This window comes from Sminthopsis crassicaudata, chromosome 4 (assembly GCF_048593235.1).
Source record: "Sminthopsis crassicaudata isolate SCR6 chromosome 4, ASM4859323v1, whole genome shotgun sequence".
Classification (NCBI taxonomy): Eukaryota; Metazoa; Chordata; class Mammalia; order Dasyuromorphia; family Dasyuridae; genus Sminthopsis; species Sminthopsis crassicaudata.
In genome coordinates, this window is record NC_133620.1 from 154504712 (window position 1) to 154793069 (window position 288358).

Genomic DNA, 288358 nt, shown 5'->3' on the forward strand with positions numbered 1-288358 from the left:
ATCTTGTTTGCATTAGTATTATTTGTACAGAAACTTTTTAGTTTGATGTAATCAAAATCTTCTATTTTGTGATCAATAATGATCTCTAGTTCTCCTCTGGTCATAAATTCCTTCCTCCTCCACAAGTCTGAGAGGTAGATTATCCTCTGTTCCTCTAATCTATTTATTATCTCCCTCTTTATGCCTAAATCATGGACCCATTTTGATCTTATCTTGGTATATGGTGTTAAGTGTGGATCCATATCTAATTTCTGCCATACTAATTTCCAGTTTTCCCAACAGTTTTTTCCGAATAATGAATTTTTATCCCTAATGTTGGAATCTTTGGGTTTGTCAAAGATTAGATTGCTATAGATGTACCCTTTTTTGTCCTTTGTATCTAATCTGTTCCACTGATCTACCGGTCTATTTCTTAGCCAATACCAAATGGTTTTGGTGACTGCTGCTATATAATATAGCTTTAGATCAGGTACACTTAGACCACCTTCCTCTGAGTTTTTTTTCATTAGTTCCCTTGCAATTCTTGACCTTTTATTCTTCCATATGAATTTTGTTGTTATTTTTTCTAGGTCATTAAAATAGTTTCTTGGGAGTCTGATTGGTATAGCACTAAATAAATAGATTAGTTTGGGGAGTATTGTCATCTTTATTATATTCGCTCGGCCTATCCAAGAGCACTGAATGTCTTTCCAATTATTTAAATCTGATTTTATTTTTGTGGCAAGTGTTTTGTAATTTTTCTCATATAATTCCTGACTTTTCTTTGGTAGATGGATTCCCAAATATTTTATACTATCAACATTTGTTTGGAATGGAATTTCTCTTTGTATCTCTTGCTGTTGCATTTTGTTAGTGATATATAAAAATGCCGAGGATTTATGTGGATTTATTTTGTATCCTGCCACTTTGCTGAAATTTTGAATTATTTCTAGTAGCTTTTTAGCAGAGTCTTTGGGGTTCTCTAAGTATACCATCATGTCATCTGCAAAAAGTGATAGTTTAATTTCCTCATTTCCTACTCTAATTCCTTGAATCTCTTTCTCGGCTCTTATTGCCGAGGCTAGCATTTCTAGTATTATATTGAATAGTAATGGTGATAGTGGGCAACCTTGTTTCACTCCTGATCTTACTGGGAAAGGTTGCAGTTTATTTCTATTGCATATTATGCTTACTGACGGTCTTAAATATATACTCCTGATTATTCTAAGGAATAATCCATTTATTCCTATACTCTCAAGAGTTTTTAGTAGGAATGGATGTTGGATTTTGTCAAATGCTTTTTCTGCATCTATTGAGATGATCATATGGTTCTTATTAATTTGATTATTAATATGGTCAATTATATTAATAGTTTTCCTAATATTAAACCAGCCCTGCATTCCTGGAATAAATCCTACTTGATCATAGTGTATTATCTTGGAGATGATTTTCTGAAGTCTTTTTGCTAATATCTTATTTAAGATTTTAGCATCAATATTCATTAAGGAGATTGGTCTATAATTTTCTTTCTCAGTTTTCGATCTACCAGGTTTAGGTATCAGTACCATGTCTGTGTCATAAAAGGAGTTTGGTAGGACTCCTTCATCCCCTATTTTTTCAAATAATTTATATAACATTGGGGCTAATTGTTCTTTAAATGTTTGGTAGAATTCACATGTGAATCCATCTGGCCCTGGGGATTTTTTCCTGGGGAGTTGATTAATAGCTTGTTCTATTTCTTTTTCTGAAATGGGACTATTTAAGCAATTTATCTCCTCCTCTGTTAATCTAGGGAGCCTATATTTTTGGAGGAAGTCATCCATTTCACTTAAGTTATCAAATTTATTGGCATAAAGTTGGGCAAAGTAACTCCTTATTATTTCTCTAATTTCCTCTTCATTGGTGGAAAGATCCCCCTTTTCATTTGTAAGACTATCAATTTGATTTTCCTCTTTCTTTTTTTTGATCAAATTTACCAAAGGTTTATCTATTGTATTGGCTTTTTCATAAAACCAACTCTTGGTTTTATTTATTAATTCAATAGTTTTTTTACTTTCAATTTTATTGATTTCTCCTTTTAATTTTTGTATTTCGAGTTTAATTTTTGGTTGGGGGTTTATAATTTGGTCTTTTTCTAGCCTTTTAAGTTGTAAGCCCAATTCGTTAATCTTCTCTTTCTCAATTTTCTTCAAATAAGCCTCTAAAGATATAAAATTTCCCCTTATTACCGCTTTAGCTGCATCCCAAAGATTTTGATATGATGTCTCATCATTATCATTATCTTGGGTGAAATTGTTAATTGTTTCTATAATTTGCTCTTTCACCCAGTCATTCTTTAAGATGAGATTATTCAGTTTCCAATTACTTTTTGGTCTATTTACCCCTAACTTTTTACTGAATGTAGCTTTTATTGCATTGTGATCTGAGAAGAAGGCATTTATTATTTCTGCCTTCCTACATTTAATTTTGAGATCTTTATGTCCTAGTATATGGTCAATTTTTGTATAGGATCCATGAACTGCTGAGAAGAAAGTATATTCCTTCCTATTGCCATTCAGTTTTCTCCAAAGGTCTATCATACCTAGTTTTTCTAATGTTCTATTTACTTTTTTAATTTCTTTCTTGTTTGTTTTGTGGTTTGATTTGTCTAAATCTGAGAGTGCAAGGTTGAGATCTCCCACTATTATAGTTTTACTGTCTATTTCTTCTTGCAGTTCTCTTAACTTTTCCTTTAGAAAGTTAGATGCTATACCACTTGGTGCATATATGTTTAGTATTGATATGGCTTCATTATTTATGCTACCTTTCAGCAGGATATAGTTTCCTTCCTTATCTTTTTTAACGAGATCTACTTCTGCTTTTGCTTGATCTGAGATAAGGATAGCTACCCCTGCTTTTTTGGCTTTACCTGAAGCATAATAGGCTCTGTTCCAACCTTTTACCTTTACTCTGTATGTATCTCCCTGCTTTAAGTGTGTTTCCTGTAGGCAACATATTGTAGGGTTCTGCTTTTTGATCCAATCTACTATCCGTCTCCGTTTGATGGGATCGTTCATCCCATTTACATTTACAGTTAAAATTACTAATTCTGTATTTCCTGCCATCGTATTATCCCCAGATTATGCTTTTTTCCCTTGACCCCCCTGATCCCCCTCCCCGATATTTAATTTACAGACCCCCCTTGTGACGCGCAACCCTCCCTCTTTTTTTTTTTTTTTTTTTTTTTAGGATCCCTCCCCCCTCCCTCCAAGTCCCTTCACTTATTCCCCTTTTCCTTTTCCCTTTTCCTCTCCCCCCTTTTAATGAGGTGAGAGAAAATTCTCTGCAAAACAAATATGTTAATTATTTACTCTTTGAGCCTCTTCTGATGAGAGTAAGATTCACACAATGATTCTCCCCCTCACTAAGTTCCCTCGGATATGGTGTATTTTCTATGACTCTTCCTGGGATGTAGTTTCCCTCTTTTTATCACTCCTTCCCCTTTTTCTGAACCGACCTCCTTCCCTTTACTACACCCCCCTTTTTTTCTTTTATATCAGTAAAATCAAATTATCCTTGAGTATTTTTTATATACCCACAACAGAGTTACAGTTCTCAAGGGTTCTGTGTACCTTTTTCTGTTTCTCTTCAGTCTTGTGGATGTAGATCAAATTTTTTGTTTAAGTCTGTTTTTTTTCTTAGAAACATATAGAATTCCTCTGTTTCATTGAATGACCATCTTCTTCCGTGGAAAAAGATGCTAAACTTAGCTGGGTAGTTCATTCTTGGTTGCAGTCCTTGATCTTTTGCCTTACGGAATATCAGGTTCCAGGCCCTTCTATCTTTTAATGTGGAGGCAGCCAGATCTTGGGTGACCCTTATTGTGGCACCTTGGTATTTAAATTGTTTTTTTCTAGCTGCTTGCAGGATTTTCTCCTTTGTGTGGTAATTCTGCAGCTTAGCCACAATATTCCGTGGTGTTCTTTTTTTAGGGTCTATTTCAGAAGGAGTTCGATGAATTCTTTCCACATCTACTTTCCCTTCTGTTTCTATTATCTCTGGACAGTTCTCTTTGATAATTTCCTGTAAAATAGAATCTAGGCTCTTTTTTTGGTCATAGTTTTCTGGAAGTCCAATAATCCGCAGATTATCTCTCCTAGATCTATTTTCCAGGTCTATAGATTTTCCCAGTAAGTATTTGACGTTGTTCTCCAGCTTCTCATTTTTTTTGTTTTGTTTGACTGATTCTTGGGTTCTCTGTGAATCATTCATTTCTATTTGTTCCATCCTGACTTTTAAGGAGTTATTTTCTTCTTTCACAGTTTTTAGTTCTTTTTGTAAATGCCCAATTTCGTTTTTAAATGAATTATTTTGCTCTATTGAATTTTTTTCCATTTCCCTAATTTTTTTTTTTGAGAATTATTTTCTTTTTCCAATTCAGAAATTCTATTTTCTTGAGACTTTTTTATCTTTTCCAATTCAGAAATCCTACTTTCCTGTGTTTTTTTAACCTTTTCTAATTCACTAATTTTGTTTCCCTGCATCTCCTGTGAATTCTTTATTTTTTCCAACTCCAATTTCAGGACATTGTTATTCTCTATCATAACTTCCCTTTCCTTGCCCCATTTTTCTTCGATCTCCCTCAATTTCTTAAGAGCTTCTTCTAGGAGAGAGTTATGTGATGGGGGGCAGGAATCGTTCCCCTTTAGGTTGTTATCTTCTGAATCTTTGCTGTTAACTTCCTCGGGGTTGGGTACCCGCTCTTTCTCTGTATAGAAGGAATCTATAGTTTTTCTAGCTTTTTTGCTCATACTTAAAAAATGTTTTGGGGTCTGTCCCTGGGGTAGGAAATTATTTACTTCTTTACCAGCTTCCTCCCATACCGGATGGATGCAGCGGCCCCTGCGCCCGAGCTAAGATAGAGCTCTGGGAGAGAGTTCCCCACCCCCTCCCTGGAAGCGCCTCAGAGGTGATTAGCACTACTGTGCTTCCAGTGTGTAGAATAGTGAAGACAGCAAGAAGCCCAGCCTATGTGTCCGGGTGGGGAGTGGGTGTCTGCAGCAGGTGACGTGAGAAGCCCCTGCGCTCAAACTGGAAGTGTCTGCCAGAAACCGCGGTCCCTAGTTCAAAGGTTCCGCTTCTCTGGGACTTCCTGGAGCTGAGTTCCACTCCCTCCAGCTAAGCTAGGCCGTGTGTGTTGCCTTGGGCCGTATCCACCCACTTGTCAGTCTCTTAACTATTCTCAGGAGGTAGCTGATGCCACACCCCCTGGTGCCGAGTCTGCTGAGTCACCCCCAGGGTGGGGGGGGGGGGAGCGGGAAATCTAATCTGAGTTTTAAAATATTTTGGCTTTCTCTTCTGAACTGCTAAATAATTAGCAGAGAAGAGCTAACAGCCTGTGCCAGATTCCTTTACCTCAGTGGCTTCTCTGATCCCAGAGCCCCTCCCAGCGCAATGGGCGCAGTGTGCCCCTACCCCACCGTCTGTGCTGGTCTTTCTTATTCCTCCCCTGAGAACTGACCTTTCCTGTTGAAACTCCAGATTCTCTTCAGCTGGTAAGTCGTGCTTCCAGATCTTGTGGTATCTATCAGTCCTGAGCTAATTTTGAGACTTAATTTATCTAATTGGTTGTGAGGGAGTGAGGACGTTCACTGAGTAGTGTGTTTCTTCTCTGCCATCTTCAATAAATATAATTTTAAGCTCATATTCTCATGAAAAGTAAATTATTTTCCTGTCACTCATACTCCTCAACTTTGTTTCAAGCTAGTCATCTGTTTTTTCATTTGTTGATTCAATAGTAATTTCTACTGAGTCATTAAATCAGATAATCTCAGGAATGAATATAGGAATTGAATGCAGGAGTAGGAATGAATTTCAAAGAATATCTAACCAAATCTATAGTTAAATAGGAATCCCCTCTAAATGAACTCCAACAGGTAGTCATTTACCCTTTACTTGAAGACATGTAACCCACTACCTTTCAAAGCAGCCTATTGCACTTTTATATATCTGTAATTGTCTTCTTGTTCTAATTTCAAATATTATTTTATCTTTTTACAAGTTCTTTCTGTTGCTGTTGGTTCTGTCCATTTAGTGTGAAATAAAACTTATCTAATATGTCTTTCAAAAACTTAATAACATTTCATAACACCATCAAGTCTTTACTTCTCCATTCTTCTTCTTCTCCATATTCTCCAATAAATAATTCATTCATATGGTCTCAAATGATAGGATCTTTGCGTCTTTTTTTTTTCTAAAATGTGATATACAGAAAGAAATCTAAATCATATCTTATCAGGGAAGCAAACAATAGCATTACAATTTCCTTAATATGTGCACTATTATATATTAATGCAACTTAAGGTGTCAATACCATTTGGTGCTATATCACCTATTCAGTCATAATGAATATCATGTCTGTAAAATGCCAAGGAGCTGTTCAAACTAAGAGTTCTAGGAAAGAAAGAGATTTGGTATTTTATATTTATGAAGTTAATTTTTGAACCCCCCTTTACATTTATTAAAATTTTATTTTACCTTACCAAGTTAAATCTAATGTTCTTTTCTATTAAGATGCTTTGTAGTTATTCACTGACATTCAGCAGTTTATATAAACCTTTTATCTCTGGTTCATCTGCCAATTTAATAATAGATGCCCTGAATTCAGAAGACAGAGTTCAGGAACATCAAAGGAAGACGGGAAGAAGGAAGGAAGGAAGGAAGGAAGGAAGGAAGGAAGGAAGGAAGGAAGGAAGGAAGGAAGGAAGGAAGGAAGGAAGGAAGGAAGGAAGGAAGGAAGGAAGGAAAGAAAGAAGGAAGGAAGAAAAGGAAGGAAGGAAGGAAGGAAGGAAGGAAGGAAGGAAGGAAGGAAGGAAGAAGGAAGGAAGGAAGAAAGGAAGGAAGGAAACTAAGATGCTTTCATTAAGGTTAAAGGAAGAGAAAAGGAACAGGGGTGCAAAAATTGGTTTTACAGGGATTAGAAGATTATTACTGAGGATTGTTCTCTCATGCTATTTTTACTTTGTAAAATAAGGACAGATAGTCATAAAAAGGGCACGAGCAAAATTAATACTACTTCACTTGTAGTCAAAAATATTTAGTATTAATCATGAACTCAGAAAAAGCAAGAGAAAAAAGACTGTAGTAAGAGTTAAATTGGGAAACTAAAATTTTATTGAATGACACCATAGATTTCAGTGCTTAATGTGTATATACCAAATAGAAAGCTTTTAAGTACTTATTTAAATCTGATTTTATTTTTGTGGCAAGTGTTTTGTAATTTTTCTCATATAATTCCTGACTTTTCTTTGGTAGATGGATTCCCAAAAACTTTATACTCTCAACATTTGTTTGGAATGGAATTTCTCTTTGTATCTCTTGCTGTTGCATTTTGTTAGTGATATATAAAAATGCTGATGATTTATGTGGATTTATTTTGTATCCTGCCACTTTGCTAAAATTCTGAATTATTTCTAGTAGCTTTTTAGCAGAGTCTTTGGGGTTCTCTAAGTATACCATCATGTCATCTGCAAAAAGTGATAGTTTTATTTCCTCATTTCCTACTCTAATTCCTTGAATCTCTTTCTCGGCTCTTATTGCCAAGGCTAGCGTTTCGAGTACTATATTGAATAGTAATGGTGATACTGGGCAACCTTGTTTCACTCCTGATCTTACTGGGAAAGGTTGTAGTTTATTTCTATTGCATATTATGCTTACTGACGGTCTTAAATATATGCTCCTGGTTATTCCAGCAATAGTCCATTTATTCCTATACTCTCAAGAGTTTTTAGTAGGAATGGATGTTGGATTTTGTCAAATGCTTTTTCTGTATCTATTGAGATGATCATATGGTTCTTATTAATTTGATTATTAATATGGTCAATTATACTAATAGTTTTCCTAATATTAAACCAGCCCTGCATTCCTGGAATAAATCCTACTTGATCATAGTGTATTATCTTGGAGATGATTTTCTGAAGTCTTTTTGCTAATATCTTATTTAAGATTTTAGCATCAATATTCATTAAGGAGATTGGTCTATAATTTTCTTTCTCAGTTTTCGATCTACCTGGTTTAGGTATCAGTACCATGTCTGTGTCATAAAAGGAGTTTGGTAGGACTCCTTCATCCCCTATTTTTTCAAATAATTTATATAACATTGGGGCTAATTGTTCTTTAAATGTTTGGTAGAATTCACATGTGAATCCATCTGGCCCTGGGGATTTTTTTCCTGGGGAGTTGATTAATAGCTTGTTCTATTTCTTTTTCTGAAATGGGACTATTTAAGCAATTTATCTCCTCTTCTGTTAATCTAGGGAGCCTATATTTTTGGAGGAAGTCATCCATTTCACTTAAGTTATCAAATTTATTGGCATAAAGTTGGGCAAAGTAACTCCTTATTATTTCTCTAATTTCCTCTTCATTGGTGGAAAGATCCCCCTTTTCATTTGTAAGACTAACAATTTGATTTTCCTCTTTCTTTTTTTTGATCAAATTTACCAAAGGTTTATCTATTTTATTGGCTTTTTCATAAAACCAACTCTTGGTTTTATTTATTAATTCAATAGTTTTTTTTACTTTCAATATTATTGATTTTTCCTTTTAATTTTTGTATTTCAAGTTTAATTTTTGGTTGGGGGTTTATAATTTGGTCTTTTTATAGCGTTTTTAAGTTGTAAGCCCAATTCGTTAATCTTTTCTTTCTCTATTTTCTTCAAATAAGCCTCTAAAGATATAAAATTTCCCCTTATTACTGCTTTAGCTGCATCCCAAAGATTTTGGTATGATGTCTCATCATTGTCATTATCTTGGGTGAAATTGTTAATTGTTTCTATAATTTGCTCTTTCACCCAGTCATTCTTTAAGATGAGATTATTCAGTTTCCAATTACTTTTTGGTCTATTTACCCCTAACTTTTTACTGAATGTAGCTTTTATTGCATTGTGATCTGAGAAGAAGGCATTTATTATTTCTGCCTTCCTACATTTAATTTTGAGATCTTTATGTCCTAATATATGGTCTATTTTTGTATAGAATCCATGAACTGCTAAGAAGAAAGTATATTCCTTTCTATTGCCATTCAGTTTTCTACAAAGGTCTATCATACCTAGTTTTTCTAATGTTCTATTTATTTTTTAAATTTCTTTCTTATTTGTTTTGTGGTTTGATTTGTCTAAATCTGAGAGTGCAAGGTTGAGATCTCCCATTATTATAGTTTTACTGTCTATTTCTTCTTGCAATTCTCTTAACTTTTCCTTTAGAAAGTTAGATGCTATACCACTTGGTGCATATATGTTTAGTATTTATATGGCTTCATTATTTATGCTACCTTTCAGCTGGATATAGTTTCCTTCCTTATCTTTTTTAACTAGATCAACTTCTGCTTTTGCTTAATCTGAGATAAGGATAGCTACCCCTGCTTTTTTGGCTTTACCTGAAGCATAATAGGCTCTGTTCCAACCTTTTACCTTTACTCTGTATGTATCTCCCTGCTTTAAGTGTGTTTCCTGCAGACAACATATTGTAGGGTTCTGATTTTTGATCCAATCTGCTATCCGTCTCCGTTTGATGGGATTGTTCATCCCATTCACATTTACAGTTAAAAATACTAATTCTGTATTTCCTGCCATCATATTATCCCCAGATTATCCTTTTTCCCTTGACCCCCCTGATCCCCCTCCACGATATTTAATTTACAGACCCCCCTTGTGACGCGCAACCCTGCGCTCAAACTGGAAGTTTCTGCCAGAAACCATGGTCCCTAGTTCAAAGGTTCTGCTTCTCTGGGACTTCTGGATCTGAGTTCCACTCCCTCCACCTATGCTAGGCAGTGTGTGTTGCCTTGGGCCGTATCCACCCACTTGTCAATCTCTTAACTATTCTCAGGTGGGATCTGCTGAGTCACTCCCAGGGTTCTGGAAAATCTAATCTATCTGAATTTTTAAAGTATTTTAGCTTTCTCTTCTGAACTGCTATATTATAAACAGAGAAGAGCTAACAGCCTGTGCCAGATTCCTTTATCTAAGTGGCTTCTCTGATCCCAGAGCCCTTCCCAGCTTGATCGGCACAGTATGCTAGCACCCAGCCGTCTGTGCTGGCCTCTTTTCTTCTCCCCTGGGAACTTACCTTTTCTGTTGAAACTCCAGATTCTCTTCAGCTGGTAAGTCTTGCTTCCAGTCCTTGTGTTATCTATCAGTCCAGGGATATTTCTGAGGCTGATTTATCTAATTGGTTGTGAGGGAGTGAGGACGTTCACAGAGTCGTGTGTTTCTTCTCCGCCATCTTGGCTCCGCCCCGGTTCATTGTTTTCTAATGAGATATTTTACATTATCTTATATTTTTCATTTTTTTTTAAATTTTGTGAGTGATTTTTGATGTCTCATTGAGTCATTTGCTACCATTTTTTCAATTGTAATTTGTAGTGAGTTATTTTTTTCAATTAGCTTTTTTTACCTCCTTCTGCATTTGGCCTATTGAACTTTTAATTGGACTTTTGTTAATTGGACTTTTTTTTCCCCATTTCTGAAATTATGTTTTTCAAGAAGTAGGCTTTTTTTCCAATTTCTCAAAAATTATTCTTTGCGGACTGATTTTCTTTCCACGATTTCTATGTTTCATTTCCCAGAGCTCTCATTTCCTTTCTTCATTTTTCTTTTAACTCTCTTTTAAAATTATTTTTTAATTCTTCCAAGAGAGTCCTGTGAGATGGAGACCTATTTATATCATTATTTGATGCTTCATCTGAAGTTGTTTTGCTTTTAGTGTCCTCAGGCTTTCAGGTCTATTCTTTTTTTCCTCCATAAAAGCTATCTATGGTCAGAACCCTTTTTGCACTTTTGCTCATTCCTTAAAAGTTGAGATCTGGTCTTAGAGCAAAGTTTATTTATTTATTTATTTTTGTTTTGTTTTGTTTTGTTTTGTTTTGTGTTTTTCCCCCAACTTCCTCTGCAGGATACAGTATCTTCATGATGCCCTGGGGCTGATATTGCTGGCATCCCTCTTCTCTGAGTGCATGTGGCCAATCCCACATTATTCTGAGATTCAGGGGATCATATTTGTCTTCTGTAGATGCATTGGATGTCTTACAACTGATCCACTACTTCTGAATCAGGACAGAATAGCAAATGCTATCGTACCTTGGCTAAGAGCTTCCCACCAGATTCCCCCAACATGCAGAAGTCTCTCTTTCTTGTACTGCACAGAGCTGTGCTGAGCCCCTGCTGTCTTGCAAATCTCTCTCTCTTGCCACTAATTGATTGAAAGAAGACCTTTTCTGAAGCTCTTCCAAAATATTTTTTTTTGCTGGAAATTTGTTGCACTATAAATATTTGTTGGTTCAGAGACTTGATCTCATGTTGATTTAAGGAAAACCAGGTAGAGCTTAGACAAAAACCAGCTGACTTCCTATCATCTTAGCTCCACCCTCAATATGGGCAATTTTAAAACAATAAAAAAGAAAATAAAGAAAATATTAGCTAATTTGATTGAAACAAGTGAATAAAAGAAAAAAAAAACAATTAGGCATCAAAAATTAAAATGGATAATTAATATTAAAAACAAAGGAATCTAGTAAAAATTATTTTGTCTGTGTACCAATAAAGTGGCAATTAAATGAATATTTTTAAAAAATATAACATAACTACATTAAGAGAAAAGGAGATAATTAAATAATTAAATCACAAGAAAAATAAAATTAAGAAGGCACCAATGATTTCTTTTTTCTTTTTTATTTATTTTACAGAATTTAAAAAAAATAATAAAAAAGGAAGTCAGGAAAGTATAACAATAATAATAATAATAATAATAATAATAATAATAATAATAATAATAATAATAAAAGAACATTATCATGTGTCCAGCAGAATATCTTGGAAGATTCAAAATATATGACAATAAGTTTCCATTTCAATAAAACATATAATAGTAGAAAAAATATATTCACATGTATCCATCTTTTCTTTACTTCCTTGTAGGCTATACTTATGTTTTCTATTGTGTGTGTGTGTGTGTGTGTGTATATGTATATATATATATATATATATATACATATACATATATATTTATATAACATATAGAGATATATACATACACATACATGTATGCACACATATATACAGAGATAGGTATGGATGTAAATATTCACACCCATCCAACAACCTATCAACATATACATATATCTATATACATAGAGCTACATATATACATACATATAACTCAGATAAAAATATATGTGTATACACATATACACACATGCATTTGCTCATAAACATGCATCTAAAACAATGTATGGCTGATTCATAATGTAGATTTCCCTTTTGATTGAATCTTTAAGTATGATTTTGTCTGAGGTCAATGATTAGTAGACTTTCTTTTTTCCCTTAATAAATTCTAATCCCTGCTCTCTATTTTACTTTAATTCTGCTCCTTAAATTGATTTAATACTTAATCTTTCCCACCCATAGATGCCTCTCTTTTCTACCCTCACTTTGTGCTTCCTCCTACTTCTCCTCCTCCATTTAGAGATTTTGGAGGATGCTATATACACTTCTTAGTATACATGCAGTATTATCTATTTAACCCAATCACAAAGTGAATAAATTTTCATAACTCTGACTCCTCCTCACCACTATAATACCTCTATATTTCTTCTTCTTCATCTCAGATTATTTAGTTTCTAATTATTTTTGGTCTATTTTTCCCTGGCTCTTTCTTGTATATGATTCTTATTGCACCATGACCTAAAAAAGATGCATTTACTGTTTCTGCCTGTCTGCATTTTATTTTGAGGTCTTTATGCCCTAATATATGGTCAATTTTGGTATAGGTTCCATGAACCACCAAGAGAATAAAAGTATATTCCTTTAAGCCTCCATTCAATTTTCTCCAAAGATCTATCTTACGTAAGTTTTCTAAAAATTCTATTTACCTCATAATTTATTTCTTATTTATTTTGTGATTTGATTTATCTAGTTCTGAGAGACCAAGGTTGAGATCCCCCACTAGTATAATTTAACTATTTCTTTTTGCATCTCCCAACTTCTCCTCTAGGAATTTTGATAGTATACTTCTTATTGTATATATGTTTAGTATTGATATTTCTTCATTATCTATGGTACCCTTTAGTAAGATATGGTCTCCTTATTTATCTCTTTTAATTAGTTCATTTTTTGCTTTTATTTCATCTGAGATCCGGATTGCTACCCCTGCTTTTTTTACTTTACCTGAAGCATAACAGATTCTGCTCTAGCTTTTTTCATAACTCTGCATATATCACTGTGCTTTAAATGTGTTTCTTATAAACAAGATATTATAAAATTCTGGCTTTTAATCCAGTCTACTATCTGCTTCTCTTTTATGGAGGAGTTCATCTCATTCATATTCACAGGTAAAATAACTAATTCTGTATTTCCTGCCTCCTTATTTACCCTAACTTATGTTTTTCTTTCTTTCCCCCTTTCCTCCTCCCCAGTATTTTGTTTCTGATCACCACCTTCTTAAAACATCCCTACCTCTTTAGGGCCCCTCCCCCTTTATACACCATTCCCTACTACTTCTGTTTTCACTTGTGTTAGACTTTCCCTTTCATTTCCCTTTTCCCCTCCAACTTTCCTATAGGATAAGACAAGTTTCTCTGTGAAACCAAATATGTGTGATATTCTCTTAGAGCCAAATCTGATGAGAGTAAGATTCACACAATGCTCATCCCCTCACTTCTTTGCCTCAATTATAACAGGTCTTCTTTGCCTCTTTGTGAAATTAAATTTCCCCTTTTTTACCTCATCTTTCCTCTTTTTCCAATACAATCCCCTTTCTAGCTTTAGTTTCTTTTTTGATATTATCATAATACAATTGAATTATACATGTACTCTCTAAGTATACTCAACAGAAATATGTTCTCCATAGTTCTTTCCTTTTTACCTTTTTATACTTCTCTTGAGTTCTGTGTTTGGAGAATATTTTTTTTTTCAGTTCTGTTTTTTTCATCAGAAATAAATGAAATTCATCTATATCATTGAATGTCCATATTTTCCCCTAAAGTATAATGCTCATTTTATCTGGATAGCTTGCCTGTAATCAAAGTTCCTTTGAATTTCAGAATATCAGATTCCAGGTCCTTCAATCCTTTAAGGTAGAAGCTGTTAGATCCTAGGTAATCCTTATTGTGGCTTCTCATTATTTAAATTGTTCCTTTCTTGCTGTTTGCAATACCTTTTTTTGGTACAATAGTTCTGAAATTTAGCCAAGATATTCCTTAGAGATTTAATTTTTGGGTCTCTTTCAGGAGGTGATTGGTGAATTCTTTCAATGTATATTTTACCTTCTGATACTAAGATTTCAGTGCAGTTTTCCTTTATGTTTCCTGTAAGACAATGTCTATCATGTCTAGGTTCTTTTTTTTTTTTTCCATCATGGCTTTCAGGAAGTCCAATAATCCTTAGATTGTCTCTCCTAGATCTCTTTTCCAGGTTAGTTGTTTTTTTCTTGGAGGTATTTCATATTTTCTTCTATTTTTTCATTTTCTTCTTCTTTTTTTGTTTGATTCTTAAAGTATTGAATCATTCACTTCCATTTGTTCAGTTCTTTTAGTGTATTGTTTTCTTCATTTGCCTTTTTAGCTCCTTTTGTATTTAATCAATTAAATTGTTTTGTTCATTGCATTTTTTTTTATTTCACAATTTCTGTTTTTCAGTGATATTTTTTATATCTATTTTGTAAGGAGTTATATGCTTTTTCCATCTCATCAAATCTGTTTTATAAAGAGTTAAATGCTTTTTCCATTATTTTTTGCAAAGATCTCATTTCTTTTCTCCATTTTTCTTCTCTCTTTTAAGATCCTTTATGAAATCTTCCAACAGTGCTTTGTGACATGTGGACCTGCTCATACCTTCCTTGGAGTTTCATCTGGAGTTGATTTTTAGGAACCTCAGGATTTGAGGTCTGTTCTTCTCTCTCTCTCCATAAAATCTGCCTAAGCTGAGAGTACTTTTTTTTATTTTGTTCATTTTTTTAAAGGTTTCAGGTCTGCTCTTAAACACAAAGAGCAACAGCTGCTTTAATTTGCCCTGAAGCAGTTCTGCTGATTGACTTCTAGTGCTGGGTAAGCATAGCTAGGTCCCATATTCTTCCTTGTCTCAGCGATTTAAAATTTTCCTTTTATGGCAATTCTGCTAAATCACCCACTTGCTACAATAATACAGAATGCTGTCTCCTTTTTGTTGTTGTTTTCACTTTCAAATTGCATGTAATACAAGTTACTGTAAATCACAATTCTACTAAAAGTTACAATAACCTGCAGGTAAGTTTTAACCTTAATATAACTTTTGTCTTTTTTTTTTTTTTTTTTTTTTTTGTAAGGTGATCTTAAGAGAACAATTATGCCATTTTTAGCAATTGGATTGAAATATAAGAATAAACTCAAACTAACCATGGTGATACTTCCCCTCACAATTACATTTTTTAAGGCAAAAACAAATTAAAATAAATTTCTAGGATGAATCATGAAAATAGACACATGGGTAAGAATTGACTGAAATTCTTAATAATATTTGGAGACCAGATGAGAAAATTAAACTAAATTTAATTTACTAAATTTACTAAAGCATCTAGAAATCAAATAATTGGTTTTTAGTTAAAATGGGAGAGAAACAGATGTTTCTTAACTATTGTATCTTACACAATACATTTGTATTTTTGTATCTTACAATTAAACCTAAAACTGGTATTAAAATTTAATGTTTCCTTTTCCTTTATCTACTGTGAATTCTATTATTAGATCTATTCCCATTTCAAGCATGAATTTAATATATTTAAGTAGTTTATTATTTTTCTAATGTAAAAAGTAAACGAGATTTATCAATTTTATTTTAAATGATATCTTAATAACTTTTTATGGTATTCAATACAATTCTCTACAATAAGCCCTTAATAATGACAATATTTCATTCCTGTCTCATTCCAAAAAAGAAAGAAAGGAAAAAAAGAAATAATATAAAATAAGCAAATGACACCCAGTATTTCATTATTTTCATACCTTGTTTGTGCAGTGAAAGATAAACCTTTTTTTTCTATTTGGCTTGCCAAATTTTCTGAAAAATAGCAAAGAGATTGTTGGAGAGTATGGTAGGAAGGGAAAGATAACTCCAAAATACATATTTAATTTGCCCATGTGTGCTTTACATATCTTCCCAGTAAGGATTCTCTGTGAAGTTTGCAAATGCATGGACATGTGCATGATTTTCTGAATAAGATGTTAGAAGAATGTCAGGTTTTATGTTGGTCTGTTTGATATATAATATCACTCTCAAGGCAAAATATGAATACTTGCTATTGCTACTCTTATTTCCAGGGGCAAAGATTTCTTTGCTGTCCCTAAGGGAAAGAACTGTAAGGATCTGACACCTGTTAAATGTCTCTTAGGAAACCTCTATAGTTGAAACTATTGACCTTGTTCAGTCATTCAATTGCTTCTTTCAAAACAGAAGGAGAGCTAATATGAATTTCCAAAAGATTCAAATAAAGAATGATTGATAGCAACTCTCACCAACTAATAAATATATGTATATGGCAAACTTTTGATTTAATAGAAGAGGAAGAATAACAAAAGAAAAAAGGGGACTATATAAGATAAAGGAAATGCATTACATTATTCATTTTCATCTGCTAACATTGAATTTATTAATCTATTAAAGCCAACAAATTTAAGGTTTATAAGAGTATGGTCTGAAATTTTGCAGTGTTCATTTCAGAAATTATATTCTGCTTTAGTTATATAAAGCTTCAGTCTTTGGCCCAAGGGAGTTTCTTTCTTTAATTGTTTAGGGGCTGCACATCAAGATTGTTCCCCAAGTCATTATCTTCCAAATTTTTGCCTGACATATAGTCAGGTGTAGAAGGAAAAGAAAGTTTGGATCATTTTATATCTACCTTAAGTTTCAGCAAGACAATAGAGTACTTTGAAACATTAGGCCTAAGCAAAAAATGGGATTTTTTCCCAGTGTGGAAACTATGCTGCTACCAACAAGACGTGCTCCATTTTTGGCCAGAATCCAGTATTCTTTTTAGTAAGAACTCAACAAAATACTAATTTGGAGTCATGCCATTAATGTTGGTCTCATTTTGGGAATTAAACATTTGAATATCCCATATCTGAATATGTTCCCATTTGCTAAGATGGGAGAATATATTTGGCAACACAGGCAAGCTATGAAGATGAAGATCTTAGAAGGATTGCCATGGATGTTATATACTAGAGACATAGTAAGTAGCCAGAGGAAGGCTGCTATTTTATGTTTTTCCCTGGAAAGATAATTACTTCATTTTAATTTTAATTTTTGTTTCTAATCAGTACCTCAGAAAGTAGACAAAATATTAGAATAAATCATTAATAAAAGTATATTGAATTATTCTAAATGTGAATGTGATCTTTGAAGAACTTAAATTTTATATAACTGACCAAAAATCATGAGGAAGAGAGGAAAAGAGCAGGAGGAGGAGGAGAGAAGGAAAAAAGAAAAGGAGAGAGTAATAAAGGAAGAAGAGGACTTATCTACCTCCAGGGGTAGTGTATAAAATCTTTCTAGTTCAAACTATTTTGATGAATCAATTATAACATTAAGGCATATGTATTCAAGCACTTAGAGAAGTAAAAAAGTGTTAGAAATAAAAATCATTATTATGATGCCAGAGAAACTGAGGCAAGATAGAAATTAGAGAGTTATAATATTTTATTTGAAAGGGAGAGATTTACTGGGACCAAATGGATGAGACTATTGTCTTCAAGAATCCAGTGAACAATGTGAGTTCTCAAAGACATGTAACACATGGCTCAGACATAGGGGGTAGAGTGAGGCAGAGACGGGGTCAGGGTGCTGAGAGTGATATTGGGACCAACAATCCGGTTCTGACAGGGTGAGGGGAGGCATGGGGGATATCTGATAATTGGGATTACAGAATGGGGAGAGGTACCCAACATTCTGATGATGCCTAAAATAGAAGATCTTTCTCTTTATCTGGATCATAATGATTAGGAGGGTGGGATGGTTGAGTAGAACAATTATAAATTGAGGCAGAACAATTCAGGGTAACTGAGGCAGTACAATTTAGGGAAACTAAGTCAGGACAATTAAGGAAACTGAGTCAGGACAATAAAAGAGAACTGTGGCACAATATTATAATCACTGTTATGTTATTAGGGCATAATTACCATCATTTTAAATGAAACATCTTTGCATTTGTTCTTATTGGTCAACAATGGGTCCCAGATCAAGCTCCAAATGATTATTTCTTGGGACCTGATTGACTCAGAGTGAATTGACTCAGAAGCAATTTTTATGTTTGGCTACAAACCCTGAGGATCTTCCTTTCCAATATTTATTTATTTAATTAGATTTTAACTAGGTGAAAAAGATCATTTGCCTAAATTTCTACTTAGCCTTAATTACTAAATAAGTGTGACCACAATTAAATTGAGAACTATTAAAAATATTTGCTTCAAAAGGTCTCCCACTGCATCCAGGGCTATTCACAGTAGTCCTGATACATGTATCTATGTATCTTTATATACATATAAATATATAGAGCAACTGGAATTAGATGGCTCTGGAAGGGAAAGTGAGGCAGGTGGCCTTGCACAGCTGAATGGCTTTAAATGAGAGTGCTTACTTAAATCCAATTCACATGCATGTCATGGCATCATCTCCCTAATGCCATGGTCCATTGGGATTTGGAGATAGACAATGGAGGCTGATAAAGAGTTATATCTTCAGAATAACTATATAAACAGTATAGTCTGGGAATTGGTTATATCCCATAATAGCCAGATAATTTCTTTCTGATGTGGGAGAGGATAAGTCTGTATCATAATTATCTTTCATGGCCTATTGCTTATTAATGATCTCTGTATGATCTCTGTTGTTCCTTCTAAATTAATTGAACTGAATTACTTCCTCCTGCTCATAGATGACATTTAAACTTTCATCTTTACCTCTTTGCATAGGTTGTTCTTAATACATGGAAGGCATTGGAACTTCACCTCTCCTTTAAAAAATCCCTTACTTCCTTCCAAGGCAATTCAAATTTCATCTCCCACATAAAAAACATTATTTTGCCTTCAATAGTCAGTGGCCCATCTGCAAAAATACTCTCTACTCTCTCTCTCTCTCTCTCTCTCTCTCTCTCTCTCTCTCTCTCTCTCTCTCTCTCTCTCTCTCTCTTTGTTTCATTGAAATTCCTGATTGCATTATTGATTATAATAAAGTCATTTATAGCTGCTCATCTCAGAATATTGCTATTACTTTGTATACTTATACTTTATATATACTTTGTTCATGGAGGATGTTTCAGCTTGTTTTTTTTTTTTTTTTTTTTGTTCCTAAGAGCAACCTGTTCATCATTTGCCAAAGAACAATAACATTAAATCAGAGAAACTAGCTTTGATAGTTTTTTTTTTTAATTACTAGTGCTAATTTTGTGTTCCTTTATTTATTTCTCTCTCCTTTCACTCTGTTCCATCTAAAAAAAAATATTTTACTATTCACCACTTCCTCCCTCAATATGCTCTTTTTTATCACTCTCCTCCTTTCCCATATTCCATTTCTGCTGCCCAAAGGGGTATCAATTTGCTCATACCCTTTGATCTAGCAGTATCTCTACTGGGTCTGTATCCCAAAGAAATCATAAAAAGGGGAAAGGACCCATATGTACAAAAAAAAAAGTTTATAATATTGAGGGTTATTTTGAATGGAATTTCACTTTGTATCTCTTGCTGTTGGAGTTTGTTGGTAATGTATAAAAATTATCAGGATTTATGTAGTTTTATTTTGTATCCTGCAGCTTTGTTAAAGTTGTGGATTAAAGTTGTGGATTATTTCTAATAGCTTTTTAGTAGAATCTGTGGGGTTCTCTAAGTATATCATCACATCATCTGCAAAGAATGATAATTTGGTTTCTTCATTGCCTACTCTAATTCCTTTAGTCTCTTTCTCAACTCTTATTGTCACAGCTCGAGTTTCTCATACAATATTGAATAGTAATGGTGATAGTGGGCAAGCTTGTTTCATTCCTGATATTACTGGGAATGGTTCCAGTTTATGCCCATTAGATATGATGCTTACTGATGGTTTTAAATAGATGCTACTGATTATTTTAAGGAAAAGTCCATTTATTCCTACATTCTCAAGTGTTTTTAGTAAGAAAGGATGTTGGATTTTATCAAATGCTTTTTCTGTATCTATTGAGATGATCATATGTTTTTTGTTAATTTGGATATTAATATTAATAACACTGATAGTTTTCCTAATATTGAACCAGCCCTGCATTCCTGGTATAAATCCTACTTGATCATGGTGTATTATCCTGGGGATGATTTTCTGTAATCTTTTTTGCTAATATCTTGTTTAAGATTTTAGCATCAAAAAAAAAAAAAAAAGATTTTAGCATCAATATTCATTAGGGAAATTGGTCTATTATTTTCTTTCTCTGTTTTCAACCTGCCTAGTTTGGATGTCAGTACCATGTCTGTGCCATAAAAGGAATTTGGTAGGATTCCTTCATTCCATATTTTTTCAAATAGTTTATAGAACATTGTGGTTAATTGTTCTTTAAATGTTTGGTAGAATTCACATGTAAATCCATCTGGTCCTGGGGATTTTTCTTAGGGGGATGATTAATGATTTGTTCTATTTCTTTTTCTAAGATGGGACTGTTTAGCCAACTTACGTCTTCCTCTGTTAATTTGGGCAAGCTATATTTTTGAAGATATCCTTCCATTTTATTTAAGTTATCAAATTTATTGGCATAAAGTTGGGTAAAGTAACTCCTAATTACTGCTCTAATTTCCTCTTCATTGGTGGTGAGTTCTCTTTTTTCATTTTTAAGACTAACAATTTGATTTTCCTCTTTACTTTTTAAAATCAGATTTGCTAAAGGTGTATCTATTTTTTTTTTTAGTTTTTTCATAGAACTAACTCTTAGTTTTATTAATTAATTCAATATTTTTTTCATTTTCTATTTTATTAATCTCTCCTTTTATTTTTAGAATTTCATGTTTAGTGTTTGATTGAAGGTTTTTAATTTGTTCCTTTTCTAGCAGTTTTAGTTGTAAGCCCAATTTATTGACCTTTCCTTTCTCTATTTTATGCAAGTAGGCCTCTAGAGATATAAAATTTCCCCTTATTACTACTTTGGCTCCATCCCACACATTTTGGTAAGTTGTCTCACTATTGTCCACTTCTGGTCCGTGAAGTGCTATTCGCTGGTCAGTTGCTAATACCTGCAGCACCACAGTGGGCTTTGGCTTGGGGTAGTGACATTTTTGCTGCCCAGTCTCTAGCCCCAGGACAGTCACTAATCTGCACAGCAGGGTTCTTCACTGGGCACTTCCACAGCTCACCAGTGATAATCAGGTCTAAATCACTTCCAGTGGGGAATTCTTTCCCAGTGTACTCCCGTACCTGGCCACTCTTTGTACCTGGTTGGAACCTATCCCTGTTTAGCAGAAGAAGCTGGTAACCTTCTGGCCCTGAAGGGAGAACCTACAGGCTTTAAAAATGAGTAAAAAAAAGTCCCTTAAAAATAAATTTAATGAAATGGAAAACTCATAAAACATCTTACAAAATAGATTTGAAGAAATGGAAAAAGAACTGAACAAATGGAAGAAGAATTGAACAAATGGAAGTGAATGAATCAATACGATTTCCAGAATCAGTGAAACAAAAACAAAAATAAATGAAAAAAATAGAAAAAAAATGTAAAATACCTCATTGGAAAAACAACTGACTTGAAAATTAGATCTAGGAGAGACAATCTAAGAATTATTAGACTTTCTGAAAAGCATGATGATAAAAAGAGCCTAGACATGATCTTTCAGGAAAATATTAAGGAAAACTGCCCTGCTGTCCTAGAAGCAGAGGATAAAATAGTCATTGGAAAAAATCACCAATCACCTCCTGAAAGAGACCCCAAAATGAAAACTTCAAGTAAAATTGTAGCTAAATTTCAGAATACAAAATGGATAATTTTGATTATATTAAGTTAAAAACAATTTCCTACAAACAAAACCAATGCACACAGGATTGGAAGGGAAGCAATAAATTGGGGGGGAATTACATTGAAGGGGTTCTGATAAAGGCCACATTTCTAAAATATATCTAGGAACTGATTCAAATTTATAAGATGTCAAGCCATTCTCTAATTGATAAATAGTCAAATGACATGAAAAAAGAGGTTTTCTGATGAAGAAATTAAAACCAATTCTAGTCATATGAAAAGGTTTTTCTAAATCACTATTGATTAGAGAAATGCAAATTAAGACAACTAGGCTAGGATGATAGAAAAGCATAATGTTGAATGGTGGAGAGAATGTGGAAAAAAACTGGGACATTAATACATTTTTGGTGGAATTGTGAACTGATTCAACTAATCTATAGAGCAATTTGGACAATAACCAAAGGCCAATCTAACTGTGCATAACTTTTGATCTAGCAATGCTTTTACTGGCCTTGTATACCAAAGAGATCTTAAAGGAGGAAAAGGGATGCACATGGACAAAAATGTTTGTGGCACCCCTTTTTGTAGTGGCAAGAAATTGGAAACTGAATGGATCCTCATCAGTTGGGGAACGGCTGTGTAAGTTATATATATATATATATATATATATATATATATATATATATATATATATATATACATATATATATATATGTATATATATATATATATATATATATATATATATATATATATATATATATACATATATATATATATGTATATATATATATATATATATATATATATATATATATATATATATATATATATATATATATATATATATTAATGTATATAATTGTTCTATAAGAAAGGATCAGCAGGATGCCTGGAGATACTTACATGAACTGATGTTGAGTGAAATGAGCAGAATCAAGAGATCATTATTCATGACAACTGCAAGAATATATCATGAACAATTCTAATGGGTGTGGCTTTTTTCAACAAGGAGATGATTTAGGACAGCTCCAATAGCCTTGTGATGAAGAGAGCCATCTGCACTCAGAGAGTAAACTATGGAAACTGAATGTGGATCACAACGTCGTATTTTAACTCTTTTTTGTTCTTTGCTTGCATTTTATTTTCTTCGTCATCGTCATTTTTTTTTCCTTTTTGGTCTGATCTTTCTTGTGCAACTTTATATTGGTGGAAATATTTGAAGAATTGTCCATGTTTGCTTACTGTCTAGAGAAGGGGTTGGGGGTAAGAGAGGGAAAAAAAGAAATCTAATACAAGGTTTTGCAAGGGGGGATGTTAGAATTAGCTATGTATATGTTTTTAAAAGTAAAACTTGTTTTATTAAACAAATTTTAAAAATTAAAAAAAATGTTTCTGTAGGGAAGATTCTGAGAAGATGGAGGGTTAAGTAAGAAAATACCAATCTCTCTAGATTTTCCTGGCAAAACAAAACGAAACAAAACAAAACAAAAGAAATCTAATTTGCACTTCAGGGCAAACACAGACCAGTGAAAAACAGATAAGATTGGGACAGAATAATGATCCTGCTAGGACTACCGAAATCCCAAATGAAGACCTCAGAATAAGATTTAGTGCATTTGAAGTGTTTGAAGTATCTTTGTTTCAACCTGATCTTAGTGGGAATGATTAATGTGATTAATGTTGGGAATGCCAAATTTCTCTCCATTACAAATAATGCTTCCTGTTGGTTTTACTTAGATACTGCTTATTATTTTAAAGAAAACTCCTTTATATCTATACTTTCTAGTATTTGTCATAGGAATGGGTGTTGTGTTTTGTCAAAAGCTTTTTCTGCATCTATTGAAATTAACATTTTTTTTTCTTGATTTTGTTTATATGTTCAGTTATGGCTATAGTTTTCCTGATATTGAACTAGCCTTGTCTTCCTGATATAAATCCCACTTGGTCATAGTGTATTATCCTGTTTATAAGCTGTTTTCATTTCTTTGCCAAAATAGTACTTACAATTTTTGCATACATATTCAATAGGGGGATTGCTCTGTAATTTTCTATGTTTTTGGCTCTTCCTGGTTTAGTTATCAGTACCATATTTGGCACAATTTCTTCTTTGCCTATTTTCCAAAATAGTTTATGTACTATTGAAAGTAATTATTCTTTAAATGCTTGGTTAAATCCACTTGTGAATATATCTGGCTATGGCTATTTTTTTCTTAATGAGTTATTGATGGCTTGTTCAATTTCTTTTTCTAAAATCGTAATATTCAAATAAATTATTTCCTCTTTTGTTAATCTGGGCAATTTATGTTTTTATAAATATTCATCCATTCAGTTTAATTGGAAAGCTTGCTGTCATACAGTTGAGCAAAATAAGTCTTGTTTATTGCTTTAGTTTCTTTTTATTGCTAGCAAGTTTGCTTTTTTAAATTTTGATGCTTATAATTTTATTTTTTTTCCTTTTTCTAATCAAATTAGCAAAAGGCTTATCTATTTTTTCATAAAACTATTAGTTTTATGATTAGTTTGATAGTTTTCTCAATTTCAATTTTATTAATATCTTCTTAGAATTTCAGAATTTTAAATTTGATATTTAATTGGGGGTTAATTTGTCCTTTTTTAACTATTTTAGTTGCATGCCCAATTCATTGGTCTCCTCTTCCACAGTTTTATTTATGTAGCTATTTAAAGATATAAAATTTCCCCTAAGAATTCTTTTGGTTGCATCCCAGAGGTTTTGGTATGCTGTCTTATTATTGTCATTCTCTTGTATGAAATTATATGTTCTTTCTGTAAATTGTCTTTTGACCCTCTCATTCTTTCAAATTAGATTGTTTAATTTCCAATTGGTTTTAGTCTATCTCTTGCTCTTTATTGGATAAAATTTTTATTTCATCATGATCTGAAAATGAAGTATTTGCTATGTCTGATTTTTTGCATTAGATTGTGAGGTTTTATACCCTAATATATAATCTATTTTTGTGTAGGTGTTCTATATTTCCCTCTATACTATTTTCTCCTTGTATATGTTTTTGTTCTCTCTTTCTACACTGTCCCTCCTTAGTACTGTTTTGTTTTTAATCCACCCCTTGCACTACCTGACTTATTTTCTATACAATCTATTCCATTGATCCACCACTTTACTTCTTAGCCAGTAAAAAATGGTTTTGATGACTGCTGCTTTATAGTAGAGTTTTAGTTCAGGTCATACTAGGCCATCAGCTTTTGTATTTTTTTAAATAATTCATTAATGTTCTTAGTATGCTTGCCCTTTATTTCTTCTAGATGAATTTTTTGATTGTTTTTTCTAACTTTCTCTATTTTTTTTTGAAGCTTATTTGGTCCGACACTGTAAAAGTAGACCAACTTAGGTAGAGTTACCATTTTTATTATATTAGCTCAGCCTACCAGAAAGTAATATCCTTAAAACACAAATTTTGGCATGCTACTATAAGCATCAAACCATTTTCAAGGAAGAGCAATATGAATTATTTAAAATCTTCATCTTGCAAAAATGTTGCAAAAATATATGTAGATTTAAAAAGTAGACATTTTCTTCCTTAAATTTTCCACCTGAATTATAATGTTGAAAATGGAAGGATAAGGTCCCTGAATTAATGTTAAATATTCAAAACACACACACATATAATACATTTTCAAGTGAATTTTCTGTCCTTCCATTTTCTCACAAAATGAAATTGTGACAGTGTAGATTTATGTCTGATTTTTCCTCCTTATATTGACACAGTTTAACATTTTTCTGTTTTAAGGAGAATGCTTTACACTTCTGGAGGCAGAATGATTATATGTGCATTTCAAGCTGATAGTTATTCAAAATAGTAGTCATGGTGTTAAAATTTGGCAAATTTGTTTCCTAAAGTGCATTTTTAACAAGCAGGATCCTTTCCATAGCTATGAAATAATATCCAAAACCAACAGCTTTTATTAGCATTTCAATGCATCACAAAGATTGCATACAAATATTGGTTTGTGAAAACTATCTTTAAAGAATTAAGAATAATTCACTTTTCCTTAAGCTCCCTAAAATAACTGGCACCAATAAAGCAGATTTGTAATGGTTTATAGCAAACTTTCTTAAAGATGAAAAAAAAATCCAACAAATAAAAATAATGAACCCCCCTCATATATGAATACAAATAGAATAGAGATAATTTTTAAAAAATAATCATTTTATTTTCTTTCTTTTTTTCCCATAGTGAGTATAAAAATTTCATCAAGAAATAGTTTCTTAACCACAGTTAATTTTAAATAAACTGAATTTGTTACCCAGTTATTAAATGAAAGATATTTTACTATATACTATTGGAGAAAAATATACTTTTAAATAACTTGTGACCTCCAATAGCTTATATGATATATAGGGGATAAGCATGAACCAAGATAAATATATGTAAATAAAAGCATCAATACTCTATTTTTAGAGACTATAGATTGTTACTTTTCTCTTTAAAATAGATTATAATTTTGGAGAATTCTCATCTTTGAGAAATACAGACTGTCATTCTATAGAGTTATCTTTCTTTTTTTTTTCAATTTCTTTTTTTTTAATCTTAATAGTTTTTATTAAGTTTTACATTTTACTGTGTTCAAAGAATTAAATAAATTAGAAGAAATTGTGGGGGGAAGGGGTGGGACATGAGCAAAAAGCCTAAGTGTTGTAGGCTTGTACTGTCTTGTTGTACATAACTATTTGCATATTGCCTTCCCCATTAAAATGTAAGTACTTTGTAGTTAAAAATTATTATTATTTTTCTTTGTTTTCCCCTCGATTTTTTTTTATGGTAGGAACCTTTTAATAGAATATATTGTTGGATGAAACACTTGGTTTTCTCCATTATGTGACTATCTAGTTATTAACTGCATTTTCTAATTTTTCTAAAGAACATTTCTTGGATTTGTTCACCCCAATTATCCTTTGAAATAATTCTTATGTTCATCTCCATTTTATAGATAAAAATGGAGCCTGTGAGGAATTAAGCAACTCCCTTTAGCTTCTATTCCTCTTTTTTTTTTTAATTTTTTTATAATATTATCCCTTGTATTCATTTTTCCAAATTATCCCCTCCCTCCCTCCACTCCCTCCCCCCCAATGACAGGTAATCCCATACATTTTACATGTGTTACAATATAACCTAGATACAATATATGTGTGTAAATACCATCTTCTTGTTGCACATTAAGTATTAGCTTCCGAAGGTATAAGTAACCTGGGTAGATAGACAGTAGTGCTAACAATTTACATTCACTTCCCAGTGTTCCTTCTCTGGGTATAGTTATTTCTGTCCATGATTGATCAACTGGAAGTGAGTTGGATCTTCTTTATGTTGAAGATATCCACTTCCATCAGAATACCTCTTCATACAGCATTGAACTGTACAGCGATCTTCTGGTTCTGTTCATTTCACTCAGCATCAGTTGATGCAAGTCTTTCCAAGCCTCTCTGGTCATTTCTTACAGAGCAATAATATTCCATAACCTTCATATACCATAATTTCCCCAACCATTCTCCAATTAATGGGCATCCATTCAACTTCCAATTTCTAGCTATAACCAAAAGAGCTGCCACAAACATTTTGGCACATACAGGTCCCTTTCTGCTCTTTAGTATTTCTGTGGGATATAATCCCAATAACAGCAATGCTGGGTCAAAGGGTATGGACAGTTTGATAACTTTTTGGGCATAGTTCCAAATTGCTCTCCAGAATGGCTGGATTCTTTCACAACTCCACCAACAATGTATCAGTGTCCCAGTTTTTCCACATCCCCTCCAACATTCATCATTATTTGTTCCTGTCATCTTAGTTAATCTGACAGGTGTGAGTGATATCTTAGAGTTATCTTAATTTGCATTTCTCTGATCAGTAGTGATTTGGAACACTCTTTCAGATGAGTGGAAATAGTTTCAATTTCATCATCTGAGAATTGTCTGTTCATATCCTTTGACCATTTATCAATTAGAGAATGGTTTGATTTCTTATAAATTAGGGTCAGTTCTCTATATATTTTGGAAATGAGACCTTTGTCAGAACCTTTACTTTTAAAAATATTTTCCATTTGTTACATCTTGTTTGCATTAGTATTGTTTGTACAGAAACTTTTTAGTTTGATGTAATCAAAATCTTCTATTTTGTGATCAATAATGATCTCTAGTTCTCCTCTGGTCATGAATTCCTTCCTCCTCCACAAGTCTGAGAGGTAGATTATCCTCTGTTCCTCTAATCTATTTATTATCTCCCTCTTTATGCCTAAATCATGGACCCATTTTGATCTTATCTTGTTAAGTGTGGATCAATATCGAATTTCTGCCATACTAATTTCCAGTTTTCCCAACAGTTTTTTCCAAATAATGAATTTTTGTCCCTAATGTTGGTATCTTTGGGTTTGTCAAAGATTAGATTGCTATAGATGTACTCTTTTTTGTCCTTTGTATCTAATCTGTTCCACTAATCTACCAGTCTATTGCTTAGCCAGTACCAAATGGTTTTGGTGACTGCTGCTATATAATATAGCTTTAGATCGGGTACACTTAGACCACCTTCCTCTGAGTTTTTTTTCATTAGTTCCCTTGCAATTCTTGACCTTTTATTCTTCCATATGAATTTTGTTGTTATTTTTTCTAGGTCATTAAAATAGTTTCTTGGGAGTCTGATTGGTATAGCACTACATAAATAGATTAGTTTGGGGAGTACTGTCATCTTTATTATATTCGCTCGGCCTATCCAAGAGCACTGAATGTCTTTCCAATTATTTAAATCTGATTTTATTTTTGTGGCAAGTGTTTTGTAATTTTGCTCATATAATTCCTGACTTTTCTTTGGTAGATGGATTCCCAAAAACTTTATACTCTCAACATTTGTTTGGAATGGAATTTCTCTTTGTATCTCTTGCTGTTGCATTTTGTTGGTGATATATAAAAATTCTGAGGATTTATGTGGATTTATTTTGTATCCTGCCACTTTGCTAAAATTCTGAATTATTTTTAATATCTTTTTAGCAGAGTCTTTGGGGTTCTCTAAGTATACCATCATGTCATCTGCAAAGAGTGATAGTTTGATTTCCTCATTTCTTACTCTAATTCCCTGAATCTCTTTCTTGGCTCTTATTGCCAAGGCTAACATTTCTAGTACTATATTCAATAGGAATGGTGATAGTGGGCAACCTTGTTTCACTCCTGATCTTACTGGGAAAGGTTGCAGTTTATTTCTATTGCATATTATGCTTACTGACAGTCTTAAATATATGCTCCTGATTATTCTAAGGAATAGTCCATTTATTCATATACTCTCAAGAGTTTTTAGTAGGAATGGATGTTGGATTTTGTCAAATGCTTTTTCTGCATCTATTGAGATGTTCATATGGTTTATATTAATTTGATTATTAATATAGTCAATTATACTAATAGTTTTCCTAATATTAAACCAGCCCTGCATTCCTGGTATGAATCCTACTTGATCATAGTGTATTATCCTGGGGATGATTTTCTGAAGTCTTTTTGCTAATACATTATTTAAGATTTTAGCATCAATATTCATTAAGGAACTTGGTCTATAATTTTCTTTCTCAGTTTTCAATGGACCTGGTTTAGGTATAGGTACCATGTCTGTGTAAGAAAAGGAGTTTGCTAGGACTCCTTCATCCCCTATTTTTTCAAATAGTTTATATAGCATTGGGGCTAATTGTTCTTTAAATGTTTGGTAGAATTCACATGTAAATCCATCTGGCCCTGGGGATTTTTTCCTGGGGAGTTGATTAATAGCTTGTTCTATTTCTTTTTCTGAAATGGGAATATTTAAGCCATTTATCTCCTCCTCTGTTAATCTAGGAAGCCTATATTTTTGGAGGAAGTCATCCATTTCACTTAAGTTATCAAATTTATTGGCATAAAGTTGGGCAAAGTAACTCCTTATTATTTCTCTAATTTCCTCTTCATTGGTGGAAGGATACCCCTTTTCATTTGTAAGACTAACAATTTGTTTTTACTCTTTCTTTTTTATGATCAGATTTACCAAAGGTTTATCTATTGTATTGGCTTTTTCATAAAACCAACTCTTGGTTTTATTTATTAATTCAATAGATTTTTTACTTTCAATATTATTGATTTTTCCTTTTAATTTTTGTATTTCAAGTTTAATTTTTGGTTGGGGATTTTTAATTTGGTCTTTTTTTAGCCTTTTAAGTTGCAAGCCCAATTTGTTAATCTTCTCTTTCTCTATTTTCTTCAAATAAGCCTCTAAAGATATAAAATTTCCCCTTATTATTGCTTTAGCTGCATCCCACAGATTTTGGTATGATGTCTCATCATTGTCATTATCTTGGGTGAAATTATTAATTGTTTCTATAATTTGCTGTTTCACCCAGTCATTCTTTAAGATGAGAATATTTAGTTTCCAATTACTTTTTGGTCTATTTACCCCTAACTTTTAATGAATGTAGCTTTTATTGCATTGTGATCTGAGAAGAAGGCATTTATTATTTCTGCCTTCCTACATTTAATTTTGAGATCTTTATGTCCTAATATATGGTCTATTTTTGTATAGAATCCATGAACTGCTGAGAAGAAAGTATATTCCTTTCTATTGCCATTCACTTTTCTCCAAAGGTCTATCATACCTAGTTTTTCTAATGTTCTATTTACTTTTTAAATTTCTTTCTTATTTGTTTTGTGGTTTGATTTGTCTAAATCTGAGTGTGCAAGGTTGAGATCTCCCACTATTATAGTTTTACTGTCTCTTTCTTCTTGCAATTCTCTTAACTTTTCCTTTAGAAAGTTAGATGCTATACCACTTGGTGCATATATGTTTAGTATTGATATGGCTTCATTATTTATGCTACCTTTCAGCAGGATATAGTTTCCTTCCTTATCTCTTTTAACTAGATCAACTTCTGCTTTTGCTTGATCTGAGATAAGGTTAGCTACCCCTGCTTTTTTGGCTTTACCTGAAGCATAATAGATTCTGCTCCAACCTTTTACCTTTACTCTATATGTATCTCCGTGCTTTAAGTGTGTTTCCTATAAACAACATATTGTAGGGTTCTGATTTTTGATCCAGTCTGCTATCCGTCTCCATTTGATGGGAACATTCATCCCATTCCCATTTACAGTTAAAAATACTAATTCTGTATTTCCTGCCATCATATTATTCCCATATTATACTTTTTCCCTTGACCCCCCTGAACCCCTTCCCCAATATTTAATTTATAGACCCCCCTTGTGATGCACAGCCCTCCCTTTTTTTAGTATCCCTCCCCCCTCCCTCCACATCCCTTCCCTTATTCTCATTTTCCTTTTCCCTTTTCCTCTCCCCCCTTTTAATGAGGTGATAGAGAATTCTCTGAAAAACAAATATGTCAGTTATTTACTCTTTGAGCCTCTTCTGATGAGAGTAAGATTTACACAATGTTTCTCCCCCTCTCTAAATTCCCTCAGATATGGTGTATTTTCTATGCCTCTTCCTGGGATGTAGTTTCCCTCTTTTTATCACCCCTTCTCCTTTTTCTGATACTACGCCCTTCCCTTTACTACACTGCCCCTTTTTTTCTTTTATATCAGTAAAATCAAATTATCCATGCATACTTTCTATATACCCACAACGGAGATACAGTTCTCAAGGGTTCTGTTTACCTTTTTCTGTTTCTCTTCAGTCTTGTGGATGTAGATCAAAATTTTTGTTTGTCTGGTTTTTTTCTTAGAAACATATAGAATTCCTCTATTTCATTGAATGACCATCTTCTTCCATGGAAAAGATGCTAAATTTAGCTGGGTAGTTTATTCTTGGTTGCAATCCTTGACCTTTTGCCTTTTGGAATATCAGGTTCCAGGCCCTGCGATCTTTTAATGTGGAGGCAGCCAGATATTGTGTGACCCTTATTGTGGCACCTTGGTATTTAAATTGTTTTTTTCTAGCTGCTTGCAGGATTTTCTCCTTTGTGTGGTAATTCTGCAGCTTAGCCACAATATTCCATGGTGTTCTTTTTTTAGGGTCTATTTCAGAAGGAGTTCGATGAATTCTTTCAACATCTACTTCCCCCTCTGTTTCTATTATCTCTGGACAGTTCTCTTTGATAATTTCCTGTAAAATAGAATCTAGGCTCTTTTTTTGGTCATAGTTTTCAGGAAGTCCAATGATCTGCAGATTATCTCTCCTAGATCTATTTTCCAGGTCTATAGATTTTCCCAGTAAGTATTTGATGTTGTTCTCCAACTTCTCATTTTTTTTTTTTTTTTTTTTTTTTTTTTGTTTTGTTTGACTGATTCTTGGGTTCTCAATTAATCATTCATTTCTATTTGTTCCATCCTGAATTTTAAGGAGTTATTTTCTTCATCCACAGTTTTTAGTTCTTTTTGTAAATGCCCAATTTCATTTTTAAATGAATTATTTTGCTCTATTGAATTTTTTTCCATTTCCCTAATTTTTTTTTTTTTTTTTTGAGAACTATTTTCTTTTTCCAATTCGGAAATCCTATTTTCTTGAGACTTTTTTATCTTCTCCATTTCAGAAATCCTACTTTCTTGTGATTTTTTTTACCTTTTCTAATTCACAAATTTTGTTTCCCTGCATCTCCTGTGAATTCTTTTTTTTTTTTCCAACTCCAATTTCAGAACGTTGTTATTCTTTATCATAGCTTCTGTTTCCTTTCCCCATTTTTCTTCAAACTATCTTAATTTTTTAATAGTCTCTTCTAGGAGAGAGTTATGTGATGGGGGGCAGGAATTGTTCCCCTTTAGGCTGTTATCTGCTGACTCTCTGCTGTTAACTTCCTCGGGGTTGGATACCCGCTCTTTCCCTGTGTAGAAGGAATCTATAGTTTTTCTTTGCTTTTTACTCATATTTAAAAAATCTTTTGGGTTCTGTCCCTGGGGTAAGAAATTATTTATTTATTTCTTTACCAGCTTCCTCCCAGACCTGGATGGATGCAGCGGCTCCTGCGCCTGAGCTAAGAGAGAGCTCTGGGAGAGAGTTCCCCACCCCCTCCCTGGAAGCGCCTCAGAGGTGATTAGCAGGACTTCCCTTTGAGGGCACTGTGTCCTAGCGGCTTCTCTGAGGTCTAAGACTGAACAGTAAAGGCGACACAAAGCCCAGGCTATGCTTCCTGGTGAGGTGTGGTTGTCAGCAGCAGGTGTCGTGAAAAGCCCCTGTGCTTAAACTGGAAGTGTCTGCCAGAAACGATGGTCCCTATTTCAAAGGTTCCACTTCTCTCGGACTTCCTGGGGCTGAGTTCCACAGCCTCCAGCCGAAGCAAGGCACTATGAGTTACCTTGGGCCGTGTCTGCCCACTTTTCAATTTCAGAACTATTCCCAAATGAAAGCCCGGACAGCCTAAGTCGGCCACACCCACAGTGCTGAGATCTGCTAAGTCACCCTCAGGGTCTAGTAAGGTCCAGTCTCTGGCTTTAAAATTTTAAATTGGCTTGATTTCTCTTCTGAACTGCTGTTTTAGAAGCAGATAAGAGCTAACAGCCTGTGCCAGATTCCTCTATCTCAGTGGCTTCTCTGATCCCAGAGCCCTCCCCAGCACGATCGGTGCAGTGTGCCAGTACCCAACCATCTGCGCTGGTCTCTCTTCTTCCTCCCCTGGGAACTGACCTTTCCTATTGAAACTCCATATTCTCTTCAGCTGGTAAGTCGTGCTTCCAGTCCTTGTGGTTTCTATCAGTCCAGCGCTATTTTTGAGGCTGAAATTATCTGATTGGTATTGAGGAAAGAAAGGAACTTACAGAATCGCGTGTATCTTCTCTGCCATCATGCCTCCGCCCCCCTTTTTCCAATTTCTTAATTAATTTTATAATTATAACATTTTTTTACAGTACATATGCATAGGTATATATTTTTTTACAACAGTATCCCTTGTACTCCCTTCTGTTCCGAATTTTTCCCCTCCTTCCCCTCCCCTAGATGTCAGGCATTACCATAAATATTAAATATCTTATAGTATATACTAGGTACAATATATATGTGCAGAACCGAATTTTGTTGTTGTTATTGTTGCAAAGGAAGAATTTTATTTGGAATGTAAAAATAATCTGGGAAGAAAAAGAAACAAACAAAAATAATAATAATGCTCACAGTTTACACTCATTTCCCAGTGTTCCTTTTCTGGATGTAGCTAATTCTGTCCATCATTGATCAATTAGAATTGGATTAGCTCTTCTCTATGTTGAAGATATCCACTTCCATCAGACTACATCCTCATACAGTATCATTGTTGAAGTGTATAATGATCTCTTAGTTCTGCTCATTTCACTCAGCATCAGTTGATGTAAGTCTCTTCAAGCCTCTCTGTATTCCTCCTGTTGGTCATTTCTACAGAATAATAATATTCCATAACATTCATATACCATAATTTACCCAACCATTCTCCAATTGATGGGCTTCCATTCATTTTCCAGTTTCTAGCCACTACAAAAAGGGCTGCCACAAACATTTTGGCACACACAGGTCACTTTCCCTTTTTTAGTATTTCCTTGGGATATAAGCCCAGTAGTAGCACTGCTGGGTCAAAGGGTATGTACATTTTGATAACTTTTTGGGCATAATTCCAGATTGCTCTCCAGAATGATTGGATTCTTTCACAACTCCACCAACAATGCATCAGTGTCCCTGTTTTCCCATAGCCCCATCCAACATTCATCGTTTTTTGTTCCTGTCATCTTAGCCAATCTGACAGGTGTGTAGTGGTATCTCAGAGTTGTCTTAATTTGCATTTACCTGATCAATAGTGATTTGGAACACTCTTTCATATGAGTGAAAATAGTTTTAATTTCATCATCTGAAAATTGTCTGTTCATATCCTTTGACCATTTATCAATTGAAGAATGGCTTGATTTCTCATAAATTAACGTCAATTCTTTATATATTTTGGAGATGAGGCCTTTATCAGAACCTTTAACTGTAAAAATGTTTTCCCAATTTGTTTCTTCCCTTCTAATCTTGTTTGCATTAGTTTTGTTTGTGCAGAAACTTTTTAATTTGGTGTAATCAAAATTTTCTATTTTGTGATCAATAATGGTCTCTAGTTTCTCCTTTGGCCACAAATTCCTTCCTCCTTCACAAGTCTGAGAGGTAAACTATCCTATGTTCCTCTAATTTATTTATGATCTCGTTCTTTATGCCTAAATCTTGGACCCATTTTGATCTTATCTTAGTATGTGGTGTTAAATGTGGGTCCATGCCTAGTTTCTGCTATACTAATTTCCAGTTTTCACAGTAGTTTTTGTCAAATAATGAATTTTTACCCCAAAAGTTGGGATCTTTGGGTTTGTCAAACACTAGATTGCCAGTTTATTCTCTATCTTGCCCTGTGAACCTAACCTATTCTACTGATCATAGAGTTATCTTTCTTACTCAGAGGGAAACTGACTAAAGTATGTAAGAAATCAAAAATTAAACCAAACTAAGAGAACTTCTTTTCTGAGAGATTGGATTTAATGCTTATCTTCCAAAGAAATTATATAAGCATAACACCACATGTGTACTTGTGTACACATATAAATATGTGTTTTATATATATATATATATATATATATATATATATATATATATATATATATATACACTTATATATCCATACATATGTGTGTAATACATCCAATGTCCAAACCCAGAGACATGAGTGATATACATTATACATTTTACTCATAATTCAATTATTTTTAGCTTCTACTATTGTCAATAGTTTTTTTTTTTCTATTTCTTAAATAAATTAATTTTTTTTTTCTAATGAACTTTTGATCCTTTATTTTTTATTAATTCCCTGACTGTAATGTCTGGACTAGCACTCTGGAGGATCTCAGTATAAGCCCGAGTCCTTGATCTTAAAAGAAGAGGGAAGATACAGTACTCATGTGTATGGTCCATTTATTCCAAATTCTCTTAGCCTTATATATCCTAATACCCTTACATTACTATAGAATGCTGTGTATGGGGAGAGGGGCACATAAGCACATTGCTATTATTATGTAGATGCCTCCTTGCAAGAACTATATCTGCTTCAAGTAGAACATAGGTTGTCACACCCTCTGACTTCTCAGGAACACTGAGATGCCCCCAAGGGGTGATGAAAGCAGAACCAGATATTGCCAGCAGGTTCCTTCTGGGCTTAAGGGTCTTATACCTCACCCAGAGTTTCCCCACTATCTGTGGCCCTTTACATATGACATCCTAGGCTTAAACATAAAAGGTACATTTGTATGACTTATTAACTTAAACAAACAATAAAACAAAAATAGAAATAATAATTTTCAGTGTATGAGTTATGGGGCATATCACAGCAATAGTCACCTGTAATTATCATTTTATTGTCAACTTCTCTTTAATTCTGAAAACAGTATCCTGCCATTTCACTTTTTCAAAATGGCAATTAAAGTTTCTCAAAAATCTTCTCCACATATTAATTTCAGTCTCTTGAGAAAATTATTTTTTGCCTTTTCTCCATAGATTTGAGGGCAACCAGCTTGTTGAGAGAGAAAATACACAGGACACATTTTTTAGTTTAATGTGAATTGTTGCAATATCCCCCCTATTATTTTCTTAAGTCTAGCCAATCCACAGAACAATAAATCAAGCACCAATTTATGCAATTTTCTATTTTCTGAGGTATAAGAGCTTACACTGAACATTTAAAACCAATTCTCTGAAGCAAAAATTACCAAGCTATAGCACATCCCTGACAACTTTACTACATCTAGTCTCTTTCCAACTTTGACATTCCACATGTTAAACTCCCTGCTGCCTCACAAAATCCTGAAAGGTGAAAGCTAAAATATGCATCCCAGAGATTCCATGTCTCCCTAAATATATAGTAACTGTATCATAGTTTGCATGGGAGAGCCTACTGAAAATAATATATTTGGTAATCAAAGGAGGAATATATAAAGGACACATTAGTTCTATCATAAAAGGGAAACCAGAGAAATGGAAAAAAACAAAACAAAACAAAACAAAAAAACCAGTAGCTTCTAATAGATTTGTGAACTTACCCAAAGATGTTGGTTTTCAGGTCTTACTCTTACAAAAAGACACATTTTTGATACTCTATGTGTGTATGTCTACACATGGCATGTTAAAGCAAAAACTACAAAGCATTTATTTCTAATTGAAGAACAGGTTATTTTTGTTTCTGTTCTGGAGAAAGTATAAAGTGTTCCAACAGAAGAATATATTTTCCTCCATGCTCCTGAATGCTAAATATAATGGTGTGATCATGATGCTGAATATATGTGTCTTAATAAAATAGTGCATATACTGAGTTAATGACAGAAATAGAATTTTGGAAATTCTTTACTGACAAAAATGAATTAAAGTAATATATTTAATAAAGATAAATGAAAAATAAATGACATGTAAAAAAGAAAGAACCAATTTGACAGTGAGTCAACTACATTTACCAAGAGCTTTTAGTTTTCTACAATATCAACATGAAGGAATAGTGCAATTTATTTGCCGGAGGATGTCATCACCTGGCAATTACATTGGAGCTGATTATATTGGAGCTGCTCACACTGGACACTGCCCTTCTCTTGGGTTAAAAAAGACTGTATTCTCCCCATTTGTTATCTGATTGCCTTTCTGCTGATTGATCATGTAATCCCTTTCTGCCATCTGATTGCTTTTTTGCCGATTGATCACATCAGTGTATTGAGCTTTTAAAGATATAACCTTGGCTGCCATCATACCCCAGTTATCTTTTGTATGATATCTTGGAGCTGGGCCCTACTTCTCATTTCCCGGGGTCAATCTACATTCTATGCTCCAATGGAAGACCTTGTGGCATTTTGGACATAGGATTTGGGGTCTTCTCTCACCCTGTCCTCTCTATTTCTTCACCTACATTGGGCTCTCAGATGTCCTATTTTTCCATGCTTAAAGCATCAAAGACTGTCTCTAGAATTCTTTTGCCAAGAGGGACCCTGTTTTCCCATGTTCATCATAGTCTGGATATAATAAGCATTTGTGCCCACTGTGGCACAGAGTCTTATGATCTCCTTTAAAGGAGCATCTTTGTGTAATCCCCATATAATTATTCTGCAAACTTCATTAGCATTTTCCTTAGCTAGTTGTCTGATCATTATTTCTCCAATGGTTCTTGTGACAGCTGTTTGTAAATGTCCCACAAAATTTGCAAAGGGTTCATTGGGACTTTGTTCTATTTTTGTGAAAGCTTCCCCTAAATCTTTCCCTGGGAGGGTGCCCCAAGCTTTTATTGCAGCAGTAGCAATTTGCTCCTATGCTCCTATAGAATAATTAATATGTGCTGAATTCTCTCCATACTGACCTTCACTTGCTAGTTGGTCAAAGGGAATTCGTACATTGACTCCAATTTGCTTATTGCATTGGGCTTGAATCCTACATAATTCATGATACTCCAAAAGCCACAACAAGCTTTGTCCAGGTTCTAAACATGTACTCACTATGGATTTCCAATCACTAGGGGTTAAGATTTCATAAGCCAAATTGTCTAATAACATCTTAACATAAGACGATGTAGCCCATAAAGAGTGCAACCCTTTTTTCAAATCCTTAATTTTTTTTTTCCAGATCAAAAGGAGTACATCTTCTCCTTTGTTGACCTGAAGAGTCAAGCTCTTAAATCACAGGGTATGCATGTATTAAATCAGACGTATCCTGTCCTTCATTTTTTGCCTTAACCAGTGCCTTTTGCAATCTTGTCACAGACTGCTTCATAGGTGGTGCTGATTGTGTTACTGCCTCTCTCACTCCTTCTCCCTCCACCCAAGAAGGCTTAATTGAGGAAAGTAGGTCAGAGGATGGCTTCTGCTATGAAGTACTACACTCAGAATTGTACTTAACTCCATTCTTATCTGATTCTTCATCCTTTTCACCTAGTTTATTTGTATCCTTCCCTCTCTTGCTCTTTCTTCTTTTTCCTTATTTTATAACATATAATTTCCAAAACCAGTTGTATTAAATTATATGTATAAAGTGTATCTTTGGAAATTGAGTCAGGTCCATTATCATTGTGCAATTTACATAGTTGCTCTCCTACTAATTTCCACTCCTCTAGATCCAATTCTTTTACCATAGAGAACCAAGGAGATGCATATTGTACAGTTTCTAAAAATTCAGTGATCTGCTCCCAAATTATAATCAAACCTTGGCTTTTCATAAGTCTGACAATGCTCTCTACACATTTTCCTTGAATTGAAAAAGAAAGCCATTTTCTAAACATCTGTCTCATTTTAGCTGAAGTACTACTTTAATCCTTTAACAAAGTTTCCTTGTCTATTTTTGTACTCACCCTAATTTTTGGGTCCAGGAGACTTTTCCACTGAAATCAGGATCACATCTGTCCCATGTTTGGATGCCAAAATGGAATATTCTTCTCTAAAATGTAATATTCTCTTGTTGGGGTTTTCTTGGGGTTCTCTGGAGCAGCCTTCCTTTCACTTCAGTAATCACCACAAGTGCAGCCAGGGATTAAGTCCAAATCCTTTATTGTCTCTTTCCAAGTCTTGTCTCCTTTCCTGTGGTCTAATTAGTTTCTTATTGTCTAGATCCTTTATTATCTCCTTCCTGGGACTGGGCAGATTTCTGGAAAGCCTTTCAGTCTGGCCTTGGTTCCAAGAGCTTGAGCTTCCACCTGCCTTTTCTGGCTTCTGAATCTCCCCAACTGAATCCTGGCTGAGGCTCCTAGAGCTTCTAGTGCATTTGTCTTTCTGGCCTTAGAACTTCTTGTTTATATTCCCCACATTGAATATACACCAATCATTTTTTTTTAATTACAACTTTTTATTGACAGAACATATGCCTGGGTAATTTTTACAACATTATCCCTTGTACTCCCTTCTGTTCCGAATTTTTCCCCTACTTCCCTCCACCCCCTCCCCTGGATGGCAGACATTCCCATACATATTAAATATCTTATAGTATATCCTAGGTACAATATATATGTGCAGAACCGAATTTTGTTTTTGTTGTTGTTGCAAAGGAAGAATGGGATTCAAAAGGTAAAAATAACCTGGGGAGAAAAACAAAAAATGCTAACAGTTTACACTCATTTCCCAGTGTTCCTTTTCTGGGTGTAGCTAATTCTGTCCATCATTGATCAATTGAAATTGGATTAGCTCTTCTCTATGTTGAAGATATCCACTTCCATCAGAATACATCTTCATAGAGTATTGTTGTTGAAGTGTATAGTGATCTTCTGGTTCTGCTCATTTCACTCAGCATCAGTTGATGTAAGTCTCTCCAAGCCTCTCTGTATTCATCCTGTTGGTTATTTTTTACAGAACAATATTCCATGACATTCATATGCCACAATATACCCAGCCATTCTCCAATTGATGGGCATCCATTCATTTTCCAGTTTCTAGCCACTACAGAAAGGGCTGCCACAAACATTTTGGCACATACAGGTTCCTTTCCCTTCTTTAATATTTCCTTGGGATATAAGCCCAATAGCAGCACTGCTGGATCAAAAGGTATGCACAGTTTGATAACTTTTGGGGAATAATTCCAGATTTCTCTCCAGAATGGTTGGATTGGTTCATAACTCCACCAGCAATGCATCAATGTCCCAGTTTTCCCACATCCCCTCCAACATTCATTATTATTTTTTCCTGTCATCTTAGCCAATCTGACAGATGTGTGGTGGTATCTCAGAGTTGTCTTAATTTGCATTTCTCCTATCTATAGTGCTTTGGAACACTCTTTCATATGAGTGGAAATAGTTTTGATTTCATCACCTGAAAATTGTCTGTTCATATCCTTTGACCATTTATCAATTGGAGAATGGATTGACTTTTTTATAAATTAGAGTCAATTCTCTGTATATTTTGGAGATGAGGCCTTTATCAGAAACTTTAACTGTAAAAATGTTTTCCCAATTTGTTACTTTTCTTCTAATTTTGTTTGCATTAGTTTTATTTATATACCAATCAATATATCACTAGGAAACCATTATTTGTTGTAGGATAAATCAATGCTAAACTAGATTTAACCATTGTCTCCTCAATTTCACTGACTCAACACTTTGTTTCAAGTTCTGGTCCATAACAGCTTTTCCTCTCCATTTCTCAAAATTTAAGAAATCATTTCTTTGTCCCTCCCTCCCTTTTATTTTTTTCTTTCTTTTTCTTTCTAACTTCCTCCCTCCCTTTCTTGAGTTACTAGAAGCTCTTTAAAATATTTTTTATCTCATAAATCCCCTACTAATATATTTCACTCTATATCTATCAAATAATATTAACTAATCATTTTACTTATTATTTAGAACATAATTATTATTTATGAAAATAGTTGTTTCAATATATACCTCCAAATATACATGACATATTCTCTCAATAATATATTTTTTCAAAGGCAAAGTATATTCAAATTAAGTATACATGTGAAAAGCATGACTAATCATAGCTTTTGAAGATTGTTTTGATGTAATTCTCAAGATATCTATTAGATGCACAGATTTCTACTAGATGTCTTTGTAGAGCACTCAAATTATTTTTCATGGTTGTGTCTGGATTATCCTTCATTCACAAACCAATTATTGTTTGTAGGTACTATTGCTTTCAAAGACTGCTTGAAGAAAAATGAAAAATTCATACATTATCTGAAGGAGATTATAAGATTATATTCTGGTCAATATGTGGTAGGCGGGAGAATATCCTTCCTACCCCCTCCAAAGTGATTTCTTTCTTAGTGTCTTGACTGGGACCACTTCCACAAATAGTGCTGAAATATTAGAATCATTAGAAGCCAACTTCACTATTATTTTCAGAGGACCCACAAGATATTTGTCTCTTCAGCAATATTAACACATTTTATTTAGTGATTTTCATGGACTTTTTGAAGCTACTCTAATGCCAGTTGAGTGATTTACTAATAGTATTCTTAGAGGGTCATAATATTAAGAAAGCAGAATAAAAATAACTAACCTTTCTTGGTATTTTGCAAAGTGCTTTCTTCAGAATAGCCCTCACTACTTCCATTTTAAATATAAGGAAACTAAAACTCTGATAGGTTAGGAGAGAACCTCTCTATTCCTCATTCAAGACTACATCTAAGACATATGTGTTAGATGAAATTTCAGGTACATGATTCAGTATTATAGGCAGCTAGGTGGTATAATGTTCAAAGTCTTGGACTTGGGATCAGGAAAACCTGAGTTGAAATACATACCTCAGATACTTGCTAATTTTGTGATTCTGGGCAAATCATATAACTATTGACTATCTCAGTTTTCTTCTCTGTAAAATTAGTATAGTAATAGGATCTGCTTCCTAGGTAAGTAATAAATACAATAACTGAATGAAAGTAAAATAAACAATTAAGGTAAATACAAATAAATAAAATAATGGTAATAAATCCCTCAGCACAATGTCTAGCACATGATCGGCACTTAATAAATGCTTGGTAAAAAACAACTGGTTGAATGGCAGCACCTAGTGTGTAGCCATTAAATTTTAATGTCAACTTGGAAGCTCCTAATTGTACCTCTTTTGGAGTATCCTGAGAATATATCCTTGGCCTAATACTATTTAACAATAAGCAAATTCATAAATGGTTGAATGGCCACAGCTAAAGGATAGTTATTGATGTCAACTTGGAAGGAAGTCAATAACGAAATGTGGCAGAGATCTGTCCATAATGCTATGATACCTATGATTAGAAATGGTGATAGTGATAAAAAACAAAACAATTTTTTAAAATTGTAGTTGGAACAAGTAGTTGACATGCATTCATTAACCATGTGTTAGGTGCTCTAATGGCATAGAGACAGATACAAACTTGGTAAGACTAGTCAACACATTAACTTAAATTTTAAAAAATCTTGACTGGCTAGAATATGGTCCTGTGTGTAACATCAAATTTAATTAGCTTAAACGTAGAGCCAGTCTGTCTGAGCTGACTTCAGCACACCCTATGATAACCCTATTTTCCTGTCCATGACTAGAATATTTTATTCAGTCCTGAAAACTACTCTTTAGAAAAAAAAAGGGGGGTTTAATAATTTGAAAATGTTTGGAGAGAATCTCTCAGGACAGAGTTCATGCAATATGAGGATCAGTTGAAGCAACTGACAAGCATGGGAAAGAAAAAAAAAAACTTGGAAAGCAGACTGAGCTAAAAATATCCATAGTGGTAATCAAGACTTCAAAGGGTTTTGGTAAAAGATACACAAGATGTTAGATTGTTCCCCATCCTCACTTCCTACTCCATTAAACATTTTTCTCTGAAAGTGACCAATATTGAGATATGTTGCAGAGATACATGAATGTACAAGGCCAGATAGTTTCTGGAGTCTCTTCTACCTTGAAAAGTCTTAAATCTCTCACATTCTTGCTAACCTAATAAATGCTGAGTCAGGAGAAAAATTTAGGGTTTTTTGTGGAACAGTTGGGTACTATAGATGCAATATGGCCAAGATATATATATTTTTTGTAAACAAAAGACCATTTTCAAGTTCAATTTCAGAAAACAAGAGGGTGATGGGTAATTTTTAAATGAGATGATTAGAAAAATGTTAAGAGTCATTGTATGACATCCAACCATTCTGGAGAGCAATTTGGAACTATGCTCAAAGAGTTATCAAACTGTGCATACCCTTCGATCCAGCAGTGTTACTACTGGGCCTATATCCCAAAGAGATTTTAAAGAAGTGAAAGGGACCTGTATGTGCAAGAATGTTTGTAGAAGCCCTCTTTGTAGTGGCAAGAAACTGGAAACTATGTGAATAGCCATCAATTGGAGAATGGCTGAATAAATTGTGGCATATGCATATTATGGAATATTATTGTTCTGTAAGAAATGACCAACAGGATGATTTCAGAAAGGCCTGGAGAGACTTACATGAACCAATGTTGAGTGAAATGAGCAGGACCAGGAGATCATTATAAACTTCCAACAGCAATATTATATTATGATCAATTCTGATGGATGCGGCCCTCTCCAACAATGAGATGAACTAAATCAGTTCCAATACAGCAGTAATGAACTGAACCAGCTACACCCAATGAAAGAACTCTGAAAGATGACTATAAACTATTACATAGAATTCCCAATCCCTTTATTTTTGTCTGCCTACATTTTTGATTTCCTTCACAGGCTAATTGTACACTGTTTCAAAGTCCGATTCTTTTTTATAGGAAAATAGTTGTTTGGACATGTATACATATATTGTATTTAACTTATACTTTAACTTATTTAACATGTATTAGTCAACCTGCCATCTGGGGGAAGGGGTGCGCGGAAGGAGGGGAAATGGTGAAACAAAAGGTTTTGCAATTGTCAATGCTGGAAAATTACCTATGCATAAAAATTTTGTAAAAATTAAATTAATTAATTAATTTTAAAAAGAGTCATTGTATGAAATGTAATAGGAAGATAAGGAGAGACAAATAGATTTCTAAATAGCATTGAGGACCTGGTTTAGATTAAATGTTTTATAATTTATTTATCAACTTCTCTTACATCATATATAGAAGGAAAGAAGGCAACAATGCAAAAATATTTTCAGATTTCAAGTGAATTTGATTGTTAATCATCCAGATTATCTTCCTAGCCTAAGGAGTATATGATGTAGTCCAGTGAGGGGCCAATTTTGTGCCTGTGGCCAGATTAATCAGACTTATATTTTCGTATTATGTGTTTTTTTTTTTTTTTGTTTTTTTTTGCACATAGCCATTAACACCATCCAAAAAGATGCTGTTTGTATGAAGATCTTTCAGCAATTTCAACTTGAAGAACATAAAGCTAATTCTTCCCCTTCCTTTTTTAAAAACATATTTTCCTTATTACATGTAAAACTTATTTTTAAAACAATTAACTTTAGTTCTAAATTCTTTCCCTCCTTCAACATTTTCCTCATTGAGAAGGCAAGAAATTAGATTTAGGCTATGAATATGTAGTCAAGCAAAATGTATTTCCATGTTTGTAATATTGTAAAAAAAAAAACATAAACCAAAATTTTAAAAATAAGAAAAATAAAGTAAAACTATTAAAGTTACTTATTTATACTCAGCTCTTTTTTCATTAAAAATACTTCAAAATTGTCTTGGATTATTGTATTGCTGATAATAGATAAATCATTTACAGTTAATCATCTTATGATATGGCCATTACTGTACAAAATTATTCCTGCCTTTATTCATTTCACTTTATATCAGTTTATATAAGTCTTTCCCATTTTTCTTAGAGCAGGTAGCTCCTATTTTTTATTAAAAATTTGTATTCCCTCACAATCATAAACCACAATTTGTGGTTTCATTCCCTAATTGAGGAGTATTCCCTCAATTTTCAATTTTTTTTTTCCACCAGAAAAGAGCTGCTTTAAATTTTTATTTTACATATAGGTCCCACATATACCTAATTCTAAGGGGCATCATTATATCTTTTCACAGGTTCACATCTTTATGGAGTATACATAATATTAATGGAAATAACACTAAGTTATAGAAAAATAGATTTAGAGATAATCCCCAATTTTAAAAAGCCACAAAGTTGCTATGGGTTTAATAATGAAAGAATGAGAAAATGAGTGTACTTCATTTTTGTTATGATACTTGTCTTGGCTCAGAATACTTGTCAGTGAAGGACTGAAAGCTTATTTATTTTTTTTAATGTTGTGCAACATAAAAGATAATGACAATCTCCTGGAAGCCCTTTACCCAAATAAAGACATCATTTTGGAATGAAATCGAGAACCTTGTTTTCCTTCAAATTAGGTTATTAGGTAGGTGAAGAGGTAGCATTAAAAATAGTTACAAGACATCCATTATTTCTAATCTAGGAAATTTTAGATAAAGCAGCTATGTAAAAGATCCCTTTATTAACTGTTCTTTTTAGCTTTACTTACACATAGGGATAGAGATGGGGATAGAGATTGGGAGAGGGAGAGAATGGGACCTACAATTTCAATTATATAAGGAAATTCTGGTTTGGTAAAAATCTCTGTAGTTTATAGACAGTTTCTCAGAGAAATGAGAGATTAAATAACTTTTCCAGGGTTACACTCCAAGAAATATCAGGAGCTGGAATATATAGTTAATGAATGATAATATTCATGCCATTATCTTTCAAAAAAAGATGAAAATGTAATTTTTTATTAATACTTTAATACTACCATTTGAATTTACCAATATAAATTTGTTACATATTTTTCAAATTTCAAGGCAATATAATTTCACTGATTCTGCATTCCATCCATTAATATGCCTCCTCCAATGCATTTTGCCAATTTATCCCATTTTACTCTGCTTTAGTGCATGAGTTTCAAGAGTTATTGTGGAAGAAAGCAAAACAAAACGAAAGGATATAATCACCTCATTGTTGTGATAAGCCTGACTAAATTTAGCTAACATGATCTTTGTACTGAAGCCTCCAATTGTATTTTGAAGCTTATATTCTAAGCCTTTCTGGGATAGAAAATGTTATAGTTTATTTTTTTGACTACTGTAGTCTTTGAGAACCAAGTATCATAGTCATACCATGAGAGGTCATTTGAAGTAATAGAGAAGTATGACAAATAAAACATCTATTAAAAGCTATGGGTATTTGAATGAAAGATACTTCATTCAAAGTATATTATACTAATATATTAAAAGCTATGGGTATTTGAATGAAAGATACTTCATTCAAAGTATATTATACTAATATATTAAAAGCTATGGGTATTTGAATGAAAGATACTTCATTCAAAGTATATTATACTAATAATGAAATGAAAATGTCTATTGAATGCAAAGTCAAGTATAACGTCAAGTTGTACTTTAGGGAATATAAGTCCTTTACATGATTCTGCTTTTGCTGGTTTTACTTGAAGCAATATTTGGCAGATTTGGCTTTCCTACCCTTCCCATGGCATTTCAACTTCCTAATAGTTTATCTGTGCAACCTCAAGGCATTTAATCTATTTTGGCCTCTGTTTGCTCATCTTGGCAGTGAAATAGTTGGACTATTTGTTCTTGATGTTCTTGTAAGTTTTAAACATTCAATGAATTCACTTTTGCCATTTCATTGTTTAGGTAACACATAATTCACTCACAGTTTACCAGAAAGCTTTAGTTTGGAAGATTGCAAATATGCAGAGCCTTTTTGAAATAAACTTGAAAATGAAGATGAATAATGTGTGCAACATTAAAGTATATCTATATGAACCAATTTGTTTCTTCTCAGATAATTTATTTATTATTCTTTAAAACCATTCAAAAAGTTTTCTCAGTACATTTATTCTATTGACCTTAATATAGTACATCACTGAAAACAGAGAAGAATCTTAAACTGAGGTCTTTATTTTTACTTTGTAAACCTTAAAATGCTGATTTATAGTGACATATTAATATAATTTTAAATATAATAATAATATATCTACATTGAAAATATATTAATAAGACCATAATCAATTTTCATATAAGTCTGAGTTGTATGAAAGATATGACCTATTATTGGACCAATGGGATATGTACAAAAAATAGAATCTTGCATTAAAGTGATTGAATATAAAATTCAACCAAAACCACCTCAGATTTTAAATTATATAAATTATTCACAGTGGATTATTCTGTCTTTTAAAGCTTTAATACAGCAGTAGCCCTCATTGATACAGTAGGTGGGATCAGCATTTATGGATGGGGAAAACAAAATGGAGGGGAAAGGAGCAATAATTTAAAACAGAAAGTGTAAGTTTTAGAATAGTAAAAACGATTGCTATTAAGATTTTACAGAGTTGTAAAATTTTGTTAGTGGACAAGACCAATCTATCTTAGTACATTGAGTGTTATGTTGACATCCTAAAAGATTATATATTTTTGTCATTTCATTCTCAAATGAATCTGATAGATTTGGTTTCTAACCCAGAGGACACTAAAGGAATTAATAATAGTTTTGGACACAGTGCTAAATGAAAATGCATGAGTGATTGAAATTCTCTTTAAAAACAAATTTAAACTGAATGGGAAAAATAAGATGTCTAGATAAACATCAACTAAAACATACTTGGAAGAAGTCAAAGGAGGAACACAAAGGCAATATCTCCCTTGTTTACTTTGCAATGTGATGATGAACACATTTTTTATAATCTGAGTATCTCTAGACTCATTCACAACTGAATAAAAATTTTTCTAGAGATAATATAAAATCACAATTTTAACAATTGATTTTTAAAGTAGTATCTAAGGGATTCACAAATGTATACACACAAAATGCCATTAGGGTTGTGGACAAAATAATGCACAATAAAATTTTAGCTCTGGAAAAGTATTAATGAAATTTTACAGATATCTGTGTATTCCATTTAGCTGGACACAAATCCCTTTCAGCACTAAAACATATATAGTTCAAACATATTATAAATAATTTTTAGCTCCTTCTAAAATACTTTCTATTTTCCCTTACTTATTAAACATTTTCTTTTTGAATTGGTCACCATCATAAATGTCAATTACTGTACACAGTATGATATAATGAGTTGTATGGACTGTTTATATCCCATTTTGTGTCAACTGTCATAAATAATTTTTGCTGTTGAGTGTAACATATCTGTTTTGATATAATTTTGGGAACAGGTGACAAAGTTAGTCAGATGTCCTTATTCAACAACATAAATATGTTATAAATGACAACATGAAATCCTTTTCTATAAATACAATAAGTTGACTTTAATATATGGATTCTGTGATGTTTTTTGGCTTCCTTGATCCCTGGTTACATGGAGTTTCTTTTTCAGGGACTTCCAGGTATGGGCTTTGTTCCTCTTTCTTCCTTCAAATGTAGTTATTTTGCTAGGCATAATTATAAGGATTTAATTTCAATTACATATATAATGTATCTATTTTTAGGCCTTGTTGTCTCCTACCTAAATGAATCTTTAGAAATTAGTGATGGCACCAGAATATTCTTCCAGCAAATCAATGCTCTTTCTCTTTATAACAACATCTCCACCCTGACTTTTCCTCTGTTCAAAAACAAAAACAAAATTCTGGAATTTAATTTCATCCTGGATGAATGTACAAAACATTTTAAAATGAAGTTAAAAAAAAGTAGACTTAAGATTTTTATACATAGACAATCTTTAAGGCACATTATATTTGAGAATTGTTTTTAAGAGACAGAGTAATAACAATTGAATGGAAGGTAAGGTACTTTAATGGGAATAATGTGAGTTAAGCCTAGAAGGGTAAATTGAAGCCAAATGGTGGAATGTATTGAATTATTTTTTAAGATAAAAAAATGGAGTAAATTTTTATATTCTCTTTAATTTGGTTCATTATATCAATGTACAGATGTTGAATAGTATAGAAAGCATCCTCTCAGCTTATTATTTTACTCAATTATTATAAAGAATATATTTGAGATATACAGACATACACATATACACACATATATACATATATATGCCATTCTTAGAAAGATCTGACAGAAGAAAAAAGGTAATATATAAATTGGTATTATTTTGTATATTCTTGATTGATTTCTTTTCATCAATGATATCTCCCTTCATCTTTTTGATTTATTTGCATTCTTCCCCTGCATTTGAGAAATGTTAAATTGGTGCACAATTGCTTTTTTATAATGGTATTGTATCTGTCAAGGATTTCTTCTATATGTATTCAGGCTAGTCTAAACCCATTCATTTTTTGAGATCACTTGATTATTTTTTGACCATAGTTCCAAATTGCTCTCCAGAAGAGTTGGATAGTTTACACTTCCAACAACAATGTATTAGTGCCCCAGTATTCCCACATCCCCTCCAACATTCGTCATTATATTTTCCTGTCATCTTAGCCAGTCTGAAAGATGTGTAGTTGTATCTCAGAGTTGTCAAAACTTGCATTACTCTGATCAATAGGGATGTAGAGCACAGTTCCATATGAATAGAAATGCTTTCAATTTCTTCCCCCCCCCCCCCAAGGCTGGTGTTAAGTGACTTGCCCAGGGTCACACAGCTAGGAACTGTTAAGTGTCTGAGATCAGATTTGAACTTGGGTCCTCCTGAATTCAAGACTGGTGATCTATCCACTGCGCCACCTAGCTGCCCCCTGCTTTCAATTTCTTGATCTAAAAATTATCTATTCATATCCTTTGACCATTTATCAATAGGAGAATGGCTTGAATTCTTTTTGAATTCAAAGTTGAGGCAATTATCTATATATTTTAGAAATGAGGCCTTTATGAGAACCTTTGAATATAAAAATGTTTTCCCACGTTATTGCTTATTTCCATTCTAATCTTGTGAGTATTAGTTTTGTTTGTACAAAAACTTTTTAACTTAATATAATCAAAATTATTTGTTTTGTGATCAATAATCATCTCTAGTTCTTCTTTGGTAAAAAAAAAATCTTTCTCCTTCACAGATCTGAGAGGTAAATTATCCTATGTTCTTCTAATTTCTTTATAATATCATTCTTTATGTCTTGATTATGAATCATTTTGACCTTATCATTTTGACCTATGGTTTTAAGTGTGGGTCAATGTCCCTAGTTTCTGCCATATTAGTTTTCAATTTTCTTAGCAGTTTTTGTCAAATAGTGAGTTCTTATCCCAAAAGCTGGGGTCTTTGGGATTGTCAGCCACTAGATTACAGTGTCTATTATGTCCTGTAAACCTAATCTATTCCACCGATTGAATACTCTATTTCTTAGCCTGTACCAAATGGTTTTCATGACTATGGCTTTATAATATAGTTTTAGATCTTGTACAGTTAGGCTACTACCATTGCTTTTTTTTTTTTTTTTTTTTTTTCACCAATTTCCTTGAAATTCTTGACCCTTTGTTCTTCCAGATGAATTTTGTGTTATTTTTTTTTTCTAGGTCAATAAAATGGTTTCTTGAGCTTGGTATAGCACTAAATAAATAGATTTGTTTAGGCAGTATTGTCATCTTTATTATATTCACTCGACCTATTCACGAACATTTGATATTTTTCCAATTGCTTAGATCTGACTTTATTTGTGTGGAAAGTATTTTGTAGTTTTGCTCATATAATAGTTAGTGACTTTTTCTTGGCAGATAGATTCTCAAATATTTTATTCTATCAACATTTATTTAAAGGGAATTCTCTTTGTATCTTTTGCTATTGGGTTTTGTTAGTGATATATTAAAATGCTGGTGATTTATGTGGATTTATTTTGTATCCTGAAACTTTGCTGAAATTGTGGATTATTTCTAAAAGTTTTTTACTTTATTCTCTAGGGTTCTCTAAGTATACCATCATATCATCTGCAAAGAATGATAATTTGGTTTCCTCATTACCTAACATTTCAAATACAATATTGAATAGTAATGGTGATAGTGGGCAACCTTGGTTCACTCCTGATCTCACTGGGAATGATTCCAGTTTATCCCTATGTAATGTGATGGTTTTAAATAGATGCTATTGACTATTTTAAGGAAAAGTCCATTTATTCCTACAATATCTAGTGTTTTTAATAGGATGTTGGATTTTATCAATGCTTTCTCAGCATTAATTGAGATAATCTTTTTTTTTTGTTAGTTTCCTTATTGATATAGTCAATTATGCTGATAATTTTCCTGATATTGAAACAACCTTACATTCATCACATAAATCCTACTTTGTCATGGTGTATTATCCTGGGGATGACTTTCTGTAATCTCTTTGGTAAAATTTTATTAAAGACTTTTGCATGAATATTTATTAGAGAAATTGGTCTATAATTTTCTTTCTCCGTTCTCATCCAACCTGGTTTAGGTATCAGTACAATGTCTGTGTCATAAAAGGAATTTGGTAGGAGCCCTTCATTCCCTATTTTTTCATTTTTTTTCTTTCCATTTTAGTAATCTTTCCTTTTATTTTTAGAATTTCAAGCTTGGTATTGTATTGGATGATTTTCATTTCTTCTTTTTCTAGCTTTTTTTAATTGCATGCCCAATTGATTGATCTTTTCTTTCTCCATTTTATGCAAGTAACTATCTAGAGACATAAAATTTCCCCTAATTACCACTTTGCCTGCATCCCACAATTTTCGTATGTTGTCTCATTATTGTTATTCTTTTGGATGAAATTATTAATTGAGTCTATGTTTTACTGTTTCACCCATTCATTTTTTAGGATAAAATTATTTTGTTTCCAATGAATTTTTGGTCAATTTTCACCTGGCTTTTTATTGAATGTAATTTTTGTTGCATTGTGACCTGAAAAATGCATTTACTATTTCTGCCTTTCTGCATTTGATTTTGAGGTATTCATCTCCTAATATATGTTCAATTTTTGTATAGGTTTTATGAACTGCTGAGAAGAAAGTGTAGTCCTTTCTCTCTCCATTCAACTTTTTTCCAAAGATCCATTGTACCTAATTTTTCTAGTATTCTATTTATCTCCTTAAATTCTTATTTATTTTGTAGTTTGATTTACATAGTTCTGAGAGAGCAAGGTTCAGATCTCCCACTATCATAGTTTTGCTGTCTATTTCTTCTTGTAACTTTCTTAACTTCTCATTCATGAATTTGAATGCAATAATGCTTTTTGCATAGCATATATATTTTAGTATTGATATCACTTAATTATCTATGGTACCCTTTAGCAATATATATTTTCCTTCTCTCTCTTTTAATTATGCTTCCTTATCTCTTTTAATTAGATCAGTATTTGCTTTTGCTTGATCTGAAATCATGGTGGCTAACCCTGCTTTTTTTCACTTCATCTGAAGCATAATAGTATCTGCTCCAACCTTTTATCATTCCTCTGTATATGTCACTGTGCTTTAAATGTGTCTTTTTGTAAATAGCATATTTATGATTCTGGCTTTTAATCCAGTCTGCTATCTTCTTCCATTTTATGGGAAAGTTCATTCAATTCACATTTACAATTAAAACTAAAAATTCTGTATTTCCTGCCATTGTATTTATCCCAAATTATACTTGTCTTTCCTTTTCACTTTTTCTTCCTCCTCAGTATTTTACTTATGAGCACTACTTGCATCAAGTAGCCCTCACCCTTTAGAGCCTTTCCCCCATTCTTATACTTTTCTCCTAGTATTTATGTGTTTTCCTTCTGTTAGCCTACCCCTTCCTATTTCCCCTTTCCACTAACAATTCCCTATAAGGTGAGAGAAAATTTTTGCTGAAACCAGCTATGTCTAATATTCTCTCTTTGAGTCAATTCTGATGAAATTAAGATTCACACAATGTTCATCCCCCTCCCTTCTTTTTCTCAGTTATGATAGGTTTCTTAGCCTATTTGTGAGATATAATCTCCTTCATTTTATCTTCACTTTTTTTAGTAAAATTTACTTTCTACCTCTATTTTTTATATTACTATAAAATCATATTGTACATGCAATCTCTATATATACCCATAATAGAGATACAGTTCTCAAGAGTTATTTTCTTTTTACCTTTTTATGCCTCTTTTGAGTTCTATATTTGGAGATCAAGTTTTTTGCTCAGCTCTGGTCTTTTCATCTGAAATAAATGAAAATTCACCTATTTTGTTGAATGTCCATAATCTTCCTTGAAAGAAAATATTCAGTTTAACATGATAGTTTATTCTTGGTTGCATTCCAATTTCCTTTGCCTTTCATAACATACGGTTCCAGGCCCTTCAATTCTTTAGGGTAGAAGCTGCTAGGTACCGGGTAATCCTTATTGTAGCTCCTCAATATTTTAATTGTTTCTTTCCCGTTGCTTGCAATATTTTTTACATTGGTATGATAGTTCTGAAATTTAGCTATAATATTCCTTGAAATTTTAATTTTGACATCATTTTCAGGAGGTGTTTGGTGAATTCTTTCATTTGCTTTTTCCATTTTACTAAGTCTATTTTGTAAGAAATTTTCTTCAGATAATTTCTGTGTTTTCCAAACTGTGTTGGAAAGTTTTATTTTTCTTTCTTCATTTTTCTTCCAGCTCACTTTTAAGATCCTTTTAAATTTCTTCTAGGAGAGCCTTGTCTGGGGACCAATTTATATTCCCTTTGGGGGCTTCATCTAGGAACAATCTGCCTTTAGTCTCCTCAGGGTTTGACATCTGTTCTTCTCTTTCACCATAAAAACTCCCTGTTTTCAGAGTCCTTTTTGTTTTTTTACTAATTTTTTTTTTTTTTTTTTTTTTTTTTTTTTTTTTTTTTTTTTTTTTATGTTAAGGTCTGCTTTTAGGGCAGGGGAAGTTTTTCAAGCTTCCTCTATGAATGGCAGCTTCCTGTATGAGCAGCTGTGGCTGTTCTGGGTGCTGATTTACTCCTAGTGCTGGGTGGGTGTGGCCAGGTCTTTTGAGATTCTGGTGTTTCAGAGTTCACTATTCACCTTTTGTGTTTGTGTTGGATGTTTTATAACTTCTCTTTTGATCTACTGGCTTGCAACCAGGGCAGAGTGGCCAACACTGCTGTGGATTCCTTCCCATATATTCTCTTGTGTGTGGAGCCCACACTGCCTGGAAAGGTGCACTGCCTGCATTGGTGTCTGTGTTCAGCTTGCATGCTCTTGGCCTGCCTATGCATGATTGAAACAGACCTTTTCTGAAGATCTTCAAAACAATCTTCTGCTGGTAATTTGTTACACTCCCAATATTTGTGGATTCTGCCAGTCCAAAGCTAATTCAGAGGCTGAATTTGGTCATTAGTCTGAGGATCATAGAAGGAGGTCAGAAAGCAAAGTGTGTCCTCCTCACCATCTTGGCTCCACCCTGGCTGTTAATTCCCCCCAGCTTTTTACTTCCCTTTTAATCTTGTTTGTATTGGTTTTGTCTGTGCAAAGATGTTTTAATTTTATGTAGTCAAAGTTGTTCATTTTTTTATTTTATAATGTTCTCTACCTTTTCTTTGGTCATAAATTCCTCCCTTCTCCAAAGATCTGAGATGTAAATTATTCCTTGCTCTCCTAAATTGCATATGGTATCACCCTTTATGCTTAAATTATGTATCCATTATGAGAGGTAGGTCTAGAATTGTTTCTGTTTTTGGTGGTGGTGATATTTATTTGTTTTCTTCTTGTTGTTTTTCATAGAAGATTTTGAAACCACTCTCAATTTTGCCTCAAGGACATTAAAGACTGAGGCTATAGAAATAATTTCCTGAATACCTGAGGATAAAACATAAGTATGTTTTCTCTTAGGACTCTTTGATCCTCCTTTAATGGACTTCAATGATATACTTAGCAAATGGAATTAATTTTGAGTGCCCTTAATGAATATCCTTGTTGCATATCCTTTCCATATTATAGATAAGCAAATCTTTGTTGTTGTTGTTGTTGCTCTTCTTAAAAACACATTTTGCATTTGCATTTAATAAATTTTTGAAATTACTCAATGATTCGGAAATTGGTAAAAATTAGATAGCTCTTTTGGGAAACTTTATAGCACATAGAAGACAATTATCATCCAAGAACATCTTATTCAACTTATATAATAAGAGTTTGATTTTATAAATATAGAGGAAAAGATCCATGTACTTCCTTTCTTAGAATATTGAAGTTGACCTCTTTAATAATCACTTTTTATCAATAAAATGGATATATTAATATTTTGAGCTACCAACTTCATAAGGTTATTTTGAAGGAAGACACTTATAGAATGAAAAGTGCTGTTGAAAAATTCTTCTTTAGGTATTCTAATCGGCTCCCAGATAATAATCCCTATGATATTCTTATTACATAATACATTCCAAGAAGGTTTTCCCTCATTCTGAAGTTCTTTTATCTCCATCTTTGGAGTGTTTAAAACCTTTAACAAGTGTGTTTTAAGTTTTACGGAATAATTTTATTGCTTCCTTTTTCAGTCTCTTTCAGAATTCTGTAATGTGAGTATTTTCATTCCCATTTTAAAGATGAGAAAGCTAAGCCTGAAAGTGATAAAATATATAAATACTAGAGATTGTACTATGACCTCAGTCTCTTCTTCCTCCACTTCCTATGCTTTCCCCTACTGTATAACATTATCTTTCCTCTATGCAAAGAAGCAAGAGATAGAATACAGCAAACAGGGAATATAATGGAGATGACACAAATTGGAGTAAATTGGAGTAATGACCGTGTTTTTAACCCAATATTCACTACTTATGAGCTGTATAGTTGTTTTTTTGTTTTTTTTTTAACTCTTGAATACTTTTTTTTTTTTTTTTTCCCCCTGAGTTAAGAGACTTGCCCAGGATCACACAGCTAGGAAGTGTTAAGTGTCTGAGACCAGATTTGAACTCTGATCCTCCTGAATTCAAGGCTGGTGCTCTATCCACTTGCTACCTAGCTGCCCCAACTCTTGAATACTTATAAGTGTTTTATTTTGTTCCAATGTCAAACATAAACTATCAGAAACCTGACCTGAGACAGACCCATTCCAAACCAGTTAGGTTTCATTCAGACGTGAATATTTAGTTACATAATGTATTAAGCATGCTTTCCAGGTCACCATATGACCAAGATTACAGGGATCTATATGACTGGCTTATTCAAATGCCTCTTTTTTAAAATTAAGTTTTCTAACTCTTTTAATTTGGTCAAAACTGGGATAAAGGAGGCATGATTTCATTCCTTAGTCCCTTCCTTAAAAAAATCAAACAATAAAAAAAAATAAAAAAAAAAAAAAGATTTTTTTTTCTGACTAGATAAGTGTCTGGAGATACTTAACCTCCATAGGTCAAGAAAAAAAATATTCAAGGATAGGAATTATGTATCCTATTTGTAAGAATCTTGGTTTCAAACTAGTTGGCATTTTAAAGGGGCCACTTAAAATGAAGCTGACTGAAAGGGGAAGATCTCTAAGAACCAATCCCTGTATTTTTTCAATTATTTAGATGGAAATAGTATTGATTAGTTACTTTTAAGTATCCATTTTTTTCATTTCAGGTCTTGAAAACATGTGTCATCTCAGTGAGTATAACACAGACTTTCAAAAGATTGTTCTTTGGAAAGTATGACAAAAGTCTTTCAGAAGTAAATTTCTTTTATTGAAAGAGTCAGTCAGTAGAAAATTGTTTTAAAATGCTTTGGCTTAAAAAAATAAAAAAAAGCTTTGATTTTCCAAAAACTGTTCTTTTAAAATCATGCTGAACTTTAGAATTATTTGTCCTTTAGGAAAGTGAGACAGTTTTAAAAAGAGTCAGCTAAATGTCTATTTTACAGTCTCAAAAGGAAAATAACCGCCTAAAATAACCAAGGCCGTCACAGTTGCCCATTGAAAAGGGAAATGAGTTGTCTAGGTCTGACACATCTTCATTGCCAGCATTTCTATGACACATTCAACCTCCACAGTCCAAAGACAGAAGTGATGCATTTTGTCTTTTTATCTAACTAAAAATATGTCCCTCCCATAGATAATGTGTTACTGATTGCACACATTCTGCATTATGTAGGTTTAGGTTAAAATACTTAGTATTTTTAGGAAAGAACAAATTGTAAAACAGCAACGAGTTTTTAAAGTTTTCTGATGTATTTAAATAGCTTTTTAAATAGACACTTTTTGTAGGAATTTTGGAATATAATAATATGGGATATTTAGTATTATAGAACTATAATACTAGAGTTGGAAGGAACTATGAAAGTTATCTAATCTAACACATTCATTTAAAAAAAAAGTGATGTAATTGAGAACCAGAGAAGTTAAGTGACTCGGTCAAGATCACACAACTAATTTAGCATTATATTAATTGGAAAGAACACACTTTTTTTTCTAGATTTTGAAATAAAATACTCCAATTACTTTTATGTTAGATGTTTTTACAAAAAAGAAATGGGATATTAGAAAAGATGAGAGCATCCTTATCACAAAGTGCTATTAGACTTTTATCACTAATATGATTTTTTTCTAATTGCTTGCCCCCATCCCTTTTTTAGGCATTGAGATATTTAGTTTCTCTATGTAAATATATAGTAATTAAAGAAATTTCAGTCATATTTATGACCACACAGCTCCTATCTTGTGGCCTGTAACCCAGTTCTTATGTCATCTTGACCTGTGGACACCACTATCTGAATTCTTATCATCACTATCTCTTATCTCTGGACCAAACTCCAGCTTGAAAAACCCATGCATTTTTCTTTCTTACTTTCTCTGTTACTTTGAAAGACCACATATTATCCTTTGGATTTTCTAAGACCTCACTATAGGGAAATATAAGGAGTTTGTAATAACTAATAAAGAAAATATTTAATCTGATAGAGGTCTTATCAATTATTCTTAGAATAATGCAAATATGCAGGAATTGTCATTTCTTAATTTCTCCCCTCTCAGATTTAGCCTCTTTTCCTGGATATGATTTCTAAATTTTTTTGTATGTCTGAGGGTTTGTAGTCAGTTTCTTCTTTGGGTTCTTCTTTTCTAGAACCTTTTCATTGCTTTGCAAAAGAAAACAATATTAAGAAACCTCTTCCCCCATGTCTCTCTTGTACTACATCCATTTTAGGAGTATCCCCAAGTACACAATAGGTATACACATAAATATTCTACAATAGGTAAAAATTGAATTCATCCATGTGCAGGTAGAATACATTTTCATCTCAAAGTGACTTTTGCAGTTGAGATCCCTTATTAAAACAAACAGCAACAACAACAAAACATGTCAAGTAAATGGGTTCACTTTTTCATACAGCACTATGTTTGCAATGAACCATGTTTAATTTAGTGAGTTACAAAATAAGTTGGAGCCTGGGAAAAACACGGAACTGATTGGACTGCATAACTCATAATTATGTTACCATAATTATCTAAACAGGTAAGGGATATTACTAGGCTTGTTTATTTAAGAAAGATGAGTTATAAACTTCTGTCAGAATTATTAGCCTGGTTAAAAATGTTATGGGACTACCTGGCTTTTAACATAGAGGGAGTGAGATCCATACAATCTTCTGGGATTTGGAAAGTGAAAAGTCTTATTATCTGGATCTATTTTAAATATTTAACTTATGTAGAAAATGGTCCCCATATTTTCATATGGCAATATGTTTGTGTCTTCTGGTTTTGTTATGAAGTATGTCTATCCTTGGTATTTTTCCTGATGGAAGGAGGTCACTTTTTTTCTTCGTCTGTGATATCCCAACTATTCACATATATTCCAGGTTACATTTTCAAAATATTATTCTCAGCTTTTGCTCAATTACTGAGAGCATTTTTGAAAGCTTCAGATGTTGCAATTTTGTTTATTTTTGAAAGTGGTTGTGTGTAAAACCTATAGAAAGAAAAAAGTCCAGATACTGAAGCACTGGAATTGTGAATTACCTTTGAAAAATACCAATTCTGTACATATGCCTCAATACTATTATTTTTACATTTTGAAACTTGACATTTGATATTTTGGTACTTGTTGGATGGTGTATTCAAGATTTATGGTAAGAATAATTTTAACTATTGTTTTTGTTATAAAAGTTAAGTAAATGCCATTTGCTAATGATAGGGAAACAGCTTGCTATGATGAACTAGATGTTAGAAAGAACTGAGATTGAATTCCATCTCAGATATTACTAACATCGAAAAAGTCATTTAACAGTTGTAGTCCTTAATTTCCTAGCTATAAAATGAAATTTTTCACTTGATAGTTTTTAGATTTTTTATAGTCCTAGTTATATGATCTTGATTATAGTGACTAATTTTTAATGGAAAACACTCCAGTGAGAAGTTAAGATTTATACCATTAGGAAGCTGTATTTATACGTTTGTGCCTAGAATTGTAGATAACGCACACATATATGAGAACAAGTTGGGGGGATACCCTAGAGGGTGTTTTAAAGAAGGGAAAATAAAAGAAGGGAAATAACAAGAAAGAAAAGTAAAAAAGGAATAAGGAGGAGGAAAAAGGTCTACATTTCTCTTATGAAGATAATTCCTCTCATGAGTATTCTGGAATTCCCTTTTCTTCCTATTCAAACAGTTAGCCAACTATGTAAACTCAGAGGAAAATTAGTTGTGACCCCTGCCGACCCAGTTGACAAGGAAAATGGTAAAAGCAAATATTTTGGCAGTTAACCTGTGGTTTTAGATTTAAATTTAGGAATGCTTTGCTGAAAATATCAGAAATTCAGATTATTTGGCAGACTATTTATTCTGAATTTCACCACTTATAAAGTAAGATCAGTACAGTAAGTGAGGCAACTTCCTACAGTCATTGTGGGAGAAACCTTTTTGCCATGCCTTCTCAATAAAACTTTTTGCCTGGACAGATAATTAAGGGTGAATTTAATGTAGATATTTTGGTAATTATGCATACCAGGGGTAAACCTAAACAGACCATTCTTTCAAACCAGTGCTCTGTCATAGCACATAGTTTTGTAATGACTTAATAGTATATTACATAGAAAAGTAGCTTATAAAGTTTTTCTCAAAAGCATTTCACAAATATTTATTAGGATCAATAATATTAGATTAACATAATAAATACCTGGGATGTACCTAGTATTGTAATATGTGTTGAAGTGGCAAAATAAACAGAGTTAGGTTGCAAGTCAAGAAGACTTCAATCTCAGACATTTGCTTTCTGTGTGACCCTGGGAAAGTCACTTAACTTGTCTGCATCAATTTCCTCATCTGTAAAATTAGGATCATAACAACTTCTTAAGTTTGTTGTGAAGAATTGGTGACTTAAGTACTTAGCATAGAGCTTGGCAAATAAGGGGTGATTAATAAACTTCCTTCCTTTCTGAGGATAAGACAAAAACAAGGATTTTTCATTCTCATGGGTGAGACAACATATAAATGAATGTATTTATAGAGAATGTATGAAAAAATAAACTTTACTAATATCACCCAACATAAAATCACCTGCTACTCTTTGCCACTTTATCACATATATTTAGGAATGGAATTCTATTGATTTTTACTTTGAAATGTTTCACCTATTCCTTCTCCATGAGGTAATGCAAGTTTAATCTTTCATATATTTATATCTATTTAATTCAGGATTCCATGACTCCACTTTCATTCTACTTCAAGCCACTTGAGTAATCCAATTAATTTTTATTAAACACAAATGTTACTCAGCCACTATTTTTCTCATAATATTTCTTTGACTAAACTTTTTTTAGATGGCATTTATCTAAACTAAATTTCTGAGCTTTTATGTGTCATAGCCTGATAAAGCCTATGATCACTTTTCACAATTATGTTTTAAATACATAAATATTATATATATAGGATTAAGACATATTAATTAAATAAGCAATCATTAAGTGTCTGCTATATACTGGATAGAGTATTAAATACTAGAGATAATCTTCCCTCCCCCCCCCAAAAAAAAAAGCAAACGTCATTTTTCTCAAGAACTCATAATCTGTCAGTGAATAGTAGGGGGGGGGAAACAGGCTATTGTGTACAAACTCATGAAGTATAAATTAGAAATTACATCAGACTAAGTTCTGGTTAATTACATTATTAACTAGCATTTGTTTAAATGGAAAGAACTTCTTGTAGAAATTTGAAACTTAAGGGCAGCTAGGAAATCAAGGAGGTAGAGATGAGTAGAGAGAAAATGTCAGGTATTGGTAGACAGTCAATGGAAATACACAGAAGTGGAAAATGGATTGCTTTGTTCAAGAAACATAAAAGATGAGTATCACTGTATCATAGATTATATGAAAGAAAATAAGATTTATGAAACTGGACAACACAGGAAAGGACAGGTTACTAAACTTTTAAAAAGCCAAATAGAATCATAAAAACTAAAACTAATGACAATGAAATGTACTTATCTAATTTTTAAACAGATAAAGATCTCATATCCTAAATTATATGGCTTTCAAGGCCCTGCTTAAACAGGTTATTCTTTACCTATTCAGTATCCTGCTACTTTTCTCATTCTCCTTCTGTTCTAGTTGTATCATTGTTTCATTATCACCTAAATATTAATTTGATTCTTCTCTGTAAGTTTATCATTTTATTATTTATTATATTATTTGAACTCAAATGGTCCTCCAGCCTCAGGTTCCCCAGTAGCAGAAATTCAAGTTACATATCACATATCCAGTAATATAGAGACATCAAAGATCAAATATAATAAAATGATTAATTACATTAAATAAAGAATGAGACAATATGGATATGATTAATGTAGAAATTTGTTTTAATTGGCTATTTTTATGATGAGACTTGTTTTCTTCCTCCTTTATTAGGAAGTAAGAGTAGAAGATAAAAAGTCCTTGTAAATAAGTATATCAACAAAAATATACCTTTCATAAAACTCTAAATTTTCAAGGCTTGTTTTGCAAATAAAAGTTTCTGAAGGGTTGCTGAAGGTCTGTTTTGTTTTGTTTTGTTTCCCATTCTGGCAGGCTCAAGTCAGTTCTAACCTCCTCTAGGCTGGATTTATTTGAATGTATTAGTCTGAATTGAGTCATCCAGTCCAGATTTCTCTTTTATATAAGCCACTACAAAACATATTCATTCTCTACAACTTTAGTATTTTGTACTGTTTGCTTTGTGTTCATGTCTAATTTCTCCAAGTAAACTATAATTTAGCGCAGGCACCTTTCATGCTTTTTTTTTTTTTTTTTTTCACATGTTTTATAGAAACAAATTTAGGCACAGTAACCAAACTTTGACAAACATATTTGCAATTTTTAGGCCTCTGGGAATAAGATATAATTGACAGATAGAATTTAGTCAGTGGATCAGTATTGATGAGTTGCTGTGTAGCCCTTGCCTAGCAGGAGGGAGAGCTATCTAGTGTGCAATAATTCCTTGGATAAAGAGTGTAGTTGATGTCACAGGCATGTTCTGTGAACATGTAGCCAAGGCTACATTCTTATGTAGATGTGGGCATGCAAGTGTGTGGTGAACCTGAAACCAGTACAATATGAGTAAAAATTAAGTTCCTTTTCAGAGCTCCTAGCCTGATCAATTTAACAGCTTAGAAAAAATAATTCTGAACTTAAATCATATTTCTTAGTAAGAAAAAAAAAAGATAACTTCCTATACTCATGTACACATGGGATTTACTTCAGAGAAAAAAACAAAAAAACCAAAAAAACCCTTTCCTAGACCAATTTAATATAATCTTAAAAAACAAAACAAACAAACAAACAAAAAGATGCACAATCAAACCAAATGTATATTAGGAGTATAATATTCACTGTGCATTATTTTGTCATTTTGACTCCCAGTTTTAATGGCTTATTCACTTAGTCTTTGCTAAAGGAAGTTATTTTTCTTTTTTAAAATGAATAACAATAAATTTTATTTAGTACCTATTATGTATTGTGTTTTATAAATATTATGTTATTTGATCCTCACAACAATCCTGGAAAATACATGCTATTATTACCCTTAGCTCATAGGTGAGGAAATTGAGGTACAGAGAAGTTAAGTGGTTCCTTAGAAACCCACTTAACTTCTTACATCTGGATAAATTCAAAGGTAAATTTTGAATTGAAGACAAGACACTCCTTTCAGTTAAGCCCTCTTGTAACTGTACTGGAATTTTATTTTTTAAGCTTTTTATTTTCAAGACATATGTATATAGTTTTCAACATTTACCCTTGCAAAAGCTTTTGTTCCAATTTTTTCTCCCTCCCTTCCTCTTAATCCTCCCTTACACAGCAAGTAATTCAATGTATGTTAAATATGTGCAATTCTTCTATACACATTTCCACAATTATCATGTGCACAAAAGGAAAACAACTGAGAAAGAAAACAAAATACAAACTACTAACAGTAAAAAAAAAAAATGGGAATACTATGTTGTGATCCACACTCACTGTCCACAGTCCTCTTTCTGGGGGCAGATGGCTCTCTTCATCACAAGACCATCAAAACTAGTATGAATCACCTCAGTGCTGAAAATAATCATGTCTATCAAAATTGATCACCATATAATTTTGCTGTTGTTTACAATGTTCTCTTGGTTCTACTCACTTCACTTAAAATCAGGTCATGTAAATCTCTCCAGGCCTTTCTGAAATCATACTGCTAATTGTTTCTTATACAATAATAACAATACTTTATAACATTTATATACCATCAATTTTTCAGCCATTCTCCAACTGGTGGACATCCTCTCAATTTCCAGTTCCTAGCCACTACAAAAAAAATGTTATGAATACTTTGGCACATGTGGATCCTTTTCCCTTTTTATGTTCTCTGGAATACAGGTCTAGTAGAGACACAGCTGCATCAAAAAGTATGTACACTTTGATAGCTCTTTGGGCAGAGTTCCATATATTCCTCTCCAGAATAGTTGGATCAATTCACAACTCCGCCAACAATACATTAGTGTCCCAGTTTTCCCCCATTCCCTCCAAAATTCATCATTATCTTTTCCTGTCATTTTAGTCAATATGAGAGATGTGTAGTGGTACCTCAGAGTTGTCTTAATTAGCATTTTTCTGATCAATATTGATTTCAAGTACCTTTTCATATGACTAGAAATGATTTTAATTTCTACATCAGAAAATTGTTAATTTCCTTTGACTACTTATCAATTAGAGAATGGCTTGAATTCTTATAAATTTGAGTTAATTCTCTATGTCTTTTAGAAATGAGACCTTTATCAGAACCCTTGGATGTAAAAATGTTCATTGCTTCCCTTCTGATCTTGTCTGTATTGGTGTGTTTATACAAAAAAATTATCTATTTTACATCCCATAATGTACTCTAGTGATTCTTTGGTCACAATTTCTCTCTTCTCTAAAGATCTTAGAGGTAGAATAACCTTTGTTGTTCTAATTTGCTTACATTATAACTCTTTATGTCCAAATCATGAATCCATTTCAATATTATCTTGGTAGAGAGTGTTAAGTGTGGATTAATGCCTACTGTATGCCATACTAATTTCCAATTTTCCCAGTGACTTTTGTCAAATAGTGAGTTCTTGTCCCAGAATCTGGGATTTTTGTTTATAAAACACTAGACTATTATAGTCATTGACTATTGTTTCCTGTGAACCTAACCTATTCCACTGGTCAATTATATTTCTTAGCCAGCACAAAATGATTCTTTTGACCACTGCTTTGCTATAATAGTTTTAGTTCTGGTACATCTAGGCCACCTTTATTAAATTTAAATTTAAAGAAAGTTTTTTTAAAGGACATAATGAAGTTCTGTTAATATGATCATAATATCACAAATTTAGAACTAGAAAGAATCAGGTCATCTGACATAGGCACATAATTTCATACATAAAAGAAAAAAATCCAGTGATTTCTTTAAGGTCACAATAAATGAAAAGTGTGAGAGATCATTATAATAAAAATTCTGATTTATGTACAATTTGATAGAATATGTGTATATGCGTTTGTATGTGTGTGTGTGTGTGTTTGTGTTTTACCTTAAGCAAATTAAGTGAATAAAAGAAATTAAGAGCTTGTCAAATGCTTTGTATAGATGCATTTGCAGAGGTAACTAGCTCAGGTAAATGATACTGAGAACATACATTCAAATATTTTTAATAAAGAATGTAATATTAGAAGTGATTAAGGTCCTCTAATATGGGAGATGAGTAGTTTGTTTATTCATTGTTTTCAAACTATGCTCACTTAAAATTACCTAGAATCCATGGATGGATAGAAGTTGCTTCTCTACAAGTGTTTGTTCAGAAAGTGTTTGAATGTTTAGATGAATAGCTTACTTTGGCTTATAAACGTTTATGAATCAGTGATTGTGCCCTCTTAATACTCATAGCCATTCTTACTCATTCTTCCTTGATTCATAGTCCAAATGCGCCATAGTTACTTCATTATTCACTGTGTTCAACACCTTGATTGATAGCTCTATCTTGCTATAGCTTGATAACTTCTTTAACTCCCGGACTGCATTTGCTCACTTACCACTTTACCTTATAATTGGGAGCAAGTATTTTAGACACTTTTTGGCAACTTCTTAGAAACCTTACTTTTTAAATAATGTCCAATGCATACTGAAATAAAAGCAATGTGATAAATACTATATGGGGTGTAATTTACATGAGAGAAAGGGTGACTTACTGAATAGTGCACTGGGTTTAGGATCAGGAAGATCTGGAGTTATGAACTTCACTATATTTAGTTTGCTCAGTTTCATCTGTAAAAGGAAGATGATATTCTAGCTTCAGATGTTCTATCTTCTTCCTCTAAAATCTTTTATTTTATAAATGATTATACTAAATCTACAGAAAGAAAGAATGAAAAAAGAGGAAAAGAGAAGAATAAAGAGTGGAAGGGAAGAAGGAAAGAAGGAAAAAAGGAAGAGTAAGCAATTGAATAAATGAATGATAAGAAGAATCAATAAAACATGAATAACCTGTTCTGTACCATGTTCTTATCTAATAAGGTCAGTTGAACTTGGAACATTTTGAATGACTATCTACTAATATTAAACTAATTTTTATTTTTTCATTATCTTTTTTAGAGTTTAGATAGAATGTCTTAAGTTCCTAGTATCCAATTATTTTGAATTTAAGGCTTTTTAGGCTACTATACAGGTATATAAAACACATGCTCTGATTTAAAAAAAAAAAAGCAATTTAAGCAATTTTGATGCAAGGCTATTATCACTAATAATTTGATCATTTATTTAAAAAAAACTACTACAACAGCTTTCAGGTAAGTACTTTTGTAATAATTAGAAAGATTTTAAAGAATTACTTCAAATCTCATCTGATAAAAATATTTTGAAACTTTTTATTTATTTCAGTTAAATGGAATATAATACAATTTTATACAAACTATATTATCTTTATTTATTATTATTTTCTTCCCACAGGCCTACATTTTAGGGTCACTCACATCCTTGCCATTCTTCATTCTACTCCTAGTTTTTCTTCTCACTGTGTGGATTTTGCCACCATGATTCAACTGACTTCTCACCATGGAACTTTCCTCCTTCATGCTGCTTCCTTATTTTTGTGATTTGTTCTTTCCAGGGATGTCCCTTGTCCATGTGGATATCATCTGTCCCCTTCCTATTCCCATTTTCTATTTTTAAGTCCTTTTTATGGGTTGTCTTTATTTTCTCCCATTAGAATATAAGCTACTTTAGAGCAGCAGGCACTATCTTCCTTTTTGCTTAAATTTATATTCCATTCTTATCACAGTCCATGACTCATATTAAGTAAATATTTGTTGCTTCCCTTCTTGCTTAATTAGGCATAAAACATTGTGAAAAGAGACAGGATGATAAATATAATATGTTCTTGACTATAGAAAGTTAGGACACTTAGTTTCTTAGGTAACCTAAGATATGTACACAGCTATAAGGATGTGATTAAAAACCTAAGTGGAGCATAGGGAAGATACTTAGAAATATTTAAAAAGGCAGAGATTATTTCAGACTAAATACTAAGTGCTAATCAAAAAGAGTACACATATAGCTAACTACCTGCTATTTTTCAGAGGGGAAGAGCACTACTTCTTGCTCTCCCCAAATGTAGTCATTTCAGTTTTAGAACTATGCATCTGTGAAGCAGAATTTATCATAAGAGAGACTAATGTCTTTCTTTTTTTTAATTTTCTAGCTATTTCCATACCCTAGAAGCCCAGTTAAAACTTAGGCTTAGTTCATGCCTATCTTTTTCTTTTTTTTCCATCAAAATTTTATGATTTATTTTCTAAATAAGTATGAATTACTTTTCTTTTTTTATTGTAGCTTTTTATTTAAAATATATATGCATGGGTAATTTTTCAGCACTGACAATTGCAAAACCTTTTGTTCCAACTTTTCCCCTTTCCCCCCACCACTTCCCCCAGATGGCAGGTTGACCACTACATGCTAAGCATGTTAAAGTATAAGTTAAATACAATATATGTATACATATCCAAAGAGTTATCTTGCTGTACAAAAAGAATTGGACTTTGAATAGTGTACAATTAGCCTGTGAAGGAAATAAAAAATGTAGATGGACAAAAATGCAGGGATTGGCTACCTACCACGATGTAGTGGTTCACAGTCGTCTCTCAGAGTTCTTTCACTGGTCTGGTTCAATTCATTACTGCTCTATTTGGAACTATGCTCAAAAAGTTATCAAACTGTGCTTACAACTGTGCTTTGGTTCATCATTGTAGAAGAGGGCCATGTCCATCAGAATTGATCATCATATAGTATTGTTGTTGAAGTATATAATGATCTTCTGGTCTTGCTCATTTTACTCAGCATCTGTTTATGTAAGTTCAGGCTTTCCTGAAATCATTCTGCTGGTCAATTCTTAGAGAACAATAATATATTGTAATATTCATATACCACAATTAATTTAGCCATTCTCCAATTGATGGGCATCCACTCAGTTTCCAGTTTCTGGCCACTACAAAGAGGGCTGCCACAAACATTCTTGTACATACAGCTCCCTTTCCTGTCTTTAAAATCTCTTTGGGACATAAGCCCAGTAGTAACACTGCTGGATCAAAAAGTAAGCACAGTTTGATAACTTTTTGAGCATAGTTCCAAATTGCTCTCCAGAATGACTGTATGTATTCACAATTCCTCTAAAAAGTATCAGTGTCCCAGTTTTCCCACATCCCCACCAACATTTCACATTATCATTCCCTGTCATTCTAGCCAATCTGACAGGTGTGTAGTGGTATCTCAGAGTTATCTTCATTTGCATTTCTTTGATTAATAATGAATTGGAGCATCTTTCATATCGTTAGAAACAGTTTCAATTTCTTCATCTAAGAATTGTCTGTTCATATCCTTTGACCATTTATCAATTGGAGAATGGTTTGATTTCTTATAAATTAGAGTCAAATTTTTTTATATATTTTGGAAATGAGGCCTTTATCAGGACCTTTGGCTGTAAAAATGTTTTCCCAGTTTATTGCTTCCCTTCTAATCTTATCTGTTTTGTTCGTACAAAAACTTTTTGATTTCATATAATTAAAATTTTCTATTTTGTAATCAATAATGATCTCTAGTTCTCTTTTGGTCATAAATTCCTTCCTCTTCCAGAGGTCTGAGAGGTAAACTATCCTTGCTTTAATTTATTTATAATCTTATTCTTTATGCCTAGGTCATGAACCCATTTTGACCTTATCTTGGTGTATAGTGTTCAGTGTGGGTCAATGCCTAGTTTCTGCAATACCAATTTCCAATTTTCCCAGCAATTTTTGTCAAACAGTGAGTTCTTATCCCCAAAGGTGGGGTCTTTGCCTTTGTCAAACACTAGATTATTAAAGTTATTGACTGTTTTGTCCTTCAAACCTAACCATTTCCACTGATCAACTACTCTATTTCTTAGCCAATTCCAAATGGTTTTGGTAACCACTACTTTATAATATAATTTAAAATCTGGTACAGCTAGGCCACCTTCATTTAATTTTTTTTTTGCATTAATTCCCTTGAAATTCTTGACGTTTTGTTTTTCCATATGAACTTTGTAGTTATTTTTTCTAGGTTATTAAAATATTTTTAGCAGTCTGATTGGTATAGCACTAAATAAATAGATTAGTTTAGGTAGTATTTTCCACTTTATTATATTTGCTCACCCTATCCAAGAGCATTTAATATTTTTTTTTCCAATTGGTTAGATCTAACTTTATTTGTGTGGAAAATGTTTTGTAGTTTTGCTCATATAGTATCTGATTTTCCATTGGCAGAGAGATTCCTAAATATTTTATACTATCAGTAGATACTTTAAGTGGAATTTCTCTTTGTAACTCTGTTGGATTTTGTTAGTGATATGTAAGAATGCTGATGACTTATTCGGTTTATTTTGTATCTTGCAACTTTACTAAATGTGTGGATTACTTCTAATAGTTTTTTACTAGAATCTCTGGAGTTCTCTAAGTATCCCATCATATCATCAGCAGAGTGATAATTTGGTTTCCTCATTACCTACTCTAATTCCTTTAATCTCTTTCTCAACTCTTATTGCCAAAGCTAGCATTTCTATTACAATATTGAATAGTAATGGTGATAGTGGGCAACCTTGTCTCACTCCTTATCTTATTGGGAATGGTTCCAGTTTATCCCCATTATATATGATAATTATTGATGGTTTTAAATAGATGTTACTGATTATTTTAAGGAAAGGACCATTCATTCCTATACTCTCAAGTATTTTTTAATAGGAATGGATGTTGGCTTTTATCAAATGCTTTTTCTGCATCTATGAGATGATCATCTGGTTTTTGTTAAATTGGCTATTAATATGGTTAATTATACTAATAGTTTTCCTAATATTGAACCAGCCCTGCATTCCTGATATAAATCCTACTTGATCGTGGTATATTATCCTGGGGATGATTTTCCATAGTTTTTTTGCTAATGTCTTATTTAAGATTTTAGCATCAATATTCATTAGGGAGATTGGTCTATAAATTTTCTTTCTCTATTTTCAACCTACTTGGTTTAGGTATCAGTACCATGTCTGTGTCATAAAAGATATTTGATAGGACTTCTTCATTCCCTATTTTTTCAAATAGTTTTTATAGCATTGGGGCTAGTTGTTCTTTAAATGTTTGATAGAATTCACATGTAAATCCATCTAGTACTGGGGATTTTTCCTTTGCAAAGTTGATTTATAGTTTGTCTATTTCTTTTTTTTTCTGAAATAGGACTATTTAAGCAATTTTCTTCCTCCTTTGTTAATCTGGAAAACCTATATTTTTGGAAGTAGTCATCCATTTCACTTAGGTTATCAAATTTATTGGCATAAAGTTGGCCAACATAACTCCTTATTATTGCTCTAATTTCCTCTTCAATTGGTGGAAGGTTCTCCCTTTTCATTTTTTAAACTAACAATTTGATTTTCCTCTTTCCTTTTTCTAATCAGATTTACCAAAGTTTTATATATTTTATTGGCTTTTTCATAAAACCAACTTTTAATTTTATTTATTAATTCAATAGTTTTTTTTTTTTACTTTCAATATTATTAAATATTCCTTTTAATTTTAGAATTTCAAGTTTAGTATTTGATGGGGTTTTTAATTTGGTCTTTTCCTAGATTTTAAAGTTGCAAACCCAATGTATTGATCTTCTCTTTCTCTATTTTATTCAAGTAAGCCTCTAAAGATATAAAATTTCCCCTTATTACTGCTTTGGTTGCATCCCACAAATTTGGGAATGATATCTCATAGTTATCATTATCTTGAGAGAAATTATTAATTGTGTGTATAATTTGCTGTTTCACCCAATCATTCTTTAAGATGAGATTATTTAGTTTCCAATTATTTTTTGGTCTATTTACCCCTAACTTTTTGTTGAATGTAGTTTTTATTGCATCATGATCTGAAAAGAAAGCATTTCCTATTTCTTCCTTCCTGCATTTAATTTTTAAATCTTTATGTCCTTAAAATATATGGTCAATTTTTGTATAGGTTCCATGAACTGCTGAGAAGAAAGTGTACTCCTTTCTGTCACCATTCAGTTTTCTCCAAAGATCTATCATACCTAATTTTTCCAATAGTCTATTTATTTCTTCAATTTCTTTCTTATTTATTTTGTGGTTTGATTTATTTAATTCTGAAAGTGGAAGGTTGAGATCTCCCACTATTAAAGTTTTGCTGCCTATTTCTTCTTGCAACTTTCTTAACTTCTCCATATATATTTAGTATTGATATGGCTTCATCGTCTATGCTACCCTTTATCAAGATATAGTTTCCTTCCTTATCTCTTTTAATTAGATCATTTTCTTTTTTCTTTTGCTTAATCTGAGATAAGGATGACATCCCCTGCTTTTTTTTTTTTTTTTTTTACTTCACCTTTAGTATAACAGATTCTGCTCCAGCATTTTACTTTTATTCTGTATTTATCTCCCTGCTTTAAATGTGTTTCCTGTAAACAACATATTGTAGGATTTTGACTATTGATCCAGTCTGCTATCCACCTCCATTTTATGGGAGAGTTCATCCCATTCACATTTACAGTTAAAATTACTTCTGGTTTTGGATGGGTTTAGCCAGATCTTGTTAAGTTCTGGCATTTTAAGAGTATCCTCTACCTTTGGTTTTAATTTCTTTGCTAGTCTACTGCTTTGTAATCAAGGCAAAGCATTCAGTCTTTGGCTGACTATAACTTTTGTAGTCACACAGGCCACCCCTGCCCCTGGGCTGCTCTGGAAGCTAGTCTCTCCTATCTCCCTGCTCGAGCTGATCTGCTCTGGCCCCTCAGGATAAACCTTTTCTGGAGATCTTCCAAATTATCTTCAGCTGGTAAGTTGTTGTACTTCTAATCTTTATGAGTTTTATCAGTCAAGTGCTATTTTTGAGGTTGAATTTAATAATTCATCATGAGGGTTTGAGAGGAGCTTAGAAAGTCACGTGTGCCTTCTCTGCAATCTTGGTTCTGACCCATGCCTATATTTTAAAAAAAAAATATTGAGGGTGTGGTATGAGTAGAAATTTAATTTTTATTAATGAAAATTTAAAATACAGTGTATTTCAGTTATAGGATAACTATTATTTGCATCATACAATAGAAATACTTAATACAATAGGCACAAAGGCATATTAGGGAGAAGTTAAGCAAAAACTTATAAAAACCAAATAACTATTGTAATGCTCTGCTGGGATGTTCATAATTAAGACATCAATATATGAATAATTTCATAGAACTATTTTAGTTTCATCTCTGCTTCCAAAATTATTTTCATGTTCCTGTTTTCTGACAAGTTTGGCCAAAATCTTGGATTTACTAGTTCATGTACTGGTGATTAAGTTCTCCATGAATTTCTGGAATCTGATACCATTCTGTATCTGATACAGAATTCAGAAATTCTCAGCTTTTCAATGTCTCCAACTTGCAACAAAGATTAGAAAATAACCATTTCAGAATAAATGTCTCAATGCCCATTCTTAATAACGAAATCTAAAGCAATAACTTTCATTCATATTCAAATAATCATTCAGTTGGTATAGAATTTATGTAATCCTATAAAGAAGAAGGAGAAAGAGGAAAAGAAATGGAAGAGACAGAATAGAAGGGAGGGCATTAACACTGGGGGAAAAGGTAAGAGAAAAGGGGAAGATCTGATAGAAGATAAGATAATGAGTGAAGCGGGTTTAAAAAAAAAACAAACACTACCAAAAGAAGGAGGAGGGGTGATAGAAGATAAGGTAGTGGGTGGGGTGGCTTAAAAAAAAAGAGTGAGGACAGGATGGAAAGAGAGAACAAGAGTTCAGGGAAATAGGAGAGAAAATACAATGGAGGGAAATACAGAGCTGGGATGAATCCTTTCAAAAATCAGAAGTAAACAAAGTGGCTTAAAAAACAGATTCCCATAATATGTTGTTTACAAGAAACACATTTAACATAAACAGTAAAGATAAAAGACTGGAACAGAATTTATTATTTTTCAGCTAGAGCAAAAAACAACAAAAAAATCAGAGGTAACAATTCTGATCTCAGATAAAACAAAATTAAAAATAGATCTTATCAAAAGAGATAAGGAGGGAAAGTAGTTCTTGAAAAAGTACCTTGATTAATTAAGTAGTAAGGATACTAAATACATATGTACCAAGTGGGAGAGCAGGCAAATTCCTAGAGAAGATTTTAAGCCAGTTACAGGAAGAAATAGACAATAAAACTATTTTAGTGGAGCATCTCAACCTTCCCTTCTCAGAATCAGATAGAATTAACCACAAACTAAACAAGAAAGAAACTAGGGAAGTTAATATGATTCTAGATAACCTAGACGTGATAGATTTCTGGGAAAAAAAATTGAATAAGCACTTACATAAAAATTAACCATGCATTAGGGAATAAATACCTCACAATCAAATGTAGAAAGGCAAAAATAGGAAATGCTTCCTTTTTGGACCCAAAAATTATATTCAAAAAAGGGCAAAGAAAAGATAGATTAAAAATCAATTGGAAATTAAATAATTTAATTCTAAAGAATGAGTGGATCAAACAACAAATCACAGAAACAATCCATACTTTGATTCAAGAGAATTACAATAATGACACAAAATACCAAAACATATGGGATGTAGCCAAAGCAGTTCTTAGAGGGAAATTTTATATTTCTAAATACCTACATGAGGCAATAACTGAACTTAACTAAAATGAATATTTACAAAAATATAAATTGCCCATCTTAACAAAAGAGAAAATAAATTACTTAAATAGTCCTATTTTTAAAAATTATAGCCTTTTATTTTCAAAATGTATGCACTAATAATTTTGGAAATTCACCTCCACAAAACTCTGTTTTCTAATTTTCCCCTCCCTTTCCCCCAACTCTCCCTGAGTCAGCAAGTGATCCAATATATTTTAACTATGTGCAATTTCTCTCTATATATATTTCCACAAATATTATGCACAAGAAAAGTCAGATCAAAAGAGAAAAAAAAATTAGAAAGAAAACAAAATGCAAGCAAACAATAACAAAACGAGTGATAGTACTATGTTGTGGTTCACATTCAGTTGCCATTGTCCTTTTTATGAGTGCAGATGGCTCTTTTAATCACAAAATCACTGGAACTGTTCTGAATCATCTCATTGTTGATGAGAGACATGTCCTTCAGAATTGATAATCATACAATCTTGCTGTTGCTGTGTATAATGCTCTCCTGGTTCTGCTCATGTCACTTAGCATCAGATCTCTCCAGGCCTCTCTGCAGTCATCCTGCTGATCATTTCTTGTAGAAAGATTACATTCCATAACATTTACATATCATAACTTGTTCATCCATTTTCCAATTGATGGGTTTCCAATTAGTTTCCAGTTTCTTGCCACTAGAAAAAGGGCTGCCACAAACATTTTTACACATGTGGTTCTCTTTCCATCTTTTATGATCTCTTTAGGATACAAGCCCAGTAAAAACCATGTTGCTTCCCTTCTAATTTTGCCTGCATTGGCTTTGTTTGTACAAAAACTTTTTAACTCAATACAATCAAAATTATCAATTTTTCATTCAATAATGTATTCAAGTTCTTCTTTAGCCACAGATTCCTTCCTTTTTCAGATATCTGAGAGGTAAACTGTCATTTGTTGTTCTAATTTCCTTATAAAATGTCTCTTTATATCTAAATAATGAGCCCATTTCTATCTTATGTATAGGGTTTCAGGTGTAGGTCAACAGATAATTTCTATACTAATTTCTGATTTTCTTTTTTTTTATTAAAGCTTTTTATTTTAAAAAAAATATGCATAGATAATTTGACAATATTGATCCTTGCATAGTATTGTGTTCCAAATTTTCTCTTCATTTCCCCACCCTCTGCCCTGAATGACAAACAATTCAATATATGTTATCCATGTTAAAATATATGTTAAATCCAATGTATATAAACATATTATACAATTATCTTGTGGCACAAGAAAAATCAAATTGAAAAGGAAAGAAAATGAATAAGAAAACAAAATGCTTTATTATCTATGGTACCCTTTAGCAAGATATAGTTTCCTTTCTTATCTCTTAATTAGATTGATCTTTGGTGTTCCTTGACCTGAGATCAGGATCACTACCACTGCTTTTTTTTTTTTTTTTTTTTTTTTTTTTTTTTTACTTCACCTAAAGTATAATAAATTCTGCTCCAACCCTTTACCTTTATTTTGTATGTATCCCTCTGTTGTCAATGTTTTTCTTGTAAACAACATATTGTAGGATTCTGGTTTTTAATCCTGTCTGCTATGGGACAATTCACCTGATTCACATTCATATTTAAAATGACTAATTCTGGATTTTCTGTCATTTCATTTACTCTAAGTTTTGCTTTTCTCTTTCCTTTCCCCTTCTCTCCTCCCCAGTATTTTGCTTCTGATCAAACACCTCTCTCAAACAGCCCTCCACCTTTAGAGGCCCACCTCCTTTCTTATACCTTTCCCCTACTACTTCTGTTTTTCTTTCTATTAAGCCTTCTCCTTTCTGTTCCCCTCTTCCTTCCCACTTTCCTATAAGATGAGACAAGTTTCTCTGTGAAACCAAATATTTCTGATATTCTCTTTGAGCCAAATCTGATAAGATTAAGATTCACACAATGTTTATCCCCCTCCCTTCTTTTCCTCAATTATAATAGGTCTCCTTTGCCTCTTCCTGAGATGTAATTTTACATCTTTCTTCCTCTTTTTACAGTGCAATCCCCTTTCCACCTCTAGTTTCTTTTTCATTTTAACATAATAAAATCAAATTATGCTCTCACTCTCTAAGTCTAAGTAACAGACATATACTTCTCAACAGTTCTTTCCTTTTTACTTTTTTATACTTCTGTTGAGTTATGTGTTTGGAGATCAAAATTTTTGTTCAGCTCTAATCTTTTCATCAGAAATAAATGAAATTTTCCTGTATTGTTGAAAGTCCATCTTCTCCCTTGAAAGCAAATGCACATTTTAACTGGATAGCTTATTCTTGGCTGTAATTCAAATTCCTTTGCCTTTTGGAATATCAGATTACATCTAATACTTAACATGCAACAAGAAAATTGAATTTACATACATATATTGTATCTAGGTTATACTGTAACACATGTAAAATGTATGGGATTGCCTGTCATCTAGGGGAGGGAGAAGAGGGAGGGAGGGGAAAATTTGGAAAAATGAATACAAGGGATAATGTTATAAAAATTATTCATGCATATATACTGTCAAAAATTTATAATTATGAAATAAAAAAATAAATTAAAAATAAATAGATAGATAGATAAATAAATAAATGATTTGGGGGGAAAAAAAGAAAAGGAATATCAGATTCCAGGCCCTTTGATCTTTTAAGGTGGAAGCTTCTACATCCTGGGTAATCTTGATTGTGGCTCCTCAGTATTTAAATTGTTTCTTTCTGTCTGCTTGTAATAGTTTTTTCCTTGGTCCAATAGTTCTGAAATTTTGCACGATATTCCTTAGAGTTTTCTTTTTTTTTTTTTTTTTTTTTTTTTCAGGAGGTAACTGGTGAATTCTTTCAATGGGTATTTAACCTTTTGATTCTAGGACAGCAGGAAAGTTTTCCTATATGATTTCCTTTAAGATAAAGTCTAGCTTTTTTATTTGTTGGTTTGTTTGTTTTGTTTTGTTTTGTTTTTCATCATGGTTTTCATGAAGTCCAATAATCCTTCAATTGTCTCTTCTAGATCTATTTTCCAAGTCAGTTGCTTTTCACATAGAAAGTATTTCATATTTTCTTGTATTTTCAAAATTTTAAGTTTTATTTGACTGATTCTTGAAATCTTTTTGAGTCATTCACTTGCATTTGTTGAATTCTAATTTTCAACATATTATTTTCTTAGTTATTTATTAGCTCCTTTTTTTTTTTTTTTAATTTGGCCAATTGAATTGTTTTATCCATTGCATTTTTTCGATTTCACAAATTCTGCTTTTAAATGAGTTACTTTCTTTTTCATATCTAGTTTCTAAGGAGTTATATGCTTTTTCCATTTCATCAAATTTATTTTTTTTAAAGTTTTCTTTAGATAATTTCTGTTTTTCCTTTTCCATACCCTCTTGCAATAGTCTCATTTCCTTTCCCCATTTTTCTTCTTTTAAAGATGCTTTTTTTTTTTTTTTTCCCCTGAGGCTGGGATTAAGGGATTTGCTCAGGGTCACACAGCTAGGAAGTGTTAAGTGTCTGAGACCAGATTTGAACTTTGGTCCTCCTGAATTCAAGGCTGGTGCTCTGTCCACTGTGCCACCTAGCTGCCCCATAAAGATGCTTTTTGAAATCTTCCAAGAAAACCTTGTGAAATGGAGACCAGCTCATATATGTTTTTAGAACTTCATCTGGAGTTGATTGGCCTTTAGGAACTTAAGGCTTTGACATCTCTGTCTTCATTTAAAAAAAAATGTCATTGGTCAGAATTCTTTTGCTTTTTTGCTCATTTTTAAAGGATTGAGATCTGCTCTTAAGGCAAAGGAGTGATAATTGCTTTAATTTGCCCTTGAGTCGGTATGGCCAGGTGCTGAGTTTTTTCAGGATTCAGCAGCTTACAAATTTGATTTTTGTATTGGCTTTTGGGACTTTTATAGCAAATCTGCTAACCACTTGCTTGCAAAGCGGACAGAGTAGCCTAAGAGCCTCACAGAAGATTCCTTGGTGAATGGAAGCTGCTACCATCTAACTCACCACCCCAGCTCCTTGCCCCAGGGTCTCTGTGCTGTGGTCTGGGCTTATCAGACTGTCCCCCTGCCTGTTTGAAACAGACCTGTTCTGAAGTCCTTCTAAGGTATTCTTCTGGGAATATGTTGTATTCTACATCTTTGTGGGTTCTGTCACTCCAAACCCAGTTAAGAGGACTTACTGTTGGTTTGAGAAAAGGTAAGAGGAGGTCACAGAAAGTCATGTCTGCTCTCTACCATCTGGGTTCTGATCTCCTAATTTTCTATTTTCCCAGAAGTTTTTGTCAAATAATGTTATTTTTTTAATTATGGAAAGATCTTTATAAACTGATGAAAAGAATCAAGTAAGCAGAGCCAAGAAAACATCATATACAATGATTACAATATAAATAAAAATACAACAAATCTCATAAAAAGTGTATAATTATTATTACTAAAATTCCTCAAGTAAGCAATGAAAAACTGAATCCCTTCCCACTTTTTCTTTTTTATTAAAGGGTTTTTTTATGTTTCAAAACATATGTGTGGACAATTCTTCAACATTAGCCCTTGCAAAACCTTGTGTTCCAATTTTACCTTCTTTTAACCCATGTTTTCTGCTAGATGGCAAGTAGTCCAATATATGTTAAACATGCTAGAAATATATGTTACATCTAATATATGTATACATACTTATAAAATTATTGTGCCATAAAAGAAAAATCAAATCAAACCAGGAGAGGGAGAAAGAGATAGAGAGATAGAGAGAGATAGAGAGAGGGGGGGGGGAGAAGGGGGGAGAAAGAGATAAGCAAAAACAACAAAAAGAGTGAAAATACTATGGTGTGAATTACAGTCCCCATAGTCCTCTCTCTGGGTGTAGATGGCTCTCTTTAACAGCAAAAAATACTGGAGAGCCATGTCCATCAGAATTGATCATCATATAGCCTTGTTACTATGTAAAATAAACTCTTGGTTCTGCTCATTTCACTAAGCATCAATTCATGTAAGTCTCTACAGTCCTCTCTGAAATCATCTTGGTGGTGGTTTCTTACAGAACAATAGTATTCCATAGCATTCATTCACTATAATTTATTCAGCCATTCTCTAATTGATGGGCATCCATCCAGTTTCCAGTTTCTTGCCACTACAAAAAGGGCTGCCACAAACAATTTTACACATGTGGGTCCCTTTCTCTCCTTGAAGATCTCTTTGGTATATAAGTTCAATATAAACACTGCTGGATCAAAGGCTATAACATGTTGATAAATTTGTGAGCATAGTTCCAAATTGCTCTCCAAATTAAAAACCACGATATTCTTTGGAGTTTTCATTTTGAGGTCTTTTTTCAGGAAGTAATCAGTCAATTATTTCAATGATTATTTTTCCTTCTGGTTCTAGGACAGCAAGTTTTTTCCTTGATGATTTTCTGAAAAATGATGTCTAGGCTCTTTTTTTTTTTTCATCATGGTTTTCAGGAAATTCAACAATCTTTAGATTGTCTCTCTTAGATCTATTTTCCAAATCAATTGTTTTCTCAAGTAGGTAGTTTATATTTTTGGGTTTTTTTTTTCATTTTATTTTTGTTCTTGTTTGATTTATTCTTCATGTCTCATTGAGTCATTCATTTCCAGTTGTTCAGTTCTAATTTTTAGTGAATTGTTTTCTTCAATTTAATTTTTAGCTCTTTTTTGTATTTGGCCAATTGCATTTTTAAATGAGTTATTTTGTTCTATGAATTTTGTTTCCATTTTACACATTCTGTTTTTCAATGAGTTGTTTTCTTTTTTCCATTTTGTCAAATATATTGTGTAAGGAGTTATATACTTTTTTCCATTCTGTCAAGTCTACTTTGTAAGGTGTTATTTGCTTTTTCCATTTCACTAAATCTATTTTAGTTCAGATAATTTCTATGTCTCTTTTCTCCAAATCCTCTTACAAAATTCCCATTTTCCCTAACTTTTCTTCTAACTCTCTTTTAAAATCTTTTTTGAATTCTTCCATGAGAGATTTGTGAGATGGGGACCAATTTGTATAACCTTTGAGGGTTTCCTCTGGAGATGATCTGCTTTTAATATCCTTAGGGTTTGAAATATGTTCTTTTTCTCCATTACAACTGTCTATGGTCAAAGTTTTTTTTTTTTTCTTCTTTGCTCTTTTTTTAAATATTAAGGTCTGTTTTTAGGGCAAAGGGAAGATGGTCCAAGCTTCCTCTACAGGTAACAGTGATTGCTACCGTTTGGTGCTGACTATCTTCTAGTTCTTGTTGGGCATGGACAGGTCTGGCATTATTATTGGGTTCAAGGGCTCACTATTTTCCTTTTTCAGTTGTGTTGGATGTCTTTCAGCTAATCTGCTGATTCACTGGCTTGTAACCAGAACAGAGTAACCAACATTGTTGTCAATTCTTCCAGGTTATATTCCCTGATGCTAAGGGCAGACACTTCCATTGGTCTTTGCACTATGAATGTGTTTGAACCCTCCCTCCATGCCCAATTGAAACAGACTTCTTCTGAAGTTTTCTTCCAAAATATTTTCTGCAGGAAATTTGTTACACTCCAAATATTTGTGGGTTCTGTTACTCCAAAACCAGTTCAGAGGCCTGATTTGGTGTTAATCTGAGGGACAAAAGGAAGAGCTCAGATATAAATGTTTCCTCTCTGCCATCTTGACTCTGCCCCAATAGTCCCATTTTAGAAAAATAAATTGAAAAAGCCATTAATGAATTTCCTTAAAAAATCTCCAGGACCAGATGGATTCACATGTCAATTCTACCAAACATTTAAAGAACAATTAATTCTAATTCTATGTAAACAATTTGGAAAAAGATGTAAAGAAGCTTTGCCAAATTCTTTATAAGACACACATATGTCACTGGTGCTTCAACCAGGAAGGGGAAAAACAGAGAAAAAAATTACAGAGCAATATCTATATTGAATATTGATGCAACAAGTTTTAAGTAATGTATTGGTAAAGAGATTACAGCAATTTATCACTATGATCACTATAGATCACTATGATCAAGTGGGATTTACATCAGGAAGACAAGTCTAGTTCAATATCAGGAAAAATTTTTACCATAATTGACCGTATCAATAACAAAACAAACCAAAATTACATGATAATCTCAATAAATTCAGGAAAAGCTTTAGACAAAATACAGTGCCCATTCCTATTAAAAATACCAGAGAACATAGGGATAAAGGGAACTTTCATTAAAATAATAAGCAGTATATCTTTAAAACCAACAGCAAGCATTATTTGTTATAGAGAGATACTGGACATGTTCCCAATAAGGTTAGGAGAGAAATAAGGAGACCCATTATCATCATTATTATTTAACATTGCACTAGAACTGATGGCTTTAGCAATAAGAAAAGAAATAAAAATAAAATTAGAATAGGCAATAAGGAAATAAAAATATCACTCTTTGCAAGTGATGAGATGATATACTTAGAGAATTCTAGAAAATCATTCAAAAGCATACTGGAAACAATTTACAGCTTTAGCAAAGTTGAAGGGTATATAATAAACTCATTCAACTCTTCATCATTTCTAATGATAAAGTGCACTAGTAAGATTTAGAAAGAGAAATTCAATTTAAAATGACTGCAGACAAAATAAAATATTTAGAGGTCTACTAGCCAAGACAAACACAAGAAATATATGAACACAATTACAAAACAATTTTGACACAACTTAAATCAGATCTAAACAATTGAAAAAATATTAAATTTTCATGTCTAGGTCGAGCTAATGAAATAAAAATGTCAATTCTACCTAAATAGATCTATTCATTCAGTGCCATACCAATCAAACTGCCAATATATTATTTTATAGAAATAGAAAAAGTAGAAACAGAATTTATCTGGAAGAAAAGAGGGTCAAGAATATCAAAGGAATTAATAAAAAAATAAAAGTATGCTGAATTGGCAGTACCAAATTTAAAATAATATTATAAAGCAGCAGTCATTAAAACCCTTTGGTACCTAAGAAATAGTGTGGTGGATCAGTGGAATAGATTAGATTCCCATGACACAATAATCTAGGTCTATAGCAATCAAGTATTTGATAAATGTCCAACTACCAGCTTCTGGAATAAGAGCTCAATATTTGACAAAAATTACTGGGAAACTGGAATATAATACGTCAGAAAATTGGCATATACGTACATTTCACACCCCATACCAAAATAGGGTCAAAATGAACACATGACTTGGGCATAATGATACCATAAATGAATTAGGAGATCAAGTGATAATTTATAACCTACCAGATCTGTGGAGAAGTGAGAAACTTATGACCAAAGAACTAGAGAACTTAATAAAAAGCAAAATGAATAACATTGATTACATTAAATTAAAAAAGGTTTTGCCTAAACAAAAGCAATAGAAACAAGACTAAAAGGAAAGTACAAAGCTGGGGAAAAAGTTTATATCCAGCTTTTCTTATAAAAGTCTCATTTCTAAAATATATGAAGGACTGTGTCAAATATATAAGAGTACAAGTCATTCTCCAAAAGGATAGTTTTCAGTTTGTCAAAGGATAATTTTCAGATGCCCAAATTAAAGCCATCTTATATTCATGTAAAAAATACTCTAGATTACTATTGATTAGAGAAATGCAAATTAAATCAATTTGAGGCACCACCTCACACTTCTCATATTGACTAAGATGACAGGAAAATATAATAATTTTGGAAAGGATATAGGTAAGCCAGGACACAAAACTGTTGTTGGAGTTTTGAAATGATCCATCCATTTTGGAGTGAAATCTGGAACTATGTCCAAAGGTCTAGAAAAGTGTGCATATCCTTTGACCCAGTAATGCCATTACTGGGTTTGTTTACCAAGGAAACATATTCAAAAATATTTGTAGCAGATCTTTTTGTGTTAGAAAAAAAAAAAGACTTCATGATACAAAAGGATACAAAAGAGATAGCTCAAGTTTTTTTTTTTTTTTTTTTTGTTTTGTTTTGTTTTGTTTTTAATTTAATAAATACTGAGTGGTAAGCACTTCATTGCTGAAGCACATCCTTACTTTAAAGGGACAGATAGGTGGTTTCACTCATGAAGTCTGCTCTATACTGTACTATACTAATACAAATATACAAATAGATTAGAATCTGGAATGGGAAGCTGCTATTTGTCCTCATTATATGAATGGATATCTGGTTGGTCAGTTAGTTCTCAAATTTTCATTCTTGCTTCAATATTTATCTGAGACAGGTTTGAATATATAATCTAAATGTGCATACTGTGTAAAATATCAACACTGAGCAACAAGGTACTTGGTAATGTACTTCATACATCCATGTGACTGACTTATTTTATACAGCAAATATTCTTTTTAAAATTATATATTAAAATATATAATTAATATATGTAGACATATTTTTAAATATTTTTCTGTTTCTGTTCATATATTCATATATATCCCTACACATGTATTTATCTATGCTAGTGTTAATACGAGACATATTATAAGTTAGTCTATTTAGCCTAAATTTATGCCTTGGTTCTAATATGTACTACCTGTTTTACCACAAGCAAATAACTTTAACAGGTCATAACAATCCTATGCAATATTCCTAAATGTTAATATAGAGAGAGACCTATTGATCTATATTGGTGAAGGAAGTTTTCATACAAGTATAAAATCACTGCCCTACCTTTTCTTTTTAAATAAATGCAGTCATTAATTGGAGAACTTGACCTAGAAAACATGACCAGTCCTATATGAAATAGATTAACCCTTGATTTGTCACATAAACTTTCTTATAATCTTTCCTATTAATAAATAAAATGCTAATAACTCTTCCAACAACCTAAGTACATAAATGTGTCCTAATTTAAAAAAATAATAAAGCTAGAAACAATCTTGTTTGATTTTCTGCTTTTTAAATTCAAACATTATTTAATAAAGAAGTACTCTCAAAGAACATTTACAAATAATATTTTACTAACAAAAAGGGCCTTCCATTTTTCTCTGATTATCATGGAAAAATATCTAGTTCCAGTTTAAAATGAAATTTCCAAATTTAATAAATAATTGAAAGAGCTTACTCTTAGTATAAAAACAATGTATGCAAATCAGATTTAATTTGCTCTGTTTTGCTTCTCCTGTTTCATGATAGCTCTAAGTTTAACCATGACTTTCAATATCTGAGGTTGGATTTTGTGCATGCATTCAAAAACCACAAATTCTAAGACATGGTGTTGTTAAGGAAATAACCTAGACTCCCTATTGGGCTCTGTCCTGTAGAGTGAAGAGTAGGTGCGAACTTCTTTTTTTTTTTTTTTTTTTTGGTGGGTGGGGTGGGGAGGAAAGATACTCTTACTGCAATGATCCCCAAATGTCAGAAATATAAAATATATTTTTTCTTTTATTAGATGAACCAATGATCTCATTTCATAATAAAATAACAATTTGATGTAGATACTCCAGGTGGATTTCTTTTGATTTGTTTTTCTGAACTTTACTGAACATTATTGGAGTTATATCTCTATGAAAAGCTGAAAAAATTATCCTCAGCATGCATCTTCAGTGTCATGCAGTGTCTCTGATTAAGCCATTGCCAGAAATACCATATTGATTTTTTTTTAATTCTTTAAATCAGGATGTGTGTGTGTGTGTGTGTTTGTGTGTGTGTGTGTGTGTGTGTGTGTTAACTAAACTCAGTAATAGTCAAGAGAGAGAAATGCAGACAGAGAAGTTGAACACTTTCTTGAGAACTGGTTTTCATGAGCTTTTAAACAAATACAAATGTTTTGAAGGTGCCCTCCTTAACACTTATCAACACATATGCTACTTCATTTTGTTTAAATAAATAAAAAGTTGACAATAGGCTAGAGGGGGAAAAAAGTCAAACTATAGATTACATGTCCATCTTGAATATCTACTTTAGAAGTTCTGCCTTTTCCAACCCCAATACTACTCAGGTCTGTGTGTGTGTGTGTGTGTGTGTGTGTGTGTGTGTGTGTGTGTGTGTGTGTGTGTTTGCATTGAATCACCTGCTCAATAAAGTTATTTTAACTTGTCTACTATTGTTATTAATATTTTTGTGTTACTATTACCTGAGACCTATTAATTTTGCTTCAATAAAGATATAAGAAAATTGCATGGATTTTATCTAAGGACATTTTCCTAAGGCCAAGATTTTCTTCCTAAAAACAGTTTTACAGAGGTTAATGGTAATTTTCCATACGTCATACAAATCATGTGTTTTAAAGGTGCGTTAAAATTATTTTTTTTTCAATGCACAAAAATATGTTTTCTTTTCCTTCTCTCTTTTTTTTGGGGGGAGAGGTAAAGAAGAGGAAAACACAATTATAACAAATTACATAGTTAATCAAATCAAATTCCCACATTAGTCATGTAAAAAAAGTTTATGTTATTTTGCACTCCGAATCCCTCATCTTGTAGTTTTAAATTGCCTGTTTCTGACTCAAAATTCAGCAACCTATTCATTCTGTCAGTGCAATGAGGATACTAAAACACTGAATTTAGGTTAACAGATAATTTTATGAAAGTCACATAGACTCAGAAAGTTTTTTCTTCTGGCTATTAGTCAGTTGTCAATGCTATTTTCTTTAAGCAGAGGAAAAGATGAGCCATGAAACAAAAGGAAGAAGAGAGGAGAATAAAACAACAACAACCACATTCAATAAAATTTACTGTTAATCAAAACATTTAAAACAAATGATAAGAGAAAACCAATCAGGAAGAGCTTTCATTTATTTATTTGTTTGTTTGTTTATTTATTTATTTATTTTATAAAGGGAGAGCCAGAAATTAACACATAAGTGGGAAAATGACATTTTTAATTTCTGAAATTTTAATTTATTTTAAATTTAATTAATTAAAAAAATTATGTGTGTCCTTCAATACCTTATCTTTTGTGTGGCAAGAAGGAGCAAAGGCTATTGCTGCTTTTGCACATTATTCTTTATTGCACAAATTCTAAAATGATCGATTTATACTCTCTTTCCAGCTGAATGTATTTATATGTCATCATTGGAACTCCTTCAGTTACACAATGAAAAATAATCTATTTCCTTTTAAAGATTTTGTAATGAATTTTCTAAAAATAAAAGTGCACACATTTTTTGAAGAGTGGGAAATTTGCATTAGATCTATAATTTGAAATATATTTTTCCCCTCCACAGTTTCTCAAGTTTTGTTACTTTTTAACTGATTTGCATGAAGCATGAAAGTTACCCAGCTGTTCGAATGAATATATTATTTTGTGCTTTCAACGAAAGTGGAAGTGGTATTTTCTTCCTTTATATAGTTCCACTATTTTATTTCAATTTCATGTGACCAATTCTAAGTTAATGTCAAGTGAGCTTAGAAAAAAGAATGCAGAAAAGTCCAATGCAATGATAGAAAACATAAACATACTGATTTTTTGATACAAATAAGACAACATTATTTGTTGGAATAAGTTGTAGACCTAGAGCCAGATGAAATGATTCCAAATATTTTATTCCAATACTTACAATCTGAACAAAAGAAAAGCACTGAACATCTCTGATTCTCTGTTTTCTCATCTGTGATTTGGAAAGGGTGATGTACTCCCTATTTTATAATGTTTTTGAGAAGAAAATAATTTTTAAACTTTAAAATGCTTTATAAATTCAAAATTATGATAAGCTCCATTGGAAATAGAGGCCAAAGGGTAAGGATAATGGAAGAACATATGTACATTTCTCAATAACTATACTTATATATGTATGTATATCTCTAAATATCTACAATGCCCTCTTTATACTCTCTATTGTATCAAAGTCTTACAAAATTGAATATTGACTCCAATGATTTTTTTCACATTTTATCCTTGCCTTCTACTTCCATAAACTTGGTTAGTATCTTTACATAAACTCACTATATCATATTTATCCAACATTATAGTGTACTTCCTTACTTTCTACTGATATAATGAGAACACTGATGCTTTAGCTATATGAAATTATCTTTTATGATGATGTATTTCTTTGATATCATGGAAAAAATATTTTCATTATAATGAATTGCATCACATACCCATATGTGTTTATAAAAGCTTATAAACTGTTGGTTCTCATTTAAGCCTTCCTTTATTAAGTAGAGATTGTACAATAGTAATTATGATAGATCATTGTAAAATGACTGAATTAGACTTTTTTCTTTCTTAAATAGATTTTATTGGTATATTTTATTTGTAGATTTATGCTATTTCTATTATATCTATGTACTTTCTTCTTTCTTATCTCAGAGAGTGATTTATCTTTTAACATAAATAATAAAAATAAGGAGGAAAACATTCAGTAATACCAAAGAACACATAATCCAAATATAAATCTGCTTGTGGTATTACATATTTATGGAGTGCAACTTTTGCAGAGAAGTAGGACAATGTATCTTCTCATATCCATTCCTTCTTTGGGGCAAAATTTGGTATGTATAATTTTGAAATATTCAGTTTTAGTTGTTTTATACTAGTTTTTGTATCTATATCATTGGAGTTATTTTGATTTTATGACTCTTATTACATCACTTGAAATAAGTACATATAAATAATTCCATGTTTCTCTATATTCATCATGATTTCCCACCATTTCTTACAGGACAGTGATGTATTGTTAAATTCATATACCACAATATTTTAAGCAACTCTTCAATCTAAAACATGTTAAAAACATCTTTTTTTTTGCAATTCTTTGCTACCACAAAAAGTGCTTTTTACAAATATTTTGATATTTATGGAGTTTTGATTATGTGTTTTATTATGATCTTTTCTTGAACTAATCAGATCAATGACTATAGGTATTTTATTCACTTTATTTGTGCAATTCTAAAATGTTTTCCAAAATTATTGTTTCAATACCACCTGTGTATTAGTGTATTTGCCTTTGTACAACCCTTTCAATATTTACTGTTTAAGCCTTTTGTCATCATTGTCAATCTGCCTGATAGTAAGTGAAATGTCATTAGTATTGAAAGGTTTGGAATAGATAGGGCCATAATTTTAGGATATCATTTTTTCCTTATTGTAATATAATGAACTTTATCACCTCTTCTAAGGTATGTTTCTCAGTCTTAAGCTCCAGTAACCCAAACTTATTGAGTTGATAATTATGATATTCTTTTTTTTTCTTTTTTTATTATATCTTTTTATTTACAAGATATATGCATGAGTAATTTTTCCAGCATTGACAATTGCAAAACCTTTTGTTCCAACTTTTCCCCTCCTTCCCTCCACCCCTTTTCCCAGATGGTAGATTGAAGAATACATGTTAAATATGTTAAAGTATAAATGAAATATAATATATGTATACATGTCCAAACAGTTATTTTGCTGTACAAAAAGAATCAGACTTTGAAATATTGTACAATTAGCCTGTGAAGGAAATAAAAAATTCAGGCGTACAAAAATAGAGGGATTGGGAATTCTATGTAGTGGTTCATAGTCATCTTCCAGAGTTCTTTCACTGACTGTAGCTGGTTCAATTCATTACTGCTCTATTGGTGGCCACTCCATCAGAATTGATCATCATTATATACTTGTTGAAGTATATAATGATCTCTGGTCCTGCTCATTTTACTTAGCATCAGTTCATGTAAGTCTCTCCAGACCTTTCTGAAATCATCCTGCTGGTCATTTCTTACAGAAAAATAATATTCCATAAAATTCATATACCACAATTTATTCAGCCATTCTCTGACGGGCATCCACTCAGTTTCCAGTTTCTGGCCACTACAAAGAGAGCTGCCACAAACATTCTTGAACATACAGGTCCCTTTCTCTTCTTTAAAATCTTTTTGGGATACAAGCCCAATAATAACACTGCTGGATCAAAGGGTATGCACAGTTTGATAACTTTTTGAGCATAGTTCCAAATTGCTCTCCAGAATGGCTGGATGTATTCACAATTACACCAACAATGTATCAGTGTCCCTGTTTTCCCACATCCCCTCCAACATTCTGCAGATAATGATGATATTCTAACAAACATATTTATGCCAGATTCACATGAAACTAATTTTCAAAATAAAAATCTACTATATTTTCTAAAATATCCATCCTTTTACTGACTATTTAATAAATAAATGTTTTGTTTATTGGGAAGGAAGCAAAACTAACATAATAAAAGAGAATCAATCACAAGGAAGCATCTTTCAACTTGATTAAACAAAATTTTCCTAATGAATTCTATAAATGTATAAAGGATTTTACTTTTGCAAGGTAGCAATTACACTAATATTGGATGTTTTCAAGGGAAGGCTGAAAAATTTATTGTCAAGTGTGTTTTAAAGGGGATTACCTATCTAGCTTTGATTAGACAAGATATATATTGAGTTAACTTCCAACTCTGTGATTTTATTATTCTAGGACTCAGATGAATATTAAACTCCAGATTTAGGAGTGAGGATACCCATGCCAACCACACTATGCCAAACAGACATTAGCAGTATTTGTCTCTTATGAGAGCTACAAAAGGCCACTATCCTTAGTCCCTGCATACTGATTTGCAAATACCCTAAATTCCTCACCCTTGGCAGCCTCAGGCATTAGTTTATTACTTTTAAATCATTATTTAAATGTAATTTCTAAGTATCCTTTGAAATTCTAATTAACCATGAGGCCAGGATTTTTAACCATGCAACCTGCCAAAGGGAATTATGTCTTAATCCAATATGGTTTCTGCCAGAGTTCATGGTACAAAGCAAAATTTTAAAAGCAAAATATCTTTTGGAGGCAAGGCAAATTAAGATATTATAAAAACTGCTATGGATTCACTTAGAGTGAGATCTTCCCAGTTGGGAGGATCAACAAAGGAAGCTAAACAACTTGCAAAGCAGAAGTTTAGTAGCTTAAGAGATTTCTCTCTTTCTCTTTCTCTTCTCTCCTTTTTCTCTTTCCCTTTCTTTAAATATGATGCACACACACACACATATATATATTTATATGTATATGTATAAGACTTCATTGATATAGTTAGAATTATATTATATATTATATGTGTTAGATGTAGATACAGATGATATAGATATAAATGTAGATATTTTACAGTTTTTGGTATACTATATTATCCTCAGAACATTTATTTACATTTTCTTCAAGAGTAAGAATCAGAAAAATTAAGGAGACCAATTGTTTCTGGTTGTCCTAAACTCTGGAAACAATAGACACAAATCAAAGAATAGTTGTGTTTCTTACAGTTATTTTATATAAGCAAAGTATGAAAAGATCATGTTAACCTTTTCCCAATTCAACCAAAAACAAGGTATAGCATATTGTAGTGGACACATGCAACCTAAAATTTTTGAATTGAATTCTTGCTCCAAAATGTCATTGATAAAAGGGACCCTATGTTTCATCTAACCATAGAATTTAGGGATGATAAAAATATCCAAGCTTATTGAATCCAGCCAACTCATTTACCACATGTGTAATCTGAAATTCAGACAGGATAAATGCTTTATCCAAGGTCTCCTAAAATAGTGAAGGCAGAGCCAAGATTTGAATGGAAGTTTTTTGACTCAAGGTCTTGCATACTCCCCACCCCAAAAATATCAAATTGTTCTCATATTTTCTTCACAAGCAAGCAGGCAGACATGTATCCTTTTTAAATCTCAGTTTATTCAGAGAAATCATACTCTTTATATTAACTACATCACCCAGGTGTTACAAGGAATGAAAAATGTAAATCAATGCCATAAAATCAAGTCATTATTATTATTATGAATAACATCATAAACACTTCAATAAACATTTGCTAAGGGCCCGTTAAATTTTAGGTGACTGGAATATAAAGAGAAAATTACACACAATCACAGAATCATAGATCAGCTCTAGAAGGGATCTGAGATAATTTTCTCAAAAGGAATTGAAGTTGGATTCAGACAAACATGGACCAGGTCCTGGATCTGCTCTTCAATGTCCATGTCACTTAACCTTTTTAGGACTCCTTTCCACATATGTAAAGTGAGATGATCAGAATAGATAGAATAAAATGTCCCTTTCTCATCTTAATTTGTGGTACCCCTCATTTCACAAACAAACACAGTAAAGACTATAGTTTTTTTTGCCATTTGTACTCAAAAAGGTTGAACAATATCATGATGTTGGTATCAAGGTATAGTGTGTTTAACCTGTAATTCAGTCTGATGCAAATTTGGAAGTTCCTACCACAAGTAGGGCACAAATAAGCTATTTGTACATTTGCAACACAGTCATCTCTAGATTTAATTTTTATCACAGCTAATTTCTGGTAATGCAATTCTGCTTTGCCGATAGAACACAGTGCCTTCTTTGAAACAGGCATACCATGCTGGGTAGCGCTGCACTAGTTTCTCTCATGTCTCATAATTGACACTGTACTTTTTAAAAGAAATCTTGATAATGTTTTTGTACCACTTCTTCTGATCTCCATGTGAGCATTTTACTTTTGCTAATTAAATATCTGTAAAATAGTATTTTAGGTAAATATACATTTGGCATTCAGTCAACATAATCAGCCCATCAGAGTTGCATTTTATGTAGTTTGGCAGTTTGGTATGTTTTAATGTTTGGCTGTTCAGCTTGAGACAGGAGATAAAAAATGAAAGGAATGTGATCATAAATCATTATGTGGTAACTGAGCAATAGAACCAAGAGTTGAACTCAAGCTCTTTGATTAGAAAACAATTTTTTTCTTGATGTTTTATATATATATAATTTGAGGAGGACAACATTGATTTAACCTGAAAATCAGAAATAGTTTCCTAGAGGGAATATTATTTGAATTCTGTCTTGAAGAACTGACTGATATGAGACAGTTATGGAACAAGTCATAGGCAAAAATGCAATGGTAGACAAACCAGTAAAGGAATGGAACAATGCAATTTAACAGGAATGTAAAACATGTAAAATAAAGTGGTATAAATAAGGCTAGAAATGTAACTGATAGGATTTGAATGACAGAAAATGAAGTTAAACTTTATGTAATATGAAAGAAAGTCATGGTATGTTTATTTTTTTAATTAAAGGTTTTAATTTTCAAAATATATGCATAGTTTTGAACACTCACCCTTGCAAAATCTTGGGCTCCAAATGTTATTCTCCCTCTCTTCCCCCATCCCTTCTCCAAACTAGCAAGTAATCTATGTTAAATGTGTAATTTTTCTATATAAATTATCAAAATTATCATTCTATACAAGAAAAATCAGATCAAAAATGAAAAAAAATGACAAAGAATACAAAATTCAAGCAAACTACAATAAAAAAATAAAAATAATATGTTGTGATCTACTCTCTGTCTCTCTGGGTGAAGATAGCTTTCTTTATCACAAGACCTTTGGAACTGGTCTGAACCATGTCAGTCAAAATTGATCATAATATAATTTTTAAAAATTTTTGTTTATTTTTATTTTTATTTATTTATTTTACAAAGTATTTATGCATAGGTAATTTTTCAACATTGACAATTGCAAAATCTTTTGTTCCAACTTTTCCTTTCCTTGCCCCCATCCCTTCCCCAAGATGTCAAGTTGACCAATACTTGTTAAATATGTTTAAGTATAAGTTAAATACAATATATGTATACATGTCCAAACTCTTTATTTTGCTGTACAAAAAGAATTAGATTTTGAAACAGTGTACAATTAGCCTTTGGAGGAAATAAAAAATGCAGATGGACAAAAATAGAGGGATTGGGAATTCTATGTAGTTGTTCATAGTCAACGCCCAGAGTTCTTTTGCTGGGTGTAGCTGGTTCAGTTCATTACTGCTCTATTGGAACTGATTTGGTTCATCTCATTGTTGAAAATGGCCACGTCCATCAGAATTGATCATCATCTAGTATTGTTGTTAAAGTATATAATGGTCTTTTGGTCCTGCTCATTTCACGCAGTATCAGTTCATGTAAGTTTCTCCAGCCCTTTCTGAAATCATCCTGTTGGTCATTTCTTATAGAACAATAATATTCCATAATATATTCATATACCACAGTTTATTCAGCCATTCTCCAATTGATGGGCATCCACTCAGTTTCCAGTTTCTGGCCACTACAAAAAGGGCTGCCACAAACATTTTTGAACATACAGGTCCCTTTCCCTTCTTTGAAATCTCTTTGAGATATAAGCCCAGTAATAATACTGCTGGATCAAATTGTATTCACAGTTTGATACTTTTTGAGCATATTTCCAAATTGCTCTCCAGAATGGCTGGATGTATTCATAATTCCACCAACAATGTATCAGTATCCCAATTTTCCCATATCCCCTCCAACATTCTGCATTATCTTTCTGTGTCATTCTAGCCAATCTGACAGGTATGGAATGGTATTTCAGAATTGTCTTATTTTGCATTTCTCTGATTAATAAGTACTTGGAGACTTAATGTCTTTGAGAATTGTCTGTTCATATCCTTTGACCATTAATCAGTTGAAGAATGGCTTGGTTTCTCATAAATTAGAGTCAATTCTCTTTATATATTGAAAATGAAACCTTTATCAGAACCTTTGATTGTAAAAAAACATTTTCCCAGTTTATTACTTCCCTTCTAATCTTGTCTGCATGAGTTTTCTTTGTACAAAAACTTTTCAATTTGATATAATCAATTTTTTTTTATTTTGGATCATCATATAATCTTGCTGTTGCTGTGTATAATATTTTCCTAGTTCTATTTACTTCACACAGCATCAGTTCTGTAACACTCTCCAAGCTTTTCTGAAATCATTCTATATTATTCCATGACATTAATATAGCATACATAAGTTATTGCTCATTCTCCAACTGATTGTCTCCACTCAGTTTCCAGTTCCTTGCCACTACAAAAAGGGAAACTACAAAGATTTTTGCACATGTGGATCTTTTTTTACCTTTTTTGTGATCTCTCTAGGATACAGGCTCAGTAAAGACACTGCTGGACAAAAGAACATGTACAGTTTGATAGACATTTGGGCATAGTTCCATATTGTTCTCCAGAATGGTTGGATCAGTTCACTACTTCACCAACAATATATTGATGTCTCAGTTTTCCTACATCCCCTCCAACATTTGTTATTGTTCTTTCCTGTTATCTTAACCAAAATAAAGATGTGTACTGGTACATCAGAGTTGTCTTAATTTCCACTTCTTTGATCAGTAGTGACTTAGAGCACCTTTTCACATGATTAAAATGGTTTTAATTTCTAAATCAGAAAATTGTCAGTTCATCTCCTTTGCTATTTGCTAATATTTTATTTAAGATTTTTGCATCAATACCCATTAGTGAGATTGTTCTATATTTTTTCCTCTGTTCTGACCCTAATTGTTTTAGGTATCATCATCATATCTCTGTCATAAAAGGATTTTGCTAAGACTCATTATTTTTCTTCTTTTTCAAAGACTTTACATAGTATTGGAATTAATGGTTCTTTAAATGTTTGGTAAAATTTACATGTAAAGTCATCTGGCCTTGGAGATTTTTTCTTACAACATTGTTCAAAAGCTTGTTCAATTTCTTTTTCTAAAATTGGACTATTTAAATTATTTATTTCCTCCTCTGTTAATCTGGGCAATCTATATTTTTATAAGTATTCATCAATTTCACTTACATTAGCAGATTTCTTGGTATACTGTTTGGCAAAATAGCTCCTAATTATTACTTTAATTTCTTCTTTGCTGGTGGAAAGTCCTTCCTATTTATTGTTGATACTATCAATTACATTTTCTTCTTTCCTTTATCTAATCAAATTAACTAAAAGTCTATTTTGTTATCTTTTTCATAAAACCAGTTCTTAGTTTTGATTATTATTTCAATAGCTTTCTTATTTTCAATTTTATTAATCTCCCTTATTATTTTCAGAATTTTAAATTTGGTATTTAACTGGGGGTTGTAATTTGTTCTTTTTACAGATTTTTTGGTTGCATGCCCAGTTCATTAATCATTTTTTTTCTCTATTTTATGCAAGTAATTATCTAAAGATATAAAACTTCCTCTAAGAATATTTTTGGCTGCATCCTATAAATTTTAATATGTTGTCTCATTACTGCCATACTGTCGGATGAAATTACAAGTTATATATATGATTTGTTGTTTTACCAATTCATTTTTAATGAGTAGATTATTCAGTTTGCAATTAATATTTGGTCTATTTTCCCTGGACCTGTATTACAGATAATGTTTATTATGTCATGATTTGAAAAAGAGGCATTTATAATTTCTGACTTTCTTCATTTGATTTTGAAGGTTTTATGCCTTAATATATGGTCAATTTTGGTGTTAATTCCAAATACCACTCAAGAAACTATTTATTCCTTTATGTCTCCATTGAATTTGCTCCAAAGATCTTTCATACCTAACTTTTAAAAATTTATATTTACCTCCTTAGCTTCTTTCATATTAATTTTGTGGTTTGATTTATCTACTTCTGAAAGAGCAATGTTGAGATTCTCCCACTAGTAGAGATTTACTGTTCTATTTCTTCTTGAAGCTCTCAACTTCTCCAGGAACTTGGATTCTATACAACTAAGTGCATATATATTTAGTATTGATATTACTTCATTACCTGTGGTGACTTTTAGCCAGATGTAGTTTCCTTCCTTCTTGTTTTAATTAGATTGGATTGTGCTTTTGCTTAATTTGAGATCAGAATGGCTACTACTGCTTTTTTTTTTTTTACTTCATCTGAAGCATAATAAATTCTGCTCCAGCATTTTATATTTACTCTGTATTTTTCTCTCTGCTTTAAAAATATTTTTATTAGAGGGAAAATATGTCCCACAGAGTCAAAGAAAAGCTATCATATCTGAGGGAATTTAGAGAGGGAGAAGGAACATTGTGTGAATCTTACTGTCATCAGAGTTGGCTCAAAGAGAAAGTAATTGACATATTTCTATTATAGAGAAATGTCTCTCACCACATTAAAAAGTGGGACAGGAAAAGGGAAAAGGAAAAGAATAATAAAGGAAGGGTACAAGAAAGGGGGGGATTCAAAAGGGGGAGGGAGGGATCTTAAAGAGGGAGAGCTACGTGACATAAGTGGTGCCCATAAGTTTAATACTGGCAAAAGGGGTAAGGAGGGGCAAGAAAAAAGAAAAGCATAATCTGGGGATAATAAGATGGCAGGAAATACAGAATTAGTCATTTTAACCATAAATGTGAATGGGATGAACTCTACCATGAAGCTGAGGCTGATAGCAGACTAGATAAAAGATAGAACCTTATAATATGTTGTTTGCAGGGGACACATTTAAGGCAGGGAGATACATACAGAGTAAAGGTAAACGGCTGGAGCAGAATCTGTTATGCTTCAAGTGAAGTCAAAAAAGCAGGGGTAGCCATCCTTATATCAGATCAAGCAAAAGAAAAAACTGATCTAATTAAAAGAGAAAAGGAAGGAAACTATATCTTGCTAAAGGGTAGCATAGACAATGAAGCAATATCAATCCTAAACATATATGCATCAAGTGGTATAGCATCTAACTTCCTAAAGGAGAAGTTAAGAGAGTTGCAAGAAGAAATAGTCAGCAAAACTATAATAGTGGGAGATCTCAACCTCGTACTCTCAGAATTAGATAAATCAAACGACAAAACAAATAAGAAAGAAATTAAAGAGCTAAATAGAATATTAGAAAAATTAGGTATGATAGATCTTTGAAGAAAACTGAATAGCGACAGAAAGGGGTATACTTTTTCTCAGCAGTTCATGGAATCTATACAAAAATTGACTATATATTAGGATATAAAGAACTCAAAATTAAATACAGGAAGGCAGAAATAGTAAATGCTTTCTTTTCAGATCACGATGCAATAAGTAATACATTCAATAAAAAGTTAGAGATTAAATAGACCAAAAAGTAATTGGAAACTAAATAATCTCATCTTAAAGAATGATTGGGTGAAACAGCAAATTATAGACACAATTAAAAATTTCACTCAATATAATGATAACTATGAGAAATATGAAATAGATGACTACCTCCAAAAATATAGGATTCCCTGATTAACAGAGGAAGAAGTTAATTGCTTAAATAGTCCCTTTTCAGAAAAAGGAATAGAACAAGCTATTTGTCAGTTCCCTAAGAAAAAATATCCAGGAACAGATGGATTTACATGTGAATTCAACCAAACATTTAAAGAATAATTAGCCCCAATGCTATATACGCTATTTGAAAAAATAGGGAATGAAGGAATCCGACCAATTTCTTTTTATGACACAGACATGTACTGATACCTAAACCAGATAGGTTGAAAACAGAGAAAGAAAATTATAGACCAATTTCCCTAATGAATATTGATGCTAAAATCTTTAAATAAGACATTAGCAAAAAGACTGCAGAAAATCATCCCCAGGATAATACACCATGATCAAGTAGGATTTATACCAGGAATGCAGGGCTGGTTCAAAATTAGGAAAACTTTTAGTATAATTGACCATATTAATAGTCAAATTAACAAAAAAAATGATCATCTCAATAGATGCAGAAAAAGCATTTGATAAAATTCAACATCCATTCCTATTAAAAACACTTGAGACTATAGGAATAAATAGACTTTTCCTTAATATAATCAACAGCAACTATTTAAAACCATCAATAAGCATCATATGTACTGAGGATATATTGGAACCATTCCCAATAAGATCAGGAGTGAAACAAGGTTGCCCACTATCACCATTACTATTCAATATTGTATTAGAAATTCTATCTTTGGCAATAAGAGTTAAGAAAGAGATTAAAGGAATTAGAGTAGGTAATGAGAAAACCAAATTATCAATCTGTGCTGATGATATGATGGTATACTTAGAAAACCCAAGAGATTCTAGTAAAAAGCTATTAGAAATAATCTACACCTTTAGCAAAGTTGCAGGATACAAAATAAACCCACATAAGTCATCAGCATTCTTATATATAGCTAACAAAATACAACAGTTAGAGTTACAAAGAGAAATTCCACTTAAAGTACCTACTGATAGTATAAAATATTTAGGAATCTCTCTGCCAAGGGAAAATCAGAAACTATACAAGCAAAATTACAAAACACTTTCCACACAAATTGTCTGTTCTAACCAATTGAAAAAATCGTAAATGCTCTTGGATAGAGTGAGAAAATATAATAAAAATGGCAATTCTACCTAAACTCATCTATTAATGTTGTGCTATACCAATCAGACTCTCCAAAAACTATATTAATGACCTAGAAAAAATAACAACAAAGTACATATAGAAAAACAAAGGTCAAGAATTTCAAGGGAATTAATGAAAAAAAATCAAATGAAGGTCGCCTAGCTGTATCAGATCTAAAATAATATTATAAAGCAGCAGTCACCAAAACCATTTGGTATTAGCTAAGAAATAGACTGGTTGATCAATGGAATAGTTTAGGTTCAAAGGACAAAACAGTCAATAACTTTAATAATCTAGTATTTAATAAACCCAGAGACCCCAACTTTTAGGATAAGAGCTCACTGTTTGACAAAAATTGCTCAGAAAATTGGAAATTAGTATGGCAGAAACTTGGCATTGACCCACACTTAACACCGTACACCAAGATAAGGTCAAAATGAGTTCATGACCTAGGCATAAAGAATGAGATTATAAATAAATTAGAAGAACACAGAATAGTTTACCTCTCAGACCTGTGGAAGAGGAAGGAATTTATGACCAAAGAAAAACTAGAAATCATTATTGATCACAAAATAGAAAATTTTGATTGTATCAAATTGAAAAGTTTTTGTATAAACAAAACTAATCCAGATAAGATTAGAAGGGAAACAAACTGGGAAAACATTTTTACAGTCAAAGGTTCTGATAAAGGCCTCATTTCCAAAATATATAGAGAATTGATCCTAATTTATAAGAAATCAAGCCATTCTCCAATTGATAAATGGTCAAAGGATATGAAGAGACAATTCTCAGATGAAGAAATTGAAACTATTTTTAGACATATGAAAAGATGTTCCAATTCATTATTAATCAGAGAAATGCAAATTAAGACAATTCTGAGATACCACTATACACCTGTCAGATTGGCTAGAATGACAGGGAAAGATAATGCAAAGTGTTGAAGGGGATGTGGGAAAACTGGGACACTGATACATTTGTGGTGGAATTGTGAATACATCCAGCTATTCTGGAGAGCAATTTGGAATTATGCTCAAAACGTTATCTAACTTTGCATACCCTTTGATCCAGCTGTGTTACTACTGGGATTATGTCCCAAAGAGATTTTAAAGAAGGGAAAGGGACCTGAATGTGCAAGAATGTTTGTGGCAGCCCTCTTTGTAGTGGCCAGAAAGTGGAAACTGAGTGGATGCCCACCAATTGGACAATGGCTGAATAAATTGTGGCATATGAATTTTATGGAATATTATTGTTTTGTAAGAAATGACCAGCAGGATGATTTCAGAAAGGCCTGGAGAGACTTACATGAACTGATGTTGAGTGAAATGAGTAGGACCAGGAGATCATTGTATACTTCAACAACAATACTATATGGTGATCAATTCTGATGGATGAGGCACTCTTCCACCAAATCAATTCCAATAGAGCAGTAAAGAACTGAACCAGTCACACCCAGGGAAAGAACTCTGAGAGATGACTATGAACCACTACATAGAATTCCCAATCTTTTTATTTTTGTTTGCTTGCATTTTTGGTTTCCTTCACAGGCCAATTATATACTATTTTAAAGTCCTATTCTTTATACAGCAAAATACCTATATGGACATGTATAAATATATTGTATTTAACTTATTTAACATATTTAACGTGTATTGGTCAACCTGCCATTTGGGAGTAGGGGTGAGGGGAAGAAGCAGAAAAGTTGGAATAAAAGGTTTTGCAATTGTCAATGCTGAAAAATTCCCATCTATACATAAAATTACTAACTATAATTCCTACCATCTTAATTTCTCTAAATTATATTTTCCTCTTTTCCTCCTCACCAATGTTTTACTTGACAACCACCTGCCTCAATCTGCCTTTTACACTTCTTTCCCATTCCTTATTCCTTTCCCCTTCCACTTCTGTTCTTCCTTCTATTGCTTCCCCCTTTTCTTTCCACTTTATCCTCCTACGTCCATATAGGAAGGAAGCAATTTTCTATATTAAACTAAACATAGCTGATATTAGTTCCCTAAGCCAAATACTAAGAGATTAATGTTCATTAATGCTTGCCCCTTTCTCTTCTTTTCCTCAAGTGTAATAGATCTTTTTTTTTTCTCTTTATATGGCATAATTTAACTCATTCCGACCCCCCTTTCTCCTTCTTCCAATATTATTCCTTTCCCACACTTAACTTCTTTTTTCTATTATCACAATGAAGTCATATTGTACCTATACCCTCTAAGTGTACCTCTAAAAAATCTACAATTCTCAAAGGTTAAACATGTCATCTTCCCATATAATCAGTACACATTTTAACCTTTAAAAAGTTTTTTTTTTCTTTTTCCCTTTTTTGCATCTCTTTGAGTACTGCATTTGGAGTAGAAATTTTCTGTTCAACTCTGCATTTTTTCATAAAAAATAAATGAAAATTCCCTATTTCTTTGATTTGCCATTTCACCATGAAAGATGATGGTTAATTTGGCTGGAGAGTTAATTCTTGGATGCAGCCCAAATTTTTTTGCCCTCAGGAATACCATATCCCAGGCCTTTTGATTCTTTAAATTGGAAGCTGCTAGGTCTTGGGTCATCCTAATTGTGGCTACTTGATATTTGGATTATTTCTTTCTGACTGCTTGCAGTATTTTCTCCTTCATCTGATAATTCTGGAACTTAGCTACACTATTCTTTGGAGTTTTCATTGTTGTCTCTTTTTCAAGAGGTGATGGGTAAATTCTTTCAATGGCTATTTTACTTTCTGGTTCTAGGACATCAACATATTTTTTCTTTGATCATTTCTTGAAATATATTATGTAGGCTCTTTTTTCATTGTGTTTTTCAGGTAATCCAATAATTCTTAGATTTTCTATCTTATATCTGTTTTCCAAGTTAGTTGTTTCTCCAGTGAGGTAGTTTACATATTCTTCTATTTTTTTTTTTTCATTTTTGTTGGTTTTCTTTGCCTGACTCTTGATATCCCCTTTAGTCATTTCCTTCCATTTGTTCAGTTATAATTGTAGTGAATTATTTTCTTTGGTTAACTTTTTTTATCTTTTTTTATTGCTATTGCTCTGATTTTTCCCTCCCGTTATGATTTATAAAGCAATGTGTATTAAAAATAAATAAATTTATTAGAGAAAAACTATCTATGGTCTGAGCACTTTTTTGCTTTTTTGCTCATTTTTAAAGGTTTTAAAAGTCTTAGGTCAAAGGTGATATTATCCCAAGCTTCCTCTACATGCAACAGAGTTTCAAGCTGCTCTGGGAGTGGTGCTGCTGGCTTCCTTCTCATGCTGAGAGGGTATGGCCAGTCATGAGTTATGCTGAACTTCAGGGGCACACTGTTTGAGTATGTAGTTGTAATTGATGTCTCATAGCTAGTCTGCTGATCTGCTGACTTCTGAATCAGGACAAAGTAGCTAATGCTGCTTCATTTTGGCTAAGAGCTTCTTGGTAGATTTCCTTACTGCAGGAATACCACTCTGGCTTGTGTCTCTTTACTGTGCTTGTGCTGACCATCCCCTATCCTTTCTCTGTTTACCCCTTTTCCCTTGCCCTGCCTGATTGAAACAGACTTTCCTGAAATTCTTCCAAAATATCTTCTGCTGGAAATTTGTGACAATCCAAATATTTGTGGGTTTTGTCACTCCAAAACCCTTTCAGAAGCTTGATCTGTTGTTGATCTGACCTAAGGAAGAGCTCAGAGAAAGCCCTGGCTACTCTCTGCCATTTTTGGCTTCATGCCAATATTATGTTTTTGAGAAGTAGAAGTAATTAGAACTTTGATCAGGTGAGACAAAGTTTCAGTTCTATTGAAAATTAAGAGTTGTGGGGTAAAAACAAAAGAAAATTAATAGCTGCCTGAACCTGGACAAGCCTTCTGATTTATACAAATCTGTGAGCTCATATGCAAACTTAAAAGGACAATATATAATTCAGCTCTTCTTATTATTCAAAGACTCCCTTATAACTTGTGTTTAAAGCAAAAAGCTTGTGGTTTCTATTCAACTATTTCTTTGAGAAAATAGAAAAAAATGTAGGGAGTCAGGAGTGATTCACTATGATCTTCTACCACAAATGGAGTTGAATTATGTCATTAGTGTTGGTCTGAGACTTTTCAGAGATAATCATGTGCTTCACAACAGTTGTGTCAAAGTTGAGCAGGCCCCTGGTGGAAAAATTTTAAATGTAATTGGGAAATGCTTGGTAAAATAAAAGAAAGATGTAATATAATATAGATAATGGTAATCTGTGATTTTCTAAGTGAACATAGAGTAGTGGGCATTTGAAAAAAATATGTTCCAGATGCAACATGGAAAGTAGACTTTTAGTCTTTTATGTTGGATTGAATCACTGGGGTAACACATGACATAGTAAGTAACATGTATGACAACTGAGATTAATTAACTTTTTGTAAGTGAATATAAAGTAGCAGGAATCTGGATATATTTCAGTTTGACACCATTGTTTCATAGATATCCCTCCAGAAGTATTACAGAAGAAGATAAAGAATATGTCCTAGATGCAACATAGAAAGTGGGCTTTTAGTGTTTTATGTTACATTGAGTCATTGGAATAACATCTGGCATACTAGATAACATATCATATAACAACTGAAATTAATTTTTTCAACCTGTAATTGGTCAGTAAGTACTTAGTATTTATATAGGAGTAAAAGATTATACTCTGCCATCTTATTTGCCTTTCCATCTCTGTTTTCTTGTATTCCTTTGGAATACTTAGAAGAGTTATACAAATTAGCTGAAGCCTACTTTGAGAAAAGTACAGCAAACAACAAACAACATGCCCATTTATTAAGATATGGGTTTATGATAATAATTCAGGATTTTCTATTACCTATATCAGGCATTGTGCTAATCATATGACAAATTTATTTTCTCACATGATACTCATTTGATCAATCAACTCTGGGAGGGTGCTATAATTATCCCTATTTTATAAATGAGGAAAATGAGGTAAATAATGATTAAGTAATTCACATTCACACAATAAGTAAGTATCTGAGTCCAGATTTGTATTCAAATCGTCTTAATTTGAAGCCTGTCTCTCTATCTATTGTGCCACTTCAGTGCCATGTATCTGCTTATTTCACTTTCTTATTTATTACTATTTGGAATAATTTTGTGGCAAGGAGTCACTTTGAAGTCTGGGCCATCTTGTACTCTTTTTAGTACATAGAAATCAAATTTCCCATTGCACATGGGAGTATTCATCAAATACTAGAGCAAACATTGAAAAAGGCAAAAAGATACAAAATTTTTGCATGCCAAGATTAAATTCAACTGAAATTTTCAGGGGGAAGAAAAAGCACAGCAAGAAGGAATTGACATAATAAAGTTATACAGTACTAGCTCAATGACATAGTCTACATATAAATAGTTAGGTTAACCTTTTAACTCTTAATTTTAATTTTAATTAGCAGAAACTTTTCTGTTGCAATTATCTTTTGGCTTTTTATCAGAGGGGCCAGGAATAGTCTCTTCTATTTTGCTTGTGAAAGTGAGGTAATTTATCTCCAATATAGACATCCTTAACTTTTTTGTCTTTTGGAACCTTTTGATCTTCTGCTGAAGCATATGAATCCTTTCTCATAATGATATTTTTGACAACATAAAATTCAGAGTATAAAAGAAGATCAATTATTTTGATCTATTTATGTATTATCATTATCATTATTATTAAATTGTATTATTCATGACTAATTTGTACACAGTTGTTTACATGTTGTCTCCCCATTACAGTGTGAGTTTCTTGAGGGAAATAGTTATATAAGGGTGATAAGTCCTTCCCATATTTGGTGCTTTATAAATATTTATTGCCAGGTGAATTTTGTGTTAAGGGCCTCTGTTCTAATAATTTAAAATCTTTCTTTCCTTATTTCAGCTTTTCCTCTCTATTAGAGGAAAGTATCTCCAGATGACCTGGGTAGCCTATTTGGATCCTTATATGTGTTTGTAGTAGGGACAAGTATATATGAAGGTAGGGAGAAGAAAACTTGGTTTCTTACCTTTCTGAAATTGTGTGGACTGCCAATGACTAGAAATTTTCCTTCATACTTTCTCTCTTTCTACCAGAGCAAAGAATGGGGAGCTAGGAGGCTCAGTTGTTGGAGTGATAGTTGTTGGAATCAAAAAGATTTGAGTTCAAAGATGGCTTCAGGTATTTATGGCAGTGTTGACCTAGAATAAGTTACTCAACTTTCTTCTGCCTCAGTTTCTTTAATTATAATTCAGGTAGCAATATATTATCCAGGGTAAATATGAATAGCAAATAAAATAATGTTTATAGAACTAATAACACAGTGCCTGGCAAACAATATAAATGTTAACTATTATTACTTATAGACCTTGAAATGCTTTTATTTGATGAAAAAGAAGCTTTCTTATTTTCTCTAGAAATATGTAACTATTAGGTTATTTGTTCTTTATTTTATATTCTAATTTTAAAAATAATTCTCCATTATTTTATTTTATTTTATTTTTTGCATCTAGTGGTGGTAAAATCTAAAAACTTGTCTTTTGTTCCATTACTGGATATCTGTTATAATATTAAAGACCTTAACTCAAAAGGTAAGAGTGGAATTCCCTCTCCTCTTTTCATAATCATCTTTTAAAAGTTTTATGAGGGACATATAAATTTAATTTATAGAATGTATTTATATTTGCTCATTTATTAATGTATATATCAGTTTGTGATCTGTTGTTACAATATGATAGATTCACAAGGGTCTATGGTTGAAGGTTGGAAACCTCTGAAACAGAAAGTAACATATAACATTTAATTTTGTGATTGTCTATTGTGCTGTAAAATTTCATTTTTTTGTGAAGATAAAATTAAATAATGATTATAAAGTATTTAGGAGAGTGTCTTGTACATAGTAAGTGTTATATAAATTGTATATATTACTATTGTTGTTATCATTAATTATTATGCTGCTGAGCAATCAGTATCTACTAGTGTAGTTATAGACTTCCAGATAAGATTTTAAGTTATGATTTGGAGAAATGTGGGAGACATTTCAGGACTAAGTTCCTGAGTAAAAAAAAAATAAATAAATAAATAAAGATTTGTGTATGTGTGTGCATATAGATATAAATGTATTTATACACATTTACATACAAGCAAATAGTTGACATATAATAATGTTTTGTATATATATGTGTGTATGTGTGTGTGTATGTGTGTGTGTGTGTATACATGTTATTTCAAGAGAGTCAGAATTCTAGCCTTCCTGGAGAAAAGAGTGAATGCTGAAAAATAAGGATACCTAATGAATACATTTCATACCAATTTGAAAATCTTGAGTTTGATTTTTTTTTGTTTTTGCACAGCTTAAGCAGAATATTGAAATATGACATCCTTAGAAAGTATCCAGCTGTCAAAGGCCATAGATGACAAAGGCAGAACAAATATTATGAATTATAATTTTTAAAAAGAAAAGCAAAAAGTTAATGATTGTTGTATAGGAGTTTTCCAAATTCCTTATATTCTAAAGGGGACATCCTAATAAAAATAAGTTAGAAAACACATTTGTAATGCACTATTCTCTAATTGTCTAATGTAAAAATATCAAGGCTTGCCTAATGAGTTTGTAAGCTCCTTGAAGGCAGGAATTGTATACATTTCTTCTAGATTCCAAGAGATATTTAGTATAATATTGGATACACAGCACCTGTTTTCTCAAACAAGAGATACACATAGCATAACAATTACCATGTGGTGGAACTAGCAATGTTTAGGTATTTTTTTTTAAAAGGTACATCCTACTTTTAAAAGTTAGAAAACACTCGTCTTTTATACTGTTTTCCAATTTATTTAGGTTTACAGCAGGGTAGGACATATAGTTTGCATTTACTAAATGCTTATCTATTAACTGATTTATAATGATAGTATTAATTAATACTTTGTCATTAATTAATTAATTCAGCCAGAGAAATCCAGGTTGTTAAAAACCGGATTAAAATAAATGTATTTAGTTTAAGAAGGCCATTAGTGTAATTATAGATGATTACTTAAGAAGTCTAGGAGCAAAAGAAGGCAGGTTTCCAAGGAAATGAGAAATGGTTAAGATGGGCAATGAATATTCTATTATTTGTAAAAGTTGAGCCACAGAAGAGAGGGAAGAGAAAAGATTATAGTCTTCTGGGTTTTTGGAGTTGAGAGAAGACTCAACATATCACTATCTTACAAGAATAGTATGTGGGGATGCCTATATGAGTCTTTATTGAAAACATTTGTTAAAATGAAGGTAAACTATTTTCATTATATTATCCTCTTCAATTAATATCTTCTCTCTGAGATAATTTTTCATTTATCATAATTTTGAGGTTACCACAATTATCCCAAGCATTAAGGCTCTCAAGTTAGATACCATGTATGAATTTTCCCTTTTTCTCACCACCCCCACTGCTATATCAAAGTTCTATCAATTATCTTCAAAATATATCTCATATTCACCTTCGTTTCTTTGGGCTTAACCATCACTGCTGCAGGGCCTTATTACCTCATACTTGGACTATGATAACAGCCTTTTAGTTAATCTTCCTAGTTTAAGTCTCTTCTGATTCTAGTCAATCTTGCACTTACCTGTCAAATTAATCTTCTTAATGAGCACATCTGATCTTGTCACATCCCATTAAATAAATTCCAGTTTATTTTTAAAATCTTGTCTGGGTTTTAAAATCTTATTGACCCCATCCCTTCTTGTATTATGTAATCAACTAACATTTGCCTCATTAATCTTCTTTCTATTTCTTAAACAAGATATGGGTGTCCAAAATTGGAGCATCTTTTTTTCCCCCTGGTAATTTGATTATTTAATTAATAATGGCAGATTTCTTTTTTAAGAAGGTTTTTTGATCATCTCTCTAGGTCCCAAAGACAATCATGGTAATGAAACTCATTACTAAGAGGGATGTTACTGAGGGTGACAAGCAACTCTGATTGGTCAACAATTGATGAGGGAATGAATATTACATGAGGGTTGAACCTGAAATTTGATTTTCATTTACTTCTATGTTACCCTCTTGGACAATTCTTTTTTTTTTCTTCCAATTTTCAATTAATAATTTTTGGGATTATACATATAAGTTCATTTTTAAAACATTTCCTTATGAATGATGTTGGGAGAGAAAAAATCAAAACAAAGGGAAAAAACCATGAGAGAATAAAAAATAGAAAAATATTAGAAAAAAGTGAACATGACATGTTGATTTACATAGTTTTATTTCAGGATATGGATGGTATTTTCCACCTAGAGATTATCATATTGCTTTGGATCTCTGAACTAATGAGAAGAACCAAATCTATCTTTATTGATCATGGTACAATCTTGCTAGTACTGTGTACAATATTCCTGGTAATGCTTATTCCATTCAGCATGTTTGTGCAAATCTTTCCAGGCCTTTCTAAAATCAGCTTATAATTTTAAATGGAACAATAATACTCCATTACCTTCAAATATCACAGCTTTTGCAGTCATTCTCCAATTTTGATGGGCATCTGTTCATTTTCCATTTCTTTGCTAGTACAAAAAGAGCTGCTACAAATATTTTTGCACATATGGATCCTTTTCCTTACTCTTTAATTTCTTTGGGCTATATAGACTCAGTAGTGGTACTGCTGGTTTAAAGGGTGTGCACAGTTTTAAAATCCTTTGGGCATATTTTCAAATTGTTCTCCAGAATGAATGGATCATTTCACAACTCCACCAATAATGCATTAGTGTCCCAGTTTGCCCATATCCTCTCCAACATTTATTAATAAGTTTTCCTGTCATCCTAGCCAAATCTTAAAGAAATGAGGTAATAATACCTCAAAGATGTTTTCATTTGTATTTTTCTAATCAATAATGATTTAAAGATTTTTTTTTCATATTAATGCAGATGACTTCTTATCCCAGGAGCTGGAGCTTTGACATCTATCAAATACTAGATTACTATAGTCAGTGCTTATTTTGCCATATACATCTAATATATTCCACGAATCCAGCACTCTATTTCTTAAAAGATATGGTATTTTTGATAACTGTTGTTTATAATAGTGTATGTATGGTACATAATAGAGTGTAATATGCTTCATAATGATGTATGGGATGACATATGCTTCATAATAGAGTTTTAGGTTTGATATTGATAAGCCACCATTATTTGTATTTTTTTAATTCCCTTGATATTCTTGACATTTTGTTCTTCTAGATTAATTTTATTACTATTTTTTCTAGCTTTAAAATTTGTTGGGTGTTTGACTGATATGGCACTGAACAAGAAGACTGATTTAGGTAGAATCGTCATTTGTATTGTATTAGCTCAACCTACTGATGAGCAATTATTTTTCGAATTGTTAAGATCTGATTTTATTTATGTAAAATTACTTTGTAATTGTGTTTATTTAGGTTTGTCTTGGCAGGTAGACAGCTTTACATTTTGTTTTGTCTACAGTAATTTTAAATATAATTTCTATCAGTTGTTTCTGGCCTTTGTTGGTAGTATATAGAAATGATGATGGAATTTATGGCATTTGGGATGTGTATGGAATTTAGGCATTTTCACTCATTGTCCCCCATGTATAAAATATCTCTCTTCATCTCTTCTTTATATTTTTCCTGGCTTCATTCAAATCTCAGTGAACATTACAACTTCTCTATGAAGCTTTTGTTGGTTTCCTAAATCATGGTGTCCATCTTCTAAGATATGACTTCAATTTATCCTTATTTATATTTATTTCTTGTTTGTATATACTTGTTTCACATAGTCTCCACCATTAGATCATGAACTCCTTGAGTTATATATGTTATATTGAACAATGTTATATATGTATAAAACTGCCAGTTTTTCTGCTTTGTTTTATTTTGACAACCCAAAAAGTCATATATTAATATTTTAGTTCCACTTCTAAATTCTTATCCCAAGATAGTGTCCTATCTTCCTAACTTGTGCTATTTCTAGATCTTTGACCTCATATTCCTTCTTAAACATTGTATTCCGTCCACTATTTTTTATTATATTCTATTTGAATTTTCCATAGTCTCACTTGCATGACCTTTTTATTAACTAACCTAGCATTATCATTTTATTTTCTCGATGTCTTTTCCCTATCTTATCAGAGTATCTGAAAAAAAATAAGTACTTCACTCCCCCTATTAGGACAATTTGGAGATTTTTTTTTTCAGTAAGAGAAGTTTTGAGAGAAGATATCAGCAAAACTCTCAGTAAATATCCCATTTAAGACAGACAGACAGAAAGACTAAGGCAGAAACAAAGAAAGATAATTTGTCTGAGCTATTAAGAACCAATAGCAGTAAATTATGAGGATGAGGAATTCTCTATTAATTTTTATCCATAACCCTTTATGGAGCCTGAGCCTGTTCTGGACATCAGGATTTTTTGCCAGACCCTGAACAAGAGCCAGGAACTATTTAGTATTATTTGGGAGTAAAAAGTTCAAGTTTGAAAAAAAAAAAACCCTCATAAATATATTGCCAAAAATTTCCTCAAAATGATTTTATTTGTAGCTTAATGTTTCAAAATTCTAAACTTTAAAGAATTTTTTCCCCTGGGTCAGATTTTTTTTTGAGTCAGAAGAGGATTTTTTTTTCAAAGAAATCATATCAATATTTAACCATTTAATTGAAGATGACAACTTCTCTTTTCATTTAGCAAAATAATCAAACCACATATTCATTGTTTCAACTATATGATCACATTTCTGAAAAAATAATATATAGACAAAAATGGAAGGATATATATAAAAGAAAACTTAACGTTTTCCTTCTTTCTTAGATTTTTCATTGTCCTCCATATTCCTCAAAGATTTCATTTTACTTATTTCTGTTTTTTCACTAATTGAACCCTATATCAATCACTGTTTTTTATAGTAGATTATCCAATTTAATGACCCCAAATTTCTTCTTCCAGACCATTGAGTTATTCTTTCTCCTCATAGCCACACACCATTATGCAGATGAAAAAAAATTCTTTACATAGAAAGCTGGTTGATTCTCTTGTTACCAGAACTCAATTTTGTGGCTGAGGTCAAAAAAAGACCAGCACACTTTTTGAAAGACAAGGTAAGAGGAATGACTAATTAAGCCAATTCCTTTTATATGCTTGTTGGATGATTTAATTTTTAATATTTAATTAGGAAGGAATATTAAGTTTAAAGTTTTTAATATGATATATCTATCTACAGCTGGAAAGAACCTCAAAGGACATTGAATCCAACTCATTCATTTAAGATGTGAGAAAACTGAGGTCAATGGATTTGGGTGTCATTATATCAGAGGCAGATTTTGAACCCAAATCCTCTGATACCAGACTCAGTGAGGATATTTGTAATATTGTAGAGGGCATTTCTAGGGGAAGATAAAGGGATTATAAAGAATGTGTGTGTGTGCCAAACTGAGCTATAGTTTGTTTCCTAAACCGAGGTAACTGTTTTATCTTCAACCCACTTGAGGATACATAACAGGTGATAGACTGTCCCATTCCTTCATGACAACACATAGATGTAAATGTAAATAAATGCTATTTATGAACTGACTATATTGTACAGACTACACAGACAAGCATGTAATAACATATGTGTGTGTGCATGAGCAAGATAAGAAAATTGTAATAAAGATTAAAAATATAATAAAACAATGTCAATAACACATTTTTCCCAAATAATTTTGCCATCTTTCAAAAGAATGGAAAGAATAATTCTCTAACTTCCAGGGTTCTGGAATTAACATTTAGAACTGCAATAAAATATGAATTGTCTTGTTTTTTTTTTAGTATTGTCTGAACATACATCATTTCTTCATTGTTTACTTTTTATGCTCTTTTATTACTTTATCTTCCTAATTTTCTCAGAATCCTTCACATTTTAAGACCTTAGAATGAAACAATTAGTGACATTTACATAACACTTTCACATTTTCAAGCATTTTAAATGATGCTCATTGTATGCTCCTAACAACTTAAATAAAGTTGATTATATAAATTCCATAAAAATAGGCACATGCATTCTAATTGGCCCTACATGTTTCCATTAGACTAGAACCTATAAAACTATTTTCATATAATTCCAGAAATGCAAATTTGAATGCATGAGTACCACTTCACCAGATTCATCATTCCCATGACAGCATCTGGTTTACTACAATACTATTTATTCCCATTTTTCACAAGAAAATTGATGATTCGGAGACTTCAGCATGATTATCAAGTCAATAATATCAGAAGAATTTAAATCCAAGTCTTTTTGATTCTACCACGCAAAGCACTCCACTATTGTCTGAACAGATAAAATTCACAAAGGCAAAATCAGACTAGAAGTAACTTTAAATAGTCTGTATTTCCATTTTTCTTTTCTTTTTTTGGATGCTATGTTCATAGGTACCAATATGTTGTCATATGTAGTTGGAAAGTAGTGGCTTCTGCCATGATAGAATACAGTCATAGCATGTATTTAAACAGGTAAGGTGGAGTCATAATCTGAATTGCAAGTTCATCCTAGAACAGCTTTGAACTTCATCTTATGAAAAGCAGAACTAGAAGTCATAAGTAGAAGTAGGAAGAGAGTTAAATAGGGCTTCATTTAAGGGGAAAATTCATACTGTAACCATTCTCTTTTTGAGATGCCAGATGAAGGACTCCTTACACTCAAGATATGGGCACATGCATGTCAAAGAATGTCTAAATGCCTCCTATTTACCTCCTGTCACAAGGTCATATTTAATTGGCTGCTAAGCTGTGTGAATACAATAAAGGGCAATCCTTACCCCATGGGTCTTTCTTTCCTGCCAATCTTGAGAGACAAAAAAAAAAAAAAAAAAAATCAGTGGAAATTGTTCTTTTCCCCATCCTACAAGATCCTATCGTCACAAATGCATGACAATATATAGACTGTGAGAGAAATTTTAGTGGCAACGATCATAATATGGTATTGACTAAGAAGGAAAGAATCATCCATAGAGAAGTCACCAGAAAAAAAAAAAAAAAAAGAAACCACTTATAGTTCAATGTATTAAACTAGATAGCAAATAAGTCTGTTGCCAATGAATTAATGTGACTTATATGCTAGTGTCTAAACTGATTTTAATGATTCTTTAATTCTTTAATATTAAGCATTCCTTTCAGTATGAGGTGCCTGTTCTGTACCTGATTTCTTGATTTTATTCAGAATTTTTTTTTTCTTTTCCTTACTCTCAAAAAAAGAAACCAAGTATAAGAAGAGAGCAAAATAGAATCGTTCCTAAGGTAACTAAGGTAAAACTAGAATAGTAACCCTAGGAAACCTAGATTACCTTTTGAGGAGATATACAAATACAGAGCAATGAAAACAAGACAAATTATGAGAGGAGATAAGGCAGAAGTTGGCAAATATCACCAGTTCTTAACAATCAGACTAAAATCTTGTACATATAGGGCAACTAGATGATAAGGTGGAAAAAGTTCCAGTTCTGGAGTTAGCAAGACTCATCTTCTTGAGAGCAAATCTGGGCTCAGGCTTTTTTTTTTTTTAGTTGTGTGACCCTGAACAAATAATTTAACCCTGTTTGCCTTCAGTTTCATCACATATTAAATGAGCTGGAGAAGAAAATAACAAAACCACTGCAGTATTTCTGCCAAGAAAAATCCTAATGAAGTCAACGTTGTGACTGAAAAATGACAAATAACAATAATAATGTGTAATTGGTTGCATTGGCATCCAATAAAATCCTCCTTCTAAGAGACATTCAAATAAAAGGTTGGATTTTGTTTAACATATGCTTAAAATGTTTTCAAATTACCAGTAGCCAATACCTTATCAGATATATTGATGCATCAATAAGTCACAGAGTCATATATGTATGTATATATAGAATTTTGGAGGTGGGAGAAAGAGTTATTTTTTGGACATAGTGAATTTGGAATGCCTATGGTACAAACAGTGGGAAATATTAATTGGAAAGTTGATAAAGTAGATTTGTATCTCAATGGAAAATAGATTTAGATATATAAATCTAGAAGCCTCATCCATCATTCCAAATTATTATTTTTTTATTTTAGTGCTCATTGTTTTACATTGTTCTCTAATTATTTCCTATAAGTAAGTGTTGGATATGATCACTTAAACTATAAGATCTTTCAAATTAGAAATCAGGTATTGAACTTCTTTTAAAAATCAAGCTTAAATTTTATATTTATCAACTTTTAACAGTATTCTGATGTTTTTCCCCTCTCGAAACAAACAGACTGAATATAATTTACATTACTTATGGAAACTCTTCAACTACTTAAAATAGCCATTATTTCACCCTTGTTATCTCACCTTTCCCCAAGCCAATCTCTCAACTCTTCTCTTTTCTTGCCTAAATATCCCAATTTCTTAAGAATAATATCAATATGAAATGATATCTCAATTGTATATCTCAAGGATGTTTAAAGTCCTTATTATCCTTCTATACCAGTTGCCAGCTGCTTTTGATCATTATTAATTTGTAGATGCAGAACTGAATTCAGTACTCTAGGTGTAGTCTCCAAAAGTAGACTACAGGATTATCTTCATTCCAAAAGTTTCATGTCCAAGCTATCCTGAGATTGCATAGCTTTTCTAGGGAAATATCATATTTTTGACTCATACTGATATTTCCAGTCTATGAAAATTCTCAGCCCTTTTTTTCAAACAAATTATTAACTGTACCTCAAACTATCTGGAAATCAATCATTGTTTTAAAGCATAAATATTTTTCTTTTTTTTTTCTTTTAAAGATGATTGTATTAGATAAACCCTGTGTTCTAGATTGTTTCAATCCTATAATCCAAAGTGTTAGCTGTATATCTTTGCCTGAGGCATTGGTAAAAATGTTAAAAGAGCTTAAGAAGAAGCATATATGGAATACTACAATAAAGACTTTCTGAAAAAGTGATATCAAGCTATTGATAATTTCTCTGGAAGTTGAGCCATTCAAAAAGTTCAGAATAAGTCCAATTAAATTACTGTCTAGACCATGTTCCTCCACATGGTCCAAGAGAAAAGAGATGTGTATATATACATGAGTGTCTATTTATACATAGAGTATACACATATATACCCACACAAGTTTTCAAATATTGCTAAAATCAAGAGAAGCTATATATATTTTTTCCTTGATATTCCAGATCAGTAATTCTGTTAAAAAAGGAAATAGATTTAGTCTAGCATGACTTCTTGGTGAAGTCAGTTTGGCTCTTTGTAATCACTGCTTCTCCTATCTCTGTAATAGTGTATTGTAGGATTTTGTGGCAATAAAATCATGATAATTACTTTGTTTTGTTTATTTGAAGATTTTATTCTCTTCATTTTTCAAAGGTCAGGTTAATATTTGACATTACCCAGTTCTCTAATTACCTTTCATCTAAATTATTAACTTTTTTGGAGGGGGTAAGGGGGAAGTCTTCTTTATCATAAATCTATCCCTTTTTGGTGGTTATTCAACCTTGTCTGGCTTTTTGTGAATCCATTTTTGGGATTTTCTTAGTAATACTGCAATACTTTGCCCTGTTCTTCTCCAATTCATTTTATAATTTTATAGATGAGGGACTGAGGCAAAGAATTAAGTAACTCACTGAGCTACTAAGTGTCTGAGAATAGATTTGAACTCAAGAAGAGTCTTCCTCATTTAAATCCAGTGTTTTATCTTGCTGCCTACTTCAATATCTTTTCCATACTGCTGCTAGAGTAATTTTCCTAAATTCTTGCCTAAAACTATCTCCCTCTCCCAATGAATATTCTCCATTAATACCTAATTACAACTCATTAGTTTGTCTCTAATGAACATTTTTAGATTTATTACATATTACTCACCTTTACAAATCCTTTGGCCAGGGAAACTGATCTGCTTTAGAATATAATTTTCCTTGTTTCCCTTGATATTCTATATAATTTTTTTCTCCAGGTTCTACAAAGTATCTTATTCATATAGCCATGCTTATTTTGTTGGTTTAGAATAGCCACTGTCATTGGCTCTTCTGACTCTTCATGACTCTAAATGGGTTTTCTTGGCAAAGATAATGAAATGATTTACCATTTTCTTCTTCAGGTCATTTTATAAATGAGAAAACTGAGGCAAAAATGGTTATGTGACTTGCCCAGCATAAAATATCAGTAAGTCAGAATCTGGATTTGAACTCAAATCTTCCTGACTCCAGGCCCAGCACATTATCTAGTATGTATACTGAATACTACCTACAACTAATTAAGCTGTTCTTTATTTCTTTAAGGAACAAGTAACTGCACCTACAAAATATTCTCTCTTCTTTAGTAAATTGATCCCAAAATATTTTATATATATTTTAGTCATTTCAAAATGGGATTTTTCTATTATTGCTTCTCACATTTTGTTTGTACACACACACACACACACACACACACACACACACGTATATTTGTGCATTTTACTTTTCGTTAGAAAAATAGTTAAAGCTATTAATCATCTCATTTGGTATCATTGTTGATTCTCTAGGTTCTTGTTGTTTGCTGTTATTATTTTTAGTAAACCATGATGTCTTCAGCAAATAAGGAAAGTATTAATTACTGGATTTTTTTGCCTTAATTTCTTTCTCTTTTCTTGGAGCTTCACTATCTTTCTAAAACTCTATCACATTATTTTATACATAATTGGCATCCTTATTTTAGCACTATATTATTTGGAAATATTCCTTTCTATTTATATTTCATAACACTTTAACTTTGGTTTAGATATCCATTGGCATCATTAATAAATTTGCCTGAGTGATTATATTTTGTAGGATTTTTTGAGCAAGTGATTTTTGTATTATGCCAGATTTTCTGCATCACTTGGGATAATCATTAAGTTGAGTATGTTTTTGTTTTTAATGTGATAAATTATGATTATTTCCCCCCTTCTGTTGAATGTCATTGCCTCTTTGATAGAAATCCAACTTGGTCACGATAAATTATTTCTTGGGTAAATTGCTGTATCAGTTCATTTCTTAACTCCATGAAAAACTTTTCTCCCCAAATCAGGTATGCATGTCAGACTGTCATGATATAAATAGGAAATATAATTTTCTCCTTAGATTAACATCATTTATATCTAGAATCATTTTTCTCTCTTTTTTCAGGTGTTATAAGATGAAAGGTAATATAGAAGTCAAATAAGATTGTTTGTTTAGACAAGTTGAAACCTGTTTCCTTCCCTTTTTTCATATTAGTTGAGGAAGTCTTCATGAAATAACAGATTAAAGAAAGGACAAGAATTTGATTAGGTTGTGATTAGGTTGTAGTTTAGTTGTGAGGTAGAAATAGGTTATATAGAGAAATGTAGGAAAATGGAACATTCTGAACAGACATTGTAGATTTTGAGGAAATTTGGTGAAGAAATGACCAATATCAACAATTTGTCTAGAGGTAGCTAATCTGAGAAGCAGAAATCTAATGCTTTACTTGATCACACTTTTTTTTTTTAAGATTCCATGGGCACATAGCTGAATAGCAGTTTCATTCCCATGCATACAGATATTATCCTTGTACATTTTTGAATGGTGATTTCATCTACTTGGTGATTAAAATGAGAATATTATATTAATTAAAATTCTAAGTGTCTTATGTGATCTTAATATAATACTATTGGATGTTATAGAAAATACAGAATTGTGCTTTAGAATATCAAGGAGAATTTTGACTTTTTGTGTTTTGTTTTATTTTTCATCATATTTTGAATGTTATAGAGAATTATATATCTAATCTGTCTATGGCATGAATCCTTTGGGTGAACTGAGTTATTAGCTCAATATAGATAATGACAAATCTATATATCTACTCCTGATTTCTTTTCAGCCTCCCGATCTGTCTCAAATCACTTATATCACTATGCCAATGAAAATAAATGGAGAAGAAGCAGAAATATGATTGAAAAGAAGCTTCACAACACCTTAAAACGTTTACTATTAAAACTTATCAGAGATATTTGCTTAAGAGGTTGTTCATGAGAATACTAAAGACCAATAAAAAGGAGTTGTATAATAGAACTTTTTCAACTTGTATCATAAATGTTTTCCTCACAAACATTATACTTTCAAGTTTGAGACTATTCTTTCCATGGGCTTATATGTATTTGTTGGAAAATATAGCTCAGATTTTAATACCAATTTTCTTATGATATCATATTAATAAATATTATTTTCTAAAATTAATTATGATTCATTATGGAAAACACTGTCAGGGTCCTCATTACTAATCGTTTATTAAACAGTCAGCTCTGACTGTCACTTCCTATTTACTTAACTTCTTAAATATTTCTAGGATTAGACAATTATCCACTATTTTGATTTTAATGTCCTTAATAATCTAATCCACTCGTTTTTCTTTGTGATCCAGTTATCCTAGCCTCCTTCATCATTTCTGCAGGTGACATTCTGTCTGGTGATTTCAAATCTTTTTTTTTTTTTTTTTTTTTTTTTTGCTGGCTATCTTCCATGTCTGGAATTCTCTCTCTTTATCTTTCTCCTCCTTGTTATCTCAGCTTCTTTCAAGTCTCAACTTTATTTTTACTTGCTTCAAAATTCATTTCTCAATTTTTAATGTTGCCATATTTTTTCTGATTTAGTCATCTATCCATCCATGTATATCTATCTATCTATCTATCTATCTATCTATCTATCTATCTAATCTTTTTATATAGTTGTTTCCAAGTTATCTTTCCCATTAGATTTTGAACTTCTTGAGAGTGGTTATTGTTTTTCAGTACCTTAAGTCTTTTCTGACTCTTTATGATCCCATTTAACTTTCATAGCAAAAATATTGTGGTAATTTGCCACACCCTTCTCTAGTTCATTTTATACATGAGGAACTAAGGAGTCTTCCTGACTCCAGGTTCAGCATTCTTATACATTGTATCACCTAGCTGCCCTTTCCTGAGAGTAAGAACTGGTTTTTGCTTTCCTTTGTCTTTTCTTGGCTTATTACATTGCCTATCACATGCTATATACTTAATATTTGTTGATTTACTAAGTACTAGAAAACCACAGCCCTTTAGAAATCTTGGTATAAACCCTGGGGACATTCAGTATCCATGGTAGAAGACTAGAGATAAGTAGTAACAGAAAGGATGACAAATTATTCTTAACTTGAACATTCCATTAATTAGCATCTTAAACTCAATGTTATCTAAGAGCAAATTCACCAAAGTATCACCTCTTATTATACTCCCAGTAATCCAGCATCAAAATTTTAATGAAATCTTTGATTCATCTTTCTCCCTCAACTCTTCAAACTCTTAATTCCCTAAATTCTGAGAATTCTACTTCAACATTTCTATAAAATCTGTCATATTTTTCTATGTCCACTTACAAAACAACCTCATTCATCATCTATGTGATTGAAATTATCTTCTAACTAATCTCAATTTTATTTTTTCCCTTTTTGTTTCCAACCTATATATCACCATGACTCAGCTGCATTCTTAGCCTGAAATATAATTGCCATATGTGTCTTATTCTCCTGTTGGTGAGTTCTTTTTGAGATTCATCATTTTGGGAATAGGCTCAGGATGGAAGTTTTTCCATCTCTGTGCTTGGCTCTTACAATCTTTGCCATTGTGCCACCAGCCTTTACACACACACACACACACACACACACACACACACACACACACATGGACATGCACACACACACATAGAGTGTCTTCCCTTCTACTTTTGCCCCATATCATTTCCCCACCTTTTTATTTATTAACTTTCTCAATTCAAGCAGAAACTTCTTGGGAACAAAAAACATTTTCTTTTCTTTTCTTTTCTTTTCTTTCTTTTTTTTTTTTTAACAAAAAGCATTTTCATATTTGTATTTGTGTCCCCAGAATTTAGCAAAGTGCCTAGCACAGAACTTCCTGCACTTTGCCTGCCTGGTCTGATTATGCTAAATTTATGTGGAAAACAAAAAAACAAAAAACAAAAAAAAAAGTCATTGAGTTCTCCTTACATACCAAAAGATGCTTTAAAGCATATCATTCCTTGAACTAATCTATAATTTTATTCCTAGATCTGCTACTCCATTTCACATTTTTAATTTTTCAAATACATTCAAAGATAGTTTTCAGCATTCACATTTATAAAACCTTTTGTTCCAATTTTTTTTCTTTCCCCCTTCACCTCTTTTCAAGACAGCAAGCAATCTGATATAATTTTAACACATGCAATTATTTTAAATATATTCATCATTCTGTGCCAAAAAAAATCAAATCAAAAGGAAAAAAAAATATGAGAAAGAACAACAAACAAATAAAAACTACTACATCAAAAAAAGTGAAAATAGAATGCTTTGATCCGCACTCTCTTTCCATAGTTCTCTTTTTGGATGCAGATGGGATTTTTTATGAAAAGTCTATTGCAATTGTCCTGAATCATATGATTTAATTTTTTGTGAATTTGACTTAATTCTCTATACATTTAAAGGAGACCTTCATCAAAGAAACTTGCTTCAAAATTCTTTTCATAATTTTTATTACCAACTGTATTCCCCTGTTTATTCTATTCTCTCTCTTTACTCTATCTCTCCTCAAATGTTTTCCTTCTGACCACCTCCTTTCCAAATATGCCCTCTCTTCTATTATTCTCTCCTCTTCTGGTACCCTTTCCCCTCCTACTATCTTCAGAGTGTAATAGAGTTCAATACCCATACTGAGTGGATTTGCTACTTCCTCTTTCAATCAAATCTTATGAGAGTAATATTCATTCATTCCCTGTCCCCTTCAATCTGTTAAATCTATTTTATGATACCTATGGCTCCACTATACTTTAATTATTTGTTTATGGATACTTGTAATATATTCTCCTTAATCTGGGACTGTCCTGACACCATGATTGGGTTCTAGACCCACTTCAGTGAAACAGACACTCCTGCAAACCTTATTAGGTATCTTTGGCTAGAAAATTGTTCCACTCTATCTTTTTGTGGGTTCTGATTCTCTAAAATTTGTTTAGAATTATTATTTAAAGGAATTTGGAGAGGTTTGGGGGAGAGCTCAGGTGAGTCCCTGCATTTACACCACCATTTTGGTTCTTCCCTTAAGACCAGACTCTTAACTAATTTTTTTCCTAATTCAAGATCAAATGATAAATTCACTTCATCATATTGACATTGAAATAAAACAAGTATGTTATTATTCAATTTTGGAGTAGGGAACCAAGATTCTAGAGAGATAAAGTGATTCCTATTGTCTATTTTGTATATATCAGAGGAAGAATTAAAACTCAGTTCTCTTTTAATACCAATATTTTGCAAATAAACTATATTATCTTTCCTTATTGCTGAATTTTCCCCCAGCTCTGTTTTTCCAATTATGATTCATATTTCAATACACATGAAATGTTCTCATATTTTTATTCTTCCTAATTTCTGAAGCTAAAAGTATTCTCTTCTTCTTCTGAAATCCTATGTGTAGGAGCCATGAAGTTTTCACATGCTACTTTGCATTAGATTTATCTTTGTATATATTTTATCTTCCTTGATAAAATTTAACCTTTTTGAGGTCAAATAAAAGGTTTTCTTTTTGTTTTTATCTCCCATAATTTCTCAACAATGCACTGAAATTCTCTAAAGATTCAAGAAAGAAGGCATATTGTGTAATAGAATATTTAGAAATGTTAAGTGTATGTTATTCAGGAAATGCATGGTACTTAAACAAAAGGAAGAGGAGTTCCTTCTTGTCAGACTTCAATTTGAAATTACTCAATTTGTCCAAATTATTTATAGCCTACTTTCATGAATTTGTTCCAGTGTGTCTTATATTTCTAGATTTCCAATTTAAGCCTTGAAAGGAGAATGTGTTTTACATGATCTTTCTCATTTCTATAAGAACAATTCAGGAATCAGGTTAATTTTTGCTTAATCAGTAACGATGTTGAGAAATCATTCTTGAAATTTTTGCTGACAGTTACATGCAAGATTTGCTGATGGAAGATACAGAAAAATAAGGAGATGGAAACTGAATTCTGGGAATAGGGGAAGTGGACATCAAGGAAGACACACAATCTACTTCATTTCAATGAAACTAAAGATCTTACATTTCATTATTCAAATTAGGAATGTTAAGAGAATAGGAAGGACTTTATATGCATTATCACTGAAATTTCTTTGGATGGCAAGACAAAAAAATTGCAGTTTTATCATTTAATGTTTTGCATAGACAAGACTGTTGTAAAATATATGCCATATATTTTACAATATAATGTACAGTATAATGTAGAGTTTCTATTTTCCTGTTTTTACCATAGGAAACTTTTCAATTAGCTACATTTCATATTTGATCTTCATATTATTCACACACACACACACACACACACACACACACACACACACACACACCTACCTCTATTTACACAAAGAAAAGCTTTTCCCAATCTGAAACTTCATTAACTTCTCTATTGAGAATATTTTCCCAGGATTTCTCTTGCAGGTACTACACATTATTTACTTTATCTGTTTAACAATGACCAGATCTCAACGGTCAGTATAACTAGCATGTAAATAAAGTTCATTTGAAAAGGAAATGATTTGGGTTTTTTTTTTATTTTTTTTACTAATTTTATAATTATAACATTTTTTGACAGTACATTTACATAGGTATTTTTTTTTACAACATTATCCCTTGTACTCCCTTTTGTTCCAAATTTTTCCCCTCCCTCTCTCTACCCCCTCCCCTAGATGGCAGGTATTCCCATACATATTAAATATGTTATAGTATATCCTAGGTACAATATATATGTGCAGAACCTATTTTTTGTTGTTGTTACAAAGGAAAAATTGGATTCTGAAGGTAAAAATAATCTGGGGAGAAAAACAAAAAATGCTAACAGTTTACACTCATAGGAAATAATTTATTAAAGGAGAGAGTAGTGCATATATATTGGAAAGGATTACAAAATGATGTAGGAGGTACACAATAAAATAGATTTTCTTTGAAAAATTATGCAGAACTTTAAAAAATACTTTATTTTTCCCAATTACATGTGCAAGTTTTACTTTTTTTTTTTTTTAACGGTTTCAAGTTCTGATTTTTTTTCCCATTGTCTTTGCCCTTCCTTCTCCTTTTGAAAGAAAAAAGTCTCCAAAATATTTGGAATAGTGCAATACTCCACTAGCAGTTCTTTAGTGCACCACCTATTCTCCCCTCATTTCCTCCAGTTTTTGTCATTTCTGAAATGTTACCTCATGGTTGTTTTAACCTGCATTTATCTAGCCAAGAGTGATTTAAAACATTTTCCCCATATACCTATAGATAGATTACATTTCTTTTTTGAAAACTATCTTCATTTACTTTGACCATTTATACTCTTAGTATCTTTTCTGGATTTTCAACCAGCAGCTTACAGTCACTGTCAGCGTCCATGAAGGTTCTGTCATGTCATGAGTTCTCTTCTTATCCCTCTCCATAATATGCTACCTAGTGATCTCATTCTTCCCCCAAAATTCATTTATCATCTTTATGCTGATGATTCCCAGATTTTCTATCCATCTCTAACACCTCCCCTGATAAGCAGTCCTATACTTAATATTTGAGAAATGAGACCTTTTTTCAGAGAAACTTCTATAAAAAGTTTTAATGCTACTTCATTGTCTATGGTACCTTTTTAGCATAATGTAGTTTTCCTGATTATCTCTTTTAATTATGTGTACTTTTGCTTTTGTTTTCTCTAATATTATAATTGCTACTTCAATTGAAGCTTTTGCTCTAATCCTTTATTTATACTCTGTCTGTGTTTTTCTGTTTTAAATGTCTTCTTTACTTGTCAATTACCTATTATTGGATTCTTGTTTCTAACCCATTATGGCATCTACTTCTGAGGTATAGTTGAACTTATCCCATTCAAATTTATAGTTTATTAGTGTCTATTTTCTTCTATCCCATGTATTTTTTCCAATCAAGAATGTTTGAAAGACCTCTATTTTTTTGAAGATTATTGTAATTTTTACTGAGTAACTGATTCCTTATTTAATCCTACATCCTCTGTCTTTCTGATTATCACATTAAAAGTCCTCTTTTTTATTTAATGTTAAAGCTGCTAAATTATTTGTAATCCTGACTGTAGCTCCATGATATTTGAACAGTTTCCTTGTAGGTACTTGATATATTTGCTTCTTGATCTGGGAACTCTGGGATTTGGTTATAATATTCCTTTATGTTAATGACTCCTTATTATCTGTCAGGTCAATACTTTATGTCTAAAAAAACCCTTTTATAAAAACAGGAAGATATTTATCCCATAGAGAAATATTTGTTCATCATTATATTGCATATAGATAAAATTATGATCCTATGTAAAATAGATCAAGGGATTACTTCAGAGAACTAGATGATATAACAACTTCAACTGGAAGAGCAAGTATTTAAGAACATAAAGGAAAACAATTGATGGGAAATGCATAATGAGAATGGCATAATGTTGGGAATGGGAAAAACACTATATTACCATAAACAAGTAATCATATAAAGTATCATGCTAGATATAAACATGAAAATTGAGCATAAATCATTCCACATAAACAAGTACCAAAAGTAACTGAGCATAGTAGTTTAGTGTTTGTAAATACACAGACAGTAAGTAACTACTAAGGGGAAAGGATGTATACTTGAAAAAACTGGCTAAGAAAATTCTATAGTAAATTGGCAATAAGTTTAGAATATTTTATTTGAAATGTGGCACAATAAGTTCTAAATAAACACACTATCTATAAAATATTGCATCATGAAATGTAGAAATATTCATTAAATTAACAAAATTTATTAAATACTAGTTACATGATGGACAATATATTCATTTACCAGTGATATGAAGAAAGGCAAATAAGATGGACTCTATTTTCAAAGAATTTTTTTTTTATTATATATATATATATATATTTTATAATATTATCCCTTGTATTCATTTTTCCAAATTACCCCCCCTCCCTTATTCCCTCCCCCCGACGACAGGCAATACCATACATTTTACATGTGTTACAATATAGTCTAAGTACAATACATGTGTGTGAATATCATTTTCTTGTTGCACAATAAACATTAGAATCCGAAGGTACATGCAACCTGGGCAGACAGATATTAGTGCTAACAATTTACATTCCCCTCCCAGTGTTTCTTCTCTGGGTGTATCTACCTCTGTCCATCATTGATCAACTGGAAGTGAGTTGGATCTTCTTTATGTTGAAGATTTCCACTTCCATCAGAATACATCCTCATACAGTATCGTTGTTGAAGTATACAGTGATCTTCTGGTTCTGCTCATTTCACTCAGCATCAGTTGATTTAAGTCTCTCCAACCCTCTCTGTATTCCTCCTGCTGGTCATTTCTTACTGAGCAATAATATTCCATAACTTTCATATACCACAATTTACCCAACCATTCTCCAACTGATGGACATCCATTCATCTTCCAGTTTCTAGCTACAACAAAAAGAGCTGCCACAAACATTTTGGCACATATATGTCTCTTTCCGCTCTTTAGTATTTCTTTGGGATATAATCCCAGTAGTAGCGCTGCTGGGTCAAAGGGTATGCACAGTTTGATAACTTTTTGGGCATAATTCCAGATTGCTCTCCAGAATGGCTGGATTCTTTCACAACTCCACCAGCAATGTATTAGTGTCCCAATTTCCCCACATCCCCTCCAACATTTGTCATTATTTGTTCCTGTCATCTTAGCCAATCTGACAGGTGTGTAGTGGTATCTCAGAGTGGTCTTAATTTGCATTTCTCTGATCAGTAGTGATTTGGAACACTCTTTCATGTGAGTGGATATAGTTTCAATTTCTTCCTCTGAGAATTGTCTGTTCATATCCTTTGACCATTTATCAATTGGAGAATGGTTTGGTTTCTTATAAATTATGGTCAGTTCTCTATATATTTTGGAAATGAGACCTTTGTCAGAACCTTTGTTTTTAAAAATATTTTCCCAATTTGTTACTTCCCTTCTAATCTTGTTTGCATTAGTATTATTTGTACAGAAACTTTTTAGTTTGATGTAATCAAAATCTTCTATTTTGTGATCAATAATGATCTCTAGTTCTCCTCTGGTCATAAATTCCTTCCTCCTCCACAAGTCTGAGAGGTAGATTATCCTCTGTTCCTCTAATCTATTTATTATCTCCCTCTTTATGCCTAAATCATGGACCCATTTTGATCTTATCTTGGTATATGGTGTTAAGTGTGGATCCATATCTAATTTCTGCCATACTAATTTCCAGTTTTCCCAACAGTTTTTTCCGAATAATGAATTTTTATCCCTAATGTTGGAATCTTTGGGTTTGTCAAAGATTAGATTGCTATAGATGTACCCTTTTTTGTCCTTTGTATCTAATCTGTTCCACTGATCTACCGGTCTATTTCTTAGCCAATACCAAATGGTTTTGGTGACTGCTGCTATATAATATAGCTTTAGATCAGGTACACTTAGACCACCTTCCTCTGAGTTTTTTTTCATTAGTTCCCTTGCAATTCTTGACCTTTTATTCTTCCATATGAATTTTGTTGTTATTTTTTCTAGGTCATTAAAATAGTTTCTTGGGAGTCTGATTGGTATAGCACTAAATAAATAGATTAGTTTGGGGAGTATTGTCATCTTTATTATATTCGCTCGGCCTATCCAAGAGCACTGAATGTCTTTCCAATTATTTAAATCTGATTTTATTTTTGTGGCAAGTGTTTTGTAATTTTTCTCATATAATTCCTGACTTTTCTTTGGTAGATGGATTCCCAAATATTTTATACTATCAACATTTGTTTGGAATGGAATTTCTCTTTGTATCTCTTGCTGTTGCATTTTGTTAGTGATATATAAAAATGCCGAGGATTTATGTGGATTTATTTTGTATCCTGCCACTTTGCTGAAATTTTGAATTATTTCTAGTAGCTTTTTAGCAGAGTCTTTGGGGTTCTCTAAGTATACCATCATGTCATCTGCAAAAAGTGATAGTTTAATTTCTTCATTTCCTACTCTAATTCCTTGAATCTCTTTCTCGGCTCTTATTGCCGAGGCTAGCGTTTCTAGTACTATATTGAATAGTAATGGTGATAGTGGGCAACCTTGTTTCACTCCTGATCTTACTGGGAAAGGTTGCAGTTTATTTCTATTGCATATTATGCTTACTGACGGTCTTAAATATATACTCCTGATTATTCTAAGGAATAATCCATTTATTCCTATACTCTCAAGAGTTTTTAGTAGGAATGGATGTTGGATTTTGTCAAATGCTTTTTCTGCATCTATTGAGATGATCATATGGTTCTTATTAATTTGATTATTAATATGGTCAATTATATTAATAGTTTTCCTAATATTAAACCAGCCCTGCATTCCTGGAATAAATCCTACTTGATCATAGTGTATTATCTTGGAGATGATTTTCTGAAGTCTTTTTGCTAATATCTTATTTAAGATTTTAGCATCAATATTCATTAAGGAGATTGGTCTATAATTTTCTTTCTCAGTTTTCGATCTACCAGGTTTAGGTATCAGTACCATGTCTGTGTCATAAAAGGAATTTGGTAGGACTCCTTCATCCCCTATTTTTTCAAATAATTTATATAACATTGGGGCTAATTGTTCTTTAAATGTTTGGTAGAATTCACATGTGAATCCATCTGGCCCTGGGGATTTTTTCCTGGGGAGTTGATTAATAGCTTGTTCTATTTCTTTTTCTGAAATGGGACTATTTAAGCAATTTATCTCCTCCTCTGTTAATCTAGGGAGCCTATATTTTTGGAGGAAGTCATCCATTTCACTTAAGTTATCAAATTTATTGGCATAAAGTTGGGCAAAGTAACTCCTTATTATTTCTCTAATGTCCTCTTCATTGGTGGAAAGATCCCCCTTTTCATTTGTAAGATTATCAATTTGATTTTCCTCTTTCTTTTTTTTGATCAAATTTACCAAAGGTTTATCTATTTTATTGGCTTTTTCATAAAACCAACTCTTGGTTTTATTTATTAATTCAATAGTTTTTTTACTTTCAATTTTATTGATTTCTCCTTTTAATTTTTGTATTTCGAGTTTAATTTTTGGTTGGGGGTTTATAATTTGGTCTTTTTCTAGCCTTTTAAGTTGTAAGCCCAATTCGTTAATCTTCTCTTTCTCAATTTTCTTCAAATAAGCCTCTAAAGATATAAAATTTCCCCTTATTACCGCTTTAGCTGCATCCCAAAGATTTTGATATGATGTCTCATCATTATCATTATCTTGGGTGAAATTGTTAATTGTTTCTATAATTTGCTCTTTCACCCAGTCATTCTTTAAGATGAGATTATTCAGTTTCCAATTACTTTTTGGTCTATTTACCCCTAACTTTTTACTGAATGTAGCTTTTATTGCATTGTGATCTGAGAAGAAGGCATTTATTATTTCTGCCTTCCTACATTTAATTTTGAGATCTTTATGTCCTAGTATATGGTCAATTTTTGTATAGGATCCATGAACTGCTGAGAAGAAAGTATATTCCTTCCTATTGCCATTCAGTTTTCTCCAAAGGTCTATCATACCTAGTTTTTCTAATGTTCTATTTACTTTTTTAATTTCTTTCTTGTTTGTTTTGTGGTTTGATTTGTCTAAATCTGAGAGTGCAAGGTTGAGATCTCCCACTATTATAGTTTTACTGTCTATTTCTTCTTGCAGTTCTCTTAACTTTTCCTTTAGAAAGTTAGATGCTATACCACTTGGTGCATATATGTTTAGTATTGATATGGCTTCATTATTTATGCTACCTTTCAGCAGGATATAGTTTCCTTCCTTATCTTTTTTAACGAGATCTACTTCTGCTTTTGCTTGATCTGAGATAAGGATAGCTACCCCTGCTTTTTTGGCTTTACCTGAAGCATAATAGGCTCTGTTCCAACCTTTTACCTTTACTCTGTATGTATCTCCCTGCTTTAAGTGTGTTTCCTGTAGGCAACATATTGTAGGGTTCTGCTTTTTGATCCAATCTACTATCCGTCTCCGTTTGATGGGATCGTTCATCCCATTTACATTTACAGTTAAAATTACTAATTCTGTATTTCCTGCCATCGTATTATCCCCAGATTATGCTTTTTTCCCTTGACCCCCCTGATCCCCCTCCCCGATATTTAATTTACAGACCCCCCTTGTGACGCGCAACCCTCCCTCTTTTTTTTTTTTTTTTTTATTAGGATCCCTCCCCCCTCCCTCCAAGTCCCTTCACTTATTCCCCTTTTCCTTTTCCCTTTTCCTCTCCCCCCTTTTAATGAGGTGAGAGAAAATTCTTTGAAAAACAAATATGTTAATTATTTACTCTTTGAGCCTCTTCTGATGAGAGTAAGATTCACACAATGATTCTCCCCCTCACTAAGTTCCCTCAGATATGGTGTATTTTCTATGTCTCTTCCTGGGATGTAGTTTCCCTCTTTTTATCACTCCTTCCCCTTTTTCTGAACCGACCTCCTTCCCTTTACTACACCCCCCTTTTTTTCTTTTATATCAGTAAAATCAAATTATCCTTGAGTATTTTTTATATACCCACAACAGAGTTACAGTTCTCAAGGGTTCTGTGTACCTTTTTCTGTTTCTCTTCAGTCTTGTGGATGTAGATCAAATTTTTTGTTTAAGTCTGGTTTTTTTCTTAGAAACATATAGAATTCCTCTGTTTCATTGAATGACCATCTTCTTCCGTGGAAAAAGATGCTAAACTTAGCTGGGTAGTTCATTCTTGGTTGCAGTCCTTGATCTTTTGCCTTACGGAATATCAGGTTCCAGGCCCTTCTATCTTTTAATGTGGAGGCAGCCAGATCTTGGGTGACCCTTATTGTGGCACCTTGGTATTTAAATTGTTTTTTTCTAGCTGCTTGCAGGATTTTCTCCTTTGTGTGGTAATTCTGCAGCTTAGCCACAATATTCCGTGGTGTTCTTTTTTTAGGGTCTATTTCAGAAGGAGTTCGATGAATTCTTTCCACATCTACTTTCCCTTCTGTTTCTATTATCTCTGGACAGTTCTCTTTGATAATTTCCTGTAAAATAGAATCTAGGCTCTTTTTTTGGTCATAGTTTTCTGGAAGTCCAATAATCCGTAGATTATCTCTCCTAGATCTATTTTCCAGGTCTATAGATTTTCCCAGTAAGTATTTGACGTTGTTCTCCAGCTTCTCATTTTTTTTGTTTTGTTTGACTGATTCTTGGGTTCTCTGTGAATCATTCATTTCTATTTGTTCCATCCTGACTTTTAAGGAGTTATTTTCTTCTTTCACAGTTTTTAGTTCTTTTTGTAAATGCCCAATTTCGTTTTTAAATGAATTATTTTGCTCTATTGAATTTTTTTCCATTTCCCTAATTTTTTTTTTTTGAGAATTATTTTCTTTTTCCAATTCAGAAATTCTATTTTCTTGAGACTTTTTTATCTTTTCCAATTCAGAAATCCTACTTTCCTGTGTTTTTTTAACCTTTTCTAATTCACTAATTTTGTTTCCCTGCATCTCCTGTGAATTCTTTATTTTTTCCAACTCCAATTTCAGGACGTTGTTATTCTCTATCATAACTTCCCTTTCCTTGCCCCATTTTTCTTCGATCTCCCTCAATTTCTTAAGAGCTTCTTCTAGGAGAGAGTTATGTGATGGGGGGCAGGAATCGTTCCCCTTTAGGTTGTTATCTTCTGAATCTTTGCTGTTAACTTCCTCGGGGTTGGTTACCCGCTCTTTCTCTGTATAGAAGGAATCTATAGTTTTTCTAGCTTTTTTGCTCATACTTAAAAAATGTTTTGGGGTCTGTCCCTGGGGTAGGAAATTATTTACTTCTTTACCAGCTTCCTCCCAGACCGGATGGATGCAGCGGCCCCTGCGCCCACGCTAAGAGAGAGCTCTGGGAGAGAGTTCCCCACCCCCTCCCTGGAAGTGCCTCAGAGGTGATTAGCACTGCTGTGCTTTGAGGGCGTAGAATAGTGAAGACAGCAAGAAGCTCAGCCTATGTGTCCGGGTGGGGAGTGGATGTCTGCAGCAGGTGACGTGAGAAGCCCCTGCGCTCAAACTGGAAGTGTCTGCCAGAAACCGCAGTCCCTAGTTCAAAGGTTCTGCTTCTCTGGGACTTCCTGGAGCTGAGTTCCACTCCCTCCAGCTAAGCTAGGCCGTGTGTGTTGCCTTGGGCCGTATCCACCCACTTGTCAGTCTCTTAACTATTCTCAGGAGGTAGCTGAGGCCACACCCCCTGGTGCCGAGTCTGCCGAGTCACCCCCAGGGTGGGGGGGGGGGAATCTAATCTGAGTTTTAAAATATTTTGGCTTTCTCTTCTGAACTGCTAAATAATTAGCAGAGAAGAGCTAACAGCCTGTGCCAGATTCCTTTACCTCAGTGGCTTCTCTGATCCCAGAGCCCCTCCCAGCGCAATGGGCGCAGCGTGCCCCTACCCCACCGTCTGTGCTGGTCTTTCTTATTCCTCCTCTGAGAACTGACCTATCCTGTTGAAACTCCAGATTCTCTTCAGCTGGTAAGTCGTGCTTCCAGTCCTTGTGGTATCTATCAGTCCTGAGCTATTTTTGAGACTTAATTTATCTAATTGGTTGTGAGGGAGTGAGGACGTTCACTGAGTAGTGTGTTTCTTCTCCGCCATCTTGGCTCCGCCCCCAATATTTTCAAAGAATTTAAAGTCCAATCGGCAAGGCATAAAACCAATAATAATGTACAAAAAAGATAATTTGGAGAAAATAAAAAAGAAGGTACAGACATCAAAAGCCATATTAGGAAAAAAAAAAAAAAAAAGCTTCTTTTCTACTTGTTGGATTTCAGTTTGGAATTAAAAGAAGTAAGAAATAGATAAGGAGGAAAAGACCCAGAATAGAGTAGGGATGAGATGGAGACAGTGAAAATATATTGAAGTGGAAAGTAGGTCACCTTGTTTTAGTATATAGCACTTATAGTTTACATGAAGCTAGATGCCCCATTGTATAGATCATTGGTTCTGAGTTTATAAAGACCTGATTTCAGGTTTCAGACACTTAATATCTTTATGATTTTGAGCAAATCACAACCTCTGTTTGACTTAATCTAGTAGAGAAGAAAATAGCAAGCCATTCTAGTACTTTTGCCAAGAAAACTCCATGAATACTGGTACACTGGGTCTTGAAGAACTTTACAAGTTGGGGAGAAATGTAAGAAAAACAAATATCATATTATATTCTTGATAGGAATAGAAAAATAGGAAAATGCTGAAGATGAAAGAGATTGGAGAGCTTTGATGTGTTGAGTTTGATATCTATAGGACATTCAGTTTGAAAAGTATAATATTGTAGATGTGAAGCTGCTTATCAGGGGAGGTGTTAGAGATGGATAGAAAATCTGGGAATCATCAGCATAAAGATGATAAATGAATTTTGGGGGAAGAATGAGATCACTAGGTAGCATATTATGGAGAGGGATAAGAAGAGAACTCATGACATGACAGAACCTTCATGGACGCTGACAGTGACTGTAAGCTGCTGGTTGAAAATCCAGAAAAGATACTAAGAGTATTCATATAAGTGGGAATAAAAACCAGGAGACAAAAGAGAGTTAAGGAGCATAGGGAGGTTAATAGACTCAAATATTGCAGAGAGGATAAAAAGATTAAGAATTAAATAATAGTCATTTGATACTAGTGTAAGAATTCTTAATAAAATATTTAGAATTAATAAAATAAAATAGACAATTCATTTCATTTAATTAGAAAACCTTCTGTAAGAATAAAAATTCACTTACAAAGTAAATGATCAGTAATTGATGAGAGGGAGTCTTCGATGAAGATCTGATTGCCAAAATATAGTATAATTAAAACAAAAATATAAAAAAACCAAGAAGTATACTCTGTTAAATATGTTAAAGTATAAGTTAAATACATTATATGTAATGTACAAACAGTTATTTTGTTGTATGTACAGTTTTTCTACAGACATTCAATGTTTGTCACTATGAACTAAAACAAAATCAAATCAGGGAAAAATACAAGAAAGGAAAAAATGAAGAATCAACAAAAGCAAAGGTAAAAACACTATATTTTGATGCAAAATCTTGCTAAAGGGTACAATATATATATATATATATATATATATATATATATATATATATATATATATATATATATATATATATATATATATATATATATATATATACCGAATGGTATAGCATGGAAATTCCCTAAGGAGAAATTAAGAGGGCTGCAAGAAGAAATAGACAGCAAAATTATAATAGTGGGAGATCTCAACCTTGCACTCTCAGAACTAGATAAATCAAACCACAAAATAAATAAGAAAGGTGTTAAAGAGGTAAACAGAACACTAGAAAAGTTAGGTATGATAGCCCTTTGGAGAAAATTGAATAGAGACAGAAAGGAATATACATTCTTCTTGGCAATTCATGGAACCTATATAAAAATTGACCTATATATCATATATATATATATATATATATATATATATATATATATATATATATGGATATAAAGACCTCAAAATCAAATGCAGAAATGCAAAAATAGTAAATGCATTTTCCCAGAGCACAATGCAATAAAAAATTACATTCAATAAAAAGTAGAATTGATCATTGCATAATCTTGTTGTTGCTGTGTATCACCTAGCTCAGCTCATTTCACTTAGCAACACTTTGTGTAAATCTTTCCAAGCCTCTCTAAATCATCCTGCTAATTGTTTCTTATAGAACCATAATCCATAACATTCATATATCATAATATATTCAGCCATTCTCCAACTGATAGGCATCCACTCAGTTTCCGGTTTCTTGCCACTACAAAAAAGCCTGTCACAAACATTTTTACACATGTTGGTGTCTTTCCCTCCTTAAAGATCTCTTTGGGATATTAGCCCAGTGAAAACACTGCTGGATCCAAAGGCATGCACAGTTTGATAACTTTTTGAGCATAGTTCCAAATTACTATTCAAATTAAAACCATAATATTCCTTGGAGTTTTTGAATTTATCTTGTTTTTCAGTGTCTAGTTTCTGCCATACTAGTTTCCAATTTTGCCAGCAGTTTTTGTCAAATTGTGAATTCTTATCCCAAAAGCTGGGGTCTTTGGGTTTGGCAAAAACTGTATTACTATAGTCATTGACTATTTTGTCCTATGATCCTAACCTATTCCACTGACTAACTACTCTATTTCATAGCTAGTACCAAATGGTTTGGATGACCATTGATTTATAATGTTGTTTTAGATCTGATATAGCTATGCCTCCTTCATTGGCATTTTTCATTAATTCCTTTGAAATTCTTGACCTTTTGTTCTTCCAGATGAATTCTGTTATTTTTTTCTCGGTCTGTAAAAAAGTTTCTTGGGACTTTGATTAATATAGCACTAAATAAATAGATTAGTTTAGGTAGTATTGTCATTTTAATATATTTGCTCAGCCTACCCAAGAGCACTTGATATTTTTCTAATTGTTAGATCTGACTTTGTCTGTGTGGAAAGTGTTTTGTAGTTATGTTCATATAGTTCCTGACTTTCCCATGCCATATATATATATTCCCAAATATTTTATACTATCAGTAGTTATTTTAATTAGAATTTCTCTTTGTCTCTTGCTGTTGGCTTTTGCTAGTGATGTATAAATGCTGATGATTTATTTTGTATCTTGCAACTTTACTAAAGTTGTAGATTATTTCTAAAAGTTTTTAGTTGATTTTTAGGGTTCTCTAAGTATACCACTATATCATCTGCAAAGAGTGATAATGTAGTTTCCTCATTACCAACTCTATTTCCTTTAATGCTGTTTTTTCTTCTCTTATTGCCAAAACTGCCATTTCTAATACAATATTGAATAGTAACAGTGATCATTGATAACATTGTTCCAACCCTGATCTTATTGAGAATAGTTCTAGTTTATCCCCATTATGTATGATGCTTGCTGATAATTTTAAATATATACTATTTGATTATTTTAAGGAAAACTCCACTTATTCTATACTCTCTAGTGTTTTTAATAGGAAGGGATGTTGGATTTTATCAAATGTTTTTTCTTCTTTTATCAATATAATCATAATTTTTTGTTAATTTGGTTATTGATATAATCAATTATGTTAATAGTTTTCTAATATTGAACCAAATTATATAACCACTCTCTATGTATATCCATAATAGAAATACAGTTCTCAAGAGTTTATTATTTTTTTAACCTTTTTATGATTCTCTTGAGTTCTGTATTTGGAAGTCCAATATTTTGTTTAGCTCTGATATTTTCATCAGACATAAATGAAATTCAGCTGTTTCAATGAATATCTGTCTTCTTCCCTGAAAGAACATGTTCAGTTTAGTGGGATAGCTTATTCTTGGTGCATTACAAGTTCCTTTGCTTTTTGGAATAATAGATTCCATTCCCTTCCATCCTTTAAAGTGGAAGCTGCTAGGTCCTGGATAATCCTCATCATGGTTCCTAGATATTTGAATTGTTACTTTCTGGCTGCGTTCAATATTTTTTCTTTTCACCTAATAGTTCTGAAATATAGTCCCAGTATCCCTAGGACTTTTTCATTTGGGTTATTTTTAAGGAGGTGTTCAGTGAATTTTTACAATGGCTATTTTACCTTCTGAAAGACATCAGAGCAGTTCTCTTTGATGATTTCCTGAAAAATAATGTCTAGGCTCCTTTTTCATCATGGTTTTCAGGAAGTCCAATGATGCTTAGATTGTCTCTCCTTAATCAGGTCAATTGTTTTCCCAAGTAGTTATTTTGTATTTTCTTCTGTTTTTCATTTTCTTAGTTTTGTTTGACTGATTCTTGAGGTCTCATTGAGTTATTAATTTCCATTTTGCAGTTCTGATTTTCAGTGAATTATTTTCTTTATTTACTTTTTTTAGTTATTTTTGTATTTGTCCAATAAAATTTTTCAATAAGTTGTTTGTTTTTGTTCTATGGATTTTTCCCTATCTCATAAATTCTGTTTTTAAGGAGTTATTTTCTTTTCCAATTTCACAAATTTTGTTTTTCAAGGGGTTGTTTTCTTTTTCCATTTTGTCAAATCTATTTTGTTTGGAGTTATATGCTTTTTTCATTTCAATAAGTCTATTTTGTAAGGAGTTTTCTTCAGATAATTTCCATATTTTCTTTTCCAAACCCTCTTGCAAAGTTGTAATTTCCTTTCCCCATTTTTCTTCTAGCTTTTTTTTAAGCTCCTTTTATTTTCTCCTATGAGAGCTTTGTATGATAAGGACCAATTTATATCACCCTTTGGAGCTTCATTTGAAGACAGTCTACTTTTAGTGACCTCAGAGTTTGAAATATGTTTTTTTTTTTTTTTAACCATAAAACTATGGTTAGATTTATTTATGCTTTTTTGCTCATTTTTTTTCCCCAAAAAAGCCAAGATCTTCTTTTTGGTCAAGGGAGATTGACCAAGCTTCCTCTACAAGCAGCAGGACTGTGTTGGGTCAGTGCTGACTGACTTCTGGTATTGAGTGAGTGTGGCCAAGTCTAGTGAAATTCTGGTGTGTTGGGGTTCACTTTTGTGTTTGTGTTTGTGTGGACATTTTATAACTTGTCTGTTGATCTATTTGGCTTGCAACAAGGGCAGAGCAATCAATGCTGTTGTAGAGTCTTCCCTGTAGATTCTCTGGCTTGCAGAGCCCACACCATCCCAGGACTCCACTCTGCCTGCATTTGGCATCTGTTCTCAGCCTGATTGTGTTTGGTCCATCTCCTTCTGTGCCCAATTGAAACAGACCTTTTCTGGAGATCTTCATAATTATCTTCTGCTGACAATTTTAATTTAATTCAGAGGCCGGATTTGCTAGTTAGTCTGAGGGTTGAAGGGAGAGGTCAGATAAAAAAAAAAAAATGTGTGTCCTCTCCACCACTTTGGTTCGGCCCCCTACTCTTCATATCTTTCAACTTAATAATGTCATTACAATCATATGTCACAACTTCTTTATTCATTCCGCAATTAACATCCCTTCAATTTCCAATTATTTATCATCCCCCAAAATAGCTGCTCTCTCTTTCTCTATTTTTTTGTACAAAAACATTTTACCCCATTCTTTCTTCCTAGTACTAGTATTGTTGGATCAGTGTGCACCATTCTATAGCATGTTGGGCATGGAAAAATAACAAATATACAAACAGAATTCAGATTTAAATGAAAGATTTCACATCTGCCAAGTTAGTAAAGAGAGTTGAAAAATCACTGTTAGGGAAACCATAGGGGAAACAGGGTAATAATGAACCATACCATTTGGATTAAGATAATTCAGTAAGAATGTTCTTCAAGTTGTATTTTTCACGCCCTCCCCACTTTTGATTTCCTGTATCTCCTGTCCTTCCTTTTTCTCTCCTATCTGTATTTTCATTCCTTTCCCCCCACCCTCCCTCCTTTTTTCTCCCTCCTTCCCTCACTCTCTCTCTTCATTATCTCCTTCCTTCCTTTTTTCCTTCCTTCCTTCCTTTTTTCCTTCCTTTCTTCCTTTTTTCCTTCCTTCCTTCCTTTTTTCCTTCCTTCCTTCCTTCCTTCCTTCCTTCCTTCCTTCCTTCCTTCCTTCCTTCCTTCCTTCCTTCCTTCCTTCCTTCCTTCCTTCCTTCCTTCCTTCCTTCCTTCCTTCCTTCTTTCCTTCCTTCCTTCTTTCCTTTCTCTTTCTTTATTTCTTTTTTCTCTTTCTCTCTCTTTTTTCGTTCTTTCTCTCATTCTTTCTTCCTTTTTTCTTTCTTTCCTTCCTTCCTTCTTTCTTTCCCTCCCTCCCTCCTTCCTTCTTTCCTTCCTCTTTCCTTTCTTACTTTTCTCTCTCCCTCCCTCTCTCTTTCTTTCTTTCCTCTCTCTTTTTATTTCTTTCCTTCTTTCTTCACATCCATCTTTCTTAATTTCTGCCTTCCTTTCTGCCATACATTTTTACTTTCCCCTTTTTCTTTCCCTCTTTCAGTGGTACACCTCAATGGAAAGAGTTTGGTGTAATAACATTTTGGTTTAAATGACAGGCTGTATATTTATAGCAATGTGATTTGTAAAAAAATAATTTAACCTCTCTGACCTTCTATTTTTATATAATAAAATAAAAGATTTGGAACAATTAAATGCTAAGGGTTCCAATGTTTTGCTGTTAGAACCTATGAGAAAAAAATGAAGATTACTACCTTGAAAACATTCCACACCCTAAATTTCAATAGCAAAATGCTGGCAATTGGGTTTAATTAATGAGAAGTGCCTGAACAAACTGAAGGTCATAATAATATTAAATAAGTACAGAAAGTTCAGGTAAATTGCAGCACACAGAAGACAAGTATGTAAAAAATGTTTCAAGAAATTTCAATAATCTGGTAAAATTTAACTTCATTTACATAAAAGCTGTAAGACCAAATTTAAGGGAGTTAATCTTTCTTTACTTGCTAGTAAATTATTTTTTAGCAAATACTTTTTAAGGGTGCCTGGAATATTTATTGGGTAGTATCTATTGTGTTCTATTCTATAAAATATTGATATAACATACACATGTATATGCATATATACACATATACACAGAAAGACATATGTATAGTTTATGTGTATATATAAACATGAATGACTAAATTTTATACATAGAGAGATTTATTATGTATTATGATGTATATATGAATACATGATACAAATATCTGTATATATCTTTATATGCTGTATATGTAATATTAAAATTTTTGTGTTCATTGGATGGAAAGATCCATTCCAGTTGGGGAAGATAGTATGAAGAAAGTTACATTTACAATGAGATAGAAAAGATGTTCAACAAATGAAGTAGGCAGGAATTGTATTTTAGAAGAAGAAAATAAAAGCAGCAAGGGATTGGAGATATCAAAATGTGGGGCCTATTAAAGGACAGTTAATAGATGCTCAGCGGGAATGAAGTTTCCAGTAATAAAATAAGATGAGCCTGAAATATTTTTTTAACAAGATTGTGGCAACCTTTAATGTTAAGCTGAGGGGTCTAATCCTTAGGTATGTTAAATAACAAATGTGATAACAAAAACTAATAAAATGACTTAGATACAATTATTGAAATAATAAAATCCAGAAATAAGTGAAAATAAAATTGAAGCAATAGTTACCAGAACATCAATTTGAGATAAGAGGTAGTTCCTCAAAAATAGCTTCAATGGCATTCTATCAAAAATAGTGTAATAGGACAGAATATTAAAAAATCCAAGTACACTCTATTCATACAAGACATATCACTTCAGTCTTTCCCTCTTGAAATTACTAAGATTAAACTTGGATATACTTTGTATTTACTTATCTATCTATCTATCTATCTATCTATCTATCTATCTATCTATATATATATATATATATATATATATATATATATATAGTATCTCCTTTTCCATCCATGAGCTGCTATTACAATCTCTCATATATATATATATATATATATATAGATAGATAGATAGATAGATAGATAGATATATTAGACATTTAAATTTTTGGTTGAATAGAACTAATTCAAATGCTGGTGTAATCTGCTTTGATTAAAATAAAAGGTGTTTATTACGTCAAAAAGAGAGAGTGAGTTGGATTATAGAATAAAGGCTATGAAGAAACAATTCTATATCCTACTTGTAACTTATCTGTAGATAAGTTCACTAGTGTTTATAGGGTGTTCTGGACAGTTGTCTTCTGCAACTTCTGCTAAGTGTAATATTGTGCTAATTTTTTTTTAACTTTCTTAGCCCCTTTTCTCTTAAAATGTTCATTTTCCTGATAGGAGAAAGAACTGGAAATAAAACTACACAATGTAGGAAATTGTAGGATTTTGGCAGTGAGTATCACACAGAAAGATGTCCAGATTGTGGGAAGTTTTGTAAGAATTCAATATGTAAACAAAGGAAATTTGATGTGACTATCATGCATAATCATTAATACATTATACTGTATACAACAGCAATATACTATTCATATTGTGGCTTTCATAAAATTTAGATAATTCAATATTTCTATTTCTCATTCTTTTAATATTTTAATATGTACTATTGAATGATTAATATTATTTATTTAATCTTTAGAAATTAGTTTGGTCGATACAGGGACACTAAGTGCCTTCCCTTCTCAAGAAAGGAAAAAAAAAACCTGAATAGTTCTTTCTATGGTTCAGCAAGTTAGTTTTATTCTCTGGTAAATTCTTTGGATCTCCTGGAAAATGTCTGAGTTTTTGCCTTTTCCCCCCTCAATGGCACTTATAGATTCAGTGGAATAATAAGTTTAACATTCTAGAAATTTTCTAATTAGTCTCCTAACAGCTTATTTTTTATTCCTTTAGTATAAATTTTGAGGAAAAATATAGCAAAATGGGAATAATTAATTTGAAATTTTTATTTTTCTTATTACTGACTGATTCATGCTATGCGAAATTCTCTTATTGCATACTTCTATTTATACATGTAAATTCATTTGTCCTTGCCTAACTGACTGACCATGTTTTCCCAAACATACAACTGAGAGTTTGTTTTTCTTTCCTTTTCTTTTTTTTTTTCCTGGCTTTTTGTTCTTCTTTCTCCTAATTATGTCAACATCATGGCTTTCATTCACATCTTTTATTTTAAAAGTATCTTTCATGATAAAAGAAATAAATGTTTTCATTCATTCCAGAGAGAAGGAACATGAAGAGAAATCAATACCCTAATGTGTAATGATGCATTATTCTGAAAATTTATGTATTTATTTTCAAATATTGAGGTTTCTTTGAATTAGGTACTTATTTGTTTATAAAATGGATTTTCTTTGACAGTAAAATATATTGTTTAAATGTCATATGGAGAACAACTTTTAATTAAATTCTACTTTTCCATCCTTTTACAATTGTACAATGTTATAAAAATATTGATTTAAAAAATAAATATAGTTCTTCAGTTTTCCATCACCAGCATAAATGGAATCCAAATTAACAGAATGATAAACAAGGATGCATATAATATATATATATGTTAGTAATAAATATTATAAAATAAATATTATATTTGTAGATTGTTATAACTTACTGTAATTTCAAGGACAAGATTAATTTTTTCTCCAAACACATACATATAAAACACTGTCTCCCCTGACATTGTTCTTAATAGGTGTTATCATGAGAAACTCCATGAAAAAACTCATTTTACTCATTATGATTTCTGTTTCCTAAAGTACAGAAATATCAAAACACTTGAGATTTAATCCAGAAATATGTCCTTATCCAGATGAAATATGCTTTATGAAAAGTAAGTCCACTTGATTCCATGGAGTTATCATATATTTGCAGGGTAGTTCAGAAATTTCAGAGAATTTTTTTTTTCCCAAATGCAACTTCACTTCTATGGTGTCAATGTTCATTATTATGCACCATCATCTTCCTCTCCTTTCAGTATTAGAAATTAGCTCATTTGTTGGAATGACACAAGGCTCAAAGTTTGAATTGCTTTTTGTAACAAAGGTTTATAGATACAAATAAATCAGTCTGTGGTGGGCAATACAGTCTAGTAAAAATGACAAAGAATTATTGGATTCTGTATTCTCTTACATACATCACTGCCTATTTATAACTGATGTAATAAGGGACATTATGATGTAACAAGCATGAAAGCATGAAGAAAAAACAATGTGCCTTTTCATAACTTCAGGATCCAGTCCAAAAGAAAAAAACAATGTAAAAATCAAGCAGAATGTTCATTCATAATCTCAGAAATGGTAAAATCAATTTATTTTCTAAGCCAAAGTCATTAATACTCTAACTTATTGGATTTTGTTCAAAACAATTTATATGTGATATACATATATCTAACATATATATATATATATATACATATAAAAAAATAAACAGCAAAAATTGTCTTTACAATATAAATACTTATCTTTACAATTATGTGAGAATAAAAGTCTTTTATGCCACAGATAATGGTATATGGTGAAAAAAAAATTTTATGGTTGCCAAGCACATTAGAGAATGGGAATGATTGCATTTCATATTCATTAGGATGAATTTTCTTTTTTTAGATTGTAGAAATTTCCCTTCATTCTCAGTTTTTCTTTTAAATCTTTTGAGCTTCTAATAAGGCCTTCCTTTAAGTTTTACTGTTTCAATATCTCCAATGAGTAACGTCAAATTTTGAAATTCTCTAGTATTACGAACAAAATCCTCATATGCTATGATTTTAGAATTGTAAACAAAATGCTTGAGACAAATCAATATCCTTTTACTTTGTTCTGTCATATTTGGCCCTTTTGTAAGTTAGAAAATTTTAATTTTACCATAGTTAAGCAAGTGGTATTAATAGTGATTCATAAATGTTTTATATAATCTGCTATGACAACCATTAACACCTGCCTGGGTTCTACTTAGAGCATTTAAATTCTTATTTTTCTTATTATTATGATGATATAAATCCAGATGTTCTAGGCTAGAAGTTAAATTTCATAGAAGAATTTTTCAGTGGAATAATTTGTAGCTGGTTCCTCTATATATGATTTCATAGCAGTTGAGGTGGCGTAAGGTAAGGGTTAACCATTTTGAGCCTTCATTTTTAGGGACCAGGAAGGATGAAATGGTATACATCTTCAGAGTTTATCCTTTGTTGACAAGAATAAACATGAATCCAAAAACTTGATTCACATAGAATATGATTGTCATTTTGAGCTTGCAAATTAGGTATATTAGAAGACCTCTTGATTTTAAGTTAGTCACTAATAAACCCAGTTTGTAAAAAAAAAAAAAAAAAAAAAAAAAAAGTTAAAAAAATAACTTTTATTGAGCATAGCATTCTCAAAATATGTGTATTTTATAGATTTGTCCAACCTTGCCTTTATACTCATTTATTTATTCATTTATTCATTTTCCACTCTCATTTTAACTCTCTTTTTTACAGGAGGAATAAATGACAAAAACCCAACACTATATATCCAGAATATCAAACTACTGAAATTCCTGCCCCAGAATTCCCTCTCAATTCATTCCTCAATAAATAAATGGATAAATTCCTCAATAAATAAATGGATTAATGAACAAGTATTTTATTCTTAATAAAAAGACTCCCCTTAACTATTATTCCAATGCTTCATCATAGATTGATGATGACTCTGGGACCTTAAAACCTCCATCAGCAGATTAAAAAATCTCTAAATTCTGCCAAGCTGGAGCAGCTTTGAGTCTTATCTAGCCTCACATTCAATACCTATTCTCTAAGGAACAACACAGTAAATTTCCAAATGGCTTATTATTAGGTTAGCTACTAACATGGAAAATTATAGAAATTATAATTTGTGTTGATGGAGAGTTTATCCACATTAATAAATTGTGGATTTGTAAAATATTAAAAGACATAATAAACATACAATATTGAAAAGATATCTTCTGTACCTAACACCATTCCTGGTTAGAGATATATAGAATCTATTATAAAAAAGATTTTTGTCCTGATTGAGGTAAGGAGAACAATTATTTCAATTAGAAAATTATTTCAATTTTTCAGGTATGAGGTGAGAGGATTTAAACTAGGATGATGATCATATTATGTAAATAAAGGAGGATGTATATGATAGATTCAGTAGTGATAAAAATGACATGCTTTGCAAACTGACAGTAGTTATGTGGTAAGAACTCAGGATGGCACTGAGATTGTGAACTAAAAGAAAAATTTGAAGGGTAGTAAGCTGGGGAAAATATGATCTATTTTAAACATATGAACTGTGAGATGCTTATGATTACAAACATCTCATGGGCAGACAATAATGTGGAACTAGACGAGAGCATATGGTGACATAGACATATCTGAGAGCCATCTGAATTGAGATGATAATTGAATCCATTGGAGCTAATGAATTCATCAAATATGAGTCTTCCGTGAGAAAAAGAGGAGACAGCCTGGAATTGAGCCATGTGGAGCACTAAATGTTTCTGGATATGGCATAGATTAAGTGTCATCAATAGTGATTGTGAAAGAACAGTCAAAAAAGGAGAAAAAGAATCAAGAGAAAGTACTATCATAAAGATTCAGAAAAAAATAAAATATTTACAAGGCAATAAATATAAGTTTGTCAAATATTGCAGATGTCAAAAAGCATAAGAAATTAGAAAAGGTCATTAGATTTTGTAATAAATAATCTTGATAATTTTAAAGAGAGGAAAGTCAGTCAAGAAATGAGAACAGTTGCCATTTTCAAGAGGATTTTGAAGACAATAATATTGAAGAAAATGGACACTAATTCAAATCAACTTTTAAAAAATTATTTCATTAAAAACAAAATAGAAAAAAGGAAAACAAAACAGAACATTGTCAAGTGCCCAGCAGAACATTAGGAAGGATTCAAAATAGATACTAATAAATTGACAGTTCAAGAAAGGATATAAAATGGTAGAAGAAATTATATTTATGTGCTCATATTTTCTTTGCTACCTTGTAGGTTATTATTTTGCTTTCTACTATGGTCTTTTCTTTTTTACTTTTCCCCCTTCCCCTCCCACAGCTCCCTCTAAACAGGCTACAGTAAAGCACATATAGATTTACAAACACACACACACACACACATACACAGCATTCACATGCACCCACAGACTCACTCACACATATAAATATTTACACATACTCATACATAGAGCAACTTGCATACATACTTATGTATACTCAGACACATTTATATACACACATATGCATCCATCCACATGTAAACATGCATCCAAAACAACATAAGTATGGCAGATATATAACATAGATTTCTCTCTTAAGTGAATCCTTATTTTTTTCCCCTATCTCTGCTAACTGTTCTGTTATAATTCTGATCCTTAATTTACCTTGATTTTACTTAATCTTCCCTGTCCATGAATCCCTTATTTCCCAACCTTTGCTTTGCCCTTGCTTATCCCTTCCCCCATATTTCTCTATAGTTTTTTGAGGATGCCATATCCTTGTTGCTATACATATATATATATATATATATATATATATACATATATATATATATATGTATATATATATATATATATATATATATATATATATGATGTATATATATAGTGTTGCTTAGTTGCTTATTTAACCCATTCCTGACATGAGTAGATTTTAAGAAGGATTAATGCTCCTCATTCCCCAATGCCTCTGGCTATTCTTCCTCTGTACCTCATTTGCATAAATAATTAATACTTTTGCCTTTTTCTCAGCAGTTTTGCTTTTTCAGATTCTACTCTATTTTGCCTCAACCTTTTTTTTTTTTTTTTTTTTTTTGAGCTGGATTATCCAATTGCTGATTTCAGTCTAAACATATGGCTTACATTTCATTTTAAAAAATAGAAATAATATGTCCATGTTAAGTTCCTTGAAATTGATCTTTGATATTGGTTGTTATATTTTAAAATTTTCTATTTATTAGTTCAGCTTTAGTTGAAAAGAAGTCTTGAAAATCTGCAAGTTCTTTGAATATCCATTTGTTTTCATTCAATATTATAGATAATTTTGCTGTATATAATATTTTTGGCTGCAGGTATAGATCTTTTGATTGTCCGTATATATGATTCAAGGACTTGTAGTCTGTTATTGTGGCTGCTGATAAGTAGCTCCAGCTACTTTCTAATTATAGCTCTAGCATGTTTAATTTTTTTCCTTATTTCTTCCAATATTTTCTCTTTTATCTACAGGTTTAAAAATTTGGTAATTTTATATCTATGTGCTTTTCACAAAGAATCTATTTGAAATAGTGATCAGTGGATTTTCTTTTTAATTTCTACTTTCCTCTCATGTTCTATAACTTCAGGACAATTTTCAATTGTTTCTTGTATTACTATGTCAAGATTCTTTTTTTTTCCCCACAGTTTTCAGATAGTTCAATTATTCTTTTATTTTCTCTTGATCTGTTCTCTCTCTCTCTCTCTCTCTCTCTCTCTCTCTCTCTCTCTCTCTCTCTCTCTCTCTCTCTCTCTCTCTTTCTCTCTTTTTTTTTCTTATGTTTCATATTATTGTTGTGATATGGGAGCCACCTACTAGTGGCTGCTGGAGGTCTAACTCAGACATGTAGAATGGATCTCTTCATGGGAGAGGATGATGATGATACAAGGAGACTGGGAGGCAGTTGCATTCTCTTGCCTCCAATTTATTTAATTCTCAATTAATCTACAAGGGACATATGGGTTAGTTAAGGCTGCTTTGCAAAACCTTCAAATGTTATGATTTACAGCTGTGGAGGCTCTAGGAGAATAGAACTGTCCCTTCATCCAGGGATGGTCCTTAACACATTATATTCTATTTTTCACCTTTTATATTCTATTTTGTTAGTTCTAGGTATATTACAGCTTCCCTGGCTTCTCCTTTGAGCCACTCTAATTTTCAAGGAGCTATTTTTGTCTTTAAGATTATCTCCTTTTCTAATTGGTTAACTGTTATCTTTTTTTCATAATCTTATTTTTCTTGGATGGTTTTTTCAAGGTCTCTCATTTGATTTTTAAATTTTATTTTGAGTCCTTCTATGATTTCTCTCCAGATAAGGTTAACATTATTAATTGGGATAAAATACTTTTTTACCTCTTTCTCCTTCTCTGAAAATGAAACTCCATATGCAATTTTCTCCAACTATACAACTAAGTAGATTTTATATTTTATAGATGTTAAAACTTAAGTTCTAAAAGGTTAATGACTTGTTAGTGGCAACATAACTTGTAAACAACCAGAACTATTGCAAAACAAATAAAAGAGGCAATTATATCCATGTACTCTGATGGGACTTTTGAAAGGATAAAATAACCATTTGTTGCTGAAGCTCTCTTACCTCCCATCCCACCAGGGCTGACATTATTCATTAAAAGACAATTACTATTTTGCCAAACCAAGTAAAGTCTTTCCTAGAGTTAGCCGATTGGAATATAATACACAGTCTTTGGGAGGAACCGAATGATGTGAATTGATTGGATGGCAGAAATGTCTTTTCATCTATTTTTGACTTTGAAGCTGAGAACACTCAAGGGAGGCAGTTGGATAGTTCAGTGTTTAGAGAATGGGAGATCAAGTCATGAAAATCTGAGTTCAAATCTAGCCTTAAACAGTTAGTAGCTGTGGGTTCTTAGGCAAGTCTTCCTTTGCCTTAATCCTCTAAAGAATCAAATGACAAAACATACATATCTTCACCCAAAAAACAAAATAAACAGTATACTCTACACAGTCAGAAAGAGTCTGACACAACAGGAAATGATTCCAAGTATTCCATATCTATACAGGATCACAGAACTGAAAATGCTTTAGAAAAAAATGGAAGATATTCTATGAGATCATCTGTTCATGCTTACTTGGTAGTGAGTTGGTTGCTGCTAAAGGCTGGGACAAATCGGCAAAGGAACATTCAGTGTCATTTGTCAATTTGCTTTTGTATAATAGAACTAAACAACTGCTCTAAACCAATCTCCCTAGAAAGAAAAAAAAATATCACCATAAAAGCAAGTGTTTCAGCATTTTATTTGAGTCAAACTTTATTATAATTGAATCAGTAAGCAGAGTCCAGTCTTAGAAGAAGGAAGATATGGATTCATGTGTTACCTTTGACATTTGTTAGGTGTGTGCCTCGTAAAATTTATTTGGCTTGTAAATGCTTCCAGCAACTGATATGAATTTCATGAAAGAGAAGTAAAATTACATTAACCTCTTCTCAAAACAAATGTTATAGTTTCTCATTCCCTTTCTTCTTTCAATTATCCTCTAATTCATTATCTCCTCATTATGTAAAATAAGTTATAATATTAAATACTACAATTTCCACATTGTCTTTCAGTACTTGCCCAAATGAAATAAATAATCGATTATTTTCCTTTTTTTGATTCTTTTGCAAGAGATTCTCTATGAAAATGCTACTAAAGGGGCACTTAGATGGCATACTGAGTAGAGTACTAGGCCCTAAAGTCAAGAGGATCTGAATTCAAATCCAAAATCAGATACTTAACACTTACTAGCTGTGTGATCCTGGGGCAAGTCACTTAACCGTAATTGCACTAAAAAAAAATGTTATTGAGAAGTGTATTTAAATTAATTTCCCAAAAATCATTCCATGATACCAAACCAAAAACTTTTCAGTTGAAAGAACAGTTAAATTTTTTATGACTTAATATTTAGAAATCTATGTTAAAAGCTCTGTGTGACCCTGGGCAAGTCACTTAACCCCAGTTGTCTCAGCAAGGAAAAGATATTTATGTTGCTTGTTTATCAATTACTATTACATAGCAATGGAGACATTATTTTGTTCTTCCCAGTAGTCTGCTATTTGCTAAGTTGTTCATTACTTCTAAGAACAAAAATGTTTCCATTTTTAGTGTATGTGTTCTTAAATATATTTTTTTCTTTTTAAATATTTATCAAAATTCACATCATGTTTTGCTATTTGAGTTGTCAAAATTTTATAAGAATTTTTATATATAAGAATATTTATATTTTTATATATTTTGATATAAAGTAATTCACCCTTTGACCACCTCCCACCTTTTAGCCTAACTCACTTGATATTTATAAAAGCTCTTCTTTTGCCTTCAACTTCAGACTTTCATTCAAACTTCTATAATAGGCCTTCAAATTAAATATATATATATATGTATATATATATATATATATATATATATATATATATATATATATATATATATATATATATATATATATATATATATATATATATATATATATCTCAGTACCTAAGAAAGTTAGGCCTGAATAATGTTCAATGATAAGAAGAAACAAGAATTGTGGATCATTGTTATAACAAAAGGAACAGTCACAAACTATTCGGTCATTACTGAATAGAGAGAAGATGAAACACTCTGGAGTTCAGAAAAGAAAGCTGCTTATTTCAATTAATTAAATATTTGAATTATGTTTTGAGAAATGTGGAAGAAGGTAAGCTATGCCCTGTCAGCATAAAGTCTCAGAAGTGTCAGAAGTTTTGTTATGACAAAAAGCAATAGGTGTGCAAAGTCAATGAGAAACTCAAGGTTGGGAATTTGCCATCTATTTCCAAGACTTAGCAGTCCTATTAATTTAGATAAGACTTTCCAAGTAGTTCTGGAGTTCAAAGGAAACCACACAAAATTCCCCTACTTAACTTGAAGCATGAATATGTGTGTACATACATATATATACTTCAAGTTAAATATATGCACATATATACATACATATACACATAAAAATGTATACAGGAGTGTTGGACAAAATACTGGAATTAGAGTTAGGAAAACCTGGGTTCAAATGCTGATATATATTAGCTCATTTAACACAGATAATTCAACTAAATTTACTCTCAGTCTATCTACTCTGCATACCTCATATTGTCAGGAGGATACAATGAGATGTATATAAAACTATCTGCCATATTTAAAACATTAAATTAGCTTCAGGTATTAGTAATTTAAAAAATTTACATTGCTGGCATATTGAATTATTTTTAATTCATGTTTTCATTTAATGAAAATTCTTTTGCTTTCTATAGTCAGCATCCAAAATACAACTTTTCTTTGAATAACATTCATTGAATTGCCCTCCCAAATTGAAAAATAATTTAGCAATGTTTCAACATATTCTGCCTCAGTAAAATAGTTTTTAATATCATATTAATCTTTGTCATAATTAATACCTTGCATTCACATACCAGTTTAGGCTTATGTGAAATTTTTTCTTCATTATCATTTTTCAATTCTCGAATAGGTTTACAAGTATTATTTGCCTTTATTTTATAAATATGAAAAAAAGCTTAGAGAGAACAGATGAATTACTCAATCACATAAGTAATAATGACATAAACAGTGTAATTCTCCAGAATCCAAGTAAACTTTCTACTACAGACTTATGTCTTATGTAAGGCAAATATTCAGGTAAATTGATGTTATAAAGAACTATTATTTTCCTAAAAAAATATATTGAATGGTAATAAAATAAAATTCAGTAAAATTCAGCCATTTAGTAGAAGAATTTTCAGTCCAGGATGGAAGAGTCCTATTTGATGCTCCTGTTCTTCTATCATTCTCCCTCAATTTCCACTTTTCATTTTGGATGCCTAGAGTTTTTACTCTTTTTTTATGTTACTTTTACAAGAACATTTAAAGTTTGAACAGGTTCAGTTTTTTTAGGAAACTCAGGCTTCATGGGACTCCATCAATCTCTTTCTCCCAATGAATTCCTTGACAACACATCCAAGGCAGTTGATAGCTTTAATGGTTTCAAATGGAGCCTATTTCATGTGGGTGGAGGTGAGCAAACATCCACAAAAGTCACTTCAGATCAGTCCTAAAATGAAAGCTTTTATGAACAAAATGCTATCAAAAAAATAAAAGGGCAATGAAAAAAAGGAAAATGGACAACCTTGTTTGAATACTGGGCAATTTGACATACCAGAATTTGCTATGCAATCTATACATGGTTAGGTTAAAAACTGAAGTATTATTGAATCACATAGCATAAAGGTTTTTAGTGATTTTTTTGTATCCTAAATCTATTTGATACTATGTTGAAGCCTTAAACAACCCCCTTCCTAAATGTTTTTAATTATATAAAATAAAATACAAAGGATTACAAAGGAAACCAATTATATTGATATATCTATCTTTTTCCTATGTATCTATGAATCTATCTATATATCTATCTATCAATTTTATGAGTTCTAAGTTAAGACCTTTGCTCTAGAATATGGCCCTTGGAAAATATGAAAACATATTTGAAATAAATACTTTGGAGAGTCAGGAGTTTATCTACTTCTATTTTTATTTAATACATATTTCTTGATAGTCTGATTTTCATACTAATTTCTTTTGATCTTTAAGGGAAAAAAGCCCAAAATGTTGTAATTCATTTCTGATGCCATATTTTACATTGAACTACACGGAAGATAATCACATAGAACCAACTCCCAAGTCACTGTTTTGCAAAAGACAGGCATCCTATATGGCTTGTTCATTTTTTTTTTCATGAAGAAAAATTTTGATGCACTTAAAACTGGAATATGTAGCATTCTAGGTAAAAACTGCATTCATTCTATTCTGACTGCACCAATGCTAAAATTCATTTAATGTTCAGAATACAATATTTTTGGGCAATTCTCTTGGTTGTATTTATGTATTTAAATGAATTAAAAATAAGTAGGGAAACCCTAAAAGACAAAAAAAAAATTCCTCTGTTGTTAGGGATTTTCCCTTAGTCTTATATGACTTAAGGAAAAAAATGCATTCCATTAAATTCAACAATTTATTTTAAGCAACTACAATTAATAATGCATTATGCTAAACTCTAGTCTAAGCTAAGCTTAACAATAATAATAGTGAACATTTATGTAACATTTACTATGTGTTAGATACTGTATTAAACACTTTGCAATTATTATCTTATTTGATACTCACAATAACCCTGGTAGATAATCCTATTATTATCCTCATTTCACCAGGGAGGAAATTGGGGCAAACAGATGTTAAGTAACTTACCTAGAGTGATAAAACTAAGTATTTTGAGGCAAATTTGAACTTGGGTCTTCCTATTTCTAAATCCATTGGTCTATCCATTTCAACATCTGGTTGTCCCAGTTTGGACCATAAAAACATGTTTTAAAGGTATGTAAGTTTTTGTTTGGACCAACCTCATTATTTACCAAATAAAGAAACTGGGGAAAAACTGAAAGGAAGCCTGTTGTGGTAGATAGAGTAATAATCCTGGAGTTCAGAAGACTTTAATTAGAAACCTTTCTCAAACACTTAGAATCTTTAAAGTTCAGTTCAAGTATCATCTGAAAAATAAAGTTTTCCCTTATTTCTCTAATTTTTGTGCCTCCTTCCTTCTACCTGACAATTAGTTTTGTATACAATTTCTATGTGTGATTATACAAGTGCATTTTTTCTTAATAGGAAAAAAAAAATCCATGAGAGAAGGTTTTTTTTTTGTTTGTTTGTTTGGTTGTTTTTTGTTTTGTTTTGTTTTGTTTTGTATTCACGTTGTCTAGCACAATGCTTGGCATATAGTTTGTATTTAATAAATAGTTGTTTCTTCATTAAATTAATTTTCCTTAGATGTAGGAAGGCAAAATAGTTTCTCAGTTGAGATAAAAGACCTTGAGAAATAATAATAGAGATAGTTTTGAAGGACCTTGCAGAATTGTCATTAGTCATGGGAAGGAATTTTTTGCTTTCTAGAAATATCTTCCACAATCCAGGAACTTTATACTCACAGAGGAAATGAAAAAAAAGGTCTTTAAAAGCTGAGAAAATTAGCATCCCTATCATGCTGAATTTATGGGTAGTTGAGAAAGAGGGAAATAGAGGATTCCAGGAGTAGCTGTGTTGGCAGTGAAAAAGTGGCAGAGACAGCCATTGAGCCACACTCTAGTGTATATTTGTATAAAAATCCTTGTACTTGAGATTATAATCATTTAGATTAATAACAATGAAATTACTCTGAACCAATATATTTATATATAACATTTGCAACATCACCTAATTCTACTAAATCTTTGATTACAATAAAAATTTTAGCTTCATTTAGATATATGGATTCCAAAGATAGGTAAATAGATAGATAAATGCATGAATGTATAAATAGAAACTTTATTATATTTTTAACTATGTGCAGAACACAGTGTTAAACACTGGGAATATAATGAAGCAAAATATTCCCTATGCTCAGTATTTTAATGAAGGAAGACAATACACGTGGTATTAAGCGTGGTAGAGCAAATAGTATTTGAGGGCTGACAAGGACTGGAAGATAGACATTATGTCTTTGACTATCCGTGTGACTGCACCATGGGGGAGATTGACAGACTGGAATGGCAGACTGGCAGACTACTGGAAGAAACTGGGGACAGACAGTCAGACTGTGAGTCAGACTTCCTGTCCCCAATTCTTATATACCCCAATTCCAATTACACCATTACAGCATACTCAATATGTGTGAACTAGAGAACCATTACATCACCTTGCAAAATACTAAGTATATATGTGAACTAAAGAACAATCATCTCATCAATTCCTCTGAGTTAATACTTTGTTTCAAGTATACTTCTTCAAAGTTCCACTCTCTACACATATGCACAGATAATTTTTCAACATTGACCCTTGAATAGCCTTGATTCAGCTCTTCCCCTCCTTCTCCCCAAGCCCTCCCCTAGAATGCAAGCAATCCAATATATGTCATACATATTAAAATAGATGGTATGTGTAAACATATTTGTACAATTCTCTTGTTACCCAAGAAAAATCAGATAAAAAAGGAAAGAAAATTAGTAAGAAAACAAAATGCAAGTAAACAACATCAAAGAGAGTGGGAATGTTATGTTATGATCCACAATCAGTTCCCACAGTCCTCTCTCTGGGTGTAGATGGCTCTCTTCATCAAAAGATCATTGGGACTGGCATCAATTATCTTATTATTGGAAAGATTCACTTTCATCAGAATTGATTGTCATTATATAATACTGATGTTTCCACGTACAATGATCTCCTGGTTCTGCTCATTTCACTTAGCATCAGTTCATGTCAGTCTTTCCATGCATCTCTGAAATCATCCTTCTGATCATTTCTTATAGAATAAAAATATTCCATAATATTCATATGCCATAACTTACTCAGCCATTCCCCAACTGATGGCATCCACTCAGGGAAAAAAGAATTAAGACTGAATTTTCTCAGCAAGGCTATGAGTCAGGCAAGGATGAGATAAAGTCTAGAATCAAATTGCTTGCTTCTACTTTTTTAGCTTTTATGTATAACAGAAGTGGTGAGAAGTGCTGGAAAGTTATAATTGAAGTCACAAGACTGAGTTTAAATCTATTCTTGGGTTAAGCCCATTGCTACTTTGAACAAGTTATTTTAATACTCTGGATGTTTCTTCATTTGTAAAATGAGGGTAATGTTACTTGTACTACTTAGCTTACAGGATTGATATGAGCCTTCAAATACTTTAGAAGTATGAAAAAATTTAGAATAATGTAAGATTATAACTGAAAATGTTGAACTAATGGTCTTCTAATTGTTGAGTAGTGAAGGAAGGCAAATAGAAAAACATTTGTCCTTTGGGGACACACATAGAAGGACATAGTTTTGATAGGTCTTGAAAAATAAACTAGAAATAGAAATGCATAGATTTTAAACTTACATGTTAGGGAATAGGGAATCTTAAAAAATGATTAGAAGGGTGACGTTTTACTCCTTAGCTCTACCTAACCACACACTTGACTGGCAAAGACAGTTATAGAAAATTATATCTCAGTTAGGAGTCTATTGATTGATTGTAAGCTGAATTTCTTTCCCCATTCTCTGAAGTGCTGGTTGATCCTCTCCCCATAAAATTAATTCCCTGTAGTCATCAATAGCACACAAAGATCAAATAAGCACTACAGAGAAATTTAGCTCTTTGGGACTCAGAGAAATAGTCATTATCCTTATGGGTCAATGATAGCTATTTCTGGACATGAGCTGGATTTATCAAGAACTGCAACAAAGAATAGATGTTTCAGAAGTGGATTTTGTTTTGTTGACTTGGTTCCATCTTTCATCGATTTATAATATTCTCACTGTGGGTATTTTCTCCACTAGTGCTGATCATAAAATATTCACACCTAGTTCTGTGAAAGTCTGATCTGTATGTGATGTACTCATCAGTAAACATTTGCTTACTATCATTTAAAGTATTTTCACTGTTAATTATTTATGTGTGACATCATTTAATCTTTCCCAAATCTAATACTTTCTGAATCTCTCTTTAGGGGAAAACAAACAAACAAACAACTACAAAAGGCCAAGTGTTTCATGATATCTTAGCCTGATACTTCTGGGTAGCCTTCACAATTATGTCTTCTCTCATTTCGTAAAGCCAGACAATATTTTCATATATACTTTTTAATCCTTCATTTTTCTGCCCTCCTTTGCTTCATTCATTCAATATACAATAATTGCCTACCATACGCTGAACATAAAAGAAAAAAAAAATCAAATATAGCTCCTGCTCTCAAGGGTCTTATGATCCAATAGGGAGAGGGAGACAACATACAAACACACACACACACACACACGCACATATATATATATATATATATATATATATATATCAACCTATATGCAAAGAAGAAAGTAATTAACAGAGAGAGGACATTAAAATTAAGAAGGACTGGGGAAGGCTTTCTGTAAAAGATAGAATTTTAATTGGAGTAGCATATCAACTTCTGGCTAGGATTTAGTTCTTTCATCAAGTTCTCAACAGAATTTTTTTTCAGCCCTTTATCCTCTGGAAGAGAAATTAGTATAAAAGCTGCAATTATCATCATGAAGATTTAGTGTGTGTGCGTGTGTGTGTGTGTGTGTGTGTGTGTGTGTGTTTGTTTACGCTAATCATGAGAACTGCATTGGGAAGTAAATCTGTGTTTTGGGCACATGATACAAATGGAAACTACCACAACATCTTTATATTTGCCTCTTGCAGGAGAACCTGTAAGCTGTCCTTAATTTAACTAAAATCTCCTTTTCAAAGTTTTAGTTATTTCTAATATTTTCAAAATTGATTAGGTTTCTTTATTCCTAATCATATGTCATGTTGATAGACTTTTGAGAAAAACGTATGTTCTTGAGTATGTTTACAGATAATCTAAATCACCCTCTCTTTTTCCTCACTGTACTATGATCACTATAAAAAGAATGAGGTTACAAAACTGTAGACCTTTTCTATTTAATTTAATTTAATTTTTATTTATTCATGAATTGTCATGCATGGTAATAATACACTAGCTTATTTGAAGTTTCTTAAACATGTCACTTCATCTCTGAAACCTTTACACTGTCTACTCCTTGTGGACGAATGCTCCATCAACTAACTTCTGCCTCTTAGTCCCCTTGGCATTCTTTACATAGCCCATTCCACAGCAGAACTTTTCTTGTCACCCCAGCTGCTATGCATCTTATCTGTATTTATTTTCCATGTATACACTTATACATTGGATTTCCCATTTGAATGTATACTCTCAAAATTCAGGTAACTTTCTGTCCTTTGTATATCTCAATTTGACAGTGTCTAGTAAATTGTAGATACTTAATAAATGCTTGTGGATTGACAGGCTGCCAAGGAAAATATATTTAAAATTTAGTGTTTAGAAACAGTAAACACCCCTAAATTTCAAAGCTTTTCGAAAAACTTCACAATAGCAAGGAACTTTATAAGTAGTAGCCCACAAGGAATGCATCTCTCCAGATTACTTGGATTACACAAAAGTTACCTCTTTTCCCCCTTTTACCAGATGTATGTAAATTACCCTTGACATCAATAATTTCGCCGTAGGATTGTTAAACCTCTCTGGGCTTGTACATCATGTGATCCTTGTTACTCCATTCAATGACACAGGTACCAATAAGCCACTCATTTATTCCTCTTCTTCCCTTAAAGCATAAAAATACAAACATAATTAGCCATTTATTGTAAGATATTAATTATCATTAAAAGGAAATGAATATTATTTTTTTAAAATAAAATATAATGCATTTTTCAGAATAAGGATTCTTAACTTGAGGTCTTTCTGGCTCCTTTGGATAGATTAGTTTGGATGGGAAAAATACATTTTCATTTTCATTAATCTGTAACTGAAAATAACAACAAATTTTTGTTTTAGAGAATCTTGCATACCAGGCAAATATACAGTTGTCCTAACAAGACATTTTCCTTGATCTTTCTACTTGTTATTTCCTTATGCTTACAAGAAGAAAAATGCAATTTATTTTTTGTATTGTTTGGAAATAGTTAACTTTTTTGTACATTATATATTATCACAATAGCATTTGATCTAATAAAGAGGACTGACAACTGTATCAAATACATCTACACCTATAAGTCATTGTTACAAAATAATACTTATATAATTGAGTCAAATATGATTTGTACTTTTGAAAAATATGATTGTGAATATATTCATTTTTTGGCTTTTTTCAGAAGTTGTGCTAGCTGCTGAACTTACTTATAAGATGGGACATGATCAGTAAATGATTTTAAGAAAAAAAAATTATAAAGCCATATTTTTGGCTCATAATGAAAGACAAGGAAAAAGAAGAGCTTTCTTTAAAATGAAGATGATTTGCACATCTTGTAATGTTTTTCTCTGATCTTAGGAACAAATATCTGAATTGCCTATGTCTTTAAGTTATCCCTATTATTACTCCCAGTAAATATTTCTTTTCAACAATTTTTATTATTTTATTGTTTTAATTTCTAAACATTTGTATTTTTCCCCATTCTCTCTTTACTTACTGAAAAATAAAAGAATGTAGGGAAGAAATAAAAAGGAGTGAGGGAGAATAGAAGGGAAAGATAAAAGAAGGAGACAGGAGGAAATGAAGGAGAGAGAGAAAAAAGAAGCGAATGAGGGAAAGAACAAAGAAGTAAAGAATGAAAGAAAGCATGGATCAATATAAATGATGTACATCATATAAACAGAGAAGAGAAAAACTTATTCCCATGTTGGCCATGTCCAAAAAATACATCACATACATATTAATCTTTCATAACCCTTTTGAGTTGGGTAGCATAAGTCTTAAGTGGACCTCTTAGATCATGGTTGATAAACTTCACAAATCAAAGTTTTAAATTTATTTTATGGAAGTTATTTTTCATTATGTTCCATTATGGATCGTTCTGTTTCTGCTTACTTCACTTGGCACCAATTTCTAAAGTCTTTCCATTACTCACTGAAACTTCTTTCATTGTATTTCATAAATAGTACTATTTTATTATATTCACATTCATTTCTGAATTTTATGGACATGGAATATTTAATAACTTCATAGAAATAAAGCTTCAGAGATCTAGAGCTTCAAGGATATCTTAAGTTATCTAGTCCAACTTTCCCCATTTTATGGAAGTGAAAACTTAGAATTAGGATTTAGAACTCAAAGAAAGTGTTTGCATTTCTATATAGGAAAATGATAAATGTAACTCCCAAGAATTTTATCACTTAGACAAATTTAAAGAAATCTATATGAATAGAAGCTATAGGTGTGAGTCAGTTGTATTAAAATAATATTTAAAATGAAGGGCTGAGAAAAAGGGATATACTGGGAGAAGGGGGAATCGAGAGAAAGAATGGGGAAAAAATTCCCTTATAAAAGAGTCATGCAAGGAAGAGGTTTTAAAATAGATGGAAAAATGGGTGATGGTGGGCAATGCTTGAACCTCTCTTTTATATAAATTGTTTCAAAGATTGAAGAAATTATATCCACACTCAATTGTGTGTACCTTACCCAACAGTAAAGTAAAGGGAGAGAAAAAGAAAAATATTAAGTGATAAAAGAGGGGTATGTTTAAAAAAAAAAGTTGTCAGAAGCAAAACAAGAGTTTTCAGAAGGAACAGTTTTGAGAAGAGGACACAGAGAACAGAGAAAAAAAATGAGACAGAGGGAAATGCACAATAATCATAACTCTGAATATGAATGAAATGAACTTACCCATAAAATAGAAGCTGATAGTAAAATGGATTCGATACCAGAATGCAACAACATTTTGTTTACATTTGAAACCGAAACACACACATGCAGAATTAAAATAAGGACTCAGAACAGAATTTATTAAGCTTTAGCTAAATAAATAATAAAGAAGACAAGGGTAGTAGTCATGATTTCAGGAAAAGTAAAAGTAAAAATAAACACAAAAGAGATTATCAGGGAAATTGCATATATGAATGGACAATTTTCAGAAGAAGAAATTGAAGCTATCTGTAATAATATAAAGCAATGTTCTAAATCACTATTGATTAAAGAAATTCAAATTAAAAAAAATCTTTGGTTTATCATCTCACATCTTTTAGAAATGACAAATGCTGAAGGTAACATAGGAAAATAGGTAATTAATGAATTGCTAATGAAAATAGGAAGATTAATGAAGGTTAGAATTGTGAATCATTCATTCAGAACAATTTGGAACTCTCACTAAAGTGTTATAAGACTGTGCAAACACTGTGGTTTAGCAATAAAAACTTGAACATATGCCAGAGATCAAAGAATAAAAGACATATATGTACAAAAAATATTTATACCAAGTCTTTTACATGGTGGCAAAAAAGAGGAAATTATGGCAATGTCAATTAATTGGGGAATGTCTGAATAAGTTGTGGTATTTTATTGTGACCAAATACAATAATGCTATAAGAAATTATGAGGGGGGTTGATTCAGAAAAACCTGGGAAGAACTTTTTGAACTAATACAAATTGTAGTGAACACAAACAAGGAATCATTTTCATAGTAACAAAAATTGTTATAATGATCAACTACAAAAGACCTTAAAACTCTGATTAATACAATAATCAAAGAAAATTTCAAAAATTCTTGATAAAAGTGCTATCTCTAGAGAGAAAACTATGAACTTTAAATGGAAATTACAGTATAATTTCCTCACATTCTTTATATTTATTGCTATTTTAGCAATATCCCTAATATAGAAACATTATGAATGATATCACATGAAAAATTGATATCAAATCAGTCTTCTCAGTGGGTGGGTAAAGCTCTGGAAGGAGAGAGAGAATTTGGAATTCAGAATTTTTAAGGAAGATTTTTACAAATAAATAGTGAAATACAAAAACAAAACTCAAGGTAATTTAACTAAATACCTTCTTTTAACATATGGTGAACTTGAGACCTAAAGAGGTGTAGTCACTTTTCTCAAAGATTCTCTTTTAAGCAATGCCCCTAGGTATTCTTGTTCTTGTTATTGCTACGGTCTTTGTTTTTTGTTTTCTTAGAATATAAAATCACTATAATTGAGATAAAATTAAAATACAGTGGTACTTCAGTGATTGTCATTAATTGGTTCCAGATGGCATGACAATGATGAGTACCAAACAAATTTTCCTATAAGGAGTACATCTCCAGCCTTCAGCCTAACTATCTTACCCCACCCAATTCTCCAAAGGAGCAAATGGGGCTTCTAGTTGTGGGGAAACAAGCCAGCCCAGCCCAGCCAGGCTGTGCTCCTCCCTCTTGACCCAACTCTCTTTCTAAGAGGAACCAAGACTTGTATGCTCTCCTTCTTTCCCACAAAATTAAACTTAATTGTGGGGGCTGGATTTGGAGGCAGAAGCTAAGGATCCATGCTCTCCACTCTCAGGCCATGCCCAAAGCTCTGGCTGCCAGGAATCCTAGATCCTCCCCTACCATGTCTTCCTGGACCCATAGAGCTGCTTCTCCTGCTACTGAAGCTGCTCCTGCAGTTTCTCCTCCTGCAGAACAATCCCATAACTCTGTACTCTTTCTAGTCCTATTATTTTGGGATCCAGGAGACTATATGTTGTAATTACATCATCCTCTAGGAACTGCCCTGAAACATGCCAGTCAACTTATACATCCTCAGGGTCCTTCCTGGACTCCAAATGGACAATCCTGTGCAACTATGCATTTGCTGGAGAAGGGCTGCCCACTACCAAGGGCAATACCAGTGGAAGCGTGGGATGAGTAGTACACCTGACCAAACTCACATCTTGATGGCTCAACCAAGACAACAACTAGTGTGATGAGTGTTAAGTTCCAAGTGCTGACATATTTTTTGGTCTTAAAATGAGTTGAAGACCATATTTTTCAAGTTCCAAAGCAGACTGGTGCAAAGGTGAAATAGCAACAAAAACACACACTAAAAATAGTGAAAAATCAAACAAAAATATACACTAAAAATGGGTCACAATGTGGTTAGAGTAACAAAACCCAGGAGTAGATTGTTTCCTGAGTCATATGGAGTTTCTATCAAATTGGCCTTAGAATAAAATATAACAATTTATTTTTTAATTGTGAGTAACAACCACATACAGAGTGCATAACTAGGTTGTGAATAATTTGGCAACAATAAAAGGTATCAAAATTATACCATGATGTAATTCTTTGTTAAAAATAAAGAAGAAAATCCAATTCATTAATAGTAAAATTGCTTTCATTTTAATATGGTAAAATTACATGTTTATCACAGAATTATCTTAAAAGAAGTTTATGATTTTTTTTAATCACTAAATGCTTGATTTGTATATGCATTGTATTTACCTATAACACTGGGGTTGCATAAAATTTTTACAGGTGAAAAGGAGTCACTAGTGGAAAAAGTTTAAAAAGCCCTGTATTAGACAGTATATTATATTGTGATTGGTAAAATCCAAGTAGAACTTTCATTCTCTAAGGAAATACACAATGCAGAAAATAAAGGAGGCCATCTATTGAACAAATAATTTGTTTTTCATAATTCTTGACATGCCTTTCCTCATACTTCTACATGTAGACACTAAGTCTTGATCAATTTTTCCCCATTTCATTGTCCTGAGCTGGGCCATATCAGATTCTTCAGAATTTAAAACTACTCTCTTAAATATTAAGGATCTTCAAGGAGGTGTTAGAATCCTCTCATATTTCTAGAACATTCTTCAATAAAATAAACCATCACCACATTGACTTATAAATGACATTGAGAGAGCCTGGTTTACCAGTATTCTATTAATAGTTTCTTGAATAAAGTTCTAATAGTATATCAATAAATATAGTTTGCAATTATTCATAGAAGCATAGTATAACCAACCTGAAAGATAGCTTGAGTATCATATAGTTCAAGACTCTCACTTGGAGAAACTAAATCTTAGAGAAGGAAAGTAGTGATCAAGATTTTTATGAATAATTTGAAAAACATCAGTAAAGTATCATTTTTCCTTCCTTTATTTCTAAATACCACTTTTTTTTTTACTTCTGCTACTATATTCTGCTCCAGCATATTACCTTTTTTCTGTGCATCTCTCTACTCTAAATGTATTTTTGTAAACAACATATTATCAGGTTCTAGTTTTTAATCTACTTTGCTGTCTTTCTATTTAATGGAAGAATTTATCCCATTCACATTCATACTTATGATGACTAACTGTGTCCCTCCATTTTATTTTCTCTCTTTTTACTTTTTTTCTCTCCTTTCACCCTATACCTCTTTATCAATATTTTGATTTCACCATCATCTTCCTCAGTTTACTTTCCCTTATATCGATTCACCCATTCATTGTCTTTTCCCCTTCTACTTCTGATCTTCCTTTAATCAGCTCCTACCTTCCTTATTCTTTCCTTTCCTCTCTTAACTTCACCATATTGTAAGATAATTTTTTTTACCCAAATAAGTATCCATGTCTTTTTTTGAACCAAATTTTTTTGAACCAAATTCAATGAAAGTAAGATTCAAATAATACTCACCCTCCTCCCTTCTTTACTTCTAGTATAATAGGGTTTTTTGCACTACTTAACATTATAATTTATCCTATTATGTGTCCCCCTTTCCTCTTTTTCCAGTATAATTAATTTTCCGCCCTTTATTTTATTTTTAATACACATCATCACATACAATTCAAATTTTCGGTTCAGTTCTGATCTTTTTATCAGGAAAGTTCTAGAATCTCCTTTTTTACTGAATATACATCTTTCCAAATAATTACACAGAACATTCCTGAGTAGTTGATTCTTTGCCTTCCAGAATAAAACATTCCAAGTCCTCTCACCCTTTAATAGAGTATATGCTATCTTGTGTTATCCTGACCATGATGGCTTCTTGATATATGAGTTCTTTGGTTTTTTATAGTACTTTCTCTTTAACTTGATAATCCTGTAATTTTACTACAACATTCCTCACAGTTTTAATTTTGGGATCTCTGCAAGAAGTGAATAGTGTAATATTTCAATAGATATGGCATGCTCTTGTTTTCCAAAATAATTTCTGATAGCTAGGTTATTTTATTGATCATGGCTTTCATATAATCAACTAATTCTTAAATTCTCTTTCCTGAATCTATTTTCCAGATTAGTTATTTTCCAATCAGGTATTTCACAATGTCTTTTATTTTTTTTCATTCTGTCAGTTTTGTAAGAAGCATGAGAAGGAATCACAGAATATCAATAGCAGAAGGAATCTTAAAATTAAGTATTTCAATCCTTATTTTACAGATGGGAATAATGAATGCTTCAACTATTCAGAGACTTATACAATGGTGTAGTGTTAGTTTGTAGTAGTTCTGAAATAAAATTTGCTATTTGATTTATTTGCTATAAATCAATATCTTGTAATGTTGAGCTACAAATCAAAAGTTGATTGTATTCTGAATCCACTGTGGCTACTACCCCATCTCCTATATATGAGACTATTGAAAATTTGGGACTTTTATGAAAAAATGGAGTACCTTGTTATAAAAATATAGATACTCTCAAATGTATTAAATTATTTTTATTTAATTTCTCTTTAATCACTTTCTATTGAGTATTGCTGAGGTTTGTTTGTCCAGAGCTTTGTGCTACTAGGTAAACAGAAAATGAGGTGGCAGATAGTATTGCCAAGGTGTACTCTGCATGAACAATCTTGTTTATATTCTATGTTTGCTTTTTCCAGCTGGCTACTATAAGAAATTATGATATTCACAAAAAGTGAGAAAAAGAGGGACTATAAATGCATTAGTGGTTGCTTGTGTACATAAAACTTAACTGAGTATGATTTGGAAAGTTTATTTTCTCTTGTACATTTGTGTTGTCAATTTTCATTTTGTCCCACCAATGTTGGTAGAAAATACCTTGCAATATCTCCCAATAACTTTGGATAGTATTTTCTTTATAATAGAATATTAACATTAACATAAATTGATGTTGCTTAGCACACTGAAGCTTGTCGGTGTGATAAGAAAAAAAAAACACCAATTAAATATTTTTCAGAGTACATAAACATGTGGCTTATATGCAAGTTGATAATTCTGTTTACTGAGAATGTGCTTTTCACTCTAAGCACAAAAGAAAGGCCACAATCTTTTCATTACTGCTAGAAAGGAAGAGTCTTATGGGAAACTTTGCCAGCATATGCTTATTTGAGAATAGAGACAAGACATAAGTATTATGATAATTTCATTTCCCTCTTTGTCTCCTGTTTCTATTTGATCATTTCTCAGAGATTTACCTTTTCTCCATAGATCTCATTAGTCTTCTATTCTTTCCTTTTACTTCTTTCTCTCTTCCTCACAAACACAATAACAGCTGTCCTATTCTATAAGCCATATGGAATCCCCTGGAGACTAAAGAGAAACTAAAGGATCATAAAAGATCAAGAAGAAGCTTATTTAAGTCCTTCTTTTCACCCCTGAACAACATTTGTCAACTCTGGGCAAAAGAATAGTTGTCTTATTTAACAACCTCTCCGAGTAGCTTGTCATAAATATTTAGCTATGCTCAGGAAGTCATTACTATTGGCAAGCCAAAATATTAATTTCTTCTTTCCTCTTTCTCTGTGTCTGTGAAAAAACATTTTTCTTTCATTTTTCTCTTCCATTTTAAAGGACAGACTTTAAAAAAAAGGTTTTGTTTGCAGATTGAGTGGATTTTACTATCACCTGGGGAGACCAAAGAAGTAGTGAAAATTTCTCTCAAAATTGTGGACAGTTTAGCTATATGTCATATTGCCAATTGTAGATAAGCCAGAAATGTGTTAGATGCCAAAACCAAAAGGTAAATAAATGTATTATTTGAAAAATGAAGCCACATATATATATAAATATATAAATGTGCAATGATCTATTTTTGTTATAAAATATGCAGATGCCTGTATGTTTCATTTGCCATTCAGTAATAAAAAAGAGAAATTTGAACAAATATGGATGACTGCATATATTCTGAATGAAATGTGTCAGAAAAGGTTAGGTTAAATTCAGAAACTTTCTGAAACTTAAATTTAGAAACTTTCCTAAAGATAACTATTTTTCATTTTTAGGAATAAACAAAGATTTAGGTTAAAATGTTATTTATGTAAGCAACAAAAATTGCTTCTATAGCTAATTTTATATGAATATCAGTATCAATAACATTTCTCAGATGAATAATATGAAACCCCTATTTGTATCCTGATATGCAAACTAAATTTTTAAGATATAACTCTTCTCTGTACATGCTTAACAGTCCAAAAAGGAAAAAAAATGGGAAGAAAGGAAAATCTTTGCTGATCAAGCAATGATATTTCAGGCTGCAACCAAAAAGAAACATTAAAAGAGTATATACATGTATAGTATATTGTCAATGCTTAAGATTAAGTACATTTTAAAGGTAAAATTCACTAAAAAGTAACTCAGATATTATTATTTTATATTATTTATATTCTTTTTAACATTGCATAAAGCTCTTCTAAATTCTTTAGAAATTGAAAGATTATATAGATAATGTAACAAACAACATTAGATATATGTACATATGATGAAATAATATTTAAGAAGTAAAATCAGGGATTCTTAATTAAAAGTACATGGACTGATTTTATAAGGTTTATAACATCTAATAAGAAACATTGATCATTATTGCCACTACAATATAATCAAAATCAATCATTTCATTCAATTACAATTGTAGGCACCAAACATTCTTAGGATTCCCAGGGTTTCACCACATTGCTGAATGATTTCATGAGGAAAATAAGGTTTATGAACATATTGTTTGATTCAGCAGTGTCTCTACTAAGTTTATATCTCAAAGAGATCATGAAAAGGGGAAGAGAACCTATATGTACAAAAAATGTTTGTAGCAGCCTCTTTTGTAGTGTCAAGGAAATGGAAACTGAAAGCTCCAATATCAGTTGGAGAATGCCTGAATAAGTTATGATACATGAATATTGTGGAATATTATGATAGTTTGCTTGCATTTTGTTTTCTTTCTCATTTTTTTTTCTTTTTGATATGATTTTTCTTGTGCAGCATGATAATTGTGGAAAAGTGTTTGGAATATGTTGGGCTACTTGCTGTCTAGGGGAGGAGATAGAGGAAAAGGGAGCAAGAAAGAAATTGGAGTTTAAGGTTTTGCAAGGATTAATATAAAAAATTGCCTATACATATATTTTGAAAATAAAAAAAAACTTCAATAAAAAAGGAAAATAAAGTTTAAGAACTCTCAATTAAAAGAAAAATCTCATGAAACTATAGCAAAGAATAGATATATAACAACAATTCTGGAAGATTTCAATATATCCTTTTGTGACCAAAATGGATCTAGATCTAACGAAAAGATAAACAAGAAAGAAGGTAAGCATCCATATAGAAATTTATTTTAAAAGTCTAGTGATCATTGGATTGGAATAATAAAGATTTTATGTATTTCAGGTTTTCACATAACAAAAAATCATGTTATAACATAAAATATCATTAATAAATGTAAAAGAAGAGAAATAATGTATACTTTATTGAGAAAACATAATGATAACTATAAACAATGTGGAAAATTTGACAAAAAATTTAATAAACACTAGATAAGATTAACAAGCATGAATCAAATTCTTATGTTTTAGTAATGTCTTAAGAACAGGAAGTAAAGCAAAAGCAAACACCTTAATCGCTTCCTCAAGAAATATTTAAGCTAAATAGCAGAGACAATATATACATGATTGAAGTGAGAAGGTAGATCCAAGATGTTATAGAGAAGTCAGAACATTGCTTGAGCTCTCACCAGCTTCCTTTAAAATCAATACTACATCAAGCCTCTTAACAGATTTTGAAATGCAAAACCTACAGACATTCAAAGTATCATTTTCCAGCTTAGCACATCTTGGAAGAACTTCAGGAGAGATCTCTCTCAGTAGGGTGTGTGTTTGGTGGGAGACAGCCCCATAAAAATATGGCACAAGGAAGCCCTGGGAACTGAGAGTCTAGCAGAAGGATCTTAGCCAAAGAACAGCAGTATTGATATTTGTCCTGGTTTTGAAGGGCAATGGATTAGCAAGTCAGATAAAAGACCTCCATCACAGAAGGAAAATTGGGACATCTTGAATCCCAGCATAATAGGTGTGACTTGGCCAGATCAACACCATTGCAGTGGCATTTCAATGGCACCTATTTATTCTAGCACAGTGGAAAGCCAGTAGCATAAAATCAATGAGAAGTTCCCATCCCTCTGCAAAAGTAGCTTGGGAAAATTTCCCCTGTGTCCTAGAAGCAAAACTCAGTTTTTAAAAATAAGCAAAAAAGCAAAAAAAGAGCTCTACACATAGAAAGCTAATATAGAGACAGGGAAAACCAGGATAAAATGCAGAAGTGGACAGTAATGTAAAAATGCCTTTAAATGAAGTCTAAAAAGAATATATGAATTGATCTCAAGCTCAAAAGTGTCTCTAGAAGGAGGTCAAAAAGTATTTTAAACAAGAATTAGAAGAAAAATGAGAAAAAGAAATGAGAACTATGCAGGAGATTTATGAAAGATTAAGGGGGAAAGCCAACAGTTTGGAAAAGTAAGAATAGAAATTGACTGAAAAATAATTTCTTAAAAATCAATTGGGCACTTCTTGGCCAAGATGATGGATTGGAGGCGCACATCTACTTGAGCTCTGCATTTTCTCTCAGAATTTACTTCATGACAAGCCTTGGAGTTAATGCTTGACCGAAAAAGAAACCCACAAATAATCACCAGCAGAAGACATCCTTGAAATTCCCCAGAGAGGGTCTGTGTTTGCTCAGGGGTGGGGATGAACAGACTGAGCAAAGACTGAGGGCAGGCAGTGAGAGCAAGGCAGACAGCTCACACAACTCAGACCTGTGGGGAGAGGGAGACTATCTTGTCCATTTCTGCAAAAAGACTTTTACCCCAGTGTGGATATTCTGTCTTGGCAGCAAGCCACGAGCAATGGAGAGGGTGTAAACAATGGAGTTAAAGAATAAAACCCCTGAAAGCTAGCCTCTCTCATAACTGGCCACCCCCACCCCCACCTGGAGTGACTCAGTGCATTCTTAGAGCCTCAGAGCACAGACACAGCACATCCATCTCTGTCCTGTTAGTGCCTCCCTGCTGTCTCCCTCAGTCTGTAGAGAAAGCCCAATAAAACAATCCAGCCCCATCCCCACCCAGAAAAAGATCAATTGTTTCTCTTGTCAATTTGTTTTCTTCCATTCACACTCTGACAAAATAAACAAAAAATTTAAAAGGGCTCTAACCATTGACAGCTTCGGTATGGAGAGAGAGAAGACTTCAAATACTGAGGAGACTAAAAGCAGATTGTCTCCAGAGGAATCCCCTAAGGGGGATATGATCTGCTCCTCAATACAAAAGAATCTCATAGAGGAAATCAAAAAGGCCCTCACAAAAGAGCTAGAAGAGTAATGGGAAAAGGAAAGGGAAGCTTGGCAAGAGAGCCTGGAGAAGTTATCCAGAGTGGATAAAGAGATCAAATAATTGAGAAATAAAATTAGTGAGTTGGAAAAAGAAAACAGCTCTCTAAAAAATAAAATTAATGAAATGGAAATAAATTCCATAGAAGATAGAAACTCAATTGGGCAATTACAAAAACCTATAAAAAAAAGTGGGTTAAAAAAAATACATCATTGAAAAAAAGATTCAAACAAGTAGAAATGAATGACTCAAGGAGAAACCAAGAAGTAGTCAAGCAAAACCAGAAAAACGAAACAATCCAAAAGAATGTCAAGTGCCTTATTGGAAAGACAACAGACCTGGAAAACAGATCCTGGAGAGACAATTTGAGAATAATCGGACTCCGTGAAAAATGTGAGGAAAAAAGGGCCTGGACACTATTTTCCAGGAAATTATCAAAGAGAACTGCAGAGATGTTTTAGAAACGGAGGGTAAAATAGACATTAAAAAAAATTCATTGATCGCCTACTGAAAGGGACCCTAAAATCAAAACGCCAAGAAATATAGTAGCCAAGTTCAAGAACCATCAAACAAAGGAAAAAATATTGGAAGCTGCTAGAAAAAAGCAATTCAGATATGGAGGAGCCAAAATAAGGATAGCCCAGGATCTACCAGCGTCCACATTAAAGGAACGAAGAGCCTGAAATATGATATTCCCAAAGGTTAAGGAACTTATTATGCAGCCAAGAATAACTTACCCAGCAAAAATGAGCCTCCTTTTCCGGGGAAGAAGATGAAATAAATGAATTCCATCTATTCTCAATGAAAAAACCAGATCTATACAAAATGCTTGATCTTCAAATACAGTACTCAAGAGATTTCTAAAAAGGTAAAAAGAAATCTTGAGAACTATATTTCTAAAATAAAGATATGTAAATAGCACATGTATAATTTGTCCTAGAAACTAGAGGTGGAAAGGAAATTATATCATAAAAAAGGGTAAAGTGGTGGTACTACATCTCATGAAGAGGCAAAGGTAACCTATTATACCTGAAAGAAAGAAAGGAGGGGGATGAACATAGTGTGTATCAATAGACATATTCGATTTAGGATGAAACATCTTCCACTTCATTGAAAAGGTGGAGGGAAGGAGTAAGCTAAGGGGAAGGGAATACAGAAATTGTGAGGAAAAGGGGTAAAATAAGAGGAGGAAATTTAAGGTGGGGGAGGGATACTAAAAAGGGAGGGCTGTGAATAACAAGTGGTGCTCACAAGTTTAATACTGGAGAGGGGGGTAAGAGGGAAGGAAAGGAGAAAAGCATAAGCAGGGGTTAACAGGATGGCAAGCAATATAGAATTAGTCATTCTAACCATAAATGTGAATGAGGCAAACTCTCCCATAAAGAAGAAGCAGTTAGCAGACTGGATTAAAAGCCAGAATCCTATTATATGTTGTTTACAGGAAACACACCTGAAATCTATACATTCAGAAAGCAGTAAAAGGGTGGAGCAGAATCTACTATGCTTCAAGTGAAGGCAAAAAAGCAGGGGTAGCCATCCTCATCTCAGATCAAGCAAAAAAAAAAAAAAATGAACTAATTAAAAGAGTTAAGGATATCCTGCTAAAGGGTAGCATAGATAATGAAGCAATATCAATATTAAATATATACACACCAAGTGGTGCAGCATCTAAATTCTTAAAAGAGAAATTAAGAGAGCTGCAAAAAGAAATAGATAGCAAAACTATAATAGTGGGAGATCTCAATTTTGCAATCTCAGAATTAGATAAATCAAACCACAAAATAAATAAGAAAGAAGTCAAAGAGGTAAATAGAATACTAGAAAAATTTGATATGATAGGTCTTTGGTGAAAGCTAAATGGAGACAGAGAAAGGAATATACTTTCTTCTCAGCAGATCATGGAACCTATAGAAAAATTGATCATATACTAGGACATAAAAACCTCAAAATCAAATGCAGTAAGGCAGAAATAGTAAATGCATCCTTTTCAGACCACAATGCAATGAAAATTACATTCAATAAAAAGCCAGGGGAAAATAGACCAAAAATAATTGGAAACTAAATAATCTTATACTAAAGAATGATTGGGTAAAACAGCAAATCACAAACATAATTAATAACTTTACCCAAGAAAATGACAATAATGAGACATCATACCAAAATGTGTGGGATACAGCCAAAGCAGTAATAAGGGGAAGTTTTATATCTCTAGAGGCCTACTTGCATAAAATAGAGAAAGAGAAGGTCAAAAATTGGGCTTACAACTAAAAATGTTAGAAAAGGAACAAATTAAAACCCCCCAGAAAAACATGAAAATTGAAATTCTAAAAATAAAAGATGAGGTTAATAAAATTGAAAGTAAAAAAAAAAAATCTACTGAATTAATTAATAAAACTAAGAGTTGGTTCTCTGAAAAAACTAACAAAATAGACAAACCCTTAGTAAATCTGATTAAAAAAAGGAAAAAGGAAAAACAAATTGTGAGCCTTAAAAATGAAAAGGGAAAGAACTCACCACTAACGAAGAACAATATTAGGAGCTACTTTGCTCAACTTTATGACAATAAATTCGATAACTTAAATGAAATGGAAGAATACCTTCAAAAATATAGCTTGCCCAGATTAACAGAGGAAGAAGTAAATAGTCTAAATAGTACCATTTCAGAAAAAGAAATAGAACATGCTATTAACCAACTCCCTTAAGAAAAAATCCCCAGGACCAGATGGATTTATATGTGAATTCTACCAAACATTTTAAGAACAACTAACTCCAATGCTATATAAACTATTTGAAAAAATAGGGTTTGAAGGAGTCCTACCAAATTCCTTTTATGACACAGACATGGTACTGATACCTAAACCAGGTAGGTTGAAAACAGAGAAAGAAAATTATAGACTAATCTCCCTAATGAATAGTGATGCTAAAACCTTAAATAAAATGTTAGCAAAAAGACTAGAGAACATCACCCCCAGGATAATACACTATGACCAAGTGGGATTTATACCAGGAATGCAGGGCTGGTTCAATATTAGGAAAACTATTAGCTTAATCAATTATATCAATAATCAAATTAACAAAAAACATATGATCATCTCAATAGATGCAGAAAATGCATTTGACAAAATCCAACATCCATTCCGACTAAAAAACACTTGAGAGTATAGGAATAAATGGACTATTCCTTAAAATAATCAAATTAAAAAAACTTTTGTACAAACAAAACTAATGCAAACAAGATTAGAAGGAAACTAACAAATTGGGAAAACATTTTTACAGTTAAAGGTTCTAATAAAGGCCTCATCTCGAATATATACATAGAATTGACTCTAATTTATAAGAAATCAAGCCATTTTCCAATTGATAAATAGGCAAAGGATATGGACAGACAATTTTCAGATGATGAAATTGACACTATAGCCTCTCATATGAAAGTGTTCCAAATCACTAGTGATCAGAGAAATGCAAATTAAGACAACTCTGAGATACCACTACACACCTGTCAGATTGGCTAAGATGACAGGAACAAATAATGATGAATATTGGAAGTGCTGTGGGAAAACTGGGACACTGATGCATTGTTAATGGAGTTGTGAAAGAATCCAACCATTCTGGAGAGCAATCTGGAATTATGCCCAAAAAGTTATCAAAATGTGCTTACCCTTTGATCCAGCAGTGCCACTACTGGGCTCATATCCCAAGGAAATACTAAAGAAGGAAAAGGGATTTATATGAGCCAAAATTTTTGTGGCAGCCCTTTTTGTAGTGGCTAGAAACTGGAAAATGAACGGATGCCCATCAATTGGAGAATGGTTGGGTAAATTATGGTATATAAATGTTATGGAATATTATTTTTCTGTAAGAAATGACCAACAGGATGAATACAGAGAGGCTTGGAGAGACTTATATCAACTGATGCTGAGTGAAACGAGCAAAACTAGGAAATCATTATGTACTTCAACAATGATACTGTATGAGGATGTATTCTGATGGAAGGGGATATCTTCAACATAGGGAAGAGCTAATCCAATTCTGATTGATCAATGATGGACAGAATCAGCTACACCCAGAAAAGGAACACTGGGAAATGAGTGTAAACTGTTAGCATTTTTGTTTTTCTCCCCAGGTTACTTTTACCTTCTGAATCCAATTCTTCCTTTGCAACAACAACAACAACAACAACAACAACAACAACAGCAACAAAATTCGGTTCCGCACACACACACACACACACACACACACACACACACACACACACACACACACACATATATATATATATATATATATATATATATATATATATATATATATATATTACCTAGGGTATGCTATAACATATTTAATATGTATGGGAATGCCTGCCATCTAGGGGAGGGGGCAGAGGGAAGGATCAGAAAAATTCAGAACAGAAAAGAAAACAAGGGATAATGTTATAAAAAAATTACCTATTCATATGCACTGTCAAAAAATGTTATAATTATAAACTTAATAAAATAAAATTAAAATTAAAAAAAAAACAATTGAGCAAAGTGGAAAAAGAAAAGAAATCCCCTTAAAAATATAATTGGCAAATTGGAGAAAAAAATTCATATTAAAAAATAGCATATTTAAAAGTTACATTTGACCAAGACTTCTGGTGGTAGAGCCAGTATGACAGAATGAAGCCAGGAAACTGCTTGAGTTCTTCCAGTTTCCTTCAAAAACCACATGAGACTAAGCCTCTGATCAAAACCTGATGGCATAAAACAACTCTTAAGCTCAAGATAGACTGGAAAAATTTCCAGAAAACTCAGGCTGTCAGGGATGAAAAGAGGCTCAGTCCAGCTTTGGCAAAGCAGGTAAAAAGGTCTTAATCACAGCAAATCAACAACCAAGACCCTCAGTCCTGGCTCAGTAGAAGGGTAGATTAGTGGGATACCTTCCTGTCTCAACTCAAAAAGCAAACTCTGGGAAACTAGGCTGTTTCCTTTAAAAAGCAAAAACAAAGAAACAAAACAAAACAAAACAAAAACAAACAAACAAACAAACAAACAACAACAACAACAACAATAACAACAAAACAGGCAAAGCTACCCACTGCAAACCAGGCTACTACACTCAAAGCCAAGACTCAGAGCTGCAAAGGAAGTGTGGGACAGCACCCTCATTACCACAGGAATAGAGCTTAAGAATTAAATTTAAAAAGAGGAAATACAAAAAATAAAGAAAGAAAAGTAGCAAGAAACAGAAAAGAATCTTGACCATAGAAAGCTACTATGGTGAAAGGGCAAAAGGGCAGACAACTCAGATGAAGACAAAATGTCCACAGAAGAAATCTCAATGACTGATATGAATTGGTCTCAAGCTGAAAAAGGCTTCTGGGAAGTGTTCATAAAAAGGTAAAAAGTGAATTAAGAGGGATAGAAGAAAAAAATGAGAAAGGAGATGAGAAGTATGCATATGAGAGTCAACAGCTTGTAAAAGGAAGTTAAAATTGTTTGAAGGAATCAACTTATAAAAAGGAGAATTAGCCAAATGGAATACAAAATATAAAAGTAAACTGAAGAAAATTATTCATTAAATATGAGAACATGGTAAATGGAAGCTAATGACTGTGTGACAGCAAGAATAAGTCAAACAGACAAAAAGAATGAAAAAATGGAAGAAAATGTGAAATACCACATTGGAAATACTGCCAACTTGGAAAATAGATCCAGGACAGGAAATTTAAAAATTATTGGCCTACCTGAAGGCCATGACCAAAAAAAGAACCTGAATCTTATTGAAGAAGACAATTCTTCAAGAGATCATCCATGAAAAATATTCTGATATTTCAGAAACAAAGGGGGAAATACTCATTGAAAAAATACATCAATCATATTTAGAAAGAGATACCACAAGGAAAACCCCAAGGAACATTGTTGTGAAACTCCAAAAATGTAATCTCAAGGAAACATATGCTGCAAGCTTCCAGACAAAAACAATTCAAATATGAAGGAGCAACAGTCAAAATTACCCAGGTTCTGGAAGCTTGTAAAATAAAGGAAAGGAGGCACTGGAATACTATGTAACTATTCAGGTAGGTATTGAAATTTATCTAATCTTATAAAGAAGTAGGCAGAGAAAGAAGAAAGGAGAGAGGGTAAGGATAGAAGGGAGGGCAGAAAAACTAGAGGAAAAGGTCAGCAAAGGGTAAATGGTTGATAGAAGATAAGGAGTGGGTTAAAAACATGATTAAGAGAAGCAGATAGGGTAGTGGGTCGGATCAATTTAAAAAACTCAAATAAGGATAGGATGGAGAGAACAAAAGTATATACAGGGGACAAAACAGGAAGGAGGGAAATACAGAGCTGGAAATCATAACTGTGAATACAAATAGGATAAACTTTCCCATAGCACAGAAGCAAATAGCAGAGTGGATTAAAAAACAGAATCCTACAATATGTTGTTTACTAGAAACAAATTTCACAAAATGAAACACATACAAAATAAAGGCAAAAGAATTGAACAAAATTTATTTTGCTTGAGCAAAAACAAAAAAACAAAAAACAAAACAAAAAACAAAGCATGGGTAGCAATTCTGATCTCAGATAAAGCTAAAGTAAAAATAGATCTTATTTTAATAAGATATAAGGAAGGAAATTATATCTTAATAAAAAATAGCATGAACAATAAAGTAATAAGAATACTAAATATGTATGCACCAAATGGTACAGCAGCTAAATTCCAAGAGAAGATTTTAAGCCAATTAGAGGAAAAAATAGATAACCAAACTATTCTAGTGGGGGACCTCAACCTTCCCTTCTCTCAATCAGACAAATCTAACCACAAAATAAACAATAAAGAAATTAGGGAGATTAATAGAATTCTAGAAAACCTAGATATAATAAACCTCTGGAGAAAATTGAATAGGAACATAAAGAAATACATCTTTTTTTTTTCTCAGTAAGATATAGCAATCACACAAAACTTCACTATCTATTAGGGCAAAAAACCTTCCCAATCAAATTCAGAAAGACAGAAATAACAAATGTTTCTTTTTCAGGCCACAATGCAATAAAAATAATATTCACTAAATGATTAGGAAAACATAGACTAGAAATCAATTGAAAATTAAAAAAAAACAAACAAAATTAAAAACTTAATTCTAAAGAATGAGTTGGCCAAATAACAAATCACAGAAACAATCCATAATTTCATCCAAGAGAATGATAATAATGAGACAAAATACCAAAACCTATGGGATGCAGCCAAAGCAGTTCTTAGGAGGAATTTTATATTTCTAAATAGCTACAAGATTAAAATAGAGAAAGAGAAGATCAATAAAATAATTAACAATGCATCTAAAAAAATTAGAAAAATAATGAATTAAAAACCAAATTAGAAATTCTGAAATACAAAATGATGGTTAATAAAATAGCAACTAAGAAAAGTATTGAACTAATCAATAAAACTATGAATTGTTATTGTAAAACATCAACATAATAGGTAAATATTTGCTTAATTTGATCAGGAAAAGGAAAGAAAAAATTCACCAGCATCCAAAATGAAGAGGGTGAACTTATTACCAAAGAAAATAAATTAAAGCAATAATTATGAACTTTTTTTTACCCAATCATATGGCAGTCAATCTGACAATCTCACCAAAATGGATGAATGTCTATGAAAATATAAATTGCTTAGTTTAAACAAAGAAAAATAAATTATTAATAACCCCATTTTAGAAAAAAATAAAATTGAACAAGTTATTAATGAACTCCCTAAGAAAAAATCTTCAGGGTCAAATGAGTTCACAAGTGAATTCTACTCATTTAAAAAACATTTAATTCCAATACTATGTTAACTATTTGAAAAATAGGTAAAGAAGGTGTACTGCCAAATTCCTTCTATGACACAAATTAGTCCTGATACCTAAACCAAAGAGAGCCAAAAGAGAGAAAAAAAAATTACAGATCAATCTCCCTAATTAATATTGAAGCAAAAAATTTAAATAAAATATTATCAAAAAAATTATAGGCACTTATCAGCCTGATAACACTCCATGACTCAGCGAGAATTACACCAGGAATGCAGGATTGGTTCAATATCAGGAAAAAATATTATAATCGACCAAGTCAGTAACAAAACCATTAGAAATCACATGATAATCTCAATGAATGCAAGAAAAGCTGTTGACAAAATATAACACTCATTACTATTAAAAAAAAAATTAGAGAACATCAAGATAAAGGGAGCAGTATTTAATCTAAAACCTACAGCAAGCATTATTTGTAATGGAGAGAAGCTGGATGCATTCCTAATATGAGCAGGGGTGAAACAAGGAGTTCATTATTAGTATTATTATTCAGCATTGTACTAAAAATGTTGACTTTAACAATAAAAAAATTAAAGAATTAAATAGGCAATGAGAAAATAAAACTATCACTCTTTGTAAACAATATGATGATATATTTAACAAATCCTAGAAAATCAAGAAAAAAACTATTGGAAACAATACATAGCTTTATATAAACCCTCACTAATCAATAGCATTTCTATGTTTTACCAACAAAGCCCATCAGCAAGAGATAGAGAAATTCCATTTAAAATTAATATAAACAAAATAAAATACTTTGTGATCTATCTCCCAAGACAAATTTAAGAACAATATGAGGAAAATTACAAAACACTTTCTACAAAAATAAAGTCAGATCTAAAAGTGGAAAAATATCAATTGCTCAGGAGTATTCTGAGCTAATATAAGAAAAATGACAATTCTGCCTAAATTGGTCTACTTGTTCAGTGTCATATCAATCAAAATGCCAAAAAACATTTTTTAAAACTTCAAAGAATAACAAAATTAATCTGAAAGCACAAAAGGTCAAGAAAATTAATGAAAAACTATAAATGATAGTATCTTAGTAACAACACACTTAAAACTATTATAAAGCATTTGACATCAAAACCATTTGGTACTGGCTAAGAAATAGTGTGGTGGATCAGTGGAATAAATTACATACAAACAACACAATATTCAAGGCATTGAGTAATCTAATATTTGATAAATCTTCAAACACCAAAGTCTATAACAAGAACTCACTATTTGACAAAAATTGTTGGGAAAACTGGGGAAAAGTATATTGCAAACTCAGCAAATACCTACATCTCATACTCCATAACAAAATAAAGTCAAAATGGATACATGATTTGGGCATAAAGGATAATAGTGTAAAGAAATTAGGAGAATAAGGGATAATTTATATATCAGATCTTTGGAGAAAGGAAGAATTTATGACCAAACAAAAATTGGAGCACAATATAAAAACCCAACTATACAATTTTGATTACATTAAATTGAAAAAAAGGTTTTACACAAACAAACCAACAGAAACAAGATTGAAAGGAAAGCTAAAAAGCTGAGGAAAATCTTTACATTCAGCTTTTATGATAGAAGTCTCATTTCTAAAATATATAAAGAACTTGTCAAATATATAAGAATATAAATTATTCCTCAGTGGATAAATGGTCAAAAGATATGAACTGACAATTTTCAAATGAGAATTAATTATATCTATAGCTAATTGAAATAATGTTCTAAATCACTATTGATTGGAGAAATGCAAATTAAAACAATCCTGAGGTACCACCTCACATCTCTCAAATTAGATAAATTGACAGGAAAAAAATATTGATAAGTTTGGAGGCAATTTGGGAAAACTGGGACACATGCGTAATTGGTAGAATTATGAAGTGATCAAACCATTCTGGAGAGCTATGTGGAACTATACCCAAAGAGCTATAGAACTGTGCATACCCTTTGATCAAGCAGTGCCATTACTGGATCTGTATCCCAAAGAAATTATGAAGAAGGCAAAAGTTTCCACATGTGCTAAATAGTTTGTAGCATCTCTTTCTGTGCTAGCAAAGCATTGGAAAATGAATAGATGACTATCACTTGTGCAATGGCTGAATAAGTTGTGAAGATAAGGGAAATTATAGTTCTATAAAAATGATGAACAAACTGATTTTAGAAAACCTGGGAATATTTATTTGAACTGATGATGAGCAAAACAAACAGAATCAGGAATACGTTGTACACAATAATAGAAAGAACATGTGGTAGTTACCTATGAAACAACTGGTTCTCTTCAATGGTTCAGTCATCCAAAGAAATTCCAATATACTTTAGACAGAAAATGTCATCTCCATTCAGAGAAAAAAACTAAAGAGACTGAATATAAATTGACACATGGTGTATTCACTTGTTTTTGTCTGTGTGTTTTTTTTTTAAATCTCTCCCATGTTTTTGCTCTTTTATTCTGATTTTTTCCCTTACGTGATTCATAAAGCAATATGTACCAAAACGAATGAATTTACTAAGAAAAAATGATAACTGGCCAAATTAAAAATAAGGTGAAAAAGGTAATTGATCAAAATAATTCAATACAAATTAGAATTGGACAAATGGGAGGAAAAACTCAATGAACCATCAAGAATTAGTCAAAAGATGAATAACAAAAAACAAAAGAAAATGCAAAATATCCTATGGGCAAAATTACTGACCTTCAATACAAATCCAGGAGAGACTACCTGAAAACCACAATGGAAAAAAAAAAAAAAAAAAAAAAAAAAAAAAAGATTCTGAATGAGATCTTTTAAGGAATCATCAATGTAAACTGACCTAAATCAAATCCACCAATCGCCCCCTAAAAGAGATCCCAAAATGAAAACTCCAACACATATTGGAACTAAATTCCATTATTATCAGATCAAGGGGAAACTACTATATGTGTAAAATGATCCATGGTCTTTCTCATTTCACTTAGCATCAGTTCATGTGGGTTTCTTCAGACCTCTCTGAAAACATCCTGTTGGTTATTTCTAACAAAACAATAATATACTATGGCTTTCATATACTATAATTTATTCAGCCATTTTCCAATTAATGGGCATGTATTCAGTTTCCAGTTTCTAGCTATTACAAAGAGGACTGTCACAAACATTTTTGCATATGTGGGTCCCTTTCCCTCCTTTAAGATGTCTTTGAGATATAGGCCCAGTAGTAACACTGCAGGGTTAAAGAATGCACAGTTTGATAACTTTTGGAGCATAGCTCCAAATTGCTCTCCATTCAGAGTTCCACCAATAATGTACCAGTATCCCAATTTTTCCACATACCCCACAACATTAGTCATTATCTTTTCTTTTTTTCTTAGCCAGTCTGACAGGTGTGTAATGGTATCTCAGAGTTGTCTTAATCTGCATTTCTCTGATCAATAGTAATTTGGAGCACCTTTTCATATGAAAAGACTAGAAATAGTTTCAATTTATTCATCTGAAAATTGTCTGTTCATATCCTTTGACCATTTATCAATTGAATTCTTACAAATTTGAATTAATTCTTTATATATTTTAGAATGACACTTTTATCAAAACCTTTAAATGCAAAAATGTTTAAGGGGTATGAGGTATGAGATGTAGGTCTACACTGAATTTCTGAGTTATTATTTTTTAGTTTTCCCAGGAATTTTTGTCAAATAATGATTTCTTATTCTAGAAGCTTGATTTCAGGAGTTTATCAAATACTAAATTACTACAGCTCTTGATTATTATGTAATGTATATCTAATCTATTCCACCACGCTATTTCTTAGTCATTTCCAAATGGTTCTGATAATATATTATAATAAATATCATAATATAATATAATAAAAATTTAGGTTGACTATTGCTTATATTTTTTTCATTAATTCCCTTCATATCTTTGACCTTTTATTCTTCCAGATAAATTTTGCTATTATTTTGTCTAGTTCTACAAAATAAGGCTTTGGCAGTTTGGTTAGTATAGAAGTGAAGAAGTAGAACAATTTAGACAGAATTGTCATTGGTATTATATTAGCTCGGCCTGGCCATGAACATATGATATTTTTGTAATTGTTTACAACTGATTTTATTTGCCCAAGAAGTGTTTTGTAGTTGAGTTTGTATAATTCTTGGGTTTGTCTTGGCAGGTAGACCCCCAAGTATTTTATTTTGTCTACAATAATTTAAAATGGATTGTCAGTAACATATAGAAATGTGAATGATTTGTGTAAAGGGCTAGAACTGAGCAAATGCACTTGGATAATGGAGCACATGAGACTAATTGCCAATTGGACGGTTCTCTATTAACATGATTGAAGGTTAATCTTCCCTAGCTGTTCTGTGCTGACTTGATTGGTGGGACAAAGAGGGGGAAGTGGCGTGTGTGGGTGGAGGAGGAGGAGGAAATTGAGGCATTCTCCCCTGGGGGTTGAGGGAGGAAGGTGGTGTGGAGATTACTAGATCTAATCCCCTGACAGTGACCTCAAGAGACCAAGATTAAAGACTTTTGGTGATCCTGACTCCGGCTGATTTCTGGGAAGACAGAGTTCCAGCATTTGGCGCCCAATGTGGGGCAGGCACCCTACCTCTATTGAAGTCAGGAGATTAGGTGAGTATTCTAACAGACAAATAAGGAACTTACCTTGTTAAGGGCTAAACCAGCAATCTCTTATAGCTAAAATGGGGTAGATGTTAGCTATAAACATTCCCTCAACCTCAGCCAACCCTACTCCAACCCCAGCTCCAGCCCCACCCAGGAGTGGCGCTATAGAGAGTATAATTTTTTTTTTTTTAAATCATTGCAGAATATTTTTTTAATATTTTATTTTATTTTATTCATTTTTCCAAATTATCCCCTCCCTCTCTCCACTCCCTCCCCCCGATGGCAGGTAATCCCATACATTTTACATGTGTTACAATATAACCTAGATACAACATATGTGTGTAAATACCATTTTGTTGTTGCACATTAATTATTAGCTTCCGAAGGTATAAGTAACCTGGGTAGATAGACAGTAGTGCTAACAATTTACATTCACTTCCCAGTGTTCCTTTAGAGAGTACAATTAAGATAATTGAGGAGAAGAGTTTACTTGTAACCTGGCTACAGATTGATAAACTCTTGGGCACATTAAAACACTCATCCATTTCTTAGAGGAAGAAAAACTAAATATAGATAACTGGAAGCTAGTGGGATTTCAACTGAAAGAATTTTACACAAAAAATGGGCCTTGTTCAATTTCCCCAGAGGTATTTGATATATACAACGTAATTCAATTAGACTTAAACTATCGAGCAAGTTATAGGAGAAGGAAAAGTTTTAAAAATGAACAGAGAAGTAAGTGTGAGGAAAAGAAGAAAGATAAAGATATCGCCCAAGGGCAAGGGGATTCAAATGAGGAATTAGGGTGTGATGACTCTGATTCTCTTGAAAAAGCTTCAACCCTGCCTAGAGAGCAGATTATTGACAGGGTCTTATCAAATCCACCTTCAGGAATGGAGGGAGGAGGAGTAGTGGGAGGGACGTTGATATCATCAGCATTTCCCCCCCAGCAATCACCAACTCCTATAAGTAGATTACAAAAAGGGATTTTTCAAGTGGCTCAAAATGGAAAAGAAATAATGATTTCAAACTTCAAATTTTTCCCGTGATTCAATAGTATAATTCTATAGGCCAAGAAAGTAGATGATATACTCCTTTTGATATGGACATCCTTAAAGACCTTAAAAAAGCTTGCACTCTCTATGGGGTTACATCAGCTTATGTTAAGATGTTACTACAAAATTTGGCTTATGAATTATGGATTATGAATTAACCCCTAGTGACTGGAAAGCCATTGCAAAGGTGTGCTTGGAACCAGGACAAAACTTGTTGTGTCTTTATGAATATAGTGAGCTCTGTAGAATTCAAGCCCAACAAAATAGTCAAAGTAGAGTTGATACCTTAATCACCTGTGACTTACTAATAGGTGTAGGTTCTTATGCAGAAGCTTCAGTAGAAATTAATTACTCCAAAACAGCATTTGAGCAAATTGCTGCTGCTGCTATCAAAGCATGGGCTTCTCTCCCCAGTAAAAATGACAAGGGTGAGACCTTCACAAAAATTGTACAAGGCAAAATGAGCCCTTTGCTGATTTTGTGGCACATTTGCAGATAGCTGTCATACGGACTAATGGTGAAAATATAGTAACAGACACTTTGGTAAGACAACTTGCTAAAGAAAATGCCAATGAGGTTTGTAGAAGGATTATTGTGAAGGCCTGTTCTAGCTCCTCTGAAGTGCTCAGAAAAAGTCCTTGTCAGGATAAGGAAAAGTCCTTGCCCCACGTGTGGACGCCAATTGTAATGTGATGTCTTCTCCAGAAGCTGCCTATCACTCTCTGGGAGGAGATCTGCTGTGTCAACTCAAATCTCTCAGACAGATTCTTCTTCCTGTAGAGAACCGTTGTCTCCAGACAGTTGCCATTAACTCTTGTCCAGAGAAGTGACTTCCCTTCCTGCAGAGAGCTCCATCAAGCCTGATGTAGTACAGAGACTTTCTCTATCTCTGGAGTGCTGTCCTCTTTTATCCTCCCAGAGAATGGGCGTAGGATAATTCAAGGGCTTCTGGGAAGAACCACTTCAACCAATGAGCTTTCTCCTCCCAAGCACGCAAGCTCTTCCTTAGGAATTCACACGTCAAACTACCAGGAAAGGCCAGAACTAGAGAACTGTTAAGTAATTAAGTAATTGTTAGCACTTAGTAAGGACCTAATATCTCATTATCTCATTAGCACTTAGTAAGAACCTAACAGATTATACTAAGACTACATAGGGATGGTCCTTTAGAGGAGATCATAAGATGCTGTGTCACAGTGGGCACAAATACCTTTTATACCCAGGCTATGGTGCAGACTTCCCAAGATCCCAACATGGGAAGACAGGGTCCCTTTTGGCAAGGGACTTCCAGAGAAACTCGCCAGTGCTTTCAATGCAGTAAAGTAGGCCATCTGAAAGCTCAATGTTGGCATAGAGACAGAGTGAGAAAACAAGGTGGGAGAACAAGACCCAATACCCCATGTCCAAAATGCAACAAAGGACTCCATTAGGCATCAGAATGTAGACTGATTCAGGGAAACGGGATGAGGGGCCCAGCTCCAGGGCGCCAGGTAAAAAACACTTGGGGCATAATGGCAGCCCATGCCATATCCAGAGAGTGCCAATACCCAGACATGACCAGTCAGCCAGGAAGCTATCTTATGGGAGAAAGGGATTACACAATCAATCAGCCAGGAAGCAACATGATGGGAGAAAGGGCCCATAATTAGGGAGGATAGAGTTGTATGCAGCTGAGACAACGGAAATACCCCCTGGAGAGGTGAAATCTGTTCCTCTCCAGCCTATGGATCCCTTGCCTCCAGAGACAGTAGGCTTGATCATTTCACCTCCTGGGAGTACTTACAAGACAGTGTTCATTCATACACTGATGTGGGAAATTGGGGAATGTGTAGATAACATCCCAGTCACTAACACAGGTAGATAATGTATAACTTATCAACCAGGGGAAGTAGTAGCATCTGGTTTATTGATACAGACCCCTAATAAGCAATCTGGTGACAGTCACCCACATTCTGACTCCAAGCAGCAAAACCCAGGAATATAGTAGACAGCAGCTGTGACAGCTGACTGACCTATGCTTACTATCTATATAAATGGCATACCATTAGAAGGACTGGTGGACACAGGTGCAGATCGAACAGTCATTAGAGGTGTCAACTGGCCCAGTCACTGGCCAAAGACTAAGGCAGACACCTACATGTCTGGGGTAGGAGGATCAATAGCAGCTGAAGTTAGTGCTACCCCTTTAAGATGGATATTTGAAGGTGAAACAGGAGTTTTTACTCCTTTTATAGTTGAAAAAATACCCATCAATCTATGGGGAAGAGACATTTTACAACAATTAGGGTTAAAAATGAGTACTTCGGTTTTTTAGGCAGGGCTGCTATTGAAGGCCTGTCACCATTTTCACCTGTTCCTATCCAATGGAAAACTGATACACCAGTGTGGATAGTATAGTGGCCTTTAGGTAGCAATAAAATTCAGGCCTTATTAGACATAGTACAGGAACAACTTGATCAAGGACACTTACAACCTTCTCTAAGTCCTTGGAATTCCCCAGTATTTGTTGTAAAAAGAAATCTGGAAAATGGAGGATGTTGACTGATTTAAGAAAGGTAAATGAACAGATGGAAACTATAGGAACTATTCAACCTGGACTTCCATCTCCTAGTCAATTGCCTAGAGAATGACCTCTGTGGGTTGTAGATATTAAGGATTGTTTCTATTCTATCCCTCTGGATAAGTAGGATATGAAAAGATTTGCCTTTTCAGTGCCCAGCGTTAACTTAGTTGAGCCTTATAGAAGATATGAATGGACAGTTTTGCCACAGGGAATGAAAAAGCCCTACTATGTGTTAAATGTATTTTGCTCCTGCTCTTACTCCAGTAAGAAAAGCATTTCCAAAAGTAATGTTATTACATTACATGGATGATATATTGGGATGTGCACCTGAAGAAAAAATGTTAGAAGCATGTCTACAAAATACCATAGAAACACTAAGGAATTATAAATTTCACATAGCTTCAGAAAAGATTCAAAGACATGCTCCTTTTCAATATTTAGGATATGAAGTATATCCTAAGGTGCTTACAATACAGAAACTCTCCTTAAGAACAGAGAAGCTAAACACCTTAAATGACTTCTGGAAATTGATAGGAGATATCCAATGGATGCGTCCCAGGCTAGTCTTGACTACCTGTCAATTAAAACCATTATATGACATTTTAAGGGGAGATAGTGCTTTAAATTCACCACACCAGCTTACAAAAGAAGCTCAAGTGGCTTTGAGACAAGTTGAACTGGCTTTATCCAATGTGGTTGAAAGAGTCACCCTTGGAAATATCAGTTTTTGCTACACAAGAGGCACCCACAGCAGTCCTTCATCAAGGAGACAGTGTGATAGAGCGGGTGAACCTCCCAGCACAACCAGCACAAAGCCTTATTCTTTACCCAGTGCTTGTGGCTAGAATTTGATTAAAGGCCACTAAGCTAGCAGTACAATTATAAGACCTGACAAGATATACACCTTTTATACTAATGCACAAGTTAATGTGTGCTGTGAAACCATCCCAGAATGGCAAATTTTATTAGCCATGGCTCCAAATTTTACACACAGGTCTCCATTAAAGATAACCAGACTGTTACATAATTGGCGATGGATTCTTGAAGAAAAAGTTTCTAAAGTTCCTCTTAAAGAACCAACTATCTTTACAGATGTATCCAAACATATTATTTGTGCTACTCTCATGACTTAGGTATAAAGAGAGTAATCAGAACTCTCTTTCAGTCCACTCAGCAGAATGAATTGTATGCAATCATTCTAGCTCTTGCTTATTATTTGGGAGACATAAATATAATATCTGATTTGGCCTATTCAGTAGGTGTAGTACAAAGAATTGCCACAAGCCAAATAAAATTTGTAGCCTCCAATATATATCAGCTCTTTCAAGGAACTTCAAGAGCGAATGAGAAAGCATCCAGGTAAGATTTATATTTTGCATGTTCACTCTCATAGTGCACTTCCAGGTCATATTTTTGATGGTAATTCAAAGTCATATAGCCTTCTCATCATGTTGGCCAATACTCCTTTATTTCAAGAAGCACAAGAATCTCATTCTAAATATCATCAGGGTGCCTGAGCTTTACATTTACAATTTGGAATAACAAGAGAATCTAGGAGCATAGTAAAGCCTGTACAGCATTCCTTCCTTTCCATGCTCTTACATTCCCTCCAGGGAAGAACCCTCGTGGCTTGAGACCTAATGAAATTTGGCAAATGCATGTAACCCATCATAAATCTTTTGGTCGTCTATCTTTTATCCACGTTGTGGTAGACACATTTTCAGGATTCACTTTTGCACTGCCAGCAGCAAAAGAGACAGCCAGAGTGGTCACTGAATTACTTATACAAGTATTTGCAATTATGGGTGTGCCACAAGCAATAAAAAACAGACAATGGACCTGCATATACTTCTAAACATTTTGCACACTTTTGTGCACAGTATAAGATTTTACATAACACTGGCATACCATTTAATGCTCAAGAGCAGACAATAGTAGAGAGAAGAAACAGAGATATTAAAAAACTCCTTCAAGAAAAAGAAAGGGAGAGCCACGGGTAACCCTAGAGAACTTCTAAATTTAGTTCTCTATACCATTAATTTTTAAATTTTTGGCAAAGATGCACTGGCTCTGGCAGACAGGTTTTATAACCCACCAGAAGGACAGTGTCCAGTGCGAGCAGCTCCACTGTCTTAAGATAATTGCCAGATCATGTGGAGAGACCCAGAAAGTAGTTAATAGAAGGGACCAAATAGGTTAACTGGTTGGGGGAGAGGGTTTGCTTTTATCTCCACAGATGTAGAAGGAATCAGATGGGTGCCAACGAGCCATATTCACCTTGTCCATCAGAGAGAGATGGAGCAGACCCTTGAAACGAAGGAGAAGACCCAGGAAACATTGGGTGGTTTCTGTTGTTGACTGTGCCCACCACTGAAAGAATCTAGCAGTTTTGGCATTTGACTCATGGACATTAAAAATTGTTGGACTTGAAAGCCCCCAGGAATCATTGGATTCTCTGAGATGTGATAAGACCGTTATAGGACTTGAAAGCCCTCAGGAATTATTGGATTCTCTGAGACATCATAAGACTGTTGCAGGACTTCAAAACTTGTAGGGATCATTGCATTCCCTAACATACAAAAAGACTGTTGCGGGACTTCAAAAGATTTGTATGGGGTTATTCTACATCCTGCAACATTGCCAATGTTGTGAATTGTTTCCTACAGGTTTTTGGATGATTTTCTAGTATTCTGTAAGTACATTGTCATATTATCTGCAAAAAGTGATAGTCTTATTTCTTCATAGTCTATTCTATTTCCTTTAATTTCTTTTTATTTTTCTTATTGTTAAAGCCAACATTTTGAGTAAAATACTAAATAATAGTGGTGATAATGGACATTCCTGTTTAACACCTGACCTTATTGGGAAAGCATTCAGCTTCTCTTCATTATGAATAATGCTTGCTGTAGGATTTAGAAAGATACTGGTTATTATTTTAACAAAAGTTCTCTTTATTTTTGTGCTCACTGTTTTTTAATAGGAATGAATGCTATATAGAAAGCTTTTTCTGCCTCTTTTGTGATTATTGTATTATTTCTATTGGTTTTATTATTGATATAGTCAATTATGGTAATATATTTCCTGATATTGAACCAGCCATGCATTCCTGGTTATAGTGTATTATCCCACAATTAAGTTCCTGTAATCTTTTGCAAATATTTCATTCAAAATATTATAAATATAATATTTAAGAGGATTGGTCTATAATTTTCTTTTTCTGTTTTGGCTCTTCCTGGTATAGATATCAAAGCCATTTTTATGTCAGAGATGGAATTTGGCAGTACTTCTTTATTTTTCCAAATAGTTTACATAGTATGGAATTGTTCTTTAAATGTTTGATAGAATTCACTTGAAAATTCATCTGGCTATGGAGATATATTCTTAGGGAGTCCATTAGTGGCTTGTTCAATTTCTTTTTCTAAAATGTGAATGTTTAAGTATTTTATTTCCTTTTTTGTTAATCCAAACAATTTATATTTGTGTAAATATTCAATTCTGGTAAATTGTCAGACTTGCTGCCATATAGTTGGGCAAAATAGCTCCTAATAATTGTATTGATTTCTTTTTCATTGGTAATATATTCACCCCTTTCGTTTTTCATGCTGGTGATTTGTTTGTTTGTTTGTTTGTTTTTGTTGTAGTTGTTGTTTATTTCTTTCCTTTTTCTGATCAAATTAAACAGTCTTATCTACCTTTTTTAGAGTTTTTTTTTTTCCCCCATAAAACCAACTATTAGTTTCATTAGTTCAATATTTTCTTAGTTTTATTTTGTTAATCTCTCCTTTGAGTCTCAAAATTTTCAATTTGGTGTTTAATTAGGGTTTTTTAAATTTGTTCTTTTTTTAGCTTTTATAGTTTATTATTTATTATAGCTTATAGTTTATTATTATTATAGCTTTTATAGTCTTATTCATTGATCTTCTCTTTATTTTATTCATGTAGCCATTTAGAGATATATAATTTCCCTAAGAACTTCTTTGACTGCATCCCATAAATTTTGGGATGTTGTCTCACTATTGTCATTTTCTTGAATGAAATTATGGATTGTTTTTATGATTTCTTGTTTGACCCAATATTTTTTCAGAATCAGATTATTTAATTTCCAAATGGTTTTTAGACTATCTTTCCCTGGCCTTTTATTGAATATAATTCTTATTATATAATGATCAGAAAAGACAGCATTAACTATTTCTATCTTTTTGTATTTGTTTGTGAGATTTTATACCCTAACATACCATCATATTTTCTGTGGGTGCCATGTACTCCTGAGGAAAAGGTGCATTCCATTTTGTATCTATTTAATTTTTTCAAGAGATCAATCATATCCAGGTTTTGAGGATCCTATTAAAATTTTGTTTATTTATGTTATTATATTACATATATTATATTATTTTATTTATAATTAATTATATTTATATATAACATACTATTATATAATAATATAAATAAATAATATATATTATTTTCTATAGCATTATATATTAATTTTTATATTATATTACCTAACTTTATAGTTATAAATATCTGATTCTGAGAGGGGAAGTCTGAGATCCCTCTCTAGAATAGCTTTGCTATCTATTTCTTCCCATAACTGTCTTTAAAATCTTCTCTAGGAATTTGGCTTCTTTACCAGTTGGTACATCCATATCCACATACTACTTTATTATTTATGGTACCCTTTATCAAGATGTACTTTACCACCTTATCTCTTTAAAAAGATCTATTTTTATTTTTCCTTTATCTGAGATCAGGATTGGTACTCCTGCTTTGTTTTTATTTCAGATGAAGCAACATAAATTCTCTTCCAGTCTTTTACATTTATTCTATATATATTTCTCTTATCAAATGTGTTTCTTGTAAACAACTTATTGTAAGATTCTGTTTTTTTTTTTTTATTCTACTCTGTTATTTGCTTCTGTTTTGTGAGAAAATCATGACAGTCACATTCAGAGTTATGATTACTAACCCTGTATTTCCCTCCTTCTTATTTTCCCCCCATATACACTTTCATTCTCTTTCCACCCTATCCTCATTCAAGTTTTATTTACCAACCCCACCCACTACCTTATCTGTTATCACCCCTCTCCCCTTCTCTTAGTAGTGTTTTTTAACCCACTCTTTATCTTCTGTCAACACTTCCCCACTTTCCTTACTTTTTCCCCTAGTGTTTCTGCCCTCCATTCTATCCTGTCCCTCTCTCCTTTCTTCTTTCTCTTTCTTCTTTATAGGATTAAATAAATTTCTATGCCCAATGGAATAATTAAGTTATTCCCTCTTAGAGCCAAAACTGATAAGATTAAGATTCAGTTGATGCTTATCTTCCTCTTTCTTTTCCTCTCTTATAATAAATTTTTTGAACCTTTTCATGTGATCTAATTTGATCCATTATACCTCCCTTTTCCTCTTTATCCTGTGCAGACCTTTTCCACTCCCTTAATATTTATTTCTTTGATATCATGACATCAGAGTCCATTCACAATGACACCCTTAGTCCATGTTGATGGCCTGCCTCTGTCTGCCTTAATGACAGAGAGAGTTTACAAGAGTTACAATATTGTTTTTCAACCTAATGCTGTTAAACTGTTTAATCTGTGGTTAGCTTTCTATGGTTTACTTCTTGTATTTATAGAGTAAAGTTTCTATTTAGTTCTGTTTTTTTTTTTTTTTTCTGTTTTTTTTTTTTTTTTCCAATAGAAATGAAAGTCTCTTATTTCATGAAAACTGCATTACCTCCCATGAAAGATGATGCTGAATCTTGATGAACAGTTCACTTTTGGTTATAATCACAGATTCTTTAACTTTTTGAATATGATATTCCAGATCTTCTGCTCCTTTATTGTACAAGCTACTTGAAGTTGAGTATTTCTTACTGTTGCTCCTTGATATTTGAATTGTATTTCTCTAGCAGATTTTAATATTTTTGCCATGAAATTGAAGTTTGGGAGTTTCTCAATAATGTTCCTTGGGGTTTTCCTTGTGAGATCTCTTTCCAGAGGTGATCAATGGATTCTTTCAATAAGTATATTCCTCTCTGTTTCTGGAATAGTGTGGCAGTTTTCCTTAAATCATCTTGTGGAATGCTATTCAGGCTCTATTTTTCCTCATTGCCTTCAGGTAGGCCAAAACTTTTAAAATTATCATCTCCCTGATCTAATTTCCAGGTTGACTGTCTTACCAATGAAATATTTAGCATTTTTCTTCCCTTTTTTTCCCAGAATTTTCATTCTTTTATGTTTGTTTGCCTGATTCTTGCTATCTTACAAAGTCAATTTGCTTCCATATGCCCAGTTCAATTATTTAATGTATAATTTTCCTACACTGTGCAATTCACAGTTCATCCACCTAGGTATCTCAAATAACTTTTAGGAAGAAATAACTAGTTCACTCTCAATGTTGAGTTCTTTTAGGCTTAGTGGATCTTATCTCTGAGGTCCCATCCTCATTCTAGTGTCCAATTCTGAGTTCTTTGTTTTTCATGTCCCTGGTTCTACACTGACAATCCAGAGAGCTCTTGGAATGGTACTGCAAGTTTAATTTCTATAGTTTGGGTCTCTGAGATTCTGGGAAAAATTAGGTGGGAGTGGGAGTTTGACCTCCATTTCAAGCTTAGACATGTGTCCCATCATCTTCTTTATTACTCCATTTTGCTTCAGATATATTTTGCAGCACTGAATATTGCCATTAAACTGCTAGTAGTTTGTTGCTGCCCTAGAAATATTCAACTGCCTGGAACTGGGATCTATACAAGCAATAGAAAGTGAGGCATATAAAGTGTGAAGATGAGTTTTATTGCAAGTCTATGAATTAGGTCTAAATTTAGATGCATAGTGGACATTGGAAGAGTGGTGCTGGGTAAACCCAAGGTCAGGATCAGGAACGTTTTTGTTGGCTTGCTTGTTGATTTGTCTCTCCTTTCAATTTTAATTTGGATTCTGGGAATCCTAGACCCTGATCATGGAGATGACAGATTTGCTTTAAAGGTGCAGGGGTTTGAGATATAGAGATATGAGAAACTATTAATTCCATCATCTCTTTTGGTCAAAATGACTCCTCTGTGATATCAAAGAAAACATTTTAAGAATTAAACAAAAGCTAGGAATTTGTTTTGGAAATGATACCAAATAGACAAAGCATTAACTAATTTGATGTTAGAGAGACTAAGGCAATATAAATTTCAAATTTTGTTTAAAAAGAAAGAAAATAATTTACTCAGTTATACTACTACTAATTCATTATTCAAAATATGTTAAAGAAAGAAGAAATGATCCTTTATGTACAAACACTTATACTTTCTTTTCATTGTGTCAAAAAATGAAAACTAGAAGGATAATTATAAATTGTGGAATAGCTGAAAAAGATATACTATGAATATGGTAGAATAGTATTGTTTTGTAAAAAATAAAGAAATATGTGATTTCAGGAAGACAAACAAAGTGATGCAAAGTAAAAAAAATAAAACCAAAGCATCATTTAATACTGTAACATCAATATGATAAAAAGGAACAATTTTTTTAAGTTTAAAAAAATGTTAAAAAGAGAAATGAGAAAAAAAAAACAAGAGAAAAATACATGCAATAACATTGTAAAAGGAAAAAAAAACCTTTGAAAGTCATAATAACTATTACGAGTATAATTATCATTCATTATTCCAGATGAACAAATGATGGATTTAGACTGTAGAATGAAGCAAATGTATATATTTTGAATATAACAATTTGGTGATTTGTGTTGCTTGGATATATATACATATATATTTATTTTTTTTAAAGAAATTTATTATGACATTATTTTCTTTTTCCCATTGGGATGGAGTTGAAATGGAAGGGGGAAGAAAAGATTTCTGTCAATCAAAAACAGAGTGGAGGTGGTATTTTAGACTAGAAATGTTACAAGCACTTTCAGGTGATATCACTATATTCTTAGTTTTAGTTTATTTAGTTGTTTTATGTTGTTATGAGAGGTATCTCACAAAGTGGTAACCTGTAGACCATATGTAATATGAAAGTAAAACACATTAATCAAACTGAAAGGTAAAAAAGAAATTTTGAGAAATAAATTTATCTAAATATATATATATATATATATATATATATATATATGTATATGTATATAACTGAAATACAATTGACAAATAGAAAAGTTTCCCTGATATTTGAGGAAAAAAAAACCAAAACTTTTTCTTCACATAGTATTGTCCTATATTTGTATTTTTAAAAAGACAAGAAAAAACACTAGTATAAACTCATTCATCTGAAAAACAAATCTGTGTTCATGGGAGAATGATAATAGACTCATTCCTGAATAAAATATGTGAATTCTACTGATAATATATTTCCAGAGACAATTTCTTCTTCTCTAACTCCCGAATTCCTTCTAATGATGGTGATTTTAATTTGGTAAAGGAGTTAAATTTCATCTTGTTTAATTGTTATAATGGATGTCACATCTTTGGACTTTTTTTTCATAATAACACTACCCTCAGGTTTTATTTGTGTGGTGAGTGACACTACTTAATCAGACTGAGCAACTTTGTAGTATTATTTGTTACTAAAAACTCTTGAATAGGACAATTGTGGTTCCAAAGTATGCCCCAATTCTTTATAACAGTAGTTTCAGTTATTGTGAGTCTCTGACATCTGGGTCATTTTGCTTATATATTTCAAGGAAAAACAAATAAACAAAACTAGCATTTAAATACCTCTATAAGATTGACTCTAAAAGAATTTTATTCAGTAGATTAATTTGTGGTTTCATCGGTATAGGGAAGTCCAATGCAAATGACAATAATTTATAATTGAAATCACATTGATATTGTATTCTCTCCTAGAAGTCATGGGGACTGCAACTCTATGGTCAATACATGATAAAGGCTCAAAAAAACACAAATAGAATTATAGATTCATTCACGTTGGACATTTGAAATGAAGTAGTATCACAAAACTTTCTGCTGACCTAATTCAGGCTTCTTATAGAACAAATACTTTTTTTTTTAATTTTCTACTGCCTGTATAAAATTGTGCTATATTTCAGAGGATACTTATTTATAAGGATTTGGATAAGACATAGTGCTTGCCCTTGAAAAGTTAACACTTTATTAGACAGAATATATATATACAATACTGCAAGATAAGAACATTCTAAAATTTCAAACTAAATTATAACATATTATCTACAGAAGAATGATATTATTAATTGGAAGAAAGGGAAAAGAAGAGGGTCAAGGAGACTTTTCTGAAAAAGTTGATGTCTTAAATGGGTTTTAGGAAGTTAATGGGAAATCCATAGAAGAAAACATAACTTGCATTCTTTCACAGAGAAGAGGCTGAAAAAAAAATGTAGAGGAAAGAAAGCATGTTCAATAATGATGGCAATAGTTATTTGTACAGTGATTTCATTGAAATAGTGAAGATCCAGGTAAGTAAACTCCTACCAATTCAGGCCAACACTTTCTACACAACTCATAGAGTTTTTCCAAGAAAATTGAGAGGTCAAGGGAAAAAGCTCTAAGCCACAGTTTGTACATCTCAGAGCTGAGACTTGAGCCCAGTTTTTCTTGGTTCTGACTCCAGTCCTCTATATGCTGTATCCTCAACTTCTCCAGAGCTAATAACAACAAAATCAGGAAAACAAACAAACAAACAAACAAACAATAATCTGGAACATGCTTTGAAATTGACAATATGCTATATACATATCATTTTATTTATTTTTATAAGTACCTTGAAAAATAGGTGGTGATTTATTTCTATTTTACACATGAGAGAATTTAAGAGATATTCCAGGGGTCACATAGCTTCTAAGTGTCTGCAGTATGATTAAAGGTTACATATTGATTCCAATTCTCTACCCATTACATCACCTAGCTCTAATAGAATTGACTCACAAATGTGAGAGTTTTCACAGAATATTTTTAAAACTAATAACTTCCTGAAGAGACATACTAAAATGTTAAAAATTAATGTTATTGTCTTTATATTCAGTTATATTTTGAATTTGATTGTCAGAAAGGAGAAAGTAATGCCAGTATTCAAAAGTTTTTACTATTATGACCACTGACACAAGTTAATTTAATTTTTAAAGGAATTTCTTATACTCTTATAAATTTGAAAATATTCCTTAAATAGCTGAGTAATGAGATTTCTCAGAGGAAAAATTTTGCAGTTTTCTCCTTCTCAAGTTATGTTTCCTATCTAATGTTATATGAATTAACTTTATTTTTACAAAGTATTTAATTTTATGTAATAAAAATTGTTTATTTTTCCTTGATTGGTTAGCAATTCTTTCCTTATCCATAGGTTCAAAAGTTAGTTCTGCCTTATTTCTTTCATTGTGCTTATGATGTGACTTTTTATGTATGCCAATCATCCATTTGGATATTATGCCATATCAGTCAATTGGCATAAAAGGTAGTTTTCAAGGGATGAAATTCAAGCAATCAATGGCAATATTTTTTAAATGTTCCCCCAAGTCACTAGCAATGTTAAAAATATAAAATAAAGCAAGTTTGAGGTGCTACCTCATATTCATCAGTTTAGCAAAGATTTAAAAAAGGAGGAACAACACAAAAACATGTGCACTGATTATTATCTTTGAATCTGTGAATTGGCTCAACTGCATATACTTTGAATCTGATGATATCATTATTAGCCAATACCCACAAATTACTTATAGAGTGAACAAAAGAACTCATCTTTATGAAAAATTTTAGAGGCACTCTCTTTTTTGTAGAGAGATAAACCTGGGAACTAAGGAAAAACAGCTTGTACTGGTTGTATAAAGTGAACTAGTAAAATGAACAACATCAGGAAAATAAAAGGAAAACATACAATAATAGCATTGCAAAGATAAACATCAAAAGAATTAAATTTTTAATCAATGCAATGAACAACCATATCTTCAGGGAACTAGTCATAATTAATAATGATTTTTTAAATCAAATAAAAACCTGTATATGTGAGTGAATGTGAATGTGTTGCCTAGTATGTGTCAAGAACTAACTGAAGACTTCAAAAGCAATAAATTATAATGTCTGCTCTCAAGTAGCTCATAATTTAATGGAGAAGACACAATGAAAATAAATAAATACACACAATATTTATAGGATAAAAAAGAAATATTAAGTGAGACAGAATACAAGAATCAAAATAATTTTGGCGGTTTCCTAGAGAATTTGGGATTTTACTTGGGAGTTATAGGAAGCTTTAGATACCCATAGGTGGAGTTAAGAAGGGAGAGAATTAAGAAGGGAGAACATTCCAGGAACACATGGGGTCAGCCAGATAAAATTTCTAGAGTCAAGAAGAGTATTTTGTTCATGGAAGAAGGAGGCCAGTGTCACTGAGTAAAAGGGTATATGGTAGAAAGTAAGAAAATAAAAAGATTGGAAAGATAGAAGGGAGCTAAATTATAAAGGACTTTCAAGACTTAACAAAAGATTTCTTTGCAAGAAGGCAATAGTTTACTGAGTTATCAAGTTAAGTTTAATTATTAAAACAAGTTAGACCTGTGCTTTAAGAAAATCACTATACTGACTGAATGGTGAATGGATTAGAGTGGAGAGGGAATTGAAGAGGCAGACCCATCAACAGATTATTGTAATAGTCTAAATGTGAGGTAAGAGCTAAAAGTAAAAGAGAGAAACATATATATATATATATATATATATATATATATATATATATATATATATATATATATATATATATATATATACATATATATATATATATATATATAGATAGATATATAGATATATATAGATATATATAGATATATAGATATATTTATATATATATATATAGATATATCTATATATCTATATATATCTATATATACATATATAGATATATATATGTATATATATTAGAAATAATAAAACTGATAGAGTTTGGCTCTGGTGGGGGAGAGATAATGAGTCCACCTTCTGATGAGAATTAGGTAAGGAGTACCTGAATGAAATTAGGCTTAATTGAGGTCTAGTGGCAGGTTCAGGTTATAGGGAGTCAAATAGAGCTCTCCTGCAACTCCTTTGGATTAGGCACAAGGATAAAGAGTTAAATGAGGTCTAGTAGTGTTGCAAGAGTTCTCTGTAAAGGAATTTACAGACCCCAAAACCTAGATTAATAAAAGAAGTTTATTTTGAGATTTGGAAATAATGGTAAAGGTAGAAAGACACCAGGGCCAGGGCTGGCACTGGGCAGACAGGAAACCTTGACATGGCAATCGTAAGGATGCCATGTTTGGGGCTCCTTCAAAGAGTGGACTCCAGTTTTGCCCCTTTTTATAATGGGAGTGCTTTTGGTACTCTTGAAAGCATCCTGTGGGTGGAGTCCCAGGTTGGCTCCTGGCTGGTTTCAGCCAGGGTTAGAATTTTAATAGAATTCAATGGGTTTTTAGATAAGGAACTGTTTGTACTGGGAGTGGGGGTTGGGGAAACCTGAGCAGATCATTAGAATGGGGGCTGGGACAGCCCAAGCTAGCTCAGATCTGATGGGGGCTGGGAGAGCTCCAGATATCTCCCATTGAAATTCATGGGGGCTGGGAGAGCTCCAGATATCTCCCATTGAAATTCATGGGGGCTGGGAATTAGAAAGGAATCTTAACTCACATCACTTCCAGGTACTGAACTGAGGGACTTGAGGATAATGTTTTGTCCTACAATAATAAGAAAGAGAAAAGTTGAAGGTGGACTTCGGGGAAAAGATAATGAGTTCTATCTTGGACATGTTGAGATTAAGAAGTCTACTGAGCATCCAGGCAGAGATGTCTCAAAGACAGTTTGAGATCTGGAATTTGAATTTGGAAGAAAGATTGGGGCAGAAATAAGTAAATGTGAGATAAGGAGTACACTTGTAACAATGGCCTAATTTTTTTTTTTTTTTTCCCCCTGTATGAGGCATGTGTCTCAATTGAGAGAGTTAAGGAAGGAGAATCCATGAAAAGTTTAAAGTGAGATGAAATGTTGCAGAGAGTAGAAAAACAAATTGATTAGGTAAATATAGATGAATTCCCTAGCAGTAGTTGCCAGTTGAAGTTGTTTAATTTAAAATTTTAATGGATATAACCAAAATGGTTATAAGATATATATATATATATATATATATATATATATATATATATATATATATATATATATATATATATATAGTATGAGTGATCAAATACAGAGACTTGGAAGATCATAATTAGCAAAATGACAAGGATACTAGGGATTGAAGAAAGGAAGATAATATATTGTTTAATCAGTTCACCAAGAGAAAAGGAGGAGATAGTAGCTTGTGCAGGCTAAGGGAGCAGAGTCCATGGTGTTTGTACAAAGTAATTTTGTGTGAAAGAAAGAAGAAGAAAAGATGAACAGCAAAAGACTATGGTTAGAGAGGGGATTTAAGAGCCCTTGAATATGAGGGTGATATGTTTATAATTTATGGAAAGATAAGATGTGCGACAATTTTTGAAAGTAGATGAACATAGGGTAGAAAGGTACCTTATACAAAGTGTAGACTAAAGAATTGAGTGGCTAAGGTATTTGAAGAAGAATCAATATATGTTAAAATGCTCTAAAAAGAAGGCAGGAATTGGGAAGGAGAGAACAATTGTGATGGACTTACCAAACTCTTTGAGGAAGATGATCAAATGAAAGGTCCCACTTCATTATTCCTTAGTCCCTATTGTGTGCAAAACTATATTAGGTACTTAAGGATACACAGATAAAACAAAATTGTCACCATATTCAAGGAGACAATTTTCTATTGTGTTGAGGGTTGATATTAATATTTTAATTAATATATTTTATTATACATATATAATTAAATAATTAATATATCTAATATATTAATGATAACATTAGTTTACCATTTCAGTGTATTTTGTGCCTAAGAGCACAAGTATCTTACAATTCAGCTAATACAATGTCCTTCACCATGGGTATGCATAATACAAGGGAAAACAAATGCAACCACTAAAAACGAGCACACAAACAAACAAACAAAAAAAGCCAGCTATTCACGTAACTTTTTTTTTTTTTTTTTTTTTTTTTTTTTAAGATATGGCATTCTTATATGAATGAGAGGTCTTATTTACTTTTACGTGATGGCTACCTCAGTCAGGGTATTAGATTTAGTTTATTAACAATGGCATACAGTACTAATCTCTTTATTTGTTTGCCTCAGAAAAGGAGGAAAAATAGGTTCTCTTCAAAAAACGATTGAAAACAGTTGCTGGTTTCCTGTGCTTACAGCTAAACAGTCTTAACTTGCCTAAGATAGTAAGAAAAAATCAAGCAAAGAAAAACATCTCTTTTCCTCTGAGTTATTGATATTTAGAATTACTGATGGTAGGGTGTATGGATTATTCAGGAAAACTATCACCTGTGGTTAATAGCTTGCTGAGTATTTTTCAGGCTTACTCATCCATCTTTGTTTCTTAAATTTACCTAATTCTCATCTGTGGCTCAAAGAAGCTATAGCATATAAAATGACCACACACTGGTAAATCATTTCACTGGATGGATGAATTAAACAAGGCTAGAATAACTGACAAGTCTCAAACCTGTAAGTGAATTAGAGGGAGGTCTACCCTAAGGATTTGAAGACTGCCCCCAGTGGAACAGGCTAATGTGATCAATTTGTTCCACTGGTCATGAAGATGCCACAAAAAGAGATTGGTTTAGGGTTTAGTCAGACATAAAAGAGGCCAAGGTCACCTTGGGAATATTCTGTGGAAATATTCTGAAAAGACTTGATTATTGAATCCAGGGGAGTTGATATTACTGAGAATATATTAAGAAAAGAGGGCCCAAGATAAAGTCATGTGTAGACCTATGGGTTGAGGAGTAAATGACAATTCTACAACTAGTTAAGGTTTTGCCAGAAAGGTAGAAGAGATGTGACAGAGGTGTTCCATATATCTGAGAGTAAACAATATCTGGAGGTAAGGAGTGATCAATAAATTCAAATAAATACAGATGAATTAAGGAAGATTTCTTAGAAAAGACTTGGATTTAGCAAAAAAAAATTGTGAATGTCAAGATCCATGTTTGATGTATCAGAACAGAAGACAGGGTAAAAGAAGTACAAAATCAATTGAGAAATATGAAAATTTAGGAGATTATTTATTGTTTTTGTTTGGCTTAGTTTATTTTGTTTTAGTTTGCCAATTTTTTTTGGTTTATTTTGACTTTCCTGGGAAAGTTAAACACAATTATAGGGCAACTGTCTAAGAGAAAGGAAAAGTTTTTAAGATTGCATGAGATATGCCCATATATGTAGGAATTGGAGAAGAAATCTGGTTAAAGAAATTTTAAAAATAGGAAGAGATGGGATTATCAAAGGTTCTAACATTTTTAAATCTCTTTTGTTTTTTCTCATACTGTGATAAGTAGATATCATTCACATATATCCTTGTTGGCTCAAGTCTGGCTTATTCTACTTCACAGTAATTAAATCAAGGATAGTAGATGTGATTAAGGATGAATCTATAGTCTAGATGCATCCAAAATTTGGTTTATTCTGTTTGGTTCTCAGAGAAATAGAAAAAGTGAGTACGTTAGAAAAAAAAAGTCTTAGGTTTGTTGTAAAGGGAATTTTATTTTATTTTCCTTACAGCTAGAGATATCAAAAACTGGAAAAGGTCCCTTCAGAAAATTGTGAGTTCTTTTTCAAGAAAGGCTAAGTTTCTATGACCAGTGTTTGAGTATATTGTCAGTGAAATTCTTAATCAAATATATTTTGGCTTTTTTAACTGCTGAGTTATTTTCTTATTTGAAATTCTATGATTTTTGATTCATATAAGAATGATTCTCCTTCTACTTGCCCAATCAATAAGTGAGTTATCATGACCTGGTTTTAAGGTCAGTCTCTTCTAATACTCTTTATTTTATTCTCTTCATCTTTCCCAAAGGATTCTTAAGATATTTCTCAGTAGAAACCTCTCATACATGTGCTCCTTCAACATTATAGCTAATTTTTTTTTCTCCTTCAAAGAAATAATGAATGCTTTAAGCTAGGATTGGATGTCAAGAGATTTATAATGCTTTCATCTTACCTCTCTGCTTCTTTCTTGTGCTTCACATTTGTAACATGCTTTCATGCCCATAAAAACAGTCAAATAGTGTAGAATTTGTTACATTTTATAAGCAGTGTGGAGGTGTATATGTGTATGGGGACAAAAACTAATAATTTAGACATTAAAATTTTGTTATTATTGACAAATAATTAAAATTGTGAGATCAATGCTGATATATTCTTCTTTCCAACTCCATCCTCCCTGGGCATTTGCTTGAGTTTCACTTAAAGAGTTCATAGAAACAGAAGAGGAATAATCAGTGAAATGAAAAAGCAATATAGAAAAGGAAAAATGAAATATTGAAATGAAGAATAATTACACTTTATTACATTATGAGAAAAAGCCATGTGAATCTAATGTCATCTATTATAGGTCCCATACTATTTAATATTTTAATCAACTGATTGGAAAGTAAAGTGAAATATTCTGATTACCTTAGCAGGTGAGAAAAATTTGGAAGAAATGGCAAATTATTAGGAGAATAAGATTCTGATACTGTGTAGTCTTGATGAATTAGAGAAATATTTTATGCATAAAATTAAGTTCAGGAAAGGACAAAATTTATTGTTATTAAAGATAACCTTTTTATGACTTTGGATAGATCATACCTTCTTTGTGCAAATACAAGTGACTAGGAATGCCTATACAAAATGAAAAACAAAATCTTATGCAATGTAGCATCCTATTTAGATGAAAATATGATCTAGATTTTGTAAATATTCTAATGTTAAAAAGGAAATAACTATAATAAAATATTTTCCTAAATCCAAAGTGAGCATGATAGGTAGTAATTTTAAATAGTTAACAGACCTTGAGGGGACCTTAGCAGTAATCTAATTCAGCCATTTTATAGAAAAAAAAAAAAAAAAAAACAGGGCTCCAAAATATCAAGTGATGCTCTAAGCTAATGGAAAAAAGGGCCTGGACCCAGGGCTTTTAACTCTCAATATGATTTCCATTTGATTCAACTTTATTATCTGACTAAAGGATCAAAAGTAAAGGTGGAATACATTTTCATGAAGAAGTCCTGTAAGGGACATATTTATTTCACTCTAAAAATAACAAGTATAAATTTCACTCTCACAGGGTCTGTTGTTGTGCTTCATTGAACTAGAATGTAGGAAAATTAATGTGCTTGTTTTATAAGAAATCTTTTAATTCTGTATTTAATAGTCAATGATTTTGTCAGTTACTCCTTAATTTTATAGCACAAACACCTTATTATATGATATATTCTTTATTTCCTTAAAAATGTTTTACCCTCAGCAAAATTTTGTTGGAATCTTTCTGGAATTAGGTTTATGCATGAGCCTAGATTCCAAGATCATACATGAAGTCTTCCTAGATATGCAGAACCTGACAGAATTTCCATTTCACTGACATAATTTTTAGAAACCTAGAGGGATCTCCCTCCCATGACAGGCATTAATTAGGATTTCATTTGATCTATAAAGTGGATATAGACAAACTATAGCAGTAGTGTTAATTTCAACAGATATTGAATATTAATAATGGAGAAAAAAGATTTTGGTGTGGAAATTAGTTCTCTTTTGAAAGTTTGAGTGTGAAATTTTGACAAGGTATTCGAATAGAAATACTAAGCTAAATAAAATGTGAGGAAAGAGTTCAGGGTAGATAAAAATTAAATAAATGGTCTTGGGGATCATCTACTTAGAGGTCAGATTAAAACAATGGGTTTGTGACTTTAAAGAAAAGAGGTAAGAATAAAGCCTTTTGAACATCTACAATTGTGAGGCAGGGGGGAAATGGACCATGTTCAATAATAGTTAATATTTTCATAATGCTTTACAACTGGCAAAACATTTTATATCATTTGATTTTTCACAACAACACACTGTGGTAGCAAAATCTGAATCATACTCGCTCCATTCTTCAGATAAAGAAATGAGGTTCAAAATGGTTTTAAATAATAATGAATTTATATTTACTTTAATATGTTAAAACAATAAAATATTTTAATCATGTACATTAAAATATGTGTTAGAAAGGAGATGATATTCCTCATGAAACCCATACAGCTATTTCTTGGGTAGGTTTAGGTAGCTTATATTTGTTTTGAGATTACTCTTCCATACTCACAAGGGACTACTTCATGGTAAAGGGGGACTTAATGGGAATGGAGCTATGTTGGGCTATAATAGGTAAAAGGAATAGGGGTTCACACTTTTGTGAACATTATCATGACATTGTTTCTTGCTGGATATGCCACTGGGACAGAAATCTATTCAGTTCTAATAAATAAGTTTTGGGTAAGAGCAGGAGTGAAAAAAGGTTGCCCAATATCACCATTACTATTCAATATTGTATTAGAAATGCTAGCCTGGGCAATAAGAGTCGAGAAAGAGATAAAAGGAATAAGAATAGGTAATGAGGAAATCAAACTGTCACTCTTTGCAGATGATATGATTGTATACTTAGAGAACCCCAGAGATTCTAATAAAAAGTTATTAGAAATAATTTGCAACTTTAGCAAAGTTACTGGATACAAAATAAATCCACATAAATCTTCAACATAAAGAAGATCCAACTCACTTCCAGTTGATCAATGATGGACAGAAATAATTACACCCAGAGAAGGAACACTGGGAAGTGAATGTAAACTGTTAGCACTATTGAATATCTACCCAGGTTACTTATACCTTCAGAAGCTAATAATTAGTGTGCAACAAGAAAATGGTATTTACACACATATATTGTATCTAGGTTATATTGTAACACATGTAAAATGTATGGGATTACCTGTCATCGGGGGGAGGGAGTGGAGGGAGGGAGGGGATAATTTGGAAAAATGAATAAAAAAAATAAAAAAAAAAAAATAATAAATAAATAATTAAATCCACATAAATCCTCAGCATTTTTATACATCATCAACAAAATGCAACAGCAAGAGATACAAAGAGAAATTCCATTCAAAACAAATGTTGAGAGTATAAAATATTTGGGAATTCATCTACCAAAGAAAAGTCAGGAATTATATAAGCAAAATTACAAAACACTTGCCACAAAAATAAAGTCAGATTTAAATAATTGGAAAGACATTCAGTGCTTGTGGATAGGCCGAGCGAATATAAGAAATATGACAATACTCACCAAACTAATCTATTTATTTAGTGCTATACCAATCAGACTCCCAAGAAACTATTTTAACTCTCAAAAAAAAAAAATAACAACAAAATTCATATGGAAGAATAAAAGGTCGCGAATTGCAAGGGAATTAATGAAAAAAAAGTCAGATGAATGTGGTCTAGCTGTACCTGATCTAAAGGTATATTATAAAGCAGTAGTCACCAAAACCATTTGGTATTGGTTAAGCAATAGACTAGTCAATCAGTGGAACAGATTAGGTACATAAGACAAAATAGGGTACAACTATAGAAATCTAGTGTTTGACAAACCCAAAGATACCAATATTTGGGATAAGAATTCATTATTGGAAAAAAAAATTGTTGGGAAAACTGGAAATTAGTATGGCCGAAATTAGATATGGACCAGCACTTAACACCATATACCAAGATAAGATTAAAATGGGTCCATGATTTAGGCATAAAGAATGAGACCATAAATAGATTAGAGGAACAGAGAATAGTTTACCTCTCAGACCTGTGGAGGAGGAAGGAATTTATGACCAAAGGAGAACTAGAGATCATTATTGATCACAAAATAGAAGATTTTGATTACATCAAACTAAAAAGTTTCTGTACAAACAATACTAATGCAAACAAGATTAGAAGGGAAGTAACAAATGGAAAATATTTTTAAAAGTAAAGGTTCTGAAAAAGGTCTCATTTCTAATATATATAGAGAACTGACACTAATTTATAAGAAATCAAACCATTCGCCAATTGATAAATGGTCAAAGGATATGAACAGACATGATAATGAACAGATGATGAAATTGAAACTATATCCACTCATATGAAAGTGTTCCAAATCTCTACTGATCAGAGAAATGCAAATTAAGACAACTCTGAGATACCACTATACACCTCTCAGATAGGCTAAGATGACAGGAACAGATAATGATGAATGTTGGAGGGGATGTGGGAAAACTGGGACACTGATGCATTGTTGGTGGAGTTGTGAAATAATCCGGCCATCTTGGAGAGCAATTTGGAACTATGCCCAAAAAGTTATCAAACTGTGCATACCCTTTGACCCAGCATTGCTGTTATTGAGATTATATCCCAAAGAAATACTAAAGAGCAGAAAGGGACCTGTATGTGCCAAAATGTTTGTGGCAGCTCTTTTTGTAGTGTCTAGAAACTGGAAAATGAATGGATATCCATCAATTGGAGAATGGTTGGGTAAAGTTTGGTATATGAATGTTATGGAATATTATTGTTTTGTAAGAAATGACCAGCAGGAGGAATACAGAGAGGTTTGGAGAGACTTATATGAACTGATTTTGAATGAACTGAGCAGAACCAGAAGATCACTATACACTTCAACAACAATACTGCATGAAGATATATTCTGATGGAAGTGGATATCTTCAACATAAAGAAGATCCAACTCACTTCTAGTTGATCAATGATGGACAGAAACAGCTACACTCAGAGAAGGAATACTGGGAATTGAATGTAAGCTGTTAGCACTACTGTCTTTCTACCCAGCTTACTTATACCTTCGGAATCCAATTCTCAACGTGAAACAAGAAAATTGGATTTACACACATATATTATTGTACCTAGGATGTACTGTAACATATTTAATGTGTATAGGATTGCCTGTCATCTAGGGGAGGGAGTATGGGGAGGGAGGGGAAAATTTGGAAAAATGAATACAAGGGATAATGTTATAAAAAATTACTCATGCATATGTACTGTCAAAAAATTTGTAATTATAAAATTAATAAAAAAATGTTTTGGGGATAGCCAACATAATAAACTATATCTACAATACTCTGTGCAATACAAGAGATCATGTTATAGAAAGAAGAAAGGAAATCTGGAGGATGTACAAAAAAAGTATTACTAGGGTATTGAGAAACTAAACTGTCTTGCTAAAATTAATTAAAAAGAAATGAGGGTTTTAGCCTGAAAGTGAAAAAAAAATTGAGGGGAAGTAACAGTTGTTTTAAGATCATTCAAGGATTTGTCAGTCAAAAGAGGTTTTAGATTTGCTTAATTTGGCACAAGAAGTCAAATTTAGGAATAATACTTTAAAGTTTACTATAAGCAACAACCTTTCAATAATTATATATCTTCAGAAGTGAACTGGGCTATATTAGATATTAAGAGATTCTACCACATTAAAATCTTCAAAAGTTGTATGGCACAGGTATTTTATGAAGGATGTAGAAGGAAAAAATTTCCAACAATTAGATCTCTCCAAAAGTGAAATGGGCAATATTAGAAGCTAAGGGACTCTAACTAACTAAAAGTCTTCAAATACAAATTAAATTACCATGTGACAGGTGTTTTGTGAGGGAGTCAATTAATTCTTTTAAAAATAATAAAAAACCACAACAACAGAAACAAGATTAAAAGGGATGTACAAAGGTGGGGAAAATCTTTACTGCTAATGTTTCTGATAAAGGTGTCATTTCTAATATATATATATGTATAAAAAAATGTGACAAATTTATGAAATACAAGTCATTCCCCAATTTATAAATAGTCAAAGGGTATTAACAGACAATTTTCAAATTATGAAATTGAAGCCAGCTATAGTCATATAAAAATATTCTAAATCACTATTGATTTGAGAAATGCAAATTAAAACCACTGTGAGGTACTACATCATACCTCTCAGATTGGCTAAGATAACAGAAAAGAATAATAATCAATTTTGGGGGGGGGAATGTGGGAAAACTGGAACACTCATGCATTGTTGGTGGAATTGTGAAATGACCCAGCCATTCTGGAGAACATTTTAAACTGTGCATACCCCTTGCCCCAGCAGTGTCATTACTGGGTCTGTAACCCAAGGAAATCTTAAAGCAAGAAAAAGGGACCCTGTGCAAATGGTTGTAGCAGCTTATTTTTGAGGTATCAAGGAACTGGAAAATAAGTAGATGCCAATCAATTGAGAAATGGCTGAAGAAGTTTTGCTATATGAAGATAAGAGAGTATTATTATTCTATAAAAAAAAAATATAAACAAGCAGAGTTTTAGAAAGCCCTGAACAGATTTTTATTAACTGATGCTGAATGAAACAAGCAGAATATGTTGTACACAATAACAGCAAGAATGTAAAATGAATGATCAACTATGAATGATTTGATTCTTCTCATTGGTTCAGTGATCTAAAAGAATGCCAATAGACTTTGGAAGAAAATGCCATCTACATTCAGAAAAAAAGAATTAAGGAGACTGACTATAAATCAACAAATGAATGCTATGTGTACTTTCTTTTTCTGTTTTTGATCCCTCAAATGGTTTTTCCCTTTTGCTCGGATTTTTCATTCCCAAATGATTCATAATGTGTATCAAAAATAAATAAATTTACTAGGAAACAAAAGAAATAAAATAAATATTTTATTTCCAAATTATTTCTTTCTATCCATATCCCCTCATCCATTGAGAAGACAAATAAGAAAATATCTATTCTCCAGATCAAAGTCATGCAAAACATATTTTTATATTAACCATGTGGCAAAAAAAAAACAAGAAAAAAGAAATGGAAGATAGGTTTCAATCTATACTTAGAGTACATCTCTCTGTAATTGGATATAATTTTTCTGCATGAATACGTTAGAATTATTCTGGATCATTGGGTTGATCAGAGCATCTTAGTATTTCATAGTTGTTTCACTTTATAATATTTCTGTTACTCTATATAATATCCTAGTTCTACTCATTTCATTTTGTTTCAGTTCATATGTCTTCCTAGATTTTTCCAAAACTATCTGTACCATGATTTCTTCTTTTATTCTTAGAAAATAACATTCCTTCATAATCACATACCACAATTTGTTAAAATATTCCCTCAATTTCTAGTGATTTACCACCACAGAAAGAGCTAACAGAAGTATTTTTGTACATAATGATACTTTTCCTTTTCTTTTGATCTTTTTTTTTTTTTTTTTTGCATGTAGACCTGATAACGATATTATTACTTGATCCAAAGGTATACATACTTTTTGATTCTTTGGGCTGTAGTTTCAAATTGTTTGCCAGAATGACTGGACCAGTTCACAGATCCACAACTGCTCACTACTATATATATATTTTTCCACATCAAAGGTTTTTTTTCCCCTCAAGTAAAGAAGTATAGGGCCTTCTGAAGTCTTTTCCACTTCAGTAGTTCTAGGAAGCTGCATAATGCTTGCCCTAAATGATTCATTGAGTGGGACTCATAGCCAAAATAGGTACTGTATCTCAATATGTACCTTAAGAAAAATTCCCTTATTTTCTTTTTTTTTATGTATATATATATATTTTTTTTAATTTTTTATTATATATAAATTTTTTATAATTTTATCCCTTGTATTCATTTTTCCAAATTATCCCCCCCTCCCTCTATTCCCTCCCCACGATGACAGGCAATCCCATACATTTTACATGTGTTACAATATAGTCTAGGTACAATACATGTGTGTGAATATCATTTTCTTGTTGCACAATAAACATTAGAATCCGAAGGTACATGCAACATGGGCAGACAGATATTAGTGCTAACAATTTACATTCACTTCCCAGTGTTTCTTCTCTGGGTGTAGCTACCTCTGTCCATCATTGATCAACTGGAAGTGAGTTGGATCTTCTTTATGTTGAAGATTTCCCCTTCCATCAGAATACATCCTCGTACAGTATTGTTGTTGAAGTGTACAGTGATCTTCTGGTTCTGCTCATTTCACTCAGCATCAGTTGATTTAAGTCTCTCCAGGCCTCTCTGTATTCCTCCTGCTGGTCATTTCTTACAGAGCAATAATATTCTATAACCTTCATATACCACAATTTACCCAACCATTCTCCAACTGATGGACATCCATTCATCTTCCAGTTTCTAGCTACAACAAAAAGAGCTGCCACAAACATTTTGGCACATATGTCTCTTTCCGCTCTTTAGTATTTCTTTGGGATATAATCCCAGTAGTAGCGCTGCTGGGTCAAAGGGTATGCATAGTTTGATAACTTTTTGGGCATAATTCCAGATTGCTCTCCAGAATGGCTGGATTCTTTTGCAACTCCACCAGCAATGTATTAGTGTCCCAATTTCCCCACATCCCCTCATACATTCATCATTATTTGTTCCTGTCATCTTAGCGAATCTGACAGGTGTGTAGTGGTATCTCAGAGTGGTCTTAATTTGCATTTCTCTGATCAGTAGTGATTTGGAACACTCTTTCATGTGAGTGGATATAGTTTCAATTTCATCCTCTGAGAATTGTCTGTTCATATCCTTTGACCATTTATCAATTGGAGAATGGTTCGGTTTCTTATAAATTAGGGTCAGTTCTCTATATATTTTGGAAATGAGACCTTTGTCAGAACCTTTGTTTTTAAAAATATTTTCCCAATTTGTTACTTCCCTTCTTATCTTGTTTGCATTAGTATTATTTGTACAGAAACTTTTTAGTTTGATGTAATCAAAATCTTCTATTTTGTGATCAATAATGATCTCTAGTTCTCCTCTGGTCATAAATTCCTTCCTCCCCTTATTTTCAAGAAGAAGACTTTCCCATCAATTGGAGAATTGTTGGGTAGATTATGGTATATGAATGTTATGGAATATTATTGTTCTGTAAGAAATGACCAGCAGGATGAATACAGAGAGGCTTGGAGAGATTACATGAACTGATGCTTAGTGAAATGAGCAGAACCAGGAGATTATAATACACTTCAACAACAATACTGTATGAGAATATATTCTGATGGAAATGGATATCTTTGACAAAGAGAATATCTAATTCAGTTCCAATTGATCAATGATGGACAGAATCAGCAACACCCAGAGAAGGAACACTGGGAAATGAGTGTAAACGGTTTGCATTTTCGTTTTTCTTCCCAGGTTACTTTTACCTTCTGAATCCAATTCTTCCTGTGCAACAAGAAATTTGGTTCTGCACACATATATTGTATCTAGGATATACTATAACATATTCAACATGTATATGACTGCCTGCCATCTAGGGGAAGGGTTGGAGGGAAGGAAGGGAAAAATCAGAAGACAAGTGAGTACAAGGGATAATGTTGTAAAAAATTTACCCATGCATATGAACTGTCAAAAAAGTTATAATTATAAAATAAGAAAAAACTTAAAAAATAAAAAAGAAGACTTTCCAAAATTTCATATCAAGTATGGTCATATATATGTACATAGTATGAGTTGAGTGTACTCTCTTACTCTGGGAGAATATTCCTATATTTCCTTGCTCTGAGGGAAAGGAAAAGGCCAGTGGAAAATCCCCTACAAGTTGTGTCAGCAGATGGTATATGTATACTTATGCATGTGACGAGGATATACATATATATAGATAGATAGATATGTATCTATCTATCTATATCTCTTTCTCTCTATTTTATATATATATATATATATATATATATATATATATATATATATATATATATATATATATATATATATATATATGCTTTGGGGGGAATCCATCTCTATTTCCACAAATATAAACAAGGAATTAGTGCTTTCCTGATTGTAAAATTGTTAATACAGTAGATTAAGTTTTAAGGCAAAGTTTAACATTCAAGGGGTGTATATCAAATATATACATATGTGTGCATATACATGATATAATTTCCCTGCACTGTGATTAATAAATTTTAATACACATGCAAACGTGATCAATGAATAGATGAAATCATAACTAGTAATGTGAATGTGAGGATAGAAAAAATTAGGAGGGGGAAGTAAAAAGAATAGGATGCTTCAGATTTAAGTCATAGTATGTTAGAGGTTCCTTTCAGCTCTGTGTCTTTGCTTCTGAGAAATATAGGGTCAAGTAATTTAGCAGCACAAATTGATATCAAGGAAATGAAAGAAATGTATTTCACTTTTCAGTTTCAAAGTTAAGTTGACTAATGAACCAAATGTAAAGAAATGAAGTAAAAGAATCATTTATTCTATTCTAAAACCTGGAATTTCCCACATTGTGCTCTATGTCTACATATGAAAGGAAATGCATGGGAGTTCTGTTATGACAAAAATCTGTTAAGCTACTTCTTCTCAAGAGTAAAGGCATAGTAAGAGTTATAACAACAATCTGTCATTATGTGTTACTCTCAATGAATGTGCTCCTTTTCTTCAACAGGCTGAAATTACTTTATTCCATAGTTATGTAAATGCAAATTCCTACTATGAAAGGAGATGCAGAATGTGCTTCTTTAAAATTTTGGGACTGTCGTTCCTAAGTGAAACACCAAAAAGAATCATGTATCCTCAAAACAGGAAAAATGTAAAGGAACATTAAAGCATTTCTTCCTTTAACAGAACAACTTAACTTTCTAAAAGAAACTTACTTTAAAAGAATCTTATAAGAAAAAGGAACCTTTGAATTCTTCCAAAGGACTAAGTTATGTATGAATAAGGCAACAAGAGCAAGTCATAGAGTCAGTGGACTGGAATTCAAATTCTGCTTCCCAAACTAGCTTATTTGTTTGATTATACAAAAAGCAATTTTCCATTTTGAAATTGTTTCTTGAACCATAGCTCAAAAATAAAAAGACATGTGCTACCTAAAGCACAGTGATGCCAGGAGGTATATATAAACCTTAAGCATTATAGAACTGTCAGCTACAGCAAAATCGTTACAATCTAGTACAAATTTCTAAACAGGATATGAATTCTATCTTCAATAGCCCTGACAGATGGCAAGATCCAGTCACTAATGACCGTCACTTAATGTGAGATTCATGGGATAGAAAGAGAAGGAAGGAGAAAGCAATTCATTATGATTCAGATAGAAAATCAGTACATGCAAATGCTTAATTATCTGTTAGCATGTGGGTTACACACTCAACGAGGACAGTAAGGAATTACAGATACAAGTAGTTTTAACTAATCTATATGAATAGTTATAGGAAAAAACCTTTTAGGAGGGAAAAAAAGCAAATAGATGTTCCAGGACCATATACTATGTTTATAAATAATAGACCCAATATATAATACCATATTTGAACCATTTACATTATTTTGAAATGTAAAATTAAGCATTGCCGTAGACTTAGGGTAAAAATCTTATACAGCCTTTAAGAGAATCACAGAATTTTAAAATGGAAGTAATCTTAGTATGGATGAAATAAATTGTCATTTTTTTCATGTGAACATTAATAGGAAGGTAGAGACAACATAATATCGAGAAAGAATCTGGATCTGGAGACACAAAGACCTGTCTTTGACATTGTTTCTTCATTATACCATTCCCATTTATTTATTACAAAAAAGCATTAAGCAAAACAAAGTGATTCCATTTGAACTTGTATATTATATTCCTTACTTATTTAGTTATTGAACGAATATCAGTAATAATCTATATAATCATAATTAGTATAAATAAAATTGGAATTGACCACAAAGACTTATTAATTGAGGACCGTGTTTGCTATGGAAAGGAAGCACTTTCTCCTTCTATGACCATTATCCTTCAGACCTTGCCTTATGATCCTCAGAATATGTACCTACACTGTATCTCTGATGCTGTGATCATTAGTCACCTTTTCTAGGGCTACCTCCCAATCTTTAATCCTTACCTGCAAAAGTGCCAAGGACTTTCTTTTTTTTCCCTGAGGCTGGGGTTAAGTGACTTGCCCTGGGTCACACAGCTAGGAAGTGTCTGAGATCAGATTTGAACTTGGATCTTCCTGAATTCAAGGCTGGTGCTCTATCCACTGCGCCACCTAGCTGCCCCAGTGCCAAGGACTTTTGAAGAAGCTGTCTCCTGCAAGGCAACTACACCAGTCACATGGCTATATTCTCTGCTCCTCCAATCTCTGAAATTAATTTGATCCAATAAGGTTTTATCAACTTTTAGCACTATTTTTTTAATTTAGTTATTCTAATATGTTAATTTAGTGGGCACTGAATAAAAAAATCACATTTAAAGGGACAAGACATAAATTAATGCTCATAGATGTTCTGATAATTATGTGATTCTAAATAATAAGTAAATATCTCGCACAATGATTCTAAACAATCTGTCACCTCTACTATATCATTGCTTTCATCCAAATTCATATAATTAAGTAAAACTGAGTAATGCTTAGATGCAAGTATCTTGATTTCCTTTTTAATTAACATTTTGTACTTTACCACAAGAGAAAGACTTCAGAAATACTTAGTGATAACATTGTTCTCTCCTTTTTGTAATTGAGGCAAACAGAGGTCAGAGAATTAAAATCACATGCCCACATTAAGCAAACATGGAAAAACACTTGAGCCCATGTGTTTTGATTTTAAGTAATTTTTTTTCTTTTCTTTTCTTTTTGATTATGTTCCTGATATCTAAAGTACTTCTGTGATTTATGAATTGTAGAAATTCTAGAAGAAATTAGATCTTTTTCACTTAATACGTTTCCCCTGATTGCAAGTAAAAAACAAATGACTTCAACCCAACATAAATGTTCAGTGGCTTCAGCATTGATTGATGACAGTCCTTTGAGAACAACATATAAGTGTTCGACCTGTCTTTTCAGGATCATATCCTTATCACTAAGCACTGTGGCTACATCAATACTGAGTAGTTGAGAAGAGTCATAGGTCTTAAATAGCCTTCAACGCATACAAAAATGTTAAAACTGAATTTCATTTATCTTTTGTCCCTGACCCAAGAATTCTATTCTCTTTAAGCTTCACTTGCATTTCACTTTTGATGGAATTAAAAACTACTTTTTTAGAGATAGATAAACTATCCTGTTGGTTATCCCCAAGGAGTTCCCTTTTTCATTTAGCAGCCTCAGAATTTCCCTGTAATTTTCACAAAACCAGTATTGATGTGTGACCCAGATGAGCAAATGCATTTCTGTACACCAAATCTCTGAAGCTGTCCACTATATTTCTGTTTAAGTATTGCCATGGTTGGCATATATAAAATAAATAAATATTGTTGGTTCAAACTTTCTTCTAAGTTAGCAGTGAATTGTTTCCAATAAGAGAAGTGTTCTCAGTTGCTGACATTGTAGCCATTTTGCCTGGGTGCCTCTACTTTTTTGAATGTGAATATTTAGCTTGAAGAGAATGTCTATAATCACTTCAGCACTGTGCACTACACATTGACTTCATCACTCTCACATATATATTGCATTGTCTCCTTAAAATTATATATCTATTAAATGACAGTGTTTGCTGTAAGACTGTATTCATGGACTTTTATTGTGTTTATGAAATTGGAAGATAGTGTTAGTGATGAGAAAATTATGAGATGCACAAGTCATATGTTTTAAGAAGCAATTGTTGTTATTGTTTCCTTTTCCATATCTCCCAAGGAGTTCCTGTCATATCTAGTAATCTTTGATTCTTCTAGCATTAAAGTCACCTAAAATTATAAGTTTGTCCCCTTTTGGCACATTGATGAAGAGAATCTCTGGCTCTTTATAAAAATTTTCATTAATCTAGTCATTAATTAGAATTCATTAATTCCAATTCATCATTATGGGAGCAGACGCACTAATAATCATGATGTTATATTTTCTTGCAAGTAACAATCACATTGTCATGAGGCTGTCATTCACTTATTTTGATAGGCATATAAACGTGTGGGCTAGTTTAGTTCTGATTGCAAAATCTACACCAGCTTCATAGCACTCCCCTTATCTATGACCAATACAGAAAAAAACAAAACAAAACAAAACAAACAAACAAACAAATAAACAAAATCAGGAATCCAGTTCCAGCTTTGTTTTTACAATTACATTAGACAATTTTGCTACAGGACTTTGAGATTGTTAAAAATGATAAAGTGATATGGGTGATTTCTTTTGGTTTGTTTATAAATTGGATTTATATGAGGCAGAGTTGTATGACATCATCATCCTTGCTCTTTCTTTCTGAGACATCACAGTCCCATTGCAGGAAAGAATCAAAATGACAGATATTGGTTTGAAATACAGTGAATGATGTTGATGTCTCTGATTCTGACCAAAGTCAAAGTTCTGCATAGTTCCTGTTTCAGCTGCCTTCATATGCATTGCAATAAATATGTGTCCTCTATCCATTTCACCAGGAGATCTTTTCACATGCTTGGGATAAACAATCCTCCTAAATTTTCAATGCATTTGAGACCCCTCAGCTATTTTAAATCTCCTTTAGCCTGTTTGCTGAAATGAGTTACTGGGATGTTGTGATTGCTCATGCTATAGTTTCTTGAAGGCAAAAGAGAGAGTTAAGTGGCTCAAGTAGTCACTAAAGGCAGAAAGTAGCAAAAAAAAAAAAAAAAAAAAAGAGAGAGAGAGAGAGAGAGAGAGAGAGAGAGAGAGAGAGAGAGACTCAGCAGCTCTCACACAAGAGGTACTAGTATTTTCTGAACATATCCTATCCCACATACATACATATATAACTAAATATATGCATATATGTTTATACACAGAGAGACATATATAGACAGTTGGGCATAATAGAGAAGTAAGAGAGGAAAAGGATAAGAATAAAAACGGAGGAATACAATGATGGAGTAGTTTATGGGAAATCATGGCTAGAAGATGAGACATCTGAAAAGGAAAAGATAAAAAAAAAAGATTACAATAACAGAAGAAATTGAGAATGAGGAACTAAAAAGTAATCATGAATGTCAATGGGATGAGCTAACCCATCAAATGAAAGGATTAGTCTTATGGTTTAGAAACCAGAATCCAACAATATGTTATTTAAAAGAGAGTTGAGACAAAAAGAAGATACCGAAGTAAAGTACTGGTTTGATGCAAAATATATCATCCTTCCACAAAAAAAGAAGCAATAATAGCAATCATTATCTCCATCAAAACAAAAGGAAAATAGACCTAATTGAAAGTGAACATCAGGAAAATTAAATTTTTCTTAAAGATATTATAGAAAATGAAATAATTAAAAACTTACAAAATATTTCTCTGATAAAGGTCTCGTTTTTTAAATATATATAAGAACTCAAAGCTATATATAGTTGCAATAAAAAGAAATCCTCTAAATTATTTTTGATTGGAAAAATATGAACTAAACAATTCTTTAAAAACATCTCATACTTATAATAATAACAAATAATTGAGGATATGTGGGGGAAAATGCATTGATGAACCATTGATAGAATTGCAAATGGTTCGACCATTTTGAAGAGCTGTTTGGAATTATGTGCAAAGGGCTATAAAGCTTTGCAGAAGTTTTTCTACAGAAATACTGCTACTAGTTATTCCAAAGCCAATAAAGAAAAAGATAAAAGAACATATAAGTGTAGAAATATTTCTATTAGTTCTTGTTTGTGTTGGCAATGAATTCAAAATTAAGAAGGATATCAATTAGTTATAGTTGAATAAATTATAACATACAGTTTTCATAGATTTTTTTTGTCCTATATAAATGATGAGGGTTGATTTCAGAATAATCTATGACTACCTATATGAACTCACTCAAAGTGAAGTGAACATTACCAGGAGATCTTTTTCATGTAAGATTTCCACAATTTAGAAACTTTTTGTATATACTCTTGTTAAGTCCAAACTAGCTCCCTGGAAGTCTCAGGATCATCCAGAGTCAGGATAAGTAAAAATTATTGGTCTGTAAGGGGAGAAGTTAAAGAAACAGGCAAATTGCCACGAGTTTGCCAAAGATCTCTTCTTGATTCTGGAGTCCAGAATCTCCACCTTTCTCCTCCTAGACTTGCCACCAAATGAGTCTCTGACCTCTGTCACCCCACCTTCTAATCCTTATCTATGATTACCTTAACCCCAAACATTGAGCCAGCACCAAACTGTGAGAAAGACCATTTTTCCCAAACTATGTTAATAGAGTCATTGTCTTATGTTGAATAGGTAATTGGCCTTAAGTGGTTGATTGCCTGATTCTAGCACACCTTTTTCCTAGTTTCAGCCCTTTACATATTCTTTCCAGAATAACTTTACTAGTTAACATTTCCACTAGCAGAATATAAGTGTGTTTTCCCATTGCTTCTTAAGTTCCATTTTTGTCACTACCAATTTAATAAATGTGAGATGGAAAAAAAAAGTTGTTTTTATTTAATTTTTTAAAATTTTTTATCAGTTTGGAGTTTTTTCTTTTTCCAGATTGTTTTTGCCTTGAATTATTTCCTTTGATAACTGCCTGATAATATAATTTATATATTGGACATTTGCTTTTTATGCTCATGAACTTGATATTCATGAATATGAGACAAATTGATTGGGAAATTTTTCATTATGTATTAAAATAAAAAGTAGTCATTGATTTTAAATATTTATAAATATTTTAAGGAAATGTCTTTATATTGCAAAGGTTTTTAATCTTGTTAAATATATGCATAGGTTTTTATTGACATTTTGGATTTTTTTTTTTTTCTCTGAGGCAATTAGAGTTAAATGACTTGCCCAGGGTCACACAGCTGTCTACAACCAGAATTGATCTCAGGTCTTCCTGACTTCAGGGCTGGTGCCCTATCCACTGTACCACCTAGTTGCCTGATGTTTTGGATTTTTAATGACATAATCAAGTGTTTTATACTGTTTTTATTTTATATGATTATTTATGGTTGTTATGTTGCTAATTCTGATTCTTTTTAAATTTCCAAATAAAAATCTAACGGGAGAAAAGAATAATTGCATGCATTTTCAAATGCTAAAATATCTTGAATATACTTGCATTAATATTCATTAGTAATTTTGCATGAAGTCTGAGTCCATTGTGTCATCATGCTTTGAGGTGTACTTGATATCTTGAAAATTATAACCAAAGTCAAAAGCTTGGAGATGATATAGAAATCTCATGCATAAATATCTTGAAATGAATTAGAATAAATGAATTTTAAAACTATATATTAAATGCTTGCTTACTATGTGCAAAGTTCCTATGTGCTGATAGAAATAGAAAAATAAGACAGTTTTTACTCTCAAGTAGTTTATATTCTAGTAGACGATAACATCTATAGAAATGTTTATGTACACCTAAGATTGAAAAGTACCATGGTTCAGTAGGGTACAGTAGCAAAACAGACAGTAATATATCACATACAATATCATTTCCATTAATAAAATAATATTATTTTCTTGTCTTGATTCATTTAACACTGTCTAAGGACTTTGATGGTCAAAAAACAATTAATTGTCCTTGCAGCACCCAGAGAAGCAATAACCAGGCTACTTCTTCACAAAAGTTGTTTCCTAGTATAAGTTTATAGATTTGAATTTAAAATAAACTAGTAATTTGAGTGGCGGTTCTATTTTATTCTCTTGGCTTTAGATATTCATTTGAGCAGACACGCAACAATTGGTGGTAGTTGTATAAAGAAGGGGCCTTTCTTCATATTGATTTCCTCCCTCAGTGTTGGTTGCATGTTCTAGACTGGCAGCAAAAATGGTGATTTAGAGCAGGGATTCTTTTTTATATATGTCTTTATTGTTATTATTATTATTATTATTATTATTATTATTATTAATATTATAGCTTTTTATTTACAAGATATATACATGGGTAATTTTTTAGCATCATCAATTGCAGAAACTTTTGTTCCAATTTTTCCCCTCCTTCCCTCTACCCCCTCCCCCAGATGGCAGATAGACCAATACATATTAAATATGTTAAAGTATATGTTAAATACAATATATGTATACATGTCCATACAGTTATTTTGCTTAGAGCAGGGCTTCTAAAACTCTTTCCACTCACAATCCTTTTTTGCCCAGGAAATTTTTATGTGTCCCTGGGTGTATAGGTATATAAAATATGTATTCATATCAAACAATTATTGATAATAAATTATAATTTAATCTTCCACTTAAAATGGTGTGATGAACTATGCATAGTTTAAGAAGTTGAGGTCTAGAAGGAATTACCATTCTAAAGTACCTGGCTGTCTTCAGGAGAGCTTCTAGGGAGAACAATAAGTTGGTTTTATTGGTGATAGAGATTTGATTTCTCTGGAATATGTTACATCCTTTCTTTCATTTAAGATGATCTGCTGCTTTAGATTAGCATATCTGACATCTAAGTTGCTGTTTGAATAGCAGTTGGCAGAAATATATAGTATACAGTAATCCCTAGAAAACATCAGAAGTGAAATTGATTAGATTCTAATAGATAAGAAATAATTTATTCATGGTATGAGTCATTATTGAAGCATCTCTCTATGTGTAGTCAGACAAATGGAGACCGGAATTATGACAAAGTTAAAAGAAAATATGGAAATGAAAAAAAATGGGACATTTATTAAAGCAATTTCAACTTGAACTTCCATTTAATCAGTAAGCACAGAGGAGTCAAAGTTAACATTGTTGGAGGCAATATAGAGATTGATGAGACTACATATCCATTTGAGCAAATTGACAATGAAGTACTACTACTGCACTTTGCATAATTTCACTTACAGTTGAGTATCAAGATCAAATATAACTCATAAACATGATTTGTTAAAATACCTCCTTATTTTGAGGATAGTTTGAGTTGTATAGGAATACATTTCTATATAAACATCTGGCAGAATTTATTTGCAATTCTATATGATGCAGGATATTTATTAACTTTTGTAGTCCATATGAAGTTTTCTTGATTGACTTCATTTCTTTTTCTTTCTTTCTTTCTTTTTTTTTTTTTTTTGATAGCTTTTTATTCACAAGATATATTCATGGTAATTTTTCAGCATTGACAGTTGCAAAACTTTTTGTCCCTATTTTCCCCTCCTTCCCCCAACTCTTTCCCCCCGATGGCAGGTTGACCAATACATGTTAAATATGTTAAAGTATAAGCTAAATACAATATATGTATACATGTCCATACAGTTGTTTTGCTGTACAAAAGAATCGGACTTTAAAATAGTGTACAATTAGCCTGTGAAGGAAATCAAAAATGCAGGCAGACAAAAATAGAGGGATTGGGAATTCTATATAGTGGTTCATAGTCATCCCCCAGAGTTCTCCCGCTGAGTGTAGCTGGTTCAGTTCATTACTGCTCTATTAGAACTGATTTGGTTCATCTCATTGTTGAAGAGGGCCATGTCCATCAGAATTGATCATCATATAGTATTCTAGTTGAAGTATATAATGATCTCCTGGTTCTGCTCATTTCACTCAGCTTCAGTTCATGTAAGTCACTTCAGGCCTTTCTGAAACATCCTGCTGGTCATTTCTTACAGAATAATAATATTCCACAACATTCATATACCACAATTTATTCAGCCATTCTCCAATTGATGGGCATCCACTCAGTTTCCAGTTTCTGGCCACTAAAAAGAGGGCTGCCACAAACATTCTTGCACATACACATCATTTTCCCTTCTTTAAAATCTCTTTGGTATATAACCCAGTAGTAACACTGCTGGATCAAAGGGTATGCAGAGCTTGATAACTTTTTGAGCATAGTTCCAAATCACTCTACAGAATGGCTGGATGTATTCACAATTACACCAACAATGCATCAGTGTCCCAGTTTTCCCACATCCTCTCCAACATTCTGCATTATCTTTCCCTGTCATTCTACCCAATCTGACAGGTATGTAGTGATATCTCAGAGTTTTCTTAATTTGCATTTCTCCATTTAATAATGACTTGGAGCATCTTTTCCTATGGCTAGAAATAGTTTCAATTTATTTGACAATTGTTTGTTCATATCCTTTGACCATTTATCACTTGGAGAATGGCTTGATTTCTTATAAATTGGAGTCATTGATTGACTTTATTTCAAGATTTATTTGAAATACTGATTTTTTAAGTGTTCAACATTTCTTTGAAATGTTCAGTTTTATTTGGGCATATAATTGACAATAGTATATAGTGCCTCTGAAAGAATTCTATTTTTTTTATTTTGGACTATTGATTTTTGTGTCATAAAAAACAATTAACAATCTATGAATCTTCTTGATTACTGAAAAAATATATTTTACAATTCAAAAGGCAATTTTCAATTTAATCATTTAAAGTAGATTTTCAAATTTTCTTCTTTCATGCTTTTATTTTGAAATTTAAAAGTATTTCAGTATATAATTCACTAATCTTTTCTACTACTTTGCTAACATGTGTTTCTTGATATATGTATTTTCTTTTTAATACTTCATTAGTTGAACACTATATACTTTGTTAGATTATCTTTATGTCATTCTTTAAAATAATCACTTTTAAATTTGCCTTTTGATTCTGATAATCTTTTATTATAGAAACTATTCTTCATTTAGTAGATTTTTTTTATTTTTCTTGTACTTTTATGATTTCCCTTTTTGATTTCTATTTTTATTAGTTGGAGCTTTATTCAATGCACTTCTGTGATTGTATCAAGAAATTTCATTTTAAGTCATGGCAAATATCTCTGGAAGTATCCAGTATTATTTGGTTTTGAATCTTGGGGAATAACTATGAAATATTTTTGTTTAATTAAATGTATAACCAGTCAATTTTCCTCTCACAAAATGTTCTCTCCTTGCAATTTCTGTAAGGCTTTTATTTTTACCTGTGATGCTAACAGAGAAATGCATTTCTGCATTCCATCTAGGAATCTTAGTCAACAGTAATATTTTGCCAGCAATAAGAACAAAATGCAAAAATATTTGTTTCATATAATTTTCAGACTTGAAAGTGCATTTATCATGATTAATAAATTGTTTAGGTCATGAGGGGAACAGAGCCTGAGTGTGTCACAAAGGTGATACATAATCATCAGGGATGGAGAAAAAGAAACAATTGGATTGCATGACTAGATAGTAGTCTCTGCCACTCAACTGATGAAGCAGCACTGATGACAGTTGTATAGGGATTTGTTCCTTGACTTCCTTGTTGGAGGTGAAGTACCAGGAGAGTGGCTCCTGACAGGAACAAGAGATAAAGCTTATTTTCAAGAGTAGAAGGTAGCAGTCCAGCATATTTTGGATATCTAGGGCCACATGGAGTTAAAAGATGTAGTTTGATGTAATGCCAAAAAAAAAAAAAAGGATATAAAATATAGGGTGACAATGAGAAAACTTCTAGGATGGAAAAGTGTTAGCATTTTAAAGATGTGATTATTGTCTGGCACTAGGTTTCTAAATATTAGAAACATTTACGAGGACATTATTTTTATACAAATGTTAATCTTAAAATATAACAACATAGAAATAAAAAGAAAAAAATAATATAAAATAAGCATGGTATTAAGTAGATTAGCCCTGATCACTAGCACTCGTTTTGTGAAGAATGTTATTTTAGCACTATCATAGCAAGCAAGGAAAATGTTGGTTCAGAGTTTTAGAGATTTCAGAGGTCAGAGATTTATGAACATAAAAAACTACTGGAATTTATGTCCAAATTCAGAAAATTAAAAGACCCAAAACACTTAAGAATTCAAGAAAAATGAGATCATTGTATTGTTCTATAGTACCCAGAATACACACCCATATACCCACACAGAGAGGCAGACACACAATAATTTACTAAAATATACAAAAATGATGAAATGAAAAGAGTTACATTTCAATTTTTAATATATTTACTGAAGGAGAATAGTATCCCCTAATGGCTACCCTAAGCAAAATATAAAATTAGACTATATTTTTTTTGAACATATTACCTAGCAATTCCTTCTCTCTGATCTTGAGGGGTGTGTACGTACAGATCTTCGAAAGACAAAAAAGGGACATGTTCAATTTATATATTATTTTATTCTGTGTTAGTTGCTAAAGTGACAAAAATTTAGAGGGAATCCTTTTTTCAGTAAGTTTAATAGAACAATGATCCTTCAACACAATTAACACTAAATACATCATTTTATAATAAGTTAATTTGAGAATTATTTTTAAGATATTATTTTTCTTTGGAGGAAGAGGTAGACATGAGTAGGTTGAAATCATTAAAAACTGTGCAGAATAGGGAAGAATTCTACAATAAGGATTTGCATACCTACCCACAGCCCATTTGTCTAGAACCCATGCATTCTAACAGGCTAACTCAAGATTAGCATCACTGAATTCTAAACAAGGACAATCCTCCCTTATTCTAATAACATCACATGTTTCAGTTTTCTCATGATATTTTCTTATAATAGCTCTTAAATAATATGTTCATTTTATATACAATTCTCTCTGAACCATATACTCTGTGGAATGATAGTTAATTTTCTATTCTATCTAATAGTAACAAGGTCTCTAAGATAATTGATTTCTGTTAGAAATGTTTTCTCAATCTAATATTTGAAATCAAGGAAATTGTTAATTATGCACATTTCAATCACTGAAAAATCAAATGTTTTATGTAAATATGAGTTTAAAAATTCATTAAATTATAACATATAGGTAACTGTCATGAATTTGTCTAATTCATTTTTGTCCTTTAAAATATTATACCAGCTCTGTCCATATGGAACAAATAAGATATTCTGTTTCATAGAATTACAGAATCACATTTTTTTTAACTTGAAAGATACTTAGTTTAATTCTAAAAACATGCCTCATAGGAAAACCCCCTATTAGAAACCCAATAGGAGGAGTAGAGCCAATGTGATGAGTAAAGACAGGAACTCACTCAACCTCTCCTCCAAACCATTCCAAATTGCTTTACATAGTGACTCTAAACAAATTTAGAGCGTCAGAGTACGTTAAAAAGGAATAGAACATTTTCCAGCCACAAACAATTTAGAAGGTCAGCAGAAAATGTCTGTGACACTAAGGAGGTTTCCAACATGCAATGCAAGTGCAGGCCATGCCAGAGCAGCCCTGGCAGCCAAAAATGCAGAAGCAAGTCTAGGGATTTTTTTTTTTATCAGCTGTGCTACTGGCAGTTTCTAAACCTCTCAGTCCAGAGACATTAAGGAAACTTGGAAGGTCAGCAGAAGAGAAACTAGGATAGGAGCCCATTATGCAATCCCAGTCCAGGCCATATTAGAGCAGCCCTGAGGCCAGACTCAGACCCAGCTCCTAGCAATAAAGGAGGAACAGATCTAGGGACCTTTGAATCAATGACTGCACTGGTAGCTTACAGACCTCTTAGTCCAGAGACAACAAAGAGGACTTGGAAGGTCAGCCAAAAAGGGCTGTGGTAGTAAGGTGTAAAACCAGTGTGCAGTCTCAGTGTAGTTCCAGCTCCAGTCCCAGCAAAGCAGGACATATGAATGAAAGGTAGCAATGGTGGTTTGCAGACTGATTATCCCAGAGATACCTAAGATGACTTGCATGGTCAGAAGAAAAGATTTGTCAATAGGGTGACAGGGCCTTGGAAATAGCAAATCAAGAGTAGTCATAGGCAGTAGTGGTGATGGCAGCTTCCAGAGGCCTAATCTCACAGGAAGTTTTGTTATTAGAACTGAGGAAGGGACTTCTGGCCAAGATGGCAGCGTGGAGGCAGATAGCTGCTTGAGCTCTGCGTTTTCTCTCAGGACTTACTTCATGACAAGCCTCGGAATTAATGCTTGATCAGAAAAGAAACCCACAAATAATCACCAAATGAAGACATCCTTGAAATTCCCCAGAGAAGATCTGTGTTTGCTTGGGGGAGGGTTGAACCAACTGGGCACAGACTGAGGGCAGGCAGCAAGAGTGAGGCAGGTAGCTCACACAGCCTGGATCCTTTTCCAGGGAAGAAGATGGACATTTAACAAAATAAATGAATTCCATCTATTCTTGATGAAAAAACCAGATCTACACAAAATGTTTGATCTTCAAATACAGAACTCAAGAGATATGTAAAAACGTAAAAAGAAATCTTGAGAACTATATTTCTGTCATAAAGATATGTAAAGAACGCATGTATAATATGTCCTAGAAACTAGAGGTGGAAAGGAAATTATATCATAAAAAAGTGTAAAGTGATGGTACTACATCTCATGAAGAGGCAAAGGTAACCTATTATATCTGAGAGAAAGAAAGGAGGGGGATGAGCATAGTGTGTATCAATAGACATATTCGATTTATGGTGAAAGTTCTTCCACTTCAGTGAAAAGTGAAAGGGAAGGAGTAAGCTAAGGGGAAGGGAATATAGAAATTGTGAGGAAAAGGGGTAAAATAGGAAGAGGAACTTTAAGGTGGGGGAGGGATACTAATAAGAGAGGGTTGTGGAAAGCAAGTGGTGTTCACAAGTTTAATACTGGGTAGGGGGGTAAGAGGGAAGGAAAGGGGAAAAGCATAGGCAGGGGTTAATAGGATGGCAAGCAATATAGAATTAGTCATTCTAACCATAAATGTGAATGGGGTAAACTCCTCCATAAAGAAGAAGCAGATAGCAGACTGGATTAAAAGCCAGAATCTACTATATGTCCTTTACAGGAAACACAACTGAAACAGGGTGATACATTCAAACAAAAAGTAAAAGGGTGGAGCAGAATCTATTATGCTTCAGGTGAAGCCAAAAAAGCAGGGGCAGCCCTCCTCATCTCAGATCAAGGAAAAACAAAAATTGATCTAATTAAAAAAGATAAGGAACAGCATTATATCCTGCTAAAGGGTAGCATTGATAATGAAGCAGTATCAATATTAAACATATATGCACCAAGTGGTGCAGCATCTAAATTCTTAAAAGATAAATTAAGAGAGCTGAAAAGAGAAATAGACAGCAAAACTAAAATAGTGGGAAATCTCAGCCTTGCACTCTCAGAATTCAAACCACAAAAAAAAAGGAAGAAGTCAAAGAGGTAAATAGAATACTAGAAAAGTTTGATATGCTAGATCTTTGGCGAAAGCTAAATGGAGACAGAAAGGTGTACACTTTCTTCTCAGCAGTTCATGGAAGCTATAGAAAAATTGATCATATGCTAGGACATAAAAACCTCAAAATCAAATGCAGTAAGGCAGATATAGTCAATGCATCCTTTTCAGACCACAATACAATTAAAATTACATTTAATAAAAAGCCAGGGGAAAATAGACCAAAAAAAATTTTGAAATTAATTAATCTTATACTAAAGAATGATTGGGTAAAACAGCAAATCATAGACATAATTAATAACTTCACCTAAGAAAATGACAATAATGACACATCATACCAAAATGTGTGGGATACAGCCAAAGCAGTAATAAGGGGAAGTGTTACTGTGCATACCCTTTGACCCAGCAGCGCTACTACTGGGATTATATCCCAAAGAAATACTAAAGAGCGGAAAGAGACATATATGTGCCAAAATGTTTGTGGCAGCTCTTTTTGTTATAGCTAGAAACTGGAAGATGAATCGATGTCCATCAGTTGGAGAATGGTTGGGTAAATTGTGGTATATGAAGGTTATGGAATATTATTGCTCTGTAAGAAATGACCAGCAGGAGGAATACAGAGAGGCCTGGAGAGACTTAAATCAACTGATGCTGAGTGAAATGAGCAGAACCAGAAGATCACTGTACACTTCAACAACAATACTGTATGAGGATGTATTCTGATGGAAGTGGAAATCTTCAACATAAAGAAGAGCCAACTCACTTCCAGTTGATCAATGATGGACAGAGGTAGCTACACCCAGAGAAGAAACACTGGGAAGTGAATGTAAATTGTTAGCACTAATATCTGTCTGCCCAGGTTACATGTACCTTCGGAATCTAAAGTTTATTGTGCAACAAGAAAATGGTATTTACACACATGTATTGTACCTAGACTATAGTGTAACACATGTAAAATGTATGGGATTGCCTGTCATCGGGGGGAGGGAATAGAGGGAGGGGGGGATAATTTGGAAAAATGAATACAAGGGATAATATTATAAAAATATATATATATATATATAATAAAAAATTAAAAAAAAATAAGGGGAAGTTTTATATCTCTAAAGGCCCACTTGCCTAAAATAGAGAAAGAGAAGATCACCAAATTGGGCTTACAACTCAAATTGCTAGAAAAGGAACAAATTAAAAACCCCCAGACAAACACGAAACTTCAAATTCTAAAAATAAAAGGTGAGATTAATAAAATTGAAAGTTAAAAAAAACTATTGAATTAATTAATAAAACTAAGAGTTGGTTCTATGAAAAAACCAACAAAATAGATAAACCCTTACTAAATCTGATTAAAAAAAAGTGGAAAAGCAAATTGCTAGTCTTGAAAATGAAAAGGGAGAACTCACCACTAATGAAGAGGAAATTAGAACAATAGTTAGGAGCTACTTTGCTCAACTATATGCCAATAAATTCGATAACTTAAATGAAATGGAAGAATACCTTCAGAAATATAGCTTGCCCAGATTAACAGAGGAAGAAGTAAATAGTCTAAATAGTCCCATTTCAGAAAAAGAAATAGAACAACTATTAACCAACTTCCTAAGAAAAAATCCCCTGGACCAGATGGATTTACATGTGAATTCTACCAAACATTTAAAGAACAACTAACTCCAATACCATATAAACTATTTGAAAAAACAAAGATTAAAGGAGTCCTACAAAATTCCTTTTATGGCACAGACATGTTACCGATACCTAAACCAGGTAGGCTGAAAACTGAGAAAGAAAATTATAGACTAATCTCCTTAATGAATATTGATGCTAAAATCTTAAATAAAATGTTAGCAAAAAGACTACAGAAAATTATCCCCAGGATAATACACTATGACCAAGTGAGATTTATACCAGTAATGCAGGGCTGGTTCAATATTATGAACACTATTAGTATAATTGACCATATTAATAATCAAATTAACAAAAAACATATGATCATCTCAATAGATGCAGAAAAGCATTTGATAAAATCCAACATCCATTCCAACTAAAAACACTTGAAAGTATAGGAATAAATGGACTATTCCTTAGCATAATCAGGAGCATATATTTACAACCGTCAGTAAGCATCATATGTAATGGCGATGAACTAGAACCTTTCCCAGTAAGATCAGGAGTGACACAAAGTTGCCCGCTATGACCATTACTATTCAACATTGTACTAGAAATGCTAGCCTCAGCAATAAGAGCCAAGAAAGAGATTCAAGGAATTAGAATAGGTAATGAGGAAATCAAACTATCACTCTTTGCAAATGACATGATGGTATACTTAGAGAACCCCAGAGATTCTAATAAAAAGTTATTAGAAATAATTCACAACTTTAGCAAAGTTGCTGGATACAAAATAAATCCACATAAATCCTTAGCATTTTTATACATTACCAACACAATCCAACAACAAGAGATACAAAGAGAAATTCCATTCAAAATAACGGTCAATAGTTTAAAATATTTGGGAATATATCTACCAAAGCAAAGTCAGGAATTATATGAGCAACATTACAAAACACTTGCCACATAAAGTGAGATTTAAATAATTGGAAATCCATTAAGGGCTCTTGGATAGACAGAGTTAATATAATCAAGATGACAATACTCCCTAAACTAATCTATTTATTTAGTGCTATACCAATCAGACTCCCAAGAAACTATTTTAATGACCTAGAAAAAATAACTACAAAATTCATATGGAAGAAGAAAAGGTCGAGAATTTCAAGGGAAATAATGAAAAAAAAAAAAAAAAAAAAAACAAATGAAGCTGGCCTAGTTGTACCTGATCTAGAACTATATTATAAAGCAGCAGTTACCAAAACCATTTGGTATTGGCTAAGAAATAGACTAGTTGATCAGTGGAATAGGTTAGATTCACAGGGCAAGATAGTGAATAAAAATAGCAATCTAGTGTTTGACAAACCCAAAGATCCCAACTTCTGGGATAAGAATTCATTATTTGACAAAAACTGCTGGGAAACCTGGAAATTAGTATGGCAGAAACTAGGCATGGACACACACTTAACACCACATATTAAGATAAGATCAAAATGGCTCCATGATTTAGGCATAAAGAATGAGATCATAAATAAATTAGAGGAACATGGGATTGTTGACCTCTCAGACTTGTGGAGGAGGAAGGAGTTTGTGTACAAGGGAGAACTAGAGATCATTATTGATCACAAAATAGAAAAATTTTTTTACATCAAATTAAAAAGATTTTATACAAACAAAACTAATGGAAACAAGATTAGAAGGAAAGTAACAAATTGGGAAAATATTTTTACAGTTAAAGTTTCTGATAAAGGCCTCATCTCCAAAATATACAGGGAGTTGGCTCTAATTTATAAGAAATCAAGCCATTCTCCAATTGATAAATGGTCAAAGGATATGTATGAAGAGACAATTTTCAGATGGTGACATTGACACTATATCCATTCATATGAAAAAATGTTCCAAATCACTATTGATCAGAGAAATGCAAATTAAGACAACTCTGATATACCACTACACACCTGTCAGATTGGCTAAGATGACAGGAACAAATAATGATGAATGTTGGATGGGATGTGGAAAAACTGGTACACTGATGCATTGTTGGTGGAGTTGTGAAAGAATCCAACCATTCTGGAGATCAATCTGGAATTATGCCCCAAAAGTTATCAAACTGTGCATACCCTTTGATTCAGCAGTGCTGCTACTGGGCTTATATCCCAAGGAAGTACTAAAGAAGGGAAAGGGCCTTGTACGTGCCAAAATGTTTGTGGCAGCCCTTTTTGTAGTGGCTAGAAACTGGAAAATGAACTGATGCCCATCAATTGGTGAATCGTTGGGCAAATTATGGCATGTGAATGTTATGGAATATTATTGTTCTGTAAGAAATGACCAAGAGGATGAATACAGAGAGGCTTGGAGAGACTTACATCAACTGATGCTGAGTGAAACGAGCAGAACTAGGAGATCATTATACACTTCAACAATGATACTGTATGAGGATGTATTCTGATGGAAGTGGATATCTTCAACATAGAGAAGAGCTAATCCAATTCCAATTGATCAATGGTGGAGAGCATTAGCTACATCCAGAAAAGGAACACTGGGAAGTGAGTGTAAACTGTTAGCATTTTTTTGTTTTTCTCCCTAGGTTATTTTTACCTTCCGAATCCAATTCTTCCTTTGTAACAACAACAACAACAACAGAATGCGGTTCTGCACATATATATTATATCTAGGATATACTATAACATATTTATTATGTATGGGAATGCCTCCCATCTAGGGCAGGGGGTGGAGGGCAGTAGGGGAAAATTCGGAACAGAACGGAATACAAGGGATAATGTTGTAAAAAATGTTATAATTATAAAATTAATATATATATATATACATGTATATTAATATTGAACATAAAAAAGAACTGAGGAAGGACTCTTTCCCTTTAACACATTAGCTCTTACAGCTGCAGGTGGCAGAAACATTCCTAATGGTGACAGGGGAGAAAAGAGTGCTTGTCGTTAGAAACCTAGAAGGAAATCTAAAAGAGGTGTACAAAATAGCTGAAACTTGGGACAGTGGAATTCTATTTTAACAAGTAGTTAAAAGCCAAGCAAACAGGCTAGGAAAATAATCAGACAACAGAAGAAATTCTGGCCATAGAAAATTACAATGGTGACAAGGACACACACTGAGAAGAAAAGAAAGTCAAATTTTTATGTCTAAAGGCTCCAAGAAAAGTTGCAATTGTTCTCAAGTCATGGAAGAGCTCAAATAGGATTTTGAAAATCAATTGGGCTAGAAGAAATTTAGGAAAAGATTGGAAAGTGGTGCAAGAGGAAATAGAAAAACATAATGAAGAGAAAATGCCTTTAAAAGCAAAATTAGCAAAAAATAAAAATAAAAAGAGGTACAAAAGCTCATTGAGGAAACTACTTTTTTAAATTAGAATTGAGCAAATGGATATGAAAAATGAAGAAATAATAAAGCAAAAAAAAAAAAAGAAAAAAGAAAAATTAGAAATATCTTCTTGTAAAAACAACTGACTTTGAAAATAGATCCAGGAGAAATATTTTAAAAATCATTGGCCTATCTGAAAATCATGATTAAAAAAAATCCTGAATATCAATTTTCAATAAATTACCAAGGAAAACTGTCATGATATTCTAGAACCAGAAGATAAAACAGAAATAGAAAGAATCCAATGATTACCTAGTGAAAGAGATCCCTAAATGAAAACTCTCTTTTCCACATTCCAGAACTCCCAGGTTAAGGAGAAAATATTGCATGTATTTAGAAAGAAGCAATTCAAGTATAGTGGTGTTACAATCAGGATAATACATGATTTAGCAGATTCTAAATTAAAGGACAATTACGTTTGGGATAAAATATTCTAGAAAGAAATAAAGGTAGGATTACAAACAAGAATCATCTATCCAGCAAAAGTGAATATAATCTTTCAGGGGAGTGAAATAGGAGATTTTTCAACCATTTGTGATGAAAAGACCAGAGCTGGATAGAAGATGTGATTTTCAAATACAAGACTCAGGAGAAGCATAAAAATGTAATCAATAAAGGGCTATCACAAGAGACTTAATAAAGTTTATCTTCTTAAATTCCTACTTGGGAGGATGATATTTATAGCTCATTATTAGGGGATTAGAAAGAGTATATGTAAATAGAGGGTACAGATGAGTTGAATATGAAAGGATAATCTCTAAAAAAATAAAGTTAATGGATGAGATATGAATGTACTGGGAGAAAGGGAAAGGTAGAAGTAGAATGGTGTAAATTATCTGCCATGGAGAGGGACAAGAAAAGGCTTTTAGAATGAAGGGAAAGAGAGGAAGGAGAGGGAGAGTGAGTGAGCTTACTCTCAGTTAGCTCAAAGATGAAACTACATACACATTCAATATTGGTATAGATTCAGGCCTCTATAGGAAAGTAGAAGGAGAATGGGATACAATAATGGGGCAATAAAAGAGAGGGTATATTGGGGAAGGGAGTGTTCAGTAGGAAAATAATTGGGAAGCAAGTTTCTCTGTTAAGGCCTCATTTCTGAAGCATAAAATTGAGCCAAATTTATTTTAAAAAATATGAGTGATGTCCCAAATGATAAAAGATCAAAATGTATGAAATATACCCAAAGAGCTATAAATTCATGCATATTCTTTGACCTAACAGTACCATTACTAGATATAAATCTCAAAATAGATTTTAGAAAAAAAGGAAAATATTTATAGTAGCTCTGTTCTCAGAGCAAAAGAAATGGAAATTGAGGGGATGGCCATCAATTGGGAATGTCTGAATAAATTTTGTTATATGATTATGACAAAATATTATTTTTTCTATGGAAAATGATGAGCAGGATGCTCTCAGAAAAGAAAAAAAATCTTAGAAAGCCCTCGAACTCAAGCAAAATGAAATGTTATTGTATACAAATTAATAGAAATATTCTTAGATGATTAACTGTAACTAAAACCATGATTGATGAGATCACCAGGAAAAACAGCATATTGGGAATTGAGAAGATAATATATAGGACAGATCCCTGGCAGTCAAGATAGTTAAATATCTAGATAAAGATCTAGCAAGGGAGATTGAGGAGTTTTAGATAGGTAGCTATTGAATAAGGAGAGGGTAATGTCAAGAAAAGTAAAACTGAAGAAAGTGAAGAAGAGAGTGTTTTAGATTGCTAATGGTTGTGAAAATATTTCTCCATTTCTTCCAGAAGTGTACAGAGTCTGGTTCCAAAACAAAATCACATTTTAAGGCATAAAATTTAAATAAGCAGAATGAAGCACTGATTATAAAGAAATACTGTGGAGCCAAAAATTCTCTAGAAACAAATGTGAAATAACTTAATAATTAAATATTGTATTCAGGGAAAATCTCAAGGAAATGGTTAGATATACCATAAGCTTTCTTAAAATTTCTGAAAGGATTCCTGGAAACATTTGGAAAGAGAATAAACAGCTTTGTGCACTGTATATAAAATTTTGCTCAAGTAACATATTTGAAATAACATTTGAGAAAATATAATCAGTGATTTTATAGAAAAAAAACAAAACAAGAAATACTAACAAACTCAAAGGACTGGAAAAAAATTTAAAAAATAAAATTAGAAAATTACATTTCCCATCAAAAACAAATAACCAGAAAAATACATCAAGGAGAGAATGTCAATAAATGATCTTATTACCTAAACTCTTTGAAAATCTAGATATCACATTTGAATAAATAATGAATAAAAATCGTCTCTACCTATTATAATTAGAAAAAGAAAGATACTTCACAGTAGGATGAAGTTACCAGTTATTTGGAAGAAATCTCAAAATGAAACTTTTTAAGAAGCTCAGAGATAAAAGCACAGTTTCTGGCTCAAAAAAAAAAAAGTCTGTAATAATGAGGAAGAAAGGAAAGAAGAAAGGAAGGAAGGAAGGAAGGAGAGGAAGGGAAGAAGGAAGCGAGGGAAGGGGAGGAGAGAAGAGATGGGATAAAAGAAACAAGAGAAGGAAGCAAGGAAACAAGCATTTTTAATATGTCTACTATGTAGTAAGCACTTTTCTAGAAGGATTATAAATATTACCTCATTAGATCCTCAGAAAAAGGGTATTATTTTTGCCATTTTACATTTGAGGAAATTAAAGCAAATAGAAATTTAGAAATTTATCTTGCATGATACACCTAGCAAGAGGGTGAAGTTAGTCCTCAACTTCAAGCCAAGCACTCTATCCACTGTCACCTGACTGATAAATGACACACATACTCAGATGGCTAATAATATAAAACAAAGACTATATTGGAATCTAATATTCTGTGGGGAAATGATGTACGCCTTAAGCAAGTACATTTTACTTAGGAACACTGAGTAAAATTTCATACAATTTGAGCAAAATGGAACATTAATTAGAGGAATTTTGACTATTACTTATGAGACAAAAACTGGGTAGATGCTATAAATACAAACACAATAGTCTTTAAAGACATATTGAATGATGAAGTGTTGATATTATAGTAAAAAGAGAAGAAAAAAGTATATTATGAACCTCTATGATCCTTAAGGGTCATTAAGAAAGTTTGCTACAGGAGCTGATCAGAATTCTACATAACATTGTAAAGGTCCTAAAAGAAAATAAAAGACAAGAAAGTAGAACATATTAAGAAATATAGGACATTAGTCTGGGGGACTTACTACTTCATGCAATTAGGGTACTGAAAAAAAGATTAAGACAGAAGAAGAGATAGAGAAAATAAGGGATGTAGTATTCTCACTTTCAAATGAACCTAAAGTTTGGATACCTACACAAATACATAAAAAGTTTGTTATAGAAATATATTAAACAAGGGAATCAGATGAGAATAGAAAACAGTGGCAAGATTAAGAAAAATGGGTCATTTAGGGTAGGATAAGAAAGAACAAAGAAAACAAGTCATAGAATGATAGAGTTTGAAGAAGGAATAAAAAAATAAAGAATAGAAAAATTGTGAACAAAGACTGAATGAGAGAAAGAGATGAGGAAAAATGGAATAGAAATAGATTTTATTAAATATATCTCACCATTTAAGCAAAATCCGTTTTCAAACCTCAATTTCTTTGTAAACAAGGTTATAGTGTACAAAATAATAAAAATAAAATAGTAATTACCAAAGGATAAAAATAATACAAAATGGAAAATTTACATCGTTAAATAAAAGGCTGGAGTAAAATATATTATTTTTTCAGGATTCAATCAAAATTATGGATAGCAATGATAGTCAAAAGGAAGACAGTGATCAACAACTCGATTGAAAAAGACAAAGGAGGAAGAAACTATTCTTTTTTTAATAATAGCATTTTATTTTCAAAATATATGCAAAGATAATTTCTAACATTATAAACCTTGTAAAACCTTGTGTTCCAAATTTTACTCCCTCCCCTTTCCCACTCACTCCCCTAGAGAGAAAATAATTCAGAACATATATACATATGCAATTCTTCCATGAATGTTTCCACATTGCACATCAATGCAATATCACATTGCACAAGAAAAATCAGATCAAAAAGAAAAAAAAAAGAGAAAGAAACCAAAAAACAACAATAAAAGAGGTGAAAATACTATGTTGTGATTCATATTCAGTCCCCACAGTCTTCTTTCTTGATGCAGATGGCTCTCCTAGTCACTAGTCTTTTAGAATTAGTCTGAATCATTTCACTGATGGAAAGAACCGAATCCATCATAGTCGATCATCACATAATCTTCATGTTGCTATGTACAATGTTGTCTTGGTTCTCCTCGTTTCACTCAGTATCAGGCCTTTCTGAAATCATTCTTCTGATTATTTCTTATAGAACAAGGCATTCCACAACTAATGGGCATCCTTGAATTTCAAAAAGGACTATCAGAAACATTTGTGCACATGTGGGTTCTTTTCCCTTTTTTATGATCTCTTTGAGATACAGATACAGTAATGATACTGCTAGATCAAAGGGTATGCATAGTTTTTAACCCTTTAGGCATAGTTCCAAATTGCTCTCCAGAATGGTGGGATCACTTCACAATTCTACCAACAATGTATTTAGTGTCTCAATTTTCCCACATTCCCTCCAACATTTGTCATTTTCTTTTCCTATCATCTTAGCCAATGTGAGAAGTGTATAGTGGTACAAGTTGTCTTAATTGGCATTTCTCTGATCAATAGTGATTTAGAGAACTTTTTATATGACTAGAAATTGTTTTAATTTGGAAGAAATTGGAGAAAGAAAATGGAGAAGATATATATATATATATATATATATATACATATATATATATATATATATATATGTACTTATATATATGCATATTTCAAAATATTCATAGTAATGACAACTAAGTACAACAGCAAAAAAAGCAGAAAAATATTATCAGCAACAATTCAGAAATAACTGAATATATTGTCATATATGAAAATAATGGAATTATCACCTCATGGAAAAGAATGAATATGAAGACACTCTTGGTTTCAAATGACAGATTAAAACATCATAAAGTTTCATCATGTTAAATTAAATAAGCATTTATCATATTAAAAACAGATAAAACATGATATAAACAGAATTAATAACTAAATATTAAATGATAAGTATGGAATGTTACAATAGCTGTTAGTAGTAATGCTATGTTGTCATTTTACATAAATTTTTGATTTAGTGTGAAGCTACTATTATTAAATCATTTGCTAGAAAACTAATTTTATGTTCAAACAAAATTTATCAATTAAAAATATCTCCCCCAAATATAAATACGCACAATACTCTAAACATATAATACATATATGTCCAATTTCTCCATCAACAATACTTGTAACTTATTTTCAAAATCCTAAATACTATTTAAATCCAAAGTATTTTAATAAGTCACAAAGTTGATTCAATTGTCCATTATAATTGTCTAATATAATTACATGAAAAAGGTTTAAATATTAATCAATTAAATATACCTATAGTATCGTGTTATATCTTTAGTTAATTTGGTTACCTTAACTCTATCTATCCTAAGACCTCTTCTACATATCAGGTAGCCTCCTGTGATATATATGTAGGAGGAATTGAATGATTAGTAGGCATGAATATGTGGGCATCTGCATCTTGGAGGAAATCCCAACACTGATTAGATCAAAAATTAATTTAAACCTTTTAGTAAACATATGCACATACATATGCACACATATAAATGTGGGTATATATTTGTGTGTATGAGGGGGAGTATATACACAAGAAGACATTCCTCTATATAATTTTATGTGAAAAGCATTAACATTAGTGCATTAAGTTTAAGAAGGAATTGCTACTTTCCAAATTAGTTTTCTCTTTCCCAAAATGTTTGGTTCTCAGCTTGCAGACTTAAGAATTTGATTCCATTTGGACATCCAGAGTGGACTGGATTTTAGAGGATGGAATCATGCCAAATGACACTATAAGATAGTTTTATAAGGTAGAATGTCAATTTATTTAAATAACAAAAATATTTATTTTTAAGCTAAAAAACTTCTGGATGCATTTTGTTGTTGCCCTCTCAAATAATTCTGTACACAGTAGAAAATCCTATTAAAAACAATGTAATAATAGACATTTCCTTGGAATGATATCCACGTTCATGTCTATAGAATTGTGCAAACTCTTTGACCCAACAACATCACTACTACATCTATCTCCCGAAAAGATCATAAAAAAGTGGAAATAATCAATATGTCTAAAAATAGTTATAGCAATTTTTTGTGGTAGCAAAGCATTGAAAATTCAGAGGATGCCCATCTATTACGGAATGACTAAGCAATTTATAATATATGAATGTAATGAAATACTGTTGTGCTAAAGGAAATCACTAGCAGGCCAATTTCAGAATAACCTCGAAAGTCTTGCATGAACTAATACTAAGTGAAGTGAAAAAATATTACATCCAGTATCAGGAAATTGTTCAGTGATCAATTATGAATAACTTAGCCCTTCTCAGTAATACAAAGGACCAAGACAATTCCAAAAGACTCATAATGAAAAATATTATCCACATCCACAGAAAGAATTATTGAGTTTCAATGTAGATTAAAGCATACTATTTTTATTTTTGTTGTAGTTTTTTTCTTCCTCAGGTTTCCCCCCTTTTTTTTCTTACATAACATGACTAATGTGAAAATATGTTTAATATAATTATGCATGTATAATCTATATCAGATGGTTTTCTGTCTTAGGGAAGAACAAAGTTGGGGAAAGGGGAAATTAGTACTTAAAATTTTACAAAAATGAATTTTGAAAATTATCTTTACATGGATATATATATATATATATATATATATATATATATATATATATGTGTGTGTATATATATATATATATGTGTATATATATATATATATATATATATATATATAAAATGTTCTTCTCTAAAATGTAATGTTCTCTGGGACCAGGTTTCTTGGGAGTTTCTGGAGGCAGCCTACGTTTTAGTTCTGTGTAATCACCCTGAATGAAGCTAGGTATTAAAGTCCAAATCCTTTATTGTATCCATCAAAATCTTATGTCCTTCACTTGGGGCTCTGCTAGTTTTCTGGAGGCCTTCCGGATATTAGTTTCAGTGTTCTCCACAGGACAGCCTGCCACTACTTCTCTGTCTTCCTTGATTTTGCTCGACTGCCTTCTCTGGCTTGTGGATCTCTTCGACAGAATCCTGGCTTGTGAATCTCCCTAAGTGAATCCTGGTCCAGGCTCCTAGCATATATATGCTCTCTTAAAGGTGTGAATCTTGTGGAATTATAATAAGTACTAACTACATGTCAATTAGAGAATCATTATCTCATAAATTCCACTTAGTACCTTGTTTCAAGTTCTGGTCCATAACATCTCCTTGTAGGATCAGATCAATCATACTGAACCATGCTAAATTAGATAATTATTGTCTCTATCAATTCCACTGTGTTCGTACCCTGTAAGAATCTTAACAGATATAGAATAAAATAATTTATCAAGTGGAAAAATAATGGAAATGTACTTGCTTAATTTAAATTCAGAACAAGAAAAGTGAAATAACCTTAAGGGATGTTAGATCCAAGTGATAAACATATTGATATTTTACTTTGCTCCAAAATAATATACTTTCCACACTGAATAGAAAGCCATACCTGCTGCTAAAAAGACCTTCTCCCTGAAGTAGCATTAATAAACTAACATCCATTGTTCCATCTCTCCTTAGACTGCATCAAAACATTTCTGTTATGATAATAATACATTGCATATCTTGACAACAAAATTAATGAATTTAGTTAATTTTATCTTTATAATAATAATTCTTTAAAGCTTGCCATAATCTGTAACTCTCCTATCTTCTTAATAATGTTACATTCAACTCCTCTCCAAATGACCTATGACAAAGCTGCACTATTATTTCTAGAAAAGATCCTTATATCTTCCATCTATTTGCCTTTCCTGGCTTTGTCCCAATCAAAAAATATTCTTCCTTCTTATTATGCCTTTTAGTTGTTCTGGCTTCTTTTAAGAGTCAATTAAAATTATTTTCTTCTGAAGGCCTTTTTCTATTCCCTCAACATCTAACATACACCCTTCTGAGAGTAACTTAGAATTATTTGGTATATTTTTCTTATTTAGCTACTCATTTTATTGCCTCTATAATTTAGAATATGAGCTTAATGAAGGCAGAGATGGTATTTTTTTCCTTAGCATCATTAGCACTTAGAAAAATACCTCACATACTAAAAAGTATTAAATTTATTTTTACTTAACTAATGTAGTGCTTCCTGATTTGCAAATACCATCTTTAACAATTAACTTATTTCATCCTCACAATAATTCTGTATTGTGGATTATATTATCTGAATTTAAGAAACACATATAAAATGTTTACTTTATTAAGTGTTTGTTGTAGCTAGACATGATAATTAAACAGGTAAAATGAAAAATCATCTTTTCCCTCAAGGAGCTGATGTTCTACTCAGAGTGGAGTGATATAAGAGATTGGCAGGTTAATTTATAGGTGACAATTTGGGTAGGAAAGAGAAAACAGTAACAAAAGGGGATCAGAAAATCGTCCATAGAAGATGGATTATGATATCTTAACAGAAGCTGAGGATTATGAAAGACTGAGATGGCAGCAAAAAGAGCTAAAGTAAATTGTTTCACCTTTCCTAATCCTTTCCTTGGGGTCCCATAGCTCATAAGTGACAGAGCCACGAATCCAAAGCAGATTTTCAACCTTCAATATCAGTGATTTTTCTCAAAAAAACAAAAACAAAAACAAAAACCAACAACAAAAAAAAAACTGCTCTTAAATGACATAGTTGTCATTTAAGTTGCTTATAAGCTTAGTTGCTGGTAAGATCTTTGTTTTCCTACAGACAACTCAATTTGACAATCTAGTCTCAGCAATAATACCTTCATGTCTCAAATCTTTAGAATACATCACTCCTGCAACCCATTAATCTCGTCTATTTTATGATTCTGAATTATCTTCAGTATTAAAGGGTAACTATTTTACCATCTCTCCAAATTCTCACAGTCCATCTTATTTGCAACGTACAAGACCCAAATGCAGTGATATTCAGCTTTCAAATATTTGGAAGAAATTTTTCAAATATGTTATTTTTTAGTATTTTACACTCAAGTGACTCCATGTGGCATTTTCTTTGCAGACACACGAGAAATTTGCCATTTCCTTCTCTCTCTCATGTTACTGATGATGAAATTGAGGCAAAGTTAAGTGACTTGCTAGGGATCACATAGCTAGTGAGTGTCTGAGACAAGATTGAAGTTCAGGAAGGTGAGTTTTCCTGACGCCAGACCTGGCACTCTATCCATTGTGCCACCTAAAGTCTTCATAGAATCCAGACAGTAATGTCCATTCTTATATTTCTGTTTGTAAGTTTTTGTCCTTTACCAGCAAAAGGTAGTTTCTGCTGTCTTTCTAGGCTTCTTTAATATTTATGAACTTCATGTGAACTTAGCATGTGTTTGTGAACTTCTCATTAAATTTTGCAACTTAAAGCTTGGGAAATGGATGTGTTTTAGAAACCATGCCAGATGACATCAGAGTTGGTTAGTTTCATATAGACTATTAATTCAGATGATGGATAAAAATGTGTAATTGGAATCCTTACTGGAAAGGAAAAGTGTTGTTCAAAAGTTTCCACAGTTTAAAGGGAGAATTCAATGGAGGATAATAATTTAGTACAAGATAAAAATAATGCATAACAACAGCATGATATAGTAGGTGAACTGCATAACTCTATATATAGTCCATGGAGATCTCTGGATATCTTAGAGTCAGGGTGATCTAGGTTTAAATAAAGTCTCATAATTACTAGCTGTGTTAAAGTCACATAGCCTGATTGTGCCTCAGGAGACTTCTTAGCATGACTACTAACTAAGCTGTGGTACTATATAGGAAGAGAATAAGGGTGACCCTCATAGTTTAAATACAAGTTCTACACTCCTTTTGTTGAGACTCTGTACAAATGATCTCATTCTGGACTACAGTTTCTATATAATAAAATGAAAAAAAATAATTATTATATACTTATTCAGGAGTCTGATGACAATAGTTGATTTGGAAAGCAGAAGTGCATGAAAGGAGTGAGTTCCCATATTGCAAGTACATTATACTCAAAATTTTCAAATCATTTTCCTTACTTGAATAAGTCAAATCTGAGAACTAAGTGTAAAGAGACCACATTCAAAGATACTATGCTAAGTCTAAAGAGATATGACAAGGGGAATCAAATAAAAAGTGCATATTATTTACTATAAATTTATTCTCAGTAACAGGGAAAAAAAGAATCCTCAAATTTTATATTTTTGTGGTGAATCTATAGCCTTATATCTTTATATCAGAAACAACAACTGTTCTTCAGGCTATTAAAGAAAACAACACCTTTTGCTGAAAGATTTAATATTGCTTCTTTGGTTGGAGTTTTTATAATTAAAGATAGGTAGTCAATCTATCATGAAACCTACTTAATACTTAATGATCATTTAACTTTCATTTATTAAAAAAATATAAGATCTAATCTTTGTGACTTTTACTCATATCATGAAGTTTTTTTTTTTTTCATGACATTATATATAAATTTGCCAGTTTCACTAATTCCACACATTAGTCTTAGTTTAACCCTTTAGAGACCTAGTAGAATAAGTTTAATTCATCTTCCAACTGAGAATATTTCAAATATTTGGAGATTATCTACAATGCCCTTCACCTGATTCCTCCAAAGTAAAGATTTCTAAGTATTTCAACCAATGTAATAAGTATTTATTAAGCGACTTTTCTATGCAAGACAATCCTTGCTCTCAAGGAGTTCACAGTCTACTGGAGGAGGCAACAAAGAAAGGGCAAAACAAACAAATAAATAAATACACACTGTATATATAATGGAAAGTTGAGAATAGACAGAAGTCACTTGAATTTAAAAGGGCTAGAAAACACTTCTTAGGAAAGATCAGACTGGGAACAGGGGGTTTAAAGAAAGCCAGAAGCACCAATAGGCAGATGTTGAGAGAGAACATTCTGGGCATAGGAGACAGTCAGAGAAAATGTTCAGAGTCAAAAAATACAGTATTTTATTTGCAGCACAAGGAGGATAGACTGAAGACTAAATGGCGTCAGGAAGTAAGCTATAAAAAAGATTGGAAAGATAGGAAGGAGATGGCTCATTATGGACTTGGAATGCCAAACATAAAATTTATATCTGTTTATAGAGGTGAAATAGTCTTTAGCATTAATTGAGTAGCTGGGGTGACATGGACAGATTTGTCTGTATTTTAGGACCATCACTTTAATAGCTGGATGGATAATTTATTGGAATGGAGAATGATTTGAGAGAGACAGACCCAACAGCAGGTGATTGCAATAGTCCCAACATGAAATAATAAGGGCCTATAGCAGAGTAGAAGAAGTGTCAGAGAATTGCATTCAAAATATGTTGCAAAGATGAAATCAACAGGCTTTGGCAAAAGATGGAATTTGGGACAGGGGAAGATATTGAAGAACCATGAGTGACTCCTAGATTGCAAATTTGAATGATTGGGACAATGGAACTGCTTTCTGCAATAATAGGGAATATAAAAGAGTGACAAAATTTAAGGGGAAAGATAATGAATTCCATTTTGAACATGTTGAGTTTTAAATGTCTACTGGACATCCAGTTTGAGATGTTTGAAAGATAGTTAAAGATTACATTAATGAATGAGATAATTTGGACTGAAATATTGTTTGTAAGTTTTAGGAAGACACTTCTATCAAAATGATTTTATGTAGCCGAATTTTATAAATGGCTTTCGTGGTGTGGGTGTGTGTGGGTGTGTGTATCTCATTTCAGTTTTCTCCAAGTACTAAACCATGATTTCCTTTAAAAGATCCTTTTAAATATTTGCCATTTGATGAACATTTATGTAATTAACAAGTAAATTCATTGATACAATATTTTCAAAACATTGTTTAAAACATGATGTTCAAAGGAAAGCCCTGAATTATACTACATTGTAAAATATATTGTAAAATATAACCAATACTTCAGCTTATTAAAAAAATAATAAAATTTGAAAACAAATGTAATTATCTATCCATAGCTACATAAGTACATATTTATATCTATAGCTCTATATCTACATTTATATTTATCTATACACACACACACACACACACACACACACACACTTTTTTTTTTTTTTTTTTTTTTGCCATGATCAGTAATTGTCTTCTTTTGGGATTTCAGTAATTTTTTGTCTTACATTTTCTGAAATGATTCCCTCATTATTTGACATCAGTGGTATGAATTTGATTGACTGTTCTTATTATCATTTGTCAGTCTTTCCATGTCTTATACTTTTGGAGGGTAATTGAGCAATATATGTCAATGAACAGTAACATCTTTTTTCTGATAAGTAGATATAGTTGACTTAATACATGTGTGTGCATACACACACACACACATATATACACACACACACATGTACATATATCTAAACATAGTAGTCTTGAATTGATTGGCATATACCTACCATTTCCATCTGGAACTTTAAAATATGCTGATGAATTTGTCATCCCTTCTGGAAATATTTTTTCTTTCAGTTGATAGCTCTAATTTTGTGAATTTGAGTAGATTTAAACAAAACCTTAATTGTAAGATTATTATTTATAGGGCAATTGTTGGCATAAGGCAGATTTATCTCAGAACTTTCCATAGTAGTTTCTGAATGCCAATAAGACTTTGTTTTAAAACAATTTGTCCTAGATCGTTCCATAACCAGGATCCCAAGAGCTGCACTGACATAAACTAATGTACTTTAAATCTTTGACAAACAACTTCTTGCAGCAAAAATGAGAGAGGCTTGTCTCTAAACCTTAAAGTACTTTTTGTTATAATTTTTTTTCTTTTTTCAAAAAGAGTATGGTCTTATTAAGAAAAGCTTTGCAGCAAAAAATAATGTTGTTTTTTTTTTCCTTTTTATGATATTTTCTTTCAATGTCACCACAGCAGTGGGCAATGTCACTGTCATAGGATTGTTCTATATAAGCAAAAGAGTTTTTTGTTTTCTTTTTTTAAAATTTTAACAAATCATAGAATACATTGTAATATTCCATTCATCTATAAAGGAAATGATTATATAAAATTATTCAAGCCTCTATAGAATTAAGAGGTCAATGAAATTATCAGAGCAGAACTCCTGGATTAAAGAGACCTGTATTCTACTGCTATTAATCACTAATGGAATAAAGCTGACCAATTCTCACACCCTTCTGTGCCTTAACTTCTCCACCCTAAAATGTAAATAGTATAATTATGTATTTATATAATTCTTTCAGAATGTTACCTAGAATTGATAACAATGAAAGCAATTATTAGTCTAAAAAAACCTAAAATAAATAAACAGGACGAATCAGAGATGAGAACAAATGGAACATCGTAAAGTGATGTCAATTTGGTTGGCGATATCCTCGAGATGAAATATCCCAAATCAAGGATTGGGAAATGATTGGAAGAGAGGAATATGTGGTTTGTTATATTTGGACGATCCCAGTAAAACTATATATAGTTGGGTAATTAGCAAGAACTAAAGAGGATGAATATAATGTAGAAATGAAAATTGAATGAGAATGAAATAAAATTTTATCTATTTCTTTGTTGAATTTGGAGATTAATCTCTTTATAATAAAAACCCAAGATCCATCTATGTATATACTATATCTTTACATTTTAATTCAAATAATTCATAATAGAATGAATAGACCCACCTTTGCTGCCATAGGTTGAAATAGTTTTATTATTTTTTTACTGCCAATACTAATTTACTTCTCCTATTCATGATAGAATCACAAAATATAAAGGTGAAAGGATCATTCACAGAGGTTTTAAATAATATAGGATTATTTACTACCAATAGAGGTACTCTTTAACGTGTGATTTTTATGTCTCAGTATGGCTATATTTTGTTTTATTTTACCTTCATAATATATTATACATGGTTTTATATGCACATATACATATGTGTATATGTTACATGTAAATATGTGCACACATATATTTGTGTTTAGGTATATTATATGTATATGAAACACAAATTTTTTGGCATATTAAACTTTGCAAATAATTTTGCATATATTATTTCTTTTGAACTCCATAAAAATAATGCAGCAAAACTATATTAGTGGGGTACCTCAACCTTCCTCTGTCAGAATCAGACAGTTGTGATAGGCTTAATGCTCAGTTGGGTTGCCTAATGAATAAAATGCTAGTCTCATAGTTAGAGTTTTCATTCTAACTCAGATATTCAATAGTTTTTGACTGCTGAAATAACAAAACTTTTTGTAGCCTCAGTTTTCTTCATCCATAAGTATTATTTTTATGGAGTTCAAATGAAATAATATATACAAAATTATTTCCAAAGTTTAATATGAAAAAAAATTTGTGTACATATAATATATCTAAACACAAATACATGTGTGCATGTATTTACATGCAGCATATACACATATATCTCAGTAGTCTCTACTGCATACAACTCTATTTTTCCTAATTTCAATCCCTTTTTTCCATCTGATTGCATTTTCGCTGATTGATCATGTCTTAAAATTCTCTGGATGTAACCTTGGCTGCCATCATGCCCCACTTGGGGGGCTGAAGCTGAGCCCTGCCTCTCATTTCCGGATCAATGTACATTTGGAGGCTCAGTGGAGACCCTTGTGACATTTTGGACATGGAGTTTTAGGTATTCTTTCATCCTGTCTTCTCACTCTATCTCCACATCTACATTGAGCTCTTAGATGTCCAATTTTTCCACACTGAAAACATCACTGAGTTTCTCTAGAAGTCCCTTGCCAGGAGGGACCCTGTCTTTCCATGTTCATAATAATCCGGGTGTAAAAAGCATTTGTTCCCACTGTGGCACATTGTCTTATGATCTCCTCTAAAGAAACATCTTTGTCTAATCCCCATATAATTCTTTTGCAAATCTCGTTGGCATTTTCCTTAGCCAGATGTCTGGTCATTATTTCTGTAGCTGCATTTTCTCCAATAGTTCTTTGGACAGCAGTTTGCAAACGTCCCACAAAATCTGCAAAAGGTTCATTGGGACCTTGCTGTATTTTAGTGAAAGCCTCTCTGCGATCTTTCTGTCCAGGGAGGACACCCCAAGCTTTTATTGCAGCCTTAGTAATTTGCTCATATATTGTCATGGTATAATTAATCTGTTCTGAATTCTCTCCATATCGACCTTCACCAGCTAAGTGCTCAAAAGTGAATTGTGTGTTAACTCCTATTTCCAAATTGCATCTGACTTGAATTTTACAAAATTCATGAAACTCCGCAAGCCACAACAAGTTTTGTCCAAGTTCTAGACATGTCCTTGCTATGGATTTCCAATCATTCAGGGTTAGGACTTCATAAGACAAACCATCTAGTAACATTTTAACATAAGCTAATGTAGCCCCATAAAGGGTACAACCTTTTTTCACATCTTTAATTTTATTCAAATCTAAAGGTGCATATCTTCTTTTTTTGACCTACAGAATCAATCTCTTCATTCACAGGATATGCATGTATAAAATCACTTATATCCTCTCCTTCTCTCTTAGCCTTAACCAATACTTTTTCTAATCTTGTCATAGGCTGCTTCACAGGCAATACTGTTTGTGTTTCTGCCCCTTCCTCTTCTCCTTCTTCCTCCACCCCTGAAGGTGGAGTTGATGTGGGATGGTCAATAATCTGCTCTCTAGGCAGGGCTGAAGCTTCTTCAAGAGAATCAGAGTCATCACATCCTAATTCCTCATTTAAATCCCCTTGCTCTTGGGCAAGATCTTGATCTTTCCCTTTTTCCTCACACTTCCTCCTCTGTTCATTTTTAAAACTTTTCCTTCTCCTACAACTTGCTTGATAGTTTAAGGCTAATTTAACTGTTGTAGATATAAAATACCTCTGCAGAAATTGAACGAAGCCCATTTTTTTCGTGTGAAATTCTTTTATTTCATGTCCCACTAGCTTCCAGTTATCTACATTTATTTTTTCTTCCTCTAAGAGCCAAGGGTCTTAATGCAGCCAAGAGTTTAGCAATCTGTACCCAGGTTACAAGTAAACTCTTGCTCCTCAAGAGTTTATACTCTCTATAGTACCACTCCTGAATGGGGATGGAGCTGAGGCTGCCTCTGGGGCTGGGGTTGGGGCTGAGTCGGCTGAAGTCGAGGGATTGTCTTTAAGCTAACATCTGCCCCATTTCACTGTAAGAGATTGCTGGTTTAGCCCTTAACAAGATAAGTTCCTTATTTATCTATTAGAATACTCACTTAATCTTTAACAAAGTTTCCTTGTTACTCATGGTTATTTCTGCACCAGAAAGTCTTTTCAGCTGGAATCTGAATTGGAGGTTTTTCCACTGGAATCAGGATTGTATCTGTCCCTATTCGGGCGCCAAATTATAAAGGGTCCAGGCTAGCTCATCTGAAGGGCTCAGAAGGTGCAAAAATCCTTGCCCCATGTTGTGGGCACCAATATGTAATGTGCTGTTGTCTCCAGAGACTGCTGATCACTCTCTGGGAGGAGATCTGCTGTCACAACTGCCACCAACTCTGACCTAAAGTACAGACTTTTTCCGTTCCAGATTGTGCCTTCTTTTGTCCTCCCAGAGAATGGGTGTGGGATAACTCAAGGGCTTCTGGGAAAAAATACTTCAACCAATTAACTTGCTACTCCTAAACATGCAAGCTCCTCCCCAGAAGTTCAAAGGGGTAAAACTGCCCCCAAAGGCCAAACTAGAGAGTTGTTCAGCACCTAGTAAGAACCTATTATCTCATTATCTCATTAGCACTTAGTAGGAACCTAACATTCCTGGGCCTGACTCAATAGCTTTTCTAGGAATTTGGATGCTCTAGTACTTGGTGTGTTTGTCGGGAGGGTGTGTGTGTGTGTGTGTGTGTGTGTGTGTGTGTGTGTGTGTGTGTATTTATTTATCATTAGTACTTTATCGTTTACTGTACCATTAAAGAAGATGTACTTTCCTTTCTTATCACTTTTAATTAAATATTTATTTTTTGCTTTATTTAAGATCAGAATTGCTACCTCTGTTTTTTTTTTTTTTTTGTTTGTTTGTTTGTTTTTTTTTTTTTTTTTTTTTTTTTTTTTTTTGTTGTTGTTGTTGTCTTGGTTTGGTTTGGTTTGGTTTGTTTTTTTGCATCAGCTGAAGCATAATAAATTATGCTCCAATCTTTTATCTTCACTTTGTTTATATCTATTTGTTTCCAATTACTTCTAAGTAGCATAATGTAGGATTCTGGTTTTTTAATACACTATTGTATTTGCTTTTTTTTTTTTTTTTTTTTTTTTTTCTTTTTTTTAATGGGAGTTAATCCCATTCACATTCAGAGTTATGACTTCAGCTCTGTATTTCCCTCCATCCTAATTTCTACCCTGTATTTATTTTCCTTCTTTCTTTCCACTCTGTTTCCCCTTAGTAGTGTTTTTATTTTAATCCACCCCACCCATTATTTGCCTTATCTTATCTTCCTCCTCTCCCTTTCTCTTACTCCTTTATCCTAGTGTTTCTATTCTTTCTATCCTGCCCCTGCTTTTATTTCTCTTTTTTCCTCTGACTCTTTTATAATATAAGACAAATTTCTATACCCAGTTGAGTGATTAAGTTATTCCTCCTTTAATCCCAAACTGATGAGATTAAGCTTTATACAATGATCACCCCCCTCATTTCTTTCTCTTTATTGTAACAGGTTTTTTTGTTTTTTTTGTTTGTTTGTTTGTTTTTTGCCTCTTCATGTGATCTAATTTGTACCATTTTACTCTCCCTTTCCTTTTCTCCCAGTACAATCCTTTTTACAAGACTTAATGCTATTTTCTTTGATATAATTATAGCAGAATCCATTCACAACCACACCCTCCATCTATGTGATTGCCCTCTCTAACTCTCCCAATAAGAGATACAGTCCTCAAGATAATTTTCCCATCCAGGAATATAACCATTTAATCTTTCAATAATATATACTTTTCCATGTTTACCTTTCTAGGTTTTTCTTGAGTTCTGTGTTTGAAAGTGATTTTTTTTTGTTTAGTTTTGTTTTTTTCACTAGAAATAATTGAAAATCTCTTACTTTGTTGAAGATCCATCATCTCCCCTGATTGTTCTCAGTCTTGCTAGGCAGTTAAATCTTGTTTGTATACCCAGTTCCTTTACCTTCTGATTCTTTATTGTAGACACTGCCAGAACCTGGGTAGTCCAGATTGTTGTTCCTTGATACTTTAATTGCTTTAGTCTTACAGCTTGCAGTATTTTTTCCATTAAGTTTGTGGTTCTGGAGTTTTGCAGCAATGTTCCTTGGGATTTTCCTTATGGGAACTCTTTGCAAAGGTGATTGATAGACTCCTTCAATTAGTATTTCTTTCTCTGTTTCTAATGTATCATGGCAGTTTTCCTTGATGATCTCTGGAAGAATGCTATCCAGGCTCTTTTTTTGGTCAAGGCCTTCAGGTAGACCAATAATTTCTAAATGATCCTGCTGGATCTATATACCATATTGGCTGTTTTTACAATGAGGTATTTCACATTTTCTTCCATTCTTTCATTCTTTTTGGTTTGTTTGATTGATTCTTGTTATCACACAATCTTTAGCTTCCATTTGCCCTGTCCTAGTATTTAAAGTGTGATTTTCTTCAGTTAGCTTTTGTAACTCCTTTCCAATTTGATTTATTATATTTTTCAAGGGGTTATTTTCTTCAGTGGAATTTGTTGTTGTTGTTGTTGTTGTTGTTGTTGTTGTTGTTGTTTTTTGTTTTTTTTTATTTTTTGTTTGTTTGTTTGTTTTTTGCATTCAGCCTATTGTGGTTTTTAAGGAATTGCCTTCCTTTTCCAAGCTGTTGACTCTCTCTTGTATACTACTCATTTCTTTTCCTCTTTTTTCTTCTACCTTTTTTATGTGCCTTTTAAAGTCTTTTATGAGTATTTACAAGAAGTCTCTTTGTGTTTGAGACCAATTCTTATCTTTCTAAATTTTCCTCTGTGTACAATTTACCTTGCCTCTGTTGGTGTTGTGGTTTTCCCTGTTATCATGGTCGTTTTCAATAGTCAAGGTTATTGTCTCCTTTTTGCTTGTTTTCTTTCCTTTTCTTTCCTTCTTTATTTCTTTGTTGTTTTCTTTCTTTCTTTCCTTTTACTTTTATGATAAATAAAGGGGGTATTCTGCTTCTAAAGGGGGCATTGTCCCAAATTTCCTGCACAGCTCTGAGCCTTGGCTTTGAGCACAGGGTTCCATTGTGTTTGTTGTCTTGCTGGGAGCAATGACTACTTTTATGGGCTTTTCCAAGAAACAGACTAGTTTACTACAATATCCTTTCTGAGATGATACTAGAAGCTGCTCTACTGGTCTGCTTTGCTATTGATCCAGGACAGAGGTCCTCAGTTTCTGATCTGCTGTGATTCAGACACTCTCACTGGCTTTCTCAGACTTTGCCTTAGCTAGGCTGAACATCCCTTTTACCCCTGTGAGACTAACCTTTCTTGAAGTCTTCCAATCTATTTTGAGAATGATTACATTCTGTCAGGCTCTGTTCAGAGGCTTTGTTTTAATGTGGTTTTTGAGAGAAACTATGAGAGTTTGAGCAGCTTCCTGGCTTCACTTTATCATCTTGACTTTACCCTACAAGTCCCTTTTCTTTTCTGTTTCTGATCAAATTAAACAAAGATTTTCTTGTTTTTCCCCATAAAACAAAGTATTTATTTTATTATTTCAATAGTTGTATGATTGTGATAGAAAACTATTTTGCTATAAGAAATGAGGAACAGGAGGATTTCAGAATTATCTGGAAATACATGAATTGATTCAAAGTGAAATGAAGAGAACTTAGATAACATTGTATAAAGTAATAGTGACATTTCACATTGATTAACTATGACTAATCTAGCTCTTCTCAGCAATACAAAGATCTGTAACAATTCCAAAGAATTCAACTAAGAAAAAATGCCATGTACATACAAAGAAAGAACTGATAGAGTTTACTTTCAGTTTAGTGTGTGTGTGTGTGTGTGTGTGTGTGTGTGTGTGTGTGTGTGTGTGTCCTTTTGGTTTCTTTCTTATTTCACAAAATGATTAATTGAAAAAAAAAGAGTGGATCCATCAGAGAGCATAACATAAATGATTTACTATTAAAGTTACTGTTTTTATTATTTGCTCTGCATCTCAGTATTTAAAAAAAACCCAGCCTAATTAAGCACAATGAAAGACCAAATGAAAGAAGAATATCTATTTTCAAAACTTCACAGTGGGATGGAAAATCCATAAAGATCATTTATATTTATATCTATTTTGAACAGATGATGAGCTATGTAGAACTTCATTTTGGGTAGCAGTAGAATGAATGAATTATAATTAAAAGAAAGAGTCTATGGCTAGAAGAGAATAAGAATCAATTATATAAAAAAGAATGATGGCCAACCAGTACTCATAACCTGTTCTGCTGCCTTCCTATTTTATACTATCAACCAGGCCAGGCTCAAAATCCTTCTGAAACCTTTAACACATTGGTCATTGCCCCCCTCATACCCCAAACACACACACACACACACACACACACACACAGGTATACATATATGTGTATGCATACACACATACCTATATTTATATATACACATATGTATACACATATACATGCAGTTATACATACATGAATACACCCACATAGGTGCAAACATTCTAGATATACAAATTCTCTCTCCCTCTCTGTATCTCTCTTTCTCCCTCTTAATTATATTGTTTAAATTTTGAGGATAGTTCCTTTGAAGGAAGATAAAAATGGGAGTTTACATAAAAGGGGGAAGGAGAAGAGGAAGATATCTCAATTAAGACAAGGTTAATAATGGAGGAAAAGTAACTCCTGTTGTCTCTCAAAAAAAAAAAAAGAGAGAGAGAAGGGAGACTATGGGGGAATGAATTAAGAGACAAAAGAAAGGATTTAAAAAGAAGGGAAAGAAATGGTATAGTTTCAATGGCAGTGGGGAGGTAGCAATAATGAATGCCCACATAAGAAAATAGAGATAATCTCTAATAAGTGCAGGGGATATTACAATGATTATTATCTATTAGGTATTTCGAGAAACAAATCATGCTACCTCAGGAGAAAATGAATCACAGAACCAAGGGGAAAATTAATAGAAGAATAGACAGGCATCGATTCATGCAAGAGATTTTTAGACAAAGTGACAAGAGGAAGGCAAAGATATGTGATGAACAATATAAAAAGGGAAGAATCCTCCCTATCTCTTGTTATTCTAAGAATGAGTCACAACAGTAAAAGAAAAACATGGGATCATATGTAAAATTTAATAAACTATTTAGAAAAGAAAATTCAAAATAGGTAAGACATTTTTAATTTTATGATTTAATGCATAAAGAAGAAAAGTGATTAAATAAACTTAAGAATCAAAATTAATAGAACTAAAGACAAATAATGAAAAGGGGAAAGCAATGGTTTCCATATGTAATTGTAGAAGTTATTTTTAATGAACAAAGCATAGAAAAATAGGAGAGTAAATGGAATTCTACTGATTATTTTAGTGATAGGACAAACATGACAATTAAGTTATAAAAGCAAATAACAATGAAAAATAAAGTAATAAACAAAATCCTCAAGCCAAAGAAAAGGGTAAGAAACAGAGAGTAAGAGGAATGGGAGGGAAAATAACAAGTAGAAACATGGGTGACAAAATAAATTAAGGTAAAACAGAAGAAACATAATACTATAGTTATAGTGTTAAATGTCTAAATATAAATTTTTAAATAAAATAGAGAAATGTGTTGCACTTTGCACATTTTCATTAATATTTTTTTTGTTATTTTCCCCCATTTATATGGGAAGGCAATATTTAGCATTCATTTTTATTTACAAGATTTTGAATTTCAAATTTTTCTATCTCCCTCTCTCTACTCTACTCTTCCTAAAATGTTAGGCAATATGATATTGGTTATATATGTTCTATCATGTAAAATGTATTTCCACATTAGTCATAATTGTGAAAAAGTGATAGATCAAAAGGGGAAAAACCATGACAAATAATAAAGTAAGTATGCTTTGACCATTTTCCACAAATGTTTAGACCTTTTCAAAGGATTAATCAGTGATGGTGATTTTTTTCCCTTCTTTTGGCTTTAAACATACAATTTATTATGTGAAATGGGTCTGTAGGAGGGAAGAGAATATTTGGGGAAATTATAATAAAACTTTTTTTTTTTTTTTTTTTTTTTAAAGAACAGATTTAGGCCAGCAAAGATAGCAGCTTAGGATGAAGGAAAACAACCCAGGTCTCCTTTACAACTATTCTACAAAGACCCAGAAAGAGCATTAGATCAATGTCTTATTGGGAAATTCAAGAAACAACCCCTGAATAACTAGGCCAGTGCTAATGAAAATAGGGAAATACAGTGAAATTTAAAAATACTGGAAAATAGTTCTGGCTAGGAAAGGTTTAGACATAATCTTTTAGCGGGGGGAAAGCTGGTTATGTGGTTTTGTATTATAGTGTGAGGCAATTCCAGAGCCAATGAGGATAGCCCTAATATAGGAAACAAAAAGAAGATTTTATTAGAAATTCTATTCTGATTTCAGAACTGGACATCAAATCCAGTGTAGATTGATGAGACAATCAGAGCCTAGAGATGTCAGTGTTATGGATGAATAGAACTTGGTTTGTACTGGGAACGATACTTCAAGGAGTACTAAGGAGTAATAATTTAGATTATCTACCAGCTACTACAATAAAATTCTGAAATCTCAAAATACAATGTTTCACAAAGAAAAAGTTAACACATTTGTGCAGCTGAGATTAATCCTACAGGGAGAAAAAATGTCACTTTACAATGAAATAGTGGGTAATCAAGTATTACTAATTTTTTTTTAAAAGTTAAGAACTACGTGGAAGCACACAATTACAACACTCAAATTAAGAGAAACAAAATGATAAATACAAGTATTTGAAAGTTAGTAAATAAAGAAAAAAGTGTTTACATTCAAATAGAGGAAGATGCCAAAACATTTAAACAATACTATATAAGTATGTGTTTACACAGAAATTTCATAGCAAAGTTTTTTCAGAGGAAAAACTCAATAATATTCAGCTATAGTAGTCATTTATATCAATGCAACACATAACAGTCCTAAGTCCTTTGTATTATTAAGCTTATCAGCTGATCTGGGAGGGGAAAACCTAAGTTATAAAAATAATTGTTATATGGCTTTATGACTGAGCTTCAAACAAGACCTAGAGGAGGCATTGATGAAAGATAGGTAAAATAGATAGATCAATAGATAGATAGATAAATAGATAGATAGATAGATAAATAGATAGATAGATAGATACATAGATACGTAGATATAAAAATGTATGTTCATATATGTATAAATGTAGATATGTATTCAAACTCTTAGCATTCAATTTTGTCTTTTTGTTTTTCATTTGGTGAGATATTTAGGGTCATTTCCAGTCTTCTTGATCTATATCTTTTCACTGGTCCCACTTAGTTCTGGAGGGGAGAATGAGGCAAATTACCTTGCACAGCCTTCCCTTACTTAAATCCAAGCCACTTGTATGTTATAGCATCACTTTTCTGATGTAATGATCCTCTGGGAGAACAAAGGACAGACAACCACAGAGGGTCTGCACAGCTTATCTTAGGAAAGGAAAGTTGTCATAGCTACATGAAGGTATATCAAAGGATAATAGGATACAGGAAGAGAAAGATGAGGTGGCAAAGATTTAGGAAAGAAACAGAGGAGCTAGTCCTTTCATATGCAACTGACCTCTTGACATTACATTTGTGCCATGACCAAATTCCCAATACATGCCCTAGATCTTTCAACAGGGTCTGATAACCAAAACCAATTTTTGTATCCTTTCTTATCATCATATATGAATACTATATATTCAAACCACAACACAGAGTCAAGGGAAGTAAAAGTATTGCCTTCTGCCTTCTCTCTATGTGCTTTTTCTTACCCTCTTTATTGCACTGTTAAGAAACAAAAGATCATTGAAGATTAGTTGCTCTTTTGTGTGGTAGAGGGGACAAGGTTGAATCTCCTTCTTCCTTCTTCCTCTTTCTTCCATTGGAAATGGATTGAATAGATTGACTCTCTTGGTATGACTGCTCAAAAATGAGCTCTATATAGAAAATCCTGAATGAATAGTAAAATGTAGGTGAAGGCGAACATACTTTAGAAATAAGAGTATAAATTCTACTGTAACTCCAAAAATGGAAGAGAAATGATTTTTTTTTAATCCTGGGAAGAATGATATAATGCATAAAGGAGTTAGAAAAGAGAAGAGAATTATTTATACAGTAGTAAATGTGTGTATATGTGGTGTGTATATGCACTAATGATATATGTTAACATAGATTCCATGGCCCATACTGCCATTGGATGGAACCTTTTAATACTCAAGGTATATTGTGCTAAGAGTTATATATTCAAAAACATTATGTATGTATGTATGTGTGTGTGTATATATATATATATATATATATATATATATATATATATATATATATATATATATATATATATATATATATATATATATACGTATATATATATATATATATATACGTATATATATATATATATATATATATATATATATATATATATATATATATATATATATATATATATATATATATATATATATTTAATTGCTGTTTGGGAAAAGGACCCCCATGTGCAATAAAGTTTGTTGTAGCTCTTTTTGTATTGAAAAAAAATTATAAATTGAGTTAATACACATCATATACAATAAGTTATTGTATATGAATGTGATGGAATATTATTGATCAGTAAGAAATGATGAGTAGGCTGATTTAAGAAAAGCCTGGAAAGACTTACATGAACAGATAGAACTAAGAAAACATTGTAGACAACAGCAACAAGATTATGGGATTATCAGCTTTGATGGACTTGATTCTTTTCAACATTGAGGTGACTCAAGGCAATTCCAATAGGCAGTGATGGAAAGTCATCAGCATCCAAAACAAAAACAAAAACAAAAACAAAAAAACAAAACAAACAAACAAACAACAACAACAACAACAAAAAAAAAAAAAAAAAACACAAAACTCTCCTGATGTCCTAGAATCAGAAGGTGAAATAGCCACTGAAATAATTCACCACATATATCCTTAAAGAAACTTGAAAATGAAAACTTCAAGGAATACCATGGCTAAATTTCAGATCTTTCAGACCAAGGGAAAAATATTACAGTCAGAAAGAAACAATTGAAATAATGAGGAGTCACAATAGGGATTGCCCAGGGCCTAACACCTTTCACCTAAAAAGATCAGAGTATTTGGAATTTGATATTCCAAAAGGCAAAGGAACTTGGAATGCAGCCAAGAATAAATTACTCCAATAAACTGAACATTTTCTTTTGATGAAGAAGATAGGCATTCAGTGAAATAGATGAATTTCATTTATTTCTAATGAAAGCATCAGAATGGAAGAAAATTTTCATCTTTAAATGCAGAACTCAAGAGAATCATGAAAACATAAAAAGGAAAGAATGCTTTTCTTTCTGTTGTGGGTATACATAGAGAGTGAAGGTACAATTTGATTTTATTGTTATAATATAAAAAAGAAACTAGAAATGAAAAGGGGATTGTGATGTAAAAAGGGGAAGTGGAAATAAAATGAAGGAAATTACATCTCATGAAGAGGCAAAAAAAAAAAAAAACTATTATAATTGAGGGAAAGAAGGGAGGGGGATAAACATTGTGTGAATCTTACTTTCATCAGATTGGGCTCAGTGAGAGAATATTAAATATATTTGGTTTCACAGACAAATTTCTTTCATCTTACAAGGAAGTTGGAGGGGAAAAGGAAAAGGAAAGGGGGAGGCTAATAGAAGGAAAAAAGAGAAATAGTAAGGAGAAGGTATAAGAAAAAGAGTGGGGCTATAAAGGGGTTGGGCTGCTTGAGGGAAGTTGTGGTCAGAAGAAAAATATAACAGAGTAAGAAAAGAGGGAAAGAAAAAAAGAAAATCATAATTTGTGGTAAATAAGATGGAGGGAAATACAGAATTAGTCATTTTAATTGTGAATGTGGATGAAGTAAACATTCCCATAAAATGGAAGTAGATAGCAAACTGGAATAAAAGCCAGAATCAAACAATATGTTGTTTACAAGAAACACATTTAAAGCAGTGTGATACATACAGAGTAAGTATAAAAGGCTGCACCAGAATCTATTATGATTCAGGGGAAGTAAAAATAGCAGGGATAGCCATTCTTATCTCAGATCAAGCAAAAGCAAAAATAGAACTAATTAAAAGAAATAAGGAAGGAAACTATATATTTGCTAAAGGGTATAGTATATAATGAAGTAATATCAATATTAAACATATATGCACCAAGTGGTATAACATGAAAATTCATAAAGGAAAAGTTAAAAGAGATGCAAGAAGAAATAGACAGCAAAACTATAATAGTGGGGGATCTCAATCTTGCTCTCCCAGAATTAAATAAATTGAATCCAAAAAAAAAAAAAAAGTTAACAAAGTAAATAGAATATTAGAAAAGTTAGATTTGATAGATCTTTGGAGAAAATTGAATGGAAACAAAAAGTAGTATATTTTTTTCTTTGTAGTTCATGGTACCTATACCAAAACTGACCATACATTAGGGTATAAAGACCTCAAAATCAAATGCAGAAAGGCAGAAGAAAAGAAATGCATTTTTTCAGATCATGATGCAATTAAAATTTCATTCAACAAAAGGCCAGGGGAAAATAGAGCAAAAATTAATTGGAAACTAAATATTATAATCTTTTTTTTAACTTTGAGTTAATTAGGGTTAAGTGACTTGCCCATGGTCATATAGCCAGGAATTGTTCAGTGTCTGAGGCCAGATTTGAAATCAGGTTCTTCTGACTTCAGGGCTAGTACTTTATCTCTACACCAAATAGATGTCCCTAAATAGATCTAACCCTAAAGAATGATCTATTCCTAAATAAACAGCAAATCATAGAAACAATAATTTTATCCAAAAAATATGATGAGACAGCATACAAAACTTTGTGAGATGCAGCCCAAGTGGTTATTAGGGAAATATGCATCTTTAGATGCTTACTTGCATAAAATAGAGAAAGAGAAGATTAATAAATTGTACTTGCAACTAAAAAAAAAAAAAAACTGGACAAAAAACAAATTAAACCCAACCAATTAAATACTTAAAATTCTAAAACTAAAAGGGGAGATTAATAAAATTGAATTAGTAAATAAAATTAAGACTTGATTTAATGAAAAAAAAAACAAATAAATTTTCATTAATATAAATAGAAAAAGGAAAATGAAAGCTCAAATTATTATGAAAAGAGAGAATGTTCCACCAATGAAGAGGAAATTAGATCAATAATTAAGAGTCATTTTGCCCAATGTTAGGGCCAATAAATTTGATAAGCTAAGTCCAATGGAAGAATACCTACAAAAATATGCATTGCCTTAGTTAGCAGAAGAGGAAGTACAATTTTTAAATAGTACCTTTTAGAAAAAGAAATAGAACTAGCTATTAATCAACTCCTTAAAATTTTTTCATGGCCAAGTGGATTAAATGTGAATTCTACCATGCATTTAAAGAACGATTAACTCTAATACAATACAAACCATGAAAAAAATAGGGAAAGATGAATTCCTACCAAAACCAGGCAGCATAAAAAGAGAGAAAGAAAATCATAGACCAATTTCCCTAATGAATATCGATGCAAAAAAATCTTCAATAAAATATTATTAAAGAGATTACAGAAAATCATCCTCAGGATAACACATCATAACCAAGTAGGATTTAAATCAGGAATGAAGGAATGGGTCAATATTAGAAAAACATATTAGTATAATTGACTATATGAATAAGGAAACTAACAATAACATGTGATTATCTTAGTAGATGCAGAAAAGGTATTTGATAAGATCTAATACCCATTCCTCTTAAAAATATTACGGATTTTAGGAATAAATTGACTTTTCCTTTAAATAATCAATAGAATCTATTTAAAATTATCATTAAGCATCACATGTAATGGGAATAATCAGAGACATTCACAAGATCAGGGATGAAACACATTTGCCCCATTGTTATCACAATTGAATAATTATATATTAGTTATATATAATTAATTATGCATAATTAATTATATATAATAATACTATATTATAAATGTTAGCTTTGATAATAAGGGAAGAAAAAGATATTAAAGGAATTAGAACAGGTAATGTAGAAACCAAATTATTACTCTTTGCAAATGATATGATGGTATACTTAGAGACCCTTAGAGAACCAACTAAAAAAAACTATTAGAAACAATACACAACTTTAGCAAAGTTGCAGAATACAAAATAAATTCATATAAATCATAAGTATTCTTATTTTTAGCAAAAAAGTCCAGCAGCAAGAGATACAACAAGAAATTACATTTAATATATAACTTGATATTATAAAATATTTGGGAATTTAACTGCCAAGGGAAAGTTAGGAAATGTATGAATACAACTACAAAACAGTTTCTACACAAAGAAGGAGCTAAGGAATTGGAACAATATCAGATGCTCTTGTATAGGTCATCTTGAAGGACAGAAGGCCAAAAATTTCAAAGGAATTAATGAAAAAAATGCAAATGAAGGTAGCCCAGCTCTACCAGATCTAAAACTATATTATAAAGCAGTGGTCATCAAAACTATTTGGTACTGGCTAAGAGATAGAGTAGTCAATCAGTGGAATTGGTTAAGTTAACAGAATAAAATAATGAATGACTATAGGAATCTCTTTTTTGACAACCCCAAAGACCCCAGCTTTTGGGATAAGAATTCCCTATTTGACAAAACCTGCTGGGAACATTAGAATTCTGTATAAAAGAAACTAGGCATTGACCCAAACCTAACACTGTATACCAAGGTAAGGTCAAAATGGGTTCATTATCTAGACAAAAAGAAAGATATTATAGAGAAATTTGAAGAAGATAGGATAGTTTACCTCTCAGATCTGTGGAGAAGGAAGGAATTCGTGACGAAAGAAGAACTAGAGAGCATTATTGATCACGAAATGGAAAATTTTGATTATATTAAGTTTAAAGGGTTTTGTACAAACAAAACTAATGTGGACAAGATTAGAAGGGAAACAATAAACTGGGAAAAATTTTCATTCAAGGGTTCTGATAAAGGCATCATTTCTAAAATATGTGGAGAATTGACTCAAATTTGTAAGAATTCAAGTCATTCTCCAAATGATAAAGGATATGAAACTCAAATGATAAAGGATATAAAGGTCCAAAGATATGAACAGACAATTTTCAGATGAAAAAATTGAAACCATTTCTAGTCATATGGAAAGGTGCTCTAAATCACTATTCATAAGAGAAATACAAATTAAGACAATTCTGAGATACCACTACATATCTCTCAGATTGACTAAGATGACAAGAAAAAAATGTTGGAATGTTGGAAGGGCTGTAGGAAAACTGGGACACTGATACCTTGTTGTGGAATTGTGAATGAATTCAATCTTTCTGGAGAGCAATTTGGAACTATGGCCAAAGAGTTATTAAACTGTGCATATCCTTTGATCCCTTAGTGTTTCTACTTGGCTTATATCACAAAGAGATCTTAAAGGAGGGAAAGGGACTCACATGTGTAAATATGTTTGTGGCAGTCCTCTTTGTAGTAACAAGAAATTGGAAACTTAATGGATGCCCATCAGTTGGAGAATATCTGAATAAGTTATGGTATATGAATATCATGGAATATTATTGTTCTGTAAGAATAAGCATGATCATTCAGAGATGCCTGGAGAGATTTATATTAACTGATATTAAATGAAATGAGCAGAACCAGGAGAACATTGTATATTACAACAAAAAGATTATATGATGGTCATTTCTAATGAATTTGGCTCTCTTCAACAATGAAATGATTAGTATCATTTCCAATGGCCTTGTGACAACAAGAGCCATCTGCACCCAGAGAAAGAACTGGGGAAACAGTGTGGTTCATAACATAGCATTTTCATTCTTTTTGTTGTTGGTTGCTAGCATATTATTTCCTTCCCATTTCTTGTTTGATTTGATTTTTCTTGTGCAGCAAGATATTTTTATAAATATGTAAACATATATTGGATTTAACATGTATTTCAACATATTTAACATATATTAGACTACTTGCCATTTAGGGAATGGGGTGAGGAAAAAAGAGGATTTGAAACCATGGTTTTGCAAGGGTTAATTTTGAAGAATTCTTCATACATATGGTTTGAAAAGTAAAAAGTTTTAATAAAGAAAAAATATATAGAATTTAATTCTCATTTTTTTACTTTCTTTTTTATTATAGCTTTTTATTTACAATATATATGCATAGGTAATTTTTCAGCATTAACAACTGCAAAACCTTTTATTCCAATTTTTCCCTTCTTTCCCTCTACCCTCTCCCCCAGATAGCAGGTAGATCAATACATGTTAAATATGTTAACGTGTATGTTATAGACAGTATATGTATACATATCCATACAGTTTGCTGCACAAGAAGAATCAGTTTTTGAAATAATGTAGAATTAACTTGTGAAGGAAATAAAAAATGCAAGTGGACAAAAATAGAGGGATTGGAAATGCTAGGTAGTGGTTCACACTCAATTCCGACAGTTCTTTCACTGCATGTAGCTGGTTCTATTCAATATTGAACAAATGAAATTGGTTTGGTTCATCTCATTGTTGAAGAAAGCCATGATCATCAGAATTGATCATCATACAGTGTTGTTGTTGAAGTATATAATGATCTCCTGGTTCTGCTCATTTCACTCAGCATCAGTTCATGTAAGTGTCTCCAGGCCTTTCTGAAACCATCATGCTGGTCATTTCCTACAGAAGAATAATATTTCATAACATCCGTATACCATAATTTCTTCATCCATTCTCTAGTTGCTGGGCATCCACTCAGTTTCTAATTTCTAGCCACTACAAATAGGGCTGCCACAAACATTTTGTCACATACACATCTTTTTCCCTTCTTTAAGATCTTTTTGGGGGGCGGAGCCAAGATGTCAGAGAAGATACACACAAATCTGTAAGCTCCCTTCTTCCCTCAATACCAATTAGTTAAATCAGCCTCAAAAATGACGCTGGACTGATAGAAACCACAAGGATTAGAAGCACTACTTACCTGCTGAAGAGAATCTGGAGTTTCAACAGAAAAGGTCGGTTCCCAAGGGAGAAAGAAACAAGGCCAGCAGAGACAGGGCTAGGTGCTAGCACATTGCACTGATTGAGCTGGGGAGAACTCTGGGATCAGAGAAGCCACTGAGATAGAGGAATCTGCCACAGGCTGTTAGCTCTTCTCTGCTTATAAAACAGCAGTTCAGAAGAGAAATCAAGACACTTTAAAATATAAAGCCAGATACTAGAACCACCCCAATCCAGGAAGTGACCTAACAGATCTCAGCAGTGCTGTGCAGCCCCTTTCTGCTGTCTGGCTTCACCTTGGGGTACTTAAGAGCTTGAACAGCTGGGACACAGCCCAAGGCAACATCTAATTCACATAGTGCTGGGCTTGGGTGGAGGTTGTGGAACTCAGCTGAGGAAGTCACAGAGAAGCAGAATCTTTGAAATAGGGACCACGGTTTCTGGGCAGACACTTCCAGTTTGAGCGCAGGGGCTTTTCACACCAGCTGCTGATATCCAAGCCCCACAAAACTCATTGGCTGGACTTTGTGTCACCTTTACTGTGCAGTCATAAACCTCAGGGAAGTCTCTAGGAGGAACAGCGAGGTCCTTCACTGGGCAACCCTAATAGGAAGTCATACTAATCACCTATGAGGGACTTCCAGGGAGGGGGAGGGGAACTCTCTCCCAGAACTCTCATTTAGCTCATGCACAGGAGCCGCTGCATCCATCCAGTCTGGGAGGAAGCTAGTTAAGAAATAAATAAATAAACTTCTTATCCCAAGGGCAGATCCCCAAAGATTTTTTAACCATGAGTAAAAAGCTAAAGAGAATTATTGATTCCTTTTACACAGAGAAAGAGCAGATATCCAACCTCGAGGAAGTAAATAGCAGAAAGTCAGCAGATAACAGCCTAAAGGGGAATGATACCTGCCCCCCATCACATAACTCTCTCCTAGAAGAGACTATTAAAAAGTTAAGAGAGTTTGAAGAAAAATGTGGAAAGGAAAGAGAAGGTATGATAGAGAATAATAGCATTCTGAAATTTAAGTTGGAAAAAATAAAGAATTCACAGGAGATGCAGGGAAACAAAATTTGTGAATTAGAAAAGGTTAAAAAATAACATGAAAGTAGGATTTCTGAATTGGAAAAGATAAAAAATGCACAAGAAAGTAGGATTTCTGAATTGGAAAAGATAAAAAAAGTCTTAAGAAAGTAGGATTTCTGAATTGGAAAAAAGAAAATAATTCTCTAAAAAAAATTCGGGAAATGAAAATTCAACAAAGCAAAAATAATTAATTTAAAAACTCAATTTGGCATATATAAAAAGAACTAAAAATGTGAGAAGAAAATAGCTCATTAAAAATCAGGACAGGACAAATAGAAATGAATGATTCATTGAGAACCCAAGAATCAGTCAAAAAAAAAAAATAAAGCTGGAGGTTAGTAATGTCAAATACTTACTGGGAAAATCTATAGACCTGGAAAATAGATCTAGGAGAGATAATCTGAGGATCATTGGACTTCCCGAAAACTATGACCAAAAAAAGAGCCTAGATTCTATTTTACAGGAAATAATCAAAGAGAACTATCCAGAGATAATAGAAACAGAAGGGAAAATAGGCACTGAAAGAATTCATCAAACACCTCCTGAAAAAGACCCTAAAAAAGAATTCCATGTTATATTGTGGCTAAGCTGCAGAATTACCACACAAAGGAAAAAAATATTGCAAGCAGCTAGAAAAAAGCAATTCAAATATTACGGTGCCAAAATAAGGGTCACTCAAGATCTGGCTGCCTCCACATAAAAAGATCGAAGGGCCTGGAACCTGATATTCTGAAAGGCAAAAGATCAAGTATTGTAACCAAAAATAAACTACCCAGCTAAGTATAGCATTTTCTTCCATGGAAGAAGATGGTCATTCAATGAAACACAGGAATTCCACTTGTTTCTAAGGAAAAAAAAAACATACTTAAATAAAAAAATTTGATGTATATCCACAAGACTGAAGAGAAACAGAAAAAATGTAAAAAGAACTCTTGAGAACTGTATCTATGTTGTGGATATATAGAAAAATCACATGGATAATTGGATTTTACTGATATAAAAAAGGGGGAGTATGAAAGGGAAGGGGGTAGTATCAGAAAAAGGTGAAGGAGTTATAAAAAGAGGGAAACTACATCCCAGGAAGAGGCATAGAAAATATACCATATCTAGGGGAATTTAGAGAGGGGGAGAAACATTGTGTGAATCTTACTCTCATCAGAAGAGGCTCAAAGAGTAAATAATTGACATATTTGTTTTGCAGAGAATTCTCTCTCACCACATTAAAAGGGGGGAGAGGAAAAGGGAAAAGGAAAAGGGGAATAAGGGAAGGGATGTGGAAGGAGGGGAGAGGGATACTAAAAAAGGGAGGGCTGCACATCACAAGTGGGGTCTATAAATTAAATATTGGGGAAGGGGTTCAGGGAGGTCAAGGGAAAAAGCATAACCTGGGGATAATATGATGGCAGGAAATACAGAATTAGTAATTTTAACTGTAAATGTGAATGGCATGAAGTCTCCCATCAAAGGAGACAGATAGGAGACTGGATCAAAAGTCAGAAGGCTACAATATGTTGTTTACAGGCAACACACTTAAAGCAGGGAGATACAGAGTAAAGGTAAAAGGTTGGAGCAGAATCTATTATGATTCTCAGGTAAAGCCAAAAAAGTAGGGGTAGCCATCCTTATCTTAGATCAAGCAAAAGCAGAAGTTGATCTAATTAAAAGAGATACGGAAGGAAACTATAGCCTGCTAAAAGGTAGCATAAACAATGAAGCCATATCAATACTAAACATATATGCACCAAGTGGAATAGCATATAACTTTTTAGAGGAAAAGTTAAGAGAGTTGCAAGAAGAAATAGACAGTAAAACTATAATAATGGGAGATCTCAACCTTGCACTCTCAGATTTAGACAAATCAAATCACAAAACAAATAAGAAAGAAATTTAAAAAGTAAATAGAACATTAGAACAACTAGGTATGATAGACCTTAGAGAAAACTGAATGGCGATAGAAAGGAGTATACTTTCTTCTAAGCAGTTCATGGATCCTATACAAAAATTGACCATATATTAGGACATAAAGATCTCAAAATTAAATGCAGGAAGGCAGAAATAATAAATGCCTTCTTCTGAGATCACAATGCAATAAAAGCTACATTCAGTAAGAAGTGAAGGGGCAATTTTATATCTTTAGAGGCTTATTTGAACAAAATAGAGAAAGAGAAGATTAATGAATTGGGCCTGCAACTTAAAAAGCTAGAAAAAGACCAAATTAAAAACCCCCAAACAAAAATCAAACTTAAAATACAAAAATTAAAAAAGAAATCAATAATATTGAAAGTACAAAAAAAAAAAACCTATTTAATTAATAAATAAAACCAAGAGTTGGTTTTATGAAAAAGCCAAGAAAATAGATAAACCTTTGGTGATCAGATCAGAAAAAGGAAAGAGGAAAATCAAATTGTTAGTCTTACAAATGAAAAGGGGGATCTTTCCACCAATGAAGAGGAAATTAGAGAAATAATGATTTACTTTGCCCAACTTTATGCCAATAAATTTGATAACTTAAGTGAAATGGATGACTTCCTCCAAAAATATAGGCTCCCTAGATTAACAGAGGAGGAGATAAATTGCTTAAATAGTCCCATTTCAGAAAAAGAAATAGAACAAGCTATTAATCAACTCCCCAGGAAAAAATCCCCAGGACCAGATGGATTTACATGTGAATTCTACCAACAATTTAAAGAACAATTAGCCCCAATGTTATATAAAATATTTGAAAAAATAGGAGATGAAGGATTCCTATCAAACTCCTTTTATGACACAGACATGGTACTGATACCTAAACCAGGTAGGTCGAAAACTGAGAAAGAAAATTATAGACCAATCTCCTTAATGAATATTGATGCTAAAATCTTAAATAAGATATTAGCAAAAAGACTTCAGAAAATCATCCCCAGGATAATACACTATAATCAAATAGGATTTATACCAGGAATGAAGGGCTGGTTTAATATTAGGAAAACTATTAATATAATTGGCCATATTAATAATCAAATTAATAAAAACTATTTGCTCATCTCAATAGATGCATAAAAAGCATTTGATAAAATACAACATCAGTCCTACTAAAATACTTGAGAGTATAGGAATAAATGGACTATTCCTTAGAATGATCAGGAGCATATATTTACGACCGTCAGTAAGCATAATATGCAATATAAATAAACTGGAACCTTTCCCAGTAAGCTCAGGAGTCAAACAAGGTTGCCCACTATCACCATTACTATTCAATATAGTACTAGAAACGCTAGCCTCGGCAATAAGAGCCGAGAAAGAGGTTCAAGGAATTAGAGTAGGAAATGAGGAAATCAAACTGTCACTCTTTGCAAATGACATGATGGTATACTTAGAGAATCCCAAAGACTCTGCTAAAAAGCTATTAGAAGTAATTCAGAATTTTAGCAAAGTTACAGGATACAAAATAAATCCCCATAAATCCTCAGTATTTTTATACATCATCAACAAAGTGCAACAGCAAGACATACAAAGAGAAATTCCATTCTAAACAAATGTTGAGAGTATAAAATATTTGGGGATCCATCTACCAAAGAATAGTCAGGAATTATATGAGCAAAATTATGAAACACTTGCCATAAAAATAAAGTCAAATTTAAACAATTGGAAAGACATTTAGTGCTCTTGGATAGGCCAAGTGAACATAATAAAGAAGACAATACTCCCCAAACTAATCTATTTATTTAATGCTATACCAATCAGACTCCCAAGAAACTATTTTAATGACCTAGAAAAAAATAACAACAAAATTCATGTGGAAGAATAAAAGGTCGAGAATTGCAAGGGAACTAATGAAAAAAAAGTCAGATGAACGTGGTCTAGGTGTACCTAATTTAAAGCTATATTATATGGCAGCAGTCACCAAAACCATTTGGTATTGGCTACAAAATAGACCAGTCAATCAGTGGAACAGAATAGGTACAAAGGACAAAATAGGGTACATCTATAGTAATCTAGTCTTTGACAAACCCAAACATACCAACATTAGGGATACAAATTCATTATTAAAAAAAAAAAACTATTGGGAAAACTGGAAATTAGTATGGAAGAAATTAGATATGGATCTACACTTAACACCATATACTACAATAAGATATAAATGGGACCATGATTTAGGCATAAAGAATGAGATCATAAATAGATTAGAGGAACAGAGGATAGTCTACTTCTCAGACCTGTGGAGAAGGAAGGAATTTATGACCAGAGAACTAGAGATCATTATTGATCACAAAATAGAAGATTTTGATCAAACTAAAAAGTTGCTGTACAAACAATACTAATGCAAACAAGATTAGAAGGGAAGTAACAAATTGGGAAAATATTTTTATAGTTAAAGGTTTTGATAAAGGTCTCATTTCCAAAATATATGGAGAATTGACCCTAATTTATAAGAAATCAAACTATTCTCCAATTGATTAATGGTCAAAGACATGAACAGACAATTCTCAGATGATGAAATTGAAATTATATCCACTCATATGAAAGAGTGTTCCAAATCACCACTGATCAGAGAGATGCAAATTAAGACAACTCTGACATACCACTACACACCTGTCAGATTGGCTAAGATGACAGGAACAAATAATGATGAATGTTGGAGGGGATGTGGGAAAACTGGGACACTAATACATTGTTGGTGGAGTTGGAAAGAATCCAACCATTCTGGGGAGCAATTTGAAACTATGCCCAAAAAGTTATCAAACTGTGCATACCCTTTGATCCAGCATTGCTGCTATTGAGCTTATATCCCAAAGAAATACTGAGGAGGGGAAAGGGACCTGTATGTGCCAAAATGTTTTTGGCAGCTCTTTTTGTAGTGGCTAGAAACTGGAAGATGAATGGATATCCATCAATTGGAGAATGGTTGGGTATATTATGGTATATGAAGGTTATGGAATATTATTGTTCTGTAAGAAATGACTAGCAGGAGGAACACAGAGAGGCTTGGAGAGACTTACACCAACTGATGCTGAGTGAAATAAATAGAACAAGAAGATCACTGTACATTTCAATTTTGTATGATGATGTATTCTGATAGAAGTGGATATCTTCAACATAAAGAAGATCCATCTCACTTCCAGTTCATCAATGATGGACAGAAATAACTACACCCAGAGAAAGAACACTGGGAAGCGAATGTAAATTGTTAGCACTACTGTCTATCTACCCAGGTTACTTATACCTTCAGAAGCTAATAATTAATGTACAACAAGAAAATGGTATTTACACACATATATTGTATCTAGATTATATTGTAACACATGTAAAATGTATGGGATTACCTGCCATCGGGGGGAGTGAGTGGAGGGAGGGAGGGGATAATTTGGAAAAATGAATACAAGGGATAATGTTATAAAAAAAATTACTCATGCATATATACTGTGAAAAAATTTTATTAAAACAATCTTTTTGGGATATAAGCCCAGTAGTAACACAGCCGGATCAAAGTGTATGCACTGTTTGATAACTTTTTGAGTATAGTTCCAAATCACTCTTCAGAATGGCTGGATGTATTCACAATTCCACCAATAATGTACGTTTCCCAGTTTTCCCACATCCCCTCCAACATGCAGCATTATCTTTTCCTGTCATCCTAGCCAATCTGACAGGTGTGTAGTGGTATCTCAGAATTGTCTTAATTTATATTTCTCTGATTCATAGTAATTGTAGCACCTTTTCATGTGGCTACACATAGTTTCAATTTCTTCATCTGAAAATTGTCTATTCATATATTTTGACCATTTATCAATTGAAAAAAAGTTTGAACTATTATAAATATGAGTCAATTCTCTATGTATTTTAGAAATGAGACCTTCATCAGATCCTTTGGATTTCAACATGTTTTCCCAGTTTTGCTTTTGCTTGCTCTGAGTCAAGATGACTACCCCTGCTTTTTCTTTTTCTTTTTTTTTTTTTTTTACTTCACCTGAGGCATAATACATTCTGCTCCATCCTTTTACCTTTACTCTGCTTAAAATGTATTTGATGTAAACAACATATTGTAAGATTATGGCTTTTAATCCAGTCTACTATACACTTAGATTTTATGAAAGAGTTTACCCAATTCGCATTCACATTTAAAACTACTAATTCTGTATTTCCTGCCATTTTATGAACCCCAAATTATGCATTTCTCTTTCATTTCCCTCCTTACTTTCATCCCAGTATTTTACTTATGAGCACTACTTGCCTCAATCATTCCTCCCCCATTAGAGATATGTGTTATACCTTTCCCCTACTATTTCCCCTTCTATTTAGCCTACCTCTTCACTTTTCCCCTTTCCCCTCCCATTTTTCTATAAGGTGAGAGATGTTTCTTGGTGAAACCAAATATATCTAATATTCTTTCTTTGAGCCAAATCTGATGAAAGTAAGATTCACACAATATTTGTCACCCTCTCTTTTTTCCTCAATTATAAATAGGCTTTCTTTGCCTCTTCCTGAAATGTAATTTCCCTCATTTTACTTCCACTTTCCCTTTTTTTCTATTTCAATCCCATTTCCACCTTTAGCTTATTTTTATAACAATAAAATCAGATTATACATGTATTCTCTATGTATCCACATAATAGAAATACAGCTCTCAAGAGTTTTTGTTTTTCTTTTTAATTGTGTATGCTTCTCTTTAGTTCTATATTTGGAAGTTAATTTTTTATTGTTTTGCTCTGGTCTTTTTATCAAAAAAAAAAAAAATGGAATTCATCAGTTTACTTGAATTTCCATCTTCTTCCCTGAAAGAAAATACTTAGTGTAGTAGGATATTTTATTTTTTGCTGCATTCCAAGTTACTTTGCCTTTTCAAATATCAAATTCCAGGCCCTTCAATCCTTTAAAGTGGAAGCTGCTATATCCTGAGTAATCCTTATTGTGCCTCCTCGGCATTTGAATTGTTTCTTTCTAGCTTTTTGTAACATTTTTTCCCTTGGTTCGATAGTTCTCAAATTTAGTCATGATATTCCTTTGGGTTTTAATTTTGGGGTCTCTTTCAGGAAGTATTTGGTAAATTCTTTCAATGATTATTTTACCTTCAGATTCTATGATATCAAGGCACTTCTATTTGATGATTTCCTGAAAGATAGTGTCTAAGCTCTTTTTTCCATCATGTATTTCAGGGAGTCCAATAATCCTTAGATTGTCTCTCCTAGATCTATTTTCCAAGACAGTTGTTTTCCCAATTGTATTTTACATTTTTTCTGATTTTTTTTTCATTTTTAAAAATTTTTCTTGACTGATTCTTGTCTCATTGAATCATTTATTTCCATTTATTCAGTTCTGAATTTTAATGAATTATTTTTTTCATTTACTTTTTTAAAAAATATTTTTGTATTTGTCCAGTTGAATTTTTAAATGAATTGTTTTGTTCTAGGAAATTTTTTTTCCATTTCACAAATTCTGTTTCTTAAGGAGTTATTTTCTTTATCTGTTTCAAACATTTTGTTTTTCTTGTAGTTGTTTTCTTTTTCCACTTTATCAAATCTATCGTTTAATGAGTTATATGCCTTTTCCTAACCCTCATGCAAAGGTTTCATTTCCTTTCTCTGTTTTTCTTCTAGGTCTCTTTTAAGATTCTTTTTAATTTCTTCTAGGAGAGCCTTGTGTGATCAGGACCAGGCTATATCACCTTTTGCAGTTTCATCTGGAGATAATCTGCTTTAGTCTCCTCAGGGTTTGTAATCTGTTCTTCTCTTTCACCAAAGAAGCTATCTATCTTCAGAGTTCTCTCTACTTTTTTGCTACTTAAAAAAAAAGAAGTTAAGGTCTTCTTCTTTAAGAGAGGGGAATGTTTTCCAAGCTTCTTCTATAAGCAACGGTTTTCTCTAGAAGTAGATGTGGCTGGGCTGGGTCAGTGCTGATTCACTCCAGGTGCTGGATGGCCAGGTCCCTTAAGATTCTGGAGTTTCTGGGTTCATTACTGATCTTTTGTGTTTGCATTTTATAACTTCTCCGCTGTGCTACTGGCTTGCAAACAGGGTAGAGTGGCCAACACTGTTGTAGATTCCTCTCCCTATTATCTCTGTCACACAGAGACTGCACTACCCTACAGAGACTGTACTGACCTGGGACTCTGTGCTGCCTGTGCTGGTGTTTGTACTCAGCAGCTTGTGCTGGCTGGCTGACTCCCTCACATTTCCAGTTGAAACATATCTTTTCTGGCAATCTGCAAAATTATCTTCTGCTGATAATTTGTTGCACTCCCAATATTGTGGGTTCTGCTGGTCCAGAGCTAATTCAGAGACTGGGCTTGCTAATTAGTCTGAGGGTTGTAAGAAAAGGTCAGAAAGAAATGTATGTTGTCTCTGCCATCTTGATTCTTCCTCTAGAAGTTACATCCTGAATAAACAATTTTAAAAAGCAAAAATGTTAACCTACTTTTTTCTTAAGAAAATAATTATTTGAAAATTAGAATTGGGCAAGGCAAAGCCAGTAAAGCTATAAGAGACCCAGAAATAAAACATTAAAACATAAGAATAATCAGACTATCTGAAAGCTATGACCAAAAAAAAAAAAAGAAAAAAAAAACATGTAAAAATGAACTTTGACACAATAACACAAGAAATAATCCAAAAAAGTTATCCTGGAGTGATAGAACAACAAGAATTAGAAATAGAAAAATCCATCAAAATCCTACAAGGAAAATATACTGGAATATTATTGCTAAATTTTGAAAACTCCAGATCAAGAAGAGAATTCTACAACAAATAAATAAAGACAAAACAATTAACATATTCTAGGGCTATGATTAGAATCACATAGGATTTATCAGCAATTGCAATAAAAGGCTATTATATATATATATATATATATATATATATATATATATATATATATATATATATATATATATATATATATATATATATATGCAATCAAAATAATTAGGTCTTTAGTCAAAAATACCATACTTGGTAAAACTAAAATTTAGTATTGACTGGAAAAAAGGACATTAAATGAACTTGCAGATTATAAGAACTTTGTTTCAACAAAACCTGAACTCAATAGAAATTTTAAAATATTTAATTTTAAGGCAATGCAAAAGGACAAATTGTTTATTTTTTATATGGAAAATAAATTACATTTTTAAGATTGACATCAGTAATTAGATAAATCAAAAGAAAGTTTGGGGCAGAGCTAAGCATGATCTGATTCTACAAAGCAAAATTGTCTAGATAAAAATAAAAATACTAACTATGCTTTATGAGTGATGACAGAGGCAGAAACAACGCAGAGATAGTAGATGAGGAAGGATTGACAGTAGTTCTGAAAATCCACTCATATTGGGAATGGTTTAAATAGGGAACAATACATATATACATAAATACATTCACACAAATATATACATATAGATATTTATACATATATACATATAAATATATATGTGTGTGTACATGTATATGCATGTGGTATGTGTTTGTGTGTATATATTTATTGTGAAAGGTGCAGCATACTCTAAAATTTGTGAAGAAATAACTGGGGAGGGAATAAGATAAAGTGAAATATAGAAGAATGTATAGATTTATGGCACTGGGATAATGTGTGTAGATTGATGAGAATGGAATAAAGAGGCAGGGAAAGAGTTGGGGGAGAAGATAAGTGAGGGATTTATGGGTGGGGTAAAGTTAAATAACAGCAAGGCAAGTTAAGGAGTAGCAGAAAAATAGAAGAGTTAAGGACAGGAAATAAGAAATGTATACACACATTATAATATGGATCAGGGGTAGAATCTAGCAGAAAAAAAAAAAAAGAATTAGAACTAGTAATCATTAATTTAAATTAAATTAATTTAAACTCACTTAAAGATCCAATGAAGACAGAAAACTACATTACATATCAGCACATTAATTTTGTTTTAGATGTTTGTCTACATGTATCAATATATATGCATATATGTGTGTACATTCATATAGATATATGTATACATGTAGGGCGAATATGTGTGTCTACCTGTGATTAACTATAGCCTGCTTGAGGGAGATGGAGGGGATGAAGGTGGAAAAATATAATGAAATAAAAAACACATAGCAGAAACAAAAGAATAACCTATAAGTGAGCAAAGAAAATATGAAAAGTCATAAATATATCTCCTCTATTATGATATATATTTTCTTGATGTGGAAATTTATTAACATATTCTGAATCCCCCCAGATGTTCTGCTTGGCACATGGCACTTTTTTTTTCCTTTTCTATTTTTCTTTTTCTTATTTTGCATTTAGTGTTAAATAAATACATATCTTAAAATAAATAAAAGACAATATTTCAGAAGGGAATGAATTCCTGAAATTATGCCAAAATGCTAAGAATTCTCCATATAATCTTAAATATGAAAATGTTTAAAATATTTATGATATAATGACTATGATTTTCTGACTTTATTTCTGTAATTCCAATGTGACCAAAGGTGGAAGTAGAGGGGAAAGAAAAAAAAAAAAAAAAAACTCTTTACACATTTTTTTTCTCTCCTTTCCTATAGTCTTATCTCTATGGGAAAGCTTAAAGTAGGAATTAGGATTGTTTTCTGGGGCAAATACTTCAGATATGAAAGTTCATTAATCTTTCTGAGTGTTCTATTTTTTTTTTTATTATAGCCCTCAGCAGTTTTCCATTTGGATCTTATTTAATGTTTTCAAGGTAAAAGAAAGTATAAACAACAGAAACGTGATAACACATATATTTTAAATTTTACAAAAACAGAAAAATTGAAAAAAACAATAAGACAAACACATAGACAGGATAATTCTATCTAAACTTTTCTTAAGAGAATCAATGTTACAAAAGACTTCTTATTTGGTAGTTTTGAATAGCCATTTACTAAAAGTCATTCTATTTGGAATACTTAAATTCTTTGCTGGAATCATCAAGAGATTTCTATTTTTTTTTTTCATTCAATAAGCATTTATTAAATACTGTGCGCACACACACATACACGCACAAAAGATGCAGTGTGAATAGCATTTTTGGAGAGAAATTTTACTGCCACCAAGGTTGGATGGTTATATGGAGACAAAGTTACTCTTTAAATATTTATAAGAATTGGCTTTGCCAACTAGCCCTATGAAACATTCAGTTTCTTTTTTTTTTATTTTTTATTTTTTATAATATTATCCCTTGTATTCATTTTTCCAAATTATCCCACTCTCCCTCTATTCCCTCCCCCCGATGACAGGCAATCCCATACATTTTACATGTGTTACAATATAGTCTAGATACAATACATGTGTGTGAATATCATTTTCTTGTTGCACAATAAACATTAGATTCCGAAGGTACATGCAACCTGGGCAGACAGATATTAGTGCTAACAATTTACATTCACTTCCCAGTGTTTCTTCTCTGGGTATAGCTACCTCTGTCCATCATTGATCAACTGGAAGTGAGTTGGCTCTTCTTTATGTTGAAGATTTCCACTTCCATAAGAATACATCCTCATACAGTATTGTTGTTGAAGTGTACAGTGATCTTCTGGTTCTGCTCATTTCACTTAGCATCAGTTGATTTAAGTCTCTCCAGGCCTCTCTGTATTCCTCCTGCTGGTCATTTCTTACAGAGCAATAATATTCCATAACCTTCATATACCATAATTTACCCAACCATTCTCCAACTGATGGACATCCATTCATCTTCCAGTTTCTAGCTACAACAAAAAGAGCTGCCACAAACATTTTGGCACATATATGTCTCTTTCCGCTCTTTAGTATTTCTTTGGGATATAATCCCAGTAGTAGCGCTGCTGGTCAAAGGGTATGCACAGTTTGATAACTTTTGGGGCATAATTCCAGATTGCTCTCCAGAATGGCTGGATTCTTTCACAACTCCACCAGCAATGTATTAGTGTCCTAGTTTCCCCACATCCCCTCCAACATTCATCATTATTTGTTCCTGTCATCTTAGCCAATCTGACAGGTGTGTAGTGGTATCTCAGAGTTGTCTTAATTTGCATTTCTCTGATCAGTAGTGATTTGGAACACTCTTTCATGTGAGTGGATATAGTTTCAATTTCATCCTCTGAGAATTGTCTGTTCATATCCTTTGACCATTTATCAATTGGAGAATGGTTCGGTTTCTTATAAATTAGGGTCAGTTCTCTATATATTTTGGAAATGAGACCTTTGTCAGAACCTTTGTTTTTAAAAATATTTTCCCAATTTGTTACTTCCCTTCTAATCTTGTTTGCATTAGTATTATTTGTACAGAAACTTTTTAGTTTGATGTAATCAAAATCTTCTATTTTGTGATCAATAATGATCTCTAGTTCTCCTCTAGTCATAAATTCTTTCCTCCTCCACAGGTCTGAGAGGTAGACTATCCTCTGTTCCTCTAATCTATTTATTATTTCCCTCTTTATGCCTAAATCATGGACCCATTTTGATCTTATCTTGGTATATGGTGTTAAGTGTGGATCCATATCTAATTTCTGCCATACTAATTTCCAGTTTTTCCAACAGTATTTTCCGAATAATGAATTTTTATCCCTAATGTTGATATCTTTGGGTTTGTCAAAGATTAGATTGCTATAGATGTACCCTTTTTTGTCCTTTGTATCTAATCTGTTCCACTGATCTACCGGTCTATTTCTTAGCCAATACCAAATGGTTTGGTTACTGCTGCTATATAATATAGCTTTAGATCAGGTACACTTAGATCACCTTCCTCTGAGTTTTTTTTTTTTTTTTCATTAGTTCCCTTGCAATTCTCGACCTTTTATTCTTCCATATGAATTTTGTTGTTATTTTTTCTAGGTCATTGAAATAGTTTCTTGGGAGTCTGATTGGTATAGCACTAAATAAATGGATTAGTTTGGGGAGTATTGTCATCTTTATTATATTCGCTCGGCCTATCCAAGAGCATTGAATGTCTTTCCTATTATTTAAATCTGATTTTATTTTTGTGGCAAGTGTTTTGTAATTTTTCTCATATAATTCCTGACTTTTCTTTGGTAGATGGATTCCCAAATACTTTATACTCTCAACATTTGTTTGGAATAGAATTTCTCTTTGTATCTCTTGCTGTTGCATTTTGTTAGTGATATATAAAAATGCCGAGGATTTATGTGGATTTATTTTGTATCCTGCCACTTTGCTGAAATTTTGAATTATTTCTAGAAGCTTTTTAGCAGAGTCTTTGGGGTTCTCTAAGTATACCATCATGTCATCTGCAAAAAGTGATAGTTTGATTTCCTCACTTCCTACTCTAATTCCTTGAATCTCTTTCTCGGCTCTTATTGCCGAGGCTAGCGTTTCTAGTACTATATTGAATAGTAATGGTGATAGTGGGCAACCTTGTTTCACTCCTGATCTTACTGGGAAAGGTTGCAGTTTATTTCTATTGCATATTATGCTTACTGAAGGTCTTAAATATATGCTCCTGATTATTCTAAGGAATAGTCCATTTATTCCTATACTCTCAAGAGTTTTTAGTAGGAATGGATGTTGGATTTTGTCAAATGCTTTTTCTGCATCTATTGAGATGATCATATGGTTCTTATTAATTTGATTATTAATATGGTCAATTATATTAATAGTTTTCCTAATATTAAATCAGCCCTGCATTCCTGGAATAAATCCTACTTGATCATAGTGTATTATCCTGGAGATGATTTTCTGAAGTCTTTTTGCTAATATCTTATTTAAGATTTTAGCATCAATATTCATTAAGGAGATTGGTCTATAATTTTCTTTCTCATTTTTCGCTCTACCTGGTTTAGGTATCAGTACCATGTCTGTGTCATAAAAGGAGTTTAGTAGCTCTCCTTCATCCCCTATTTTTTCAAATAATTTATATAACATTGGGGCTAATTGTTCTTTAAATGTTTGGTAGAATTCACATGTGAATCCATCTGGTCCTGGGGATTTTTTCCTGGGGAGTTGATTAATAGCTTGTTCTATTTCTTTTTCTGAAATGGGACTATTTAAGCAATTTATCTCCTCCTCTGTTAATCTAGGGAGCCTATGTTTTTGGAGGAAGTCATCCATTTCACTTAAGTTATCAAATTTATTGGCATAAAGTTGGGCAAAGTAATTCCTTATTATTTCTCTAATTTCCTCTTCATTGGTGGAAAGATCCCCCTTTTCATTTGTAAGACTATCAATTTGATTTTCCTCTTTCTTTTTTTTGATCAAATTTACCAAAGGTTTATCTATTTTATTGGCTTTTTCATAAAACCAACTCTTGGTTTTATTTATTAATTCAATAGTTTTTTTACTTTCAATATTATTGATTTCTCCTTTTAATTTTTGTATTTCAAGTTTAATTTTTGGTTGGGGGAAGAGATTTCTTAAAGTAATTTATTTTATTCCAAGAATTCCAATTTGGCCAATTTGATGGTGGGAGTTATCTTGGGTCAATGTCTGTCAATTAATTACATAGCTGCAAGTTTGTGTCCCAAGATTTAGATTTTAGTCAGTTGATTTCTGAGTCAGATGATTATTTGTAGCTTTTTTACAGACCTAAGAGAAAATGATACCCATTTATAAAAATCGTAAGATGCATGTTGAAATAAGGTCCCTATAAGTATAGAAACCCAACTTGAAGAAGAGCCAACAATAACAACAACAAAACCCCTCTCTAGAGAGAGGACCAAGAAAACTTATCTTCAGTCATAACTACCAAAATTTCAGTCTTCCAAGAGAACAAAACTCCACAAAATGGGAACTTGAGAATCAGAGAAAGAAAATCACCTACTGTCATTGTCCAAGTGCAAATCAAACAGAGCTGACAGGGCTCTTATAGGTACCATGCATAATAAATTCATGCTGGAAGTTGGGCAGAAGCTAATTTATAATAATTCTGCCACCAAACTGTCAACTCTGGCATCAAATTACCACAGTCATACAGTTTTCATAACTACAATTACTCCAAAAATACCCAAAGAGGTCACACAGGTTAAATGCAAAAAGCTTTTTTTTTAATTATTGTTTTGAGAAATTAGAAAGATTTCGGGACCTCCTCTAGTAATAAATCCAAGGCACTAGGGTTAAACTTTGATTTATATTTTTATGTCTAGATAAAAAATCAAACAGTAAAGTATAGCAACACTGATAGGGCATCACAACAATACTGAGGCAAGGATGTCTGGTAAAAAAAAGTCCATTGAAAACAGAGCTTCATGTTTGGACTTGTTGATACTTGCACAATCTCAGAGATCATCAGTTCTGTGATTTAGTTGTAATAGTGTTCATCCAGAGGGTGAGTACAAAGGATTGTTATTAAACCAAGCTCACTCGCTTTCTAGACCTTACCTCTGGAAAACAGGGTGTTTCCTAACAGTAAAAAAGAGAAATAAAAAAAGAATGTCTTAAAAATCTAACATCATCTACATCAGCAACCCCATTAAAAAAGTTTCTTGACATCAAAGAAAGTATTATCAGAGTTTTGTTTTTCCTTTTTCCTGGTTTTGTGTGTGTGTGTGTGTGTGTGTGTGTGTGTGTGTGTGTGTGTGTGTGTGTGTGTGTGTGTGTTTTGTTTGTTTTGTTTTAGTGGCCTCCTTCTCTGTCCTTACTCCACTCATTCTTCTTTTATGTCTTCAGCACTCAAAATACCTGATAAATAGTGAATAATTATTAAAATCCTTTTCCCCTAATTGTTCTAAAAACTGAACTGACAAAATGAAAAATAAGGAGGAAGAAAAGTAGAAATATACCTTCTACTTATTCTAATTTTTTTTTTTTGTAGGACAGAATTCACCAGGTACTTACTAAGATAGAAAATTTGTATCATGAACAGAGACAACAATTTAGTAGTTATGTTCAAAAGCCAACCTCCTTAATCCTATCAGGATACTTTTTGAATTTCATTTTAGGTAGGTCTCCTACCTGTCTCCGTCTGATATAATCTATTTTTTGTACTAAGTAGAATTTTACACTGAATGCATAATGAATGGCTATTTTCCCCATTGAATATTCAATTTTTCCTCCTGTTGAAAGGGAAAATGAACTAAAGGTGTTAAGCTTGTGTTAATTTCGAGCAAAAAAATGTGGGAAAGAAAGACAACATTTTGGTAAAAAAAAATTTGGGATTATGAAGATACTTCCTCATCTGGATAGGTTCCAAGCATCAAGTAGTGTCATAGAGAATATATTTCTTGGTACAAAAGGATCTATCAGAGCCTTACTTGTAAATCAGATTCAGAAACCAAAGAATATTCTGAAATACAGAGAAAAATAATTAAAATACAAATCAGTTTGGTGCTGAATCCCTTTGAGTCCTAGTTACTAGCCACCACTGACTCCTCTGAAATTATAGGTTTGTAGTATTAAATGTACGTATTAATTGCCTGTGAAATTAGGCAGTAATCTATGTGCACCAGGAAAAACTGAAGTTAAAAGTCTAGGGTAGCTAAAAACATTAATTTGCTCAGTGAATTAAAAAAAAAATGTTCAGACATATATTCTTTTTGTTGAATCGAATTGACAATCTAATTGACATTGATTTTAGCTTTCACCTATTGCCCTAATTTGTGCCTAGACATTATTATAGACATAAAAAAGAAAATATTAAAAATTCTCCCAAGATACTTAAAGAAGACAGGGATGTGTAATGATTTGTATATGGAAATCACTGAAGGTAACCTACCATCTGAGAGTTCTTCAGAATGAACCTTTTTCATTTATGTTTCAGTGCTTCCTTCCCGAGGAAAGAAAATGAAAGACCAAAGAGTGGATGAGGAGTAAAGGAAATATTCCAATGAGCTGAACTTTCCAGGCTATTGAGCTTTTAAAAAGAACTGTTTAAATAGACTCTAAAAGAGAGATCTTCCCCTTTCAATAATAAAGAAAGTTGGCAAAAAGCCACACCAGCAGTTTAAAAGCCTTGTAAAATTGTTCTGAGAAAGAATTAGTTTTAAGAGTTTTAGAGGGCTAATTCAAAACAGTGAAGTAAACCTTTGGAGTGGAATCTCTTAAGGTATGTTCCCAAGACAACTAGAGTCTTGGAAAAACTTTTCGAGCCATGTATAAACACCACAGCCTATAATGAGTGGCCTGAAGCACTAGGAAGGAACAATATAACATCTATGAAGAGAGATGAAATCACATGATAGATCCTGACAACTCTTTCCAAGAGACTATTTGCTTCACAGATTAAATCTGAAGAACAAGAATAAGTGTAAATTAGAAAAGAAAACATGGATGTCTGGCACTTTTTTGTCTGAGTAACTTTTCCTAATGAAAGCCCAGGAGTGTTTAGTCAGGGCAGAAGAAAAGAGAAGGAAAAAATAAGAACATAATTTCTGCATGGAATAGAAAGAATAAAGGAAAAGTAGGGAAGTCATTAGTAAGGTGTATCAGAAAAAAGAACAATTAGGCAGTGAGAAATGGTAACATAAAAGGAAAAATAAGTGGGAATTATTGAGGAACTAGTCCAGTATCATATGGAATACATTTGGAGAAGAAGAAAATAGAATTCTAATTGTCTTGTTAGTCTCAAAGAATGAAAATAACAGATTGAATGTATGCTATCCTAGACCATTTTTAGTCTCGTGGATAAGACCACTCCCTGATGGTAAGTAAAACTAATAATCTAAGAAAACTGATACTACATATATCCGTACAAAGTATCTCTACCTAGCTGACAAAAAGACAAAACGAAAAAGGCAATTTTGTCAAGGATTAATTTGCATGAGCAACTCAAAAGACTGTAAAATTCATTCAGCTGCACTACATCTGGATAATGCACAATGTGAAGCAGTGAATGACAATTCTACCATGTTCCAAGCATATTGACTTATACATTTTGTCAGCACTGGAATAGACAGCCTCAGCTTTGACTTTTTCAATACTACTAGAGTAGAAATACTACCTTTCCTAAATGATGGTTTTCTCTTCACCAGTTCTCAATAAATGACAGCACAGTACAGTTCTGGAAATATAATGATAAAATATTGTGTCTACTGTAGCTATCCCTAATGGAAAAGATATCTCAATCTCTTATTCCCCTAGAGTTCTTCTTACTATTCAGGGGTGGAGCAAAGATGTCAGATAGAAGCCAGACAACTTACTGAGTTCTTCTCAGAATTGATTCTCAGAATCAATGCATAATCAAGCATCTGGACAGATTTTGGGGAGACAGAACCCACAAGCATTTTGAGTGCAATAATTTTCAAGCTTAAGATATTATGGAAGGACTTCAGGAAATGCCTATCTCAATAGGTAAAACAGGAATACAGCCCACCCCAGGCACAGTTTGAGGAAATCCAATGTGGAAAATCTAGCTGGAGGTTCTTAGACAAAATACAGCAATGCTAACTACTCTGGCCTGTCCCAGAGTACCAGTAGATCAGCAGCTGTGTGTGAGAACTTCAACAAAACCAAAAAAGGCACATTGTCAGTCTCTGAGTACCACTATAATAGATAGGACTAGGAAAGGCAAACCCAAAACAGTGGGAAAACATGTACCACCTGAAGGCAGCTGAAAATCAGTGAGAGACCCCTGTCCCCCTGGAGGGAAAATATGAATAAATAAATAAATAAAAACTTAGGATAAACGTACCTTGTTCCTTAGAAACAGAGGTCAACTTTCAAAAATTAGCAAAAAAGCAAAAAGAGTCTAAAACATAGAAAAGTACCATGGAGAAAGAGAAAATCAAAACATAAATCCAGAAGAGGATGCGATGGCAAAAATACATACATATGAAGCATCAAAGATTTCAAGCTCAAAAGCCTCTCTGGGAAAAAAGATAAAAATGATTTTAAAAGAGAAAGAAAAACAAAATGGGGAAAATATATGAGAGCTATGCAGGAGAATTATGAACAGTTGGTGGGGGGAAGCCAACAGTTTGGATAAAGAAGGAGAGATTTACTAGAAGAAAACAACTAAGAAATAATTTAGCTAAATGGGGGAGGAAAGGTATATACATATACATATACATATACATATATATATATACACACACATGCACACACATACATACATACATACATACATATATATATATATACACTTACTGAAAAAAAATTAAAAATTAGAATCAGAATGGACAAAAACACAGTGAGAGATCAAGAATCAAACAAAAGAAAACAAAAAGAAAAAAAAATGAAAAATATCTCATTGGGAAAACAATTGACATGGAAAATAGATCCAAGAGAGAAAATATAAGAATTATTGGACAACCTAAAAATTCCTGAAAGCAAGAATGAAATAAAAAAAGACTCTGAACATTATATTTCAAGAAATCATCAAGAGGTAAAATAGTCATTGAAATAATCTTTTGATCACATCCTAAAAGAGACTCCAAAATGACAACTTCATGCAATCTTGTAGCTAAATTCAAGAATTAGCAAATGAAGAAGAAAATACAGCAAGCAGATGGTATGTGGGGCAGAGCCAAGATTGTGGAGGGGGTACATGGGAGAATTTAAGCTCCTTTCATGCCCTCACTACCAATCTTTGAATTCAGCCTCAAAAATAGTGCTTGAGGGGCGAAATTCATGAAGATTAAAGTTACAATGACTGATCAGCAGAAGATAATCTGGAGGACCTCCAGAGCAGGTTTGTCTTGAGGGGCGGGAACAGACCAGCAGCAGGCAGGGAGATGTGTAAAACTGGTGCCCTGAGAGGACCAGGGACAGGGATAGCCTCTGTGGCTAGAAAAGTAGTGGAAACCATAGGCTGACTACTCTGCCTTGATTGTAAAGCAGTGGACCAGCAGAGAGATGAGAGCCAGATATACAGAGTACTCTAAAAACACCAGAACCTAACAGGATCTGGCTGTATGCCCCCACCCCCCACCCCCCACCCCACAAACCGGAAGTGACTCAGCATAGACCAGCACAATTATGCAGCTGCATTCTGCAACATGGCCAGGGCAGTTGCAAATCTGCATGGCAGTGAGGGCACACCCCGGTGCAGCCTCTAATCTGCACAGTGGGGGGGCTTGGCCTAGGGCAATACAACTTCCTCAGCTCAACTGTGCTTCCTTGGGCAGAGACACTTTTGGTGCCTTGCAGGACTGTTCCCTTGGCAACTGCTAATACCCACAGTCCCACAGCAGGCTTTGGGTTGGATAGTGACACTTTCATTGCTCAGCCTCTTGCCTCAGGGCAGTAGTTAATCCACAAAGCAGGGTTCTTCCCAGGGCAGCCCCTCAGCTTGGCCTTGCAGGCCAGAGTCACTTCTGTTGGGGAATTATTTCCCAGAGCACTTCAGTACCTGGCCACTCTTTGTAGCTGGTTGACAGGCTGTCCATATACCTATCCCTGTTCTGCAGAAGAAGCTGGTAACCTCCTGGCCCTGAAGGCAGACCCTATAGGCTTTAAAAAAATGAGCAAATATATCAAAAGAACATCAGTAGCTTGTATACAAAAAGAGAGCAGGTTTTCAACCCTGAGGAGACTAATAGCAGACAGTTTCCAGACAATTGTTGGTCCCCAACACAAAAGGCATAAACACAAAAGTCTCTAGAAGAGACTATTAAAAATCTTAAAAGAGAGCTAGAAGAAAAATGGGGAAAGAAAAAAGAAGCCATGCAAGGGAGTAACAACTTCCTGAAATGTGAATTGGAAAAGGTAAAGAACTCCCAAGAAAGTAGGGTTTGTGAATTGGAAAATAAATAAATAAATAAATAAATAAATAAATAAGTGTCTCACTAAAAAATAAATAAATAAATGAATGAAAATTAGTGAAATGAAGAAAAAAAAATTCCATAGAGCAAAATAACTCAATTAAAAACTCAATTGGACATATACAAAAATAAGTTTAAAAAAGCTAATGAAGAAAATAACTCATTAAAAATCAGAACTGAACAAATAGAAACAAATGATTCACTGAGACACCAAGAATCAGTCAAGCAAAACCAAAAAAAAAAAAAAAAATGACAAAATGGAAATAAAAATTAAATATCAATTTGAAAAGTCAACAGCCCTGGAAAATAGATATAGGAGAAATAATCTGAGGATTATTGGACTTGCCAAAAATTAGGATGAAAAAAAGAGACCAGATACTATTTTACAGGAAATCATTCAAGAAAACTTCCCAGAGGTAATAGAACCAGAAGGTAAAATATGCATTGAAGAATTCATTGAACACTTTCTGAAAAAGACCCTCCCCTCCCCCCCCCCCAAAAAAAAACTCCATGGAATATGGTGGCCAAATTTCAGCAGTATCAGACTAAGGGAAAAATGTTACAAGCAGCCAGGGGGGAAAAATTCAAATACCGAGGTGCCACAGTAAGAGACACTCAAGTTCTGGCTGCCTCTACATAAAAGGATCAAAGGGCTTGAAATCTGATATTTCTAAAGACAAAAGAACTTGGAATGCAGTCAAGAATGAATTACCCAGCTAAGCTGAGCATTTTCTTCCATGGAAGAAGATGGACTTCTAATGAAAAAGATGAATTCCATTTGTTTCTAAGGGAAAACAAAACAAAACAAAACAAAACAAAACAAAAAAACAAAACAAAACAAAAAAACAAAAACCAAAAAAAAAAAAAAAAAAAAAAACAGATCTAAACAAAAAATTTGATCTCCAACCATATGATTCAAGAGAAGAAGAAAAAGGTAAAAGGAACTCTTGAGACCTGTATTTCTGTTGTGGATATACATAAAGACCACATGTATAATTTGATTTTACTGATATAAAAAATGGAAGTAGAAATGGAAAGGGGATAGTGTCAGAATAAGGGAAAAGGGGAGAAAAAAGAGGGACACTACATCCCATGAAGAGACAAAGGGAATTTAGAGAGAGGGAGGAACATTGTTTAAAATTTACTCTCATCAAATTTGGCTCAAAGAGAAAATAATTGACATATTTGTTTTTATAGAGAATGTTCTCTCACCTCATTAAAAAGTGGGAGAAGAAAGGGGAAAAGGAAAAGAATAATAAGGGAAGGGTACAAAAAAAGGGAAAGGGATTTAAAGAGAAGAGGGAAAGATACTGAAGATACTTGTGTGACACAAGTGGGGCCCATAACTTTAATACTGGGAAAGGAGTTCAGGTGGGGCAAGGAAAAAAAAAAAAAAAAAAAAAGCATTATCTGGGGATAATATGATGGCAGGAACAAGGGGGAAAAAGCATTATCTGGGAATAATATGATGGCAGGAAATACAGAATTAGTCATTTTAACTGTAAATATGAATGGGATGAATTCTCCTATTAAGCAGAGGTAGACAGCAGACTGGATCAAAAGTCAGAACCCTACAATATGCTGTTTACAGGAAACACATTTAAAGCAGGGAGATGCAAACAGAGTAAAGGTAAAAGGCTGGAGCAGAATCTATTATGCTTCAGGTGAAGTCAAAAAAGCAGGGGTCGTCATCCTTATCTCAGATCAAGCAAAAGCAAAAATTGATCTAATCAAAAGAGATAAGGAAGGAAATTATATCCTGCTAAAGGGTAGTATAGACAATGAAGCAATATCAATACGAAATGTGTATACACCAAGTGGTATAGCATCTAACTTCCTAAAGTTAAGAGAATTGCAAGAAGAAATAGACAGTAAAACTATAATAGTGGGAAATCTGAACCTTGCACTCTCAGAATTCACTCAAGATAATGACAATGATGAGACATCATACCAAAATCTGTGGGATGCAAGCAAAGCAATAATAAGGGGAAATTTTATATCTTTAGAGGCTTACTTGAATAACTTAGAGAAAGAGAAGATCAATGAATTGGGCTTACAATTTAAAAAGCTATAAAAAGACTATATTAAAAAACCCCAATTAAATACTAAAATTGAAATTCTAAAATTAAAAGGAGAAATTCATAATATTGAAATTAAAAAAACTATTGAATTAATAAATAAAAACAAGAGTTGGTTTTATGAAAAAAAATGCAATAAAATAGATCAACCTTTGGTAATTTTTGATCAGAAAAAGGAAAGAGGAAAATCAAATTATTAGTCTTAAAAATGAAAAGAGGAACTTTCCACCAAAGAAGAAGCAATTAGAGCAATAACAAAGAATTACTTTGCCCAACTTTATGCCAATAAATTTGATAACGTAATTGAAATAGATGGCAACTTCCAAAAATTAAGGCTTCCCAGATTAACAGAGGAGGAAGTAAATTGCTTAAATAGTCCAATTTCAGAGAAAGAAATAGAACAAGTTGTTAATCACCTCCCTAAGAAAAAATCTGCAGGAACAGATGCATTTACATGTGAATTCTTCCAAACATTTTTCAGGGAGTCCAATTATTCTCAAACTGTCTCTCCTGGATCTGTTTTCCAGGTCTGTTGTCTTTCTAATAAGGTACTTGACAATCTTTTCAATTGTTTCATTTCTCTTGTTTTGCTTGACTACCTCTTGGTTTCTCCTTGAGTCATTCATTTCTACTTGTTCGAGTCTAATTTTCAATGATGTATTTTCTTCACTCACTTTTTTTATATCTCTTTGTAATTGTCCAATTGAGTTTTTTTTAAATTTAAATTTTATTTTATAATTATAACATTTTTGACAGTACATAGGCATGAGTAATTTTTACAACATTATCCCTTGCACTTACTTCTATTCAGATTTTTTCCCTTCCTCCCCCAACCCCCTCCCCCAGATGGCAAGCAGTCTTATATATGTTAAATATATTACAGTATATTCTAGATACAATATATGTGTGTAGAACCGAATTTTTTGTTGCACAGGAAGAATTGGATTCAGAAGGTAAAAATAACAGTTTACATTCATTTCCCAGTGTTCCTTTTCTGGATGTAGCTGGTTCTGTCCATCATTAATCAATTGGAATTGGATTAGCTCTTCTCTATGTTGAAGAAATCCACTTCCATCAGCATACATCCTCGTACAGTAACATTGTTGAAGTGTATAGTGATCTTCTGGTTCTGCTCGTTTCACTCAGCATCAGTTGATGTAAGTCTCTCCAAGCCTCTCTGTATTTCTCCTGTTGGTCATTTCTTATAGAACAATAATATTCCATAACATTCATATACCATAGTTTACCCAACCATTCTCCAATTGATGTACATCCATTCATCTTCCAGCTTCTAGCCACTATGAAAAGGGCTGCCACAAACATTTTGGCACATACAGGTCCTTTTCCCTTCTTTAGTAGTTCCTTGGGGTATAAGCCCAGTAGTAGTATGACTGGGTCAAAGGGTATGCACATTTTGATAACTTTTTGGGCATCATTCCAGATTGCTCTCCAGAATGGTTGGATTCTTTCACAACTCCACCAACAATGCATCAGTGTCCCAGTTTTCCCACAGCCCCTCCAACATTCATCGTTATTTGTTCCTGTCATTTTAGCCAATCTGACAGGTGTGTAATGATACCTCAGAGTTGTCTTAATTTGCATTTCTCTGATCAATAGTGATTTGGAACACTCTTTCATAGGAGTGAAAATAGTTTTAATTTCATCATCTGAAAATTGTCTGTTCATATCCTTTGACCACTTATCAATTGGAGACTGGCTTGATTTCTTATAAATTAAAGTCAATTCTCTGTATATCTTGGAGATGAGGCCTTTATCAGAACCTTTAACTGTAGAAATTTTTTCCCAATTTGTTACTTCCCTTCTAATCTTGTTTGCATTAGTTTTGTTTGTGCAGAAACTTTTTAATTTGGTGTAATCAAAATTTTCTATTTTGTGATCAATAATGGTCTCTAGTTCTCCCTTGGACACAAACTCCTTCCTCCTCCACAAGTCTGAGAGCTAAACCATCCCATGTTCCTCCAATTTATTTATGATTTCGTTCTTTATGCCTAAATCTTGGACCCATTTTGATCTCATCTTAGTATGTGGTGTTAAATGTGGGTCCATGCCTAGTTTCTGCCATACTAATTTCCAGTTTTCCCAGCAGTTTTTGTCAAATAATGAATTCTTATCCCAAAATTTGGGATCTTTGGGTTTGTCAAAGATTAGATTGCTATTTTTATTCACTATCTTGCCCTGTGAACCTAACCTATGCCACTGATCAACTAGTCTATTTCTTAGCCAATACCAAATGGTTTTGGTGACTGTTGCTTTATAATATAGCTTTAAATCAGGTACACTTAGACCACCTTCCTCTGACTTTTTTTTCATTAGTTCCCTTGCAATTCTCGACCTTTTATTCTTCCATATGAATTTTGTTGTTATTTTTTCTAGGTCATTAAAATAGTTTCTTGGGAGTCTGATTGGTATAGCACTAAATAAATAGATTAGTTTGGGGAGTATTGTCATCTTTATTATATTCGCTCAGCCTATCCAAGAACACTGAATGTCTTTCCAATTATTTAAATCTGACTTTATTTTTGTGGCAAGTGTTTTGTAATTTTGCTCATATAATTCCTGACTCTCCTTTGGTAGATATATTCCCAAATATTTTATACTATCGACTGTTATTTTGAATGGAATTTCTCTTTGTATCTCTTGCTGTTGGATTGTGTTGGTAATGTATAAAAATCCTGAGGATTTATGTGGATTTATTTTGTATCCTGCGACTTTGCTAAAATTCTGAATTATTTCTAACCAATTGAGTTTTTATCTTCTATGGATTTTTTTCCCATTTTATCCATTTTATTTTTTAGAGAGCAGCGTCCACATTAAAAGAATGAAGGGCCTGGAACATGATATTCCGAAAGGCTAAGAAACTTGGTATGCAGTTAAGAATAACTTACCCAGCAAGAATGATCATCGTTTTCCAGGGAAGAAGATGGACATTTAATGAAATAAATTCAAAAAATAAAAGGTGAGATTAATAAAATTGAAAGTCAAAAAAAACTATTGAATTAATTAATAAAACTAAGAGTTGGTTGTATGAAAAAAACAACAAAATAGACAAACCCTTAGTAAACCTGATTAAAAAAAAGGAAAGAGAAAAAGCAAATTGTTAGTCTTGAAAATGGAAAGGGTGAACTCAACACTAATGAAGAGGAAATTAGAACAATAGTTAGGAGCTACTTTGCTCAACTTTATGCTGATAAATTCGATAACTTAAATGAAATGGAAGAATACCTTCAAAAATATAGCTTGCCCAGATTAACAGAGGAAGAAGTAAGTAGTCTAAATAGTCCCATCTCAGAAAAAGAAATAGAACAAGCTATTAACCAACTTCCTAAGAAAAAGTCCCCAGGACCAGAAGGTGGTCTAGCTGTACCTGATCTGGAACTGTATTATAAAGCAACAGTCACCAAAAGCATTTGGTATTGGCTAAGAAATAGACTAATTGATCAGTGGCATAGGTTAGGTTCACAGGGCAAGATAGTGAATGAAAATAGCAATTTAGTGTTTGACAAACCCAAAGATCCCAAATTTTGGGATAAGAATTCATTATTTGACAAAAACTGCTGGGAAAACTGGAAATTAGTATGGCAGAAACTAGGCATGGACCCACATTTAACACCACATACTAAGATGAGATCAAAATGGGTCCAAGATTTAGGCATAAAGAATGAAATCATAAATAAATTGGAGGAACAAGGGATGGTTTACCTCTAAGACTTGTGGAGGAGGAAGGAGTTTGTGTCCAAGGGAGAATTAGAGACCATTATTGATCACAAAATAGAAAATTTTGATTACACCAAATTAAAAAGTTTCTGCACAAACAAAACTAATGCAAACAAGATTAGAAGGGAAGTAACAAATTGGGAAAACATTTTTACAGTTAAAGGTTCTGATAAAGGCCTTATCTCCAAAATATACAGAGAATTGACTTTAATTTATAAGAAATCAAGCCATTCTCCAATTGATAAGTGGTTAAAGGATATGAACAGACAACTTTCAGATGATGAAATTAAAACTATTTCCGCTCATATGAAAGAGTGTTCCAAATCACTATTGATCAGAGAAATGCAAATTAAGACAACTCTGAGATATCATTACACACCTGTCAGATTGGCTAAGATGACAGGAACAAATAACGATGAATGTTGGAGGGGCTGTGGGAAAACTGGGACACTGATGCATTGTTGTTGGAGTTGTGAAAGAATCCAACCATTCTGGAGAGCAATCTGGAATGATGCCCCAAAAGTTATCAAAATGTGCATACCCTTTGACCTAGCTATACTACTACTGGGCTTATATCCCAAGGAAATACTAAAGAAGGGAAAGGGACCTGTATGTGCCAAAATGTTTGTGGCAGCCCGTTTCATAGTGGCTAGAAGCTGGAAGATGAATGGATGTCCATCAATTGCAGAATGGTTGGGTAAATTATGGTATATGAATGTTATGGAATATTATTTTTCTGTAAGAAATGACCAACAGGAGAAATACAGAGAGGCTTGGAGAGACTTACATCAACTGATGCTAAGTGAAAAGAGCAGAACCAGAAGATCACTATACACTTCAACAATGATACTGTACGAGGATGTATGCTGATGGAAGTGGTTATCTTCAACATAGAGAAGAGCTAATCCAATTCCAATTGATTAATGATGGACAGAATCAGCTACATCCAGAAAAGGAACACTGGGAAATGAATGTAAACTGTTATTTTTACCTTCTGAATCCAATTCTTCCTGTGCAACAAGAAATTCGGTTCTACACACATATA